Here is a 250,169-nt window from a genome sequence, read left to right as displayed (position 1 = left end):
GCCTGAGAACCTCCATGTGCCTCAGGTGCGGCCCTAAAAAGACAAATAATAATAATAATACAAATAGACATCAAATGCAAGTAATACAAAAGATAGCATACATAAAGTTAAAAAATAAATGGTAGACTGCAAAGATATTATAAATACACATAGTCAAACCTCATTACTCACAGATCTCCATATTTGTGAATTTTCCTACTAGGTAGAATTAATTGGTAACCTTGAAAATCAATACTTGCAGTGTTTTTGAGGTCATTTGCAGATATAGACGTGCACAGAGCAACAAAAAGCTTGAGTTGCCCTGTCAAATGCACTGCCAGCTGAGGTTAAACAAGGCTATGCTCTGCCTTCTTTTTTCTGCAGCAGGCAGTAGCTTGATGCGGGACCTCAGTTCCCATACCAGGGATCGAACCCGGGCTGCAGCACTGAAAGCACTGAGGCCTAACCACTAGACCACCAGGGAACTCCCATCTGCCTTCTTGTTTCAGCTCTCATACTGTAAACACGAGTCCTTTGCATGGTATATTTAGTGCCATATTTTTGCATTTTTATGATTTTTGTTGGTGATTTCACTGTTGAAAATGACCCTCAAATCTAGTGCTGAAGTGTTATCTAGTATTCCTCAGCACAAAAAGGCTGTCTTACGCCTTGTGAGAAAAATATATGGGCCAGATACACTTTGTTCAGGCACAGGTTATAGTGCCATGAGTTAAATGTTAATGAATTAGCAATATATATTAAATAAGGTGTCTTTAAGGAGAAATACAAAACACAGTTATGAAACAAGAAGGTCTTACTGTACAGCACAGGAAACAATATCCAATCTCCTGGGATAGACCATGATGGAAAAGAATATAGAAAAGAATAAATCTATACACACGCACACACACACATACACACACATATATTCAAAACTGAGGCACTTTGCTGTACTGCAGAAATTGGCACAACATTTAAATCAACTGTTGTAATTTAAAAATTTAAATTAAAAACAAACAAACAAACACAGTTTTTAATTGATCAGTTAACAAAATGTTGTGACCAGAAGCTGACAGGAATCTAACTTTGTATTTCCCGGAGGAGCAATGATTCCGTATTCACTAATTCAGTGTCTGTAGTGACTTCATAGAACAACATAACTACTGCGAATAATAAGAATCAACTGTATACAAAATAGAGACAGGCTTAATATCTAGAACATATAAGCACACCTTTGGACAAATGAGAAAAATAATCTGCTAAAAAACACAAATGCCCAACACACGTGAAAAGATCTTCAACCTTACTAATAATCAGGAGAATGCAATTTCACAATGATATACCTGGTGTTCTCTTGTGGTTTAGAGGGTTAAGGATCTGCTGTTGTCACTGCTTGGATCACTGCCACGGCGTGGGTTCAATCCCTGGACCGTGAACTTCCACATGCCATGGGTATGGCCAAAAAAAAAAAAAAAAAAAAAAAAAGAATGATATATCTTAAAAAAAAAATTACATTGGCAAAAGTCCCAAAATGAATCATATGAATAGTGAGATGTTTCGGTGGGGAATGGATACTCTCATAGACCACGGGTAAGAGTAAGCGGATAGAAACCAGTCTGTAGAGCACCTGGGACTCTCCACTTAAACTAAAAATGTACACACCCTAGAACTCAGTAATTCCACTTCTTAATTATCTGCCTCAAAGATACAGTTGCACTCAGAGAGGATTTGTAAAGACGGATACCACGACCACCTGTCACACTGGAAACAAGCTAAATGTCCATCCATAGAGGAATGATGAAACGTGATGCTGCACTTAAAAGGAATGAACGAGCTCTAAATGGACCATCTCATTTGCTCTTCACACTTACCAGGCAGAGTATAGATCTTATTACTGTCCATTGTACAGAGGAGGAAACTGAGGCCTACGTCCCCTAATGAGTGAGTGACAGAACCAACTCCACCTCCACCTTCCTTCCTTTCCCTGTCCCTACGCTGAGAAAAGGAAGGCCCTCCCACATGGCAGACACTGTTTGAAGTCATCTAACTTTCCAAACTACTGCAGTGAGGTAGGTGTCATTATCACCCATTTTACAGGTGTGAAAACCAAGTTTCAGAGCGGTTAGATGACTTGCCCAAGGGGGTCACAGTTTGTAAACCGCAAAGCAGGAATTCAAATAAGTGTTTTTTAAGGATGGGCCAGTGGCACAATGGATAACGCAGCTGACTACAGATCATAAGATTCAAATACGTGTGTTTTTTTGTTTTGTTTTGTTTTTGTCTTTTGTCTTTTTGTTGTTGTTGCTATTTCTTGGGCCGCTCCCACGGCATATGGAGGTTCCCAGGCTAGGGGTCTAATTGGAGCTGTAGCCACCGGCCTATGCCAGAGCCACAGCAACGCGGGATCCGAGCCGCCTCTGCAACCTACACCACAGCTCACGGCAACGCCGGATCCTTAACCCACTGAGCAAGTGCAGGGACTGAACCCGCAACCTCATGGTTCCTAGTCGGATTCGTTAACCACTGCGCCACGACGGGAACTCCTCAAATACGTGTGTTCTTCAAAGTCCTACTCCTTCTGCTTTGCCAGGCGGGTGTGGGGGTCTCTCCCCACCAGTCCCTGGCAGCCTTTCTAACTCAAGGGGATGCACTTCATCTGCCGGCCGTGTGAATGAAAACACCACCCTCCTTCACTGCTCAGCCACCAGCTAGATTATTCAGTCACCAGAGCCTGACATGGCTTGTGTTCTTGCTTTTTGCTTTTTAAGATAGAAAATGCAGTTTCCTGGTTTTTTTTTTTTTTTTTTTACTAAATGACAGCTTTCGGCTCTCTGCCTCTTGCTCAAACTCAGCTCTTCGTTCCGCCCTTTCTTCTTCATTAAGGGCTGTCCTCTCCTTCCTCTGAACCCACAGCATCAACCCAGGAGCCTCTTGTCTCCCCTGCATCTGAGACATTCACAGAGCTTTCCCCTTGCCACAGGCTTTCATCTGTTTCTGTCTCCCTTTGCAGTAGGACATGTAAAGAGGTCATTAGCCCCATTTTATAGGAGAGAAAATCAAGGCTCAGCCAAGGGGAGTGACTTGGCTAAGTCCACACAGCTAGTGATCATGCTGCTGACGCTAAAGCCTATAATCACTGCACTGTACCTGGGGTCCTTTTCTCTGAGTCTGGGGGAAAGAGTGAGAATTCTGCAAGAGCAGAATGGAATTAGCACTGAGTTTCTGAAAATAGGCTCCTTCTACTGCCCAGGTGCTCTGTACTGTCTCATTACCACCCTTCCCTCAATCCCCCAAACTTGGGATGCGACAAAGACCATAACTTTCTTATTCTTGTACTTTGTGAGGAACTGGCTTAAACAGAAGACTGACCAAGTTGCTACTTCTGTGCTAGATGCTTTGCCAAGAACTTGACATTATCCCATTTAACTTTCCAGACCCCGCCTCTTCCAGGTGGTCATTATCAACTCTATTTTGCAGATGAGGTGAGTGAGTTAAGTGTGGAGTTGATATTCCAACTTAGGTACATTTTATAAGAGGCTAAAAAGTGAGGGAGAAAAAATAAAGACAAGAGTTCAGTTCTCATCCTCCTCTGAAAAGTATTGGTGGTGATATCATTAATCGGCCATTCTCACTGACTCACAAGCTCCTAGGAATCAAGTCTGATGTTCTCACTGTATCAGTGGGGAGCTTAGCCCCAGAAAGGGAGGTTTCTTGTGCCCAAGATCACCCAGCCAACTAGCCAAGCCTTCGCCTTCTGAGCCAAGTCAATCCACCTCAATTTACTCTGTAAAACGTGTACCCACTAAGACAGCTGTAAAAACTAGAGGTGATGCTTATATAGGAGCTAATTAGCCTCTGATACATGGTAGGCTTTTAACAATGAGGACTCCTCATTTTCATTATTATTAGGCACTCAAAAAATTTTTTTTCTCCTTCTTTTTAGGGCTGTACCTGTGGCATATAGAAGTTCCTGGGCTAGGGGTTAAATCGGAGCTGCAGGTGCTAGCCTATACCACAGCCACAGCCACACAGGATCTGAGCCAAGTCTGCTATCTACACCACAGTTTGTGGCAACACCAAATCCTTAACACACTGAGGGAGGCCAGGGATCGAACTTGAATCCTCATGAATACTAGTCGGGTTCTTAACCTGCTGAGCCGTGACGGGAACTCCTTAGGCACTTAGATTTTTATATGTTAGTCTCCTCAAATAGTCTGTTAATATCTCAAAGATAGGAGCCATGTCTTTTTTTTTTCCTTTTGTTGTTGTTGTTGTTGCTATTTCTTGGGCCGCTCCCGCGGCATATGGAGGTTCCCAGGCTAGGGGTTGAATCGGAGCTGTAGCCACTGGCCTACGCCAGAGCCACAGCAACGCGGGATCCGAGCCGCGTCTGCAACCTACACCACAGCTCACGGCAACGCCGGATCATTAACCCGCTGAGCAAGCGCAGGGACCGAACCCGCAACCTCATGGTTCCTAGTCGGATTCGTTAACCACTGCGCCATGACGGGAACTCCAGGAGCCATGTCTTAAATGCCTTTATACCTCCAGAACCTAGCAAAGTTTCTAACCTATACTAAGGGTATGCTTGCTCTACGGAAAGAGCCCAAACTTTGGAATCAAGCAGAATGAAAAGTATATCCTGGATCCAATACTTAATAGCTGTGTCAGTGTTACCTTTCTCTGTCTGAGCTTCAACTATTTATCTACAACATGGGATAACAACACCCACCTCAGAGAGTTGTTAGAAGAATCAGGTAAGATTGTTGTGCCAACATGTTTTAGCCAAACATGAATCTTCTTTTTGTGTGTGTGTGTCTTTTTGCCTTTTCTAGGGCTGCTCCCGCGGCATATGGAGGTTCCCAGGCTAGGGGTTGAATCGGAGTTGTAGCCACCGGCCTACACCAGAGCCACAGCAACGCGGGGATCCGAGCCGCATCTGCGACCCACAACACAGCTCACAGCAATGCCAGATCCTTAACCCACTAAGCAAGGCCAGGGATCGAACCCACAATCTCATGGTTCCTAGTCGGATTCATTAACCACTGAGCCATGATGGGAACTCCGAACATGAATCTTCGTATTGTAACTTGAAAATTGAAATTTTTTTCTCTTTATGGTCACATCTGCAGCATAATGGAAGTTCCTGGGCTAGGGGTCAAATTGGAGCTGCAGCTGCCAGCCTATGCCATAGCCACAGCAACACTGGATCCGAGCTGCATCTGTGAACTACACTGCAACTTGTGACAACGCCAGATCCTTAACCCACTAAGGAAGGCCAGCGATCGAATCTGCATCCTCACAGAGACAACCTCAGGTCCTTAACCCACTGAGCCACAAGGGAAACTCAGAAAATTGAACCCTTTTTTTTTTTGTCTTTTTTTTTTTTTTTGCCTTTTCTGGAGCCACTCCTTCGGTATATGGAGGTTCCCAGGCTAGGGGTCGAATGAGAACTGTAGCCACTGGCCTATGCCAGAGCCACAGAAACACAGGATCAGAGCCACAGCAATGCCGGACCCTTAACCCACTGAGCAAGGCCAGGAATCGAACCCACAACCTCATCGTTCCTAGTCAGATTTGTTAACCACTGAGCCACAACAGGAACGCCTGAACTTTTTATATTTACCGCTTGGACATCCTCCTCTTCAAGTGCCTCTTGGCTATAGCACTTTTATAAGATGGAGCCCCCTCCTCCAGGCTTCAGGCACCACTGAGGGACTTTTTTTTTTTTGTCAGGCTTGCAACATGTGGAAGTTTCAGGCCAGGGATCTAACCTATACCACAGCAGCAACCCAAGCCACTGCAGTGACAATGCTGGTCCTTAACCTTAACCTTAACCTTAACTTTCATTATGTATTAGTCAGAGGAAGAGGCAGAAATATGTGTAAGCAGGAGTTGGACCACTGCCTATTCTGCTGGTTTCCCTGGAAGGCTAGGGTGGTGGAAGTGAAAGCCCTGGGATACACATGTGAGGGGATCCCTGGAGTCTGGGAAAGAGAGTTGTAAAAAAAGACATGGGTCCACAAGCTCAGTAGGAACCAGCATTGTGATGTGTCTGCCCCGAAAAAGGGGGCAGGGGAGTGAGTGGAATCTCAGGTTGCGTTAACAGAATTATAGAGTCTGGAAATGAGAGTGATGGTCCTTCTTTACTTTCAACTGAATAGAACACACCAGCCATCACATCTCAGAGGGACCATTTCAGCATCCACTCCACAGGTTCCCAATTCTGGATTCCAAAGATATCATCAAGGGCCCCCAAATACAGCAATGAAGATTCCTGAGCAATTCCCAGTATTTCAAAGGTTTTACCAGGACCAAGTTTCTTTGCTTTGAGCTAGAATTATCTTTGTCCAAGAGGGGTAATTAGCACAAGCTCTTTCCAGCTAATCAGAACTCTGATGAATAGAACATGGGGGGGGGGTGTTAGTACCTAATAAATGCAGTCTATTATACAAACAGAATCCTTTATAATTTATCTATCAAGGAAAAGGAAATAGACAAATGAGACCAGTCCTACTTTCTACCCCTTTTTATGGAATAGTGACTGAGATCTAGAGAGGTGAAAGGGTTAGCAAAAGGTAGCACAATGATTTAATATCAGAATGAGGATCTGAGTCAAGGTTTCACAGCTCCTAGAAGCCAAAGGATTAGCCCTGAGCCCTGCCTATTGTTGTTCCTCCCCACAATTCAAGGGGAACTTAGACCAGTCAGAAGGTGATGAGAGGAAGGTAACCAGCTAGGTCTGAAAACTAGATTATGTGAATATCAGCTGAAGAGTGTGGGGATATTTGGTCTTGAGCAAAGGATTCTCAGGAATCACAGCTTAGGGCATCAGGTCTCTGCACGGCTGTCCTAGGGCACAAGGAAGAGACATTTTGTGAGAGAATAGTGTTCCCCCAGTGGGGGAAGCCACTGGAGGCAGATGTTGATTCCATAAAAACAGGTCTTTCTTAGAATAAGATCTGAAGTACTCTTAAAAGAGCACCCTCATCACTGTGGGTTACATTTGGTTCATCAACCTGTAACTCTTCATTTAAAAAAAGAGCACTGGAGTTCCCGTGTGGCTCAGCAGGTTAAGGATCCAGCACTGTCACTGCAGTGGCTTAGGTTGCTGCTGTGGTTCAGGCTGGACAGTGTGGTACTGGAGGAGAGACAGACACATAGATCAAGAGAGAGCAACAAGAGACCCACACCATACATATGTCCCACAGATTTTTGACAGAAGTATAAAAGCAATTCAATGGGGGAAGAATAGTCTTTTCTTTCTTGCTTTCTTTTTTTTTTTTTTAAAGAATAGTCTTTTCTTTTTATCTTTTTCTTTTCCATATGGCTGAGCCTGTGGCATATGGAAGTTCCCAGGCCAGGGACTGAATCCGAGCCACAGCTGCAACCTATGTCACAGCTGCAGCAACACAAGATCCTTTTACCACTGCACCGGGCTGGGGATCAAACCTGAACCTCCGCAGCGACCAAAGTCACTGCAGTCCGGATCTTAATCTACTGTGCCACAGGAACTCCAAGAATATTCTTTTTAATAAAGGGTGTTCCCTGGTGACCTAACAGTTAAGGACTTGGTGTTGTCACTGCTATGGCTTGGGTTCAATCCCTGGCTTGGAAACTGCCACATGCCACAATGTGACCAAAAAATAAAAATAAAAATAAAATTTTACCTAAACCTCACATTTTATATAAACATTAAATTGAGTTCCCTAGTGGCTTAGTGGGTTGAGGATCCGGCATTGTCACTGCTGTGGTACAGGTTTCATCCCTGGCCACTGAACTTTCATATGCCACAGGCACAGACCCAAAAAAAAGGAAGAAAATTCTGCAATATGCTACAACATGGATGAACCTTGAGGGCATTATGCTAAGTGAAATGAACTAGTTCTAGAAAGACAAATATTGCATAACTATAAGAGGTATCTAGAATTGTCAGAGTTCCCACTGTGCCACGGTGGGTTAAGGATCCAGCATTGTCTCTGCAGCAGCACAGATTTGATCCCCAGCCTGGCTCAGTGGGTTGAGGATCCAGCATTGCTGCAGATGTGGTGTAGGTCACAACTGTGGCTTGGATTTGACCCCTGGCCTGGGAACTTCCATATGATGCCGGTATGGCTGAAAAAGAAAATAAACAAGTAAATAAAAACTGTCACATCTGTAGAATGAGGGAGAAGAATGATTAATTGCCAGGGGCTGGGCAGTAGGAACAACTGGGAGTTACTAACCAAGGGCATAAAGTTTCAGTATGCAAGATTAATAAGCTCTTAGAAATCTGCTGTACAGCACTGCACATTGTACCTATGGTCAATAATATATCTGTACCCTTAAAAATTTGTTAAGAGGGAGCTCCCTTCATGGCTTAGCAGTTAGCGAGCCTGACTAGGAACTGTGAGGATGTAGGTTTGATCCCTGGCCTTGCTCAGAGGGTTAAGCCTCTGGCGTTGCCATGAGCTGTGGTATAGATCACCGGTGTGGCTCAGATCCCACATTGCTGTGGCTGTAGCATAGGCTGGCAGCAGTAGCTACGATTCGGTCCCTAGTCTGGGAACTTCCATGTGCGGTGGGTGTGGTCCTAAAAAGCAAAAAAAAAAAAATTGTTAAAGGGTAAATCTCATCTATACATGTGATAAACTTTCATAGTACTATACACCAAAAAAAAAAATCCATATTAAAAATGGGTAAAATTGAATAGGATTCCAAAATTTGGTCAATTGTACTCTATCACTGTCAGTCTCCTAGTTTTGAAATTACTCCATGGTTAGGTAAGATGTTATCACTGGGGAAAGCTAGGTGAAGGGTACAGTGGAAATCTCTGTACTTTTTTTGTAACATCTTCTGAGTCTTAAATTATTAAAAAATAGAAAGTTCAAAATAAAACAAAACAAAAAAGGAAATGCATTGGCTCTGTTGGTTCGAAGTCCAAAAGTAGGGTGAGCTTTAGGAATGGTTTCAGTAAAGTTCACAACGTCCTCAGGCTTGTGGCTCCACTGTCTGAAATCCTCTCAGCTCTGCCCTCTATCTTGTGTTGCCTTTCTCCTCTGGCTGATTTTTCCCGTGGTAGTAGGTTGGCTGCCAGCAGGTCCTGGGACTGTGTGTTTTTCATTCCCATCTAGCTAGAAGGAGAAAGAGGGAGCTCTTTCTCCAACCAAGGGGGGGAAAAAAGCCTGAGCTCTACTCTGATTGGACCTCCTTATGTCATGTGCCCAACCTAAACCATCACTGTACCCAGGAAAATGCTAAGTATTGACTGCCCATTCCTGTAGCAAAGGAACAAGACTACTTGATGGGCTCAGATCAGTCAGGACCCATTCCTGGAGCTGAGATGGGACCAATTTTACCCAAACATAATTGCTATTACTGGGTGGGACAAAGTGGATGGATATTGTTTAGCCAATTCCAATGTCCAGTACAACTTGATTCTTGAAATTCACTCTTCCCTTGGTTTCAGAAGCACCATTCTTCCTGGGTAGCTTCCATCAATGAGTTTTAAAGCCTAGGAATTTTCTAGACAAGAAGGTATAAAATTTATTCCAGGAGTTCCCGCCATGGCACAAAGGGATCTGTAGTATCTCTGTAGTGCCAGGATGTAGGTTCAATCCCCGGCCAGCACATGGGTTAAAGGATCTGGTGCTGATGCAGCTGCGGCTTAGTTTGCAATTGCAACTCAGATCTAATCCCTGGCCTGGGAATTCCACATGCCTCGGGGTGGCCAAAAAATAAAAAATAAAACGATAGGTAAAATGTCATTCTCTGCAGAACCAATCAGTAACAGCAGAGACCCAAAAACGTGAAGGAACGGACGCATTCAGGGAACAATGAAATGTTGGTGCAATAAAACAGAGTTCTTGAGGGAAGAGCAGTAGTTAGCAGTTTCAGAATTAAAGAGAGGCAATGGGGCTAGTTCTTGAAGAACCTTGAATATCACCTCAAGGATCAGGAATGGGAAGGCAGAAAGAGCAGTACAGGGACTCATTTGACCTGAGAAAGATTTCTGGCTATAGCTTGGAAGATGGACTGGAGGGGCCCCAACTGTTTTGTCTGGACAGAAGGAAATGAAAGCCTGACCCAGTGGGGTGGCCCTGAGGATGGAGAGAATGCATGGATATGCAGATGGTGATTTGGTGGAATCAACAGGACCTGGTGAGGAGTTCCTGTCATGGCACAGTGGTTAATGAACCCGACTAGCATCCATGAGGACGGAGGTTCAATCCCTGGCGTCGCTCAGTGGGTTAAGGATCCGGCATTGCTGTGAGCTGTGGTGTAGGTTGCAGACACGGCTTGGATCTAGCATTGCTGTGGCTGTGGTGTAGGCCGGCAGCTGCAGCTCTGATTGGACCCCTAGCCTGGGAATCTCCATGTGCCGCAGGAGCAGCCCTTAAAAACAAAACAAACAAACAAACAAACAAAAAAAACAGGATCTGGTGAATTGCTTGATTTTGGAGAGATGGGGGAAGGAGACGTGAGAGTTGACTTACATTTTTGGCTTGAACACTTGATAGACACACTTTTTTTTGTTTTTGTTTTTTGGTTTCATGTTCCTCTTGATGTGACCTCCTCTTTGTCTTCTGGAGTAGGATGACAGACACACTTTTTATCCAAAAAGGCAGGAATTGTGTCCAACGCTCCTGAAAAGCCAAGGGAGACAATGATTTATAAGTAACCATGGGATTTAGTGTCCAAAAGTTTCAAGTTCTCTTGGGGGCAGAAACCGAGTAAATTGCAGCAGAATAAGAAGAATGAATGGGAAGAGGGAAATAATAAGGACAAGGGAGCTTCCTATCATGCTCAGATATAAAAGGAGGAGCGGATAAACCATTATGTGAAGAGAGTCATGGAATCTATTCTTCATGTCCATTGTTTTTATTATTTTTTATTTTATTGAAGCATAGTTGATTTGCAATATCATATTAGTCTCAGATGTACAGCACAGTGATTCAATTATACATATATACATATGTGGGTCCTTGCTGGTTATCTATTTTATATGTAGTCATGTGTATGTGTTAATCCCAGCCTCCTAACTGTCCCTCCCACTCTTCCCCTTTAGGAACCATTAAGCTTGTTTTCTATGTCTGTGGATCTATTTCTGTTTTTTAAACAAGTTCATTTGCATGGAATCTATTCTTTTTTTTTGTCTTTTGTCTTTTTGAGGGCCGCACCCGTGGCATATGGAGGCTCCCAGGCTAGGGGTCTAATAGGAGCTACAGCTGCCAGCCTGCACCACAGCCGCAGCAACATCGGATCCGAGCCATGTCTGCCACCTACACCACAGCTCACGGCAACGCCAGATCCTTAACCCACTGAGCAAGGCCAGGGATTGAACCCATGACCTCATGGTTCCTAGCTGGATTCATTTCCACTATGCCACGATGGGAACTCCTGGAATCTATTCTTAAAGAAGAGAATAATATGATTTTAAGATTTCCAGCACTTTCCTACGGGCTAGCTGTGTGGTAAGCCTGTATCTTCATCTATAAAGTAGGGGGGGGTGGTTGGCCACATCTGGAAGCTCCCGGGCTGGGACCTGAGCTGCTGCAGTGACAATGCTGGATCCTTAACCTGCTGCACCACAAGGGAACTCCTATAAAATGAGTTTTTAACAGTATCTACTGTATAGGTTTCTGAGGAAGGTGAAGTCTTCATATCACCTAACAACTGTTTATCTCCCCAAGCTCATGAGAACACTGAGTTCATGAGTTCAAGTTCATGAGAAAGACTGACCGCTCCTAGTTCACAATGGGGAGCGGATATTTGTTCACGAATATTTGTTAAATGAATGATGCATTTAAGACTCTGAGCACAACCCTGCCCAAGGCAAGTGCTCAGGGAAGTCAGCCAAGGTGTGTGATCCTGATGGAAGAAAGGGCTGCGGGAGGAAGCCCCACACCCTTGGCTTTTCATTTTCCAGCCCCCGATGAAGTACCCCCTGACTGTCAAGGTGGGAACACTGGCGATTCAGTGGAGGTGCCAGGAGTGAGCCTTCTCGGGCAGGGTCACCCCTTCTTGAACCCATGGCTGGACTGCAATGAGAAGCAGGCTATGGACTCCAAATGCCTCCTCTAGCACCGCTTCATGGCTACAGTGACTGCCAGTGACATTCCGGGCAGCCCTGAGGAGCCCCCTGTCTCCAAACTAGATGTATCCCCATAAACATCCAATAAATGTCTCTACATCATCCTTTTCTGGACACTCCTTTTGGCAAAAACACAGGGGTGGGAATAATTAAGGGAACTTTGGAGCCCAGCAGCATAAATGAGGGCTTTTCCTAGCAAACCCACTCGGATCCCATTGCAGACCCAGCTACAGTGCTCTGCCTGGCTCACTGAGGGCCAAAGGGAGTTGGGACATGGGCCCCAGTAAAATGGTCCTAAGAGCTCCATGCGGTCAAGGGAGAAGCCTGGGGCCTCTAGAGACTCAGAGGAGCTCCTTGCCCAAACTGCAGAGTCAGAGGATTCTGACTTGGTTCCTGCCACGGAGCAGATGTACTTAGGAAACCTGGGGAAGATGACTAGGACCCAGGGCAGGCGACTCCTGCCTCTCCAGCAGCGCTGTGTCCCTCCTGGAGTGAGCCCCTTGCCAAGGAGCAGAATGAGAGGGAGTGTGGAGCACACACACGGGGCCCAGCTGTGTTTAATATCATTCAGTTTCTCAGGAGAATGAGTGATCAAGTGAGTGAGGGAATGAATGGTTAACAGACCGAACACAAGCTCCACAGTGTGGACTCCTGGTCCCGTGTGGCCTTGACAAAGTCCCTTAGTCTCCCTGAGCTTCAGTTCCCTTGGAAGGTTATGGTGAATGTTCAATGAGATGATGGATATAGACTTTCTTCCTAAACATGAAAATACTACAAAGACTTTTATTTTGTCTTTTTAGGGCCACACCTGCGAAATATGGAAGTTCCCGGACTAGGGGTCAAATCAGAGCTGCAGCTGCCAGTCTACACCACAGCCACAGCAACACACGGTCCGAGTCTTGTCTTCGACCTACAACACAGCTCACAGCAATGCTGGATCCTTAACCCACTGAGCGAGGCCAGGGATTGAACCCACAATCTAATGGTTACTAGTCGGGTTCATTTCCACTGCACCACAGCGGGAACTCCCTACAGAGACTTCTAAAAAATTACAGATGGGGGAGTTCCTGTTGTGGCTCAGTGGGTTAAGAACCCAATGTAGTGTACGTGAGGATGTGGGTTTGATCCCTAGTTAAGGATCCAGCATTGCTACAAGCTGCGGTGTAGGTCGCAGATGTGGCTTGGATCTGGTATGGGCTGTGGTATAGCTGTGGTTTGGGCATCCAATTTGGACCCCTAGCCTGGAAACTCCCCTATGCTACAGGTGGGGCCACAAAAAGAATTTTAAAAAAATGCAGATGAGTGTTTCTTAATATGACTTAGGGATTAAGAGATTCTGGAGCCAAATGCCTGATTCAAATCCTATTCCTGCCCTTACTTGCTAAGTAACATCTGTGTTTAATCATCTGTATGAGCAGGGGTAGTAGTAATACCTACCTCTGAAAGTTTAGGGGAGGATTACTTAGAACAGTGCAGCAAATGGAAAGCACTGTTTTAGCTAAGTTTTTTTTTTTCTTTTTAGGACCGCACCTGTGGCATATGAAAGTTCCCTGGCTAGGGGTTGAATAGGAGCTACAGCTGCCAACCTACACCACAGCCACAATGGGAACTTCCCATTTTAGCTACTATGTTTTTTAAATATTATTAATCCGATAGCAGAGGAATCTTAGGGCAGGATGCTGGCACCCTCTCTCCCAGCTGCTCTCCTTAACTTTGGCAATAGCTTTAGGCTTTGACTTGGGGGCGCAAGGCAAGGATGAGGAGACTCAGTAGCCACTGAAAGCAGTTCTTGACATTTATGGCAATGATATGACCCACTGCTGGATTTGGCAACAGTGAAATGGTCACTCTTAGATATTTGTGTATGGGGCCTGAACTAGCCAAGGCCACATGGTGGGGATGACAAGGCAGGGTGAATCACCCTCAGAAGAGCCCTAGGCTGCAAATCAAGAGACCTCAGTTCTGACCTTGCTATATTTGTAGTTGCGCGCGCGCGTGTGTGTGTGTGTGTGTGTGTGTGTGTGTGTGTGTGCTTTCAGCCCTCTCTACCCGGCACCTCTGTCCCCTTATTGTACATTCAGTGCTGCCTATCCTGTGCCAGGATCTGTGCAGATGACCAGAAACAAGAGGGAATTAGCCACAGCTCCTGTCCTCCAGGCACTCATATGGAGGATGAGGTGGACACACAAAAGGACAGTCAGCCCAAAGGTGGCCTTTCATGCAGCTTGAGGGAGGAATGAGTGATGTCTGAGCTGAATCATCAAAGATGAGTCAAAGTTTCCAGGGGAGAGAGAGGCAGAAGAAATTATGGCCAGAGTACAATCTGTACAAAAACAGAACCTAGCACAGCCCAGAAACTGCAAGTCATTTGTTGTAAAGAGAGCTTAGGGTGTGTGTGTGTGTGTGTCTGTGTGTGTGTGTGTCTGTGTGTGTGTGTGTGTCTGTGTGTGTGTGTGATGTGATAGGCAAGTTTTGTCACTGATGCTCTACGTGACCTTTCACAGGACACATCCGCGGTATCCCGATCAGTAAAATTCAGCTTTTCTCTGAACACTTTCTGTGCTGGCCTTCTGGCAGGTTACAGGGAAGAATTCTCTAAGGACCTTACCTGCAGGCTGCTCATGGTCTGTTACAGGGAGACGATCCATAAATTTCAAAAACTCAAGTGGTCAGTGGCCTAAGGCCATGGTTCTCAAACTTCAGTTTAGCACACGGATTGCGGGGCTCCCCTCTCTCTGCCCTCAGAGAGTCTGATGGGGCAGGTCTGGAGGAAGTCCCCAGAATGTGCATTTCTAACTAGTTCCAGGTGACGCTGAGCTGCTGGCCCGGGGACCACCATTTGAGCGTGACAGGCCAGGAAGAAGAAAGAGAATCCAGAGCTGGGCAAGTTAGGAGACCTCCCACTGAGCAGGGCCCCAGACTTGGTAGATTTTCCCCAACCAGAGCCTGTGGGGATATGGTGGAGAAAGGTGGACACAGACTCACGCGCTGCATTTGCGGATCAACACTTCCTGAGGCCCATAAAGCTCCTCCCATTCCCCTTGTTCGGCTTCCCTCCTTTGAATTCAGTCAGTCCTCAGAGCTGGCTCGCACTGGGGTTGGTTTGCCTCCATCCGGGTCAGAAACAAACTGCCAGCCCTGTGCAGTGGGAACCCCCTCCCCAGGGGTAGCCAAGGAGGAAGGAAGCAGGGCGGGCTGACGCACAGAAAGAAAGAGTCTGAGCTCACCGCTGCGCCCAAGCACACATCGACCAGCAATTATTTCTTGTAAATTGCTTTCCTGGTTATGTTCAGAACATGCGCACGTGCCAGCGAGGGCACTGGGTGGAGGTGGCTTGCTGGGGAGTGGACTCCCGATGGAGTAGAGCCCAAGTCTGAATCTTCAGCCAAGGATTAGGGAACCGGTGAATCTTAGAAATATTAGAACTTTCCACTCGCCTTTATAGGACTCCTGTCGGCTGGTTTTCCAGGCCTTCCTTAAACAAGCCTGTTTGTTTGTTCCTTCGACATCGCTTAACAATGATGCTCTGCCTGGATCTGGACTAAATGAGGTCCCAGCGCCCATCCTCAAGGATCTTGTGGATATGACGTCTACAGGAGAGCCCTAAGCCAGCCAAGAGCTTCAGGGAAGGCTGCTTGGAGGAGTGATGCCTGAATTAAGTCGTGAATAACCCACGGATGCAGAAAAGGGGGTTTGTGGTATCAGACGGGGAACCAACACACAAAGACCCAGAAATGAGACAGCATATGGTGACTGTGAAGACAAATCAGTAGTTTAGTTTGGGGGACTTTGGTCAAGGTGAGAGATGAAGCTGGAGAGGTATTCGGGCCAAATCCTGAAGCCTTTGTCACATCAAGGGGCTTGGGCTTTATCCTCCAGGCAAGAGAGAGCCATGGGAAAGGGTTTATTTATTTTATTTTTATTTTTATTTTTTGTCTTTTTGCTACTTCTTTGGGCCGCTCCCACGGCATATGGGAGGTTCCCAGGCTAGGGGTCGAATCAGAGCTGTAGCCACTGGCCAACACCAGAGCCACAGCAACGCGGGATCCGAGCTGCGTCTGCAACCTACACCACAGCTCTCGGCAACGCCGGATCGTCAACCCACTGAGCAAGGGCAGGGACCGAACCCGCAACCTCATGGTTCCTAGTCGGATTCGTTAACCACTGCGCCACAACGGGAACTCCGGGAAAGGGTTTAAAGGAACTCAGCACCTTGTGTGATAGCTTTTTCTTGTGTTCTTCATGACACTGAAGTGAAATGTGCCACACGGGAGCTCTGTGTTTGGGGCCTATTCAACACCCATCCCTCTGATTCCTGAAAAGTCAGAAGTGTGACAGATAGCAACGGCTCCTGTGCCCACAAGAAATGGCTCAAGCCCGGGACATCTCCTCTCAGGGGACACCACTGCACTGCCATTTAGGACACTGCCCTTCCTGGTCTATGTCCAGTCAGCTCAGTGGCCAGGGTACAGGCAGCCAAGGCCTGGGCCATAGGCCCAGGAGAACAACGTGCCTCGCTCTGTCCTAAGACCCGGGGGCTCTCCTGTGCGGAGCACTCACGAGGGTGTGAATGGCTCCCACACGCCTTCTACGTACCTCACGGGACCAAGGCCACCCAGAGCGCATGGTCCATTCAGGGAGTGTTGTTCTGTGGGCCCAGCACTGTGACAAGCCCTTAGGGACAGAAGATGTAGCCCTGCCTTTAGGGACTTAGGGATGAAAAGTCGGTTTGACCCTTGAAACCCCTAGACAGCAATTAGAGTTCAAAAGCCAATGACAAGCTGCTAAGAGTTGCAGAGATTCTAAAACAGGCAAAAAGAAGTAGGCTGCAAGCCTTTGAGGAAGTGGGGGTTGAATTTGACCTTGATGGGCCATGGCAATATCTGAGGGGTCTCAGTGAAGTAGAGAAAGGGCTCTATTAATGCCAACTTTATATGTAAAGAGAGTACCACTTGTGGCTCCAAGGGCTCCGGACAAGTAGACCATTCATCAGCCCCACCCCTGGCCACAGTCATTCAACAAACATACACTTAATGTTTTGTGTGTCAGGCCTTGCCCTAAGCTCCAGGAACAGAACACAGTGTCACCATGTGAGGAAGCCTGAGCCTGCCTGCTGGCAGATGAGACCATGTAGGACATGCGTGAACTCTCCACTGAGGCCCCCAGGCCAACCAGCTCCTAGACAAGCTACCAGATGACTGCAGCTACTGAGTGACCCCCGGTGAGATCAGCAGAAGAACCACCCACTACACCAATCGACAGACTCATGAGCAAGTAAATGGTTATGTTTCAAGCCAAATGTTTGGGGGTAGTTTGTCACACAGCAATAGATTACTGGTATAGTTCTTTTCACATAATGTCATTATAGTTGTGAATATACCTGTCTTCATTCGTTGGTGAACTCCTCCTTAGGGGAAAGAAACATCTTTGTGCTGAATATCTTCTGTTTACCACTCCTGACCTTGCTCTGAATCTTGGAAGGATGATCTGTGTAATTTGCAACAAGGGGCTACTATGCCCTTTGGATTTTGGTAGGGTTTGGCCACAAGTCCCAGCAGAGTATAAATTCCCCTAGTTCCCTCCCACATGGGCTAACCTCATGGGCTAGCTGCATCTCTATTCCAAGGACATCAGGCTGCCCTTACCACTGTTCTGACTCCAGATTCTGGTAATTGCTTCCTCCTTGTTCCTTTAGGCCCAAGGGTAGCGACAAGTGCCCTAACATTACTTGCCTTAGAGTGTTGCCTTATTCCTTGTCCCTATAATTCATAATCCCTTCATTAAACACTTCTCAAATTGCCCAGGTGGAGAAAGGCCATCTATTTCTTCCTGACACCCTGATTAATAGTATTTTATCAGTTAATCTAGCCCAGCGGCCACCTAGCTCATGCTATATGCTTCATAAACATCACTTGGTAAAGGAATGGACATTCCAAGGGATGTGCCACTGAGGTTATACTTTGGTCAGAAAGACTTGGGTCTGGACCTTGGCTCTGTGGCTTCCTAGCTGTGTGGCCTCAAGTGAATTTCTTCACTCCCCTGAGCCTCAGTTCCCTCTTAAGTAACAAATACCAACACTGCAGGACTGTTGTTCAGATTATAGATATTTGTGAAATGCGTGGATCACAGTAAATGATTCATATGACTTTAGTGAAGAGGTAGGAAGGATTTCATAACCATTTTCCCATTTGATTCTCACTATACCACTACGAATATCACTATCTCTAGTTTTTGTGCTTTTTGTTTTATTTTGTTTTGTTTTTTTAGAGTCTGATCTCCTGGGATCAAATCCAAGCCATACCACATTAGTAAGTTAATCACACACAACCTGTTTCCTGAGAACAAGGATACCTACATTTTACAGCCTAGGCTTTTTGTTTTTTTGTCTTTTTGCTATTTTTTTGCTATTCTTGGGCTGCTCGAGTGCGGCATATGGAGGTTCCCAGGCTAGGGGTCGAATTGGAGCTGTAGCCACTGGCCTACGCTACAGCCACAGCAACTCGGGATCCAAGCCGCGTCTGCAACCTACACTAAAGCTCACGGCAACACCTGGATAACCCACTGAGCAAGGACAAGGGCAGGGACCGAACCTGCAACCTCATGGTTCCTAGTCAGATTCGTTAACCACTGCGCCACGACAGGAACTCCCTGTTTTTGTTTTTTTTAAAGCAAAGAAAGACCAGGGATGAAAAACAACATGCTCGAGGCCACACACGGAGCTGGAGGTAGAGTCAGAATTTGAATCCAGGCCTTGGTCTCCCAGTTCAGTGCTGGTTTTACCATACCAAGTGAGGAAGAAGCGTGACCTCAACACCTCTTCCCTCCTCTAAGTCGGCTGGGAAAGAAAACATAAAACAAAGTGGGCCCTCCCAGCAGAGGCCACCTGCCCCACCCTCTTCTGCAACAGAACTTTTTGAGCTTTTCCAAGAAAAGGTTTTGGCCCAGCTACCTGCCTCGCTGCCCAGCAGGAGCCTTGAGAATGTCCTTCTGGAGTCCTTCTGGAGACCAGGGCTGGGGAGAACTCATGCTTGGCGGGAAGTGCCAGGATGGGAATGCGGCACAAGGCACTAGAGTTCTCTCCTGGACCTGTGCCCACCTAGGCACCCCCTTCCCTCACCCTGGGCTTCCTTCTCCTGCCAGGCTGAAGCCCTCAGTGAGTGAGCCTTTCTCTGAACTATCATAGTACCTGGCACATAGTAGATGCCCTTTAAACCTTGTCGAACAGAAGAATGAGTGGGTTCATTTGCATAAACATTCCTTCCACAAATACCAAATGTCCCTTCTGTGCCTCCCCCGCGTTGGGTGGGGGACCAAGAGACAAGCCAGCCAAGCCTCACAAACTGTGTGACCCTCATCTTAGTGTTCACCATCTCTGGTGCATTTGCTAGGAGTCTGACCCAACACTCAGAGCTCAGAGGACCCTTGGAAACCCACTCCTTTCAACTGTCACATTGTACAGATGGGGAGACCAAGGTTCAGAGAAACAGCATTCTGGTACAGAAAGGAGCCTGGATCAGGGGTCAGGACAGCTCAGTTAGAAGGTCTGCCCTTCCAGTGACTTGCTGGGGACCTGGATCTCTCTCTGGACCTGTCCCCCGGGGCTGTAACATGGGGTAAGAAACTAAGTGCCCTCGGCCCCGAGGGCTGTTTGAGTGTAGAGCTCCATCTCCAAGAAGGCCTTTCTCCAGGGAACGGGGAGCTTTCTTTGTGAAACCTTCATTTTCAAAATCTCCTGCTGAGGATTCTCAAACCCCGCCTCCTCTCCTGGCTGCCGGGTGTTACCATGGAGACCACAAGCCCCTAGCAGCTCCCTGCTGCTCCTCCCCCCTCCCCCTTCCCCTCTCTCCGCTCCTTCTCCGGTGGCTGCAGATCTCCCCCAGGGCTGATACATTCCCCCACTTTCCCAGGACATGAATTATTCTCCGCATGTAAAATGGGGGGCAAGCTGCGGCCCAGAGAAGGCAGGGTTTTGCCCCAAGTTACCGACCAACAGCCTCTTCGCCTGTGGAATCATAAACACAGCTTTCCTCTGCGAGCGAGCACACCCCTCCCTCCCCGCGACCATCCTTCTGGGTGGCCTTATGTGCTCCTACCCAGGGAGGTTTACCTCCTCTTTTCTCTTCTTTCTGCATTTTTGGTAGTTTAACTTTTTATTCTAAGAAGATCAGAACATGTTCTGACTAAACCTAGAGTGACGTGAAGTTCAGTCTTTACATTAGCGACTTTAAATCTATTCTTGGATATGTTGTTTAAGTCCTTTGTTCACTGAAAATAGTGCTGGATGATAAAACCTGCCAAAAAGCTATCGCAGAATGTACCAGCCCTGATTATGCTGATGCAACAAGGATAATCACATTTGAGAGCAATGCAGCATGCCAGAATGCATTAAGAAAAATGGTACGTGACCGTGCAGAATTTACACAACAAACCTCCAAAAATTTGGACACATTATACCAATAGTTAAAAGTGTTTCTACAACTCTTGAAGACAAGGGTATCAAAACTTTGGCATATGAAAAATAGAATTTATTCTGCAAAGCTGGGTTCCAGTCCCAACTGGCTCGGTTTGATCTTCTGCACATGACTTAACTTGAAGGTAGAATACCACCCACTGCAGGGTGATGGCTGCCCTGATGGGAAAGGACTTTGGAAGTTGTGATATGTTCAACAGATGTTATTTATTGTTATTAAAAGGAGGTTGGAGAAGGAGCGCCTAAATTTTCTCCAAGGGTCTCCAATTGTCAAACAATTAGGTTCCAAAATTTTCTACGACTAACATATGTGAGGCTAAACGTCTATGATTCTAGAATCCTGAGCTTGACACTAATCCTAGAATCCTGTGGTTCTGACCTCTGATTCCATAAAAGTGTGAAGTCAAGGTCTGAAGGCCAAGAAGGGATGGAGACCCAGGTCGGCAAGATGTTCTTAGGCCCCCAGGGCAGCGTGGCTGTCCCTGCTGTCCGCCTTCTGGGCCCACCCCATGCAGCCTTAGCCTAATTCCATTAGACCGGTCTTCAGTTCCTCACCCTTCCTCCAGCCAGCTTTTGTTGGGGCCTCGATGCTTGTATGATCCATATTCATCACGTTATTTTCTCCCATGAGGCCCAATTAAGCCATTTAGCCAACACTAAATGACTCCACCTCCCCACCCTCACCCTGTACCCCAAAGACCTTTACTCCCTCACCCCTGAGATCAGCACAGTGGCTCAAGGTGCATTCCTTTCTGTAGGTTCTGGTACGTGGTGTTCCCCTCACTGCTGGCCTCGGATGCAGCTGACAACTCACCCCAGGTCGCTCATGTACCAGGTATCAATGGATTCAGATGGGGCTGCTTCACAGGATACAGCAGCGCATGGACATGGGACTTCACGTGTGTAGACACCACCAGAGCACCAGTCCTGGGCACACGAGTTCCAGGTCTCTACTGTTTACAGGGTCACAGTGAAGTAGTACCTTCCTCTCTATTTAAAAAGAGTACTCTGGTCCTGTGGGCCTCATGGGGGTGTTTTAGGCTTTTGAACCAGTGTATCAACGACAAACTGTTCAACAATAATACGTGAGGGAAAGTGATACATAAATACATTGTATCACTAAGACATTCATAGTCAGTCCCATACCAGCACCACTGCTGTGTGACCTCAGGCAGGTTATTTTACTTCCCTGAACCTTAGTTTCTGTGTGTGTGTGTGTGTGTGTATGTGTGTGTGTAGTTTTTTTGAGTGTTTACCATATCCTGGGCACTGTATCTGCCATGTTACAAGACTTACTCCACCCCAGTTAAGATTCTCTGCTGCAAACAACTGAAACCATCTCCGGCAAAACTAGGCAAATATGAGCTTTATCCAAAGGCTACGGGATGGCTCACTGAAATGACAGGGAGACTGGGCAGCTGGACAGGAGCCAGAGGAAGCTGGGCACAGCCAGAGTTCTGCCATAGGAACTGTTTAGGACAGACTCCCCACCAATGCGGGGCTCTTGTCCCCACTGCAGTCTCCTTCTGAAGTCATCTCTGGCGGTCCTCACCTCCTCTAACTCCCATCAGGCCAGGCTCCCACCAGCTTGGCCCAGCCCAGACTCACATGCAGCAGGGGAAGGGCAGCTGCCCCCTTCAGCTTCCATGTCGCTTGGAATTCCTCCCAACTGGCAAAATGTTGGGATGCTGAGCAGCCAAAAGTAGTCATGTCCACTAGAGCCTTCGGCCATCTTGGGTCAGGTAATAATACACTTTACAGATGAAAGACTGAGTCTCTGAAGGGTTTATTTACTGCCCACCCAGCTAATAGGTGGGTACACTAACACCCACCGCACAGGAATTTAAGACACAAATGGATGGGGGTAGTCAGCAAGGATTAATTCCCTTTCCTTTTTGGCAATAGCTCAGCTATGAGGAAGGCTTTTAAAATCTTGTTCCTATTCCCTATGACTCTGGAGCTGACCCCTCACTTTCCGGTTACATGCATAATTGGAATTTATTCCAAGAGACTGACTGCTATGCAGACAGATCATCATCACAGGCTCCTCGTCACAACGACCACCATCACCATTTATCGTGATGCTTTTAGCTCATTAGAGCCTCACGAAAGCCTGTGAAACAGGCCTTATCTCAGTTGAATGAGAGTAACGTCAAATGAGAAAACGGGACTCAGACAGGCCTGGTGATTGTCCCAAGCTCACAGAGCAAATCAGAGCCTGAATCATGTCTAGGTCTCCTGCTTTCATAGTCCGATTTCAAAGAAGCAGGCTGAGGAGTTCCCGTTGTGGCGCAGTGGAAACAAATTCAACTAGTAACCATGAGGTTTTGGGTTCGATCCTTGGCCTTGCTCAGTGGGTTAAGGATCTGGCATTGCCATGAGCTGTGGTGTAGGTCGCAGACACGGCTCAGATCCCGAGTTGCTGTGGCTGTGGCTGTGGCATAGGCCAGCAGCTACAGCTCCGATTTGATCCCTAACTTGGGAACTTTCATATGCCACGTGTGTGGCCCTAAAAAGCAAAAGCCAAAAAAAAAAAAAAAAAGAAGAAGAAGCAGGCTGAAAGCTGGGCATCCAAGATTCAACGCAGACACAGAATGTCGGGGCAGGAAGAGGCCTTAGCAATCTTTGCATCTTTCCCCCTTTCACTGATGGGAAATCTGAGGCCTAGGGAGAGGAAATGCCTTCCCCAACCACACACTGTGCCGTCTATGAAGCCTCATTCAAGGGCCAGGGTTTGAATGCAGCTTCCCTGATTTCCATTTTCCCGAGTCCTCGCCACACACTATGGAGCTCATTTTATTTTATTTTATTTTTTTCTTTTTGTCTTTTTTGTCTTTTGTTGTTGTTGCTATTTCTTGGGCCGCTCCCGCGGCATATGGAGGTTCCCAGGCTAGGGGTTGAATCGGAGCTGTAGCCACCGGCCTACGCCAGAGCCACAGCAATGCGGGATCTGAGCCGCGTCTGCAACCTACACCACAGTTCACGGCAACGCCGGATCGTTAACCCACTGAGCAAGGCCAGGGACCGAACCCGCAACCTCATGGTTCCTAGTCGGATTCGTTAACCACTGCGCCACAACGGGAACTCCTGGAGCTCATTTTAAAGTTAATGTAACTGAGACACACAGCGGGGGAAGACATGGACCTCCCAGCTGTTGGGCTAAGGTGTGGGCATGGTCGCAGGATGGCTGGGAGGTAGGAGGCTTTGCACCTCCAGAATATCCTATTCTCTCATATCAGGAAATGTCTCTAGATGTTAAGAGCCAATTATCTCAAAACAAAACAAATTTTAAAACGGAGTTCATGTCATAGCTCAGAGGAAATGAATCTGATGAGTACTCACAAGGATGCAGGTTCAATCCCTGGCCTCGCTCAGTGGTTTAAGGATCCGGTGTTGCCATGAGCTATGGTGTAGGTCGCAGACATGGCTCGGATCTGGCATTGCTATGGCTGTGGTGTAGGCCAGTGGCTATAGCTCCAATTTGACTCCTAGCCTGGGAACCTTCATATGCTGCAGGGGGCAGCCCTAAAAAGACACACACAAAAAAGGGTCAGTTATCTTCTCCTGGTTGGAACTGATTGCAACAAACTTAAATTTGTCAGTTATTGGAATAGCTGGGGAGAGGAGTCTGAAGCAATTAGATTAGACCTGCACAGATCAAACTTATGGGCCCAAAGATCTGGACAGTCTGCAATCATCAGCACTTTGATCTGAGGCCCACGCCTAGATGCTGGGGAATTGCCATGTGTCTTGGCCCTTGAGGTAGACTTCCCACCATACAGATGCCCCCCAACAGCATCCTGACTCCAGAGTCAGCTAGACAGCATTCCTCCAGAAACACTGTTCGGACTCCTGCAGCCCCTAAAATTGCCCTACGTCACAGCCCTGACCACGCTGGGTTGTCGCCGTCTAGGTGCCGTTCTCCTCCGTCACAGACGGTCAACTCCAGGGTATGGACAGGTCCACCACAGAGAAGCCTCAGCAAATGTTAGCTAGTGAATGAATGGGTGGAGAATAGGAGGAAAGAACATTTAAGAACCCAGCCCTCACCTCAACTCCTTCTCCATTTCCAACCTCAACTCCAGATTAAGGAAAAGCAGTCTCTGTCCTAATCCACTCCTGGATTCAGCCTTTAGATCAAGTTCCTCTGGTAATGGAGCCTCAACTTCCCCCACCCTCAACTTACTCCGACCCAGCTTCCCCTGCTCATGACCAATTCCAAAGATCCTGAGCTGCCTTCAGCCTTACTCCCAGAAGCTGAACTCCAGTCCTGAGAGCCCCATCTGCAGTGGGCCTTCTGCCAAGTAGTTCAGCCAGGCCACTCTAGAGTAGCCATAGTCTTGGCAGGGCCTCTGGGCAGGCCCTGAGACAAGCACTGAAGACTCAGAGGTGGGCCAGGTAGACTACTGGGGTCCTGAGTCTGCGAGGTACTTGAGATATATCTTAACAGAGAACAGGCAAAGCCAGCAAGGAACAGGCATCTCAGTGTGCAACTGACAGAATGAGCCAGCCAGATGCCCATTAGCACAAGGCTCAAGCCACCAATGGCGCCTTCACTGGGCTCTTAAGTAGGAGATGTGGAAGATTTAGAGGCTGAATCAAACAGAAGCCCAACGCTAAGCTACAACTAAGCAAGGAAGATGCCAGGACATCTAGAAGGAGGTGTTCTAGGAACCCAATTACATCCACATTCCAGAAATTCTAATATTCTCACACACTAATATTCCAGGACACCACATTTTTCACCCTGCCGTAATTAAGGCGGGGTCTATTCTACCAGCATTCCTCTCTCTGCCAACCCATGATGGGTTCTGCTCCATCAACATTCCTCTATTCCATCACTCCAACATTTAAAAATACTATTATATCCTGGGATAGACCATGATGGGAAAGAATATAAAAAAGAATACACACACACATAACTGAGTCACTTTGCTATATAGCAGAAAGTGGCACAACATTGTAAATCAACTATACTTTACCTAAATTTTTTTTTTTCTTTTTAGGGCCACACTTGCAGCATATGGTGGTTCCCAGGCTAGGAGTTTAATCGGAGCTATACAGTTGCCAGCCTACACCACAGTCACTGCAATGCAGGATCCGAGCTTCATCTGCAACCTACACCATAGCTCACAGCAGTGCCAGATCCTTAACCCACGAGGATGCGTGAGGGATCAAACACGCATCCTCATGGATCCTAGTAGGGTTAGTTAACTGCTGAGCCACGAAGGGAACTTCTTAAAAAAATTTTTAGGGAGTTCCTGTTGTGGTGCAGGAGAAGTGAATCCGACTAGTATCCATGAGGATGCAGTTTCAATCCCTGGCCTTGCTCAGTGGGTCTGGAATCCGGGGTTGCCATGAGCTATGAGCCGTGGTGTCGGTCGGAGATGCAGCTCGGATCCTGAGTTGCTGTGGCTGTGGCGTAGGCCGGCAACTGCAGCTTGGACTCGACCTCTAGCCTGAGACAAAATAAATTTTTTTTAAATACCATTATGAGCTATAATTGAAACTTTCAACCTTGCAACTTCCATCTACTAAAAGCATTTATTTGTTTCTTTGTTCGCTTATACCAATGGCTCTTAATATTTTGAGGGAGCACAGACTCCTTTAAAAAAATAAAATCCATGCTCATTCTCCCCAGAATAAATACGTATACCTAAACTTTGCAGACATTGCAGCTTTTCAATGACTATCAGCAAGGTAGACTCTAAGACCTGTTCGATTTTACCCTACCCTAATCCAGAAAGACATTTAAGTAAAACAGGGTCATTAAGCTGAAGACAGGACCAGATAAGATTGAGAGAAACACGCCAGGGACAAAGTGGAGCTTGGAATGATGCAAAAAGTGCAGAACATAGTGACCCGCACAGCTAAATTTGTGTCCCGTGTATTTAGCTCTAAGACTTCCAGCAGCCAAGACAAAAAGGGAAACCTGTTCACTTACACAGTTCACTGTGTTCATGAAATAAAAACAAACCACTTACTCCCCAGGAGAACATACAACTATTCTTGGTATGAAGACCAGATAAGAATTTCTCCTGAGAGCCTCATAAAGAATGATATAGTGGACCATGGCCTCAACAGCCTCAGAGATGCTTTATGTGATAGAGAGAGACCAACTCGTTGTACTTCTCCTGGACTTGCTCGGTTTTGGCACTCAAAGTCTCATATCCAAGGAACCCCCTTCGTCCCAGACAAACTGAGATGGTTGGTCACCTTATTTGCAAGTTAAAAGTTCAACTTATCTGGGCTAAGGTTCTAAAAAATTGTGTGTCATTAAAATTATCTTGGGAAAGGCTTTCAATCACCCATCAAGTAGAGTACAGAGCCACCTCTTATCAGCAGAGCCAATTTGACCTCTAGCAATGGAACAGACTGCTGTTTCTTTGGTGAGGTATCTCACGAAGGGATTGGCTTACTTGGGAGCAAGAAATACTAGAATCACACGCAGTGTGTCTGAGGCACACAGGCACTGATACCGGACGGAGGAAACAGCAGACTTAGCCCACACGACACACTCATCCTGCTGCATAGGCTGAGTGAGTGAAACATTTACTATGTTATTAGGCTTTCTCTTTCCATCTCCCTTTATATTCCCAGCAAGTTAAATAAAAAACAGGACCTACCTCCTAGGGCTTGTGAGAGAATTGAAAGAGTTAATGTTTACAAAGCACTTAACACCCAACACAGAGTGAGTGCTTGCTCTTATGCTAATATAGAGACGTGGCACTCTACTGATTTCTGGCCTACAGTAATCCTGGGTATAAGCTGGGCAACTGGGGGGAAAGATATCCTGTGGCAGGGGTGTTTTAGGGCCCCAGCCCTCTGTAGTTGGAACTTCATGGAGGGATACTTTCTAAGACTAGAGAGGCTGAGGACCTGCCTTCAGACAATCATCCCCGAGCACTGGTTCTGAATTCAGGATCTTAATTAAGCGTGAGTGGCGGTAAACACTCTGGTGAGGCTCTGCTGGCCTCTGTCAGTCCACTCCTTGCCTTAGAAGATCCCCAGATGCCACCCAGAGAGCAGGAACCACCAAGCTCCCGGATGTGTCCAGAGTGCATACCCGTTCCCATGCAGTCTGCTTTGGCCCTGGGGCAGGTAGCCCTGGCGGGCTGGGATCAGTTCAGAGGCCTGCACAATGCAAAATGCTTTGCAGATGTGAGAGACCAGGGTTAGTAAGCAACAGTGCTAAATTCAAAGTCCAGAGGAATGATGAGACTGAGCTTGGGCAATGCCCATGGGCAATTAATTCATGCTTGATAATTATGCAGAGGCCAAGGACTGGTTAAGAAATCTAAGACAACTGGGTTCCTTAATCCTCTTCCAGCAAAGCACACATTTCCCAGAGGCTTAATATCTCAGAAATGAAAAGAATAATAATTGATTGATTAATTTAATAAAAACCAACTAGATACCTACTCTGGTCTAAGCAGTGGGCTAATGGTCGTGAAGCCTGACCTAACTCCTAAGGTGGAAGTTGAAACTTCCTTGATTACTGACCAAATCCTAGCTCCAACTTACCAACACTGGTTAACAAGCTACAGATCTTTCCTAAGGCTCATTTTACATATCTATTTAAATGAGAATAGTGCTAAATAATACCTATATTATATAGGACTGTCTTGAGAATTAACTAGAACAATAACTAACAAACACTTAGATACAAGTATATGTCAAACACTGTTCGAGTGTTTTCTACATGTAAATTTATTTAATAACAATAATGTCAGGAAATAAGTACCATTCTTATCACCATTTTCCAAATGATGACAGGGAGGCACAGAGAGGTCAACCAACTTGCCCCAAGTCACACAGCCAATAAGTGGTGGAGCCAGGATTGAACCTAGGCTGTATGGCTCTAGAGCCTGTATTCGTGACCACTCTGCTATCCTCTATATTTTCTCTTCTTTTCTGGCCGCCCACAGCATATGGAGTTCTATATCTGAGCTGCAGTTGCAACTTATGCCGATGCAGCTGTAACAACACCTGATCCTTTAACACACTGTGCCAGGCCAGGGATTGAACCTGAGTCCTGGTGCTGCATAGATGCTGCCAATCCCGTTGAGCCACAGCAGCAACTCCAGCCTCTATATTTTCAGTGAGGTGCTCAGCACAATTCCTTGCATATTTATGTAAACACCTAGCGAATGTTAACTGCCAGTATTATGATTATATTTTAACAATTTTATTGAGGTATATCTTACATATTAGGGTTACATTTTGACTATGAGAAAAGCCTTTCTCACACTGATCGGAAATGTCCCTCAGGTCATGCCCCTTCTCTGTGGTTTCCTATTCTACCCCTAGAACCTCCTTAGAGCTGGTCTTTCCTTTGCCTGGTTACAGCCTCTTAAGAGATTCGCAGTCACAGGTCAGACCTGTTATGGTGAGACTTGGCCTGGCTTCTTGTTCTGCTGGTGACTCAGCCATTGGCCCAGAGGATTGACACGTCTCTGACAAGTCCCAGGGCCACTGCAGGTTAGGGGTGACTGCCTCCCACCCCAGAGCACAGCACCTATACAAATGAACTACAAACTGTGTGGAGTATCATGGAATGAAAGTGAAAATGCAAGGCCCCTTGTTCAAAAATTAAGAATTTCAAGACAGTGGAGTTCCCGTTGTGGCAGAGTGGAAATGAATCCGACTAGGAACTGTGAGGTTGCGGGTTCCATCCCTGGCCTCGCTCAGTGGGTTAAGGATCCGGTGTTGCTATGAGCTGTGGTGTAGGTCGCAGATGCAGCTCAGATCTGGTGTTGCTGTGGCTGTGGTATAGGCTAGCAGCTGCAGCTCCGAATTGACCCCTGGCCTGGGAACTTTCATGTGCCGCAGGTGCGGACCTAAAAAGACAAAAAAAAAAAAAAAAAAGAATTTGAAGGCAGTAATAGCAGAGCATTAACCTGAGTATGGGGCCCTGTGCAAATACATAGGTGGCACGTCCATGAAGCCTCCCTGGAACAGCGCCCTGCATCTTCAGCTCTTCATGCCCCCCATGCCCCCCACCCCACAGCCCATCCTATCATGTGTCCTTATGGAGCCTGGGAAGCTCCTGGCACACCTGAGAAATACAGGAAGCATTTGGTACCAAGAGGGTTAGAGCCCACTTGGGTCTGGAGTCTACCAAGATTTGAACGGACCTTGAACCTCACTGGCTGAAAGATGCCGTCTCTCCCCTCCCTCCTTGGCTCCCTCTGTCAGACAGCCCTCTGGTTTAGTAGATGGTGGTACAAACATCTGACTAGGAACTGGGAACTTACCACTGCCTTGCTAGACAACCGGAGGCATTCCACATGCTCTCTGGTGTCAGTTTCTTTACCTATTAAATGAAATGGTTGAATTCAGTATCACATGAAATATTTTTTCACTGAATACTGACCGGGCAAGTTCACACTAGAATAATCATATCATTAAACTGACTACTGATATTCCAGACAGCATTATATTACCAGATATATGACCCACTGTATATTCCTCCTTTTAACCCCCATGACAATCCTATAAGGTATTTTTCTAGAACTCTAAACACAAACTTGACAGGTAGTGATTTTTGTCTGCTTTTTTCTTTTTAAAATTTTATGATTCTTTGCCTTCTTTTTCACGGATGTATCCCAGTTGCTAGAACAATGTCTGGCACACAGTAGGTGCTCAGAAGCTATGTGTGGAACAGATGACTGAGGAAACAGGCTCAGAGAGGCCGGGGTGTGGTTTGTCCAAGGTCTTATCATTAGGAAACACCAGAGCCAGGATTCTAATCCTGCCTGGCTCCAAAGTCTATGCTTATGCTTATTCACCTGCTGTGTGTGTGTGTGATTCTCATTTTACAGATGAGGAAATAGGCTCTAGTGAATGGGGATCTCTGCTGGCTCTCAAATCCTGCGTTTCTAAGCACATGGGCCCCACTTTGCAGGAATAACAATTCTTTGAAAGCTGATGTCACTTGTCGCCTCTGCCCAAGACTCTTCTGAGGTCTCCAGAGTACCATTCTCACAGAAGCAAGGTCACTGGCAAAGGCATACCAGGCTCAAGTCCTGCTCTGTTCATATTCACTGCAACCTTAGGCAAGTTCTCTCTCTCTGAGCCCCAATTTCCTCATCTGTAAAATGGGCTCCATACGCCCTAAACCTCCCTCCAAGGAACTTCCCTCCTCTAGGAGGGGCTACGCACACGATAGGCCCTTAATAAAGGTGGCTGTTATTACCCTACCCCAGAGCAGCTTCAAGGTCAAAGCTTGCTGCCACTGACAGCCAGAGCCTGCCGGGGCCTCCTGGAACCTGATCGGAGCGCACCGGCTCAGGGAGAGTAGGGTCAGCTGCTGCTATTCTTGGAGCTGATGGAACCCAGCCGGGTTTCAAGTTCCCTCAGGGAGCCCCAGCCCAGGCAGTTCAGCTGGTCATGTGCGCAGTGAGCTCTGACCTCAGCATGTTCTGGGCCCTGCACACAGCCCAGGCTGGAGAGAACCCTGGAGCACAGCGTGTGCTGCCGGGAGACACGTCCTCCTGAAGCTGACCTCAGCCATTCAACTATGTTCACAAGCATCTGCTGGGTGCCCAGAAGGGCTTTGGGTGCTATTTGGGGAATCTCCCAGAGACTGCAAAGAATCTTCAACATCTGGATGACAGGCAGCCTTAGACAGAGGAAAGAGGGATTAGGAGCAGGCAGAACTAAATTTTAATCCCAGCTGTACTACTTGCTGGGTCTATGTCTCTTTACAAGCCGCCCTATCTGGGCTTCAGTAGGTCTGAAAAAGAGTGAGAATAAAAACTGCCTTAGAAGGGTGTTGAGAGAATTAGAGCTTCTGCCACACGGTAGATGCTCGGGAAATGATCACTATTTAGACTGTGAGCTCATGGAGTTCCTATTGTAGCTCACTGCTAATGAACCCAACGAGAATCTATGAGGACGCAAGTCCGATCCCTGGCCTTGCTCCTTGGGTTGAGGAGCAGGTGTCGCCATGAGCTGCCGTGTAGGTTGCAGACTTGGCTCTGACCTGGCATTGCTATGGCTGTGATGTAAGCCAGCAGCTGTAGCTCAGATTAGACCCCTGGCCTGGGAACTTCCATATGCTGCAAGTGCAGCCCTAAAAAGCAAAAAAAAAAAAAAAGACTGTGAACTCAGAAATGACAGGCAACCTGACAGATTCAGCTATGTGTCCAGTGCCCAATCTAGGGCCAGGCAACAGGGGACTCTCAGTGTTGGTTGAGTGAATAATGAATTACAGAGGTACTGAATGGAGATGCCTCATGGGGTGCCCAGCTTTTGCTACACTCACACCTTTACCCCCAACTTCCTTACTGTTATAAGGGACAAGAAGTCTTTGCAGGATTTCAAAGAGGATAGAATTCTTGGTGCCTGTCTTTCAAACCTCATAGATTAACTGGGGAGACAAAGATGAAAATAAGTAATTACAACGGTGAGCAAAAACCATTAGTTCTTAGAATTTCAAGACATTCCCTTTTTTTTTTTTTTGCTTTTTAGGGCCACACCCCGCGGCATATGGAGGTTCCCAGGCTAGGGGTCTAATCAGAGCTGTAGCCATTGGCTTACACCAGAGCCACAGCAATGCCAGATCTGAGCCACATCTGCAACCTACACCACAGCTCACAGCAACACTGGATCCTTAACCCACTGAGCAAGGCCAGGGATTGAATCCGAAACCTCATGGTTCCTAGTCGGATTCATTTCCACTGTACCACAACGGGAACTCCTCAAGATATTCTTAGTATTCCAAGAAAAAAAAATGTGGCACACTTGGGCTTGTGATTTTTAGTCATGTGGATATTAATATTGGTTTGTTGGCATTAAGTTATAGTGAAATGTATTTTAGGGTGCCAGGGTGTTAGGTTCTTCTTTCATTGTTTCAAAACACCTTTTATAAAAAGACATCTTCCTAAATAGAAGCCAAGAAAGAGTACTGATCCTTTCATATGCCAGCTCCAGCTTAGACAGGACCTTTTGTTTTGTTTTCGTTTTTTTTTTTTTAAGGCCACACCCGCGGCATATGGAGGTTCCCAGGCTAGGGGTCCAATTGGAGCTACCGCTATCAGCCTATGCCAGAGCCACAGCAATGTGGGATCCTTAACCCACTGAGCGAGGCCAGGGATCAAACCCAAAACCTCCTGGTTCCTAGTCAGATTCTTTTCTGCTGCGCCACAACAACAACTCCGACAGGAGCTTTTCTTAATAAACCAGTCCAGCCCTGCAGCTTACACCAGTCCTTGGATGTGAGGGGGCCTGGGTATGATTTGTCTTGAGGCCAAGATGCCACTCTGTGCTGTTCATCTCAGCAAGCAGCCACTGATGGCCTAGCACATGCCCAGGCTCAGGCCGCTGTTCTCATGGTACTCAGTTTTGTGTGATGTGGAGAGCATAAATATACAAACAACACACTGTGATGGATGGAAACTCGGGGCACTAGAGGGCAGAGAAAGCTGCTAACCTGGCCTGGGGGTGAAGGGAATGCTTCTAGAACCTTAAAAGATGAAAAGCATTCTACTTAAGGTAGAAAGGCATTCCAGACAGTGGAACCAGAAAACCAAAAAGCATGTCAGTAAAAAGCAGCCTGGGTGTTTTTCTTGTAACTTGAGGGGGGTGGGTGGAGTGCAGAATCTATAAGCAGTTCCCTGTTGCAAAAGCCTGTTGGGAAGAAGATGGGGCTAAATACAGAGGACGGACTGTACCATGGGGGTGGGGAGACATACGTTAGGGAAAGAATTTTGGCCTTTCCCCTTGAGACAGTGGGGAAGCCTGATTTATAAACTGTAATACAATCACTTTTCCTCAAGCCTGGGGAGGGGCACCAGCTGGGAATAGTTTCCACTCTGGGCCCCCAGCAGGTGCAAGTCTTCTCAGTGACTCTCTCCCCACTGGGGCAGCGGAGAAGGGAAGAGGCAGGAGGCAGGAGGCAGGCCCACCCCCACCCCTCACCAGGCCTGCCTCCTGCAGCTGTTTGATGCCCTGTGAACCCCCGGAGTGCTGAGGCCCATCAGCCCCCTGGATGTGAAAACAGTGACAGCAAAGGCAGCCTATTTTAAAAGCCAGACTGCCTCTCGAGCTAACATTGCCACTTGGAGAGAAAACAGCTATCTAACTGTAAAATCTGGTCCCCTAAAAATCTTCTTCAAGAAATGGTTATCCTATGATAGGAGTTCCTATTTAATCTTCCCAACAACCCAAGTAGAAGGTGTTATTATCCCTACACGAGAGGTGACAAAATCGAGACCTGGAAGGTTGGGTAACTTGCCCAAGGTCACACGGTCAGTGAAAGGCAAAACCCAGGTTGGAAGGCAGGTCAAGACCTTTAGACCTGGTGTTTTCTTGTGGCTGCGTGCATTGTCACTGCAACGGCATGGGTTGCTCCTGCGCTGTGGGTTCGATGCCTTGCCTGAGAACTTTCCGCACGCTGTTAAGACATTTAGACCTAAGAACTGGAAAAAGTCTGGTGCTCCCAGCCTTAATGTAGATTTCAAAATAGAAGAGATCTAAACTCCAATAGGAATGTCAGGAAGCCAAGTAAGTTTTGAAATTTTTCCCCAAAGTGAATACTTGATACTTTTTAAAAAACATAAAATTATTTTTTAATTTGTATCTTCTCATTCTTTAATACTCATATTTGTTATTCTTTGACTAAGTCAGAGTTGCCCACATACACAGGGTCTGAAGCCTATGCATTTTTCCTCTGCCAGGTTGCCTTTTACAAATATTTTAGGCAATTTCATAAAACTTTGACAAAATGTAAAAATATTTCTAAATTAAAAAGAACTTTTTTGTTCCCACTTTGAACTCAGGCTCCCAGTCAATAGGAATGGCTCCCCTGTCCACCTCAGTGGCCAAGCTAAAGAAATCTGTGGGTTTTTTAATCTCATGCTTGACTCCACTCTTCTACTCCCACATACGGCTCTTTAATCCATTTTCCACACCACGGTGAGCTCATTTCCAAACGTGATCATTGCATTCTCCTGCTCCGAACCTGTCAGTGACTCCGCATGACCACAAGATAAAACCCAAATCTCTAGACACCCCTGCCTTCCCCTCCCTCTGTGGGACCCCTGCTTCCCTTTCTTTCTCACAGCACCAAGCAATGCACCGTGAGACTTAGAACACTAAGGAGAACACAAACCACTAGTCAATTATGAAACTCCTTCTCCATTAGACCATCCAGCCCAAGCCTGGAATAGAGAAAAAGTACTGGAAAATTGTTACCCACTGGCCAGAAGACAGAGTCATGATACTGCTCACTGTGACCACAGTGTGAAAACCCCTTTTCAAACCTTGCCTCAAAGGTTGCACAAAAGTGAGAAACTCAGCCATTCTGGCTCTAACAATCTATTTCTTCCCATAGCAACCTAGATGTGAAATGGCCTTGGACCTTGCTGTACAGTGTATTGCTATCCTTTGCATTTTAACAGCCTTTGTGAAGCATAACATTTGGAGACTGTTCATGCTCACTCCATCGTTCCCAGCCCCACCTAAGTGTGTGATGCAAGGAGGCTGGCACCACGGGTCCCAGGCAGGAACTGGTCCATAAAAAAATAACCCAGCACATCTGCCACCAAAAATCAAGTTAACCCAATTCTTCAAAATTACAAAATCCATTATTCCACTGAAAAGATGTGATTCTTAAAAAAACAGTTAAACAACAGCGTATTTGGGCTGAAATATGCTGATAGGTGGTAAAAGACAGTGAGGGTTAAGCGTTTCTTCTTCCATGCTCCAAACTGCATCTCATGAGAACATATTACTTTTAGAACCAAAACCGTCAAGTTTTGCATTTTTACAAAAAAAAATTTTTTTTTTTTTTGTCTGTTGTTGTTGTTGCTATTTCTTGGGCCGCTCCCGCGGCATATGGAGGTTCCCAGGCTAGGGGTTGAATCGGAGCTGTAGCCACCGGCCTACGCCAGAGCCACAGCAACACGGGATCTGAGCCGCCTCTGCAACCTACACCACAGCTCACGGCAACGCCCTATCGTTAACCCACTGAGCAAGGGCAGGGACCGAACCCGCAACCTCATGGTTCCTAGTCGGATTCGTTAACCACTGCACCATGACGGGAACTCCCCATTTTTACAAAATTTAATGTTTACAAAAAAAATTTAGTTTTTTAAAATTCTGGTAAAATACACATTAACATAAAATTTATCATCTTCATGTTAAAAATACAGTTTGGGTGTTTCCCTGTGGCTTAGTGGGTAAGGATCCTGTGTTGTCACTGCTCTATGGCTTGGGTTCCTGCTGTGGTGTGGATTCAATCCTGGCCCAGGAACTTCTGCAAGCCATGGATGCAACCAATTAAAAAAAAAAAAAAAAAAGAACCAGTTTAGTAGTGTTAAGAATATTCACATTTTTGTGTAGGTTAATCTCTAGAACTTCATCTTGCAAAATTTAAACACTACACTCATTAACAACTCCCCATTCCTCCCCTCCCCTTGCCATGTGGCAACCACCATCCTACTTTCAGTCTATGAATTAGGTACTTATGACGTTTAAACAACTTACTAAGTGAAATCATATAATATTTGTCTTTTTATCACACTTATTTCACTTAGCGTAATGTCTTCAAGGTTCATCCATTTCTTAGTTTCCTTCCTTTCAAGGCTGAATAACATTCCCTTTTATGTTTGAACATAAACATATGTTTATCTGGTTCATCTGTTCATCCATTTATAAACATTTGGGTTGTTTCCATCTTTCGGCTTTTGCGATTGCTGCTTTGAAGAGGGGTATACAAATGTTTCTTGGAGACCCTGTTACTAATTCTTTTGGATATATACCCTGAAGTGGAATTACTGGACCATATGGTAATCCTGTTTAATTTTTTGAGGAACTGACATATGGTTTTCCACAGTGGCTGCACCATTTTACATTCCCACCAACAATGGGTAAGGCTTCTAATTTCTCTGTATCGTCTCCAATACATGCCTTTTTTTTTTTTTTTCTTTTTGGTAACAGCCATCCTGATGGGTGTGAGGTAATTATCTCATTGTGGTTTTGATTCGCAATGTTGAGGGTTTTTTTATATGCTTGCGGTCTGTCTACACAGTTTATCTTAAACACTATGAAAGTTACTTTACATTTTAAAAATAAACTCACTTCTGAAACTTCTTCTCTGCTCTTAGGAAAGTCTCTCTCTGATTTCGCTCAACTTGAGAAGCTTGCAGGCTGTCCGTACAAGTACCTTCCTCTACACAGCGAGCCTTCCTCCTAGGACAGCTGCAAAACTGAAAGCCCCAAAGTATTAAGTGGTGACAGAAATACCGATCGTGTCATCAGCAGGAAAACAAGCTCGCCCCCTAGTGTACGTAAGGAAGATAACAGAAAAAACAAACATTCTTAAAAGGCACCATGAAGAACATAATATTCACCCAACCCAGAATCTGGAAAGAACACTAATACCATAAACTACTAATCAATCAAAATGGTTTATTTGTAAGAACAAAATGGGCTACAAAGCCCTTGTTTATAAATCCCCAATTGAAGTTACCTTGGGAATAAGCAGTGCCAGATGAGTGGCTTGGGGATGTGAACTTTTAACGTGTGAATGTCTCCACTAAAGGCAGACGTGTTTTATCCTCTTCAGCTACCCTGAAGCATAATGGTCTTTGTATCACATAGAACTCTCAATCTCTGAATCTGGTGAAAGATCTGACTCTAAAGGCAAAAAGGAAGTCCACACCAGTGGTTATATACGTCCGAAGGTGGCAGTCATACTATTTAACTGTTCTTAGTTTCTTAAACCTGCTATTATGTAAAGCAAGATACTTTCTGATTTCTGAAACTCCCTCTGTGGCACTGTGGGTTCAGGATCTGGTGTTGCTGCAGCTATGGTGTAGGTTGCAGCTGTAGCTGCAGCTTGGATTTGATCCTTGACCCAGGAACGTCCACATGCCATGGGTGCAGCTGAAAAAGGAAAAAAAAAAAAGAAACTTTCTGATTTGCAAGCCCTCTAAACTAAAACAATGTTGATGATGATGTCTGACTCCTTCAGGCCCTGTGGCTGCTCATTTTTCCAACGTCCTGCTCTTTGTCTCTCCTTTCCATCCCCACAATCTCTCTGGCTCACTAGTTTGCAGTTGTTTTTCACAGAACTCAAGAGCTTGAGAACCAAGATTCCATAAATGTGGATGTTTTCACAGAAACCACCAGATAAAGGAATCCCAATTGAAATAAATATTTCAGGCTATATCTCAGTAGGTGACACTCTGGGGCAATGTGTCTGTGTAACCAGACCCATTAAGTTCCAAGTCTTTCTGTTCCAGCAGGTAGACCTCCAAAGGCTGCATCAGAAATAGAGGTGCCAGCCTCAAGCTGTCTGTTGCACAGTAGGGTGGCTACACTACCCAAACGTTAAAGGCTGGACACTTTTCTGCTGTTCTTTGTGTAGCTGCCGGGCTCGATTTTTTAGCTCCTCAGCTTTAGCTTCGTCCTTATCAACACCATCCCCTAGCCTGTACATCCGGCTGGCATTGGCACAGGCCCAGACATGGCCCAGGTCACAGGCTTTCATTGAGTATTTACATGCTAGGCCCATGTCCTTGGGAAAGCCAGGGGCCCCTGAAGGAACATGGTACTGAGGTTGAAGCAGCTGGAGGCATAGTTGCCATCACAGGCCCTTGTATAGTAGTCTCTGGCCCTCGGCAGATCAGGCTGGCCATCCTCATTGACCTGTCCATCATGTGCCAGGAGCCCAACGTTGTGACATGCCTCCACAGACTTCTTTCCCGGCTTCTCACATGCCATCAGAAAGCAGCTGGAGGCAGCTTTCAGATCCTGGGTTAGTCCACCTGGGAGGAAGGGAAAAAAGTCAATCCAAGCCCGGGCAGAATCTGAATGTCTCAGGCCAAAGTTAGGAAGCAATGTCCTTCTTTTTTTTTTTGCTTTTTAGGGCCACACCCGCTGCATATGAAAGTTCCCAGGTTAGCAGTCAAATCGGAGCCACAGCTGCCGGCCTACGCCACAGCCACACTAGATCCAAGCCGAGTCTGTGACCTACACCACAGCTCACAGCAATGCCAGATCCTTAACCCACCAAGAGGGGTCAGGGATCAACCTGGCATCCTCATGGATCCTACACTGGGTTTGTTACCACTGAGCCACAATGAGAACTCCAGGAAGCAATTTCTGAATAAAATTTACATACTTTTAAGTTAAGGCAACATGAAAGGAAGATGGCCTGGTATAGTACACAGACCTTTCAGCTTTTTTGGAATCTTTTGTTCAAGTGGTATCTAATAAGGAAGCCTAAATAGGAAAAGAAGGTGAAATAATAATATCTCCCTCTGGAGATAACAACAAAATCATGGAGTCTTATAAGTACCTTGTTAAATGTTTGTTAATTTAAATATATACTGGATTATATTATTTGCCAATTATTATGCCAAGTTCTGAGGAACAAACATACACTGTCCCTGTCCTAGTGAATCTTGTGGTCTAATGAGACAGGCATTAAACAGCCACATGAGTAAATGTATGATTAAGGGTGACAAGCATATGGAGAGTATAGGATGCTGTAAGAATGTATTAGGGCTCTGGGCCTAGAGTAGGAAGTGAGGTCAAGGAAAGCTTCCCCCAAAGAAGTGACGTCTGAGCTAGGATATAATGGGAAAAAAGAAAACATGGAGGGGGAGGGGGGGAGAGAAGGAAAAGAAAAGGCAGCAGGAATAGGCTACAGAGAGAAAAAGAGCCTGTGTGCTTAAACTCAGAAATCAGTAAGGAAGGGAGGCTGGAGGGGCAGGCAGGGGCCCGAGTATGCAGGGTCTGAAGCATCTGTTAAGGACCTTGTACTTGATCCTGGAAGTCCTGGGAACCTGCTAAGGCGTCATCTTAAGCAGAGATGTTGACAGGGCTCACTTTTTATTTTTTCTTTTTTAAAATAGAACACTTCAAACCCCCATTCTCAAAAAGAGAAACATATTAACTATCTCGACATTAGTTTTTAAAGAAGTCACTTCAAATATACCACCTAGAAATAATAACCAACATTATCATGAAGAGAACACCATTCCATCCATCTTTGTAGGATGCGTGCAGATTAAAGGTTGGCCGGCTGAATGGACAGCTGGACAGAAACACAGCTGACCCTTGAACAGTGTGGGAGTTAGGGACGCCCACTCTCCACATAGCCAAAAATCCGAGAATAATTTAAGAGTCAGCCCTCGCTAAATGCGGTTTCTCTGCAGCCACAGATTCAACAGAGGGTGGTGCAGTACTACCGCAGTATTTATCACTGAAAAAACCCATGTGTATGGGGACCTGCGTAGTTCAAACCCCTGTTATTCAAGAGTCAACTGTACTTTAAAAAACTGGTTTAGACCTCCTATGTGTAAATAAAAAAGTTAATTTGGATTTTACTCCAATTTATCATTAAGACAATCAAACTGAAGTGAAACTGAAGAAAACTGCTAAATATCAAATGCCTATTTCAACAGATAAATTTCCTAAATGAATCCCTAGTTATAGATTATTCTGTTATAAATTTAGAGACACTGGTTTTCTTTCTTTTAACCACATTTCAGACAATATCGAGTCACAACTATAGAAGGTGAAGACACTGTCACCTCACACTTCTCCCCACCTCTCTTCCCAGCCTCGTGCTTTTATCAGATGTGTTATTTCAACTCAGGGAGATGCAGAGCACAGTGGTTCATGGAGCCTGGGCTCTGCCGCCAGACAACCTAGACTCCAGTCCTGCTCCTTACTTGCTGGCAGTGTGGCCTTAGACACGTTACTTAAACTCTACAAAGCCTCGGTTTTCCTCATCTGTGAAATAAGAACAACAGCATCTACTTCATATTCTGAAACTTAAACGTGTTACTACAAAGAGCCTGGCTACATAATGGTATACAGTAAGTACTCAGTAAATGCTGTAGTGTTTTTCCACCATAAAAGTTCATATAATTTACATTCTAATCAATAACCCTAATTAGCCCAATATTCCTCCTAAATGGGATTCTGCTCATCACCAGTCTTTTCATAAAAGATTCACCATTCCTGAATTATTTTCCTTGATTCTCTACTGGTTATCAGATAGATTTTTATAGGAAAAAAAAAAAGATTTTATAGCCTCTGAGTTCTTTAGGTTTTGAGAATGTATTCTTCCCACCCTTTCTATTTAAACAGTATATAGTTAGGTCTTGCTTTTATATCCAGCTGATAATCTATGCTTTTACTGGAGCGTTTACTTACATTTGATGCAATTACTGATAGAGCTGGGTTTAAGTCTACAATCTTGTTTGTTTCCCATTTGTCCCAAATGTTTTTCTTCCTTTTTCCCCTTTCTTAGAGTTTTTGTGAATTGTGTATGTATATATATATATATATATATATATATGTGTGTATATGTATATATAACCCCCCCCCTTTTTTTTTTTTTGCTTTTTAGGTCTGCACCCATAGCATGCAGAAGTTCCCAGGCTAGGGAATGAAACCTGGGACCCAAGCTGCTGCAGTGATGATGCCAGATCCTTAATCCACTGAGCCACAAGAGAATTCCTTGCTTCAGTCCTTCAAAGACATTAAGAAATGAGAAAAGGGGAGTTCCCGTCGTGGCGCAGTGGTTAACGAATCCGACTAGGAACCATGAAGTTGCGGGTTCGGTCCCTGCCCTTGCTCAGTGGGTTAAGGATCCAGCGTTGCCGTGAGCTGTGGTGTAGGTTGCAGACGCGGCTCGGATCCCGTGTTGCTGTGGCTCTGGCGTAGGCCAGTGGCTACAGCTCCGATTCAACCCCTGGTCTGGGAACTTCCATATGCCGCGGGAGCAGCCCAAGAAATAGCAACGACAAAAAGAGACAAAAAAAAAAAAAAAGAAAAGAGAAAAGGAGTTCCCGCCGTGGCGCAGTGGTTAACGAATCCGACTAGGAACCATGAGGTTGCAGGTTTGGTCCCTGCCCTTGCTCAGTGGGTTAACGATCTGGCGTTGCCGTGAGCTGTGGTGTAGGTTGCAGACGCGGCTCGGATCCTGCGTTGCTGTGGCTCTGGCGTAGGCCAGTGGCTACAGCTCCGATTCGACCCCTAGCCTGGGAATCTCCATATGCCGCGAGAGCAGCCCAAAAAATAGCAAAAAAGACAAAAAGAAAAAAAAGAGAAATGAGAAAAAAAAAATTCCCGTCATGGCTCAGGGGTAACAAACACTACTAGTATTCATGAGGACAAGGGTTCGATTTTTGGCCTCGCTCAGTGGGTTAAGGATCCAGTGTAGCCATGAGCTGGGGTATAGGTTGCAGACGAGGCTTGGATCTGGCGTGGCTGTGGCTGTGGTGTAGGCTGGCAGCTGTAGCTCCAATTCAACACCTAGCCTAGGAACTTCCATATGCCACAGGTGAGGCCCTCAAAAGCAAAAAAAGCAAAAGAAACGAGGAAAGAAGTCATATTTACACATATATTCTAGTGTGCCTTCTTCTTTCGTATAGATCCTCATTTCCATCTTTTATCATTTTCGTTTTTTTTTTTTTTTTTGTCTTTTGAGGGCCACACCTGTGGCATATGGAGGTTCCCAGGGCTGAGGTCAAATCAGAGCTATAGCCGCTGGCCTAGCAATGTGGGATCCGAGCCACATCTGCCACAGCTCACAGCAACACTGGATCCTTAACCCACTAATCGAGGCCAGAGATCGAACCCGCGTCCTGATGGATGCTAGTCAGGTTTGTTAATCACTGAGCCATGACGGGAGCTCCCCCATCTTTTATCATTTTCCTTCAACCCAAACAATTTTTCCTAACTTTTTTTGTGACGTAGGTCTGCCGGCAACTCATTTGCTCGACTTTTACCTAAAACTGAATTTTTTTGTGTCTTTTTAGGGCTGCACTCACAGCACATGGAGTTTCCCAGGCTAGGGGTCTAATTGGAGCTGTAGCTGTTAACCTACACCACTGCCATAGCAACGCTAGATCTCAGCTGCGTCTGCGACCTACACCACAGCTCAGGGCAACGCCAGCTCCTTAACCCACTGAGCAAGGCCAGGGATCGAACCTTCATCTTCAAGGATACTAATCAGATTCGTTTCCACTGAGCCACAATGGGAACTCCTAAAACTGAACTTTTTTTTATCTTAAATAAAAAATATATTTTTACTAGAGTAGAATTCAAACTTGACAGTTTTTTTCTTTCAACATTTAAAAGATGTTGTTCTTTGAGTTCCCTGGTGGCCTAGCAGGTTAAGTATTTGGCATTGTCACTGCTATGGCGTGGGTTTGATTCCTGGTCCAGGAATTTCCACATGTCACAGGTGCAGCCAAAAAAAGAGATACTGTTCTTTGGTTTTCTGGCTTATGTTGCTTCAGATGAGAAGTCAGTAGTTATTCTCACCAAGTTTCCCCTCATCGTGTGATTTTCTCTGACTTTTTAATATTTCCTCTTTGGAGTTACCATCATGGCACAGCAGAAACAAATCCCACTAGGAACCATGAGGTTTTGGGTTTCATCCCCTGCCACACTCAGTGGGTTAAGAATCCGGCGTTGCCATGAGCTGTGGTATAGGTCGAAGATGTGGCTTCGATCCTGCACTGCTGTGGCTGTGATGTAGGCTGGCAGCTACAGTTCCAATTCGACCCCTAGTCTGGTAACCTCAATATGGCTCGGGTGCAACCCTAAAAGGCAAAAAAAAAAAAAAGTCCTCTTTCTCTCTAGCTTTCAGTAAAATGGTAATGTGTCTAAGCGTGATTTTGATTGGTTATCAAAACCACGCTTCGTGGACTGTTTGGGTTCACTGAGCTTCATGGACTATGGAGTGATGTTTTTCATAAAATTTGGAAGTTTTATACTGTTATTTCTTCAAGTATTTTTTTCTGGCCCCAATCTCTTCTCCCTCTGGACTCTCATGCATGTTATATTAGATTAAAAGATACTGAACTACACAGGTTGAGGCTCCATGGTTCTGTTTTTCTTTTCTTTATTTTTCTCTCAGTGCTTCAGTTTCAATAATATCTACAATCCTGTCTTCAATTCACTGATCTTTCGAATTCACTGATTACTTCCTTCTGCAGTGTCCAATTTGCTGTTAACCCCGTCCAGTGATTTTTTTCATTTCAATTTTTTTTTTTTTTTTTTTTTTTTGGTCTTCTGTCTTTTCAAGGCCATACCCGTGGCATATGGCGGTTCCCTCACTAGGGGTCAAATCAGAGCTGTAGCTGCTGGCCTACACCCCAGCCAAAGCAATGTGGGATGCGAGCTGCATCTTCGACCTACACCACAGCTCATGGCAAAGCCGGATCCTTAACCCACTGAGCGAGGCCAGGGATGAAACCTGAGTCCTCATGGAAACTAGCCAGGTTCGTTAACCACTGAGCCATGATGGGAACTCCTCAAATATGTTTTTCAATTGCAGGATTTCATTTGGTTCTTTCTAAGTTTCAATTTTTCTAATGAGATTTCCCATTGGTTCATTCTCTGTGTCCATCTTTTATTTAAGACTTTTAACATATTTATTATACATGTTTAAAAATATTTGACTGTTCATTCCAATATCCCTGTCACATCCGACTTTGTTTCTATTGACTGCTTTTTTCAGTTTAGTAATTTCTAGTTTTATGCTGGATACTGCAGATGACACTTTGTTCAGTCTGGGTTTTGTTGTAGCCATGTGAAGACTGTTATACTCTGGTTTCTCTTCAGATCACATAAAGGTTTCGCCCTCTATTCAAGACTATTGAGTTTTGTCCTGGTGAATCATTTTGAGGCTTCTCAGTTTCGAAACCTTTCTGGAGGCTCAGGTGAATGTCTGTGGTATTCAGGGAGATCGCTCCACTTTGGCTGGTGGAATTCAAACCACTCCAAACACTGTGAAACCTCTGGAATCTCTTTTAAGTCTACAGCTCCCCAGGGGCTTTTCACTGCAAGGTCTCTCAGAGCTTCCCGCTATGCATGTGCAGCTTAACACTGGGCCAAAGACTTAACAGTACCCCTCTGTGGATATCTGGAGTGCCTTCTCTGTACAGCTCCTTATCTGGTATCCTGTCCTATAAACTCCAGCAGCCTCAGTGGCCAGACACTCTGATTTCTGCTCATCAGGTCAGTAAGACTATCATACTCTACCTGGTCTCCACATCTCTGCCTAGTCTGGAAAGGATCCAGGCAGAAAACCAAAGTAATCAGGTATCAGGATCCTCCTGTGTGTCTGCCTTTTCTCAGGGGTCACAGTACTGCACTGCCTATTCTTCTAATGTCTGAAAACAGTTTCTTCATATATTTTATTGAATTCATGGCTTATATCCTTAAAAGTTCATTTTAGTCAACTTGTGGAAAGAAGACTGGAGCCCTTTATTAATCTTCTAAGGACAATGAAGCAGGAGACAGGGGTGGCTTGGATAAGTTGGGTAGCAAGAAAAGGAGAGATGGGACAGATTTGAAATAACATGGCCAGGAGCTACTAGGTAGATATCACTTGCTAAACTGGAAGATAACAGGGGTATAATAATCTGGGAGAAAAAGAAAACAATTAAGAATTTCATGCTGGATTTGTTAAGTTTTGAGATGCCTGTAAGATCTCCAAGTCAAATTTTCCAGTAAGCAGTCAGCTATATGCAGCCTGGCATTCACAAGAGTGGTTTTGACTATACATAAAGATTTGTTTGCAATTATCATCGCTAATTAACATCCACTGGGGCCACATCCTAGAGACCATCATTTAATTTGTGGTGTATTTCCTCTTAGTACCTTTTCTATGTAGTCTGGTCTTACTTTCACATGTTGTAATCATAAACTTTCTTCACTCCCCATTAGGAACCCTTCTTAACATGTTTCATTGGCTGCATAATATTTGACCAAAGAGATATATCAGACTTACTTTCCACTTCCTTTCATAAGACTTTTTTTTTTTGGCTGTGCCTGTGGCATGCAGAAGTCCCCCAGGTCAGGGACAGAACCTGTGCCACAGCTGTAACCAGAGCCACAGCAGTGACAATGCCAGATTCTTAACCTGCTGAGACATGAGGGAACTCCCCCTTTCATAACACATTCAGATGGCTTCACAAAAATAGTTCAAAGCTGATTTCATATATGAAAACATCTAGGCAAGGGAGTTCCCATCGTGGCACAGCAGAAATGAATCCAACTAGGAACCATGAGGTTTCGAGTTTGATCCCTGGCCTCGCTCATTGGGTTAAGGATCCAGCATTGCCATGAGCTGTGGCATAAGTTGCAGACTCGTCTCCGATGTGATGTTTCTGTGGCTGTGGTATAGGCTAGCGGCTGAAGCTCCGATTCAACCCCTAGCCTGGGAACCTCTGTATGCCACGGGTGCAGCCCTAAAAAGCAAAAAAAAAAAAAAAAAAAAAAAAAAAACTGGGCAAAATATTCATTGGATCACTCTAAGTGTGCTCAATCCAAAGTAACCTCTGCAGCAACAATACAAACCAGATCTGTTCACATTGATAGAATGTTTTACAGTTTAACAAAGCAGTCATTTGATGCTCAGAAAAATCCTATGAATAAGGTATGAGCTGACCTTATTACTCCGATTTTGTCATTGACATATTTGGAGCTCAGGGAAGGAAAATGCCTTGTTCGATGCCACAGTGTCAATTAATGCTCAGGCTAAAAAGTAGATTCTTTGACCTTCCACTCTCCACCCTGCCCCAAGCTATCCTTGATAAAAGGAGAGTTATTAGCCAGTTTTTGTCAAGAAAGGACACTGGCTATGTTTTCAGGACAGAGGGCAAATTCTCTGGCTCAGAACTGAGCGGGAGAAGTCAAGAGTATTGGCTTTTAGGAGTTCCTGTCATGGCTCAGTGGTTAACGAATCTGACTAGGAACCATGAGGTTGCAGGTTAGATCCCTGGCCTTGCTCAGTGGGTTAAGGATCCCACGTTGCTGTGACTGTGGTGTAGGCCAGTGGCTATAGTTCCAATTCGACACCTAGCCTGGGAAACTTCATATGCTGCAGGTGCAGCCCCCAAAAGACAAAAAGACCAAAAAAAAAAAAAAAAAAAAAAAAAAAGATTGGCTTTTAGCGTGGCATGGCCCAAGGTCTGCTAAACAACAATTCAAAAGGATTTGAGTAGCAAAGATCGGCTAACGGGATATCCAGTAATCACACTGGACCTGGAGAAATTATTTAAGGTCAGCTTAACAGAGGACTAAGTACTGTTCTCTAGACACTCTGTGTTCCTTCACCTACTCACCTTCTCTCTGCTGGAGACACAACTATTCTACCTCCGCTAAACAAAGTCTGCCCTGTTCTTTAAGAACCAGTTCCAATGCTTCCTCCTCTATGACAGCACTTCCTTTTGATGATATGCCCCAGAACTGAACCCCTCAAGTACTTTATATGTCTCTCTTTGAAGATACTTATCAAGCCCTTTCAGGTTAACAGGTATTAGTATAAAAATTTCTTTCCCAGGGAGAGAGTGAAAAAAAAAATTCCTTCCCTGACACTGGTCCATATCTAATCTTTGCTTCACTGTACACAGTAAATACTAAAAGTCTGCTAAACAAAGGAGCACTTAAGCAAAAAAAAGAAAAAAAGAAAAAGTTTCAGTGCACAATCATTAATCACATAAGTTTGCCTAATAAGAGTAGGGAAAATAATTTCACAACTTCTCTCGTTCACTCTAATTCAAGAAGGAACTCGGAGTTCCCACTGAATCAGCAGTAACGAACCTGACTAGTATCCATGAGGATGCAGGTTTGATCCCTGGCCCCGCTCAGTGCGTAAAGGACCCGGTGTTGCCAGGAGCAGCAGGGTAGGTCTGGGACGCGCCTCAGATCTAGCACTGCTGTGGTATAGGCTGCTCAGTTTTCACCCCTAGCCTGGGAACTTCCATATGCCACAGGTGTGGTCCTAAAAATAAAAAAAATTTTTAATTTTTAAAAAAGAAGGAACTCAAAAGACCTTGTGGAGAAAACAGGAAAATATGATATAAAAGCAAAAGGGGAGTTCCCGTCGTGGCGCAGTGGTTAACGAATCCGACTAGGAACCATGAGGTTGCGGGTTCGGTCCCTGCCCTTGCTCAGTGGGTTAACGATCCGGCGTTGCCGTGAGCTGTGATGTAGGTTGCAGACTCGGCTCGGATCCCGCATTGCTGTGGCTCTGGCGTAGGCCGGTGGCTACAGCTCCGATTCAACCCCTAGCCTGGGAACCTCCATATGCCGCGGGAGCGGCCCAAGAAATAGCAACAACAACAACAACAACAAAAAGACAAAAGACAAAAAAAAAAAAGCAAAAGGAACCCTAAACTTTACCAAGACACAAATCCAGAGACTAAACAGCTGGGAATATTTTTGTTCATATATAATTTTGTGCTAAGGCTTTTTTATTGAATTATATCATCGACTTTTTCTGAAACATTTAATGGGCTAATTAACATTCCAGCTGATGGAAGTAACATCATTTAACTTCTACTGTTGGCACATAGGTTTTTTCTTTTTTGGGGGGGATGTACCTGCAACATGAGGAGGTTCCTGGACTAGGGATTGAATCCGAGACACCACAGGTACCAGAGCCACAGCAGTAACAATGCCAGATCCTTAACTCACTGAGCCACCAGGGAACTCCAGCATACAGGTTTTTTTAAAAGACAATAAATATAACAAAATTATGTATTACTTACAAATTAATGAAAATAAAATTTTGGAGTTCCCACTGTGGCGCAGTAGGTTAATGATCTAGCTTGTCTATGTGGTGGTATCAGTTTGATCCTCAGCCCAGCACAGTAAGTTAATGATCTGGTGTTTCCACAGCTATGGCTTGGATTCAATCCCTGGCCTGGGAACTTTCACACAGCGCATGGGCAGCCGAAAAGAGAAAAGAAAAGGAAAAAGAAGAGAAAAGGAAAGGAAAGGAAAAACAAGAAAATTTTGCTAGATAGATAATGCTGGGGTGAGTATCATTACATATAATCTTTATTTACATTTCTAGTTATTTCCTTAGGAAAAGACAGTAGGAGAATTGCTAGGTCAAAGAAATGCCCCTCTGCTCAGCAAGGGAACTTGATATTCTTGTTAATGCTAAACTTTCTTCGAATTAGATACTTCCACAGACCCCATGTCCCTTGTGAAGGCAGAAATAGCCCACACAGCTCCAGAGACTTAAAAAGACCACCTTTTCCTCAAACTTGCACTGAACACCCTTCTTTTTTTTTTTTTTTTTTTATCTTTTTGCTATTTCTTTGGGCTGCTCCCACGGCATATGGAGGTTCCCAGGCTAGGGGTCTAATCGGAGCTGTAGCCGCTGGCCTACGCCAGAGCCACAGCAACTTGGGATCCGAGCCATGTCTGCGACCTACACCACAGCTCACGGCAACGCCGGATCATTAACCCACTGAGCAAGGGCAGGGACCGAACCTGTAACCTCATAGTTCCTAGTCGGATTCGTTAAGCACTGCGCCACGACGGGAACTCCCAACTGAACACCCTTCTATCCAGGCATCTCTGGGCCTTGAGAACAAGGGAAGAATGATTTAGTGAGGAAAAAAGGAGCTGCCTATTGAAGATCAAATTCCCTATTTGTGATAGTTTTAAAATATGCCCATAAAGCCTTTTTTCTTTTTTTTTTGCCACAGCATGCAGTAGCTTGATCTGGGATCTCTGTTCCCAGACCAGGGACTGAACCTGAGCTGCAGCAATGAAAACACCAAGTCCTAACCACTAGATCATCAAGTAACTCTCTGCCCATACATTCTCCATATTCCTTCCTTCAAGCAGAGGAATTTAAGTTTTCTCCAATTAGTGTACGCTAAACTTACTGACTCACTTCTGATAAATATAATGTGATAGAAATGCAAAGTGTGTGACTTTCAAGGGTAGGTTATCAAAGACACTATGGATTCCATCTTCCTCTCTCTTTCAGATCACTTACTCTGGAGAAAACCAGATGCCATGTCATGAGGACATACAAGCAGCCCATGGAGAAATCCATGTCACAGACTCTGAGGTCTCCTGACAACAACCAGCAAGGAACAGAAGCTTTCACCAACAGCCATGTGAGTGTGCCAGCTTAGAATTGGGAACTCCAGCTCCAGTCAAGCCTTCAAATAACTACGGCCCTGGCTCCCTGGTTAGCATATTGACTGCAACCTCACTGAGAGACCCTGAGGCACACAGCCCAGCCATCCCCAAATTCCTGACCCACAAAAACTTTGTGAAATAATAGGTCTGTTGGGATAATTTGTTATTAAGCAACAGCTAACTCAAACACTACTCGTTACCAACTGCAATTCTCCTCAAAGGCATGAGGAGAAAAGACAGATGGAAAGGAAGTGATTATTTGGCCCCCTTCCTCTATGCCAGGCACATGCTCGTGCCTTGACTTACATTATCCTATTTCATCCTCAAATCAACCCTGTGAAGCAAGTACTATTTTTTTTCCTCCATTTTACAGGTGATATAACTGAGACCCAGCGTTAACATGACCGGCTCAAGGTGCCACTACTTGCAAAGAGATTCCCTAAGGTCTGTTTAACCTGAAAGGTTGTACTCTTTCCCCCATCACTTTGCTAAACTCTTGATGTCAGATTTTCCCAAAACATGCCTTCCCCATGCCTGCGAGGAGCCTTCTGCAAAGGGGGCTCAGTACAAGCCTCAGGATGTGACATCAGCACTACCATCAATGATAAGGACCAAAGAAAGGAGGGGCTCCCCCCTTACCTTTTCCAGTCACATAATAGGCCCCCAGTTTGTAGCAGCTATCACTGTGTTTGTTCTCTTCACAGTTGAACTTCAGCACCTTGGCAGCCTCGTTAAAATTCTTCTGGATCCCTTCCAAATAGTCCACCAGTCTATAGCAACCTGTGAGGAAAGGGCAAAAGCTGTCTGGGGCACCAGGGCAGGTCCAGGTGGGGCAGGCCAGATGTGCCTTTTATTTAGGATCAGTATCTCTCCTCCTGAGGTGTGGCAGCAAGGTGACCTCACCACAAAGAATGCAGGTAGTGTTCAGCCACTCCTACAAATGGCATATCCACCCTTAGGCTGGAACTGAAGAATATACGGAAGGGAGAGACCTTGGCCCCTACACTGAGTCCACCCCTCACCAGTCCTTCTGGTAGCACCCTCTGCTCCCTGCATAAGGCCCAAAGATCCACTCACTTTCATGATTGAAACTTTGCTAACTTTGGAACTTCTTGCAAAGTTCAGCAGTAAAACAATGAAAACCAACAGAGCCCATAGGGTGGTCTTTATAGCAGCAAGACAGGGGTACTGTGATGACCATATCTTAATCCTTGGTCAGCCTGGATACGTGAAGACCAAAGAAAGAATCAAAATGGCAGCTACCAAGGGAGTTATAGACTCCCTTTCCTTGGCAGTCTAGTTCCAGAAAGCCTCTCCTTACTATCTCTTTCCTCTGCCCTTTTTCTTCACCTACAATAACGTCTATCTCGTGTTCATTTCCACTCAATGAACATCTGAGCATCTGCTTGCATCAATGTACAAGACACTGCTTTAGTTGCTGGGAATACAGTCACTTGCCCTCCTAAAAATTCTAGAGGAGGAAATACAATAATCGGTGAACAAGATGCATTAAGACAGTAATAAGTATTATGTGTGAAGTAAAACAGGATGATAAGATAGGTTTGCTGTGCACGGTGGGGGAATGGTTAACACACACCAGGTGATCAGGGAGGGCCTCACTGAGGATTGTGAGGTATGAGCTGAGATGGAACAAAAATGAACTAGCTGGGGAGTTTCAGTGGAAATGAATCTGACTAGTATCCATGAGGATGCAGGTTCGAGCCCTGGCCTTGCTCAGTGGGTTATGGATCCAGTGTTGCTGTGAGCTGTGGTGTAGGTTGCAGATGTGGCTCGGATCCCTTGTTGCTGTGGCTGTGGCGTAGGCCGGCAGCTATAGCTCCAATTGTACCCCTAGCCTGGGAATCTTCCATATGCCACAGGTGCGGCTCTAAAAAAAAAAAAAGGAAAAAAAAAAGGAAAAAGAAAGAAAAGAACTAGCTGTTTAAAGACAAGGAAATGGAAAGGAGTCCAAAAGTCTCCAGCACAAGGAATAGTACATAAAAAAACCCAAAAGAGGGAATAAGCTTGGCACAAGTATAATATGGCTGGACCCAGAGGAAAGGGACAGGAAACGAGGAGGAGAAGGCAGGGACCAATCACAAGGCCTTGTAGAAGATTGGAAGAAATTAGGATTTTATTTCAAGTCAGTGGCAAACTACTGGGTTTAAAGAAGGCAAGTGGTATTGAATCTATTTGCTTTTATTGTTTTTTTAATGGTACCCATAGCATACAGAAGTTCCCAGGCCAGGGGCTGAACCCACATCCCAAAAGTGACCCTAGCCACATCAGTGACAACACCAGATCCTTAACCCACTGAGCCACTAGGTAAGTCCCCAATTTGCATTTTTAAAAGGTCACTCTAGTATATATGTTTGCCTGTGTCAGGATGAATATGGAGAAAGATAAGTGTGAGGGGACACACTCCAACACTGATAACAACAGAAGTGTTATTTGTGTAATTCCAAAATGTAATAAGCATTTAATACAGCAAAATAAATATTAAATTACCAGAAGTTCCTGCTAAGGCACAGGGGGTTAAGGATCTGGCATTGTCTCTAACGCAGCTCAGGGCACTGCTGAGATGCGGGTTTGAACCCCGGCCCGGCATAGTGGATTAAGGATCCATCCCAGGATCCATAACGTCCATACCTGGCCCAGGAACTTCCTTCCATATGCTGCAGGTGCAGCAAAAAAAAAATACAATATCATTTTTGTGAGTAAAGAACAGAATTTAAGGGAGTGGCGGTGCAGATGGAGAGTCAAGTTAGAAAGTTATTTCAGTAATCCAGGTGAGAAATGATGATTTTGAAGTCTACTACAGAAGCAGTTATGTTAACCACAGCATCCTCTCAGGCTCGCCTAACGTGCCACAGCCAGTCTTTCTTAAACATCCACCCTCCCTACTTCACTGCTTGCTTTATCTCCAGAGTACAAAAACATATATGGCTCTCCATTCATTGCCTACAGAATAAAGTCTAAACGCCTTACCCCAGGCATTGGCACCGTGTCCCAGGGTTCCTCGTTAATCTTATTTCTGAATACATTCTAACTTCAACCTTCCCAAGAACAGCATTTTTTTCTCTCCTTCTGCTCTGTTAAATCAACACTACTTGCCTATTCCTCCCAACATTTTCCAGATGTCTTCCCAACCATTCTGCTCCTCAGTGACTCCACTCCTGTGAATTCTCCTTCTCTCTACACTTAGGACATGAACTAGCCTTACTGAACAACCCTGGCTTCTTAAGATTTAAGCCATCACACTGCAGAGCAACTCTGTGTAGTTGGTCAGCTTCAAGCTAGACTCCAAGCTGTTGATCAGCATGGGAGTCTTGATCTGCTCTGTGTCCCACCTGGGCCAGTTCATTCCTCCTTAGGCAACCCAGTGGTCTCCCATTCCTGGGAAGTCACCATATTGATCCCAAACTTAGTGTGGACATCTGATCCACATGGCACATTGTAGCCCAGAACTCCTGGGCTCAAGGGATCCTCCAGCCTCAGCCTCCCAAGTAACTCCTGGGACTACAGGTTCATGCCACAGCGTGCAGCTAGACTGCAAGCTACTAGAAGACAGGCCCAGTGCCTTTTTTTTTTTTTTTTTTCTTTTATAAAAATAAAGTAGGCAGGAGTTCCCTGGTGGCACAGTGGATTAAGGATCCAGCACTGCCACGCTGTGGCTCTGGTTACAACCCATGGCCCTGGAACTTCGGTGTGCCACAGAAGAGCCACCCCCCTCCCCCCAAAAAAAAGTAGGAAGAAGAAAACCACTCCAAAGGTACTGGCTGCTCTGGGCAACCTCTCCTGCACATCGCCCACACAGGGAAGTCAACTCATGTTCCCAGAACACACTGAGCACACTCACCTCGCTGCGCCTTTTCATTGGGCCTAGCTCTGCCTGGCATGGATCTCCTTTACCTTCTACACTTTGTTCAAATGTCACTCTCATGATTCTCCCTAATCACTCGATTTAAAACTGCCTTCCTGAATTCTGGTACCTCTCAGCCAGTTCCTTTTCCCACTGCACTTATTAATTTCTAATATGCTACACATGTGTTTCTCTGTGTTTACTGTCCAGTACCCCCACTAGAATGTAAGCTCCCTGAGGACGCGGCTTTTTATCCGATCACTGACGTAGCCCCAGGGTCTCTCCTCCACGTGCCCAAACGCTTCTTTTCCTTCCCGCCCGGCCTCCAGGCAGAGCATTCTCCCGCGGCGAGCCCAGCAAGTCCTTGCGGAAGCCAACCGACCCCTCCCCGCCCCTCCACAAGGCCGTCTGTGTCCCACACACCCCGTGTCCCCGGCCGGTGACCCCTTCCAGATCCCCTCAGAGATCCCTCACGTGACCCGTCCAACTCCCGCCCCTGCGTCCGGAGCCCCCACGTGAACCTAGGCCGTGCTGGCGGGGCTCACCGTCCGGGTCCTTCTCCTGATAGCACTGGTAATTGCACTCCACCTCCATGTTCTCCAGAAAGGACTTCACCTGCTCCTCGTCCTGGAAGTCCACGAGGCCCGCCATGGCTCTCGCTCGGTCAGTCAAAATCACCCCGCCGCTCTGCCCCGGCGCGCGCCGTACGCCCGCCCAGGTCACGTGAGCGGCGGAGGGGCGGGGCTTGGGCGGGGCTTGCCGCCGAGGTCCGCCGCTCCCTCCGGCGGCCTGAAAGCCCGGCGCGCCGGGAGCTTGAGCTTTTCCTCTGCTCTCTGGCTGTTAGGCTTTGGCTGTCTCACCTTTTCCTCAGGTCTGGTAGCAGTCTTTCTGTAGCACTTTACTGTGCCAGTCTTGTGGCTTTAATGCTTCTCCGCTTCTGGTCATTTATCTCTCCATCTGTCCGCTCTTTCGTTAATTCGGTGTTGCCTAGGCGCCTACCATATGCCTCACCAAGTGCTTGGTGCTAGTAATACAACAGCGAGGAAGTATGGGTCCTGCCATTAAAGGGCTTGCAGTTTAGAAGGAAAGCTTTTGTTTATCCATTCAGCAAGTATTTTGAGCACCCATTATGGGCCAGCTGTAGCTGGACAAACCAATATTCTTAAGTCGCTGCAAGTGCAGTGAAAAGTCTGATTCATCTCTCTTTTCCTCCCATTCCCACCTTCTGCCTCCAACATGAGTGACCCAAGGAATGAATGGCTGTGGAAGATGATAGCCGGATCACAGTAGCAGTAATAATACTGTTATAATAGCTAATGCTTAAACAGGGCTAAACTTTGTTTCAGATTCTATTTGAAGAGCTTCCTCATTTAATTCTCATGAAGGCACTCATTGTGGGTAGGAGTTATTCCCCCCATTCTGCTGATGAGGAAAGAAACTGAGGTACAGAGAGTAAATTGTCCAAAGGTCACACAGGAAATACGAAATTTGCTGTGCAATGAATATTTTTTGAATAAAAGAATGAAGTACAAAAGGAAAAGTCAAGGATATGGGAAAGAAAAGAGGAATTTCAGCTGGTTTTTGCTTTTTCTTCTTAGAATCATCAGTTCCATAAAGCCTAGACTGAACGCTCTCCAAAGACAGTCAGTTCCTATTTCTCTTTGAGTCCCAGCCAGCCCTCGCCTATGTCCCTGAGGGGAGCTCAAGTCCTTGGTTTCCCAGCACCTCTAGCATTGCTTCCAAATGGCTCCACTATTAACCTATCCTTAAGGGCGTCAGAGAATGGACCACTTCCAACCACGTCCTTGTTAGAGAGTAGCTTGCTGAACCTGGGAAACGTCTTCGAAATTCCAGTTTTATTTTAAAGATTTAAATGATTTTACACTCAAGTCCATAACACATCTTTCATAGGATAACACATTCCAGTTGTCATTCCACATTTACTAGTGGTTTCTTAGACACCTGATCACCTTGGGAGATCCTTTAATACATCTCTCATATAGAGAAGCCCCAACCTTTGATTTTGAGATCACCTCTCTTTGCCTGGTCTCCAAGACCCTCTAAGTGCAATCTGACTCTAGCCTTATCTCCTGCCTCTTCTCCCGCATACCTCACCCAACTTTCTGTTCTCTGGATAGGTCCCAGATTTGTGTCTGTTTACTAGTGCTCTTGACACTTGGACTACCCTTCCCAAATCAGAGATCTTCTCTGTGAAGTCTTCCCAGACGCAACAGCCATACACTCCTAAAATAGATTTAGATGCTCTCACTTCAGTGTTCACTCCACTTGGTCTATTCTGATCTAATGTAGTAGGAAATGACTGGCTTCAGAGAGCAGACAGATCTTAGTCAGAATCCATGTCCTGGGAGTTCCTGTTGTGGCTCAGTGGTTAACGAATCTGACTAGGACCCATGAGTTTGCAGATTCGTTCCCTGGCCTTGTTCAGTGTGTTGAGGTCTGGCATTGCCATGAGCTGTGGTATAGGTCGCAGATGCGGCTCAGATCCCGCATTGCTGTGGCTACAGCTCCGACTAGACCCCTAACCTGGGAACCTCCATATGCCACGGGAATGGCCCTACAAAAGGCAAAAAGACAAAAAACAAAAAAACATGTCCCATGTTTACTAAATTGTGACCTTGAACCAATCACATTTATGAGCTTGATTCCTCTCCTGTAAATGCAGATCCCTGGTACGACTGTCGGTAGGACTAAAATTTCATGTATGCAGTTATGCTTAGCATAGTACCTAGCTCAGAGTCATTCCTGTTCTAGAACTGTTTCTTATCTAGCCCCAAAAGGCATGAAAGACTGTGTCCTTCACCAGACTCTGAGCTCTCTGTCCCTTGTGCTGGTCACAGAGCCAAAAACAGAGCAGAGCTTGGTGAGAGTAATGTAGATAACTAAAGTCAGGGACCGGGTGGCAAATATGTAATACTTTTCCCTTAATCATATTTGAACTGCAATGAGACAATCTGAGCAATAGAGGGCGATAGAGTTGGGGGAAGGATGGAAAGAGGTTGGGCCAAGTATGAAGTCACATATTTTTAAATGAAATTGAAGGTCATCAAAAAGGTGTACAGCTTCTTTTTTCAGTACTGGCCTTATCTTTGTAATTTTATTTCCCCTCTGTTCTTCTTTTTGGCCCCACCCACAACACATGGAAGTTCCCAGGCCAGGGATCAAACCCGAGCCACAGCAGTGACTCAAGCCACTGCAGTGACAATGCTGGATACTGAACCCACTGAACCACATGGAACTCCATCTCCTCTATCCTTATAGATGTTTGCATTAGTTTTGTTTTGTTTTTCTTTTTTGGCCACCCCACAGCATGTGGAGTTCCCTGGCCAGGGATCAGATCGAGCTTCATTTGGAGCCTAAGCCACAGCTGCAGCAATGCTGGATCCCCAACCCATTGTGCTGGGCTGGGGATCGAACCTACGAACCACTGCTCCCAGGACACCGCTGATCCCTTTGTGCTACATGGGGAACTCCTCCTTTTTTCCAAATATAAATTTCATTGCAGTATAGTTATCTTACAAAGTTGTGTTGGTTTCAGTGTACAAACAAGCTATACATATACATACGTATATTCTTTTTCAGGTTCTTTTCCCATACAGGTTATTACACAGTATTGAGTAGATTACCCTATGCTATAACTATACCTATACCTGTGCTATACCACAGATTACCCTGCTATGCCTTGTTACCTATCTATTTTATATATAGTATTCTGTATATGTCAATCCCAAATATCTGTTTAGATCTTCTGACCATTTGTATTTGGATTGGGGGTTTTTTGGTATGAAGCCCTATGAGATGTTTATTTATACTGGAGATGAATCTCTCATCAGTTTCTTTGCAAAGATTTTCTTCCATTCTGTGGATTGTCTTGTCATTTTATTTATAGTTTCCTTTGCTGTGCAAACGTTTTAAGCTTGATTAGGTCCCATTTGTTTATTTTTGTTTTATTTTCATTACTCTAGGAGGTGGATCAAACAAGATGATTTTTAGTTTGATATATTTTCACGTTTATTTTTGTTTTTGTTGCCTATGCTTTTTGTGTTAGTAAAATGTGCTTCTTATTTTTTTCTGTTTTTTTTTTTTTTTTCTTTTTTTCTCTTTTTGGGGCAGCACCCTTGGCATATGGAAGTTCCCAGGCTAGGGGTCAAATTGGGGCTATAGCTGTCAGCCTACACCACAGCCACAGTAACACGGGATCTGAGCCGCGTCTGTGCGGCGTCTGCAACTTAACACCACAGTTCACAGCAATGACAGATCCTTAACCCACTGAGTGAGGCCAGGGATCGAAACCAATCCTCATAGATACTAGTCAGATTAGTTACTGCTGAGCCACAACAGGAACTCCAAAATGTGCTTACATTTTTGACCCAGAAATTCAACTTCCAAAAATGTATCCTCCAGAAATTCTTACACAAACAAATAGTTGCTGCAGTTTTTGATGTGTTTTTTATTTTCTAGGGCCACTCCTGTGGCATATGGAGGTTCCCAGGCTAGGGGTCTAATTGGAGCTGTAGCTCCCATCCTACACCACAGCTCACCGCAATGCTGGATCCTTAACCCACTGAGCAAGGCCAGGGATTGAACCCACAACCTCATGATTCTTGGTAGGATTCGTTAACCACTGCACCATGACGGGAACTCCGATGTTGTTTTGCTGTATAATAGAAAAAAAAAAAAATCCAAGAATCAGGGCTTTGAATACAGTGCAGACATTTTTTTTAGTCTGAAGTAGGTCTTTCTTTCTTTTTCTTTTTTGGCTGCCCTGCAACATATGGAGTTCCCTGGCCATATGAATTTGAGATGGAGCTTCGACCCACACCACAGTTGTGGCAAAGCCGGATCCTTAACCCACTGCGCAGGGTTAGTGATTGAACCCTCCTCCCTGTCGCTGCAGAGACACCGTCAATCCTCTTTTGCCACAGCAGAAACTTGGAAATAGTTCTTTTCTTTTTCTTTCTTTCTTTCTTTTTTTAATCTTTTTGCCATTTCTTGGGCCACTCCCGTGGCATATGGAGGTTCCCAGGCTAGGGGTCGAATTGGAGCTGTAGCCACCGGCCTATGCCAGAGCCACAGCAACGCGGGATCCGAGCCGCATCTGCGACTTACACCACAGCTCATGATAACGCCGGATCGTTAACCCACTGAGCAAGGGCAGGGACCGAACCAGCAACCTCATGGTTCCTAGTCGGATTTGCTAACCACTGCGCCACGACGGGAACTCTGGAAATAGGTCTTTTCAATACCAACATTGAAAGATGCTTAAAAACATTGTTAAGTGAGAAAACAGTTGTATAGAATAAATTCATTTTTGTTTAAAAATAATCTTTTGTATATGCAGAGGAAAAAAAAAACCTAGGTGAGAATACACTAAACTGTTAATAGTTAACTACGGTCTGGGAAGAAGGGAGGGAATAGTGTACAGGGAATTTACGGTGTTTGTATTTTATCTTTATTTTTATAATCCTTTATTGCTTTTGTAAGCAGATGAAACAATAAAAGAAAATTTTAAGGAGATGATGTCTTCATTAGACCTATTCCCCATCTTATGGGTCATTTTAGAATAGATATAAATACAGCCCTTTCATAAACGAGGTTCAGGGAAGTAAAGGGTTTTTTTCAAGGTCACACAGCCTGCCACTTCTCCCCCAGAGGTCACTTGACAGTGAGCTGACAGGACCTGCCCTGTGCAGAGAGACAGGACCAATCACATTTGCCATGAGGTCACCGCAAAGGCCGGGGATTGGTGCTGGTGTCTAAGCTGAGCCAGGCAGTCCTCAGCAGCCCGTGTAGCCCTGGGTGGCAGGAGGCTCAGGATGACTATGCTTTCCCAGGGTTGCTTCAGGAGCACTGGGTCTCTGTCCTGTATGATTCCCTGGGGGACGCTCAGCATTGGGTGGGTTAGCCGTGGAGATGCCCTGCCCTTCTTGCTGTAGCCAATCAACCCCCCAAGCCCATGCCTGCAGAGCCTGTGGCCACCCTCCCTGCATCTCTCCCACCCAACACAGGGAAAAGCTGTGACAGGTGCCAGTCCTGCTCAGAGTCCTGTTTCAGCAGCAGTGATTGCATATCACAAAGTTCTAGCATGACCTGCCTGGCTTCGAGCCAGCACAGGCGATCAGCGACAGGCTTCAGTGCAACCTCTACTTCTCTGCCTCTCTTTGAGATGCCCAGGCTGTGCTGCAAGCTGGAGAGGCCCCTGCTTTACAGAGAAGAAGAGAGAGGGAGGTCCAGAGAGAGGAATGGGTTTGGCCAGGGCACAGAGCAAGTTAATGACAAAGCCACAGACCCTTCCTTCAGGGCAGCACATTGGATAGTTTGCTTTTCAACTTTATTTTCATTTCCTCCTGGTACGTACCCTCATTCTTCTCTGCCTCTGGCTTCTTCTGTGTCTCGTGCCCAAAAGCATCATCTGAAGCAGCAAGGTTTTTTTGTTTGTTTGTTTTGTCTTTTGTCTTTTTAGGGCTGCACCCACAGCATATGGAGGTTCACAGGCTAGGGGTCTAATCCGAGCTGTAGCCGCTGGCCTAAACCACAGCCACAGCGACGCCAGATCCGAGACTCCATCCGAGACCCACACCACAGCTCATGGCAACACCAGATCCTTAACCCACTGAGGAAGGCCAGGGATCGAACCCAAGTCCTCATGGATATTAGTTGGGTTCGTTAACCACTGAGCCACAATGGGAACTCCTGAAGCAGCAAGGTTTGTCGAGAATGGTAAGGAATTCAGAATCACACTAACCTTGGATCCCACACTTGCTGTGGGGCCTTGGATTTCCTAGCCTTATTTTCCTCTCTTCCATGCGATATTAATCTCTTCTCTACCTTATAAAAATAAATGAGACTTCAAAAAGATATATGCACCCCTATGTTCACTATAGCACTATCCACAATAGCCAAGACATGGAAACAACCTAAATGCCCATCAACAGATGAATGGATTAAGAAGATGTAGTACATATGTACAATGTATTACTTCAGCCATAAAAAAAATTGAAATAATGCCATTTGCAGCAACATGGATGCAAACAGAGATTCTCATGCTAAGTGAAGTCAGAAAAAGAAAGACATAGGATATCCCTTATATGTGGAATCTAAAATATGGCACAAATGAACCTATCTACAAATCAGAAACAGATTCACAGGCACAGAGAATAGACTTGTAGCCAAGGTGGAATGGGGAGGAAATGGGATGGACTGGGAGATTGGGGTTAGTAGATGAAAACAATTACATTTAGAATGAATAAGGAATGAGGTCCTACTGTATAGCGCAGGGAACTATATCCTGTCTCTTGGATAGAACATGATGGAAGACAATATGAGAAGAAGAATGTATATATATTATGATTGGGTCACTTTGCTGTACAGCAGAAATTGGCACAACATTGTAAATCAACTATACATTAATTTTAAAAAACGTTAAAAAATAAATAGGAGTTCCCATTGTGGTGCAATTGAAACGAATCTGACTAGTAACCATGAGGTGACAGGTTCTATCCCTGGCCTCGCTTATTGGGTTAAGGATCCTGTGTTGCTGTGGCTGTGGTGTAGACCAGCGGCTGTAGCTCTAATTTGACCCCTAGCCTGGGAACCGCCGTATGTCGCCGGTGTGGTCCTAAAAAGCAAAAAAAAAAAAGGATAAATGGGAAATTGGGAGGCAGTTTGATACAGAGCAGTGGATTTTACAGTATGATTTCTAGATCATCGGCATCAGAATCACCTGGGAGTTTGTTAGAAATGAATGCTCTCCAACCCTACTCCCTGTCACCTGAATCAAAAACTTTGTGGCCCAGCAATATATGTTTTACAAACACTCCAGATGATTCTGATGCATGCTAAAGATTGAGAACCACTAGGATAAAAGGGTAAAACCACTGAGTTTGGAGTCAGACAGTTATGGGTTCTTGTAAAATTGTCTTCCTTCTGCCTTTTACTCTTTGGGAGTCCTCAAGCAATGCATTTCCCCTACATGCTCCTTAGTTTACGCATCTGTGAAATGGAGATAACAGTTGTATCTACATAATAGTGCTATTTATTCATTCATTCAACAATTTTTTTGAGTACCCATTATGTGGCAATCACTCTCCTAGGTTCTAGGGATACAACAGTGAAAAAAACAGACAAAAATCTCTAATCTCATGTAACATACATTCTTTTTTTTTTTTTTTTTCTTTTTAGGGCCACACTTGCAGCATATGGAAGTTCCCAGGCTAGGGGTCGAATTGGAGCACCAGCTGCAGGCCTATGCCACAGACATGGCAGCACCAGATCCAAGCCACATCTTTGACCTACACTATAGCTCATGGCAATGCCAGATCCTTAACCCACTGAGACCAGGGATCGACCTGCATCCTCATGGATACTAGTCAGGTTCACTACCGCTGAGCCACCACAGAAACTCCTGTAATGTACATTCTAATAAGACTTTTGAGGATTAATTAATATAATTATGATAGTTATAAAGCCTAGCACAATACAAGCACATATTAAGCCCTTAGCAAATGGTAGCTATTATAAATGATGGGGGAGGTGCTTGTAAGCAGTGGTTCAATGTTCTGTTAGACTAAGTTGTGAGGTTCTAAGAATCGTCTGATTCATGCCTGTGTCATCAGAATCTAACGTAAGACCTGGTGCTGAGTAGGGCTTGGTAAATATTTAATGAATGTTTGTACAAAAGTCAGAGATTAATGATCTCTCTTGTCTGAATGGGTTTCCTTTATAGTCTTTTAGAGCTGACAGGTCACTAATAAGCCACACTCTCCATAAACCTTCCTCTCTCCCTATACTTGTATATTTCACTCATTCCAGTTATTGAAAGGTAACTTTCTCCACATTCATAGTTGTGATGGCTCTGAAATGTAGTTGGTGTATATAAATCTGTATTGAGCAAATGAGTGGTTGCTGGAAGAAGGATAAAAATATACCAGAAATGGCACTGGAATAGGAGTCAGGAGGCTTCACTTCTTTTTAAAAAATATATTTTATATATATATATATTTGTTTGTTTGTTTTTTTCACTGCACCTGCAGCTTGAGGAAGTTCCTGGGCCAGAGACTGAATCTGCACCACAGCAGTGACCCAAGACACAGCAGTGACAATACTGGATCCAAATATATATTTTTTGGTTGCATGTGGCATGTGGAAGTTTTGGGCCAGGGATCATACCCAGACCACAGAAGTGACCCAAGCCACAGCAGTGACAACACCTTATCCTCAATCCACTAAGCCACCAGAGAACTCCAGCAAGTTTCACTTCTAATTCCTGTCCTGCCTGTTCTATAGTGCTTGGCCTTAGCTCACTCCATGTTCTTTGCAGATCTTCAATCTCTTCATCTGTAAAATGGAATTTACAATCCCTATCCCACCACAGGCTGGGAGGAGCAGCGTAACGTTAGTACATAAGTTGGAAGGATGCCTCGCTCAACCATGAAGGTCTTGTCTCCGAATCTTACTTCTCAAGAAGAGTTGCTGAAAGCAGGAAAGGAGATGATGGATACCTCTGTGCAAACCTTAAATCCCTGTAAAAATCAAGCAAGATACTATTTCAAATCAGATAATCAGAATTTATAGTTTGGAAACATCTCCTAATCCTTACTCCTAAAAGTGTGATCTGCAGCATTGGCACCATTTGAGTTCTTGGTAGAAATACAGGCTGTTTGGCCCCATCCAGACCAACTAAACCAGAATCTTCATTTTAACAACATCCCCAAGTGGTTCAAATGCACAACAAAGTTTGAGAAGCACTGCTGTAAATCAGACTCATAGGACATATGCATTGAAAAGATTTTTGGGAAATTCCCTTGTGGTGCAGTGGGTTAAGAAACCAGCATTGCTGCACATGCAGCGCAAGCAACTGCAGTGGGAGTTCAATCCCTGGCCCAGGAACTTCCACAAGCTGCAGGTGCAGCCAAATAAAGAGAAGAATTTTTTTTTTTTTTTTTTTTGTCTTTTTGCCATTTCTTGGGCCGCTCCTGCGGCATATGGGAGGTTCCCAGGCTAGGGGTCTAATCAGAGCTGTAGCCGCCAGCCTACGCCAGAGCCACAGCAACGCGGGATCCGAGCCACGTCTGCGACCTACGCCACAGCTCACGGCAATGCCGGATCGTTAACCCACTGAGCAAGGGCAGGGATCGAACCCACAACCTCATGGTTCCTAGTCGGATTCGTTAACCACTGCGCCACGACGGGAACTCCCAAGAGAAGAATTTTTAAGATCATCTTCAATTCCCTCCCTTTACAGATGAGTATACTGGAGCTCAGCAATGAAAGGGACGTGTCTTTCTAAAAGCAGATCTGACATTGTCACCCTCCACATTGGAAACCAATGGTTCCACATTGCCCACACCCTTAGCTCAGCAATTAAGGCCCTTGCATGTGGCTGCTGTTGATCCTTCCACCTGACACTTCCCCACAAATACTAGACAACCCCTCTCTCTGACCCACTCCTCTGCTCTGAACCCCTGAAGTTATCTTCTCTGTGTGGGCTGCCCTTCTCACTTCTCTCCAGCCTCTTGACACCAGCTTAGACTAAGACACCCCATCCTTGTCGAGGGCACCTTCCTAACCTTTACTGCTTGGCAATGGGCACCACTAGCCAGCTGAGGTCTCCTCTACCTCCTGAAGCACTGTGGTCGTTACCTGTTTTTTACATTCTTGTTTTCCTGGACTGTGAGCTCTTTACGGATAGAACACAGGTCTCAGGTCCCAGCACAGACTCAAGCTTTGTAAGAGCTCAATTTATCCTACATGACTAATGATCTCCAACATGTTTTCCTTTTTTTTTTTTTTTTTTTTTTCCTGCCTTTTTTTTAGGGCTGCACCTGCAACATATGGACATTCCCAAGCTAGGGTCTAATTGGAGGTGTAGTCGCCGGCCTACACCAGAACCACAGCAACGCCAGATCCAAGCCTCGTCTGTGATCTAGACCACAGCTCACGGCAACGCCAGATCCTTAACCCTCTGAGCAAGGCCAGGGATCGAACCTGCAACCTCTCGGTTCTTAGTTGGATTCGTTTCCATTGCGCCACGATGGAAGCTCCTCCAACATGTTTTCGAGGTCTAACTGTCTGTATTTTTAGACAGCGAAACCGCAGAGAGCAGGGACTTGCTACTCCTTCCTTTCCCTTCTCACTCATGAGGCTGCATGTGCCTGAGCACAGGACACACACTTATGCACCACCCAGGCTGACTGGTTGAGCTGTTGTGCTAATAGCTAATAGCTAATAGCTAATAGCTGTTGTGCTAATAGCCACGGCCTGCTTCACTGCAGCATGCTCAGGGACGTCTACATGACCCAGCAGGTTGCAACATCAAGGAGAGGGAAGGGATCAGGTTTCAGGGTAAATTATTTCAAGTCTGGGATGAGATTTAGTGTCTTCCAAAAACACTCACAAGGAAATGAAACCCTCCTACACTGTTGGTGGAAATGTAAATTGGTGCAGCCAGTATGGAAAACAGTATGGAGGTTCTTTAAAAAACTAAAAATAGAGTTGCCATTGTGGGCTTAAAATATTCAGTAAACTATGTTGTCAACAGATGTGCTGTCATCCAAGCTTTGTTGTTCCATTTATAGAACACAGGCAGGGCAGATTTAACATAATCCTTAAGGGCCCTCAGATTTTTGGAACAGTACATGACATCGGCTTCAACTTCAAGTCACCAGCTGCACTGGCCGCTAACAGGAGAGTCAGCCCGGCCTTTGAAACTTTGCAGATGGGCATTGATTCTCTCCAGCTGTGAAAGCCCTAGAGGGTATCCCCTTCCACTATATGACTGTTTTGTCTACACTGAAAATCTGTTGTTCAGTGTAGCCACCTTCATTATTTTAGCTAGATCATCTGGGTCACTTGTTGTTGCTTCTACATCAGCATTTGTTGCTTCATTTGCACTTTTATGTTATAGAGATGCCTTCTTTCTTTCAACCTCATGAACACACCTCTGCTAGCTTCAGATTTTTCTTCTGGAGCTTCTTCGAGTATCTCAAGCTTTATAGAATTGAAGAGAGTTGGGACCTTGCTTTGGATTAGCCTTTGGATTTGGGAATGTTGTGGCTGGTGTAAACTTGTATCCAGACCATGAAACTTTCTCCATACCAGCAATATGGCTGTTTTGCTTTCTTATCATTTGTGTGTTCACTTCTAATTTCCTTCAAGAACGTTTTCTTTGCATTCATAGCTTGGCTGACTGTTTGGTGCAAGAGCTTCCAGCAGATCTGAGCTCTCAATGTTTCTTCTGCACTAAACTTAATCATTTCTAGCTTTTGATTTATTTATTTTTGTTTGTTTGTTTTGTTTTTAAATTTTTTTTTTTGGTTTTTTGTTTTTTGTTTTTTTGTTGTTGTTGTTGCTATTTCTTGGGCCGCTCCCGCAGCATATGGAGGTTCCCAGGCTAGGGGTTGAATCGGAGCTGTAGCCACCGGCCTACGCCAGAGCCACAGCAACGCGGGATCCGAGCCGCATCTGCAACCTACACCACAGCTCACGGCAACGCCAGATCGTTAACCCACTGAGCAAGGGGAGGGACGGAACCCGCAACCTCATGGTTCCTAGTCGGATTTGTCAACCACTGCGCCATGACGGGAACTCCTCTAGCTTTTGATTTCAAGTGAGAGATATGCGACTCTTCCTTTCACTTGAACACATAGAGGCATTGTAAGGTTCTTAATTTGCCTAATACCAAATTATTGTGTCTCAGGCAATAGAGAGGCCCAAAGAGAGGTAGAGACAAGGAAACTTCTGGTAGTAGGTGGACCAGTCACACACAACATTCAATTAAGTTTGCCATCGGAGTTCCCATCGTGGCTCAGTGATTAACAAATTCGACAAGGAACCATGAGGTTGTGGGTTCGATCCCTGGCCTTGCTCAGTGGGTTAAAGATCCGGCGTTGCCTTGAGCTGTGGCGTAGGTTGCAGACGCGGCTCGGATCCTGCGTTGCTTTGGCTGTGGTGTAGGCCGGCAGCTACAGCTCCCACTAGACCCCTAGCCTAGGAACCTCCATGTGCCGCGGGAGCAGCCCTAGAAAAGACAAAAAAATAATAATAATAAGTTTGCCATCTTATATGGGCACAGTTCAAGGCACCCCAAGACAATTACAACAGTAACATCAAAGATCACAGATCACAGATCACCACAACAAATATAACAATAGTGAAAAATTCTCAAATATTGCAAAAGTTACTAAAAAATGAGACACACAAATGAGGTGAGCAAATGCTTTTGGAAAAATGGCGCCAATAGACTTGCTTGACACAAGGTTTCACAAACCTTCAATTTATAAAGACTATCTACAGGAGTTCCCATCGTGGCTCAGTGGTTAATGACTCCGACTAGGAACCAGGAGGTTGCAGGCTCGATCCCTGGCCTTGCTCGGTGCGTTAAGGATCCGGCGTTGCCATGAGCTGTGGCGTAGGTCACAGATGCGGCTTGGATCCCACGTTGCTGTGGCTGTGGTGTAGGTTGGCAGCTACAGCTCAGATTAGACCCCTAGCTCGGTAACCTCCATATGCCGCAGGAGCAGCCCAAGAAATGGCAAAAAAAAAAAGACAAAAAAAGACTATCTACAAAGTACAGTAAAGTGAAAGACAATAAAAAAAATAATAATAATAAAAGAGTTGCCATGTGATCCAGCAATCCCACTGCTAGGAGTATATCCAGAGAAACCTATAATTTGAAAAGATACATGAATGTGCTATATTCACAGCAGCACTATTTACAATAGCCAAGATGTGAAGTGACCTAAACATCCATCAGCAGGAGAGGTTTGAGAAGATATGGTACGTAGATACAACGGAATAGTGCTCAGCTGTATGAAAGACTGAAATAATGCCATTTGCAGGAACATGGATGCAACTAGAGATTCTCATACCAAGTGAAGTAAGTCAGAAAGAGGAAGATAAATACTGTGTGATTCCACATATAAGTGGAATATAATACAAATAAACTTATTTATGAAACAAAGACAATTTCAAGACATCGAAAAGAAACTTATGGTTACCAAAGGAGAAAGGGAGTAGGGAGGGATGAATTAGAATTTGTACTGTATACAAAATAGAGAAACAACAAGGTTCTACTGTAGAGCACAGGGAAACACCGTCAATATCCTATAATAAACCATAATGGAAAAGAATACGTGTGAATATATATATTATATATATATATATATATATATATATATATAACTGAATCACTTTGCTGTATACCAGAAAGTAACACAACATTGTAAATCAATTATACTTCAATTAAAAATAAAAATAAATGTACAGGGAGTTCCCGTCGTGGCGCAGTGGTTAACGAATCCGACTAGGAACCATGAGGTTGCGGGTTCGGTCCCTGCCCTTGCTCAGTGCGTTAAGGACCCGGCGGCGTTGCTGTGAGCTGTGGTATAGGTTGCAGACGCGGCTCTTTGAATCCTGTGTTGCTGTGGCTCTGGCGTAGGCTGGCAGCTACAGCTCCAATTCCACCCCTAGCCTGGGAACCTCCATATGCCGTGGGAGTGGCCCAAGAAATAGGAAAAAAAAAAAAAAAGAAGTGCAAAATAAAATTATGTACTTTATCAAAAAGATAAATAAATTTTTAAAAAACATTCACAAGATTTCAAGCTGTGCCCCTAATTCAATTTCTGAGGCCTCTTGTCCCTACATAAGAACTAAGTACTTTTGAAGGGAGAATAAATAGATGAATGGGTAAATTAACCTGGACTTCCGAATGTAACCAAATGCCGTCAATATAGCCTTAAAGATGAATGATATTTTGGTGGTGGTGGTGGTGGTGGTGAATTTCTACTTCCCCAGGCATCCTTGCCTGTCATTTACTATTCACTGTCCAAGCCCTTTGCTAGGTCATATGCATACAAATAAATTTATTCTTCCACTAATATTTTAAAAAAGGAGTTTCCTTATGGTGCAGCGAGTTAAAGCTCTTGGCATTGTCACTGCAGCAGTTTGGGTCACTGCAGTGGCATGGGTTCAATCCCTAATCTGGGTACTTACCTATGCCACGGGTGTGGCCAAAAAAATCAAAATAAAGATGAAGTCTATTCCTTACCTTTGCCCACAGGCCCTGGTGTAATCTGGCCTGGCTTGCCTTTCCAGCTTTGTCTCTTCCCCTCCCACTCGTACTCTTTGTGCCTCATCCCAAACTATGTGCAGACCTCAACACGTCATCTGGTTTCATGCTCCAGTGCCTTTGCACACACTAGAGTACTTTTTCTTCCCTCTTAAACTAGGTAATTCTTCCTTGTCTTTCAAAGTCTAGTGGTACCTCTTCCAGGAATCCTGCTCTGACCGCTCAACTGGGCTAGATGCCTTCTCTGTGCTCTGGTAGGTGCCATGCTTTTGTTTCCTCTATTTTTTTTTTTTTTTTTTTGCCTGCATTGAGGCCAGAGATTGAATCCAAGCCACAGCTATGACCTACGCCACAGCTGTGGCAATGCTGGGTCCTTAACCCACTGCACCACAGCAGGAACTCCTCCATAAGATTTATGATCATATTTTTTTGCTGTTGTCTACCTTTTTCCTCCAAAGACTTGAGCACCTTGAGGGCAGGGGCTAGGTCTTATTTCCTTCTGTGTTCTCAGTATCCAGCATATGACATGACACAAAAGAGAGGTGCTTACTGGGCACATTATCCAGTGGGAAGAACGGAGAGTGAAAGAGTTATCATTATCAGGGAATTTGCCACCCACAGAATTCCAAGTTTAAGCAGGGTTTTGAGGAGTTCCCTCATGGCTCAGGGGTTTAGGGATCTGGTGTTGTCACTGCTGAGGACTCTGGTTATAGCTGTGGCACAGGTCGACCCCTAGCCCAGGAATTTCCACATGCTGCAGGTGTGGGAAAAAAAATGGGGGGGCTTTGTAAAGCCTCATTTAATATTTATTTTTGTTTTTGTTTTTTTTTTGGCCAGATGTGTGGCATGTGGAAATTCCCAGGCCAGGGATCAAACCAGCACCATAGCAGTGACCTGGGCTGCTGCGGTGACAATGCTGGATCCTTGACCCACTGAGCCACAAAGGAACCCCTTTTATTTTATTTTATTTATTTTATTTTATTTTATTTCATTTCATTTCACTTCATTTTATTTTTTAAATACTTGTTGAAGAATAAATTATTTACTTGCATATGTCCTCCTAAAAACAGACTTGGACGGTGAATAGCAAATGACAGGCAAGGAGGCCTAGGGAAGTAGAATTTCACTACCACCACCACCACCTCCACCCCCTTGTCTATAGCAGATGCATGAGTAGTGGGACTAGGACAGATGACCCTCCCCTCCACGGAAGGGTACACCGGAGACACGGCCCTAACAGTCTGACTGGGATGCCTATTCCAAACAAGCTGCCACTTTCTCCTTTCTCCTACTCTGCTTGGACTGAAGGGTCCCCCGAACTATGAGATCTGGATCTGTGACCAGACCCGGGAATCAAGTTAATTCTCTAACCTGGGGAAATTCACTCCTCTAAGCTTCAGTTTCCTCATTGTAAAATAGGAACAATAATATCTAGCATGTAGCATTGGCCAGGGAATTTTATAATAATAGTTAATGCTTATATAACACATATCTGTTCTAATACATATATACCTATATTATTGCATATTATATATATAAACTCAATTAATCCTCACTAGCACTCTATGAGGTAAGTACAATTTTCATACCAATTGTATAGATAAACTGACATACAGAAACATTGCATACATTTTCCAAGATCGTACAGCTAGTACATATGGAGCTGGGAGCAAAACCCAGGCAGACTGGCTTGCTCCAGAGTCTATGCTCTTGACAAGTACTGTAATCTATTTTCCTCTTCAATGCGATAATTTTGTGAGGAGTTCCTGTTGTGGTGTCGCAGAAGCGAATCCGACTAGAATCTGTGAAGATGCAGGTTTGATCCCCAGCCTTGCTCAGTGGATTAAGGATCTGGCATTGCCATGAGTTGTGGTGTAGGTTGCAGATGTGGCTCAGATCTGGAGTTGTCATGAGCTGTGGTGTAGGCCAGCAGCTGTAGCTCCAATTTGATCCCTAGCCTGGGCTGCCATGAGTGCAGCCCTAAAAATAAAAATACAAATAAATAAAAAAGATAATTGTGTGAGAGGGAAGGTGTTTGGCCTATAATAGTACGTAGGGAACAAAGTAATCCAACACCTGTAGCTGATGAGATGGAATAACATGGCTTAATATTAAGGGGTATAATACTACCCTATTACTCTTTAAAAAATGTCCATGTCCCATGTTTGAACTATTACATGCTCCTATGATTGGAAGAAGTTTTTCTGTTTGAATGGTCTTGGCTATTTTAAGATGCCCTAAAGGTAGCCTGGCTTTGCCTTCTCCCGAGGAACTGGAACAAATTCTTAGCACATCAGCCAGAGGGCATTTGAAAGACGTGACAATTCCATGAAATTGATTCCTCTAGTCAGGTCCCGAAGACAGAGACAGATTGAATCCCGTCAATTCGCTCAAGGATCTCACAGCCAAACCGGGGAGGCGAAGAAAAGAGACCACCCCAATCTAGCACTGCTGTGGAGGGAGGCTTGTAAAGGACATCTACATTTAGGGACAGAGGGACCAGGAGAGGCCTTTCGGGGGGGGGGGGGAACATGTGAACCTAGTACAAGAGGCAAGAGGAAGACATATGTGAAGAAAAAAAGAAGGGGTTTATTGGCAGAGAAAATGCTGTGAGCAAACACAGAGGAACCTGCAAGAGCATTATCCATTCTAAGAACTCCAAGTAGTTCAGTACGGCTAGAACAGAGCTAGGAAACACGGAAGGGTAGTACCGAGACACAGGCAGAAGCCAGATAGGGACGTGCCTCAATTGTCACATGAAGGGGTTTGGACCTAATCCTGTAGGTGTTGTATAGCTGTTGAGTCAAGTTTCAAACAGAAGATGTAATATGGTTTAAAAAGATAACCTTGGGAGTTCCAGCTGTGGCTCAGTGGGTTAGGAACCCAACATAGTGTCTATGAGGATGCCTGGCCTCACTCAATGGATTAAGGGTCTGGCACAGGTTGCAGATGCGGCTAGGAACTGGCGCGGCTGTGGCTGTGGTGTAGGTCAGAAGCTGCAGCTCTGATTAGACCCCTAGCCTGGAAACTTTCTTATGCCGCAGATGCAGCCATAAAAAAGAAAAAAAAAAAAAGATAATCTTCGTAACAAAAGGGTGTTGAATTAGAGGTTTAAGACTAGAGACAGCATGTTTTTTTCTTGGACACAACTGAGCATGTGGAAGTTCCCAGGCCAGGGATTAAACCCACACCACAGCAGCAACCTGAGCCACAGCAGTGACAATGCCAGATCCTTAACCCACTGAGTCACACAGGAATTTCTCTCCAAGTTTTTGAATACCCTAAAAACCACTGAATTGAATAAAAAAGGGTAAGTTTTATGGCATATGACATATTGAAAATAAGACTAGTGACAAAGTGACCAGTGAGGCTACTGAAATGGCCCAAGCAGCAGACTTCTTTTTTTTTTTTTTTTTGTCTTTTTTGTTGTTGTTGTTGTTGCTATTTCTTGGGCCGCTCCCGCGGCATATGGAGGTTCCCAGGCTAGGGGTCCAATCGGAGCTGTAGCCACCGGCCTACGCCAGAGCCACAGCAACGCGGGATCCGAGCCGCATCTGCAACCTACACCACAGCTCATGGCAACGCCCTATCGTTAACCCACTGAGCAAGGGCAGGGAGCGAACCCGCAACCTCATGGTTCCTAGTCGGATTCGTTAACCACTGCGCCACGACGGGAACTCCCCAAGCAGCAGACTTCTAATGGGAATCCACACCCCTGGAGTTTCATGAAGACTTTCCAGGGGTCACACACGCATAAACAATTTCTTTTTTTTTTTTTTTTTTTTTTTTTGTCTTTTTGTCTTTTCTAGCGCCACTTCTGCGGCACATGGAGATTCCCAGGCTAGGGGTCTAATCAGACCTGTAGCCACCAGCCTACACCAGAGCCACAGCAACCTGGGACCCGTGCTGGGGCTGCAACATACACCACAGTCATGACAACGCCAGATCCTTAACCCACTGAGCAAAGCCAGGGATTGAACCCGAAACCTCATGGTTCCTAGTCGGATTCGTTAACCACTGTGTCACAACGGGAACTGCAATAATTTCTATATCCCTAACTTTTTTGTGTATATTCTTTTCTAAAATTAATCAGCCTGATAATGTGCCCTCTATTTCTCCTCTTTTACAATAGCTTTTCTCTCATCTTTGAAGGAACGATATGCCACTGACCTATCTTGACCATTACTATGAGAGCATTGCCCTGGGGGTAAAAATGTCTAGCGAGGTTCTGAAAGGATGATTTGAATACACACGGCTTCTGATGGAGAGTCCTAGGAGAGCAAAGCAAGAATGTTCAGCATTTATTAAACTGATAATAAAAATGTAAATGTCAAATTAAGAATATAGGAGGAGGATCATAGTTTCTCAAAATTCTCCTAGAGGGGAACAAAGGAGAAATTCTAAAATTAGCTTTACCCAGAGTTCCTGTTGTGGCTCAGAGGGAACGAAGCCAACCAGTATGCATGAAGGTGCAGGTTGGATCCCTGGCCTCACTCAGTGGGTTAAGGATCCGACATTGCTGTGAGCTGTGGTGTAGGTCGCAGATGCGACTCAGATCCCTAGTTGCTGTGCCTGCGGTGTAGGCTAGCAGCTGTAGCTCTGATTTGACTCCTAGCCTGGGAACTTCCATATGCTGTGGGTGTGGCCCTAAAAAGCAAACCAAAAAAAAAAAAAAAAAAAAAAGCAAAAAATAACTAAAATTAACTTTCCCTTAGAATCACCTAGGGTACGTAACATAAAAAACTTCACTTTTGTGGTACATCCACACAGTGGAACATTATTTAGCACTAAAATAAATGAGCTATTAAGTCATAAAAAAACATGGAAGAAATGTAAAAGTTTATTAAAAGAAGCCAACTTAAAAAGCCTATATATGGAGTTCCCGTCATGGCGCAGTGGTTAACGAATCCGACTAGGAACCATGAGGTTGCGGGTTCGGTCCCTGTCCTTGCTCAGTGGGTTAACGATCCGGCGTTGCCGTGAGCTGTGGTGTAGGTTGCAGACTCGGCTCGGATCCCGCGTTGCTGTGGCTCTGGCGTAGGCCGGTGGCTACAGCTCCGATTGGACCCCTAGCCTGGGAACCTCCATATGCCGCAGGAGCGGCCCAAGAAATAGCAAAAACAATAACAACAACAACAACAACAACAACAACAAAAAAATTCAAAAAAAAAATAAAAAGCCTATATATACTGTATGATTCAAATTCTATGACATTCTGGAAAAGCCAAAGCTATGGAGATAGTAAAAACATCAGTGGTTGTCAAGGGTTGAGAAGAGGGAGGTATAAATGGGCAGAGCGCAGAAGATTTGGGGGCCGTGAAACTACTCTGTACAATAAAGGTGCATACATGTCATTACACATTTGTCCAAACCCGTAGAATATTCAGCACCAAGAGTGAACCCTGACATAAACTATGGACTTCTGGTGATTATGATGCATCAATGTAGGTTTATCAATTATAAAACATGTACCACTCTGGTGTGAGATTTGATAATGGGTGAGGCCAGGCATACATGTAAAGGTAGTGGGTATTTGGGAAATCGATGTACGTTTCTCTCAATTTTACTGTAAATTGAAAACGTCTCTAAACAAAAGAATCTTTGAAAACAAAAACAAAAAAACCCTCCTATTCTGGAGGCCCAGCCCAATCAAGTTAAATTATGTTAACTGGGTGATAGGCAAAGGCCTTATAGTTTTGAAACCCTCCTAAGTGATTCAAAATTGAAGTCAGGGTTGAGAACCACAGAGGAAGTTCCCATTGTGGCTCAGTCAGGAAATGAACCTGACTAGTATCCATGAGGATGCAGGTTCAATCCCTGACTCCACTCAGTGGGTTAAGGATCTAGCATTGCCATGAGCTGTGGTGTAGGTTGCAGACGAGGCTTGGATCTGGTGTGGTTGTGACTGTGGTGTAGGCCGGCACACTGTAGCTCTGATTCGACTCCTAACCTGGGAACTTCTATATGCTGCACTAAAAAAAAAAAAAAAAAAAAAAAAAGGAGGAGTTCCCGTCGTGGCGCAGTGGTCAACGAATCCAACTAGGAACCATGAGATTGCAGGTTTGATCCCTGGCCTTGCTCAGTGGGTTAAGGATCCGGCGTTGCCGTGGGCTGTGGTGTAGGTTGCAGACGCAGCTTGGATCCCATATTGCTGTGGCTGTGGCGTAGGCCGGTGGCTACAGCTCCGATTAACCCCTAGCCTGGGAACCTCCATATGCCTCAGGAGCAGCCCTAGAAAAGGCAAAAAAACAAATAAAAAATAATAATAATAATAAAAAATAAATTTTTAAAAAGAAAAAAGAGGAGTTCCCGTCGTGGCGCAGTGGTTAACGAATCCGACTAGGAACCATGAGGTTGCGGGTTCGGTCCCTGCCCTTGCTCAGTGGGTTAACGATCCGGCGTTGCTGTGAGCTGTGGTGTAGGTTGCAGACGCGGCTGGGATCCCGCGTTGCTGTGGCTCTGGCGTAGGCCGGTGGCTACAGCTCCAATTCCACCCCTAGCCTGGGAACCTCCATATGCCGCGGGAGCGGCCCAAGAAATAGCAGCAATAACAACAAAGACAAAAGACAAAAAGACAAAAAAAAAAAAAAAAGAAAAAAGAAAGAGAGAACTACAGAGGCACTGGTGATAGGGAAATCGAAGTGGGAACAGATTTGATAAATCATCCATGGAATTATTGGTTTGGGAAGGGCTTTATAAAGCCTAATTATTTGTTGAAGAATAAATTGATAATTTGCATATGACCTCCTTGGAGGTAAATTGGTGGAATTTAGGTGGTTGGTTTCTTTTTTTTTTTTTTTTTTTTGGCCATGCCCATGTCAGGGATGAAACCCATGCCTTAGCAGTGACCCAAGCCACAGCAGTGACAACACCAGATCCTTAACTCAGTGAGCCATGAGGGAACTCCTTGCTTGGTTTCAGTTGGTGAAGGAGCGAAAGGTGTCACGAATGACTCCCAGATCACCCTTAAAAACTCATTTGTGGGCATTTGCTTCTGAGTACAAAAGGGGAACAAGTTTTGAAGAAAGACAGGGAGTTAACTTTGGGCCTGTTGCTATGAGACACCAGGGGGATATCCAAGTGGAGCCTGCATTTGGCATTAGAAGTGGAGGCCTGGAGTTTGGGAGGAAGACTTGGGAGAAAAATTTTGGCCTTATCAGAATATAGAGCTGGCCTCTCTCTCTGTCTGTGTAAAGCCATCGGAGAGTTTGCCTGTATTCAAGAAAAGCATAGAGACTACAAAGAGATTGTGATGCAGGTGTAGGATGTTTCTAGACTTCATACACGAAGGAATTTTGAATGTGACAGGATTCAGCATGCAGCCGTAGCATGAGTGGCTGAAGTGGAGGGGGTCACTAGAATTGAGGTCAAGAAGGAGAGAGGAGTTCCTGTTGTGGCTCAGTGGAAAAGAATCTGACTGGTAACCATGAGGACGCAGGTTTGATCCCTTGCCTCACTCAGTGGGTGAAGGCATTGTTGTGGCTGTGATGTAGGCTGGCAGCTGCAGCTTTGATTCAACCCCTGGCCTGGGAACTTCCATATGCCACGGTGTGGCCCTAAAAAGACAAAAAAAGAAAAAAAAAAGGAGAGAGGCCAGTGAGATGGATGAGCCATTAAGGTGAATTTAGAGTCACCCATGTTGTTGCAGGATTGCAATTAGCCTAGTGGCTCTCAAACTTTCATGTGGATCAGAATCAGCTGGAAGCCTTGATAAATCATAGATTTCTGGGCCTCACACCCAGAGTTTCTGATTTAGTTGGTCTCCATGGGCCAAGAATTTGCATGTATAACAAGTTCCCAGGTGAGGCTGATACTGGTGGTCTGGGGACCACACATTGACAATTACTGCAATAGAGTGGAGACTGGGTCAGGTGCCAGGGTCTTTGATGAAGGTGTTTAGTTGGTGAAGGCAATGAAGAGGAGGTGATGCCACCCTCAAGAACTGATTTCGAATGTGGCTCTGACACTTGGAGACGTCACCTGATGGTCTTTTTTTTGCCCATCTTGGACACATCGTTCTCCCTACCACCTAAACCAGAAGCTTGGGCAGCCTTCATCTCCCCTCTTTGGTTTAAAGTTTAAGCGCCCACCTCCTAGGGCTTGGATTTCTTGTTTGAATCGGGCAAGTATATGAACTATACTTCATCTTGATGTTTGAATCAGAAATAACCAGAAGCACCTTTATTCTAAAAGCAACAGCTTCAGGGGACTACAGAAGACTAAACAGCCAAACTGCTTTCTGACCCTAGAGGTTTCGCTGTGTGTTGGGAAACAAAGAAAAAGAAAACACGACAGAGATCATTTATAGAACAATAGCAGGTATGCTTCTCAAACTAATGCTCTTTCTCACGATAAACATGTTTGGGGCCTTTAGGAGACTCTAGGAAACATACTTTACCAGCTTTAGAAGTTAATCTTATCTATTCACAGGAAGGACCCAGAATTTTTTTATTCTTTCTCTTTAGAGCCACACCTGTGGCACATAGAAGTTCCCAGGCTAGGGGTTGAATCAGAGATGGAGCTGCCAGCCTACATCACAGCCATGGCTACACCCGATCTGAGCCACATCTGTGACCTACGGCACAGCTTGAGGCAACGCCAGATTCTCAACCTACTGATAGAGCCCAGGGATCAGACCCCCATCCTCATGGATACTAGTCGGGTTCTTAACCCCCTGAGCCCCAAGGGAAACACTGAGGACTCGTAACTTTGAATAAAGGAGCAAGATAAAAATACAATCTTACTAGTTAGTCACCTAAGAAAACTGACTATATCCCTGTGCTTATAGGTCCAAGGAGTTCGCTTCCTTTTCAAACAACATTTTCTGTTCATTGTTCCTTTTTAATTAAGACAAGACAAGAAGATACCTAATTGATTTTTAATCCATATCTCTCTTCGTTGGAGACATAATTTCTGATTCCACTGTCAGGACTTTTTGCCAGTTCCCCCGTGAGGGCTTGGAGCCATCATGTGAAGAGTCTTTCCCCTGCACATTCTCATTTTTCAGAGTTCCTGTGGTCCATGTTAAATATTACCAATTCTTTGTCTACCCTGGAGTCCTAGGTATCTAGGGAAATCAAGACTCTGGCTAGATACATAGGGAGACAGAATATTGGAACTGGTAGAGGGACCTTGGAGTTAGCTCTTCCTGAGCATTTATCCCTTCAGGACATTTTACAGATGATCCAGGTGAGCCCCAGAGAGAGGAAAGAATCGCCTGAGGCCTCAGCATCTCAGGGTTCCAAATGGCCTTAAAAGTATCCAAGCCCACCTCCCCAGTGTCAGAGCCAGGGAGTGGAACTCAACTCTTCTGACTCCTGGCACAGTGCTTCTCAGTCTCAGCCTGAGAATACACTTGTGTCCAGCAGGAGTCCAGAGAAGTGTAATATCCTCCTATTTTTCTGCTCAAAAACCATCCCCATTTGCCTTCTGGCACCTGATAAAAGATGCTAGGAAGGAAGGATAGAGTGGGAGAGTGACTCTCTCCATGTCTTCCTGGACCAGCATCTCCTGGAAAGCTAGTGATGCAAAATCGTGAGCCCCAAGCTAGACCTAATGGATCAGAAACTCTAGGGGAAACACTAGGAAATTGCTTTAACAAGTGCTCCAGCTGATTCTGATAGACCCTGAAGTTTACAATGGATTACGGTAGAAAACTAATTCCACATTAGAAAAACCTCCTGTTCACCAGGTCTTTCCTATCCTAGAGAGAAATTCCAATTTTCTCCAAGGCAGTGAGGTAGTGGAATGAGCTCTGTGGTCAGCATTAGCTCTTACATGGCTGACTCGTGAGGTTTCCTATCTCTGAGCTTGTGTTTTCTCATCTAACAAATGGGATAGTCACCGCTTCTACCAGTCCCAGGGGATTGTTGTGAGGACTGAATGTGAGGCTGGCTGATAAACTGCTTTCTAAAAGACTGCTGTGACTTTGTTTTGGTTTTTGCTTGTTTGTTTGCTAGAGTTAATATTTGGATTGCTACTTACAGCCTGAAAAAAAAATCCCTCTGCTACTGCCTAGCTCTACAGAGAGGCTAGTCCATGCACGATCTAGGATGGACTTCTCTTTTAATAGATAACACTTATTGGAAATGTTTGCCCTGAGTCTTGGGTTCTGATGAGTGGTAGAATGGAGCCCAGCACCTCATGCTCAGGAGTAGCCAGCTGAAATTTCGTCATACCCAGTAAGTTTGTTTTCTACCTTATTAAATTGTTAAGGTGGAAGGTGTTTATCTCTAACTGGGAGTCTTTTTCCAACAGAGTGATACAAAAGATAGGCGACCTTTAGAATGGTCCCCTCCCTTAAAGATTCAAGTCCCTGACGATTAAAAATAACAGGAAATCCTGCTTTGGAAATAAGTGAGTTGAATTGAAATTCCTACCCCTTTGCTTTTGTCTTCTCCAATTTAACTTCCTTGAACCACTGACTTTTAGAATCAGAAGGCAACTGATGATCACCAAATCCATTTTAAAACTCATTATAGAACTCCCGTCTATCATATCCCCATTTTTTGCCTATAGGTTCCTTTTCGTACATTTCTAGTGACCAAGAGTTTATTACTTCACAAGTACACAGCCCATTCCATGTAAAATAATTCTCAGTCTTAGAAATTTCTCCATCATCCCCCCCCCATTTTTTGGTGGTGCCCTTGGGCATGTGGAAGTTCTGAGGTTAGAGATCAAACCCACACCACAGCAGTGACCTGAGCCACAGCAGTGACAACGTAGGATCCTTAACTGGTAGGCCACCAGGGAATTCTGAGTCCCTCCCTATTTTGAGCTAAAAAATCTACCTTCCAATAGTTTCCCATCCTCTTTTTGACTCTAGCTTTGCCTTCTAGATCAAAATGGAACACATTCATATTCTCATAATAATAACAGAATATTATTAAGAATATTATTTAATAGTAAGAATATTATTTAATGTCAAGAATATTAAAGGAGGAGTTCCTGTCATGGTGCAGCGGAAACGAACCCACTAGGAACCATGAGGTTGTGGGTTCGATCCCTGGCCTCCATCAGTAGGTTAAGCATCCAGCATTACCGTGAGCTGCAGTGTGGGTCACAGACTCGGCTCAGATCTGGCGTTGCTGTGGCTGTGGCGTAGGTCAACAGCTATAGCTCCGATTAGACTCCTAGTCTGAGAACCTCCATGTGCCACGGGTTTGGCCCTAAAAAGCAAAAAAAAAAAAAAAGAAGAAGAAGAAGAATAGTGTATAATTATATACCATTTATCACTGAATTTAAGTTACAGCTGTACTTTGAATCTTTCCTCACGAAGTTGAGTTCTCATGTTTATAAAAGAGAGCCTCCCAATAATATTAAAAGGTTTATTTTAATAGTTCCAAAGATTCTTGATCTGTAATCTTGAGATTATGAGTTGTTGTAGGAAAATACGTTTGCTGTAGAAAATGACATTTGTTCTCTTAAAGTTGTAAACTCTGTTTGCCAAAGGAGGCTGCCAAACATGATGAGTAACTACTGATCTTGTTCTATTTAACTCAACAATGATGACTGTACAGAATCTTTTAAAATTAGAAACATCGATAAAGTCATTCCTCATTGTAAAAAAAACAACCTGTTTTAATTGTAAAATAAGTGGATTTAAATCTTTTCAATGTTATTTATTTTCCTTTATAATAGGTAACACATTCTCATGATTAAAAAAAATCATAAGATAAAAAAGGATATTCTCTCTCGCTCTCTTTTTTTTTTTTTTTCGGCCATGCCCATGGCATGTGGAACTTCTTGGGCCAGGGATGGAACCTGTGCCACAGCAGTAACCCAAGCCACAGCAGTGACAATGCTGGTTCCTTAACCCCCTGAGCCACCAGGGAATTCCCCTAAAAGACTATTCTATAAAGAGTCTCTCTTCTGTTTCTGGCCATCCAGCTATTCTCCCTAGCAGCAATCAGACAATTATTGATGATGCCAGCTTTTCCAGGGATGTTTTCTGCATATAGAAGCAATCATGAACATATATTACTACCACCACTTCTGCTGGAACAATAGTATGCAATATTACACATTTCTCAGGGCCTTGCTTTTCACTTAACAGTAGACCTTGAAGATCATTCTGTCTTAGAGAACCTCCTTCTTCTTTTCATGGCTGCAGAGTAAGATTTGTAGGAATATAGTATTACTGTATTTTACTGATATATTTGTTTCATTTATTTATTTATTTATTTTCCTTTTTTTAAAGTTGCACCTGTGGCATATGGAGGTTCCCAGGCTCGGGGTCAAATTGGAGCTGCAGCCACCGGCCTGAGCTAGGGCCACAGCAACATGGGAACCAAGCCACTTCTTCGACCTACGCAACAGCTCACTGCAACACAGGATCCTTAACCCACTGAGTGAAGCTAGGGATCAAACCCGCATCCTTATGAATCCTAATTGGGTTCGTTAACCACTGAGCCGAAAAGGGAACTCCAATTTTTAACCAATTTATTAATAGATTGTATATAAATGTTTATGAATGAACATTTGTTTCCAATCTTGCTATTACAAAAGCTGTACATATGCTTGAGCATATGTGTAGATTAAACTTTTAGAAGTGGAATTGCTGGGTCAAAGGGAGTGTGCATTTAAAAATTTGAGAAATAACATCATCAAATTGTCCTCTATAAAAGTTAGAATTTTGTTGTCCTACCAACAAAATATAACAGTATTTGTTAAAACCACTGCTACCACCACCACACAGTGTCTTATCAATCTTGAAAATCTTTGCCAATCTGATAGGCAAAAAATAATATTTCAAAGACATTCTAATGTGCATTTCTCATTATGGACAAGAGGGAGCATTTAAGAGCCATTGCTATTTCTTTCTCATGTCTTTTGCACCTTTTCCAGTTGGATTTATTTATTTATTTTCGTCTTTTTGTAGGGCCCTACTCGCAACATATGGAAGTTCCCAGGCTAGGGGTCTAATCAGAGCTGTAGCTGCCGGCCTACACCACAGCCATAGCAACGCCAGAACCGAGCCAAGTCTGCAACCTGCACTACAGCTCATGGCAAGGCTGGATCCTTAACCCTATGAGTGAGGCCAGGTATCAAACTTGAAACCTCATGGTTCCTAGTTGGATTTGTTTCCACTGTGCCACAACAGGAACTCCTCCAGTTGGATTTTTGTTCTTATAGATTTCAGCTCTGTATGTAAATATGAAAATTACCCATGTTTCTATGATATGAAGTGTAAACATATATAAACATACAGTCATTTTCTTTTCTTTTTGGCCACGCCTGTGGCAAAGTTCCCAGGCCGGGGATTGAACCCAAGCCACAACAATGATCTGAGCCACTGCAGTGATGACCCTGGATCCTTAACCCACTGTGCCACAAGGGAACTCCTATATAGCAATTTTCATCTGACTCTTATGATAGCTTTTGCCTTACAGATATTTTTTATGTTCACATAGTTGAATTTATTAATCTTTCTTTTGTCTTTTTACTTTTTTTTTTTTTGTCTTTTTAGGGCTGCACCCGTGGCATATGGAGGTTCCCAGGTTAGGGGTCGAATTGGAGCTATGGCTGCCGGCCTACGCAAGAGCCACTGCAGTGCCAGATCCAAGCCACGTCTTCGACCTACACCACAGCTCACAGCAACGCTGGATCCTTAACCCACTGAGCGAGGCCAAGGATCGAACCTAAAACCTCATGGTTCCTAGTTGGATTCATTTCCGCTGTGCCACGATGGGAACTCCTCCTATCGATCTTTTCTTTTATGGCATTTAAGTTTTGTTCTGAACTTTATTTTATTATTTTATTTTTGGCCAAGCCCATGGCATGTGGAAGTTCCCAGGCCAGGGACTGAACCTGCACCATAGCAGTGATGATGTTGGATCCTTAACCCTTTAGGCTACTAGAGAACTCCTTTTTAGATGTATTTTTGGAATTTCTATTCTGTTTCATTGATTGCAGGTCAACTGTGGCCCCATTCTTTCTTGATGGCAGAGTCCTGATTTTTTTATGGTGATTTTCCGATACTACCACCAGGTCCTCAGGGAAGGTGATTCCCAGATCAGATATAGAATGTAAATCATGATTGGTCTAAGCAATATTAGTGTCTAATGCTATTTGTTGGTTTATTCACAGCCAGTAGACTTGAGGGAAAGTCTACTGAATGGCTATTAGGGATAAAAAAAAATCGATTAGACATATAAAAGGGGATGTTTACAATTTGGATATATAAGTCTGAAATACAGAAAAGAGGTCTGGAATAGAGGTTTAATTTGGGAGACTGTCACGCTATAGACCATATTTAAAGCAATATGATAGGATATGAGCTCATCAAGGAGTGAGTATAAATGGAAAAGGTAAGAGGTCAAAGTATTGGGCCCTGGGGCACTGCAGTATTTTGAGGTCGGAGAAATGTGGAGAAAACAAGAGCAGCCAGTGAGAAGAAGAATCAGGGGAGGGCAGTGTCATGCTGGGCAAGGAAGAGGCATTGATCAGCTGTGTCTAGTGCTCTTGGTAGGTCAAGTAACACTGAGAATTGATCATAGTTAGTAAATAGACGTCACTGGTGACCTTGACAAGAACATTTCAGTGGAGTGGTGGAGGTGAAAGCTCACCTGGACAGGGTCCCACAGAAAATGGGAAAAAGGAAGTAAAAATATCAAGCACAGTACAGGCCACTTTTTGAGACATTTTGCTGTAGAAAAAAAAAAAGGAGCAGAGAAATGAGGTAGTAGGTGGATAGTCAAGCTCAGTCAAGAGAGGTTTTGTTAGGATGGAAGAAATAAATTCATGCTGGTAAGCTGTTGGGAAAGAAAAAAATCGTGATGTACAAGAGTGGGAGAATCGCTGGAGAGACGTCTTTGAGAAAGTGAAACAGTACAGGATCTTGCACTGTGTTACTCAAAATGTGATCTGTATACTAGTGATGGTCCACAAATCTGGCCACCAGTTTGTAACAGAAATTGAGAGTAAATATTTAGAAACACTTATAGCAATTTGGCGGAAAAATTTTATGTCTATCGGATCTAACAATAAAAGATCTGGGAGTTTTTTGGTGGCTCAGCAAGTCAAGGATCCAGTGTTGTCACAGTGGTGGCTCAGATTTGATCTCTAGCCCACGGAACTTCCACTTGCTGTGGGGGTGGCAAAAACAAAACAAAAGAAAACAAACAAACTAACTAACCCAGAATAGTCAAATTCATAAAGACAAAAAGTAAAATGGCGGTTGTCAGGGGCTGGGGGGCAGGAAATGAGGAGTTATTGTTTAGTGGGTACAGAGTTTTGGTTTTGCAGGATGAAAAGAGCTCTGGGGGAGTTCCCGTCGTGGCTCAGTGGTTAACGAATCTGGGAACCATGAGGTTGCAGGTTCAATCCCTGGCCTCGCTCAGTGGGTTGAGGATCTGGAGTTGCCGTGAGCTGTGGTGTAGGTCAAAGACGCAGCTGGGACCCCGAGTTGCTGTGGCTTTGGCGTGGGCCAGTGGCTATAGCTCCAATTGGACCCCTAGCCTGGGACCCTCTGTGTGCCACAGGTGTGGCCCTAGAAAAGGCAAAAAAAAAAAAAAAAAAAAAAAGAGAGAGCTCTGGAACTGGATGGTGGTGACGAGAGCACAACAAAGTACTTAATGTCACTGACCTGTACACTGAAGAATGATTAGGATGATTAAAAAAAAAAGCATCAATATCCGTCTATATGGACTTGCATTTCGTATGTCTGTTTTTAAATTTAATGTTTCTAGTAATTACTTTTTATTGCACTTTACAAAAACAGTTTTGTGGCTGATTGGGGGCGGAAACCAAGCCTTTTTGCAGTTTGAGAATTGCGGAAGGTATGACCTTAGCTAAAAGGCAAATAGCTCATTTGTAGTAAGGAGAGGAAGGCAGCGTAGAGCAGCAGAGTTAGAAGCAGAGCAGAGTCATAGGTGGGTTGGAAGTAATGGTGACTGGTGGGACCTTATATTCTCCTGTTTGCTTCATTTTCACCATGAATTGGAAGCGAAATCATCAGTGAGCAGGGAAGAAGTGTTGGAGGTTTAAAGGGAGAGATACAAAACAGTTATGTAGTGAGGTGAGAGAGCGTATGGAACTGGAGAAATGCAGTAGGATCGCCAAGCGTTAAGGGCTTTTTTGACGAAAATGATAACAAGCTAGGTGGAGGCCAGTCAGTATGATTTTGGATTTTTCTCCCTTCTACCCCGTTTGGCTGCAGGTGTAGGATTAGAGTTTCCTCAGGTGAGTACAAGGAAAGGAAAGAAGGACTGGAGAAGTGAAAGTGAACACCGAGGGATGATGGACAGTAGAATCTAAGCTGTTCATGAAAGGAAATCGGATACCGTGAAGAATAGTGGAAAGGTAGTAGGAGCACTGGATGTTGAGTTTTGGTAAAGTTGAATTTTTGGAGTCGGGTATTTGAGGAAGTGAGCCTGAGAGGAAGGAGGCTGAGGTGGGAGAGTTGAATGATTGAAATTGAGATTATAGAGGGGTTATCTGAAATTCAGATTTAAAGTATAAGCACGGAAATGAGAGGCTGAGGCAAGGGCGATCCCTAGAGGCGAGGAACCCGAGAAGTTAGGTCTCTAGAGGAATCATCTAAAAGAATTGAAATCACTAAGAGAATATATGAATATTCTATATGAATATATAGAATACATGACAATAGAAATGAACGACAATGAACAGAAGCACAGGGGTCTGTATGCAACCCAAACGAATGGCAGCTCTAGTCTTCTGTAGGACGTATATTTAAATCTCTAGTTTTTAAAGCACTGGTTATTTGAAGACGTGTGGCTCTTTTAAGGGTCTGAGAAGGGGAGAAGCCAGGGGTCGGGCGCGCGGGCGGGGGTGGGGAGGTTGGGGAGCGGTGGGGGGGCCGTGGCCAGGGCTCCTGGGCCGAGTCTGCGCAGTGAGGGAGGAGGCGGGGCCGAGCTTGTGTTTGCGGGCGAGGGCGGAGCCTCGGGGGCGGAGTCTGCGCTCGGGATCGGGCTGCGGCTGCGGCTGCTGCACTTTCAGCTTCCGAGGCGAGGAGGCCGAGGCCTGGGCCGAGCCCGGAGCCGCCGCTCGTCGGAGCCTCCTGGAGCCCCCGCGCCGGCTCAGCCTGGGGGCGGGCTCAGGCCCGGCCCGCCGCCGAACCCAGGACAGAGGCTGCATGCCAGAGGACCAGGCCGGCGCAGCCATGGTGAGAGAGCGAGGCCTGCCTGAGCCGCAGCCTCCCGCCACCCTGGCCCCCGCGGGCCTGCCCCTCCCCAGCTTTGACGCCCCTTCTGCTCCTGCCTTTACCTCCCCTCCTTGTTACCTCCCCTTTGGTGACCCACTCCTCCTTCCCCTTGGTCTCCGGCCACCTGCCGTGGTGACAACCCCCCCCCCCTTAATCTCTCTCCATCCCGGTGACACCCTTTTTAAAAATCACCCCCAGTGACAGCCTCTTTCGCGGTCCCCTTTGCCGCCCCCTCCTTGTCCTTTAACCCGACCTTCTTTTTCTTCTGTACCATTTTGCCTTGTTCTCTCTTTTGGGATCTCTACGCCTTCCCTTCTTTTCCTCCCTCTTTTTCGCTCCTGCTCCTTGCTCTCGCTTCTTACCCCCTTTCACCATTTTATCTCCACTGCCCTCTCCTTTCTCCCCTTCGTCCTCCACCATCCACATTTCCTCTCCCCCTTATCGGATGTCCTCGCTTCCCCGCTCTCACAGCTGTCCCCATTTCCTTCTACGGGATTCAAGGGTCTCAACAGGAACAATTTGAGGGCGATTGCTTCCCAAGAGCTGTAGGGCGGGCAGATAGAGATTCTTAGGCTTTTTTCTTCCTTTTCTTTTTTTTTTTGCAGAGGGAAGGGGGAGTTTGGCGGTGCTTCGAGAGAGCCTGCAAGCCTTATTTCCTAATGTCATTGCAAAACCTGAGTGATAGTGTGTTTTGGAGCGATCGAGTGAGGCATGGGGTGAGGGCCACCCTGCATACTATGGTCTTATGAGATATCTCGCCTTTGGGCAGAAATAACTTAAAGTGTTTTCGAATGTATTTTTATTTTGAGCATCTTTTAATGTGAAGGTACCGTTTGAGAAATTTGAAAGCATTTATGTACAGTCTTTCCTGTTACTCATAACAAATGGTTTGTTTTTGTTTGGAGGCAGAGACCAGGGCATCTGAATAACCCAGATCAGTTTGGCAGTCAGATATGACAGTCTCTTTAATACCTTCTATTATCTTCTTTTGTTTTGCCCTTTCTGCTTTTAGCTGGGAAACCCTTACATTTGCAAATTTCCTCTCTCCTTCCTGTTTCAAAATAGGTTGAGGCTTCAGTGCGATTTTCATTGAGTTGGGTTACACATGGTTTGCAGTTCCTTTAATGAACTCATTGCTCCATCATATACAGCAATCTAGATTTTGGTCTCTGGGAGGAATAAGACATTCTAGTTCCAACTAAGTCCTGGTAATCATATTCTTCTAGGAGGCTGGTCAATTTCTGTTTTTTTCCCCTGTTTTTTCGGAAAGTGGTTTATTATAAAGTTATTTAATCTGCGAACTTTCCCTAACTCACTGACTCTGCATTTTTAGGTGGTCATTCTCCAGCGTCTACCTCTACAACAACCCTTCACATTCACAACCCATCACACTGTCATTGTCTGTTAACCTGTTTCTTCTCCTGAAATGTGAGTTCATCTAGGCAGCAGCTGTGCCTTATTTAATTCTCTTATTCCCAGGGCCCAGGCCAAGTAGGTACTTGAATGATTTCACCTTATGGTCTCATTTTCCTATCTGACAAATAAGATCTTAAACTGAATTTTGAGTCCACTGGTGGACTTACACAGAAAGAGTGAATTTGAGAATCTTATTTTTGGTGAGAAAAGGAAACTTAGTAAGATGCGATGATCTCCTCTTCAGAATAAAGAGCTGCCTCACCAAAGACACTAAGTGGCTAGCTTTTTGGAAGTGTTAGCCTTCCCAGTGGGAATGAATGTGTGAGTACAGAGGGAGAAGTTATGAACTCCTTTCTGGGTATTTAGGATGCAAAAGCGTCGTTTGAGCTGGGCCTGAAAGATGAATAGGATGTATATAGATCATTTGGGGAAGGAGAAGAATGCTTTGTTGGGAATGTGAGTAGAAAATAATTAGGGTGTATTATAGGTGACAGGATTAACTTTCTGTGACAGGAAGGTCACAGGAATGAGGATGTATAGTAGGAAAGGAGACTGGATACATTAGACATGATTATGATTTAGACTTGGCCTCCAACTAACTGGAGTTTACCTTACTTGTTAAAATGCATGCACACAGTGTGAATGTATATGCATGGGAGAGGTGACGAGAAGGCAAAATATTAGCTTATTATGAGTTGAGGATTATTATATTTATTATTAATTTAAGTAATTTTAAATTACTTTAAAATTTTTCCTTATGTAATAGATGTAAATAGGCATTCAAGAAATAGATCAGAACATTATTATAAAGCTTTGTATTTTATATTTTTCAGAATTTTCATTGTTGTGTTTTGAATAGTTGAAATGTCTAAGACAGGGATTCTGAAACATTACCATGAATCAGAATTACGTACAGGGCTTGTGGTCTGCCACTTCCAAAGTTTGATTTCTTAGGGCTTGGAGTAGGGCCTGAGAGTTTGCATTTTTAACAAGTACCCGTATCAGCCTGATGCTCCTGATCTGTGAACCACACTTTTGAGAACCACTGGTCTGAGATAGCATCCTTTTTATTCATCTAACAACTTTTGAGTGCCATTGACTATTGACATTGAAGATATTACAAATAATAAAACAGATGTGGTCTCTGCTTTTTTGTATCTTTTGTCTGCAGACAATATAGACATCAAGTAAAAAGTAATTATAAATGTGGAGAATGCTAAAAAGGAAAAATGGCGGGACAATGGTATGGCATAGTTAGGGACGGCTTCCCAGAGGATCTTACTCTTAGGAAGAAAACTAAAGGATTAAAGTGGAGGAGTTGTGTTGTGGAAAACCAGATGGAAGGAATAGCACACATGAATGGCCTGTGATGGTATTCTCTCTTGTCTGCTTAACTTTGCATGTCCTGAAGTCCTCAGCTCTAGGAAGTCAGGGAAACCCCAATTGCCCTCCTATCTATTAAAACAAAAACTAAAACTAAAACACCCCTCCATTATGTAATCCTCTTTCATAGACTACACATCAAGTGTAATTTTATATTTCCTACTATGCTTTTTTTTTTTTTTTTGGCTTTTTAGGGCTGCACGCTGGGCATATGGAGGTTCTCAGGCTAGCGGTTGAATCACAGCTACCGCTGCCGGCCTGTGCCACAGCCACTTCAACATCACATCCAAGCCTGTGACCTACATACACCACAGCTCATGCCAACGCCAGATCCTTAACCCCCTGAACGAGGCCAGGAATTGAACCTGCAACCTCATGGTTCCTGGCCGGATTCGTTTCCACTGTGCCGCAACGGGAATTCCATCCTACTATGATTTTTTTGTTTAATGTCTATCTTTATCCCCAGACTGTAAAAATCATTGATATGGAAGTGGTTTGGTTTTTTTTCTTTCTTTCTTTTTTTTTTTTTTGGCCACACCCATGGCATATGGATGTTCCCAAGCCAGGGACTGAATCCAAACCATAGCTGAAGTAGCTCCTTAACCCACTGCACCCTGCTGGGGATCACACCCACACCTGCACAGAGACAGCACTGGATCTTTAAGTGTTATGCCGCAGCAGGAGCTCCGTGTATAGGCCCTGTTTTAAATGCTTTACATATTTTACCTCATTCAGTCCTCATAGCAAGCAAGGAGGTAAGTATTAGCTCTTTGAAAGTAGAGACCATGTTTGTTTTGGCTTATGTTGCAAATTTAACATTTACATAAGCCATCCCTAACTATCCCATACCTTGGTCCTACCCCTTTTCCTTTTTCAGCACTCTTCACCTCTATAATTACTCTTTTTGCTTGATGTCTGTATTGTCAACAGACAAGAGATACCAGCGTGCTCAATAAATATTTATCGAATGGGCGAATAACTTTGGAGAGGATCGGAAAGTCAGGAAGGCTTTGTTGAGAAGGAGCATTTGAATTGGAGTTTTAACTTGTGGGTTTTATTGGCTGAGAGTTTGGGAAGAAAAGCCATTCTCGGCAAAGGGACCAACTTGAGCATAGATGCTCAAAGGAGGCATGACGCTGGGAAATGAGTGGCTCTAGCAGTGAGAGTACAGGAGGATGTGGGACTAGGGGAGCCTCGGGTCAGATCATGGAGGACCTTGAATCATAGGCTCAGGACTTTGGGCCTCATGGTAAAAACCCTGAGTCCCTTGAAAGGTGTGAAGGAATTATAATGAAGAGATTCTGAGGGTGAACACTCTAAATCCACATGAAGCATGGTGTGGAGTGGCAAGAGCTGTTGTTGCTCAGTGCGAGTGGAAGGGAAATGTGTGAACTTTCGCCCTAACCTTGTGGTAGTGGCGGTGGTGGTGATTTAAGCTGGAGGAAGGAGAGTGTAGGGAGATGAAATATGACGATCTGGCACCCCACTTTTTGGCCAGGAGAATTTTCCACAGAGGCATTACAAAGGAGTTATATCATCACTGACGGCTTTGCAATTTTGCTCTCTGGGCCTCAGTTTGCATATATGCTGCTTTTAGGGATTTATGAGACTACGAAAACAAGGTAAATGTACCATACAAAGTATTTATTTACAAATGCAGTAAGTCTCCCAGGGATCATATATAGAATCAGCACTTCTCAACCTTATTTCGTTTAAAGAAGTGTTTTTGAATTTTTTTTTTTTTCGGTCTTTTTATTTTAGGGCTGCATCCGCAGCATATGGAGGCTCCCAGGCTAGGGATCTAATGGGAGATGTAGCTGCTGGCCTACACCACAACATCAGATCCGAACTTCGTCGGTAACCTACACCACAGGTCACAGCAGCGCTGGATCCTCAACCCACTGAGCGAGGCCAGGGGTGGAACCTGCATCCTCATGGATGCTAGTCAGATTCATTTCTTCTGAGCCACAATAAGAACGTGTAAAAATTTTTTTTTAATTAAAGAATAGTTGATTTGTAATGTTGTGGCAATTTCTGCTGTACAGCAAAGTGACTCAGTCACATGGATATATATACATTCCCCTTCTTCCTTCACGGTCTCTCCCAAGAGTTTGGATAGAGTTCGCTGTGCTGTGCAGTAGGACCTCATTGCTTATCCATTCTAAATGTAATAGTTCTCATTGACTAACCCCAAACTCGCAGTCCATTGCACTCCTTCTCCTCTTCTCCTCGGCAACCACAAGTGTGTTCTCTATGTCTGTGAGTCTGTTCCTCTTTTGTAGATAGGTTCATTTGTGCCGTATTTTAGATTCCACATATAAGTGATGTCATATGGTATTTGTCTTTTTCTTTTTTACTTCATTTAGTGTGATAATCTCTAGTTGCATCCATGTTGCTGCAAATGGCATTATTTCCTTCCTTTTTTTTTTTTTTTTTTTTGGCTTTTTTGCTTTTTAGGGCTGCACCCACTGCATATGGAGATTCCCAGGCTAGTGGTTGAATCACAGCTACTGATGCCGGCCTATGCCACAGCCATAGTAACATCAGATCCAAGCCGAGTCTGTGACCTACACCGTAGCTCCTTAACCCAACTGAGCGAGGTCAGGGATCAAACCCGCCACCTCATGGTTCCTAGTTGGATTCGTTTCCACAACACCATGATGGGAACTCCTATTTTGTTCTTTTTTGTGGCTGAGTAGTATTCCATTGTGTATATATCATTCATCTATTGATGGACATTTAGGTTGTTTCCATGTCTTGGCTCTTGGGAATAGTGCTGCTCTAAACATATAGGTGCACATATCTTTTTGAATTGTAGTTTTGTCTGGATATATGCCCAGGAATGGGCCTGCTAGGTCATATGGTGGTTCTATATTTAATTCACTATACTTTAGTTTACTGAGGAGCCTTCATACCATTTTCCATAGTGGTTGTACCAATTTACATTCACACCAGCAGTGTAGGAGGGTTCCCGTTTCTCCACACCCTCTCCAGCGTTTATTATTTGTAGACTTATTAATGATGTCCATTCTGACTGGTGTGAGGTGGTATGGCATTGTAGTTTTGATTTGCATTTCTCTAATAATTAGCTATGTTGAGCATCTTTTCATGTGCCTGTTGGCCATCTGTGTGTAATTCTTTGGAGAAATGTCTTTTAGGTCTTCTGCCCATTTTTCGATTGAGTTGTTTATTTGATGTTGAGTTGTACGTGTTACTTGTATATTGAGACTAATTCCTTATTGGTTGCATCATTAACTGCTTTCTCTAATTCCATAGGTTGTCTTTTCATTTTTTTAATGGTTTCTTTTGCTGTGCAAAAGCTGGTCAGTTTGATTAGGTCCCACTGGGTTTTTTTGTTTTTTTTTTCCCCCTAGGGCCCCACCCACGGCATATGGAGGTTCCCAAGCTAGGGTCCAATCGGAGCTACAGCTGTTGTCCTACACCACAGCCACAGCAACGCAGGATCCAAGCTGCGTCTGCGACCTACACCATAGCTCATGGCAACGGCAGATCCTTAACTCACTGAGCAAGGCCAGGGATCAAACCTGCAACCTCATGGCTCCTAGTGGGATTTGTTTCTGCTGTGCCACAACGGGAACTACCCCATTTGTTTATTTTTGTTTTTTATTTCTATGCCTTGGGAGATCAACCTAATAAAACTTTTGCACAGTCAATGTCAGAGAATGTTTTGCCTGTCTTCTCTTCTAGGAGTTTTGTGGTGTCATTTCTTATGTTTAAGTTTTTAAGCCATTTTGAGTTTATTTTTTTGCATGGTGTGAGGGTGTGTTCTAGTTTCATTTACATGCAGCTCTCCAGTTTTCCCAGCACCACTTACTGAAGAGAATTTTTCCCATTTTATATTCTTGCCTCCTTTGTCGAAGATTAATTGACTGTAGGTGTCTGAAAAAAAATTCTTGAATTCTGAGACATTTATTTAGAGAGCATGATCTCATATATTTAGTGAGCACACAATGCATCAAATGATGTACTAATTAATCCTCACAGTTCCATGAGGTTGATGATGTTTTCTCACTGCACAGTTAAGAAAACTGAGGCTTTGATAAATCAGGTAACTTTCCTATGTTCATAACCTAACGAGTGAAGAAAAGAATTGAAACATACGTTTATGTGACCCCTAAGCCTGTGCTACTTCAAACGCCTTCCCTAGACTCTATGAGAGTGTAAGAATCTAAACTGAATTTGAGCATTTAAAATATTTGTACCGTTGTTTCCATTATAAAAGTAATTCAGTTTTGTTGAAAGAAAATTGGATAAAGGATGTGTATAATTTTATGGTTCTTGATCCATATTGCCAAATTATCCTTTAACAAAGCATTTAGATAATATCAGATGTTGGTAGCATTCTGTCTTTAGCATTAAATACCTTTTAACATTGAAAAGCTTTAGCCATGTGATAGGAATATACTCCTAGAATACATACATCACTTGAGGGGAAAAAAACCAAAAGCTGGTAAAAGTTAAGTGTTCTTTTAAAATGACAAAAAAATAAATAAAATAAAATGAGTTCCCTGGTGGCTCAGTGGGTTAAGGACCTGACATTGTCACTGCTGTGGTTTGGGTTGCTGCTGTGGGGCATGTTCAGTCCCTGGCCTGGAAACTTCCACATGCTGTGGGCATGGCAAGAAAGAAAGAAAGAAAGAAAGAAAGAAAGAAAGAAAAAGAAAATGATACTGGACTCTTAATTTTAACAGCATCTATTGTGCATTGAAGGTGTATGTTTCAGGATATTATTGTGGACAGAGCATACTTGGTATGCATGTAAATTTGTGGACTCTTCCCTTTACTGAAGGAGCCTACAGTTTAGGCTTTCCTTATTTATTTATTTAGCTTTTTAGGGCTGCACCTATGGCATATAGAGGTTCCCAGGCTAGGGGTTGAATCCAAGCTGTAGCCACTGGCCTATGCCACAGCCACAGCCACACCAGATCCTTAACCCACTGAGCAAGGCCAGGGATCAAACCTCCGTCCTCTTGGATAGCAAGTCAGATTGGTTTCCACTGAGCCATGATGGGAACTCCAAGGCTTTGCTAATTTGCAGTGGCCTCATAGGACTGCCACAGCCATACAGACTGTCTCTGCAACTCAGGTGGCAGCTGTACATATGGACAGCAGTGGGTCTCGAAGATCCGTATCCTATGAACTTGGTACTGTCTAACACATAGTAGGGGCTCAGCAGTAGTTTTACATAGTGTACTAGACCCTTAAAATCTAATCTTTTAATGAGCTAGTCATTTCATGAGAAGAAGTTTTTGCATTTATGCTCAGTAATGCTGAGCACACATTCTGCTGTTTATCGGGCCTCCAGTTTTGTCAACACTGTTTCTTTAGCCTAGAATACTGTCCTCCTCCTTGATTTCTTGACTGTTTAACCTTCACGGGTCTCCTTAAGCCCTTCCTCCTGCTTGAAGCCTTCATTCGCCTCCAAGGCAGCCTTGGGCTCCTCCTCCTTTCCATGGTCCTCTCCTGTACTTTGTATGAGCTGAGGTTACAGCAGTCACATTGTGGTGGTGGTATTGTAATGAGTCTGGCTGTCTCCTCAGATTGTGAGCTCTCTGAGGGTAAGGACAGTACTAGGTCTTTTTCAGCTTCCTGTCTTAAGCATTTAGCATAATGCCTGAGACACAGTAAGTAAATGTTTGTTCGGTGCAAGAATGTATGTACTTTGGAGAGAATTACATAAATCGATGTTTACTGAGATGTGAGTAATGAAAGTGGGAGGTAAAAAAGGTGCACTCTGTACAGGTCCCCTGAGGGGAAAAGGGTTTTGATGGGTAAGGAATGTTGAGGCAGGTAGTTTCTCTTACTAGTCTAAGTGGTTGGTTTTTTGATTTTTGTTTTTGTCTTTTTGCCATTTCTAGGGCTGCTTCCGAGGCATATGGAGGTTCCTCCAGGCGAGGGGTCCAATTGGAGCTGTAGCCGCCGGCCTACACCAGAGCCACGGCAATGCAGGATCCAACCTCGTCTGTAACCTATACCACAGCTCACGGCAACGCTGGATCCTTAACCCACTGAGCAGGGCCAGGGATCGAACCCGCAACCTCATGATTCCTGGTCGGATTCGTTTCTGCTGAGCCATGACAGGAACTCCCTAAGTGGTATTTTTAACCTAGGGTAAATGTTTCTGTCCAGAAAAGTTCATTAGGAAGAGTTGGGGAGGAAACCAAATGATTTCAAGGTGAATTGCAAAGTAATATCCCTTCGTATAAACATTTGCAAATTATTTGTCTATAATTTGTGGAGGTGTCCTTCTGGAGAATAGAATATGTGAGTATAGATAGTAAAGAATCAGTTACTGGTAAATGTAGAGGGGTGATTAATTCTTTAAACATTTTATTAGCTCTATATAAAGATCTTTTTTCTTTTTTCCTATTTCCACTTCTGCCTTGTATGAACACTCTCCTTAGCTCTCCAGCATCTTAACCCCTGTTCAGTGTCATATTCTCCTTTTCTGAGGGCATCTTTAAGAGAGTCTCAATGTTCTTGGTTATGTAATGTCAATTATTTTCTTTTCATAGCCCTTGTAACCTTTGGCAAATGATTTCACCTCTCTATGCCTCCCTTTTTAAATCCCTAAAGTGAGAAGGTCGTCTTAAATCCTCCCTGTGATCCCTTCCATCTCTTAAAAAAAAAGTAGCAAGAGTCTAGCAAGTTAAAGCTAAGTATTTTAGTAAAGTACAGATACATTCTGTTAGCTATGGGATCAGGGCAAGCTGCTTTTATAGGTTTTTAATGTATAAACGAGCTCTTACCTCCATTAATATATTACCCAACTTTTCACACCTGAAACGCTTCATTCAATTATGTTACTATTTCCATGGTAGTTTAGTATTTTAAAGGTATTTTCATGTCCCTCCCATTTATTCCTCACCACTATTTTGTCTGGTAAAATATAGGTTTAGGGAAACTAAGTTCACTCATTTTCCTAAGATCACACAGCTAGTAAGTAGCAGAGCCAGGACTGACTGCAAGCCCAGTGCTCTTTCCATTATTAACCCAGCCTCTCTGTTTACCATATTATATTTCAAAACTAATGCTAGCAGTTAAGAGGAAAATAATGCTAAAGTGTCTTCTTTGAGTTAGTGATTCCTGTCATCTACTCATCTGCTCGGAGATCACTGACCTGAATTTTTGTTTTGTTTCTTAGAGTAGCTTTAGGATTACATGAGCTAAGATGGAAGGGAAGAGGATTTATTTACCTTTCTCGGCCTTGTTTTGTAGATGAAAGTCTAGCTCTTTGCCCTTTAGCACATAGGCCTTTGCCAACACTGGCCAGGCCCTGAAGTGATACACGCAAGAAGCTTGCCTTGCCTACATTTTTATTTGGCATCTAGGGATCTCTAAAGAGCAGTTCGTGGATTTTAAAAGAGAAAAATAGCTCTGCCCATCCATGCCAAATAGTTCAATATATCTGTGCCTTTTTTTTTTTTTTTTTTTTTTTTTTGTCTTTTTGCCTTTTCTAGGGCCACTCCTGCGGCACATGGAGGTTCCCAGGCTGGGGGTCGAATTGGAGCTGTAGCCGCTGGCCACCGCCAGAGCCACAGCAATTTGGGATCTGAGCTGGGCCTGCGACCTACGCCACAGCTCAGGGCAACACCAGATCCTTAACCCACTGAGCAAGGACAGGGATCGAACCCGCAATCTCATGGTTCCCAGTTGAATTCATTAACCACTGAGCCACGACGGGAACTCCAATACATCTGTGCCTTTGGTACTACCTTCTTGACCTTCTTCCTCATTTGTAAAATGATTGTGTTTGGGGAAAGGGAAGGTAGAGGGATTAGATCATATCTAAGGTTATAGGAGATGTTTCTTTTTGGAAGTCTAACTCAGTTGAACCAGTAGTATAAAATACAAAGGAAAAAACCCCATAAACGAAAGGAGATTTCCTATGGAGTACTACTAAAATGAGGAGTCAAGGACACTGTTATTGCTGTGGCTCAGGTTCCATCCCTGTCCTAGGAACTTCCTCATGCCTTGGGTGGCCTAAATATTGTTCCAATATCTGAAGTTTCTTACATCCATGAACTCAAATGACGCTTGTCTACTTTTCTTTTCTTTTTGGCTGCACCTGTGTGTGTGTGGTATGTGGAAGTTCCCAGCCAGGGATCTAACCTGCACCACTGCATTGACCCGAGCCACTTCAGTGACAAAGCCAAATCCTTAACCCACTGTACCACAAGGGAACTCATGGCTTTTCAGTCCTAATGTTTAATTTCACAGCCAGACTTGGGACTTAATATTTCTCTCTGGACATGTAGTCTCTTTTTGTAGGAGCAAATAAGCTTTTTGTTTTTTTTTGTTTTTGTTTTTTTTTTGTCTTTTACTTAAAAGAATTTTTTTTATTGTGGTTGATTTACAACAGATAAGTAGTTTAAATACACCCAACAGTAAATTAGTGCTTGACTGTTCATTTATTCATTGAGGAAACATTTAGTGCCTGCTGTTTCGTAGGCATTGTCGTTGGCTCTGGGGAGTACAGCAGTGAACAAAACATAGTGTTCTGAGGAGTTTATATTCTATAGTAATAGCTAACATTTATTGAGCAGTTAATATATACCAGTCACTGTTTGAAGTGTGTTGCACCTAAAATTTATTTAATGCTGACAACAGTGATGTGGGTACTGTTATTGTCTGCATTTTACAGATCAGGGATCTGGGGTGCCGGGAGATTCAGTGCTTTGCCTAAGTTATGTCGTTTTCTAAGTGGTAAGAGCTGACATTTCAGTCTAGGCAGTGTGACTCTCAAACCCACACTCTTCACCATAGTATTACATAGTCCTCCAGAGAAATGTCAGTAAAACACTTCGTTCTGATACTGAAATTGTCAAGTTTGTAATCTTTGTAGTCACCTGGTTTCTGGTCTAATCGTCAGGAACAAGTCATCCAGGATACAAAGGGCGGGATGGGGAGGGAGCACTTTGAGAGCCATTGTCATCTATTGGAGGATGTGCCACTCCTAGGAGCCTTTCAGGTAGGAGATGAGATTTTTGAGCCTGATTCGCATGAGTTGGAACCAAGACAACTATATAAAGCCAGGACTCTGACTAAAATGCCTCTATAGCCTCACTGAAAAGGTAGAATAAAAAATCTGCCTCAGGAGTTCCCATCGTGGCGCAGTGGTTAATGAATCCGACTAGGAACCATGAGGTTGACTAGGAACCATGAGGTTGCAGGTTCAATCCCTGGCCTTGCTCAGTGGGTTAAGGATCCAGTGTTGCCGTGAGCTGTGGTGTAGGTCGCAGACACTGCTCAGATCTGGTGTTGCTGTGGCTGTGGCCAGCAGCAGCAGCTCCGATTAGACCACTAGCCTGGGAACCTCCATATGCTGCAGGTACAGCCCTAAAAAGACAAAAAAAAGACATATATATATATATATATATATATTTGCCTCATGGTATAGGGAGACAAAGGAGCTTATTTGTCCTGATGTGGACTTTAGATGCGAAAAGTCTCCCTTAAGAATTTATAACTATGAACCTGCTGCCCTATGTGTCTGAAACTTAAATTTATATTACTTGTGCAAGATCGTAGCTATTAAGTGGGAAGAGAACACTTACTGAGTAATTACTCCATCAGGCATTGTGTTGGGGGCTTTAAACACATTTTCTCACTTCAGTCTGACAACAGCATCATGAGATAAGTACTGTTATTATCCCCATTCTCCAAAGGACGGAGCTGAGGGTCAGAAACGCTAGATAACTTGCAGTGTGATGCTACTAGAATTCATATCCTGCTACCACAGTGCCTCTGCAAATGTTGCTTCCTTTCTGTGCCTCAGCTGCCTTAACTGGAAAATGAAACTTGTAATACTTTTCCTTTCACTTCATAAAGTTATTGTTAAATATCAAAGGAAGTAAAGGGTGTGAATTTGCTTTTTTTTTTTTTTTTTTTTTTTTTTTTTGCTATTTCTTGGGCCGCTCCCTCGGCATATGGAGGTTCCCAGGCTAGGGGTCGAATCGGAGCTGTAGCCACCGGCCTATACCAGAGCCACAGCAACGCGGGATCCGAGCCGCGTCTGCAACCTACACCACAGCTCACGGCAACGCCGGATCGTTAACCCACTGAGCAAGCACAGGGACTGAACCCGCAACCTCATGGTTCCTAGTCGAATTCGTTAACCACTGCGCCACGACAGGAACTCCATGAATTTGCTTTTTTAATAAAGATTTTGTTACAGGCATCATCCATAAAATATATTTTTCCTTGTAAATAACCAAAAGAGAGACCTCATTATTCAGCAGTTTTGAAGTCCACAGGCCCGTCTTGAGGAATTAAGGCAGTCTTAATACTTTTGGTACCAGATGTTTCCTGAAGTAGTGTCATGAGGAGAAATAAAACAAATTTTGAGATGTTACCATTGAGTAACTTACTAATTCATTCAACAAATAATTTATTGGATGCATTTTTGGAGACTTTAGTTCCCACGAATAAATGATGCCTGATCTAAGAGGAACTATTTCTTTCTTTCTTTTTTGTTTTTAGTCATACCAGCATCAGTGGAAGCCCCAGTCTCCTCCAACAGCCAACTGTAATTGCAATAGGTAGTCGATTCCCAGTTTCCCCTGCCTCCCTCCTGGCTAGAAATGGGTGTGCCACTGCTCTGAATGCCTGAATGCTTCTTTGTCACGACTCTGGCCATTTAGTAACAGAAAGAAGCTTTTTTTTTTTTTTTTTTTTTTTTGTCTTTTTGTCTTTTGTTGTTGTTGTTTGTTGCTATTTCTTGGGCCGCTTCCGAGGCATATGGAGGTTCCCAGGCTAGGGGTTGAATCAGAGCTGCAGCCACCGGCCTACGCCAGAGCGACAGCAACGCGGGATCCGAGCCGAGTCTGCAGCCTACACCACAGCTCACGGCAACGCCGGATCGTTAACCCACTGAGCAAGGGCAGGGACCGAACCCGCGACCTCATGGTTCCTAGTTGGATTCGTTAACCACTGCGCCACGACGGGAACTCCGAAAGAAGCTTTTAAATATGTAAAACAGGAGTTCCCGTCGTGGCGCAGTGGTTAACGAATCCAACTAGGAACCATGAGGTCGAGGGTTCGGTCCCTGCCCTTGCTCAGTGGGTTAACGATCCGGCGTTGCCGTGAGCTGTGGTGTAGGTTGCAGACGCGGCTCGGATCCCGCGTTGCTGTGGCTCTGGCGTAGGCCGGTGGCTACAGCTCCGATTCGACCCCTAGCCTGGGAAACCTCCACATGCCGCAGGGGTGGCCCAAGAAATAGCTAAAAGACAAAAAATAATAATAATAAAAAAATAAATAACTGACCAACAAATTACATAACTAAGTCGGGGGAAGTGCCTGAACATGCCTCTACCTGAGTGTTGCGTAGATGACAAAATACTTCAAGGAAGGAAAGTATAAGAAAGAAAAAATCAAGGCAGATTAAGAGAAAGCCGTGTGAAGGTTTGGAAGAGCTCATGGGCAGTTCTTCAAAGGCTCCTATGACAAAGTCTGTCTGATACTTGGAAGTGTTAGAAAGCTCCTACTACATGTGTACAAATGTAGCCCGTTGGAATCCTGTAATTTCTTGGAAGCTTCGTAATCAGAGCCTCAACAATGTTGTCTTGAGTTGGTGGTGGTTTTTTATTGTTAATAACTTTGTATTTTAATTATGAATTATCTTTTTTTTGTTGTTGTTGTTATGGCCATACCCTTGGCACATGGAAGTTCCCAGGCCTAAGGGTCGAATTGCAGCTGTAGCTGCCGGCCCACAACCAACACGGGATCTGAGCAGCATCTGTGACCTACACTACAGCTCGCGGCAATGCAGGATCCTTAACCCACTGAGCAAGGCCAGGGATTGAACCTGCATCCTTAGGGATGCTAGTCAGATTTGTTTCTGTTGAGCTACTTTGGGAACTCCTGAATTATCATTGATTTAACTTTATGATTAATGTGTGGTGATATATATTTGCATAAACAGAACTTTTGACATAAAATTTTCCAAATTTAGACTTTGACAATATATTGTTATTCAGATAGGAAGCACCCATTTTCTTGTTAAAGCAGATGTCTGTAATATTCCCTTGTAGTGATACTTCTTTGCCGATACTGTTTTTCCACCGGAACTTGGGAACCAAGAAGGGTGGGTAGAATGTGGGTTTTTTTGCCCCACCTAACTGAACCCCAGACCGAAAGCATGTGAGACCCACTCACTTCCCTTGAATTCATTGTCTTGAGAGGGAGACAGCCATCCAAACAAACAAAAATGATGCAGTGGATAATTGTGGTAGAACTATATACGAAATGTAGTGTGACTGCATTCGACCGTGTTTTGGGCTGTGAGGGGCAGCTTGGAGGAGCAGTGCAGGTGGGTCTTGTGGTGCGAGTAGGAGTTTGATGAATGGGCAGGTAGGGAAGGGCATCGTAAAGGGACAGGATGGATGAAGAAAAGAAGGCATGACTACGACTGAACCTGTTTCCTCAACAAAAATAATCTCTCTTCTCTTTACCTCATAGAATCCTAACGATTATTTTGAAAAGGCTTTATAAAGTGAAGGGCTAGATAGATGTCTAATGATAACGATTCTCATTATTCTTTTTTTTTTGTTTTTCCTAAACATACGAAAGCCTTCGGTGTCTCCCCTACGCAGTGTCATCTCAGGACCCTCCTAACGGCATTTCGCTCTAGTTGTCCTCTTCTTCAGGGTCCTGCAGATCTTTGTTGTTTTCTTCTGTTCTGATTTTTCCTTCAGGGTCCTGCTCTGTGACATCTAAAGAAGGGAGCAGAAGAGAAGATATGTGTATATACTTAGCTTTAATAGCAGAAGAAAATCTTTAATTACTTATGTGTAACTGTTTAAGGTGTGACCTATGTAGTCTAGTCTAAGAGCAGTGCCATAATCTATAGAACATAATCCTGCAGCCAAAAAGTGATTTGGGGAGTTCCCGTCATGGCACAGTGGTTAACGAATCCGACTAGGAACCATGAGGTTGCGGGTTCAATCCCTGCCCTTGCTCAGTGGGTTAACGATCCGGCGTTGCCGTGAGCTGTGGTGTAGGTCGCAGATGCAGCTCAGATCCTGCGTTGCTGTGGCTCTGGCGTAGGCCGGTGGCTACAGCTCCGATTAGACCCCTAGCCTGGGAACCTCCATATTCCTCGGGTGCAGCCCTGGAAAAAGACCAAAGGACAAAAAACAAAAAAAAAAACAAAAAAAAAAAAAGAAAGAAATAGAAGATAGACACTGCCATTTCTTCCCTCATGTGCCCCATTGTTTTTTGCTACCTCCACCCATCCCCAAGGTACCTGCTATCTTTTTTTGTTTTAAATCTTTACCTTACTCTTGGAGTTTCCCCTAGGATCAGCGTCTTGGAGTATTGGGGTGCAGGTTCTATCCCCCAGCCTGGTACAGTGGGTTAGAGATACAGCTGGGATCTGATCCCTGGCCCAGGAACTCCATATGCGGCAGGGTGGCCCCCCCAAAATCTTTACCTTCCTCTTCTCTGTAGGTTTACCACAATATACTGTTTAGAGGTAACTTTGTAATCTTCTGAAATAACTGTTCAGGGAATATAATTTCCTATGCTTCTATAGATGTTTCATTGAAATCTTACTGCCTATACAGTTTTTATTTAGCTTAGACTATTTTATTCTTAGTATTTTACTCTAAAAGTTATTCAGAAACATACATATCACTATGTGATATTCTGTGCGTTGACGTACCATAATTTGTTTGCCATTTCTCCCCTATTTTATTTTATTGTAGCTTTTTATGGCTACACTCACAGCATATGGAGGTTCCCAGGCTAGGGGTTGAATCAGAGCTACAGCTGCTGACCTACACCATAGCCGCAGCCACAGCCACGACAGATCTGAGCTGCATCTGTGGCCTCCACCACAGCTCATGGCAACACCAGATCCCTGGCCCACTTAGCGAGGCCAGGGAGCATACCCACATCCTCAGGGATACTAGTTGGATTTGTTTTCCCGGTGCCACAGTTCTCCCCTATTTTATTTTATTTTTTAGGGTCACACCTGTGGCATATGGAAATTCCCAGGCCAGGGGTCAAATCTGAGCTGTAGCCACGCAGCAGCAAAGCTGCGTCTGCAACCTATACCACAACTCATGGCAACACCAGATCCTTAACCCGCTGAGCAAGGCCAGGGTTTGGACCGAAGTCCTTATGGATACTAGTTGGGTTCATTACCCCTGAGCCACAATGGAAACTCCTCCTCCCCTATTTTAGACATTTGTGTATGTGGGTTTATTTGGGGTGGGGGTTGTCAGAAAAACTGTGATTAATCGCTTTGTGTGTAAATACATTTATTAATATTTCTGATTATTCCCCCTCGTTTTTTTTTTTTTTTCTTTTTCTTTTTTTGGTAAGTTCTTAAATGAAGTACTGGATCCAGAGACAAGATGTTTTTTAAGACTATAATTAAGTCTTTTATATCCAGAAGAAGGGTGCCAATTTATACATCAGCCAGCAGTATTTGAGAGGGCCAGTCGGGGTGCACTTTATTTGAATAATTCACAAGGTTAGGATTATATCCTGTCTCAAAACGCACTGTGTTAACCCAAAAAACCCGATAAATGAAGGACTGTGCTGTCCTTTCAGACCGGTGGTGTTGTTTTTCTTGTTTTCCATAGGATATTTTTTCAGCTCTTGTTCAGGGACCGTGTCGTTCTGCCTGCTGTACATGTGATAGCTAATTACAGGCCTTAGTTGTGCTTCTGATCCCTCCCCCTGAGAATTTATCTATTCTTCTGACTCAGCTGTCACCAGTAGGGGGTGATACTTAAACCTGTGTCTTCGGCTCAGTTCTGTCACAGAAGCATTGTTAGCTCCTTTTCTGCACTTGCTGAAGCAGGCAGTCTCCATGGCCCTAACAAATGCCCCTGAAGAAATAATCCCTTGCCCTGTCTTCTTACCAGTCTTGCCGGTGAGATCAAGGGGATATTAATTACTATTTTGTTTTTCATGTTTATTTTGTCACTGTTTATTTTGATAATTTCAGACTTAACAAAAAGTTGCAAAAATAACACAAAGAATTCTCACGTAGATATTCACCTCAATTCCCCAAATGTTAGCATGTCCTCCTTTGTGGTTCACTGTGCTCTTTACACACCACACACACACACACACACACACCCGTTAACTACTACTTTAAATCTTGGAGTTCTTGGCTTTTGGTTTTTTTAATCTCAACTTCCCCTTCCTCTCCCCGTTTCCTTCCTTCCCCTGAGGGACCGTTATGGGCTAGGAAAAAGGGAATTAATTTGGAATTAAATGCTGTGGTTCAAGGCCCAATTCCGCCACGTTTTTTAATCGGGTGAACTTGGGCGCGTTACTCTTTCTGATCTCCAGGATCCTCGTAGACAAAATGGTGTCTGTCATGCCAGCTCCACAGGACGGTTGTGAAGGCTGAATGAGAGAACGTGTTTCAAAAGTATGCTGCGTGAATGTCGGTCAGCCCTCAGTGAACGCTCGCTTGTCTAGTAGAGTGCCAGGCATCACTCTCGTTACTGGGAAGTCAGAAAAAACCAGCACGTATTTCCTATTTGGTCACTTACTGCATTCAGATTATTCAGTTATTCAGTTCTTCCTTCAGATTATTTTTCACTTTTGATTTTTTTCCATTTTCTCTGCTTCAACCCCAATCCATAGCATTATCACCTCATGTCTGAGTCACTGTAACAACCAACTGGTCCCCAAGTTGTTTTTTGGGCAGTTATGTCAGTGCCAAACTAATAATTGTTCTGCGGGATGGGATGGCATGGTGGAAGAGATACAGACGTCATAATTATACATCTAGTTTTGCATCTTTGCCCTACTTCTTACAAATACTGTGACACTGGGCAAGTCCTTTCACCGCTATTCTAATTTGATCTCTTTTTTTAACAGGTGAATATCAGGGACTATGCTGAGTACTAAAAATATATGGAAAGGATGAATGTGTTCCTTGAATTTGAAGTGCATCGTGGTCTAGTGGGGGAGACAGAGTCCAATGACTTATGTATCTGTCTCCCCGCCTAGTTCTTTACATGACTGTGGTGTAACATAGAATGATAAAACAAAACTGACTTGGGAGTCAGATATAAAGGGCAGCTTATGTAGTGGTAAAAGCATGGACTTAAGAATCAGATTGTCTGGGGTCTAATCCTGCCTCTAGCACTTATTAGCTGTGTCATCTTGGGCAAATTAATAAGCCCCTTAAAGCCTCAGTGTCCTAATCTTCACATAATGGGGATACTGATAGAATTTATGTGCTTAGCATCGTTTGTTGCGTATAGCACATAGCATGTATTAACTAATAAGAGCCCAGTAATTATGATTTTGATATTACTCTAGTACAGCAGTTTAAGAGCTTAAAAATATCAGCTTTGGCCTCATTTTTGAGTTGGAGTTCCGGTTTAGCCACACATTGGCCATGTGTATATGGGAAAACATATTTAGCCTAAATCTCAGTTTCCTCATCTTTAAAATGCACATTGTGGAGTTCCTGTCGTGGCATGGTAGAAACGAATCCAACTAGGAACCATGAGGTTGCAAGTTTGATCCCTGGCCTCGCTCAGTGGGTTAAGAATCCGGTGCTGCTGTGAGCTGTGGTGTAGGTCACAGACGTGGCTCCAATCTGGAGTTGCTGTGGCCGTGGCGTATGTCGGCCGCTGTAGCTCCAAGTAGACCCCTAGCCTGGGAACCTCCATTTGCAGCGGATGTGGCCCTAGAAAGACAAAAGACTAAATAAATAAATAAAATGCACATGGTGATACTTGACTCATAGACTATAGAAATTAAAAGAGCTCATGTATTTAAAGAGCTCTGAATCAGGATCTGAGACATGGTGTTTCATGAAAGATAAGATGTTGTCATTTGTATTCTTGCTCTGCCATCTGCTGGCCCTTTTATCTTTGATATGTAGATTAACCTCTCTGAGCCTTAGTTTACCTACTTTGTTCAAAGCAAAGTTGTTTTGAAGAGGAATGTTGGGGGATGTGTGAGATTTTGCCACATAGAAGGACTAATCTTAAAAAAAAGAAGAAAAAAAAAAAGAAGAAGAAGAAAGGCCCTCGAGGTGTGCAGGTGCCTGTTCCAGTGCTCAGGGAGTGATGGTAAGTCGTAGGTTGCATTGGGGAACATCAGTTTGGTGTATCCAGGAGGTAGCATGTTTGTAGGGAGAAGAGGACAGTGGAAATGAGGCTAGAAAGGAAGGTTGGAGCCAGTTTGTGAAACGGTTTGAATACCTTGCTAAAATGTTTACCCTTTATTTTTAGGTCTCTGTTTTTCTAGCTTCTAAGAGCAGAGGAGACTAAATTTGCTGTGAGATAGAGAAGGGGATTACTTGAAACCAGTGTTGCAAATAGGAACTTCGTGACAATTAATCGTAATAATTATTTACTGGTTACATAACTTGATTCTCTGTCTCCCAACCTCCCATACTCTCATCCCCTCAAATAATCTTTGAGTGTATTTGATATGTGCCAAATTAATACTGTAGTTTTAGTCGCCTGGCACACCTCTGCTGGCAACCCCTATTATGCATACCCAGCATGAGAATTGTGGTTATAGATGATACGGAACTTTTGAAATTGTTTTAGGAGAGTGTTAGGACGCAAGCTATGCAGTGAAGAGCTGGGTTGGACCAGATTAAGTAGAAGTCGTTTTGATTAATTTAGAAGAACTCTCCTGCTTTTTCTTCCCAGGAATTGTTTAGTCTTTGAGCTGCGTGGATTACCTTATGATCCAGATAAAATCAGACTTGACCTCCTCTCTCTCCTGCTTTTTTAGTAGGAGCTTTGTTTTTACTTTGCTTGGGATGTGCCTAAGGGGTGATGGGAGAAATCTCTCTGAGCAGGAATTTCCAAGAGATGAGTTATGCAGACTCTGAGTTCCAGCTTCTGTTTTATCCTTCCATTGTTAGTCCTCCTATATTGCTGTTGTTGGTTTAAAAATAAAATAGGGACTTGGTAGCCAGTGGGCTAAGGATCCCGTATTGTTGCTGCTGTGGGTTTGATCCCTGGCATGGGTAACTTGTACATGCTGCGGGCATGGCCAACAAATAAAATAGGAAATACTCATCTCTCAGTACTTCTGTGTTAGCTTAAAGGACTAGAATTTGGGGAATCACAGATGGCAGTATAGGTTTTAGATTAGATCTCAGATAACCCAAGTACAGTTCTAGTTTTGTCACTTGCTTGATACATAATTTCTGTTGTTCTTTATTTATTTTTCAGCTGCACTGTAGTATCTGGAAGTTCCCAGGCCAGGGATCAAATCCGAGCCACAGCTTTGGCAATGCTGGATCCTTAACTCACTGCACCAGGCCAGAGTTCAGGGATCGAACTGGTGCCAGCACAGAGACAAGCCAGATCATTAACCCACTGCATCACAGTGGACACTCCATGTTGTTCTTTATTTATTTTTATTTATTTATTTTTTGCTTTTTAGGGTCACAGCACATGGAGGTTCCCAGGCTAGGGGTCAAGTTGGAGCTGTAGCTGCCGGCCTACTCCACAGCCACAGCAACACCAGATCCGAGCTGCATCTGTGACCTACACCACATTTCACGGCAATGCCGGATCCTTAACCCACTGAGCGAGGCCAGGGATTGGACCCACAACCTCATGGTTCGTAGTTGGATTCATTTCCGCTGCGCCACGATGGGAACTCCTCCATGTTGTTCTTCACATGGAGATGATTATCCTTGTTCACATCCCAGACCTGCTGTGAGTTTCAGGTGAGGTAATATATTTAGAATTTGTATGTAACATTGAGAAGGTAGTATATCATAGTGGTAAGAGCATAGGTGGAGTTCCCGTCGTGGCTCAGTGGTTAACGAACCCGACTAGGAACCATGAGGTTGCGAGTTCCATCCCTGGCCTTGCTCAGTGGGCTAAGGATCTGGCGTTGCCGTGAGCTGTGGTGTAGATCACAGACGTGGCTCGAATCTGGCATTACTGTGGCTGTGGTGTAGGCCAGCGGCTACAGCTCCAATTAGACCCCTAGCCTGGGAACCTCCATATGCCGCAAGTACGGCCCTAGGAAAGGCAAAAAGACCAAAAAAAAAGAGCATAGGCTCTTAATACTGCATTTCCCAGGATTGAATTCTGGCTCTGACCCTTCCTTACAAACTGTATGTTTCCAGATGTACTGCCATTATTCTACGTCTTTGGTTCCTGTTTTATCTCATTTAATTCTCCTAACAACTTTATGAAGCATGTATGTATTAATAGTCACATTATAAGATGAGAAAACTGAGGAACAGAAAGGTTAAGTAATTTGTGTAATGTCACACAGGGAACAAATGAAAAGTTGAGATTTGCACTCTAGATCCAAAGCCCAGGTTATTAACTATTAGGCACATGTATTTCCCAATAGAGAGTAGCTGACTAGAAAGGTCTTGTGCTTACTAATAGGAATTAACATAGAGATAAGGGGAAGTTTCTTTGAAAAGGAAAAATTTGTAGGGTCCAAAAAGCTGTTTTTGTTCCTTTGCACAAATATTTTACCAACTGAAAAAAAATTTTTTAAATGGTTAATTTAATATTCTTAGTGTTCATATATTACTGCCCTGGAAAGTTACCAACTAGGGTCAAAGGGCAGCTTGTTTCATCTGGGTGATGAATTTTAACCATTTAAAAAGGTGGTACAGTGAAGAGTAGGAATTCATACAGGAAATAAGAGGGAACAGGTGAAGTTCTGTGATGCAGTGGTTGAATTTGAAGAGTTACTCCTCCTGAGCTTTTTCTTATGTGTCCTAGCGATGTCTAGCTGTAGAGGGGCCTGGGATATGTGTCTTTGTTACAGGTGGTCGTGTGCCCAGGTAAAAATAAAAGGTCTATTAACATGGCAGAAAGAAGAATGAGGGTCACAGTCTGCTACATCGGGCCAACCGTTTAATTTTTGTGAAGTCTGTTTCCTCATCTCAGGCCTTTGTTGTCCATCTTACACTCAGTTATCAAAGTGTCACTGCGAAAGCACTCTGTAAGCTATAAAATAACATGTAACTATTTTAATAACTTTTTATTATAGAAATCACATGGTGTACAGAAAGTTTGATTTATTCACAGATGAAGACTGGTGGCACATAACCAGAGTAACTGGTTTTGCCATCCCATGGCATGCACAATCTCCTGGGCCAGGGATCGGACTGGAGCCACAGCAGCAACCCAAGCCACAGCAGTGACATTGCCACATCTCTAACTGCTAGGCCATGGGCAACTCCTATTTCTAGTCTTATACTTCAAGTTTCATAAACTTTTTTTTTGCCTACTTTGTGCAGTGGCTTGACACGAGGGTCTCAGTTCCCAGACCAGGGCTGCAGCAGTGAAAGCGCCAAGTCCTAACCGCTAGACCACCAGGAAACTCCCTATAAACTATTTTTATCACAGCTTTATTGAGATGTAATTCACATAACATTCAGTTCACCCAGTTTTTAATTCCTGTTTAGGCCTCCCTACAACATATGGAGTTCCTGAGGCAGGGATCAGATCTGAGCCACAGTTGTGACCTATGTCACAGCTGTGGGAACACCAGATCCTTTAACCCACTGTGCTGGGCCAGGGATTGAACTTGCATCCTGGCACTACAGAGATGCTGCGTGAACTCCTGGTCATTTGTGCTTTTGATGTCATATCTAAGAAATAATTTACTAATTCAAAGTCAGGAAAAATTATACCATTGTTTTCTTCTATGAGCTTAATAGTTTTAGTTCTTACATTTTGAGTTAATTTTTGTATATAATATGAGGTAGGACCCAATTTTCATCCTTTTGCACGTAGATATCCAGTTTTCCCAGCACCATTTGTTGAAAAGCCTATTCTTTCCCATTGAATTTTCTTAATATTCTTGTTGAAGTCAGTTGACCCTTTATGTAAGAGTTTATTTCTGTGGGTTTTTGTTTTGGTTTGGTTTAGTTTGGTTTGGTTTTGGTTTTTGGCCACCCTGTGGCATATAGAGTGCCTGGGTCAGGGATCAGATCCAAGCCACAGTTGTGGCTGCTACCACAGCTGGGGCAATGCTGGATCCTTTAACCTACTGTGCCAGGCTGGGAAATGAACCTGTGTCCTGGTGCTGCAGAGATGTTGCCAATCCCATTGCACCACAGCAGGAACTCCTGTAAGAGTTTATTTCTGGACTTTCAGTTCCATCTCATTCATCTATATGTCTGTCTTTATGCTAGTACCACACTGTTTTGATTACTGTAGCTTTGTAGTAAATTTTCAAAATGACATGTGGGCTTCCTACTTTGTTGTTCTTTTCAGAGATTGTTTCATTTATTCTTGGTCCATTGTATTTCCATATGAACTTTAGGATCAGTTTGTTAATTTCTGCAAAAAAAAGAGGGAAGCTGGGATTTTGATACAGATTGTATTGAATATGTAGATCAACTTGACAATATTAGGCCAAGTTTTCTGATACATGAATATGAATGTCTTTATATTTATTTGAAAACAACTGTAGCAATGCCAGATCCTTTAACCCACTGCACTGAGCAAGGATTGAACCCAAACTACTGCAATCAGTTTAGTTTCTTAACCCACAGTAGGACCTCCCACCTTTTTCTTTTCTGTTTTCTTTTTTCTTTTTTTTTGCTTTTTAGGGTCGTACCTTTGGCATATAGAAGTTACCAGGCTAAGGGTAGAATTGGAGTTGCAGCTGCCGGCCTGCACCACAGCCACAGCAACATGGGATCTGAGTTGCCTCTGCGATCTACACCACAGCTCACGGCAACACAGGATCCTTAACCCACTAAGTGAGGCCAGGGATCGAACCCGCACCCTCACGGATACTAGACAGATTTGTTTGGGAACGTCCACCTTTTTCTTTTTTGAGGATAACAGCTAAAGCACATTCTTTTACCCAAATAAATTGATCATATTTGAACTATTAGGCTTGGATGGGGATTTTGTGGGAGATCAAGTTGGAAAGTAAATCGGGGCTAGATTTTGGAACAACTCGGGCATCATTCATCTAACAGCCTAAGAATTTTGTCTTTTGTCTTCAGGCCTATGACGTCCATTGAAGTTCTGAGCAGTAGAGGGTCCTGGGTGGTAATTTAGGAAGATTAATCTGTTGTGCCTCTGAGGTCTCCCTTGACCATCCTTGACTGTTTAGGGTATCTTGCTTTATGCTTGTGTCTACCCAATATCTCCTCTGTTACACTGTTTAATAGACTTTCTGCAAATATTCATTTGAGTGTTCTTTTCTCCTGCTTCTTGAGAATAGAGGTCACACTTGTATTCCCACAGTCACACGTTGTGTTCCCACTGTCTAAGACAGTATCTAGCACACGGTAGACACTTGAGTAGAAATACTTTCTGAAAATGTAAATGAGTGTTGTGTTCTCCACTTTTCTGGAAGCTAAATTGTTGGCTTTGTGTTCCTTTTGTTTCTTCCTGGGCTCCAAGGAGGAGGCATCTCCTTATTCCTTACTTGATATCTGCTTGAATTTCCTGACTACTCACCTTGAGAAGTTCTGCTCAGCGAGACAAGATGGAACACTGTGTCTGCAGGAATCTGGAGTGTTCCCACAGGAGGTGGCTGATCGGTTGCTTCAGACCATGGCTTTTCATGGTAAGAAATAAAATAGACAGGAAACAAAAACTGATGTGCTGTTAATTGGCATTGGATTTTGAAGTGCTGCTGTTGCCATTTAATTATTTTTTTCCGAAATAATAGAAAAGCCTTGTTTCTAATAATAGAAAAGCCTCTTTCTCATTCTAAGAAAAGGAATTCATTTATTTTTGCCCATCCTGCCATTTACTGTATGATTTGGAATAAGCATTTTCCTTTTGTAATCTGGGAAAAATCTTTTGGTTCCTTTTTTGTTGTTTTGAGAAGCCATTCTCATGGCAAAAATAACTTCCCTTCCAAAATAGACATCTAGAAGTCTGCTAGTACTTACATTGTCATTTGGCAACAGGAGAGTTAATAAATAATATTGTGGGGAATTCCTGTCATGGGTCAGCAGAAATGAATCTGACTAGTATCCTTGAGGACGCAGGTTCAATTCCTGGCCTTGCTCAGTGGGTTAAGTTTCTGGCCTTGCCGTGAGCTATGGTGTAGGTGGCCGATGCGGCTTGGATCTAGCATTACTGTCAGTGTGGCGTAGGCTGGCAGCTACAGCTATGATTCAACCCCTAGCCTGGGAACCTCCATATGCTGTGGGTGCAGCCCTAAAAAGACAATAATGATAATAATAATGATAATAATAATATAATAATAATAATAATAATAATACTGTGGAAAAACTGGTTTCTACTTTTAACGTTTGAATTGGGAAATCATAGCTAATTTATTCTGTTTTCAAAAACAAATTCTGAAAATAAACTGAAAGACTTACCTGTGAAATTCTGGTTATGTATATTGAAAATTTATCTTTGAGTTTTAAGTTGAAAGAGATATTATACCTTTATATGTTTGGAGTGTATAAACTCTTACAAGTAGGAAATACAGTTTGCCCACAATTATAAAATAGAATGAAAATGGGGCAGTAATAATAACTATCATTGATTGATTGTCTGCTGCATGTTATGAGGCCAGGCATTTTATATGCTTTTCTAGAATTTTCTCCAAAACCTATACGGTAGCTATTTTTATCCCATTTATATTCAGATAAGGAAACTGAGGTTCAAAGGAATAACTTGTTAAGAGTCACCCTGTTAATATGTAGTAGAGTCCTAGTTCAAATGCAGATCTATTTGATTCTCAATCTGTGCTCTTTTCACGGCCCCACAACCTTCCTACACCTACATTAAAGGTATTCCTAAGGGTGGGGGAAAAACTGTAATTGTAATGTATACATGTAAGGATAACCTGACCCCCTTCCTGTACAGTGGGAAAAAAAAAAAAATTCTATGTATTTGAAAAAATAATATGCATTATAAATAAATGGCTGATTTGAAAAAAAAAAAAAAAGGTATTCCTGCTCCTAAATACCTGATAATAGTATAATTGTGTTGTAACTTTATATATGTGTGTCATGTGTGTGTGTATATAAAACATAAATATATTTACAAGCATTGTTCTCTTAAATATTAAATATAAACATGTACATTTATTATATATATTTAAAGTCCCAGCAAAAGTGCTGTGTGTGTATATATACGCACATGCACACATACACATATAATGAATGCAGGTAATGCATTCCAAAGAAGGGTCAGAGAAATAAGGCTGTGACCAAAGGCTGCGACACTGATAGGCTTCGGATTCCCGTCTTCACAAGGATCCCTCATGTCGCTCTCTTACAGCCACATTCATATTTCTCCTGTGCCTACCTCCGTTTCTATAACTTTATATGTATCCATTGTTATATTTCAGGAATTATAACCATTCCATTTATTCCATTATTTCATTGGGATCAGCTTTTTTTTTTGTTTGTTTTTTTGTCTTTTTGCCTTTTCAAAGGCCGCTTCTGCGGTATATGGAGGTTCCCAGGCTAGGGGTCAAATCGGAGCTGTAGCTGCCAGCCTATGCCACAACCACAGCAACGCCAGATCTGAGCCGCATCTGCAGTCTACACCACAGCTCACGGCAATGCCGGATCGTTAACCCACTGAGCAAGGGCAGGGATCGAACCCGCAACCTCATGGTGCCTAGTCGGATTCCTTAACCACTGAGCCATGATGGGAACTCCAGGATTAGCTTTTTTGACTGGTATAATTCTCTAGAGATTCGTCCAGATTATTGTGTATATCGTCCATTTCTTTTTTTTTTTTTTTTTTTTTTGGCTTTTTAGAGCAGCGCCTGCAGCATATGGAGGTTCCCCAACTAGGGGTTTCATCGAAGCTACAGCTGCCTGCAGGCCTACACCTCAGCCACAGCAATGCAGGATCCAAGCCACATCTGTGACCTGCACCACAGCTCATGGCACTGCCGGTTCCTTAACCCACTAAGCAAGGCCAGGGTCAAACCCACATCCTCATGGATCCTAATCAAATTCATTACTGCTGAGCCATGACTGAAACTCCCAGTCCGTTCCTTTTGATTGTTGAGTAGTAGCCCAGGTTATGGAGTCTGTTAGTTTGTATGACCATTCATCCCTGAAGGACATCTGCGTTGTTCGCAGTTTTTAGCTGTTATGAATATAGTATCTAATATTATGAATAGGATAGTGCTATAATCATCCATGTATTTCGGTCTGTTTCTTTCCTGTTCTCTCTTTTTTTTTCTTTGCTACATTATGGCATGTGGAAGTTCCCAAGCCAGGGATCCAGTCTTCACCACAAAGCAGTGACAACACTGTGTCCTTAACTGCTAGGCTATTAGGGAACTCCTCCTATTCTTTAGCTTTGGGTAATTTCTATTGTTTCATCTTTTTTTTTTTTTTGGCTTTTTAGGGCCGCACCTGCAGCATATGGAAGTTCCAAGGTTAGGGGTCAAATTGGAGCTGCAGCAGCCAACCTACACCACAGCTCACAGCAACACTGGATCATTAACCCACTGAGCAAGGCCAGGGATCAAACCCACATCCTTGTGGATACTATTCGGGTTCGTTTCTGCTGAACCACAACAGGAATTCCCTATTGTTTTATCTTTTAGTTCACTGATTCTTTCCTCTGTTCCTTCTATTGCATTCTTGAGCCCAACTATTTTTGTACTTTTCCATTTCAAGATTTCCCATTGGTTCTTCTTTATATATTCTATTTCTTTTCTGAGTTTTTCTGTTTGACATTTATTTCAGGCATGTTTGTAATTGCACACTAAGCATTTTTATGATGGTTCCTTTACAGTCTTCATCAAATAATTTTAACATTTCTGTTATCTCGATGTTGACAACTATAGATTGTCAGTTTGAGATCTCACTGGTCCTTTTTTTCAGTTTGAGATCTCAGTGGTCCTTTGTATGATAAGTGATTTTTTTATTGAAATATGACATTTCAGGTATTATGTTTTGAGACTTTTCTGATGTAGTTTGTGTCTCTGACACCACTGCAGCAGTGGAAGATAGGGCACTGCCTTGTTACTGCCAGATTTGGGTAAATGTTCTGATTTCCAACTTGACTTCTACTGACACCCAAGACTCGGGGCTTCTCATCACTGCTGTGCAGGAGTTACAGTTCTGGTATCCCACTAGGTCTCTGCTGTACCTCCCTAGCTGAGATGGGTGTGAGGACCTCATGTCCCTTCTTCACTTGGCCCCCACTGATGCAATGTTGGGATGAGCTGACCTCATTACTGTTGGGCAGTGATAAAAGTCTCGACTCTCGGGAGTTCCTGTCATGGCGCAGCAGAGACGGATCCGACTAGGAACCATGAGGTTGCTGGTTTGATCCCTGGCCTCACTCAGTGGGTTAAGGATCCGGCGTTGCCATGAGCTGTGGTGTAGGTCACAGATGCGGCTTGGATCTGATGTTGCTGTGGCTGTGGTGTAGGCTGGCAGCTATAGCTCCGATTGGACCCCTAGCCTGGGAACCTTCACATGCCGCAGGTGCTGCCCCAAAAAGAAAAAAAAAAGAAAAAAAGAGTCTTGACTCTCCAGTAGGCTTCCTTGGACACCTCTCCAGCTGGGAAGTGGAGAAGCACCTCACTGCTAGATGGACATGAAAGACCAGGCTTCCCACGTGGTATCCACTGACATTACAGAGATGACAATCCTGGCTCCCTATTCAGCCTTCTCTAATGCCGCTCTGTGGGGAGACGGGGGCAACTAGGTCCAGCAAGAGTGAAAGTCTAGGTTCTCCTCATGGCTTTTGCTGGTATGGGTGAGGGTGGGGCCACAGGTTTTTCCGTGGTGTTTGTTTGACTGAAGTGAAGTAGTTACTGTCTAAAAGTTGCCTGCTTGCTAGGCTGCCTCTTTCTGGTACTTTGGTAAGAGTGAGCAGATTTTGGAGTTCCCAGTGTGGCACAGTGGATTAAGAATCCAACTGCAGCAGCTCGGGTTACTGTGGAGGCATGGGTTTGATCCCACCGTGGGTTAGAGAATCTGGCATTGCTGCAGCTGTGGAGTAGGTTGTCAGCTACAGCTTGGATCAATCCCTGGCCCAGGAACTTCCATATGTCATGGGTGTGGGAATTAAAAAAAATAAAAAGTGAGCAGATTTTGATGGGAGGCAGAGCTATTTTTGTCTGTACTTGTTGGTATTTTCTCATTGCCACCTTCTTCAAGCCTGGGATGTATGGTACAAGGAAAAAGCCCAGGGATTCCACAATATTCTTTGTGTTCCAACATCCCTAGCCGGTCTACTTTCCACCACTTCTTTTTTTTTTTTTTTTTTTTTTTAGGGCCACACCCATGGCATATGGAGGTTCCCAGGCTAGGGGTAAAATCAGACCTGCAGCTGCCAGCCTATGTCACAGCCATAGCAACTCGGGATCCAAGCCACGTCTGTGGCCTACACCACAGCTCATGGCAACATCTGATCCTTAACCCACTAGAGCAAGGGCAGGGATCAAATGCACACCCTCAGTTGCTTGTCGAATTCATTTCCACTGCGCCACAACGAAAACTCCCTGCTTTCTCTTTACTTTTCAGAGTCATCTAGTCTCATTTCCCGTCTCTCTCCATTTGCATACTTAAATCTCTGCAACTGCTCCATGTTCTCATTCTTATCTAGGTCTTTCCCTGTGTTCTTTCTCCCCCTTTACCAGGGAAACACCATAGAGTTCTCTCTAGCTGCTTCTTATGTTCAAGAAGTGTATACAACTACTTATCATTTTCTTTTATTTTTTTAATTTTTAAAATTATAGTTGATTTACACTGTTGTGTCAATTTGTGCTATAAAGTGACCCTGTCATACACACACACACACACACATGCATTCTTTTTCTCATATTATCTTCCATCATGTTTTATCACAAGAGATGAGTTATAGTTCCCCGTGCTGTACAGTAGGAAGAACTACTTGTCGTTTTCTGATTATGTGATGGGCTTTCACATCTTTAAGGCTTGGGGTTTTGTTTGTTTGTTTGTTTGTTTTAATCGAGGTATAATCAACATATAATGTATTAGTTTCAGGTATACAAATACCTGAAAATATTTGTAAAATATTTGTAAAATAAAGATTTTCCGTATGTATTCTAAGGCTTTATTTACACGTTTTATTCTTCCTTTAATTCCCCTCACCTTCCTTCTCCATCTTTGAACTTTCCCTTCATCTTTGAAGGACTTAATCAAAGGTCACCTCTTCCGTGGACTCTCTTCCATTTCTCCAGGTGTGGAGGGTCACTTCCTTCTCTTTGCTTCCATAATACTCTGTGCTTGGCTCTGGTGTTCCAGTGGCTAGAACTAGACACGTAGCCCCATCCAAGAATGGGCTGGGAAAGGTCATTGCCCATGCATCCGGGAAAGCAAAGAGAACCAGATGTTAGTGAGTTTCAGAAATGTCTCCCACAATCCTGATTCTGACGTGTGCTATTTCTGTGATCGTGAAAGGCCACTTTTTTGAACCCCAGTTTACTCTTCTATAAATCGTAGATAGTCGTGCTCGTATCTTACTGAATTATCATGTCTATTAAGTGAAATAGTGTTACATGGGAGTGCTTTGGAGATGTGAAGTCTGCTGGAAATCATCGCTATCCTTTAACCATTTTTTTTGAAGTTAAAATGCTGCTTATTTTTCCTCCAGGTCTCCTGAATGATGGAACCGTAGGTATTTTTAGGGGCAACCAGATGCGCTTGAAGAGAGCTTGCATTCGCAAAGCCAAGATCTCTGCTGTTGCTTTCCGGAAAGCCTTCTGCCACCACAAGTTGGTGGAACTTGACGCCACGGGTGTGAATGCTGACATCACGATTACAGACATCATCAGCGGGCTTGGCAGTAACAAGTGGATCCAACAGAATCTCCAGTGCCTAGTGCTGAACTCATTAACTCTCTCCCTTGAAGACCCTTATGAGCGGTGCTTTAGCCGGCTTTCCGGCCTCCGAGCATTAAGCATCACCAACGTCCTCTTTTACAATGAAGACCTGGCCGAAGTTGCCTCGTTGCCCAGATTAGAGAGCCTGGATATTTCTAACACCTCTATCACTGACATCACAGCTCTGCTAGCCTGCAAAGACAGACTCAAGTCTCTAACCATGCATCACTTGAAATGTTTAAAAATGACAACTACCCAGATATTGGATGTTGTTCGGGAACTAAAACATCTGAATCATCTTGATATTTCAGATGACAAACAGTTTACATCAGACATAGCCCTTCGATTACTAGAACAGAAGGACATCCTGCCCAACCTCGTCTCCCTGGATGTTTCCGGGAGGAAGCATGTGACAGATAAAGCTGTTGAAGCCTTTATACAACAACGGCCCAGCATGCAGTTTGTAGGTTTGCTGGCCACTGATGCTGGCTACTCTGAGTTCCTCACAGGCGAAGGACATTTGAAGGTTAGACTTTAAAAATGTGTTCCTTTATGGAGTTCCCGTCGTGGTGCAGTGGTTAACGAATCCGACTAGGAACCATGAGGTTGTGGGTTCGGTCCCTGCCCTTGCTCAGTGGGTTAACCATCCGGCATTGCGGTGAGCTGTGGTGTAGGTTGCAGACGCGGCTCGGATCCCGTATTGCTGTGGCTCTGGTGTAGGCCGGTGGCTACAGCTCCGATTTGACCCCTAGCCTGGGTACCTCCATATGCTGCGGGAGCGGCCCAAGAAATAGCAAAAAAAAAAAAAAAAAAAATTGTGTTCCTTTATCAAGCTGACCAGTGTTTTAGTTGCATAAGACTCCATTAAGATGAATGCGTAATAATATATGGAACACAGTCATGAAACAGGACATTATATAGTGGAAAGACCTTGCTTTAGAGAGTCCTAATTAAAATCCTGGCTTACCTGTTCTGTGATCCAGAGTAAGCTATGATATAATTTTTTTGAACTTAAATTTCTTTATTTATAAAATAGGTATCATTCCTACCTTATGAAATTCTTCTGATGATTAATAATTATATACATAAAATGCAGGTCATGTCATGTGCCCTCCCTCGATAAATGATTGTTCTCATGTATGTTGATAATGTTTAGCTATTTTGAACCACATAAATATATCATTTCTAATGGATCACTTGAAAGAAACTAGGGATGCTCCGTGTTGAATTGAATATCTAATGGGAGAGCAGGTTCTCCAAGGAGATCTCTATTATAGAAATGGTAAAATTTTCCTTTTCTTAAGGTTTTTCATGCCTAATAGTTTAAATTCTGTTGGACTTGGTACAGTTTGGGATTCAAAGATGAAAAAGATATAGAATCTGCCTCCAGGAGCCTAATAGGAATACTGATGTTGTGATCACAAATAACTGTGTAGCCAAGATCAGTATAGTTTCTATAAGAGAGTATGAGAAATTTTTTCTAGCTGGAGAATTTGGGGCTTGATAGAGGATGGTATCTGAATCAGACCTTGAATGCTACAGAATTGTAACAAATTAAGGAAAACTAGTATTTTTCTCAACACATCATATCCTATACATGCTTTATAGTGTATATATTAATATCTATAGATAGGTATTAACTCCATTTTATAGATGAGAGACAGACTCATAGAAATTATGTGATTTACAATTATTAGTTAGAAGCAACATTTGGATCTATATCAATCTAATTGCAGAGCCCAATTTTTTTTCCCCCTACTACCTACACCTCTTAAGCAGACGCATCCTTTGATCCTACCTGGGGCAGAGTTAGGGATGGTCTAGAAGTGAGTATTGTGACCAAATGGCAGGTTATCTTTTTTGAGCAAACCATTATTTTATTTATTTATTCTTTAAATTAATGTATAATTGATTTACACTGTTAGTTTCTGGTGTACAACAAAATGATTTGGTTTTATATATATATATAAAAACTATAAATAATATATAATATTATATATTATATATAAATATATTTTTATATATTTTTATATATATATACTATATATATATATATATATAGTTTTTCATGTTCTTTTGCCATTATGCTTTATTACAGGATATTGAATGTAGTTCCCTGTGCTATACAGTAGGACCGTATTGTTTATTTTATATACAGTAGTTTGTATCTGTTAATCCCGAACTCTTAAAACTCTTAATTTTCTAGTCCTTCCCCTAACCCCTTTCTCCTTTGGTAACCATAAGTATGTCTTCTTTGTCTGCGAGTCTGTTTCTGTTTGATAAACAAGTTCGTTTGTATCATATTTTAGATTCCACATGTAGGTGATACCATATGGTATTTGTCTTTCTCTGTCTGACTGACTTTACTTAGTGTGATAATCTCTAGTTGCATCCATGTTGCTGCAAATGGCAATATTTCATTCTTTTTTGTGGCTGAGTGGTATTCCATTGTGTATATATACCACATTTTCTTTATCCATTTATCTGTTGATGAACATTTAAGTTGCTTCCATGTCTTGGCTATTGTAAATAGTGCTGCAGTGAACACAGGGGTACGTGTATCTTTTTGAATTGTAGTTTTGTCTCCATATGTGCCCAGGAATGGGATTGCTGGAGCATATGGTAACTCTATTTTTAGTTTTTAAAGGAACTTCCAAACTGTTTTCCTTAGAGGCTGCACCAATTTATATTCCCGCCAACAGTGTAGGAGGGTTCCCTTTTTTGAGCAGCCATTATTGATCTCAAAAAGGGAGAAGGAAACGTTAATTATAAACATCTTAAAACTTTTCAGTTCTTAGATTATTTGTAAATTTAGACTTTAAAAAATAGAAAGTAGAAAATTAGAGTCACTCTTTTTTATTCATTCAATAAATATTTTATCAAGTGCCTCTGTGCATTATGCAGTGTGATAGACATGGGGATTAGATGATGATGCCAGACAAGCATGATCTTGCCCTCATGGAGCTTGTAATTTCGTGAGGGAGTCAGACAGTCAAGTATCATGTGTGTGTGCTTTAAATATACATGTTTATATATCATATATATTAGTATATAATAGACATAATAGACACATGTACACATATACATGTATATGCCCTAAACTGCATAGTGCTAAGAATCTAGGAGATACACAATACTATATTTGACAATATTTAAGAGTGAGACTTGGAGGAGTTCCCGTCGTGGCTCAGTGGTTAACGAATTCGACTAAGAATCATGAGGTTGGGGCTTTGATCCCTGGCCTTGCTCAGTGGGTTGGGGATCCAGCATTGCGGCATTGCCGTGAGCTGTGGTGTAGGTTGCAGACGCGGCCCAGATCCCATGTTGCTGTGGCTGTGGTGTAGGCTGACAGCTGTAGCTCCCATTTGACCCCTAGTTTAGGAACTTCCATATGCCAAGGGTGTGGCCCTAGAAAAGACAAAAAGACAAAAAAAAAAAAGAGAGAGAGAGAGACTTGGAGTTCCTTTTGTAGTACAGCGGAAACAAATCTGACTAGTGTCCATGAGGTTATGGGTTCGATCTCTGGCCTCGTTCAGTGGGATCCAGCGTTACTGAGAGCTGACATGTAGGTCACAGATGCAGCTGGGATCCTGCGTTGCTGTGGCTGTGGCGTAGGCTGACAGCTGTAGCTCCCATTTGACCCCTAGTTTGGGAACTTCCATATGCCACTGGTGCGGCCCTAAAAAACAAAACAAACAGAGAGACTCTACTTCATTTAAGCCTTCTCTGAGGACTTAATACATGAATGAAGATCTTATGGATGAGTAGCTTGGTAGAGAAAATTTCAGGCAGTGAGAATAACAAATGCAAAAGATGTCTGGGAGGAAGGAGCAAGGTACATCTGAGGAATCGAAAGAAGGCCGAAGGCCGCTGGGCTAGAGGGCTAGAGCTCCACGATGGGAGTCTCCGAGTGATAAGATAAGGCTGGAGAAGTGGGAGCCAGAGCCAGGTTGGTCTAGATCACGTGAGCCAGGTGAGGGCCGCAACAATGTGAGGAACTTAACAACTTGTTATGGAACAAAATAGATCTCTACAGGGCTCGTTGGTGGAGGAGGCATAAAAATGTGTGTTACTCTTGCAGTTTACTTAACTGCCTAACAAATGGGTCAGATAGTAAGGAATTGTAAAAATCAAAGGGGAAGCCATGCCTGTATACTGGGAGTTTAGGAAGGATTTCCCAGAAGAGGTGAGCTTGACCTCTGTCCTGAAGGATGAAAGGACTGTGTCCCTAGTAAACGACACGAAATCATCTTCTCAAGGCAAAAGTCGTCTGTTAGTACAATTTCTGCTGATTGCTCTTAACCACCAACACACCCTAGAGTGAATTAGTCTAAGTTTTTTGGTTTTATTTAAAAAAACTTTTTTTATTTTTTTGCTTTTTAGGGTCACACTGGAAGCATATGGAGGTTCCCAGGCTAAGGGTCAAATCGGAGCTACAGCTGCTGGCCTACACCACAGCCACAGCAACGCAGGATCCGAGCAGCATCTGCCACCTACACCACAGCTCACAGCAACGCCAGATCCTTAACCCACTGAGCCAGGCCAGGGATCGGACCCAAATCCTCATGGATTCTAGTCGGGTTCATTAACCACTGAGCCACAAGGGCCCTACGTCGTGGTTCCTAGTTGGATTCATTTCCGCTGTGCCATGAAGGGAATTCCTATGCTGAGGTTTTTTTTTTTTGGTCTTTTCTAGGACTGCACCCACAGCATACAGAAATTCCTAGGCTAGGAGTCTAATCGGAGCTGTAGCTGCAGCCCTGTGCCACGGTTCACAGCAGTACTGGATCCTTAACCCACTGAGTGAGGTTAGGGGTCAAACACACATCGTCACGGACACTAGTTGAGTTTTTAACAATTTTTTTTTTTTTTGAAGCCCCACAGCATATGGAAGTTCCCAGGCTAGGGGTCGAATTGGAGCCGTAGCTGCCAGCCTACACCACAGCCACTGCAGCAGGGGATCTGAGCTGTACCTGGGATCTATACCACAGATCACAGCAACTCTAGATCCCTGGCCCACTGAGCGAGGCTAGGGATCCAACCTCCATCCTCATGGATACTAGCCAGATTCATTTCTGCTGCACCACAACAGGAACTCCTAGCCTAAGTTTTTTTTGTTTTTTTGTTTTTCTTGGCTTTTTAGGGCCTCATCCACAGCATATGGGGGTTACAGGCTAGGGATAGATTCAGAGCTGTAGCCGCTGGCCTATGCCACAGCCACAGCAACGCAGGATCCGAGCCACATCTCCAACCTGCATCACAGCTCACGGCAACGCCAGATCCTTAACCCCTGATCGAGACCAGGGATGGAGCCCGCAACGTCATGGTTCCTAGTCTGATTCGTTTCTGCTACCCCACGATGGGAACTCCCTAGCCTAAGTTTTTAAATTGCGTCTAGTAGGACATCTGAATTCCACGATGCCTCTGTGAAGAAACAAGTTTGATTTCACTAACAGAACTGTTACTACTTTGAAATCTTGGCTCTAGAAACACCTGCTTCATTTGCTATCCTCTGGTTTCCACCTCTCTCAACACTGAAGCAGTGATTCTCAACCTTGCCTGTAATAAAAATTACCCAGAGTAATTATTTGAGACGGTGGGTATGACAACTAACCATATGAATATACAGGTGTCAAACTATCATGTTTTACACACTGAATGTTTATAATGTGTATGTCAGATATATACGTATAATATTATAAATCTTGATAAAGCTGGAATTTTTCTTTAAAAAAATTATCTAAGGAGCTTGCTCAATTAAATCAGAACCACAGGGAGATGGGACCCAGGCATCGGTATTTTTTAAAGCTCTTTAGCTTTAAAATATGCAGCCAAAGTTGAGAATCATTGTTTTGAAATAATTGAAAAAGGAGTTCCTGCTGTGGCGCGTTTGTGTCTCTGCATCATCAGGATGAAGGTTTGATCCCTGGCCCAGTGCAGTGGCTTAAAGGATCTGGTGTTGCCATTGCTGTGGCATGGGTAGCAGCTGTTGCTTGGATTTGATCCCTGGCCTGGGGCAGCCAAAAATAATAATAATTTTTTAAAATAGAAATTATTAGAACTTTGCCTTTTATTCAACTATACACAAGAATTTACCTTTCTTTTGAATTATTCATTTGACTAGTAATTTGAGAACTGAAAAGTAATAGGTCCTCTTAAGGGGAGAGAGCTGAGATTGTTCCATTTTCTTATTTAGAATTGTCCAGTTTACCAAAGTGGATGAAGAACCACTTTGTCCAAAATCATTGTCCGAGGAGTTCCCGTCGTGGCGCAGTGGTTAACGAATCCGACTAGGAACCATGAGGTTGCGGGTTCCGTCCCTGCCCTTGCTCAGTGGGTTAACGATCCGGCGTTGCCGTGAGCTGTGGTGTAGGTTGCAGACACGGCTCAGATCCCGTGTTGCTATGGCTCTGGCGTAGGCCGATGGCTACAGCTCCGATTGGACCCCTAGCCTGGGAATCTCTATATGCCGCGGAAGCAGCCCAATAAATAGCAAAAAGACAGGAAAAAAAAAAAATCATTGTCCGAAATGATTGTCTTAGTATGGTGATGCTTTATTATTTGATTTATTGAAGTCTAGTTGCTTTACAATGTTTCTTCAGTCTCAGTTGTGCAGCAGAGTGACTCCGTCATACACAGTTCCCTGTGCTGTGCAGTAGGACCCCATTGCCCATCCATTCCAGATGTAACAGTCTGCCTCCGCCAACCCCAAACTCCCCATCCATCCCACTCTCTCTTCCCTCCCCTCTGGCAACCACAAGTCTGCTGTCCATGTCCATGATGTATTTCTGGTTTGTAGATAGGATCATCTGTGCCATATCTTAGATTCCACGTGCTAGTGACATCATGGTATTTTATATCATATGGTATTTCTCTGACGTATTTCACTTAGTATGATAATCTCTAGTTGCAACCATGTTGCTACAAATGGCATTATTTCATTCTATTTTATGGCTGAGTGGTATTCCATTGTGTATATATACCACATATTCTTAATCCGTTCATCTGTCAGTAGACATTCAGGTTGTTGCCATGTCTTGGCTACAGTGAATAGTATTGCAGTGAACATAGGGGTGCGCGTATCTTTTTTTTTTTTCTTTTTCTTCGGTCTTTTTGCCTTTTCTAGGGCCGCTCCCACAGCATATGGAAGTTCCCAGGCTAGGCATCTAATCCGCTGTAGCCACCAGCCCATGCCAGAGCCACAGCCACACCAGATCCGAGCCGCATCTGCGACCTACACCACAGCTCACAGCAACACTGGATCCTTAACCTACTGAGCGAGGACAGGGATCGAACCTGTGTCCTCATGAATACTAGTCATATTTGTTTCTGCTGAGCCATGGAAGGAACTTCACTAAGTGTTTTTAAAAGATGTGTGAGGAGTTCCCATCGTGGCGCAGTGGTTAACGAATCCAACTAGGAACCATGAGGTTGCGGGTTTGATCCCTGGCCTTGCTCAATGGGTCGAGGATCCAGCATTGCCGTGAGCTGTGGTGTAGGTCGCAGATGCGGCTCGGATCTGGTGTGGCTGTGGCTCTGGCGTAGGCCAGTGGCTACAGCTCCGATTCAACCCCTAGCCTGGGAACTTCCATATGCTGTGGGAGCTGATCTAGAAAAGGCAAAAAGACACACACAAAAAAGAGTTTATCACTGGCTAGAGAAGTGTTGATCACTGAAGAAAACATACAAGCAATGAAATCTGGCATAGAATGATTTACATTCCAGTAACAAAAGTTCTTTAATTTTGTATTTCATATAAGATGTTATAAAGCTGTTAGAATCAACCAAATATGGATAAATGAATTCTGACAAAAACAATTGTTAAATGCTTTCCCCCTTACATCTTTTTTTATCTCATATGATAGCTCACTTTCTTTCCAAATCTAAGAAAATCTAAGAAAAATTCAGTGACTCAAAAAGAACTGAATACCTGGAAAATTTTCTTTATTCAATAACTGCTTATATATGTGAATATATAGTTAAGACCAAAGTTTATGTGTATATTATACACAGCTTAAAAAGCATTTTGTAAAGAAACATCCTTTGTTATTCCTACAATCTGACAAACGTTCAGTATGGGCATCTTTGTCACTTGGTAGACATCTCTACTGTAGTCTAATTCTTATTAGAACTTTGTAGCATATCCTATCAGTGGTTGAAATGTCAGTCGTGATGCCTCCCTTCTTTTGCTCAAAGCTGCATATTCCCACCTGAATACTACATGCTCAGGTAAAACATAGTTACTAACATTTTTTAAGTGTTTTTATGTCACCTTCTGTAATGCTACTGCTAAAAAAGGACAATCTTCTAACTTAATATTTTATATCTCTGAATAGCAGGATTGTGGGTTTGGTTTGGTTTTGCCTTTCTTAACCTTATTGTAAAGTAAGACAAAGACTGTAAGTAACAAATACATAACTTATTGAGTGGAAGTAAGGTGAGCACCCTTGAAACCATCACTCAGGCCAATAAACAGAGCTTGCCAGCTACGCTGAAGCTCTTCCCCAGATGTGCCCCATCCAGATCACAGCTCCCTCCCTCCCTCCTGGTAAAGTAATCTCTATCCTGACTTTCATGATAATCATGTCCTTGCTCTTTTCAATAGTCTGTGGCCCAGCAGTTTCTCTTTAGACACTTAGTTAATCTTGCCCATTTTTTTCAAAACGATATGTCATTTGAGTATCTTTTAATTTGTAAAAATTAAATCCCTTTCTTTTCCTTACAATTTGTGTATCGAAGATTCTAGCCCTTTGACTTGTAGAGTTTCCCGCAGTCTGGATTTTTCTTGATTATATGCTTGTGGTGCCTATGTCTCTGACCGTATTTTCTGCAAATTAGTAGCTGGATTTGCAGACATAAACTCATCTTTGGTCGCTTTGGCAGGACCCTTAGGTTTTGTGCTCTTTTATTAAGGAAATACATAATATCTGGTTGTTTTTCTTTCTGTGGTTTGTTCTAGCAGCTGTTGACAATCAGCACCTAGTTCCATGAATTTATTGGGGCTCATGGTGATATTCCAGTAATTTCTTTTTTACTTATTAATTGCATTAATTGGATTATTTTTCTAAAGAACCACTTCCCATTATATTCAACTGATTACCTAATGGCATATGAACGACACTTTAAGATAAGTATATGATGGGAGTTCCCGTCGTGGTGCAGTGGTTAACGAATCTGACTAGGAACCATGAGGTTTCGGGTTCGATTCCTGCCCTTGCTCAGTGGGTTAACGATCCGGCGTTGCCGTGAGCTGTGGCGTAGGTCGCAGACGTGGCTCGGATCCCGCATTGCTGTGGCTCTGGTGTAGGCTGGCGGCTACAGCTCTGATTAGCCCCCTAGCCTGGGAACCTCCCATATGCCGCAGGAGCGGCCCAAGAAATGGCAAAAAGACAAAAAAAAAAAAAAAAGATAAGTATATGAACCTGTATAAATAGGAAATTCCCTAGATAGACTTAATTTTGAACAGAACCTCTTGATGCTGAATGGGAGCATGATACATCTGGGGAAGTTAATTAATACATTTCTTTGATAAGTATTTATTGAGTGCTTATTCTGGGTCGCACACAGTGCTCCCCGTTGGGTACACCAGTGAATAGGCCACCTGGCAGGAGGGTAACGATAATGGTTATGGAGCTGTTTCAGGGAGACCTGATTTAGATTAGTGGGTCAGAGAAGGCTTCTCTAAAGAAATATCATTTAACTTGAATTGGGAAGGATAAACAGAAGTTAGGCAGAGAAAGGGAAGATTTCAGTCAGAGAGGATATTGTATTTAGTAGCCTTTTGCTGGGAAAGAGCTTGGCTTATTGAAAGATCCGGGGAAAAAAATGCCAGTGTAGCTATAACATTGTGAATTAGGGGAGAAGGTTACCTTAAGAGGCAGATAGGAACCTAGTCTTGTGTAATAAGACCTTATTAATAGTGTTATGTATCTTGAGATTTATGTTAGGTCCAGTATAGATCATTTTACCCATAGGCTTATAGTAGGGTCTGAGCCTATCTAAGATACATCTTTTTAACATACGTATACCTTCATAGGGCGACTTTTCTGGATGGGTTAGAAACTAATCATTGCCATTTGTTTCAAGCTTTACATAGCTATCCTGGATGCCATCCATGCATGATGTTTGGATAGAGACAGTTAGAGGGTTGAAAAGAATCCTAAAAGCTCATCTTCTGGCTATGTTCAAAGGTGTCTGGAGAAGCCAATGAAACTCAGATTGCAGAAGCACTGAAGCGGTACAGTGAACGGGCATTCTTTGTCCGGGAAGCTCTGTTTCACCTTTTTAGCCTGACTCATGTGATGGAAAAAACAAAGCCAGAAATTTTAAAGGTAAGAATAAGAAACTGTGTAGACCAACTATAATGGAAAAAATTAAAATCATTAAAAAAAAAAAGAGTAAGAAAATATGAGAAATTTGAAATGACCTTCCTAGACAGATGATGGTTTTGTAAAGAAAATTTGTGAAAACTTGCATTAGTCTTTGGGTTTTTTTTTGTTTGGTTGGTTTGTTTTTTGTTTTGGTAATGGGATTAATGAGGTGTGATTTCAGTTATTAGTTGTAAATGAGAAAGAGAGGAGATAGCTGCATAGTGTTAGTGAAGTTTTAGAGTAGTCTCATTTAACCAGTATAAATGTCTTCCAGCTCATATTTAACTATCTAAAACCAGTAATCAGTGTGATATTTTTTCACCAGCTGTGGTATGGAAATATGACTGGAATCAGGACACTGTTTTATATATTAGAGCCTATACTCCCTATATTGCTTCCATATAGGCGCTTCTTAGAAATGCAGTATTGGGATTTTTACAAGGCACTTTTCCATGCCATTTATGAACCTCTTGTGCTTTTGTAACTAATCCATGTTATTCTCCAATTAAGGTGTTTTAACCAAGACAGCTTTTGAAGGGCAAGAAAGGAAGATTCTTAGTTTGGTTGATTGCTTAGGGCATTGTTTGGCAGAACATGGTCCTCTGTCCATCAGAAATCTGGGATGTTGCGTATTTTAAAAAGCATATTTGGGGCTTCCCTGGTGGCCTAGAGGTTAAGGATCTGGTGCTTTTATGCTGTGGCTCAGGTTCGATACCTAGCCTGAGAACTTCTGCATGCCATAGGCCCAAACAAAGAAGTTTTTTGTTTGTTTGTTTTTTATAGGCAAGAAATAGATTTGTTAAGATAGGAAGCTTCTGAGAGATGCAAGTGGGCAGGCAAGGAAGCTCTGCCCGGAGGATTCAGTGGGCTACAGTCTTATAACCCAAGGGGAGGCGGGCGGAAGGTGGGGGTGAGGGGGAGTATGTGTGGAGAAGATGGCCTCTTCCTCTTTGTTTGAGCAGTAGCTCCTCCTTGGTATCCAGCAAGGGAGTATTTGACCCTATAAGGTCAGATTAGAACTGTCACGGTGCTTATTCAAATCAGCAGGAGGGTGGTCCTAAACTCCTGCTCTTGGCAAAGAAGCTTTTAAAAAGTGTATTTGTGAACCTCACTCCAAGAAATTTAGATTCAGTAGGGCTGAGTGGGGTATAGGAAATCCGCATTTTAAAAATCCCCCAAGATCATCCTTATGCACATTCAGTTTAGAAATCAGTGAGTATAGAACTGTGTTATATTTGGTACTTCATTTAGTGGGCACAGCAATCCCAAGAGATGAGTTTTATCTTCTGTTTTACAGATTATGTACCTGAGGGTGTGTGAAGTTAAGTAACAGTAAGTTAGCAGCAGAGCTAAAAGTGACTTAACCTCCTAGGTTTCTTAAATTTTGAGACTTGAGTGTTTGGATAAGAACTAGCAACATTCAAGACCTAGGATGTTATCCTTAACATCTGTCACCTCCTCTGTTGATACCAGAGGATATTGGCACTTGGTATGTGCGTTATCTTTTTTTGGTTTTGGTTACTGTGAACCTGAGTAACAAAGTACCAGACCTCTAGTCCCATATGAATTATTAGCTCATTCATTCATTCATTCATTCAGAGAATGATGCAGAGAAAAATGTAACTCTTTTAAGGAGTTTTTACTGCAAATGGGAGCAAAGAAAAAAGGTGATAACTGGCTGAGAAAGTGTTGGGGGGGTTGGATGGAGAAAAAATAGCTTATTGTGTTCTGGTATGAATGGTCTAGCACAAATTGTAAAAATGATGTCAAAGCGAGATGGGAGAACAACGGAGGCATTGTCTTTGAGTAGGCAAGAAGGAAAGAATCAAGCATATAAGTAGGGAGGAGTAGCGGAGAGTACCCTTAGAAAGGAACCCAAAAAGATCATTTGTGGTAACAGGCAGGAAGTAAAAATCTGAGTTTTTTGGTTTGTTTTTGTTTTGTTTTGTTTTTTGCTTTTTGGGTGGAATTTGCAGCATATGGAAGTTCGCAGGCTAGGTGTTGGATTCGAGCTACAGCTGCTGGCCTGTGCTACAGCAACAGCAATGCGGGATCCAAGCTGCATCTGTGACCTACACCACAGCCCATGGCAACGCCAGATCCCCGACCCACTGAGTGAGGCCAGGGATTGAACCCGCGTCTTCATGGATACTAGTTGGGTTCGTTTCCGCTGCACCACAAAGGGAACTCCCGAGGACCTGCGTTCTTTCAGGATTGCTTCAGTGGTCCCAGGGTAGTTGGAAGCAAGGTCTTTGTCCAGTAGTGAGCAATAGGGAAGATTTATTGGAGATACAAGGAGAAGGGAAAGGAGAGAAATAGTTACCTAGGCCAGAGGGAAATGAATTAACTTGAGCAGTGTTCTCAGGAACTATATGTTGGGATTTTATTTTATTTATTTATTTATTTATTTATTTTATTTTATTTTATTTTCCCACTCTACAGCAAGGGGATCAAGTTATTTTGGGATTTTAAAGTCAAGTTTGCTACTAGTTTACTCTGTTCAAGTCACTAAGAATTTATTTAGTGCTTGGGTGTAACAGGCACTGAACCAGATTTTGCAAAGACAAAGATGTTTTCCCTGAATAGAAAAGATTCATTAGCTTTCAGAAAAATCTCTGGATATGAACAACTTGACCACCTGGTCAGGAACTAAGTATTGGTGAGTAACTGCTATGTCGTAGGCTCTTTGCACATGAAGATATAAAGGATACTTAAGACATCTTAGAAATGATTAAATATCAACACAGTAATGTTGCTGTATGAAGAGGGCTTGTTATATTTATAAGTTGGTTTAAGAGAACTAATTTTTTTCCAGCTTGTGGTTACTGGGATGAGAAACCACCCTATGAATTTGCCAGTGCAACTTGCTGCAAGCGCCTGTGTATTTAACTTAACCAAGCAGGATCTTGCCGCAGGAATGCCTGTCCGACTCCTGGCTGATGTGACCCATTTGCTACTCAAAGCCATGGAACATTTTCCCAATCACCAGCAGGTATGCATATGGGAATTCCCATTCAAGTAGTCCATTTAGTGTCTCCCACCTATCTTTCACCTCTATATAGTTCATTTTAGTAGACCAAGGCTGGAAATTCAAGGGCCTTTGGAGGCTATGAAGTAATAAACTTGTAGTATGGTTGAGTGCAAGACCATAGAGAAGTGGAAAACTAAAGAATGCATTCCTTGCCTAAAAGTATTTAAATCCAAACATTGAGGGAAATAATGTAAGCCATGCAAATCTCATCTTGCACCTAGACCTTGAGTTTGTGGTAATTTCAGCAAATAGTTACAGGCATAGAGCTTCTGCTCTGAGCCAGGCACTGGCTCCGTGCTCAAGTACTCAATACTCAAATTCCCTCTGTGGCGTAATGGGATGGGTGGCATCTCTGGAGCCCTGGGATGCAGGTTCGATCCCTGGCCCGGTGCAGTGGGTTGAGGATCCGGTGCCGCAGCTGCAGAGTAGGTCCCTGACTGAGGAACTCCAAAAATGAAGTACTCAGTATTCAAGTACTGGGGTAGGCAAATGAATACGACATGGATTTTCTATTTCTAGCAGTATAGGTAGACTGCAAAACCTGTCCTATCCTCAGGACAGAAACTAAAAATGCTGCTTGAATTGTACTTTTAACTTTTAAAATTTAACAATGAGTTGGTAAGTTAGTAAGAAAAAATACTTAGAGGCCCCGAACCAAATAACAGTGGCAACCCAGATTGGTGAGAGGGTCATCGAAGCCAGCTTGCCTCATTGAGGGTATTGTCAAACTAGATGAACTTTTGGCTTTGGTTTTCATAGACCCTGGAAACCAGGTAGACGAAAGACAAAGCAGAACTCACCTAAAGGCCACCAGAAGGGAGGGAGATTAACTGGAGTTATCCTGTTTATTTCTATAACGAACCTGACTAGTATCCATGAAGACTCAGGTTCAATCCCTGGCCTCTCTCAGTGGGCTAAGGATCCAGCATTGCTGTGAGCTGAGGTATAGGTCGCAGACATGGCTCAGATCTGGTGTTGCTGTGGCTGTGTGTGGTGTAGGCCAACAGCTACAGCTCTGATTCGACCCCTACCCTAGGAACTTCCATATGCCACAGGTGTGGCCCTAAAACACGCACACACACACATACATACACACACACGACAAAAAATATGTGCACGTAAACTTGTATGGGTCTAGTAGAAGTCAGTCTTTGAACAGTAGGTGGCATAATAAGGATTGTAAGAAATAAGTGGTATTTTTATAAATTTTTTTTTTTTTAATTTAGAGGCTACCCCTGGTTAAAAGATAACAAAGCAGTATTTTATTCAGTGCTGTTTTTTCTCCCTTTGGTTCTTTAGTTACAGAAGAATTGCCTGCTTTCACTTTGTAGTGACCGGATTCTTCAGGATGTTCCATTTAACAGGCAAGTGATAAGTAGAACTTAAAATGGGGGAAAACGGAATTTTAGAAATAAGTCTTGGGTTATTTCTTGCCAGCTAGAATATTCCTGGTGTACATTTAATCTAGTGGATGGGATTGTGTGTTGCTTTTTGGATGCTAAGTCTACTTTCTCTAATTCAGTGCTTTGACATTCATGACATCAGATTGGCCCCTGTTATCACGGCCCTTTGCTTAAGAATTTATATTGATTATAGCTTTTATTCTAAAACTGAGGCATATAGGAGTTCCCGTCGTGGCGCAGTGGTTAATGAATCCGACTAGAAACCATGAGGTTGCGGGTTCGGTCCCTGCCCTTGCTCAGTGGGTTAACGATCCGGCGTTGCCGTGAGCTGTGGTGTAGGTTGCAGAGGCGGCTCGGATCCCGCGTTGCTGTGGCTCTGGCGTAGGCCGGTGGCTACAGCTCCGATTCAACCCCTAGCCTGGGAACCTCCATATGCCGCGGGAGCGGCCCAAGAAATAGCAACAACAACAACAACAACAACAACAAAAAAAAAAAAAAAAAACTGAGGCATATAGAAATTCAGTGTCTTGCACATGCTTTTGTGACTACGAACTGCAAGGCTAGAAAGACTCAAATCTTCTAGTTCTAGGTCCAGTGTTCTTTTCTCTGTATCATACCTCTTGTTATTGTTAATTGATATTGAATTGTAGAAGAAACTTGAAAGCAGAGGTTAGGTGAAATTATATAGCTGGATTCCAGTAAGTATAAAGGGTTTCCTTACTTTCTAAGATGTGATTTCGGAGCTAAAAAGGTGATTTTTTTTTTCATTTTTCTATTTTAAAATATAATTTTTTAGTGATGGTATTTTGAAAAATTTATACCTTGCGATTTAATGAGAAACACATTTATCAAGCAATAATGTTACTGTGATTTACTTCTATTTAGATAGCAGTACACTGTTATTTGACATGGCTCAAGATTGGGGTGTTCCATTTACTGTTGGAAATAAAAAAGTTTGGGTAAAAATAAAATTACATATATCTCATGTAAATTACTAATTTTATTTTATAAATATGTTGAGCATCTGTATTGAGCACATGAAGTCATAGATAGGAAAGACATATTCTACTAAAGAAAATTGTAAACTACCGCAGAAGTTGGCAAGCTTTTTCTACAAGGAGCAGATATTAAATATTTTATGTGTGTGAGCCATAGGGTCTCTGTTATACCTACTTCACTCTACCATGGTACCTCCAAAGCAACCATAGACACTTTACAAACAAATACATTCCAATTAAACTTTAGAGAATGGGCAGCTGGGCCCACAGTTATAAAATCACTCAAAGAAGGCTGTAGTTTGCCTACCTCTTATGTAGCCAGTGCACTCTGCTAGAATTGAGTTTCTTTGTGGTCAGACGGTGATTGGTTAATCTTTCCCTGTAGTCCTCAGCATTTAAGTAGTTGTTAATGGATAGATGGATGAATAAATGAATCTATGAGTATAATTAAATACAATTTTTCATAGACGAGGATAACAGAATGTACTGGGCCCCCAAACAAGAAGGGCAAAATTCCATCTGCTTGGTAATCATCAAAGATTTCATGCTAATGATGATATTTAAGACAATAAAGATAACAACTGATGTATAAAGCACTTACCCGGCTCTGTGCTAAATGTTTTACATATGCTTATTCAGTCCTTGCAACAGTCCTGTGAAATTGTTACTTTTGTAATCTTCATTTTACAGATGAGGAAAACAGAGGCACAGAGAAGTTTAGTAACTTGCTCAAGGTGATAAGATAGTAAGTAGCAGAATTTAGATTTAAATTCAGACTGATTCCAGAGCTTCTACTTTTTATATCCATGCTATATTGCTTTGAAAATGAGAGCTGGTTGGAGTTCCCCGGTGGTCTAATCGTTAAGGATCCAGCATTGTCACTGCTGTGGCCTGGGTTACTGCTGTGACATGGGTTGGATCCCTGGCCCAGGAACTTCCGCATGCCATGGGCACAGCCGGGGGAAAAAAAAGAAAGCAAATGAGAGTTTGTTGAGTTGATTGTTCTGTGTTGTGGGAACTGCACAAATAAAGGCACAGAGGAAGTCAGTACCAGTAAAAATTAACCTGTATCAGAAGCTTAGTATGTGCCAATTCTGTGCTAAATCTTAAGCTTTATGTCTGATATAGAATTCTCACAACAGTCCTATGAAATAGATCTTACTTTTTTAAAGACAAGAAAATTGAAGTTCAAAGAGATTAAGAAAGTTGCCCAGGGTCCCAAAGTTAGTAAGTGGTGAAGGCAATAATATTTGAATCCAAGCTGACTCATAAGTATGTGATGTTCTTAATTACCTAACTGCATTGCCACACATGATAAAATAATTTATTTTACTATTATCAATAACATTAGGTAGAACTAGAATTCCAACCCCAGAATTCAAAGAACTTCAGAATCTGCTTTTAACTACCAGGCTATATTACTTCATACTTGTGGGCATGTTTGGGGACTAATAAAGTTTCAACATATCCTCTCTTCCTCTTGCATTTTTTTCTCTCTGTAGCATATGTCAATACATAAACATACCATATATTTTACTTATTTATTTGACTTATTCTCTCTCTTTCCCACTAGAGTGTACGCTCTGTGAGAGTGGAGATACTTTTCTTTTTTTCACTGCTCTATCTCCAGCACCAAGAACAGTATCTGGCCCAAAGCAGAGGCTCAGTAAATGTTAGGAATGAATGAATGTTCCCATTGTGCTAAGTACTGGGAGGAACCCAGAAAATACTTAAAATTATTACTATAGTATAGCAGTCACCGTGGAATAGAAATATAGAATAGAAATATGTTACTAGTTCTAGAAGATGAATGTCAGGTCGTTTTGACCCTATTTTCCAAACGTTTGTTGCTTTGTGAAGTATTGTCAGAATTAATAATGAGGCATCATCTCTAAAACACTGAATGTACTCGTCATTCAGTGTCAGTTAGGAGAAATTTTCCCTTTCCTTTTCACCTACCTAAGCTGTAGCATCAGTTCCCTGCTGGAGCTCTAGAACTGTGCTGGAGCCTCCAGGATTAATTCATGAAACTCTTTGTGTGTTTTCAGGTTTGAAGCAGCCAAGCTTGTCATGCAGTGGCTCTGTAACCATGAGGATCAAAACATGCAGAGGATGGCAGTTGCAATCATTTCCATTCTGGCTGCCAAGGTGCCTGACTTCTTGTTGAATAATTTTCCATGGGAAGCTGGTTCCCATGACAGTTAGTATTTTTCCCCAGATGAGTGTGCTGGAAAGGTTTCTAAGCCTCTCTGCCAGTATACTTATTCAAACTGCATTCGATATTGCAGAATTGCAGGTCGATCAGAGGTTTTAGTCTGACCTTTGGAATCTCTTGAACAGTGCATGATATTACACTTACCCTAGGGAATTCTTGGACATTTGCTTTGTCTTCTGCTTGCTTGCAGCTTTCTACAGAACAAACTGCACAGCTTGGTGCTGAGCTCTTCATTGTCAGGGTAAGTCTGTACAGACCCCAAACAGTTTTCACTTTCATTGTTTTCAGGAAGTATTGAGTATCTTCTGACATTTTATGTTTTATTTTATTCTTTTTAAGATTTTATTTTTTTCTGTTATAGTTGATTTACAATGTTCTGTCAGTTTCTGCTGTACAGCAAAGTGACCCAGTCATATATATATGACATAGCTCAGATCCTGTAGCTGTGGTGTAGGCCAGTGGCTGCAGCTGAGATTTGACCCCTAGCCTGGGAACTTCCATATGCTGAAGATGTGGCCCTAAAAAAAAAAAAAAGAAAGGAAAAACTATGTATGGAATGAGGAAGTAACTCATTGATTTGACAAATATGTATAGAATACTCATCAGGTATCCGCCACATTGCTAGGTGTTATGGGTCTACACTGAATTGTATGTATAATTCTTGCCCATAAGAAATTCACAGTAGAAGTTCCCTGATGGCCTAGTGATTAAGGATGTGTCGTTGCTTGTGAGAAAGAATGAGGGACCTCTGTAAGCACTGCTATATCTTCAGGATGTACTTAGGTGAAGAAAGCAAGATGCTTGGAACCTGGAGGTTCCCCAGGCTAGGGATTGAATCAGAGCTGTAGCTGCTGGTCTACAGCACAGTGCCAAATCTGAGCTGTGTCTGCAACGTACACCACAGCTCACGGCAATGCCAGATTCTTAACCCACTGATTGAGGCCAGGGATTGAACCTGCATCCTCATGGATGCTAGTCAGATTTGTTTCTGCTGAGCCACAACGGGAGCTCCTCATTTCTTATGTTGTAAACACCTTTATAGGAAAGGTTTTAAGCCATGAAACTAATCCTCATGTATTTGTTTGTTCATATTATTACCACTAATTATAATAACAGTTCAATAATTAGAAATTAATTCTGGGAGGTCCCGTCATGGCGCAGTGGTTAACGAATCTGACTAGGAACCATGAGGTTGCAGGTTTGGTCCCTGCCCTTGCTCAGTGGGTTAACGATCCGGCGTTGCTGTGAGCTGTGGTGTAGGTTGCAGACGCAGCTCGGATCCCGCGTTGCTGTGGCTCTGGTGTAGGCCGGTGGCTACAGCTCCAATTAGACCCCTAGCCTGGGAACCTCCATATGCTGTGGAAGCAGCCCAAGAAATAACAAATAGACAAAAAAAAAAAAAGAAATTAATTCTGTTTTCTTCCTTTCAGCAACTTCTTCAAATAGTGAAGCAGAAAACCAATCAAAATTCGGTGGACACTACTTTGAAGTTTACTTTGAGTGCACTTTGGAACCTCACAGACGAATCTCCAACCACTTGCAGACACTTTATTGAAAACCAAGGGTTAGAACTCTTTATGAGGGTTCTGGAGGTGAGAATGGGAATTTAGCTGCAGTTTTGACATTCATTTATTGATTTACGCATTTATTTATTGAATTTGGTTCTTTAGTTATAGGTTTCTCTTTCTTTTTCCAGTCATTCCCAACTGAGTCATCCATTCAACAGAAAGTTCTAGGACTTTTGGTAAGATATAATATTTCCTGAAAATTTTAAGCTGTACTTATTTTCCATCTGAGGTAACACACAGAAAGATGCTCCTCTATTTGTAAACACTTAAATGACATTAGAAAACACATATAAGTAATTGAAAAAAGCAGGCGATAAAACTATATATATATACATATTAAGATTTTCACCACACTGAAAGGAAAAATGTAAATTACACACTTTATATTTTTTGGTATAGTACGAGCTTCACTGTGTACATGTTTTACTTTTATAATCAGGGAAAAAAGATCTCGTTGAAAGATATCACTTACCTGCAAGTGTTCTGAGAGTCTGTATTTGGTAATTAATAGTTGCTGTGTAAACAACTGTTTAACAAATCAGATATTCCAGAATATATTAGATATATGTTAAAGTGAGCCCTCTAGGATTTGGGGGGCAGAGATGAAGAATCAAATATTTTATCATCTTTAATTACTGCAATAGGCAAAGTACCTACACAGTAAAAGCCATTTTAGAGCAGACCTCCATTCTTGAGGAATTATTATCACAGGAAGCACAGATTAGTAAGCTTTTTTTTTTAAATGTAGATTAGTGTTTGTTTCCAGATACAAGATGAGAGATGAAAGATGGATTTGGGGAGTTCCCGTTGTGGCGCAGTGGTTAACGAATCCGACTAAGAACCATGAGGTTGCGGGTTCGATCCCTGCCCTTGCTCAGTGGGTTAACGATCCGGCGTTGCCGTGAGCTGTGGTGTAGGTTGCAGACGCGGCTCGGATCCTGCGTTGCTGTGGCTCTGGCGTAGGCCCGTGGCTACAGCTCTGATTGGACCCCTAGCCTGGGAACCTCCATATGCCGCGGGAGCGGCCCAAGAAATAGCAAAAAGACAAAAAAAAAAAAAAGAAAGATGGATTTGGGGGAAAGTTGGAGGCTAACATTTAAGGAAGACGATCTATTCGCTGTAGCTTTAGTTATATAAAGCAGAAAATGGAAAACTACCTAAAAGCCCAATAAAGGGGAAGTATTAAATAAATTTCAGTATTTTATTGTTTTGGGGGTTTTTTTGTCTTTTTTTTTTTTTTCTTGTCTTTTTAGGGTCACACCTGAGGCATATTGGAGGTCCCAGGCTAGGGGTCTAATTGAAGCTATAGCCTCTGGCCCACACCATAGCCATAGCAACACCAGATCCGAGCCCCGTCCATGACCTACACGGCTCATGGCAACGCCAGATCCTTGACTCACTGATTGAGGCAGGGATCGAACCCACAACCTCGTGGTTCCTAGTTGGATTTGTTTCCACTGCACCACGATGGGAACTCCAGTGTTTGATGGTTTCATTCAGGTTCATAGGATTATTAGATACAGAAATTGGCTCAGGTAAGAGGAAAAGGGGAATTTACTTTAAATATTCAGAGAGATCTTATAGGGCTTTAAAAGTGCTTTTTAAAAAAAATTCATAAAGAATACATGCCTATTATAACTAGTGAATAATGCAAACATATATAAAAAGAGTATAGGAGGAATTCCCATTGTGGCTCAATGGGTTAAGAATACGACTAGTGGAGTTCCCATCATGGTGCACCAGAAACAATCAGACTAGGAACCATGAGGTTTCAGGTTCGATTCCTGGCCTCCATCAGTGGGAAGGATCCAGCCTTAGCTGTGGTATAGGTCGCAGACGTGGCTCGGATCCTGTGTTGCTGTGACTGTGTTGTAGGCCAGTAGCTATAGCTCGAATTGGACTCCTAGCCTGAGAACCTCCATTTGCCATGGGTGCGGCCCTAAAAAAAAATAAAAATAAAAATAAAAAGAATGTGACCAGTATCATGAAGATGCAGATGCAGGTTCATTTTGCTGTTGTTGTTTTTTGCTTTTTAGGGCCACACCCTTGGCACTTGTTCCCAGGCTAGGGGTCGAATTGGAGCTACAGCTGCCGGCCACAGCCACAGCCACAGCCACGCCAGATCTGAGCTGAGTCTGCAACCTACACCACACAGCTCATGGCAGTGCTGGATCCCTGCCCCATTTTGCAAGGCCACGGATCATACCTGAATCCTCATGGATACTAGTTGGATTTGTTTCTGCTGAGCCACGACGGGACTCCAGGATGCAGGTTCAATCTCTGGTCTTGCTCATTGGCTTAAGGATCCAGCATTACTGCAAGCTGCAGCTTAGGTTACAGATTTTGGCTCAGATCTGACATTGCTGTGGCTGTGGCGTAAGCCAGCAGCTGCAGCTCCAATTGGATACCTAGCCTGGGAGTTTTCATATGCTGCAGATGCAGCCCTAGAAAAATAAAAAAAAAAAAAAAAAGTATCAGATTTTGTCCCCAGACTTACTTCATTTTCATTTCTATGAAGTAATTAATGTTAATACAACCTGATGTGCTTCCTTCCATATCTTTCTCCATTACTTTGTGATTTAATTTTTTCCAATAATTTTTCATGGTCAGAGAATGTAATTTGTTTTGAGGCTTTTGAATTTATTGAGACTATGTATGGTCCAGGATATAGTCTGTGCGCTCTTGAAAAGAAGGTATATTCTGCTATTGTTAGAGTGTTCTGTAAGTATCAATTGGGTCTAATTGGTTGATATTATTCAAGTTTGCTGTAGACTTAACTGATTTTCTGCTTACTTGTACTGGCAGTTACCATGTTCTATCAATTTCTGCTTCCTGTGTTTTGAAGCTCTGTTTTTAGGTTCATAAACAAAATTGTTATGCCCTCTTTATTAATTGACCCTTTTGTCATTATGAAATGACTCTCTTTATCCCTGGTTATATTCTTTACTTTGAAATCTCCTTTGTCTCCTTAACGTAGCCATTGCAACTTTTTTTTTGACTAATGTTAACAAGGTTTATCTTCTTCCATTCTTTTCCTATTAACCTATATTTGTCTTTATATTTAAAGTGTACTTCTTGGCATTCCATTGTGGCTCAATGGTAATGAACTTGACTAGTATCCATGAGGATGCAGGTTCAATCCCTGGCCTTTCTCAGTGGGTTAAGGATCTGTGATTGCCATGAGCTGTGGTGTAGGTTATAGATGCAGCTCAGATTTGACCCTGGAAATTTCCATGTGCTGCACATGCAACTCTAAAAAGCCACAAAAAAAGAATGTGAGGAGGGAGTTCCCCTCTTGGTGCCGTGGAAATGAATCCGACTAGTGTCCATGAGAATGCAGGTTCAATCCCTGGCCTTGCTCAGTGGGTCGGAGATCCAGCATTGCCATAAGCTGTAATGTAGGTTGAAGACGTGGCTCAGATCCTGCATTGCTGTGGCTGTGGTGTAGGCCAGCAGCTGTAGCTCCGATTCGACCCCTAGCCTGGGAACCTCCATATGCTGTGGCTGTGGCCCATAAAAAAAAAAAAAAAAAAAAAAAAAAGAATGTGAGGAGTTTTCACTGTGATGCAGTGGGTTAAGAATCTGACTGTAGTGGCTTGGGTTGCTGTGGAGGCAGGGGTTCCATCCCTGGCCCACTACAGTGGGTTAAAGGATCTGGTGTTGCCATAGCCACAGTGTAGATTGCAACTGTGTCTGGGATTCAGTCCCTGGCCCGGGAACTTCCATGTGCCACAGGTATATGGTCATTAAAAAAAAAAGAATGTGAAATGCCTTTTCTTGTTTTTTGGTTTTTGGGGGTTCTTTTTCCTTTTCTTTCTTGGCCACCCCGAAGCATATGGAATTCCCAGGCCAAGGATCAGGTCTGAGCCACAGCTACAACAATGCTGGATCCTTAACTCACTGTGCTTGGTTGGGGATTGAACCTGCATCCCAAGGTTCCTAAGATACCGCTGATCCCATTGTGCCACAGTGGGAACTTCTAAAATCCCTTTTCTTGTTTGAATATGTGACATTAGAGAGGCATAGGATATATTGATTAATCACTGATGCTGATGGAAAAATACAAGACTATCCCCATTCATGTAGTGAATAAAGTTAGATTTTTCCCTTCTCTCCTTACTCTTTTCTGAGGTTGGAGAAGAAAACTTGCTAGTCATTACAGAGAATACATCAGGACTTGATGCCTTTCATTTTCATTTGCTATAGAATGATTTAAGCTAGGGAGTGAATAGTCCCTTTTTTCTTTTTCTCTTTTCGGGCTGCCCCGCGGTTTATGGAGTTCCTAGGCCAGGGATCAGATCCAAGCCATTGTTGCGACCTGTGCCACCTTCTGGTTATAAATTACAAGGAAGGACTTTTTCTTTTAGGCCAGAGCCCAGATTACAATAGGCCTCATATTAATGTATCTTTGTCAATCCACTCTTTAATCGAGGTGTAATGCTTTGAAAGTCCTTGTCTTACACACTACATCTTAGTTCCAGTCTCTGGTGCTTACCCTCTGCCCTTGCGTAACTATTAAAACCCAGTTCCTTTTGCCCCTGCAGGCTGGTGACAGCCTATTATGCTCTAATTTGTTTTCCTATTTGCATTTTGTCCCAGCAAATAAAGTTACATATTTAAAGTTTATAGGCTATTTTTCACCCAGCACTTCTAGATATTTTAAAGCAAGAAAATTTTTAGGTTATCTAGTTCACTATCTTACCTGAAAGAAACTCTCTCTCTCTTTTTTTTTTTTTTTTTTTTTGTCTTTTTGCCTTTTTTAGGGCCACTCCCGCAGCATATGGAGGTTCCCAGGCTAGGGGGGTCTAATGTAACTGCCAGCCTACGCCAGAGCCACAGCAACACGGGATCTGAGCCACATCGGCGACCTACACCACAGCTCACGGCAACGTTGGATCCTTGACCCTCTGAGCAAGGCCAGGGATCGAACCTGCAACCTCATGGTTCCTAGTCGGATTCGTTAACCACTGAGCCACAACGGGAACTCCAGGAACTCACTTTTGTCTTTATTGTTGTATTGTTTGGGGAGGAGAGGAGTAAATCACCTATAATTCCACTGTGCTAACATCAACAGTCCTCATCTTTTGTCCATATGTAGATAGAAGTTTAAATCATTGCAATCTCTGTTCTTTTCTTAGAATGCAAAGGGTCTTTAGCTATTTACTGTATGTATTACTTTTTTAATAATAAATATATTAATTTGTGTATCTTCTTTTTTTACAGAATAATATAGCTGAAGTACAAGAATTACATTCTGAATTAATGTGGAAAGATTTTATAGACCACATCAGTAGCCTCCTACATAGTGTTGAAGTGGAAGTCAGCTACTTTGCCGCTGGAATTATTGCCCATTTAATATCTAGAGGTGAACAAGCTTGGACATTGAGTCGAAGCCAGAGGAATTCTCTTCTGGATGATCTGGTAGGGTAATTTGGTGTTTTCTAGAAGCATGCAAACAACATTCATGATGGCTAAACTGTCCAAGCCTCATAGTACAATGCTAACTAAATACTGCAATCCTTTCTTGTGTATCTTGTGTCTTTCAGCATTCAGCTATTTTGAAATGGCCAACTCCAGAGTGTGAGATGGTGGCATACAGGTAATTACCAAGATAATTAATATTAAGCCAGTAACCTAGTCATTTTATCTGCCTAAAGATCATTCCTATTAGAGGTATAATTTTCCCCTCAGGCAACTATCCTCATACTAGCATTAAAATAAGCAAGGTATTTTCCCCTTATTTGCTGCCTGTCATTCACCAGTCCTTCCTTCATTCCGCAGTAAATGAAGACAAGGACTTGTTCTGTGCTCTTGAAATTCAAAGATGAGTAAGATACGGTGCCTCCGTGTAAGAACTTTATAGCCTAGTGAGGAAAGCTAAACATGAATCAGATATAATTTGCTATTATGCTAGTTATGTGCTTAGAATGCTCTGGAACTATAGGTGAAATTACTTAAATCTACACTGAAAATGCTAAAAAGCTTCTAGAGGAAATAGATCTGAGCCGAGTTTTGAGAGAGAAATTGGGACAGAGGGAGTTCCTGTCGTGGTTCAGAAGTAACAAACCCAGCTAGCATCCATGAGGACACGGGTTTGATCCCTGGCCTCACTCAGTGGGTTAAGGATCTGGTGAGGCTGTGGCTATGGTGTAGGCTGGAAGCTACAACTCCAGTTTGACCCCTGGGAACTTCATATGCTGGGGGTGTGGCCATAAAAAGACAAAAAAAAAAAAAAACCGAAAACCAGGGCTAGAAGATTTTAGGAGGAGTATTAATACAGGGAGGTCTGAAACAAGAGAACACATATAAAGAACTAGAAGTAACACCCCAATTTGTTTGGGGAAATCGTTTATAATAATTTATTAAAGTGTACACTGGGTTCTAACTCTCTGTGCAGTTAGGTGATTTGATAGATATGTTACTAATATACATAAAGTTTTCCAGGAGTTCCCGTCGTGGCGCAGTGGTTAACGAATCTGACTAGGAACCATGAGGTTGAGGGTTCGGTCCCTGCCCTTGCTCAGTGGGTTAAGGATCCGGCGTTGCCGTGAGCTGTGGTGTGGGTTGCAGACATGGCTCGGATCCCGAGTTGTTGTGGCTCTGGCATAGACCAGGGGCTACAGCTCCAATTCGACCCCTAGCCTGGGAACCTCCATATGCCACGGGAGCGGCCCCCCAAAATAGCAAAAAGACAAATAAATAAATAAATAAAGTTTTCCAGATTGCTGAATAAATAATATTATTACAATTTATTTTGTTGTCTACTTTATAAATGCAGATACTGCCAGAACTTTTGATTCCAACTTATGTTCTACACATTTTTGGGCAGAAGACTAGTAGAAATAGAAAGGCTTGGGAGTTCCCATTGTGGCTCAATGGTTAACGAATCCGACTAGGAACCGCGAGGTTGCAGGTTCGTTCGATCCCTGGCCTTGCTCAGTGGGTTAGGGATCCGGCGTTGCCATGAGCTGTGGTGTAGTTCCCAGACACAGCTCAGATCCTGCATTGCTGTGGCTGTGGTGTAAGCCAGCAGCTGTAGTTTTGATTCAACCCTAGCTTGGGAACCTCCATATGCTGCAGGTGCGGCCCTAAAAAAAAGCAAAAAAAAAAAAAAAAAAAAAAAGAAAGGCTAAGTCTAGCCCTCCTTTATAGTGTTCTACTGTTACTTATCAACTAACTTCTGCTTATCCAAGTTTCCAAACCAAGGAATGCTATTCTTCACTTTCTTTTTTTTTTTTTTTTTTTTTTGGTCTTTTTGCTATTTCTTGGGCCGCTCCCGCGGCATATGGGGATTCCCATGCTAGGGGTCTAATTGGAGCCATAGCCACCAGCCTACATCAGAGCCACAGCAACGCGTGATCCGAGCCACGTCTGCAGCCTGCACCACAGCTCACGGCAACACCGGATCGTCAACCCACTGAGCAAGGGCAGGGACTGAACCCGCAACCTCATGGTTCCTAGTTGGATTCATTAACCACTGCGCCACGACGGGAACTCCATGGAATGCTATTCTTCAAATGTGTATCTTCAAGACCAAAAGGTGCTTTGGAGAAAAAGTACATTGTTCTGATCACCTTCCATCTTGTGTACCAAGACTTTTGTCTGAATGTAATCCTTTATCAAATGACTAAGACAAAGAGAAGATAGAACAGCTGTAGCTCATTTATATTATTTTAAAAATAGTAGGATGAAATTTCTGGAGTGAAAAGCTCAGGAATCATTGCTTTAGAAAATTACACTAAGTATAGAATGTAACTTTTATTCTTTTCTTTTGAACTTTTAGGTCTTTTAATCCATTTTTCCCATTACTTGGCTGTTTCACAACACCAGGAGTCCAGCTATGGGCGGTTTGGGCCATGCAACATGTCTGCAGCAAAAATCGTATGTACCAAAAAAAGAACTGTTTTTCTTTTTCAGATGAAATTCTCTTTGCACAGGAAGGCCATTCCTAGATTGTGTTTGAAGTGATTTTTAAGGACACAGACTTAATGAGCAACTTCATCTTTATGGTATGGTGTTTCAGTTTCCTAGGGCTGCTGTAACTAAGGACCAAAAATGAATGGCTTAAAACAACAGGGATGTTTTGTCTCTTGGTTCTGGAGGCTAAGAAGTCTAAAAATCAAGGTGCCAGTAGGGACAGTCTTTCCTCGCCTCTTCTAGTTTTTGGTGTTTGCTGCCAGTCCTTGGCATTCCTTGACTTGTAGCTGCTTCACTCTGATCAAAGGGCCAGCTTCTCACTGTGTGTCTTCACATCATCATCTTCTGTGTGAGTCTCTTTCTGTGTCCAAGTCTTCCTTTTTCATAAGAACATGTTGTATTGGATTAGGGCTCCCCTAATGATATCACTGTAACTGAACTAATTACAACTACATTAGTGACAACCCTGTCTCCAAAGAAGGTCACTTTTTTTTTTTTTGCCTTGACATATGGAAGTTCCCGGGCCAGGGTTCAATCCTGCAGCACAGGAGCAACCCGAGCCACAACAGTACAACACTGGGTTTATAATCTGCTGAGCTACAGAGGAACTCCCAAATAAGGTCACATTCCAAAGCGCTGAGGGTTAGGACTTTAACCTGCCTTTTGGGGGAAACAGTTCAACCCATAACATATGGCTATAAACTTATTAAATGAACGTATCAGTAATTTGTCTATCTACTTCTGTATTAGGTAGTCATAATGTTGAAATATCCAGACAGTGGAATATTTGAACGTCATTATAAGTGAAGAAGACATAATAGGACGTTTTATGAGCAGACACTTATACTCTGGGTCATGACAGAGTAACTGGTACCAAACTCGCTCACCAGCCATAAGCAATGGAAAACTGGAAGAAACTTGAAACAGTTCTTTCTAGACATTAAACAAAAGACAGCAAAGATTCCAGTCCTTGAAAGGAAGGAAACCAAGGAGATGAGCTCCTCCGTCCCCCGCCTCTCTTCCTGGAGGCATTTGCTGGCATAGGGCTGGGGAATCAAGTCCAGCACAGCAGTTTCACTGGCTTGAAGAGACAGAAATCAGAGTTCAGCAAGACTGAGCTGCCTGAACTGTTAGGGCAGAATCATGCAGAGATGGCAGTTACATCTAGAAAGAACTGCAGACATCTTCATATGGGTTTCTTGAGTCTTTGACCAAATACTAACCTGTGCATGCCTAGGGTGAGAGTCCTTGAAACCAGAGAAAAAGCAAACACCAAGGAGCTGCTAACTGAACATGTGGAGCTTACACAGGGTTGAAAAATATTGGAGTTCCAAATAGTGGAAAGTACTTAATATCCAGGACATTCAACACAAATGCCGGAAGAGATTCAACTAGCCCTAAAAGAAAGGCTTCTTTAAGGCAACGCTTCTCCTGCCTCTGCTGCTGCCGCCCCCTGCCCCGCAAGCTTAAAAGCAGGTCTTGAAATTATCAAGCTGCTCTGCAAGTAAACTATCTGCCAGAGGAAAACTAAGCACTCTTTTTATTTTATTTTATTTTATTTTATTTTATTTTATTTTTTGCTTTTGAGGGCATATGGAGGGTCCCAGGCTAGGGGTCGAATTGGAGCTGTAGCCACCGGCCCACGCCACAATCACAGCAATGTGGAATCTGAGCCGTGTGTGCAGCATACACCACAGCTCACAGCAATGCCAGATCCTTAACCTGATGAGCGAGGCCAGGGATCGAACCTGTGTCCTCATAGATGCTAGTCAGATTCATTTCCCCGAGCTATGATGGGAACTCCTAAGCTCTCTCTCTTTTTTTTTTTTTTTTTTTGGTCTTTTTTTGTCTTTTCTAGGGCTGCATCCGAGGCATATGGAGGTTCCCAGGCTAGGGGTCTAATCAGAGCTGTAGTCACCGGCCTACACCAACTCTCAGCAACGCCGGATCCTTAACCCTCTAAGCAAGGCCAGGGATAGAACCGGCAACCTCATGGTTCCTAGTCAGATTCGTTAACCACTGAGCCACAACGGGAACTCCTAAGCACTCTTAAAAAAGACAAAACCTAGATACTCAACATGTTTAGATATCTGATAAAAGTTGCCAGATGAGAGAAGAAGCAGAAAAATATGACCCATAACCAGAACAAAAATCAGATAGTTGGGGAGTGCCCACTGTGGTACAGTGGGTTAAGGATATGGCATTGTTACTTACACAGCTCACGTCACTGCTGAAGCTCAGGTTCAATCCTGGCCCAGCGCAGTGGATTAAGGGTATGATCCAAGATTTTAAAGAAAACTTGACTATTAAGAGGAGAAAAAATTAAGTGTAAAAAATGAAATAAAGCGTTCCCATGTGGCTAAGTGGAAATGAATATGACTAGTGTCCATGAGGATGCAGGTTCAATCCCTGGCCTTGCTCAGTGGGTTGGAGATCCAGCATTGCTATAAGATATAGTGTAGGTCGAAGACGTGGCTCAAATCCAGCATTGCTATGGCTGTGGTGTAGGCCAGTGGCTACAGCTCCAATTCAACCCCTAGCTTGGGAACATCCATATGCCGAGAGTGCATCCCTAAAAAAAAAAATAAGTAAAATAAAATAGAAACTAGAACTAAAATTTTAGGTATTTGACATGAAGAATATCTCAGTGAGCTTAAGAGTAGATAATACAGAAGAAAAGTTGAGTGAAATTGAGTACATAGCAATAGAAGATATCCAAGCTGAAAGAAAGCTGTTTTTTTAAAAAAAGAGAGAACACCAGAATTATCCTGATATCAATACCAGGCAAAAACATAAGAAAATTACTGAATGATATCTCTCATGAGCATAGGTGAGGAAATTCTTTTTTTTTTTTTTTAAGAGTTTTATTTTTTTAGTTTTTTTCCAAAGGGTCACAATTTTTTATTTTATTTTATTTTTTTAATAGTTATTTCCCAATACAGTTTTTTTTTCTACTTACAGCATGGTGACCCAATTACACATATGTGTATACATTCCATTTTCACACATTATCATGCTTCATCGTAAGTGACTAGACATAGTTCCCAGTGCTACACAGCAGGATCTCATTGCTAATCCATTCCAAAGGCAATAGTTTTTATCTATTAACCCCAAGCTCTCCAACCGCCGCACTCCCTCTCCCTCCCTCTTGGCAACCGCCAGTCTATTCTGCAAGTCCATGATTTTTTTTTCTGTGGAAAGGTTCATTTGTGCCTTATATTAGATTCCAGATATAAGCAATATCATATGGTATTTGTCTTTCTCTTTCTGACTTAACTTCACTCAGGATGAGGGTCTCTAGTTCCATCCATGTTGCTGCAGATGGCATTATTTCTGACTTACTTCATTCAGGATGAGGGTCTCTAGTTCCATCCATGCTGCTGCAGATGGCATTAGTTCTTTTTTATGGCTGAGTAGTATTCCATTGTGTATATATACCACATTTTCCTAAGAGTTTTATTTTTTTTTTTGTTATAGTTGATTTACAGTGTTCTATCAATTTCTGCTGCACAGCAAAGTGACCTAGTCAAACATATATACTTATATATACATTCTTTTTCAAGTGAGGGAATTCCGAACAATTTTTTAACAAACAGAACCCAACAGTATATAAAAAAGAACCAGGGAGATTATTCCATGAATGCAAGGTTGATTTAACATTAGAAAATGTGTTTCATCCTATTACCAGATCAGGAAAGAAAAGCAATCTGAATATCACAATAGATGCAGAAAGAACATCTAAGGATATCCTATAAGTAACATCAAAATAAATAATGAAAAATGTGGAGTTCCCTTGTGGCTCAGTGGGTTAACAATCCTGTATTGTCACTGCTGCAGCATGGGGCACTGCTATGGCATGGGTTCAATCCCTGGCCTGGAAATGTCCACATGCAATGGGTGCAGCCAAAGAGAAAAAACAATCAATAGTGAAAAATGAAATATCAGTGTTTCCTCCTCTAAGATCCGGAACAAGATGAAGATGTCCGGCCTCACGGCTGTTAGACATTATAATGGAAGTGCTGTCCAGTGTGATGAGGAAAGAAACAGGCATCCACATTGGACAGAATGAAGTAAAACCATTTTTATTCACAGGTTACATGATATCTATGTAGAAAAATCCCATGAAATCTACCAAAGGGGAACTAGATCTAATAAGTGAGTTTAGCAAGGTTTTGGGATACACGGTCAATATACACAAATTAGTTGCATTTCTCTGTGTTAGCAGCAACCAGTATAAATGGGAATATGACATTTTGCAATTTCACCAAAAACTATGAAATATTTAGCAACATATCTGGCAAAGATGTACAAAACCTGTGCACTGAGAAAAATAAAGCATTGTTGAGAGATGTTAGAGAAGGCCTAACCAACCAGAGAGAAGGACTGGGTTTAGGAGTCGGAAGGCTGATTATCGCCGTATTGTTAACACAGCAATTCCCTTCGAATTTACTGTAGATTTGTATAACCCCGGTCAAAATCCCGGCAGTGTTTTGAAGAGAAATTCACAGGCTGATTCTAAAATTCATACAGCATTGCAAAGGACCGAGACTATTGAAACAACTTAGGAAAAACGAAGAGCAGCATTGGAGGAGTTACACTACCTGACTTCAAGACAAACAGAAAGCTACAAGAAGCAAGACAGTGTTTTGTGGCTCCAATGTGTGATTTTTTCCCCATACCTCATCAAGCAGTTCTCCAGTTTTTTGTTTTTTTTTGTTTTGTTTTGTTTTTTTAAATTTTATTTATTTATTTATTTTTGTCTTTTTGCCATTTCTTGGGCCGCTCCCGCGGCATATGGAGGCTCCCAGGCTAGGGGTCTAATCGGAGCTGTAGCTGCCAGCCTACGCCAGAGCCACAGCAACGCGGGATCCGAGCCGTGTCTGCAACCTACACCACGGGTCACAGCAACGCCAGATCGTTAACCCACTGAGCAAGGCCAGGGATCAAACCTGCAACCTATGGTTCCTGGTCGGATTCGTTAACCACTGCGCCACGATGGGAACTTCAGTTCTCCAGTTCTTAGCAGACACTGCTGGGTGTCCCGACACGTTTAAATCAGTTCTGATACTCTACCTGGAGATAGTGTCAGATCCCACAGGTTTAGGGCTCAATCTCACAAGACTGCTTTCCCCACTTCACATGTCAGTCCCAAGTTTAGGTTGTTACCTCTGCTTCTGATAGACTGGCTGTACATTTGAGGCTCCCACCACCCCCTCCTCTGGTTCAGTTAATTTGCTAGAGCAGCTGACAGAACTCAGAGCAACATTCACTTATATTTAGCAGCTTATTACAAAGGATACAGGTAACAGCCAGAGTAAGAGGTACGTAGGGCAGGTCCTAAAGGATCCTGAACACAGGAGTGTCTGTCGCCACCAGACTACGGTAAGCCACCCTCCATACATGCCAATGCATTCACCAGCATGGAAGCGCCTCACATTGTGTTGTCATTGAAGAGTTTTTACAGAGCTGCACCCTTCCCACTTTGGGGTGGAAAGTTCCAACCCTCTAATCTTTTGGTCTTTCTGGTGACCAGTCCTACCTTGAGGCTATATAGGGGTCCCACTCTGTCACCTCATTATCATGTGTCAAAAGGGGATCCTTATGAATGACAAAAGTCACCCCCTATCACTCAGGAAATTATGAGGGTTTGAGGAGTACTATGCTAGGAATCAGGGTCAAAGGCTAAATACGGTTCTTATACCTTCTGGTCTAAAATGACAGATCTTTTATAACAAAAGAGATCTGAGCTGTGTTAGTGACCTACACTACAGTTTGTGGCAATGCCAGATCCTTAACCCACTGAGCGAGGCCAGGGATCAAACCTGAATCCTCATGGATACTAGTCAGGTTTTTAACACATTGAGCCACAACAGGAACTCCTAGTTGTTGTTGTTTTTTTTTTTTTCCCTAGGGCCACACCTGCGACATATGGAGGTTCCCAGGCTAGGGGTCAAATCGGAGCTTTAGCCACTGGCCTACAGCACAGCCACAGCAACACCGGATCTGAGCCTCATCTTTCACCTACACCACAGCTCACAGCAACACTGGATTCTTAACGCACTGAGCAAGGCCAGTGATCAAACTTGTATCCTCATGGATGCTAGTCAGATTCGTTTCTGCTAAGCCATGATGGAAACTCCAGGGAACTCCTAGGTTTTTTTAAGACCCCAGAAGCAGAAGTGATCTTAGGGTCAAGCCATATGTTGCTGTTGAACATTTGGTACAATTAAGACATGATATCATCTCTTGCTCTGAGCTTCTTTTGATGTGTCACTATCATGTTGGATTTCCCTCATCGTGTAACCTATTTATTTATTCTGTACCCTCAGCTACTGTTCCTCCTTCTTTTTATGTTTACCCAAACTTTTCCACCTTCGGAAGGGCCACTGGGCTGGGTCTAGATTACAGGCAGCCAGACTAGCCGAGCAGATTTCTCCGCTCTTTTTTTGTGGTTATGTAAGTACAGAACTAGTGGGTTCTTTCTACCTCCCGGCAATGTGGTTACATTCACTGTTAATCTCAGTTTTGCCAGTTGGCCTTAAGGCATAACCCAGCCCCTTAGGCCCTTGGGAATTCTGACAAAAAGATTTTATAACATAGTTAGAGTTTCTTCTTTAGAAATCATCCCTGCTTTCAGCATTTGTAGTTGCAGCCCTGCCTAGTCCTATGATCACTGTATCAGGTAGGAGAGTTAAAACAATGTTGTGGGGAGTTCCCATTGTGGCTTAGTGAGTTAAGAACCTGACTAGAATCCATGAGGATGGGGGTTGGATCCCTGGCCTCACTCAGCAAGTTAAGGATCCAGTGCTGCAGATGCAGCTCAGATCCGTTGTTACTGTGGCTGTGGTGTAGGCTAGCAGCTACAGCTCTGATTCGACCCCTTGCCTGGGAACTTGCTCAGTACAGCCCTAAAAACAAAACAAAACAAAAGGTTTAAAATGTGATATGGGGGGAAAGAAGAAAGTATAGTCATTATACTTTCTTATACTTAGGAAGAACTACATAGTCGTACCCACATCTTTTCCCATTCCCTCTTCCCCAGATCCCCCCAAGTGCTAGGAGGGACAGATTCTCTGTGAATCTGTGCCCTATGTGAAGGACAGACCAGGGCTTGTGGCAAAAGCCCCTGAGAGCCTACCAGAGATGACTAGTGGGACTTTGGACCAGAGAATCTCCATTTGAGGGGACATTACCTGACATAATCTGACACTAACTGTAGTTATCCTTATGAATGAAGGAGAAAAAATGCTCTTCAAACCAAAACCACCCACTATGTTTTAGATGATGTCAGAGAAGCTCTAATGGGAATGGCAGTGCCTAGAAGAGTTCCGTAGTGAAATGGAATTGGTCAATGTAGGATCAGGCTACCTGGGGAATACAAGAAGGTACTCGTGAGCCGGGAAGCCACTCCACAGACCTGGGCAGTCTTACTGGTTCCCATTTAGCATGTCCAGTTAATATTGCTTGAAAGGTACATTGACATGCTTTCTGTTTTATAATGTTAGAGGAAACAGTCCCCAGTTTTGTTTTTCCCAAAAACTATTGGAAATGCATGAAAGTGTAATAGTACCCACTCTTTTTTTTTTTTTTTTTCTTTTGGCCACACCTGAGCATGTGGAAGTTTCTGGGCCAGGAATCAAACCTGAAGTTGCAACCTGTGCCACAGCTGCAGCAACACTGCATCCTTGACCCAATGCTCTGCAGGGGAACTTCCAATAGTATCTATCTTACCCATGATTTGGGATCAAAGAAATTTTCTTTTCCAAATGTCCTGTGTCTTATGGTTATGATTTACACACACACAGAGATAAAATGTTGTGTTTATTATCTGTGATCTATGTGTGGGCCTTATAGTCTAGCTGTAACATCATTAGAGACAGCGCTCTAGCTTATGCGAGTGGGCTATAACAAAACAGCTTAAATTTAAGTGAAAAAATAAAAATGATCCCACCCAAAAATGAGTTAAATGTTTTAAATAAAGCTCTTTCTCCTGTTTTCTTTCAGCCTCAAGGTACTGCAGCATGTTGATTGAGGAAGGAGGACTGCAGCATTTATACAACATCAAAGAACACGAACAGACTGACCCCCACGTCCAGCAGATCGCAGTGGCCATTCTGGACAGCTTAGAAAAACACATTGTTCGCCATGGAAGACCACCTCCCTGCAAAAAGCAGCCTCAGGCCAGACTAAATTGATAGCCATAGATAATTCGATAATTGAGTCACAGAAATTCTTTTTGTGATAGGTCCACTTGGAATATCTTACCCTCTGTGATGTTTGGGGGGGTTTCTATGACACGAGTCCTAAGATCAGTTTGGGATTGACAATGTACAGTACTGCCCGTGTGACTGTCTGATTTGTCTTGTGATTTTTAACTTATAAGGCAAGAAGGGTCTCTTCCTTCATCATTGCCTTTTAGGAAAATTTCCACATCTTTCAGTGTTTGAACTTAATCTGTGCTTAAAATTCTACAGTTTTATGAGGACGTTTGCACGAACCCTTAGGCCAGACTTTTCTGATATCTTGACACCCCTTCCAGTCAATCTACAGCTTCCGACAAGCTGTTGACCTGATTTCTGGCACAGCTTCAACTGTAAATTTTATACTGCTTCTGTATAAAAAGCCTTTATTCTCCGTGTATCTTTTATAAGATGTCCTTCTTCGTGTGAAAGAATGGAAATCTGAATTCTCGCCTTGTAAAAGCTACTCACTGGCTGATACCCGGATAGTTGGCAGAAAATGTATTAAAGGAAAAACTACTAAGAGAGACTAGGGTTTGGGACGTGGGAAAAGGTCTGCTCTTGTGTCGTCCTTTTAAGCTGGAGCCCCCGCTCCTGAGGCCCTGAGCAGGAGCTTGTTCTTCCCATTTACTCCTGGAAGCACGGGCTGTGGCTTCCTACGCAGACTGCTGGTTCCTCTCTAGAAATTTTTCCCCAAGCACCACAGTGTGAAATACTCCAGCCTTCTGTGTTCAAGGTTAACTGTCTGACTCTGTGTCACGTTGCTGTGAAAATGGGAATTTTAAAATTCCCATCTTCACAACTGCTAAAACTGACCATCCTTTTCCCTGTGTCTCAAAGGCATTTTGTTCAGTGGAATAGAGACTAGACAGGTCACTTAAAAATGCAATTAACAACAGTAAGTTCTGCCCCGCGAAGTTAAATTTCTTTGGTTTCAAAATACACGTATCTTAATGTTTTCATAAGGTTGGGGAAAGCTGTCTGCATCTCACTGCCAAAAATAAACGAGAAGCATTGATTCGACTATTGTTAAATATGATTCTCGTTTCAGTGCATGAAAGGAAATATTTTTTTAGACAGTTGCCTTTCCTTTGAGAGGCTCATTGAAGTAAAGAGCCAGTCATCAATATGTCAGTAGTGGCAGTTGGGAGGCAACAAGTCACCCAGAAACTTATTTTCCGTTTAAAATTTTAGTTTGTGAATAAGGTTAATCTGCAATCTCAGATGACTGCATTTTTTTTTCATAGGTGGTCCAAATGTTTTCAGCAGATACTTTAAATGATATTTCATGGTGATTATTCGGAAGCATTTTTATTTCGAAGCGGAGCTGGCTTATTGGTATGCCAATTACATTTTTGACCTACACATTTCAGACCACTGTCACCATAACCATGCTAGAGTTAGTTGGGACTCCTTCACAGGAATGAACACTTCAATGAAAAGAAAATAGGTATTTAGAATTGTTAAAAACCATCTTAAATTGTGGGTTAATTCTGACTTAATTGTTTAAGGGATTTTTATAGATGTAAGATATATTTTCACAGATTAAGTCTTCTTTCAGAGAAAATGGAAACGTCTTTTAGAAATTTCCCCCCTTTTCTGGATTTTAAACGTCTAAGGTGAAATGTAGAAAATAGGATGGCCCCAGTAGCTTGGAAGTCACTAGCTGTGTTGACCATTTCTAGGTCTCCTAGTTTGTGTGGTTGTAAGGGAAAACCTATTTGAGAAGTTTGGCTTCAAGTTTCTGTTGTATCCCATTCAAGACAAAAGTACATGATCCTTCTAGGCTACTCCTAGGTATTTTGTCTTTATAAATTGTTCTCAGAAATGGCTAAAAATATATAGAAAACGGTCCCTCCATTACTCAGAATAACTTGTTGATAGATGAAGACTCAAATATATTTAAATTTAAACTTCCTACTTTGAGCCCTGGTACTGGCCAGATACTTCTGAGTCTTAAAAACAAAATATGGTCACATCCCAAATATATAAAAATTGTAGTGCCTTTGAGGTTGGGATGGCTCTTAAAATTGTGTATCTGATTATGGCACAGAACTGTCTATAAGGTTTTGAATCTGGCTAAAGGATAGCATATATACACATAAATTGAAATTACAAGGTATAACTGGCCTATCTCTACAGGTAGAATCTATTAGGCCTCCCTTTTGAATTTGTACACGAGAATGTAACAGTACTTGATGCCTTCAAAGGTTACCTCTTCAGTGGCTTAGAGGTGCTGTTTCAAGCACAATGTCAACTAGGGTTGAACCACTCATTGCTCAAATCATTGGTATGCTCAGTTACTGCAAATTCTCTCTACATCAGTCCACAAGCAGCAGCAAGGTTTAGATCGACTAAAGACTACAATGATGCATGTTGGTATCACTGGGTAAAACAAGAAGAGTCTGAAATTAAAGCAAAAATAAACAAGGCATCTCATTCTTTTTTTTTTTTTTTAATTTTTTTTTTTTTGCTTTTTAGGGCCACATTTGCAGCATAAGGAGGTTCCCAGGCTAGGGGCCAAATCAGAGCTGCAGCTGCTGGCCTATGCCACAGCCACAGCGACTTAAGATCTTGAGCCCCATCGGCAGCCTACACCACAGCTCATGGCAATGCTGGATCCTTAACCCACTGAGCACGTCCAGGGATCAAACTTGTGTCCTCATGGATACTAGTCAGGTTCATTACCACTGAGCCACAACGGGAACTCCAGGCATCTCTTTCTATCTATCAAGTAAGTTTTGGAGTTCCCGTCATGTTTCAGTGGTTAACAAATCTGACTAGCATCCACGAAGACAAAGGTTCCATCCATAGCTTCCCTGAGTAGGTTAAGAATCCAGTATTGGCATGAGCTGTGGTGTAGGTCGCAGACGTGGATCGGATCCTGCATTGCTGTGAATATGGTGTAGACCAGCAGCTGCAGCTCCAATTTGACCCCTAGCCTGGGAACCTCCATATGCCATGGTGTGGCCCTGAAAAGCAAAAAAAAAAAAGTCAGTTTTACTGTTGTCTTTATACTCCAAAATTTTTTTCTTTTTGCAGTTGAAAAGAAACAAATCAAGTAGTAATAAGGGGTTAGTTTACTCTCTGGCCAAGGATTCAGTCGCTTCTGACGCAGTTGAGGATTTAAAAAATCATATCACACCCACAGATCCAGGAATTGACCTTGAATATTGCTGCTCCTCACTCCTGGACAGAAATGCCACTTAGTGGCACTAGTCAGTTTAAGTGAATGGAGTGGAGGTGAATCTCATAAGGCTACTAAGAATTTAATCTCATGCTGTCGTTCATTTGCAAACTTCCAAAGAATCAAAAAGTTACGTTTTAAAACATCAGTCCTGTATATCCAGCCTAGGAATCTATCTATTGCTAGTGGGACCTTTTGAATTTGCCCTTTTTCTGATCAGTTACTTTTATTTGGCTATATTTTTAATTATGCCATGCTCAAAAATAGTATTGGGCCATCTTCTAGGCTTTTGGAGCACATTTTAATGAAAAACATTTGTTTTAATATGTGTAAATTTGGGCAGAAACAATGAATGAACCATAGTTTTGGCTTAGTGCTTTAAAATGCCTGACACCAGCCCCCAACAGAACAATATGCAGTGGTACCCAAGGTTGAAGAGAGATCATGAGTAGCCAAGAAAATAAACTTACTGTATCATATATGTTGAAACCCACCCCTCTCCTGCCCTCTAATGGTATGTTTACATTATTTAGTTATTGTTCAACTTTCATCTTGGAAGAAACAGTATTATTAAGCTAAAGGTGTAAATTAAAGGCAGTATCATACTGTTGGCCGATATGGGCAGTTTCATCTGTATGTTACTTATTTGGGGACTTCATATGGCTAAGGCTTCAGAGTCGTGTTCTGAGACAGCTTACGGAGAGGTTTACAAATTTAGGGTTTCCCTCTCAAATCCACTGTAGCAGTTTCAAATAATTGTGTGGATATTGGGTGTTTAATCTTTATCATTCTCTTTGTATTGACACATTTTTCAATTTTGTGTTAATTCATGAACTGTTTAAGTAATGATGCTAATCCAGCCTTCATCCAGTGATGAGAATAGCAGTGTGATAGGAAATTTTGCTGAGTGTGCTTTAATTGAGTAGTTGCTTTATCTTTTTTAGTATTTCATAGGTTTTGCATGACATGTATGCTCCTAATTATGCATTCTTTGATTTCTAAATCTTACCTAAGATACTCTATGTTAACTGATTGGTAGCCTAAGAAAGAGCTTTCTCTGCCCATTTTTCCCCTCCTCCAATTTTTTGGGGTAAATTATGGGAAAATCAATGCTATTTCTCACTTCTCTGGATGAAGCAAAGCTCTTTTGGATAGCACAACCTAACTTCATAACTAGACAGAATGGCTATTAAGAATATTTAGAAAATCCAAATTTATCAATAGTGTGGGAAATCATAAATGCAGTTCATTAATAATAGGTGCTTAATTTTGAACTTATTTTTGGAAAATTATTCAAATTGGGTTCTTTTAAGCTTATTTTAATCAGCTTAGAAAGGAAGCTACTTAGCTAATGAAAGCTGAGACACATTTTCATAAAAGCAGGAAATTCTTGAGAGTATTTTTTCCCTTTAAAAATGGGAGGATGTGGGAATTTCCTGATGGTCTAGATGATAAGGATTTGGCATTGTAACTGCTGTGGCTCGGGTTTGATCCCTAGCCTGCGAACTTCTGAATGTCATGGGTGCAGCCAAAAAAAAAAAAGAAAAAAAAAAGAAAGATGTTATGCCAAGATTTATATTCTCAGATAATCTGTAAGAATAAAAGTTTCAAATCACTGACTTGTGAGAGTGAGAAAAGCTATCTTTTGCTTGAATTCTGATGGAAGTGTTTAACTCTTTTCAAAGGATATGAAAAATTCATTGGAAAGTGTAATATGTATACATTTCAGATGTTCTCAGTTATCTGGACTGAAGGCACTGTCTCACTGTGGCCGGGTGAATGGGAGTGTCCTGTACCTGAGTCACGCTATACTTTAAATCAGGACATCACTTAGATATTAGATATTAATGTTGTGTGTACAGATTTTTGTTTTGGGGATTTTTTTTTTTTTTGCCTAAATAAATGTTCCAAATTTTATGTAAAGTGTGTCTCGTCTACTTTTATTTTAGACATTTGCTTTAAAATTTAAAACCAAAGAGGCGTTCCCGTTGTGGCACAGTAGTTAGCGAATCTGACTAGGAACCATGAGGTTGCAGGTTCGATCCCTGGCCTTGCTCAGTGGGTTAAGGATCTGGTGTTGCTGTGAGCTGTGGTGTAGGTCGCAAATGAAGCTCGGATCTGGCGTTGCTGTGGCTGTGGTGTAGGCCGGCAGCTGCAGCTCTGATTGGACCCCTAGCCTGGGAACTTCCATATGCCGCGGAAGCTGCCCTAGAAAAGACAAAAATAAAAATAAAATTTAAAACCAACGAAAGATTCAGATGCCTTAGTCATTCACTTGTAACAAATGCTTTCTGAAAAAGGGCAATGGTCTTATTGCATAAATTTCTAGTTTGTTTGTTTTTTTTTTTGCAGGAACTCCTTTAATTCATTTTGTTCCATACCTATACTAGGTACTGTTTATGTATTGGAACATATATATATGCTTTTTTTTTTTTTTCCCCACATTTTGGCTGCTCTGTAGCATATGGCGCTCCCTGACCAGGGATCAGACCTGAGCCACAGTTGTGCAGCAATGCCAGATCCTTTAACCCACTACGCTGGGCCAGGCATCAAACCTGTGTCCTGGTGCTGCAGAGATGCTGCTGCTGATCCCACTGTGCCACAGTGGGCACTCCAGGAACATGTATAATTTATAAATCCTTTAGTGAACTTAAAGTTTTCTGACAATTCATAACATTGTATTACAGTCCAGTCCACAGGAGTTGTTATAGAGGAACAGAGACCACACCTAATCCAGACTAGGCACCCATCAGACAGTTCAAGAACATCTCCTAGAGAACACACCTGGGTTCGCTGCAGGCAGGGGTATCCCATCCAGGGCCCAGTTGTGGGTGTGAATCTAACACTCAGAAGTGAATTGTCCACAGCAAAGGAAACCATAAAAAAAAAGCGAAAAGACAACGTACAGAATGGGAGAAAAGTTTCAAATGAGGCAACTGACAAGGGCTTAATCTGTAAAATATACGATTTCTACAACTCAATAGCAAAAAAGCCAACAACCCAATGGAAACTTGGGCAAAAGAGCTGAAGAGACAGTTCTCCAAAGAAGATACACAGATGGCCAACGAGCACATGAAAAAAATGTTCCACGTCACTGTTACAGAAATGCAAATCAAAACTACTATGAGCTACCATCTCCCTCACACCAGTCAGAATGGCCATCAGTAAGTCCACAACTAACAACTGAAGAGAGTGTGGAGAAAAGGGAACCCTCCTACACTGTTGGGCATGTAAATTGGTACAACCTCTATGGAAAACAGTATAAAGTTACCTTAGAAAACTATCATATGACCCAGCAATCCCACTCTTGGGCATGTGTCTGGACAAAACTTTTCCTTGAAAAAGACGCAAGGACCTGCGCGTTCATTGCAGCACTATTCACAATAGCCAAGACCTGGAAACAACCTAAAGGTCCATCAACGGATGATTGGATTAGGAAGAAGTGGTATACATACACAATGGAATACTACTCAGCCATAAAAAGAACAAAATAATGCCATTTGCAGAAACAGATGGAATTAGAGACTCTCATACTAAATGAAGTAAATCAGAGAGAGAAAGACAAATACCATATGATATCATTATATCTGGACTCTAATATACAGTACAAATGAAAAAAACATCATGGACATGGAGAACAAACTTGTGGTTGCCAAGGGGGAGGGGGAGGGAGTGGGATGAACTGGAATTTGGGGTTAATAGATGCAAGCTATTGCCTTTGGAATGGATGAGCAATGAGATCCTGCTGTGTACCACTGGGAACTATGGTCACTTGTGATGGAGCATGATGATGTGAGAAAAAAGAATATATACATGTGGAATTCCCGTCATGGTGCAGTGGAAACGAATCCAACTAGGAAGCATGAGGTTGAGGGGTTCGATCCCTGGCCTCGCTCAGCAGGTTAAGGATCTGGCATTGCGGTAAGCTGTGGTGTAGGTCGCAGCCACGGCTCGGATCTGGCATTGCTGTGGCTGAGGTGTAGGCCAGCAGCTGTATCTCGGACTGGACCCCTAGCCTGGGAACCTCCATGTGCCGCAGGCGCAGCCCTAAAAAGGCAAAAAAATTTAATAATATTATATATTATTATATATTTTATATAATAAAACACACACATGCATACACACACGTATATGCAGCTGGGTCAAAAAAATTTTTTTAATTTAAAACAAAGTGGGAATTGTCTAAGGAGACACACATGATGACAAAACAAAAGCCTTTCCTGGGAAGGGGCTCAGAGGTAGAGAACAGCAAGCTAAAGGAACCCAGAACTGCTCTGCCATTTGGCTCACAGTCTCAGGTTTTGTGGTAATGGGCTTAGTTTCTGGTTTGTCTCTGGCCATTCACCTTGCTTGGCCCATATTTGGTCTGGCTCCAGGTCCTTCTTGGTGGCAGGTGCATCTCTTAAGATGGATCCCAGCGCCAAGGATTCTGGGATGTTGATCCTCTCCTCCCTCCTACTGGCCCCTCCCCAATTCTCTCAGGTTACTGGGGCAGCACCACATTCCTTACTGGGGGTCAGTGGGGAGGGGGACTCCTGGCGTGAGAAAACTTGTTCAAAGTATAAGAAACCCACAGCCAGGAAGTATCCCTCGTGACTTTAGTTTCAGAAACCTCATTTGATGGTTGAAGAAACCAAGTCTTAGGTAAAATGACCTTGCCCAAATTACACAGCAATCAGTGAGAGACTCCGCACTACCATTCTTATTTCCAAATTCACAATCCAGTGGGTCTCCTCTCCCCCTCTTATTGCATAAAAGCACGAGATTGCTTAGCCTAAGGCAGTACATGATTGATTAAGCATCGAAGGGTACAGAAAAGAATGTGCACCCAATGGTCAGAGAAGTGGAGACTGACTGCCCTTGAGGAAGGCATAGGGCAGCATTAGTGTTTAAATTCTATGGAATTAATTGCTAATGAATAGTCACTACAAATGCTACTGCTTCACCAATACACAAACATGAGATTGAAACTGATGGTATTAATGTCCTGAACCCTAGCCAGAACAGGACTTGAACCCATCCTAAACCCAGATTGAGACTGGAACCCAAGGTTTTATTTATTTATTTATTTATTTGGTCTTTTTGCTATTTCTTGGGCCACTCCCGTGGCATATGGAGGTTCCCAGGCTAGGGGTCCAATCGGAGCTGTAGCCACCAGCCTACACCAGAGCCACAGCAACGCAGGGTCCGAGCCTTGTCTGCAACCTACACCACAGCTCACGGCAACGCCGGATCGTTAACCCACTGAGCAAGGGCAGGGACCGAACCCGCAACCTCATGGTTCCTAGTCGGATTCGTTAACCACTGCGCCACGATGGGAACTCCTGGAACCCAAGGTTTTAAATTAGAGTCACTCACCCTGTGTCTGGACTCACTGAGGTTCAGGTTCTTCAGGTCTCTGCGCAGAAGGAATTCAGCGAGAGACAAAGTGATAGGCAAGAAATAGATTTATTTGGATAGGACGCTTGGGAAAGATGCAAGCGGGCAGGCACGAAAGCTCTGCCCCGAGGATCCGTGGGATACAGTTATTATCCTGCCTCTTCCTTTCCGGGAGTAGTAGATCCTCCTTAGTATCAGGTAAGGTGTGTATTCAAATCCGCATAAGGCTGGTCCTCAAACTCTCGCCCTCGGTCTGAATATGAATGCAGGCCTCATCCCATCCCCCACCCAACAACCTGAGTCCATTCTCAACGCTCCTCTAATGGCTTTTTTGAGCAATTTATTTACTTACAGGGATCTCCCAATGTCCCGTAAGTTTCCCTCCTTATCTGCGATCCTTTATTGAGACTTCTAAAAATACCTGTGTCTACTCCATCCCTCTCAAGATTAGATGTGATAGGGGTTTTAAAAATAGTTTTATTATAATTTTTAAAATAATTATTGGCATTTCTCGCCTTTTTTTTTTTTTTTTTTTTTTTTTTTTTTTTGTCTTTTTAGGGCGCACCCGAAGCATATGGAAGTTCACAGGGTGGGGTCAAATCGGAGCTGCAGCTGCTGGCCTACGTACAGCCACAGCAGTGAGGAATCTGAGCCGCGTCTGCGACCAACATCACAGCTCTTGGCAGTGCCGGACCCTTAACCCACTGATCGAGGCCAGGGATTAAACCCGCATCCTCATGGGCTCATTACTGCTAAGCCACAAGGGGAACTCCCAACATTTCTTTTTATTGTCTCTCCAATAATTTACTTAATACGAACATGGTATTACTATAAACCATACATGCTGAGGAAGATAAATACTTTTGGCTGATATTTAACCAAACAAGTTGTTGAACTGTGTTGTCTCTAGCCAATTTTCAAAAAGAAAAAATTAAACCTTCCTTCTTTCTTCCCCGTCCCCCACTCTTTCTCACAGTTTTTATTATGTAGATTGACCCAGTCTCTCTGGGCTAAATTTAAATTCTTCTTTTCCTCCAGATTATCTTTCCATCTCCTATTCCCCATTCTTAATCTGCATGATAAGAGTCCAATGAACAGGTCTGAGAAACTGCATAACTCCTCAAATTGAGAGGAGGAGGTGAATGGCAGAAACCCTGAGCATTCAGTAATCGTTGTTCACTCTCCCAGTGCGTTACCTTTTACTAATTAAGTTAGTGAAGAAGGAGCCTAGTCAGGAGGGAAATCTCTGTCCTTTTCTTTTTTTCTTTTTCCAGCCACACCCGAGGCATATGGAAGTTCCCAGGGTAGGGGTCGAATCGGAGCTGCAGCTGCTGGCCTACGCCACAGCCACAGCAACACCAGATCCGAGGTGCATCTGGGATCTTCACCCCAGCTTGTGGCAACTCTGGCTACAATGGGAACTCCTAGGCTACCCCTTTCTAAGGAGAGGCAACATTGTCTTTAGGGCTGTTGACACTTTGTACTGCTGATCATTACAATAGAAGAAATAAACCAGGGAGTGCCCGTCATGGCGCAGTGGTTAACGAATCCAATCCGACTAGGAACCATGAGGTTGTGGGTTCTATCCCTGGCCTTGCTCAGTGCATTAAGGATCCAGCGTTGCCGTGAACTGTGGTGTAGGTCGCAGACCAGGCTTGGATCTGGCGTTGCTGTGGCTCTGGTGTAGGCCAGCGGCTACAGCTCCGATTAGACCCCTAGCCTGGGAACCTCCATATGCCACAGGAGCAGCCCTAGGAAAGGCAAAAAGACAAAAACAAAAAACAAATCGAGGTAAGCCAAAGCCTTAATAGCTAGTTTTTGATGCCCAGAAAGAAACAAAAGACTTGCTGAAAATCACAGAGCATCAAATGATCCTTTCCTTTGAAATGATCCTATCTAAGACAACAATAACACAGGGATTGTTAAACAATCTCTTAGTTTTTGAAATTCTGCAAGTTTGGTAAGTACCTACCCAAAGGTGAGGCGGGGATGGAATCTGAATTCAGGCTTATTTGACTTCGGAGTCATGATCCTTCCCCTATACTTCATGGCAACAAAGCTAAAGAAATTTTACTACATTCTTAAAAAAATCCAACTATGAGTTGAAGAAATCTTGACTATGGTTTTCTAATTTCATTTCAGAAGTTTAATTTCTTTAAAATTCCCAATTTATCTGTATCAGCACTAACCATCCCCTACCTATTTTTCAAAGTGTCAGTGGAGATTTTTTAAAGGAAGTGACAACTCTGAGAGATCTAAAAGGTTAGTAGGAATTACTCAGGGGGAGGCAGAGGAAACAACAAGGAATATGCAAAAAAAGTACATTTCCGGGAGTTCCCTTCATGGCTCAGCAGTTAACAAACCCGACTAGGATCCCTGGCCTCGCTTAGTGGGTTAAGGATCCAGCGTTGCTGTGAGCTATGGTGGAGGTCACAGATGCGGCTTGGATCCAGCATTGCTGTGGCTGTGGCATAGGCTGGCGGCTACAGCTCTGATTCAGCCCCTAGCCTGGGAACTTTGATATGCTGCGGGTGCGGTCCTAAAAAGAAAAAAAAGTACATTTCTAGAACTGAAACAATTTCAGTATATAATTTTATAATGAAAATACTGATGGTTTAAACTTGAGCAACCAGATCAGATTATGAAGACGATCTGAAACTGTACTGAGGGAGTTCCCATTGTGGCACAGGAGGTTGAAAATCCAACTACAGCAGCTTGGGTATTTACGGAGGTGTGGGTTCAATCCCAGGCCTGGTGCAATGGGTTAAGGGATCCATCATTGTCTGCGATTTAACCCCTGGCCCCAGAACTTCTTCTTTTTTTTTTTTTTTGTCTTTTTGCCATTTCTAGGGCCGCTCCTGCAGCATATGAAGGTTCCCAGGCGAGGGGTCCAATCGGAGCTGTAGCTGCCAGCCTACGCCAGAACCACAGCAACGCAGGATCCGAGCCTCGTCTGCAACCTACACCACAGCTCATGGCAATGCCGGATCGTTAACCCACTGAGCAAGGGCAGGGATCGAACCCGCAACCTCATGGTTCCTAGTCAGATTCGTTAACCACTGCGCCACAACGGGAACTCCAGAACTTCTTATGCCCGTGGGTGTGACCATAAAAATAAATCAATAAATAAAACCATAGGAAGAAGTTTGGATTTCATTCTGAGAACAATGGGGAGCCATGGAAGTGTTTTAAACTGGGGAAAAACATCAGATGTGTGTTTTAGGTAGAGCGCTCATTGTAAATGGGTTAAAGATTGCAAGCAAAGAGCCTGATCAATTAGAAGCATGGACTAAATCCTCAGAAACTGTTAAATTGAAGTGGAAAACTCAAGAATAGGTACAGGATGGGCATAGAGATTAGGGGAGTAAAGAGTTAAGGCACAGCTTACCACAAAAAAAATTGCCCCTCCCTAGTTAGCTGCTACCTCGCCTCTGATTTTGGAGACAAACTTCCTTCTACAGCTACGATTCATTTTTTTCTAGGTAGCCAGTTCACTTTTTTTTTTTCCTTTCTTTCCTTTTTTTCAGGGCTGCACTTGGAGCACATAGAAGTCCCCAGGCTAGGGGCCTAAACCACAGCCACAGCAATGCCAGATCTGAGCCTTGTCTGCGACCTACACAGCAGCTCACAGCAAGGCCTTATCCTTAACCCACTGAGTGAGGCCAGGGATTGAACATGCATCCTCATGGAAAGTCAGATTTGTTACCGCTGAGCCACAATGGGAACTCCCATGTTTTTTTTGGTTTTTGGTTTTTTTTTTTGGTCTTTTTGCCTTTTCTGGGGCCGCCCCTGAGGCATATGGAGGTTCCCAGGCTAGGGGTCTAATCGGAGCTGTAGCCACCAGCCTACAGCAGAGCCACAGCAACACCAGATCCAAGCCTGGTCTGCGACCTATACCATAGCTCACAGCAATGCCGGATCCTTAACGCACTGAGCAAGGGCAGGGATCGAACCTGCAACCTCATGGTTCCTAGTGGGATTTGTTAACCACCGAGCCACGACGGGAACTCCCATGTATTTTTTAAACAAATATTACTAACCATCTTCTATAAGTTAGGCACTGTTTTAGGCCTGGGGATAACAATGTCCAAGCCCTCGAGTGGCTTATTATTTTTTTTTTTCCTAGTGGGAAGGAGCAGAAAATAAATAGAAATAAACATAGAGCATGACAAAGAGGGTTTCGTATGAAAGCAGAACAAAAGGGATGAGTGGAGAGGATGTGGAGACTGCGGCGAGGATTGCTGCTGACCGTGCCCTGTACAGGGAAGTTCTTATTGATCAGGCAACATCTGAGTAAAAACACAAAGGAAGCAGTAGTATGAGAGTCTCCCATGAGGAAAACAGATCTTCCAGTACCGGTGGAGTAGAACAAAGGAGAGAAGGGCAGAGAACAGGTGAGAGAAGCACGGAACAAACATTTTATGTAGAACCTTGCAGAGCACTGTCCTTGAGAATTTTTAAATTCTGCATAAGATGGGAAGCTATCGGAGGGTTCTGGGCAGAAGGGTGACATCATTGTTTAAAATGTCACACTAGCCTGCTGTGTTGTTTTTTTAATGGAGCAATTGTGGAAGCTGGGAAACCAGAGAGGAGGGTAGTCTAAGAATCCAAGGGAGTAATGACGGGGGTTTGGATCTAAGTGGAAGAGGTAGTACATAGCCTCTGGATTTTTTTTTTTTTTTTTTGTCTTTTTGTCTTTTTGCTATTTCTTGGGCCACTCCCACGGCATATGGAAGTTCCCAGGCTAGGGGTCGAATCAGAGCTGTAGCCACCGGCCTACACCAGAGCCACAGCAACGCCAGATCCCAGCCGCATCTGCAACCTACCACAGCTCACAGCAACGCCAGATCGTTAACCCACTGAGCAAGGGCAGGGACCGAACCCACAACCTCATGGTTCCTAGTCGGATTCGTTAACCACTGCGCCACAACAGGAACTCCCTGGATATATTTTGATGATAAGAGTCAACGGGATTTCCTAACAGATAGGACATGGGTTATAAGAATAAAAGGAGTTAAAATTATTTCCAAGGTTTTTGTCATAAGCAGCAGAAAGGAAAGAGTTGCCACATACTGAAATAGGACAGACTGGCAGGAAAAGTAGGTTGGGGGAAGATTTACTTTTGGACATATTAAGGCCATTTTGATAACCAGGTGGATGTGTTGAATAGACAGCTGCGTGTATGAATCTGAAGTTCAAAAGCTAGCCTCAGGCTAGACATATAAACTAGGGATATATCAACATATAGATTTCTTTTAAAATTATGAAACTAGATGAAATCACAATTAAGACGAGTTCCCATGGTGTCGCAGCGGAAATGAATCCAACTAGGAACCATGGGGTTGCGGGTTCGATCCCTGGCCTTGCTCTGTGGGTTAAGGATCCGGCATTGCCGTGAGCTGTGGTGTAGGTTGCATACAAGGCTTGGACCTGGCATTGCTGTGGCTCTGGCATAGGCTGGCAGTAACAGCTCCGATTAGATCCCTAGGCTGGGAACCTCCATATGCCGTGGGTGCCTAGAAAGACAAAAAGACAAAAAAAAAAAAAAAAAAAGACAAAAAAAAAGAAATCACAAGAGAGAATGGATAGAGAAGAGGTATACATGTACTGAGTCTTGGGGGGCACACAAAGATTTAGAACTCTGGTTGATGAGAAATCAACTGGATGAGAAGAAACAGCCATTGAGGTAGGAGGAGAAAAGAAGGGAAGGTGGCACAGGGGGAGGAGGAGGAGAATGTGCATCCTGGGAGCCAAACGAAAAAAGTATTTTAGGGAAGAAAAAATGATCACTTGGGTCAAAGGCTGTTGAACAAATAAGATGAGAAATGAGAAGTGACAATTGAATTCAGCAACTTGGAAGTTGATAAGAATGGCTTAGTAGAATGGCAGGAGTGAATGAAAATGGTAAGAGAAAAATGGGAGACAGACAGTAAGTACAGACACTTTTTTTTTTGGTCTTTTTAGGGCCATACCCGAGGCATATGGGGGTTCTCAGGCTAGGGGTCTAATTGGAGCTGTAGCCTCCGGCCTATGCCACAGCCACAGCAATGCCAGATCCCAGCCGAGTCTACACCACAGCTCACGGCAACGCTGGATCCTTAACCCACTGAGTGAGGCCAGGGATCGAACCCTCAATCTCATGGGTCCTAGTCGGATTCTTTTCTGCTGTGCCAGGACGGGGGATGGTGGAAGACGGTCGACGACGACTACTTTCTCTTACTTTTTAGGTCACAAAAAAGCTGAGTAGTTCATTTAGTGTACTTAATAGGTCAAAAGTGCTTTTGATACTTGATTCAAGTATCAGTAGTAGATGAAACAGAGATGCCTGATATAAGAGAGGTGATGATGCCAGATTTCTAGGAGAAAAGTCTTTTAAAAAATATTTCTTAAAGGTTTTGTTTGTTTGTTTGTTTTTTGTCTTTTTGCGATTTCTTGGGCCGCACCCTCAGCACATGGAGGTTCCCAGGCTAGGGGTCGAATCGGAGTTGTAGCCTCCGGCCTACGCCAGAGCCACAGCAACGCGGGATCCGAGCCGCGTCTGCGACCTACACCACAGCTCACGGCAACACCGGATCCGTAGCCCTGTAACCCACTGAGCAAGGGCAGGGATCGAACCGACAACCTCATGGTTCCTAGTCGGATTCCTTAACCACTGCGACACGAGGCGAACTCCCTAAAAATATTTCTTAAAGTATTAAAAATGTATACAATCAGAACTCCGTATCCATAGATTCTACATCCCTGGATTCAAACTTTATGGAAAACATTCAGGGAAGGGGCGAGAATTCTACCACTGAACCACGAATACCTCTACAGATAACATTTGGGAAAAAATTCCAGAAAGTTTCAAAAAGCAAAACTTGAATTTGCCAGCGCCGGCAACTATTTACCTGGCATTTACATTGTATTAGGTAGTATAAGCAATGTAGAGGTGATTTAAAGCGTAGCGGAGGACGCGCAGAGGTTATATGCAAATACTACACCATTTTATCTAAGGCACTTCAGTTTCAAGGGATTTCAGGAGGGTGGATCCTCAAATCAAGGCTCCTGGGGAAACAACTACCATCTTTCCCAACAATTTCCAAGCTCCGTCTAGCTGGTCCGTGGGTACCCCTTTGACGGGGCCGCAGGAATGTGCACCCATTTCTACGGGCTGAGGGAGGCTCGGCCTCAGAGGGGTGCGCAGGAGGTGGGTGAGCGGTGGGCCTAACGCGGGTCTCTGGGGCGGGAAGGTGGCGGAAGGTGGCCGGCTGGGCCCTGATGGGGTGGAGTAGGGGCCGGCCTCGGTGGGGGTGGGGAGGGCCGCCCTTGGGGGCGGGGTCTGCGGCGGACGAGTGTGCGTCGCCACGCCGGGCGTTTTAAATGCCTGGCGGCCCAGACGTAGCAGCAAAGGCGCTGAGTGCTGGCCTCGGAGCCGGCGGCTTTCCCGCGCTGGTTGAACCCACTTCTCGCGGGATTTCGGCCCCACTAGACGGCCGCTCTCTCCTCGACGCCTCGCAGGCGGGGGTCGCCATGGTTCATTTCTTGCATCCGGGCCTGTCGCCCCGGACCATCGTCCCTCCCGACGCTCAGAAGGATGCCCTAGGTTGCAGCGTGGTGCAGGTGAGCACCCGGGGCCGGGGTCCAGGGCAGGGACGCGAACCCCGGCCGGGAGCGCTGGCTGTCCCCCGCGAGCGCGGCGAGTCGTCGGGTCTGTGTGGAGGCAGTGGTTGGCTGGTCTGACCTACGCGGGAGTAAAGCCTGGAGAGGCTGAGCCCCTGCTGGGCCCTTGTCGCCGGGGAAGTGCACGCCGGAGAGGAGTTTTCTGCCCGGGGCGTCCCAGTCTCAGGGCCGAGCGAGCTGACCTGAGGGGAAGTGGGGCGGGAGAGGTCCTGCCCTCGCGTGACCTTGGGCAAGTCTGCTTCCCCCAGGGTCTCCCATTCTCACCTGTGCCTGACGAGGGCGGCAGCTGTTTGCAGGGCGTTGTAAGTTTAGACGTAAGTGCTACGCCTGGCTTTAGGCTTGGCCGGTTGTAGACCGTCACGATGAACACAAATGCCTCACATCTCGACTGTTCTGCGTGCTTAGGGGACGTGTTGCTCCCCAGAGGCTGTGACGTAGCGGCCCTGGGATCGTTAACAGGAAGATATTCTGAGCCCGGTGGCGGGGACCGAAACACCGAAGACCGAAATTCCTTAAATTCCATGTGTTCCTTCTAGGAATGCCTGTTAAACTAAACTCTGAGCAAAATACAAACCAAAAGAGTGTGTATTTGGCACCTACTGGATGTCAAGTATCCCATTTCTAAAGTAATCTCTTGGCTCTTTTTGTAGGCATTGATATTCTCCATTTTACTTGTGTGTCGGGAAATTGAGAACCCTGAAAGTCTGTAGACTTGTTCATGATCTTGAACTTGGCATCAGTTGTTCTGAGGTCAGGCTCCATATTCTCCACCCCTCTTAGAACCTGAAATCTAGTGAATGTTCAACCCTCAATCAGTACCGGGGGGAAAAATATTCTGATTGAGATTGAAGTTTACATAGTAAGGTTGACCTGCAGGAGATCTAACCTGAAGAGATCTAGTTAGTCTGTATTCCTTTTGGACTCACTTTTTTTTTTCTTTTGAACTCAGGTTTTTTTTTTTTTTCCCCCTGGCTTTTTAGGGCCGCAACTGGGGCATATGGAGGTTCCCAGGCTAGGGGGCTAATCGAGCTACAGCTGCCAGCTTACGCTGCAGTAACACCAGATCCTAGCCGTGCGTCTGCGACCTACATCACACCTCACGGCGACGCAGGATCCTTAACCCACTGATTGAGGCTAGGGATCGAACCTGCATCCTCATGGATGCTAGTCAGATTTGTTTCTGCTGAGCCACAATGGGAAGTCCCCCATAATGATTTCTTCTTTGACCCATGGGATATTAAAAGTGTACTGTCTAATTCCCAAACGTTTTGAGATATTCTACATCTTTTTGTTTAGTTGATTTTTTTTCTTCTTCTTCCTTGTTTTTTGTTTTTTGTTTTTTTTCTTTTCTGCCATCCTGGGCCAGGGATCTGATCTGAGCTGCAGCTGCGACAGCTGCTACACTGCTGGATCCTTTAACCCACTGTGCTAGGCAGGGGATCAAACCTGTGTTTTGGCACTGCAGAGATGCTGCCCCTCCTGTTGTACCACAGCAGGAACTCCTTAATTGACTTCAGATGCAAATGCAATGACGTTTTTCGGGAATGTACTGTGATGTAAATCCATTTATATTTATTGAGATTTGTTGTATGGCTCAGTTATGATCTGTCTTGGTGCATGTTCATGTGCATTTGAAAGGAATATGTATTCTACAGTTGGGTATACTATTCTATAAATGTTAGATCAAGTTGGTTGATAATGTTTATATAAATCTATATCTATATCTATATCTATATATATATATATATGGTTTTTTTTTGGTGACAACGCCGGGTCCTTAAACTGCCGAACCAAGAGAACTCCCTGTTTATATTATAGAAATGATCTAAACTCTGGGATCTAAACTCTGGGTAGAGATGGATTGGAAAAGGATTAGGAATGGAAGTAGAGAAACTAATTTGAAGGTTTTTGGTATCCTGGCTGTGATAGTGACTTGGATTAGAAATTGTAGGTGGAGGGAGTTCCTGCTGTGGCTCAGGAATCTGACTAGCACCCATGAGGACTCGGGTTCGATCCCTGCCCTTGCTCAGTGGGTTAAGGATCTGGCGTTGCCATGAGCTGTGGTGTAGGTTGCAGACGCGGCTCGGATCCCGCGTTGCTGTGGATCTGGTGTAGGCTGGCAGCTGTAGCTCCTGTTGGACCCCTAGCTTGGGTACCTCCGTATGCCACAGGAGCGGCTCTAGAAAAGGCAAAAAAAAAAAAAGGAAATCGGTAGTGGAACTAGAAAGAAAGGGATGGACTAGAAATTTATTTGAGAGGTTTAACAGTCATATAGCAGGAAACAAATGACCCATTCAGAAGAGGGATAATTTAACGAGGTGCGATTTTTTTCTGTCTCCCCTCCCCAAGCATGTAGAAGTTCTCAGGCCAGGAATTGAACCCCTGCTACAGCAGTAACTTGAGCCACTGCAGTGACAATGCCAGAACCTTAACTCGCTTAGCCACATAGGGACTCCCTAATGAGAGTTCAGTTAAGGGACTACTTTCAAAGATGAAGGAGATCTTTGGAAAACCACAACGATGTACTACTACATGTCCAGTAACAGCAGCTATTGATACTCCTAGGCCCAGAGGACCCCCCAGAAGGAATATTTTGGTTCATCTGGGCTGCAGTAACAAAAATACAACAGAAATTTATTTATCACAGTTCTGAAAGATAGGAAGTTTAAGATCAAGGTACTGGCAGAATTTGGTGTCTGGTGAGAGCCCACTTCCTGGTTCATAGACATCTTTTTGCTGTGTTCTGTATGGCAGACATGACAAGGGAGCTCTTAGAGGTCTATCTTAGACACTAATAATTCCATTCATGAGGGCTTCACCATCATAATCTAATCACTTCATAAGGAGTCCTCTCTCCCAACACCATCAAGGTAAAGGTTGATTTCAACATAAGAATTTTGGAAGAATGCAAAAATTTACAGGACTGATTTGGATGACATAGCCAGCCCAAGGTGTACCTTAAAATAGAAGGAACTAGAGAAATACCTCTAGTGGGTTGTACCCCCCCAAAAAAACATATGTCCAAGTCTTAACCCTTGGAACCTGTGAATTTGACCTATCTGTATTTGTAGATAGTGTCTTTGCAAATGTAATTAAGTTGAGGATGTTGATGAAATCATCTGGTCTGTCCTCAATTTTAGGGTGGCCTCTAAATCCAGTGGCTTATGGTATCTATAAGATAATGGGGCACAGATTTGAAACCTAGAGATATGGGGAGGAAACCCACTTGAAGATTAGAGTTATGCTGTCACAAACCAAGTAAAGCCAGTAGCCCCTAGAAGCTAATAAAATAAGGATTCTTCACTAGAGCCTTTAGAGGGAGAAGGGCCCTGCTCATTCATACCTTGATTTTTGGAATTCTCTTCTTAAGGACTGTGAGAGAATAAGTTTCTCTTGTTTTTAGACACCAATGTAGTGGTACTTTGTTATAGCAACACTAATATATGTTCCAACTTTTGAGGGTTTCATGTTGTCAGAAACAAACTGACAACCAGGGAGTTCCTGTTGTGCCCCAGTAGAAAAGAATCCGACTAGGAACCATGAGGTTGTGGGTTCAATCCCTGGCCTTGGTCAGTGGGTTAAGGATCTGGCGTTGCTGTGAGCTGTGGTGTAGACCAGCAGCCGTAGCTCCGATTCAACCCCTAGCCTGGGAACCTCATATGCCTCGGTGCGCCCTAAAACCACTCCCCCCAAAAAAGGAAACCAACTGACAACCAGAAGGCAAGGGAATCCATTCATAGGCTGCACAGAAGTCACCTCAGGAGTAGAGAGCAAAGTGGAGAAGACTAAGGCATGGGTCTGGTGGGAGGTAGGAAGGCAAATGGACGGTGTCCAGCACAGGTAGAACCAGTAGGATTTGCTAGTGTGTCGGGTGTGTGCTTAGTGGGGGGTGTTGATTAAGGCTAAGGAAATGTCAGTAAAGATTGAGCAGCTGAATCGCTGTGATTCTGTTTACTGAGTAGGAAGACTGGGGAAGTTCAGTTCTGTACGTGGTGAGTTTGAGATATTTGTGACGAGTAGATATGTCAGGAAGGCAACTGGTTATCTAATATTGTGGCTTAAAGAGAAGTTGCACATGGAGATAATAATCTAGAATTCAGGGGGAGAATGGCCCTGCTCAGACCTTGATTTTTGGACTTGGGTCCTCCAGAACCATGAGAGAATACATTTCTATTGTTTTTTAGCCACCAATTTTGTTGTAATTTGTTCCAGCAACACTAAATGCATTCTAACAAAGTATTTTGGGGGTTTGTTTGCTAGGAGGAGGCATCTCCCTACTCTTTGGTCAACATCTGCCTGAATGTCCTGGTTGCTAACCTGGAGAAATTGTGTTCTGAAAGACCTGATGGAACACTTTGCCTTCCGGAACACTGGAGTTTCCCTCAGGAATTAGCTGACCGATTGGTTGGGGTAATGACCTGGCAAGGTAAACCTGTGTACTCTCACAGCACTTTTGAAAAGCACCTTCACATGTAATTCTTGTTTTGCTTCTTTCTCAGAACAACCTTGGTGAGAAATATAGAAGTCATTCCCATTTAATGTGTGATTCTCAAGATCTTTCTCAGATCTCTTGATGGAAATTGTCTTGCTTCTAGGACTGCCCTGCTCTTGTTTGCCCAGCAGAGTGAAGATGATGGAGAACTAAGTTATCACTCATCTGCTTTCCACCTTCTGAAATACTGTTGCTTCAGTCTCATCTCTCTCTCTCTCTCTTTTTTTTTTTTTTTTTTTCTTTTTAGGGCCCCACTGGGGCATATGGAGGTTCCCAGGATCCAAGCTGAGTCTGTGACCTACACCACAGCTCACAGCAACACTGGATCCTTAACCCACTGAACAAGGCCAGGGATCGAACCCACAACCTCCTGGTTCCTAGTTGGCTTCGTTTCCGCTGTGCCGTGATGTGAGCTCCTCATTTTTAGGGGGTGCGGGGGGGCGGTACCCACTGCATGCAGAAATTCTCAGGCCAGGTATAAAACCCAGGCACAACACCTCCCTGAGCCACAGCAGTGACAGTGCTGGATCCTCAACCTGCTAAACCACCAGGGACCTCCATGATCTCCCATTCTTTTCATTGTGAATATGAGCCTTTAAAATTTTTTCCTTTACCTGCCATCGTAGTGTAGAGCTTTCAAAGAGGTATATAAAAAACTTTGTTGTTTATCCTCTTTGGAGAAGTCTATATTCAGATCTTTTGCCTATTTCTTGTTAGGTTATTGGTCTTATTATTGAGTTGTGAGATATAGATATAAGTCCTTCATCAGTTACTGGCTTATTTTTTCCCATTCTAGATTGTCTTTTCGTCTTGTTGATAATACCTTTTTTTTTTTTTTTTGTCTTTTTGGGGCCGTACCCTCAGCATATGGAAGTTCCCAGGGTAGGGGTCAAATCAGAGCTACATCTGCTGGCCTACGCCACAGCCACAGCAATGCCAGGTCTGCGACTCACGGATCGAGGCAAGGGGGTTTGAACCTGCATCCTCATGGATAGTAGATTTCGTTTCCACTGAGCCACACGGGAACTCCTATTGACAGTGTCTTTTGATTCATAAAAGTTTGTTTGTTCGTTTGTTTTCTTTTTTGCCACGCAGAGGGATATGTAGTTCTCTCGCCAGGGATCAGATCCTGGCCACAGTTGCAGCCTGCACCACAGCTGCAGCAATGCTGGATCCTTAACCCACTGTGCTGGGCCACAGATTGAACCTGTCTGTGTCCCAGCGCTCCAGAGATTCTGTTGATCCAGTTATGCCATAGTGGGAACTCATAGTAAGTTTTTAATTTTGTTGAAGTCCAGTCTATCTTTTGTTACTTAGGCTTTTGGTGTAATATCTAAGAATCCATTTCCAAGTCCTAAGGATTTTACACGTATATTTTCTTCTAAGAGTTTCATTGTTTTCATTCTTTTTTTTTTTGGCTTTTTAGGGCTGCACCTGTGGCATATAGAGGTTCCCAGGCTAGGGGTCCAGTTGGAGATAGAACCACTGGCCTACACCCCAGCCATAGCAACGCCAGATCTGAGCCGCATCTGCGTGCGACCTACACCACAGCTCACGGCAATGCTGGATCCTCAAGCCACTGAGCAAGGCCAGAGATCAAACCTGCAACCTCATGGTTCCTAGTCGGATTCGTTTCTGCTGTGCCACGATGGGCACTCTTGTTTTCATTCTTCTATGTAGTAGTTTGTTCCACTTTGAGTTAATTTTTGGCATGACATGTAAGGGACCGGCTTCATTATTTTGCATGTGATTATACAGTTGTCCCAGCACTATTTGTCGAAAAGACTATACTTTTCCTGTTGAATGGTCTTGGCATTCTGTTGAAAATCAGTTGACCATAGATGCATGTTTGTTTTTTTTTCTTAATACTCTGAATTCTATTCCATTGACCAATATGTGTCTGTCCTTATGTCAGTACCAAGTATCTTGATTATCATTGCTTTGTAGTAAGTTTTGAAATCGGAGAGTGTGAATCTTCTTTGTTCATCTTTTTCAGGATTTTTTTTGGTTATTCTGTGTCCCTCTGGTTCCATATGAATTTTAGAATTGGCTTGTCAGTTTCTGCACAGAATCCAGATGGGATTTGAATAGGAATTGCATCAAATATGTATCAATTTGTGGAATATTGCCCTCTTAACAGTATTAAGTCTTTTGCTCCAGGAATATGGTGTCTTTCTATTTATTTAGATTGTCGTTAATTATGTTCACCAATATTTTGCCACCATAGCAATCTGAAATCTAGAGTTCAGTGGCTCAGTGCTAATGAACCCAATTGGTACCCAGGAGGATGTGGGTTTGATCCCTGGCCCTGCTCAGTGGATTAAGGATCCAGTGTTGCTGTTAGCTGTGGTGTAGGTCACAGATGAAGCTTGGATCTGGCGTTGCTGTTGCTGTGGCGTAGACTAGAAGCTGCAACTCCAATTCTATCCCTAGCCTGGGAACTTCCATAGGCCAAGGATTCAACCCTAAAAAGAAAAAAACCCAATCTGAAATCCTTAGTACATGAACATGGGAGATCCTTTATATTTATTTAAAGTAGATCTTTAATTTCAGGTATAAATTAACATTATGGGTATAAGTTTACACTTTTGTTAAATTTATTTCCAAGTATTTTACCCTTGTGATGCAATTGCAGAATTGCTTTCTTAATTTCATTTTGTTTTTGGCCACCCTGAAGCATGTGGAGCTCCCAGGCCAGGGAGCCACAGCTGCAGCAATACTGGATCCTTAACCTACTGTGCCAGGCTGGGAATTGAACCTTGAGTCCCAGTGCTCCCAAGACACTGCTGATCACATTGTACCACAGGGGAGCTTCTTAGTTTCATTTTTGATTGTTCATTTTTAGAGTACAGAAATACAATCAAAAAAATTTTTTTTTTTTGGTCTTTTTGCTATTTCTTTGGGCCGCTCCTGCAGCATATGGAGGTTCCCAGGCTAGGGATTGAATCGCTGTAGCCGCCAGCCTACGCCAGAGCCACAGCAACACTAGATCCGAGCGAGCCGCGTCTGCACCCTACACCACAGTTCACGGCAACGCCGATTGTTAACCCACTGAGCAAGGCCAGGGATCGAACCGACAACCTCATGGTTCCTAGTCGGATTTGTTAACCACTGCGCCACGACGGGAACTCCCTAGAAATACAATCAGTTTTTTAATGTTGATCATATACTCTGGAAACTTGCTCAATTCATTTATGAGTTCTAGTAGTTGTTTAAGATTTCCTAGACTTTTTTTTTTTTTCTTTTCTTTTTTTCTTTTTAGGGCTGCGCCTGCGGCACATGGAGGTTCCCAGGTTAGGGACTGAATTGGAGCTACAGCTGCCGGCCTACACCACAGCCACAGGAAGGCCAGATCCTTAACCCTCTGAGTGAGGCCAGGGATCGAACCTACAACTTCATGGTTCCTAGTCAGATTCTTTTCTGCTGCGTCACGACAGGAACTCCTAGACTTTTCTATATACAGGATTATGTCACCTGCAGATGGAAATAGTTTTACTTCTTCCTTCCTAATTTGGATGCCTTTTATTTAATTTTCTTGTCTGACTTCCCTGGCTAGAATCTCAACTACAGTGTTGAAGTATTAAAGCATTCACCCTTGTCTTTTCCTCATTTTAGTGGGAAAGCATCTAGTCTTTTATCATCAAGAACGATGTTAGGGAGTCATGGCTCAGCAGAAATGAATCTGACTAGTATCCATGAGGACAGAGATTCGACCCCCCACCTCACTTACTGGGTTGAGCATCTGGTGTGGCTGTGGCATTGGCCAGTGGCTACAGCTCCAATTTGACCCCTAGCCTGGGAATCTCCATATCCCGCAGGTGTGGCCCTCAAAAGAGAGAGGAAAAAAAAAAAAGAATGATGTTAGCTTTGGGTTTTTGTTTTTGTTTTTGCTTTTTTGGTCACCCCGAGGTATATGCAGTTCCCTGGCCAGGAATCCGATCAGTGTCACAGTTGTAACCTAGTCAGCTACAGCAATGCTGCATCATTAACCCCCCTGTACCACTGGGAACTCCCTATTTATGTAAATTTTGATGATAGCTTTCTGACAGGTGTGAGGTGATACCTCATTGTGGTTTTGATGTGCATTTCCCTGATGATTAGGGATGTTGAGCATCTTTTCATATGTCTTTGGAGAAATGTCTGTTTAGATTTCTGCCCGTTTTTAAATTGAGTTTTTGGTTTTTAGAGCCATACCTGCAGCATATGGAAGTTCCTAGGCCAGGGTCAAATCAGAGCTGCTGCAGCTGTGGGCTTGTGTCATGTCACAGCCGTAGCACCTGGGGCTCCGAGCCGTGTCAGTGACCTACATCACAACTCATGGCAGCGCCAGATCCTTAACCCAATGAGTGGGGCCAGGGATCGAACCCACATCCTCATGGATACCAGTTGGGTTCGTACCCACTGGGCCACAACTGGGAGCTCCCTTTTGTCCCCACCTCCTTTTTATTTATTTATTTTTTGGCAGCCCTGCAGCATGTGGAATTCCTGGGCCAGGGATCAGAGCTGAACCTCAGTTGCAGCAATGCCGGTTTATCCTGCCAGATCCTTTATTCCACTGTGCCAGGCCTAGGAACCTGCATCCTGGTGCTGCAGAGTTGCTGCTGACCCCATTGTGCCACAGTGGGAACTCTGAGTTGTTTAATTTTTGATACCGAGTTACATGAGCTGTTTATATATGTGCCCTGTGAATGTTTTAGTGGTTGTAGATTTAAGCGGAGTGACCAAGGTGGTATTTCACTCTGCCATGTTGTTAATGTTGCTCCTTCTGCTCTAATTCTTATTTTCTTTCCTGCTTACTTTGAATTTAATTTGTTCTTTTTCTAGTCTCCTAAGGTGGGAACTTAGATTATTGATTTTGGATCATTCTTCTTTTTCTCTTTTTTGACCGCCCTTTGGCAACACCAGATCCTTGACCCACTGGGTCGGGGATCAAACCTTCATCCTGGCACTTCAGAGAGACACCACAGAATCTGTTGGGCCACAGGAGGAACTCTTGGATCATTCTTTTCTATCTTTATTTTTATTTTTTGTCTTTTTAGGGCTGCACCCTCGGTATATGGAAGTTCCCTGTTAGGAGTCAAATCCAAGCTGTAGCCACTGGCTTACACCACAGCCACAGCAACGTCAGATCCAAGCTGTGTCTGCAGCCTACACCACAGCTCATAGCAATGCCAGATCCTTAACCCACTGAGCGAGGCTAGGGATTGAACCTTCATCCTCATGGATGCTAGTCAGATTTTTTCTGCTGAACCACAGTGGGAACTCCATTCTCTTGGTTTTAAATACTGTCTCTGTGCTGATTAATTCCAAATGTTTATACCTAAGTCTTTTAGATTTAAAATATATAGAATCGAGACGGCCTTGGCTGACCTTGCAGGGAGTCTTAAAGGTGGAATAACCACTCAGATCTGTGTTAATAAGTTAGGGGATAAGGGCTGGATCTTTATACCTCCCAACACAGTCTTTGGATGTGAATTTCCACAGGGAAGTGGTATGATTATGGGTGAGGCAATTCCTCTCAGCTGATGCAGTCTCCGCAGATGAGAGCTGTCACTTGGTGGCGCTCCCAGCTGCTCAAGTAGTAAGTCTTTTAGAAGGTGATCTGGTGTCGCATCCCAGCATCTGCTACACTGCCATTTCCCTTCATCTCAAAATGACTTGACCATCTACCTAGTTGTTCAGTGACTTAGGAGTAATTTTTCGTTCCTTTTCCTCTACCCATGATTCTGTTGAAACATTTTCTGCCTTCAAAATATGTATCTCAAGTTCTTTTCCTCCTAGCCCCTGTCATGACACTTTTTTCTTTTGCCCTGGTCTCCCAAGTGGTTTCCTTACCTCCACTTTACCCCTTACACAGCAGAGAACAGTCTATTATATGTTAATCAGATCTGTCTACACCTCTGCCACCCTTTAAAGACTTCTCCCTTAACCTGGCCTGCAAAGTCTGAGTCTTACCTCTGTTTCTAACCTGTCAGATGCTGATGTCTCCTTCACCAACTGTGCTTCAGCCACACTCTTTTTTTTCTCATTTTTCAGAAAAAGCCAAACTGTTTCCGGTATCAGGTTTACAGCTCTTCCCAGTCTGGAATGACAGCCACCTTTGCCTTTCACATTCTTTTGGTCTCAGCTTAAATGTCACCTCCCCATACCACACTGAGAGAAGATTCTTGGCCTCCTTCTCTTCCACACTCATGTTATTCTGTATTCTTGTTTGTTTCCTTCAGAACACTTAACTACATTTTTAGTGTGAGTAGTATCCTGCTGCTTTTCTATTCTTTCCTACCTGTGTTCCCCCTCTCGACTGTAAATACACTCCACGACAGCTGGAGCTGTGTCTGTCTCATTCACCATTCTCGCCATGTGGCATAGCACGTTCAATACCTTGAACACTCAGTAGTTGTTGAATAAATGTATGAATGAATGTCATAAGTTCTTCCTCCAAGTCTTAAGTGTAGGGGTTTCTTTTTTCCTGTCAGTAGCACAGCTCAACTCAGATGGGAACCTGCGCATCAGCTTAGACATCTTTTCCCCTCAGTTCTTTCCGCCAGTCCAATCAGCTACCATGTTCTGTCAGTTTAGACTTTCATCTCTCATCATTAAAATCATTAATTGAGTTCTCTTGTGACACAGCATGTTAAGGATCTGGTGTTGTCACTGCAGCAGCTTGGGTCATGGCTGTGGCACAGGTTTGATCCTTAGCCTGGTAATTTCCACATGCCTTTGGCATGGCCCTCCCCCCCAAAAAAAAATCGTTAATAATCTCTTGCCCCATTTCACTCTCATCAAACACCATCCTAAGTCCTTTATATTATCACATAATTGGTCTTTCTAAAAATATATTTATGACTTTTTTTGCTTAAGTTTTTGATTCTTGTTTATAGGGTAAATATCTGTTTCCTAGCTTTGTTTATAGGCTGCATCTGCCTTTCACCTTGCTCTCCGCTCATTTCCAGCCGTGCCTCCCCCTGTATGGTATGATCCAGTAGCACTGATCTACTTAGGGTCGTTCTGAATAATCTACTGTTTTGTGCCTGCATGTCTTTGGCACGTTGTTATACTCTTTACCTTCGTCCCGGGAAACTGATACTCAGTTTTAAAAACCCTCCTCAAGGAGTTCCCTCTGTGATACAGTGAGATCATTGGCGTCTCTGTAGTGCCAGAACCGAGGTTCAATCCCTGGTCCAGGACAGTGGGTTAAAGGATCCAGAGTTGCCCAGCTGCATTGCTGCTTGGATTCAATCCTTGGCCTGGGATTTGATCCCTTGCTTGGGAGCTTCATATGCTGCAGAGTGTCCAGAAAAGGAAAACAAAAACCTTAGTCGATATTAATCTCATCTGTACTAATTCAATACCTGGTACGAATCACTATTACATGTAATACATTATTTTAATCATTGAATTGCCCGACGTACTTCCTAAACTGAATTCCTTGTGGTCACAGGTGCCTATTACTTAACACAAGATCTTACACATAGAAGACACCTAGTAAATCTCTTCTAAATGAAATCTAGTATAACCCTCTCATTTAACAGAAAAATGAGGGGGTTATAGTAGACAAGGAAATTGAGGCTTAGGGCAATAAGTGACTTCAAAGGCTAATTTGGGTAATTATTGTAGTGCTATTTGCATATTATATATGCTATACTCACCTGTTCTTTTTTTTTTTCTTTCTGTGAACAAGGTTACTGTAGTTAAAACTGTTGGCTCTGGAGTTCAGCGAGTTTTGTTTTTGGCTTTTTTTTTTTTTTTTTTTTTTTTTTTTTTTTTTTTGTCTTCTTAGGGCTGCACCCACAGCATATGGAGGTTCCCAGGCTAGGGGTCTAATCCGAGCTGTAGCAGCTGGCCCACCCCACAGCAACAGCAGATCCGAGCCACGTCTGTGATCTGCACCACAGCTTACAGCAATGCTGAATCCTTAACCCACTGAGCAAGGCCAGAGATTGCACCTGCAACCTCCTAGCAGATTCATTTCCGCTGAGCCATGGTTGGGAACTCCATGGAGTCCAACAAGTTGTGCTTCTTGATTCTGCCACACATTTTGACCTTGAGCCAAGTTACTTAACATCTTAAAGCTTCAGGTCCCTTGGCTGTAAGAACAGTAATAAAAACAGTTCCTTTATAGTATTATTGTAAAGAGTAAATGAAATAATCTGAGTAAAGTGTTTAGCAATGTAAGAGTGAGCAGTAAATGTTATTAGCTTCTGTCAAAATTTATTGGCCACAATGCCTCCTGGAAAAGGTGTGAGATTTAGTTGTTATTACAAGCTGGTTCTGGTTCTCTTATAGGCAAGCTGACTGATAAAACAGCAAGCATTTTCCAAGGCACCCAAATGAAACTGAAGCTGGTCAATATTCAAAAAGCTCAGATCACTACAGCTGCATTCATAAAAGCCTTCTGCCATCACAAACTCATTGAACTGGATGCTACGGCAGTACACACTGACCTCCCAATCCCAGACATCCTAAGTGGGCTCTGCAGCAATAGGTGGATCCAGCAAAACCTCCGATGTCTCCTGTTGGACTCAGCAAACATCCCTCGAGATTCGAAACGGTTGTTCTTTGGACAGCTCACTGGTCTTCGAATTTTAAGTGTGTTCAATGTTCGTTTTCATACTGAAGACCTGGCAAATGTTTCTCAGTTACCCAAACTGGAAAGCTTGGATATCTCTAACACCCTGGTCACTAACATCTCTGTGCTCCTCTCCTGTAAGGATCGACTCAAATCTCTCACAATGCACTATCTGAAGTGCCTGACCATGACCAAACCACAGATCCTTGCAGTCATTAGAGAACTTAAATGTCTGCTTCACCTTGATATTTCTGATCACAGGCAACTCAAGTCAGATCTCGCTTTTCAGTTGCTACAGCAGAAGGATATTCTGCCTCATCTTGTATCACTGGACATTTCTGGGGGCAGTCGCATCACTGATGGAGCTGTGGAGCTGTTCATACAGCAACGGCCTGCAATGCAATTTGTGGGACTGTTGGCTACGGATGCTGGTTATTCTGACTTCTTTTCTACAAAGCAAGGCTTGAGGGTTGGTTTTTATCTGAAATAAATTTGTTTCATTTGTTCAGCACATTATTAAGCTTCTGTTGTATGTTAGAATCTGTACTAGGCATTAGGGTTACAAAGATAAAAAGTCTTAAGGAGATTAATAATTAAGAATTATTGTGTAGCTACTATGTGGTAGGTTGTGAAAATATAACCTTAAACAAAGTACAGTCCTAGCCTTCACCTCTTCTGGTCTAACGTGATAATGATACATTATCTCCTGTGAGCAAGAGTCATGTAAAATGCCAAGAAGCAAATTAAGTATAGTTAAGAAGGCAGGCGATCAATATGCCTTACACCACATTTGGTTTAAGTTATAACAAGAAGCAAATTTTTAAGAGTCTTGGAAGTTCCCTAGTGGCCCAGTGAGTTAAGGATCCGACGTTGTCGCTGCTGTGGCCTCCATTCGCTGCTGTGATATGGGTTTGATCCTTGGCATGGGAATTTCCACATTCCATGGGCATGGTCCAAAAAAAGCTTTCAGAAAAAGTATTGAACATTACTGGAATACCTCTATAGCTTATTGTGGTGCTTTTTAAATTTTTAAAAGATTTTTTTGGAGTTCCTCTTGTGGCACAGTGGAAGTGAATCCAGCTAATATCCATGAGGATGTCAGTTCGATCCTTGGCCTTGCTCGGTGGGTTAGGGATCTGGCATTGCTGTGGCTGTGGTGTAGGCTGGCACTGTAGCTCTGATTTGACCCCTAGCCTGGGAACTTCCATATGTTGTGAGTGCGTCCCTTAAAAAGCAAAAAAAAAAAAAAGTTTTTTTTGTTACGGCTGACTTCACTCAACATGATAGTTTCTAGGTCCATCCATGTTGCAAAAAATGCTGGTATTTTGTTCTTTTTAATGGCTGAGTAATATTCCATTGTGTATATGTACCACATCTTCTTGATCTACTCCTTTGTCGATGGACATTTAGGTTGTTTCCATGTCTTGGCTATTGAAAATAGTGCTGCAATGAACATCGGAGTACATGTGTCTTTGCAAGTCGTGGTTTTCTCTGGGTAGATGCCCAGGAGTGGGATTGCTGGGTCAAATGGTAGTTCTGTGTTTAGTTTTCTGAGGAATCTCCATACCTCTTTCCACAGTAGTTGCACCAATTTACAATCCCACCAACAGTGTACTAGGGTTCCTTTTTCTCCACACCCTCTCCAGTACTTATTGTTTGTAGACTTTTGGATGATGGCCATTCTGGCTGGTGTAAGATAGTACCTCAGAGTGGTTTTGATTTTCATTTCTCTAATCATGAGTGATGTTGAACATCTTTTTCATGTGTTTCTTGGCCATCTGTATGTCTTCTTTGGAGAACTGTCTGTTTAGATCTTTTGCCCATTTTTTGATACGCTTGTTTGTTAGATCGTCTTTATCTTTTTTCTGTATTGGCGCTTAATCTTAGTCCTGTTTACTGCTTTCTTAAAAATGTCTTTCTTTTGTTTCTTGCATTTCTTCTTCTTCTTTTTTTTTTTTTTTTTGTCTTTTTTGTCTTTTGTTGTTGCTATTTCTTGGGCCGCTCCCGCGGCATATGGAGGTTCCCAGGCTAGGGGTTGAATCGGAGCTGTAGCCACCGGCCTACGCCAGAGCCACAGCAACACGGGATCCGAGCCGCGCCTGCAACCTACACCACAGCTCACGGCAACGCCGGATCGTTAACCCACTGAACAAGGGCAGGGACCGAACCCGCAACCTCATGGTTCCTAGTCGGATTCGTTAACCACTGCGCCACGACGGGAACTCTTCTTCTTCTTTCTAAATTTTTATTCAACTCTCTTCTTCCTTGGGTAGTTTTTTTTTTTTCTATTTCTTGGGCCGCTCCCTGGGCATATGGAGGTTCCCAGGCTAGGGGTTGAATCAGAGCTGTAGCTGCCAGCCTACGCCAGAGCCACAGTAACCTGGGATCCAAGCCGCATCTGCAACCTACACCACAGTTTACAGCAACGCCGATCGTTAACCCACTGAGGAAGGCCAGGGATCGAACCGACAACTTCATGGTTCCTAGTCGGATTCGTTAACCCCTGCGCCACGATGGGAACTCCTGTAACGTAGTTTTTATGTTTGATTTTGGTGTTTTCTTTCCTGGGATTTGTTCTTTTTTTTTTTTTTTTTGGTCTTTTTATGCACATGGAGGTTCTTTTGCATCTACTGACCTACGCCAAAGCCATAGCAACTCATGATCTGAGCCAAGTCTGTGACCTACACCACAGCTCACGGCAGCACTGGATCCTCAACCCCCTGTGAAAGGCCAGGGATCAAACTTGTGTCCTCATGGATGCTAGTTGGGTTTGTTAACCACTAAGCCATGACGGGAACTCTTTTTTTTTTTTCAAATGGCCACATCAGAGGCATGTGGAAGTTCCAGGCCAGGTATTAAACCTGTACCACAGCTGAGGCAACACCAGATCCCTAACCCACTGTGCCACAAGGGAACTTCCTTTCCTTAGTTTAATCAACCCTTGTTTTCATCTTTTTGCTGAAGGTATTTTTTGCATACCCCCAAATACTTAGGAATATTTAATTCAGTTTAAAGTGCTGTGTTACAATTTTCTTCTGATTTGTTGTTGATTTGTAAGAAGAATCTTAATAGCTGAAATGTGGTAGATTTCGTTTTTTAGAAAATTTCTTACAGTATTATGTGGAATTGCTTTGAATCCTTTTATTTCTTGGCATTTAATTGATAGGATTCCTAATTCAGAGGCACTCTTGTCAATTTAGTGATGTGTCTTCAGTGAATGATGTTATTACCGGTCGTGGTGGAATGGGGAAAGGTTTATTTTCCTCTTCATTTTATAAGATTCTGAATTTTACCACTTTATTGTCTTTTTCTTTATTACCAGGAATGCTGAAAACTGGATCATACCTAATTTTATCTACAGTTTTTGTTGATCTTATGGTTTGAATCGGGAGGGTACCATTATCCTCTAGACCCAAAGTTTATGTATATAGACGTTTTGAGATTATTACTTCAATGGCAGCAAGGAAGAATTATGTTAATTAGTTAATTAATACTAGTAAAAGTTACCTCCTTTTTCATTTTAGGAATTTTTTTTTTTTTTTTTTGACTGCACCTATACATGCGAAAGTTCCCAGGCCAGGGATTTGCAGTTGCAGCCTGTCCACAGCTGCACTGACACAGGATCCTTAACCCACTGTGCCACAGGGGAACTTCCTCATTTTAGTTATTTTATGTGGTCTTTCTCCTGTCTCTTATTGTCTAGTTTATTCCATATGAGTACTTAGAAGACATGCCCTCATGTTTATTGGGTGTTTGCAAATTTATATGCTACCCATTATTTAGTTGAGGTCTCAATTGTAATGTAGTTGTATATTTAAATCTGGCTCCACCACTTAATTGGTTTGTACATTTAGTAACTTGCATTACCTCTCTGGACCCATCTGTTAAAATAAGGTTGAGGGGAACACTTACTAGAATTATGATTGAATGAAGTCAACTTTGTAAAGGTCTTGAAATAATCAAGTGAACTTCTGTTGTTTCAAACACTTGAAACCCTCTAAAAGCCTGTGCTTGAAGACGAATGGTGAAAATTACTGGTAGCATCTTTGTTTTCTAGGTTGCTGGAGGAGCCAATATGAGTCAGATTTCAGAAGCACTGAGCCGATACAGGAATAGGTCGTGTTTTATGAAGGAAGCCCTCTACAGGCTGTTCACAGAGACGTTTTCGATGCAGGTAACCATGCCTGCTGTTTTAAAGGTAACTACACCTGAGAAATGTAGTTTTTATTATTATTAGTTGGTTCAGTTTAAGTTGGTTCAGTTAAGTTACATTGAATTCTGTAACTTAGGACTGATTCTACTTTGAGTTAAATTGCCTTTGCAGAGAAAGGAACACAGTGTTAGACTTAAACTGCTGGATCATCTCTTGTTTGAGCATCGAAATCAGTTTGAGTCATTGAAATTTTTGAATTTGGTCTGAGCTAGGGATTATAACACCACGGCACCATTTTTCCTAAAATAGGACTTGATCTAAACATGAATTCACTTTGCTCTAAACGTTGTTTCTTACTTATTGGTTTACTCTTTAAAATCTATGATATGGGTTTCTGAAAGAAAACAGCATTTCCTATAAGAATAGAACAAAATAACAATAAGTGAAGGTAACTGGTCTACTGTTTAAAGTGTTTTGTGAATAAAGTTACCAGTATTGCTACGGCCAGACTTTGCATTGGTTTACAGAAGGATGAATTTATTTTAAATGTAATTGGAAATGTTAAGTGGTTTGGGAAAGAACACAGCAGTTATTTAAAATGTAACAAAAATGAAGTCATAATTTGTAATTCTTTGTGGTTCCATAAAAACCATACCAGTTCTTATACCATGAGAGATTAAATTTATTCATAACTTAGAAATGATACTTTATAAAAGAAAAAACTGGATCTTTGTTTCCCATCTGTAAGGAAGAGGTTGAATTAGATGTTCTAATGGTCCTTTTCATATCTAAGACTATATGACTTTTTTTTGAAAATCATATTTGTTTTGCTTTCTCCATATTTATATTGCAGGTGATGGCAATCTCAATCTAATGAAATCCTCAGAGCAGCTTAGCCATACAGGAAAAAGGCATTTTCTGTAGTAGATTGTATGCCAGGTCTGAGTTCATGCAGCTGTCAAAGTGAGGGGCACTGGTCTCTTAAAATGGTTCATAAAATGGTTCATGCTGGTATCAACAGACTGGTCTCTGAGGTGGGCAGGGAGGATGAATATCCGTATTTGATAGGATGGATCACGTTGTCTCTGAATGCTAGGGCAGGTAGGGTCTATGCTTAGTACAACACCCTTGTTTTACATTTGTTTCTAGGTCTTACACAGTCTGTCTTCTAGTGTCTTTTGTATGTTAGGTTTTACCACTTTGCAAATTCAGATTTCTTCCTCTTATCCTAGTGGATTCATCCCATTATTTTGTCTCTGTGTTTTTCCTCGTCACATTTCCCTTCCAGGAATTCCCTGTCCATTCCACCCCCATCTCCATCTCCTGTCCAGATCTTTTCTGAGACCCTGCCTACATGTTTTCTGCATGGAGCCTTTGGTTTCTGTGCCAGAAATGATTGCTCCCTTCGTCAGCACTTTATAAATACCTCTTTTTGGTGCTTTTTTCCCCAGCTTCATGCTTTGATACCCTCACAGTGTTATTTATTTGACATCCCTTTTCTGTCATAAGGCTTTTTGCTAAGGAATAGGGTATAAGTGATTCTCGTTTGTGTTCCCTGTAGTGTTTATCATAATGCTTTGGATGGATGGAGGCTCAATAAATGATTGTGAAATCACAGGAGAGGAAATAGAGGTCCAGAGAAAGGAAGTGAGTTACCTGGATTCACATAGCTAGTTGATGGCTGCATTTGGAGTGGAAGATGTTGCTGGTGTCCTAAAAAATAAGTGCTGAGGATGGGGAAAAATCTGTTACTTTTTGTCTCAATGAGCAAGTATTTTTGACAACTGACGCAAAAAGAAGACCGTGTAAAGATTTCTAATGTTGTCATCTGCCACTAAAAATAAGTTCATCTTCAGCTTGTGGCTATAGGAATGAGGAATCATCCATTGGATTTGCCAGTACAATTCACAGCCAGTGCTTGTGCCCTCAACCTAACACGCCAGGGCCTGGCCAGGGGGATGCCTGTTCGTCTGTTGTCAGAGGTTACCTGTCTACTTTTCAAGGCTCTGAAAAATTTCCCCCATTACCAGCAGGTAATTTTTTAAAGACTTACTTTATTGACGTATAGTTGATGTATAATGTTGTATTAATTTCTGCTGTATAGCCAAGTGATTCAGGTGTATACACACACACACACACACACACACACACACACACACACACACACACACACACACACACATACATGCTTTTTCATATCCCTTTCCATTATGTTTTACCACAGGGTATTGAATATAGTTCCCTGTGCTATAGAGTAGGACCTCGTTTATCCATTCTTTATATAATAGTTGGCATCTGCTGGTCCCAAACTCCCAGTCCTTCTCTTCCCCACCCGCCCCCTTGGCAGCCACAAGTCTGTTCTCTATGTCTGTGAATCTGTTTCTGTTTTATAGATAACTTCATTTGTGTCAATATTTTAGATTACATGTATGAGTGATATGACATTTGTCTTTCTCTTCCTGACTTCACCTAGTATGATAATGTCTAGGTCTGTACATGTTGCTGCAAGTAGCATTATTTCCTTTTTATGACTGAGTAGTATTCCATTGTGTGTGTGTGTGTGTGTGTGTGTGTGTGTGTGTGTGTGTGTGTGTACGTGTGTGTACGTGTGTGCATATACCGTATCTTCTTTATCCATTTATTTGTCAATGAACATTTAGGTTGTTTCCATGTCTTGGCTGTTATGAATAGTGCTGCTATGAACATAGGAGTATATGTGTCTTTTTTATTTATAGCTTTGTCCAGGTATATGCCCAGGAGTAGCATTGCTGGGTCATTGGGCTCCTCTATAGTTCCCTGAGGAACTTCCATACTGTTTTCCATAGTGGCTGCACCAATTTCCATTCCCAGCCACAATGTAGGAGGGCTCCCTTTTCTCCATACCCCTCTAGCATTTGTTATATGTAGATTTTTTTTTTTTTTTTTTTTTTGTCTTTTTGCCTTTTCTAGGGCCTCTTCCCTCGGCATATGGAGGTTCCCAGGCTAGGGGTCTAATTGGAGCTGTAGTCATTGGCCTACGCCAAAGCCAGAGCAACGCAGCAAGATCTGAGCCAAATCTGTGACCTACACCACAGCTCAGGGCAATGCCGGATCCTTAACCCACTGAGCAAGGCCAGGAATCAAACCTGCAACCTCATGGTTCCTAGTCGAATTCATTAACCACTGCGCCACGACGGGAACTCCTAGATTTTTTTTTTTTAATGATGGCTATTCTGACTGGTGTGAGGTGGTACCTCATTGTAGTTTTGATTGTATTTCTCTGGTAATTAACAATGTTGAGCATCTTTTTTTTTTTTTTTTTTTTTTTTTTTTTTTTTGTCTTTTTGCTATTTCTTGGGCCGCTCCCGAGGCATATGGAGGTTCCCAGGGGAGGGGTCCAATCAGAGCTGTAGCCACCGGCCTATGCCAGAGCCACAGCAACACGGGATCCGAGCCGCGTCTGCAATCTACACCACAGCTCACGGCTATGTTGAGCATCTTTTAATGTGCCAGGTGGTCATCTGTATATCTCCTTTGGAGAAATGTGTATACTTAGGTCTTCTGCCAATTTTTCAACAATTTTTGTTGTTGAGTTGTATGAACTGTATATTTTGAAAATTAAGCCCTTGTTAGTCACATCACTTACAAATATTTTTTCCCAGTCTGTAGGTTGTCTTTTCATTTTGTTTATGGTTTCCTCTTCTGTACAAGAACTTATAAGTTCGATTAGGTCTCATTTATTTATTTTTACTATCAGGTAATTTAACTTGAATATTTTTGCTATTCATGGCCTTTCAAAGAGATGTTATATTTTTTTCTATTCCTATAGCTTTCCTAGGAAAGAAAGAGAAAAGGCCTCCTCTCTGTAAAGGCCTAGTGTAATCCCTACCAGTCATAGGTAGAAGGTGGAAGCTCTGCCATAGAGTTAGATATGAAATCTGGTAAGGACATTGGTCTTTGACGCGATAGACAAGGCTTGTGGTAATTGATTTGGCCCGACAGGCAACTTTCCACACAGATCCTCCTAGGATTCAGGGGGAAAGGAGACTCCCTCTTTGTGCAAAAGGGGAAAGGTGAATGTTACAGCGTGTTTTTTTGTTGGTTTTTTTTTTTTGTCTTTTTTTTGCTATTTCTTGGGCCGCTCCCGCGGCATATGGAGTTTCCCAGGCTAGGGGTCTAATCGGAGCTGTAGCCACCAGCCTACGCCAGAGCCACAGCAACGCGTGATCCGAGCCGCGTCTGCAACCTACACCACAGCTCATGGCAACGCTGGATCGTTAACCCACTGAGCAAGGCCAGGGATCAAACCTGCAACCTCATGGTTCCTAATCGGATTCATTAACCACTGCGCCACGACGGGAACTCCTTACAGAGTTTAATAGTAAGATTAAATGAAGGACTTGGAGAGGACCAGGTACACCACGAACTCTAACCTTCCAAATGTTAGCAACCTTTATTTAGAGTGGGTATACATTTGCTCAGAATTCTTTTTCTTTATTCCCTTAAAGTTACAGAAGAATTGTCTTCTCTCCTTAACCAATTCCAGGATTCTTGTGGATGTTCCATTTGACAGGCAAGTATAAAATTGGACTATCTGATTAGGGGGGTATTGACCACTGTTAACTCTGAGCATCACTGGCTTTGGTTATTGGCCTGGCGAGGACGTGATTAAGTATTTGGGGAAAATATTCTGTTGAGCCTCTTCCATGGATGTGTTTGGAAGTCCTGTGCTTGCACATACTGTCTTCCCCAAATGTCATTCCAGTTCAGGGCAGTGACTACTAAGAACATGGGCTCCCGAAAGTCAAACATCAGTTTAAGTTCTAACCCTTCCATTATTTTTGTGCATAAATTTCTCTTCTTTTATAAAAAACTGACTCTTATGAGGATGAGCTATGATGATGTTTGTAACGTGCTTATCATAGTGCCTGGCATGTAAGTATATAGGCTGTTCTAAATATTAGCCATTCCTTTTGTTATTATTTTATTGATGTTAATTTTTTTTTTTTTTTTTTTTTTTTTTTTTTGCTTTTTCGTTTGAACCGCACCTGTGGCATGTGGAGGTTCCCAGGCTAGGGGTTGAATGGGAGCTGTAGCCGTCGGCCTATGCCACAGCCATAGCAATGCAGAATCCTGGCCGCATCTGCAACAACCAACACCACAGCTCATGGCAATGCCGGATCCTTAACCCACTGAGCGAGGCCAGGGATCGAACCTGCCACCTCCTGGTTCCTAGTCCGATTTGTTTCCACTGGGCCACGATGGAAACTCCTATTGATAATAATTAAAAAAAAAAAAGAAACCATAGTCTCCAGTGGGATTCCTCTTTTGGGCTTTGTAATCTCTCAGATTCATGAGTTTCAAAACTTTGTAATAATAGTTGCTGCCATTGGGAAAATTAAACATAGTCTGATAAGAACAAAGCCTATGATTTATGGGTGCCAGGTTGTAGGCTAAACCATTCTTAAATCTAATTAAAGTATTACTTAAAATGGGATAATGGTAGGGGGAGTTCCCATTGTGGCTCAGTGGTTAACAAATCTGACTAGGAACCATAGGGTTGCGGATTCGATCTCTGGCCTTGCTCAGCAGGTTAAGGATCCAGCGTTGCCGTGAGCTGTGGTGTAGGTTGCAGATGCGGCCAGGATCTGGTGTGGCTGTGGCTGTGGCGTAAGCTGGCGGCTACAGCTCCCATTCGACCCCTCCCCTGGGAACCTCCATATGCTTCGGTGTGGCCCTAGAAAAGAGAAAAAGACCAAAAAAAAAAAAAAAAACAGTAGGGAAGGTAGTCATCTTCCTCATTTAAAAAAGTGTATTTCCACTTTCTTTTGACAAGTTGGAAACCCTTAACTCAGTTTTCATCCCTGTATAGCAGTCATCAATTGGAGCTGAGTAACAACTGCCCACATGAAAGGGCATGAATTCTGTCTAGCTAAGTGATTTGTATGCTGTGGCATTTTTGCACTGTCTGCAATTCAGATTGCAAATGACTGCCTCTTTGGGAGCTTATTTCCCTTTTCAGACCTATCATCATAGAAACTGAGTGCTAAAAAATAAGTTTTTCTTGGAGTTCCCGCAGTGGTGCAGCAGAAACGGATCTGACTAGGAACCATGAGGTGGTGATCTTGATCCCTGGCCTCGCTCAATGGGTTAAGGATCCCTCATTGCCACGAGCTGTGGTGTAGGTTTTGGACGTGGCTTGGATCTGATGTTGCTGTGGCCGTGGCATAGGCCGGCAGCTGTAGCTTCGATTTGACCTGTAGCCTGGGAACCTCCACATGGCACGAGTGCAACCCTAAAAAGCAAAAAAAAAAAAAACAAAAAAAGTTTTTCTTAGCCGTGTCCACCTTTGAATCTTGTGTATTTTGCTCATTCCTTTTTTGCAAGCTCTCCTTTCCTCTTCTGGTCGTCTCTTTTTGCCAGATGCTCTTAATTTTCATAGCTGGTGCTTTAGAAGACCAAGGCTATTTTTGATAAAAACAGGATTTCTTGGAGTTCCCGTCATGGTGCAACAGTTAACGAACCCTATTAGGAACCGTGAGGTTGTGGGTTCAATCCCTGTCCTTGCTTAGTGGGTTAAGGATCCGGCGTTGCCGTGAGTTGTGGTGTAGGTCACAGATGCGCCTCGGATCCTGCGTTGCTGTGGCGTAGGCCGGTGGCTACAACTCCAACTCCGATTAGACCCCTAGCCTGGGAAACCTCCATATGCTGCGGGTGCAGCCCTAGAAAAAAAAAGACAAAACCAAAAAAAAACAGGATTTCTTGAGGAGGCTAAGTGATTTCTTCACTCTTTAAGTACCGTTACAAACTTTATTGTGAGAAAAATACTGTTTTTTAGGTTTGATGCTGCCAAGTTTGTTATGAGATGGCTCTGTAAGCATGAAAATCCCAAGATGCAAACAATGGCAGTGAGCGTCACCTCTATTCTAGCCCTGCAGGTATGTGATTGCTAAATGCAAGCTTTCTTTCTCCCTAGTCTTGGTGGAGCTTTGATGGAGATTTAACAATTCATTTTTGGCTTTTTGTTTGCATGTAGCTCTCACCTGAGCAAACTGCACAACTTAAAGAAGAGCTCTTCATGGCAGTTAAGGTAGGTTAATTGTCACTTTTATAAATTTTTTTCAGTAATAAAAGTAATTTATGAACATATTTTTAAAAATTGAATCATTCTAAAAGGCTTGTAAAATGAACAGTTTGGGGGCGTTCCTGTATGGCTCAGTGGTAATGAACCTGACTAGGATCCATGAGGATTCGGGTTTGATCCCTGGCCTCGCTCAGTGGGTTAAGGATCCAGCGTTGCTGTGAACTGGGTGTAGGCCACAGATGCAGCTCAGATCCTGCATGGCTGTGGCTGTGGCGTAGGCTGGCAGCCGAGCTCCGTTTCAACCCCTAGCCTGGGAACTTCCATATGCTGCGGGTGTGGCCCTAAAAAAACAAAAAGAAACAAACAAAAAAGAACAATTTTGGTTTTTTCTTTTAATGTGTAGATATTTGATTTACTTGAAAAAGTGTTTTTTAGGTATAATGGTCTTTTTTCTTCTCAATGTCTGCCCTCTTGCCTCTCTACCCTTTATTGAATAACTTCTCTTTTCTCCACTGGTATGCAGTGCCACTTTTATCATATATTAAATTCTCATGTCTATTTACACCTATTTCTGGATTTTATTGTTTGTTTAATTCATATCTGTTTATATGCTTTTTAGCTTTTTTTTTTTGGGGGTTTTTTTTTTTTTTTTTTTTTTTTTGTCTTTTTGCCATTTCTTGGGCCACTCCTGCGGCATACGGAGATTCCCAGGCTAGGGGTCGAATCGGAGCTATAGCTGCCAGCCTACGCCAGAGCCATAGCAACGCAGGATCCGAGCCGCGTCTGCAACCTACACCACAGCTCACGGCAATGCCGGATCGTTAACCCACTGAGCGAGGCCAGGAATTGAACCCGCAACCTCATGGTTCCTAGTCGGATTCGTTAACCACTGCGCCACGACAGGAACTCCTGTTTATATGCTTATATCACACTTTTATTTTCTAGCATTATCCTTTAATAGTTAAGATCTTTCCTTGGATTCTTTGTTATCCTTATCTGTTTTGTTTTTTTTTCCTACGTGAATACTAGAAATAGCTGGTCTATTTCTTAAAAAACCCTATTTTCATTGGAATTGTGTTAAAGATTGACTTTGAAGAATTGCCATCTCTGTGATAATGATTCCTCCTATCTGAGAACAGTGTATGTTATTACATGTCTTACATGTCCCTCAGAAGTATGTGAATGTTTCTTCATGTTGACGTGGTATATTTCTTACCTTTATCGCTAAGGCTTTTACCTTTTGGATTATTGTTATAAGTGGAACCTTTATTTTTGCTTTTAAGGCCAAACCTGCGGCATATGGAAGTTCCTGGGCCAGGGGTCAAATTGGAGCCACAGCTGCCAGCCTGTGTCACAGCCACAGGAACAAAGGATCAGAACCAAATCTGCGAGCTACACTGGATCCTTAACCCACTGAGTAGGGCCAGGGATCAGTCCCATGTGCTCATGGATACTAGTCGAGTTCATTAACCACTGAGCCACCACAGGAACTCCAAGCATAGCTTTCTTTATACTGGAATTGAATCAGTCACTAGAGCATCTAACTCTCTATCTCTTTGGTTTTTAGGAACTTCTAGCAATAGTAAAACAAAAGACTGCTGAAAATTTAGATGATGTCACCCTCTTGTTTACTTTGAAAGCACTTTGGAATCTTACAGATGAGTCTCCAGCTGCCTGCAAGCACTTTCTTGACAATCAAGGATTGGCAATCTTCATTCAAGTCTTGGAGGTGAGAAGACAGGATTGAGTTTATGTGTAAAGTTCTTTGATTCATGATAAAGTAACCTGTATATTCTTTTCGCAGACTTTTTCAGAGTCAACAATCCAAAGCAAAGTACTTGGTCTTTTGGTAAGGTGAATTGTTTTGAGTTATTTCTAATTAGTTAAATAAATAAGAAAACTAACACTTACGTAGTACCTACTATATGCTAGGCACTTTTGTAAGGCATTTATGTGCGTTGAATCATTTAACTTTCACACTGTCCCTGTAAACTAAATACCATTATATGTGAGTCATCTATTGCTGTAAGCAAACCACAGCTTAAAACAACATCCATTTTATTTACTTATGAATCTGCAGGTCAACACTTTGAACTCAGCTCAGCTGTACTGTTCTGCTGGTCTCATTTGGAGTCACTCCTATTGGTATAGTCTCCTTGGTGCACAGCCAGAACTAGGAGCTCTCAGGTGGCCTGACTCTCATCTCTAACAGTTGGTACAGGTTGTTACCTGGGCCTTTTGTCTCCAAAAGCTTTTTCACTTGGCAGTTTCAGGGCAGCAATAGAAGGCAAGTCTGCTGTACAAGTGCTTGGTCAAAGCAGGTTATGTGATCTGGGATGTTTTCGAACAACCAGCTGAGTGTTCAATTCAGTTCACTTCTTCTACTAACTATCTGGAGTCAGCATCAGATCCATCCCACAAGTTAATCGACTCAGTCTTACAAGTCAGCCTCTTCTTCCGTTGCCAGCTGTTAAGTCCAGGGGCACCCCTACTTCTCACTGACTGAGTATAAATTAAGGATTTCCACGACCCCCTCCTCAGGTCGATCATTTGCTAGAATGGCTCACAGAACTTGGGGGAGGGTGCTTTACTTGCTGTTATCAATTTATTATAGGCTAGGACTCTGAAACCAGTCAAATGGAAGAGATAGTGTAGGGCAAGGAAGGAGGGATGTCTGCAGAGCTTCCATGCCCTCTCCAGGTGCACCACCTTCCCAGTAACTTAAAGTGTTCATCAACCCCAAAGTTCTCCAAATCCAGTTTAGGGGCTTTTGGTGGGGGGGTGTCTCATCTCAGGCATGATTGATCATTAATTCAGTCTTCATCCTCTCTCCCTTCCCCATGAGGTTGGGAGGTGGGGCTGAAAGCTGTAATCAAGATTTGGTCTTTCTGGCATCTAGCCCTCATCCAGAAACCATCTAGGTTGCCTGCCACAAATCACCTCATTAGAACAAATATGTTTCTGTCACTCCAGATATTCCAAGGATTTATGAGCTCTTTGTCAGGAACTAGGGACAAAGACCAAGTATATATATTTCTTATGCCACCCCTTAATGGGAAGAGCAGCAAAGTCATACTGCTAAAGGGCATCTACACAGGAATAGGAAGATTACATTATGTTCTCTGCTCTCCCATACGTCATTGTCTAGGGAGAGTAGACATTGACTCTGAGGCACAGAAATCCGTCTACCCTGTGTTACCTAGATAGTAAGAGGCGGAACCAGAACCCAAATTCAAGGCGGTCTGGCTCCAGATCCTCTGATATCAGCTGCTTTACTATACTTCCTCTTTAGCAATGCTTGTAACTTTTTAGTAATGTCCCTATTTATACTTTTATACTACCTCTCAATTAAGATACTTATTACTGAGAAATTCCTTTGTTTCCTAAAGATAAAAGTGAAGATTTATAAAAAGCAATGAAGACATATTACTATAAGCCTTGCGTTTTCTGTGCTGGTTTTGTGGAAGGGACATATGCATGAAATATATCAAGCTGGTGGTACTTATAATGTTGGGGAGATGGTGTGAGACACATTTGCAAATAGCTCTCCCATTTATGATTGACTGTGGTAAGTGCTGTAAGAGGGGCACACAGCCCCCTGGGAGCTTCAGCTCCAGATATGAACCTTCGAAAGTGGGACAGTGTTTTCCCTTTGTATCCTTGCATATATAGGACTTGGAACAGAACAGATGTGAACAGCTTCACAGAGAGGAATACATGATTATTATGGAAACCTGGAAGGTACAGAAAAGTAGAAGGAAGGGGCAGAGGTCATTTTTGGCTAGAGAGGGATGTGAAGATATAATCATTTGAGGGACATGGTAATATAGAATAAACTTCTGGAATTTTGGGAGAAGTTGGAAAGAAGAAAAGCAGTGGGAAATCAGGCCAGAAAGGTGGGTTGGAGCCTCGTATATCTAGACAATGCTAAGTATCCTACTGCTAGCTGAACTAAGAGAGCTTTCACGTTTTATCTTTTTGAGAGCCTCTTAGAATGCTGAGGATTAGTGAGGTTGTTCCTTTGCCTCACTTTTTCTGAACGAGGAAGATCCCCATCTCCTGTAACTCCCATTTTCTCAGCATTTTATTCCACAGACTCTTGGAAAGAACAAGCTAACAAAAAAGCCTCTGCTAAGCTTACAAGAGAAATTTGGGACTCAACTGAGGTGTCCTTCTCAGTATGCTAAGGATCCTGTCTGTCGTCTCATCTCTTGTTTGAGGCTTCCATCTGTTAGGCCTAATTAATGCTGGAATCATGCTGTCGATAGTTGTATTGCTGGCCCTGGGAAGAAGGGAAGGGATCTAAAAATATGCAATTTCTGGAATTCTCTTGTGGCGTAGTGGGTTAAGGCCCTGGCATTGTCACTGCGGTGGCTCAGTTTGCTACTGTGGCACAGGTTCGACCTTTGGCCCTAGAACGTCTTCATGCTGTGAGCATGAAATTTTTTTAAAAACATGCAATTTCTGTTGAAATCATGCTGTTGACAAGAGGGATATAGCTGATCTTGGGGAAAGAGGGCAGGGAAATCTCAATAGTACAATTTTCTGCATGGTGCCATATGTCTTCTTCAGTATAATCATCTATAGAGTACTAGTCTGAAAGCTGCTTTAGAAGGAGCAGTAACTGCTATGTTCCCTTTGACTGTGTATGTCTCCTCTAAACCATTGTTTTTTCATCTGTGTGGTAGACAGACCCTAAGGTTATTGACCCCCAGGTATTCCAAGTTTTTGGTGTTCATGTCTTTGTGAAATCTCCTTCCCTAGGGTGTGGGCAGGACGTGTGACTTGCTTCTAACTAACAGTATGGCAAAGATAATAGGATAGCACTCCTGTGATTATGTTACAATATACATAAAATTCCTCTTCTTAGCAGACACTCTAGAGAAGCATGTGGTTGAAGAAGGGAGAAGCCCACATGGTAAAAAAAACTATGGGCAGAGAGTTCCCGTCGTGGCGCAGTGCAAATGAATCCGACTAAGAACCATGAGGTTGTGGGTTTGGTCCCTGGCCTTGACCAGTGGGTTAAGGATCTGGTGTTGCTGTGGCTGTGGTGTAGGCCGTCGGGTGCAGCTCCAATTCAACCCCTAGCCTGGGCACCTTCATATGCCTCAAGTGCAGCCCAAAAAAAAACCAAAACAAAACAAAGCCAGAAAACTATGGGCAGCTTCTAAGGAACTGAGATTTTCCCCAGCAGGAAACTCTTATTCCTTTTTTTTTTTCCACAATGAATTTATTACATTTATAATTGTACAGTGATCATCACAATCCAATTTTATAAGGATTTCCATCAAGAAACTCATTCCTGCTTCCACAAGAAAGCGAATTTTGCCAGCAGTCTGAGTTAGCTTGGAAGTAGTCCCCCCCTATCCTACCCAGTGGAGCCTCCAAATGAGAATGCAGCCTAGCAAGACAGCAGAAACGAGAGGAAAAATGTGTGTTGTTTTAAGCCACCAAGTTCGTGTTAATTTGTTACACAGAATAGAAAGCTAATGTAATATATAAAATAACACAAATACTGCCTGCCTTTTATTGTTACTGTTAAACTTGAAGCTAATGTAACATATTGTAGGCTCCCAGGAATGTTAAGTTTTTGAGTCAGGCCTGGATTTGTGTTCTTGTTTGGCTGGTTATTAGCAGTGTAACCTGACAAGTTAGTTTTGCTGAGTGTCAAATTTCTTTGTTAGGACTATTAAAGATTAAATGAGATAAAGCAGGAGTTCCCGTTGTGGCTCAGTGGTTAATGAATCCAACTAGGAACCATGAGGTTCTGGGTTTGATCCCTGGCCTCACTGAGTGGGTTAAGGATCCGGCGTTGCCGTGAGCTGTGGTGTAGGTCTCAGACGCGGCTCGGATCTGGTGTTGCTGTGGCTGTGCTGTAGGCTGGCTGCTATAGCTCTGATTCGACCCCTAGCCTGGGAACCTCCATATGTCAAAAGTGCAGCCCCAAAAGAGACAAAAAATAAATAAATAAAAATAAGTAAATAAATAAATAAATGAGCTCTAGCACAGTGCCTGGCACTTAGTAAGTGCTTCCTCAGCGATTTGTTATTACTGCTCCACCTCATCATCGGGGGTGGGGGTCGGGTGGGATCGTTGGTGTTGGGCTCAAGATGGAGGAGGTCGGGCTAACTGTTCTTGTGTGGGTGGAGCTGAGTAGAAGGAGAAGCTGATACTCTCTACTCCGTCTGACCCATAGAACAACATAGCCGAAGTCAGAGAACTCTCTTCCACACTGATGACCAAAGCTGTGGTAAAGCATGTCAGCAGCTTACTCCACAGCAAGGAGTTGGAAGTCAGCTATTTTGCTGCGGGCATCGTAGCCCACCTGACGTCGGACAGACAGCCCTGGATATCCCATGACCTTCAGAGGAATGCTCTTCTCCAGGATCTGGTACAAGGACCATCCCTCTTTACAAAATCCAGAGTCATCTTTTGCAGAAAACTTTTCTAGATGATAAGAAAACCTTTTTCTAGATCATAAGGTTTTGAAATGTGTTCATTGTAGGAAACAGGAAAGATAAAGTATAAAGAAAACATTATAGGAATTCCGGTCATGGTGCAGCGCAAACAAATCTGACTAGGAACCATGAGGTTGCAGGTTCAGTCCCTGGCATTGCTCGGTGGGTTAAGGATCTGGTGTTGCCATGAGCTGTGGTGTAGGTCACAGACATGGCTCGGAAAGTTTTGTCTGGATATATGCCCAAGAGTGGGATTGCTGGGTCATAAGGTAGTTCTATATTTAGTTTTCTGAGGTACCTCCATACTGTTCTCCATAGTGGTTGTGCCAATTTTCATTCCCACTAACAGTGTGGAGAGGTCCCCTTTTCCACGCCCTCTCCAGCAGTTGTTATTTGTTAACTTGTTTATGAAAGCCATTCTGACTGGTGTGAGGTGGTACCTCATAGTAATTTTGATTTGCAGTTCTATAATAATCAGTGATGTGGAGCATTTTTTCATGTGCTTGTTGGCCATCTGTATATCTTCTTTGGAGAAATGTCTATTCAGATCTTTTGCCCATTTTCCATTGGGTTGTTGGTTATTTTGCTGTTGATTTGTATAAGTTGCTTCTTGTATATTTTAGAAATTAAGTCCTTGTCAGTTGCACCATTTGAAACTATTTTCTCTGATTCTGTAAGCTGTCTTTTTGTTTTTGTTTTAAATGGTTTCCTTCGCTGCACAAAAGCTTATCAGTTTGATGAGGTCCCATTTGTTTATTTTTGCTTTTATTTCTGTTGCTTTGGGTCAGCTTTTTAAAAAATTTTATTTTGGCATTTAACTCCATGTCTCTACCATACGTTGTTATTTCTTGACTTTGAAGTTTTAGACATTACTATTAATTTATATTCCTACTTTGGGGATTCTTTTTCTCTCTGTCCCAATGCATATCCTCTAATACTTCTAGTATACATCTCCTTTTAGTATATTCAGACATACTCTGTCCACTTTAACTTCTCAGAAACGTCCAGGCCTTAAATCTGATTTGCTCTTTTGTGTATCTGCTAAAAGAGCACTGTCATCCCAGGATACTCCTGGAGATTGTGTTTGCTCTCTTGTGTAAGATTCCCTGTTTCCTGGATTATATACCTGCCTGGTTGTTGGTGTACCTCCCTCTTTCTCTTGGGTCATATCCTCCAGTAGCTTCCTCAGAGATGTATGAAAGAGAAAATTTGAAACCTTTTATGGTTTTTTTTTTTCCATCCAAAGTTAATTTACATTTCATTGGCTAATTTTAAACGTGGCATGAAAGCTGTTCCAGGGTTAAACGGAAAAAAGTAATGAAAGATAAGCCCATGTCTCACAAAAATAGAAGAGTTTTACTTGATAACATTCCAAAATACATGAATTCAAATTTGGTTTAGTATTGCAGCCACTGTCCAAATCAAATAGTAGTAGTCTATTACGAGCATTTATTAAGAGTCTAATGTTAGTGTAATATTACTCTGAAGTTGTGACAACCCATTATCCTTGCAAGTCATTGAAACATGTGTCATAGAAACAAACAGGCTTCTTAGAAGAAGGAGTTAAGGCATTTTTGGCTGAACACTCAGCACAGAAGGTGTTTGCACACTGTCTGCAGTGATGCCGTCTCACTGCGACTGAAAAGCCTTTCCCACAGGCCATGCAGTTTCGCACTTCAGTGTCTTCAGCCACTTTCTATTCACTGGCTTGTGTACCTTTGATCTGAAGGGACTGATTCCCTATGTCCAGCTCCTGCACTGCTGCAGCTGTATTATCCACCTTTCTTTGCAATTCTAGTACTTTGGTTTGAAGCTCTTCTATTTCACCTTCTCCTTTAAGACACCTTTCTAGTAGTGTCTGCCTTTCGTCTTGATTATTCTGATCTGTTGCTTCCAGTAACTGCAGTTTCTTCCCGTAAGTCGTCTGTTTCTCAAGCTCACTGACTCTCCACTGACTGGACTGCCACTCCCTCTTTACAGGGCCTAGGTTTTCATTTAATGGTGTAATCTGCATGCTCATTTTAGCCTCGTTTTCTTCATGCTTCTTCTTTTTCTTTGATTTCAGAATGCAGTGAAAGCTTTGATGTTTGAAAAGGCCTTTATTTTACATTCACATTTAGTTGATGGAATGGCATCTCTGTTAAGAAGTCCTGTGCCATTTCTCTTTGGAAGCTTTAAGATTTTTTTATTCAGAATTTGGAAGGTATATGGAGAGGCACAGTGATGTGCTTTGATGTGGGTTTATTTTCATGTTATGTTGTCTACTTACCGCTCTGGAATCTTGTTTCCTTCAGTTCTGGGAAATTTTTCTCTCTTTTTTTTCTCCCCCACGCCTCCTTCCTTTCTTCCTCACCTCTTTCCTCTTTGCCTCCATATCTCCCTCCCTTCCTTAATTCCTATTCTCCTGAATAAAAATTGTAAGACTGGCTGCCAACAGTCTAAACACCCACTAGAGGAAGAGAGTTGGGGGCAGGGTAACCTCAACGTTCCCTGTTTGGCTTTTTCATTTTAGCCCCCTGTTTTTAACATGGTACTCCTAACCTCAGTTGTTCAAGGGGTTGCCTAGTCCAGGAATTTTGTTAGAGGTGGTGGGGGAGGTCTGGGAATCTTGATTCTTTTGTACTTGGAACCAGTCCTCCTGTCTTCTTTTTTCTTTTTCTTTCTTTCTTTCTTTCTTTCTTTCTTTCTTTCTTTCTTTCTTTCTTTCTTTCTTTCTTTCTTTTTTAAAGAAATTCATAATAAAGGAAATATAAACTTTAATAAAGATAGGAAAAATTTTCAAACCCACTAGTAACGAAAATAATGATTAAGAAATGCAATTAGAAAATAAGGAGTTCTTTAACTTGTCTGTTACCATTCATAGTGGTATGAATGGTAACAGACAAGCAGTGCTTTCACCTGCTTGCCATGCTCTAGCTGAAATAATCTTTAAAAATTTCAAATGAGAACAAATCTGATTGTATTGACTCCCACAAGAATGGCTACTTATAACATCTAGGCTAGACACCACTTTCTCTAAATGCCCTTCCTAAGGCTTTTCTTATATTGTCTGACTTCTGTCATAGACTCTGACCAGTTAGAATGGATGCTGGTCATAACTACCAGGTATGTCCTTAGAGAAGAAACAGCAGAAAAAGAAAGGAGGATGTAGTGGATGAAAGACTGGGAGAAAAATCTTGGGGTCATTCAGGGACGGATAATTTTAATCTAGTTTAAGAACAAGTGTAGTTGGAGTAAGGTAGTGAGAGGTTTCTAAGAAGCTGTTAAGTGTGGTCCGAAATTTCACAAGTGAAGCCGTACTGATTGGTAGGTTCCAACTCATAATAGTGGAATGCAGTGCTGAAATTGAGCATGGATGACCATTGTTGAAGACGAAGACATCCAGGGGACTTCTGAGGCCTTGAGTATAAGAATCATTCATAATAACGCTAGTGGTTGCACTATGAAGAAAGCGCAGCCACTTGCAGAAGTCTCAATAAATGAAGGAGAGTGTCTGAGAGGCAGGTAGATTATAGCATTGAGAGTGAAAATGCCCAAGCTTCATTTATGCCTTTCTTCTAAATACTTAATCTCTTATAATTCTGTATAAAGCTTCTGATTCTTAATGAAGTACCTGGCAAAGAGTTGGTGCTCAGTAAAATTTTCTTCAGCATGCCTGAAGGAAAGAAGTCATCAGTGTTTAGATTCTAATTTTTAGTCACGTGTTTGACTTGTCTCCATGTTCGGTGGTATATAAGCACCAAACAAAACAACACCTACTCAGTTAATGTAGAGGGGATAAATAATTCTATGATATGTTGTAGAAAGTACCAATAACTTCCTTCTAAAACGGATGGAAAGAAAGGTTGCAGAAAACTAGCTTTGACGAGCATTTTCACCTCTTACGTGAGCAGCAACTTGGTGTGCTGTGTCATGTTGGCGTGAGCAGCAACTTGGTGTGCTGTGTCATGTTGGCGTGAGCAGCAACTTGGTGTGCTGTGTCATGTTGGTGGGGCCAGGATGCACTGTCCTCAAAAATGTCTTAACCACTGCAGCCACTTTAGAAACACAATTTGACGTTATCAACAAAAGGGTTTGTACACACCTTGTGACCCAGTACATACGATCCTAGGTGTAGACCCAATAGAAATGAATACATATGCTCCCCAAAAGACATTTACAAGAATATACACAGGAATACTATTCATAATAGACTGAAACTAGAACTGCCAAATGTCAATCAACAGTAGAACAAGTAAGTTGTGGAATATGTTCCCAGTGGAATTTTCTGCAGTAATGAGAACGAACAGTTTATACCTATATACAGCAGTATGAATGAAACTTACAAACATAATATTGAGTGAAAGATACCAGATGTCACATATTCTGTGATTCCATTTATATAGAGTTCAGAAATAGCTAAAAGTAATCAATGATATTAAAAGTTCGGATAGTGGTTGCCCTGGGTAAGGTAGAAGAATGACTGAAGGGGGCACACACGGATGTGGGGAGTGCAGAAAGTCCCCCTGTTTTCAACCCTACCTCTAATCTTACTTCCTAAAGTACTTTATGTGCAAAATATTTAAGTCTCTTTGGGGGTTCTGTTCAAAATGGTTTGTTTCTCTCACCTTCCCCAGTGCTAGATCTAAATCAGTTATGAGTTATCATTTTCCTTCTGCTTTGCTCTGTGTGTATTTAGCTTCTTTTATTTTAAACCATTTGTATGTTCTGTTCAAGGGATGTAGGGAAGGTGGGGTGCCTGCTCAGTTTCCGTCGTTACACACGACTCCTCCTTTTTTACATTGTTCCACGTGACTTTGTTCATGTTATACATATAATGGTTGTCTAATTGGAACCGTGGCAGCTTCGGTATACCTAAATTTGAGTAATCAGTCCTGTATTTTGAAAGTTTATGTTGTTTCATATATGTGTAATTATAAATGACATGAAATGACACTAGAATCCTGCTTTCTCATTTTGTGTAGTATGCAACCATCCAGAATTGGCCAAGTTCAAGTTGCAAGATGATCGCGTTGGTGACCTACAGGTAATTTCATTATTATGTAGTGCTTTTACTTTTATTTATTTATTTATTTATTTATTTTTGCCATTTCTTGGGCCGCTCCTGCGGCATATGGAGGTTCCCAGGCTAGGGGTCGAATTGGAGCTGTAGCCACCGGCCTACGCCAGAGCCACAGAAATGTGGGATCCAAGCTGCATCTGCGACCTACACCACAGCAACGCCGGATCCTTAACCCACTGAGCAAGGGCAGGGATTGAACCCGCAACCTCATGGTTCCTAGTCGGATTCGTTAACCACTGCGCCACGATGGGAACTCCTGTAGTGCTTTTATTAAAGCTTATCCTCAGTCTACTCACTATGCAGAGGCCATGGTACAGTGATAACATATTAGAATCAAGTGGCTTTTGAGTTCAAATCCTATTTCTTTGTGATATTGGGAAAAATCACTTTTAGAAAATCCCTGAGAGGAGTTCCCTCACGGCTCAGCGGGTTACGGATTGGTTTCACTGCTGCTCTGGCCCTGGCTACAGCTGTGGTGTGGGTTTGATCCCTGGCCCAGGAACTTTTGCATGCCTCAGACACGGCCAAAACAAGTCCCTGAGTGTCCGTTTTCCTCATCTGTAAAATGAAGCTGGTCGTGTGCGAGGTCGAGGGTGGAGCCAGCTATTGAATGTATAGTGTCTAACACACAATGTAACTTTTAAATACTAGGTCCAGTTGTATGCTCAGCAATAGGTCTGTCTCAGTGAGGAATTGACCTGGAGGGAAGTGCTGAAAATTATTATACTATCCCTGATGTTACCCTGAATTCTGAATAAACATCTTCTTTGTGCCTTTTTTTTTTTTTTAGATCCTTCAAGGCATTTTTCCCGCTCCTTGGCAACTTCTCTCAACCAGAGGTTCAACTCTGGGCACTGTGGGCCCTGTATCATGTCTGCAGTGAAAACCGTATGTATTCAAAACAAAACATAATAGTTTTCTAGCTATTTTTCTGTGTAAGGATTTCTTTTTTCTTTGTACGGCCACACCTGTGGCCTATGGAAGTTCTCAGGCTAGGGGTCGCATTGGAGCTGCAGCTGTGACCTATACCACAGCCACGGCAATGCTGGATCCCTACCCTGCTAAACTCGGGGCAGGGGTCGGACCTACATCCTCATGGATAGTAGTCAGGTTTTAAACCTGCTGAGCCACAACGGGAACTCCGTGTGTAAGGATTAAGTTCAAGATGAAATTTTGAGTTCTCTCCATGGTGCTTGGGTTAGGACTCTGACTGCAGTGGCTCAGGCTGCCATTGAGGCACAGGTTCGATCCCAGTCTGGCAGAGTGGGTTAAAAGGATCTGGTGTTGCTGTGGCTGCAGTGTAGGTTCTGGGAACGTCCATGTGCTGTGGGTGCGGCCATAAAATATAACTTTAAAAAAAAGATGGAATTTTGAAAAATTATTCACCTATGTGCTGATTTTAACTCTTTTTTGAAGAGAAACCGAAAAGCTGAAGTTTGTGGCTCAGTGGTGGCGAACCCAACTAGTATTCATGAGGATGGTTCCGTCCCTGGCCTTGCTCAGTGGGTTGGGGATCTGTTACTGCTGTGAGCTGTGGTGCAGGTCATGGACAGAGCTCAGATCTGGTGCTGGTGTGGCTGTGACGTAGGCCGGCAGCTGTAGCTTCGATTTAACCCCTAGCTTGGGAACCTCCATATGCTGTGCATATGGCCCTAAAAAGCACACAAAAATAAGAAAGAAGCTGAAAAGCACTTGTATTAGTATAAAAAAGTCTACAGAATTATAATATACTTGGAGGTGTATGTTAAGCAATTTAGAAACTGAAAATTTTCTCCCACTTTTGTTTCCTACAGAGCATTGTGCATAATTTCATAGCTATTCTTCCAGATAATTTTCTGTGGAAACATACTATAGTTAGTATATACTGTGCATGAATTTAGTGTTTTTTAAACAAAATGGGCTCATTCTGTGCATGCTGTCCTATGGCTTGCTCTTTTTCACTCAGGAGTTTATCATGCGTATCCTTCCGATAGTAATGTACATGGATTTGCCTCTTGGTAATGGTTTTTGGGAGGCTGGAGGAGGAGCAGGAATCAGGAGTTGTTTCCTAGGCAGATTAAATGTTTCCATGTCTTGCTGTTTTAAATTCCCTTGGGAATTTTGGCTTTTATTCTTTGCTAAAGATTATTAAAATTTTTGCTTTTATTATAAAAGAAATACGGGTTTTAATTGTATAGTAAAAAACCTAAGGTATAACTTTCAGAATTTAATTAAAGGTTTAATTGTCGAAGTGTGTAAACTGTCTTAAGATAGCTGTAACAAGTAAAGAGACCTACATGCAAAAACTATGAGAAATAATTTAAAAGCCTGAAATAATTATGAGACATGCTGTAAATTTCTGTTCTTTTCAGTTTATGAATGTAATACAGTTCAAGTGGATGAGTAAGAAATGAGGAATCTGAAAATTATTCTAAAGTAAACATGGCAAGATAAACAGGAAAGAAACCAACCAGGAAAAAATGGTTTTTAGGAGTTTGCCAAAACGCTTCTCTCTCTCTCTCTCTCTCTTTTTTTTTTTTTTTTTTTTTTTTTTTTTTTTTTTTTTTTGGTCTTTTTGCCTTTACTTGAGCCACTCCTGTGGCATATGGAGGTTCCCAGGCTAGGGGTCTAATCGGAGCTGTAGCCGCCGGCCTAGGCCAGGGCCACAGCAACAGTGATGTGGGATCTGAGCCGCGTCTGTGACCTACACCACAGCTCACAGCAACACCAGATCCTTAACCCACTGAGCAAGGCCAGGGATCGAACCTGCAACCTTATGGTTCCTAGTCGGATTCCTTAACCATGCACCATGACAGGAACTCCGCAAAACACTTCTATTTAAATGGTGCTGTCATACGAATAGATATAGGCAAATCAAACATTGTTTCCAGTCATTTTTATTACAATACAAACAGTTCAGTGAATTGAATGACAGTGAATAAATGACATTCTGTCACAGTCACAAATACATCATACATATACGAAAGGTGCACATGTCTGGTAATAAAGAGGACAGGTGCCAGATCCAGACTATTTGTACCTTTTTTCCAGTTTCTCCATTTATTGCTGTGGGAGCTTGAGCAAATTACTTAACTTCTCTGTGCCTCAGTTTCCTTTTCTATAAAATGGGGATTAAAATACCTACATCATAGGACTCATGAGAATTAAATGAGTTAACATTTGCAAAGCATTTTTGCTTGATTGATAATACTAGCATGCATATATAGTATAATATTAGTACATAGCATTTGTTCAGTAAAAGACTTAACTTTGCAAACATGTGAATTCATCTGCAGAATACTTTTAGAATTGCTGAGTCAAAATGTCGTGAACATTTGTAATTTTGATAGGTATTACTAAACTAGCAGGGAATTGATTACCAGTTTGCATTCCCATCCACAATATTTGAGAGCTTGCAGTTTCCTTTTATTCTTGCAAAAACATTTAATTGAACTTTTTGATATTTGCCAATCTAAGGTGAATGAATCTCAGTTGGCATTTAAGTAAGGTTAACTATTTTCTTATATATATATATTTGCCATTTTGATTCCTTTATTGTTTCTTTTACTGTATTTAAATTAAAAAATTTTTTTTCCTTGTGGCCCTATTTTTCTGAGAGTTCTGTTTATTTTTTTATATTAATGAATTTATTGCATTTATAGTTGTACAATGACATCACAACCCAATTTTGTAGCATTTCCATCCCAAACCCCCAGTGCACCCCCCACTCCCCAACCTGTCTCCTTTGGAAACCATGAGTTTTTCAAAGTCTGTGAGTCAGTATCTGTTCTGCAAAGAAGTACATTGTGTCCTTTTTTCGATTTCTACATGTCAGTGATAGCATTTGATGTTGGTGTCTCATTGTGTGACTGACTTCACTTAGCATGATAATTTCTAGGTCCATCCATGTTGCTGCAAATGCTGTTATTTCTTTCCTTTTAATGGCTGAGTAATATTCCATTGTGTATATGTACCACATCTTCTTGATCCGTTCCTCTGTCGATGGACATTTAGGTTGTTTCCATGTCTTGGCTATTGCAAATAGTGCTGCAATGTACATTGGAGTACATGTGTCTTTGCGAGTTGTGGTTTTCTCTGGATAGATGCCCAGGAGTGGGATTGCTGGATCAAATGGTAGTTCTATGTTTAGTTTTCTGAGGAGTCTCCATACCGTTTTCCACAGTGGTCACACCAATTTACAATCCCACCAACAGTGCAATAGGGTTCCTTTTTCTCCACACCCTCTCCAGCACTTATTATTTGTAGACATTTTGATGGTGGCCATTCTGGCTGATATAAGGTGGTACCTCAAAGTGGATTTGATTTGGAGTTCTCTAATCATGAGTGATGTTAAACATCTTTTAATGTGTTTTTTGGCCATCCATGTATCTTCTTTGGAGAATTGTCTGTTTAGATCTTCTGCCCATTTTTTGATGGGGCTGTTTGTTTTCTTGGTATTGAGCTGTAGAAGGTGTTTATAAATTTTGGAGATTAATCCCTTGTCAGTGGATTCATTTGCAAAGATTTTCTCCCATTCTGAGGGTTGTCTTTTCATTTTGTTTAGGGTTTCCTTTGCTGTGCAGAAACTTTTAAGTTTAATTAAGTCCCATTTGTTTATTTTTGCTTTTACTGTCATTACTCTAAGGTGAATCTGAGAAGATGCTGCTGTTGTCTATGTTACAGAGTGTTTGGCCTGTGTTTTCCTCTAAGAGTTTTATAGTATCTGTTTTTTTTTGTTTGTTTGTTTGTTGGTTTTTGTCTTTTGCCTTTTCTAGGGCCACTCCCACAGCACATGGAGGTTCCCAGGCTAGGGGTCTAATTGGAGCTGTAGCCCCCTGCTTACACCACAGCAATGCGGGATCCAAGCCTCATCTGCGACCTACACCACAGCTCAGGGCACGCTGGATCATAAACTCACTGAGCAAGGCCAGGGATCAATCCCACAACCTTGTGGTTCCTAGTCGGATTTGTTAACCACTGAGCCACAACGGGAACTCCTATCTGATCTTATATCTAGGTCTTTAATCCCTTTTGAGTGTATTTTTGTGTATGGTGTTAGGGAGCGTTATAATTTCATTCTTTTACATGTGGCTGTCCAGTTTTCCCAGCATCACTTATTGAACAAGCTGTCTTTTCTCCATTGTGTATTCTTGCCTCCTTTGTCATAGACAAGTTGGCTGTAGGTGTGTGGGTTTATTTCTGGGTTTTCTATCCTGTTCCACTGATCTATATTTCTGTCTTTGTGCTAGTACCATATGGTTTTCATGACTGTAGCTTTGTAATATAGTCTGAAATGAGGGAGCCTGATTCCTCCAGCTCCATTTTTCTTTTTCAGGATGGCTTTGACTATTCTGGGTCTTTTGTGCTTCCAAACAAACTTTAAAATATTTTGTTCGAGTTCTGTGAAAAATGTCCTTGGTAATTTGATAGGGATTGCATTAAATCTGTAGATTGCCTTGGGTAGTATAGTCATTTTGATAATATTGACCCTTCCAATCCAAGAGCATGGTATGTCTTTCCATCTGTTTGTGTCATCCTTGATTTCTTTCATCAGTGTCTTGTAGTTTTCAGAGTACAGGTCTTTTGTCTCTTTAGGTAGGTTTACTCCTAGGTACTTTATTTATTCTTTTGGATGCGATGGTAAACAGGATTGCTTCCCTCATTTCTCTTGCTGATGTTTCATTGTTAGTGTATAGGAATGCCGTCAATTTCTTAATTTTGTATCCTGCGTCTTTGCCAAATTCATTGATGAGCTCTAATAGTTTCCTGGTAGAATCTTTAGGATTCTCTAGGTATAGCAACGCCAGGTCTGAGCTATGTCTGCGACTTACACCACAGCTCACGGCAACCCCAGATCCTTAACCTGCTGAGTGAGGAGGGATCAAACCAGCATCCTCATGGGTGCTAGTCAGGTTCATTAACCACTGAGCCATGACAGGGACTCTTGCATCCCATAGGTTTTGGAGTGTTGTATCCTTGTTGTCATTTGCTTATAGGTATTTTTAAATTTCCTCTTTGATTTCTTCAGTGATCCACTGGCTGTTTAGTAGCATGTTTAGTCTCCACGTGTTTGTGTTTTTTGCAGTTTTCTTCTTGTTGATTTCCAGTAATACAGCTTTGTGGTTTGAAAAGATGTGTGCTGTGATTTAAATTTTCTAAAAGTTGGAGTTCCCGTCGTGGCGCAGTGGTTAACGAATCCGACTAGGAACCATGAGGTTGCGGGTTCGGTCCCTGCCCTTGCTCAGTGGGTTAACGATCCGGCGTTGCCGTGAGCTGTGGTGTAGGTTGCAGACGCGGCTTGGATCCCACGTTGCTGTGGCTCTGGCGTAGGCCGGTGGCTACAGCTCCGATTCAACCCCTAGCCTGGGAACCTCCATATGCCGTGGGAGCGGCCCAAGAAATAGCAACAACAACAACAACAAAAGACAAAAAGACAAAAAAAAAAAATAAATAAAAATAAATAAATAAATAAATAAATTTTCTAAAAGTTGCTGAGGCTTGATTTGTGGCCCAGGATGTGATCAATCTTAGAGAATGTTCCATGTGTACTTGAGAAGAATGTGTATTCTGTTGCTTTTAGATAGAATGTCCTATAAATATCTGTTAAGTCCATCTGGTCTATTGCTTCATTCAGGGCCTGTGTTTCCTTATTGATTTTCTGTCTGGATGATCTCTCCATTGCTGTAAGTGAGGTGTTAAATTCCCCCACTATTATTTTGTTATTGTGGATTTGTCCTTTTAAGGTTGCTAGCAGTTGCCTTATATATTTTGGTGAACCTATGTTGGGTGAAAATTGGTATATCTTCTTCTTGGATTGATCCTTTGATCATTATGTACTGTGCTTCCTTGTCTGTTAAAATATTCTACATTTTAAAGTCTATTTTGGAGTTCCCTTTGTGGCTCAGTGGCTAATGAATCTGACTAGGAACCATGAGGTTGCAGGTTCAATCTCTGGCCTCGCTCAGTGGGTTAAGGATCCGGCGTTGCCATGAGCTGTGGCATAGGTCACAGATGTGGCTCAGATCCCATGTTGCTGTGGCTGTGGTGTAGGCTGGCAGCTGCAGCTCTGATTCAACCCGTAGCCTGGGAACCTCCATATACCGTGGGTGCAGCCCTAAAAAGACAAAAGACAAATAAATAAATAAATAAATAATAAAGTCTATTTTGTCTGATATGAGTATTGCTATTCCAGCTTTCTTTTGATTCCCATTTGCATGAAGTATTTTCTTCCATCCTCTACCTTAGAATTTGTATGTGTTTCTAGAAGTGATGTGGGTCTCTTAAAGAGAGCATATATATATGGGTCTTGTTTTTGTGTCAATTCAGCCAGCCCATGTCTTTTGGTTGGGGTGTTTAGTCCATTAACATTTAAGGTAATTATTGATATGCATGTTCTTATTGCCATTTTATTAATTGCTTTGGTTTGTTTTTGTTGTTCTTTTTTCTTCCCTTCTTGTTCTCCTTGTGGTTTGATGACTATCTTTAGTGTTGTATTTGAGTTGATTTTTCTTACTTGTTTGTGTATCACTTATAGATTTTTGGTTTGCAGTTACTCTGAAATTTTGATATAGGAATCTACACACACACACACACACACACACACACACACGAGATTGTTTTAAGTTGTTGGTCTCTTTTTTTTGCCATTTCTTGCACCGCTCCTGCAGCATATGGAGTTTCCCAGGCCAGGGGTCGAATCAGAGCTGCATCTGCTGGCCTACACCACAGCCACAGCAACGCAGGATCCAAGCTGCGTCTGCAACCTACACCACAGCTCACAGCAATGCTGGATCCTTAACCCACTGAGCAAGGGCAGGGATCGAACCCGCAACCTCATGGATCCTAGTCAGATTCGTTAACCACTGAGCCACGACGGGAACTTCTAAGTTGTTGATCTCTTAATTGCATCTCCACTGTCCTGCCTTTGTACCCTCCACTTCTTGTTGTAAGGCTGGTTTAGTGTTGCTGAATTCTCCTAGCTTTTGCTTATCTGTGAAGGTTTTGATTTCCCCTTCAAAGCTGAAGGAGAACCTTGCTGGGTAAAGCAATCTTGGTTGGAGGTTTTTTCCTTTCATCTCGTTAAGTATATAGTGCCACTCCCTTCTGGCCTGTAGAGTTTCTGCTGAAAAATCTGCTGATAACCTTATCAGGGTTCCCTTGTATGTTATTTGTTTCTTTTCCCTAGTTGCTTTCAAGATTTTCTCTTTGTCTTTAATTTTGATTAGTTTGATTAATATGTGTCTCGGTGTATTCCTCCTTGGGTTTATTTTATATGGTACTCGTTGTGCTTCCTGGATTTGAGTGAGTGGTTCCTTTTCCCATGTTAGGGAAGTGTTCGGCTATTATCTCTCGGAATATTTTGTCTGTTCCCTTCTCTCTCTCTTCTCCTGGCACCCCTATAATACGGATGTTGGTGTGTTTGGTGTTGTCCCGGAGTTCTCTGAGACTCTCTTCATTTGTTTTCAAACTTTTTTCTCATTCACATCAGTGATTTCCACTAATCAGTCCTCCACCTTGTTTATTTGTTTCTTCTGCCTCTTGTAATCTGCTGTTGGCTGCTTCTAATGAATTTTTTATTTCAGTTATTGTATTTTGCATCTCTTCTTGCTTAAGTTTTATATCTTGTATTTCTTTGCTCACTGTTTCTCCTGGAGACTGAGAATCTGTTTTTCTGGTTTTTTTTTTTTTTTTTTTTTTTTCTTTCTCCCTTATCTGAGTTATAGTTCTGTCTTTTCATTTTTATAGATTTTTGATGTGGTGACCTTTTTACAGGTAATAGAATTGTAGCCTCTGTTACTTCTGATGTCTGCCCCCCTTGTGGCTAAAGTTGGTATGGGGACTTGCTGTAAGCTTCCTGATGGGGGGGGACTGATACCTGCCTACTGGTAGGTGGAGCTGATTCCTATCCCTCTGGTAGGTGGGGCTTTGTCTTTGGGTGAGATTAGAGGGGGCTGTGTGCCTGGGGGGTCTTTAGGCAGCCTGTTTAGTTACTGATGGGTGGGGCTGTGATCCCACCTGGATTGCTGTTTGGTCTAGAGCTCAGTGCTGATGAATGGGGCTAGATTTTCCTAAAATGACCGACTCTAGAGGAACACATGCTGATGAACATTCCCAAGAGCTTTGCCTCCAATGTCCTTCCCCCACAGTGAGCCACAGTCACCCCCCCATTTCCCAGGAGGTCCTCTAAGAACTGCAGTCACGTCTGACTCAGATTCCTATGGAGCCTTTGCTTTGCTCTGGGACCCAGTGCACGTGAAAATCTGGTTGTGCCTTTTAAGAATGGGGTCTCCGTTTCCCCCAGTCCTGTGGAGCTCCTGCGCACAAGCCCCCCTGGACTTCAATGCCAGATTCTCTGGGGGCTCTTTCTCCCAATCCCAGATCCCCAGGTGTGGAGACTGGACGTGGGGCTCAGAACTCTCACTCCTGTAGGTGAGTCTCTGCGATGCACTTACTTTCCAGTCTGGGGCTGCCCACCCGGGAGGTATGGGGTTGCTTATATAGAGTAATTGCCCCTCGTACCTCTTGATGTGGCCTCTTCTTTGTCTTCTGGAGTAGGATATCTTTTTGAAAGTTTCTGGTCCATTTGGTTGAAGATTGCTCAGCATTTGTTTGTAATTTTGTTGTTTTTAGGAGAGAAGTCGAGCTCTAGTCTTTCTATTCTGCCGTCTTAATCCCCTATCTTCTTAATTTGAAGTGTCTGTTGATATCCTTTGCTCACTTTTTATCTACTATTTCTTGATCTTTTTAATTTGAAGGAACTCTTACAAATATTTTCCCCCTTTATTGCCTTAATTTTATTCAGTATTTTTGCATTTCCGTATTTTCTTATGGCCTCTGAATTTCAGATCATGGTTATGCCTTACAAAATTGATGAAAATTTTTAGCCTTTTTTTACTTTTTAGGGCCGTACCCGTGGCATATGGAGGTTCCTAGGCTAGGGGTTTAATTGGGTCAACCAACCCTACAGCTGCCAGCCTCCACCACAGCTTACAGCAACACTGGATCCATAACCCACTGAGCAAGACCAGGGATTGAACCCACAACCTCATGGTTCCTAGTTGGATTCGTTTCCTCTGCACCATGATGAGAGCTCCTTAGCTGTTTTCTTTTAAAGTATTAACCTCCATCTATTCTATTCCTTTCTTGTAGTCTATTAGAAGTATCTTAATACCGTTTCTTTATCTGTCCTACATATTTTGTTTCCATGTCTGTTTCTTTTTACTGCATCCTTGGTAATTGTCTTAGATTGGTTTTTGGATCATCATTTCTCTCTGTCTAATTGGCTCTTGGACTGATTAAGAGAATCCTTTTCAGACTGAGTTGTAGACATACTCCTTCAGTACTGTTTTATTTTTGCTTCTGTCAAGTGTTCTAGAGGTTTCACTGGGATTGGATTAATTCTTGTATTAATTTATTAGCTCAAGAATTCCCAGAATATTGAGGGGCATGTAAATTCAAAGTCTATACCAACTTGGGACTCTGGTTATAAATTCTCAGGAAAGACTTTTCCCCAGGAGCCCAGGCCAAGATAAAAACGATTCATTGTCTTATTTCCTCATCTTATCTAACTGAGGAGCCAACTTTTTATGCTCATTCTCCTTATAACTTCCTACGTTAAGACTTAAATTATGGAGTTCCCTTCATGGCTCAGTGGGTAAAGAATCCAACTAGGAATCATGAGGTTGTGGGTTTGATCACTGGCCTTGCTCAGTGGGTTAAGGATCCAGTGTTGCCATGAGCTATGGTGTAGGTCACAGACAAGGCTTGGATCTGGCATTGCTGTGGCTGTGGTGTAGGCTGGCAGCTACAGCTCTAATTCGACCCATAGCCTGGGAACCTCCATATGCTATGGGTGCCGCCCTAGAAAAGACAAAAAAGAAAACAAGGAAAAACCTTAAATTACAAGATAACTGAAACTGACATTCCCTTTCCTTCCCACTTTATCATCTGTAGGATGGTTATAGCTTAGGTTACATGAACTTTATGTGCTTTTTGTTCTTTGACTCCTGGATAGTGCCTTTACCTTGTAGACTCAGTTACGCATTTTAAATATTTTCAATTGTATTTATCTAGCACCTGATGTTTTCAGGTTATTCAGCTCAGCATGTTGCCTACACCTGAAATTTGTATTATTTTTGTAATAAAAGAAGTTTGGGGAGTTCTTATCATGGCTCAGTGTTAAACAACCTGACTAGTATCCATGAGTTCGTGGGTTCGATCCCTGGCCTCTCTCAGTGGGTTAAGGATCTTGTGTTGCTGTGAGCTGTGGTGTAGGTCGCAGACTCAGCTCAGATCTGGCGTTGCTGTGGCTGTGATGTAGGCTGGCAGCTGTAGCTCCTGTTGGACCCCTAGCCTGGGAACTTCAATGTGCCACAGATGCGGCCCTAAAAAAGGAAAAAAAAAAAATTCTTATCTGTTTAGCTAGGATCAGAGACATTGCAGCATAGAGGTTTCTGGAAGTAAACATAGTAAAATAATCATCCCTTATCTCACTACACAAGCCAAGCGTTATTGACGTATTTCTTCTGAATTGACACATTTCATGTGTTAAGTCCGTGTAAATGTGCATTTGTATTCTTTCCTCAAAATGGCGAATGTTGTAATTTGGGAACGTTTAAAACGCCAACTTATCCATCAAGTTTCTTTGCCTGATTTTCTTTCAGCTGGCAAATACTGCAAACTGTTAGTGGAAGAAGAAGGACTGCAGCTTCTGTGTGACATCCAGGAGCACAGTGAGGCAGACCCCCAGGCACAGCAGATGGCAGCCTCCATTCTGGATGACTTCAGAATGCATTTCATGAATTATCAGAGACCCCCTCTGTGTTGAATGCCCTTCTGAACCTTAGGGCCTCAGAGGTGCTCTGCTCCTCAGTGTTAGGTCTTCTGCCCTATAGGCAGTTGAATGTTGAATTGAATTGAAACTAGTTGTCATCGGAGTTTGAGTTGCTGCTTCATTGGCCTTTCTTTTGAGTTACAAGAAGGTTGAGTTTGTATGATAGTCATAATCCCTAATCAAGTTGGAATCATCCTGAGAATACCCTTTCACCAGTTTTAAATAATCAAGCCCTGGACTCTGTGAGAAGACCTGTGAGCTTGTGTTGGAACAGCTCTGCCACTTACTCTTCTCTAACCCTGGCCAGTTTCTTAACTTGGAGTGTTCGTCAGAGGGAGGGGGAAAAGAAAGACCTATAAGGAGACTTGATATTTATATTAAATTTCATGTTTGAAAGAATATCCTGAGTTATTTCTGGCTATATGAAGCCACTGAAAAAGAAGTACATGAAAAAGTTCTGGAAACAATATGCTTATAAATGTTGGAAGGCAGAACCTCTGTGGAGGGGGAAAAAAAAAAGTTGATACCAAGGTATCTACTTTGTTAGATGGAGAGAAGAGAAACATATTTTTATGATTTTGGATATTCTCCTTTTGACCTTTTTCCTCCAGCTCTACACATTAGACTGAGTTAGACAATTGTGTGCAACTGGGTGTGTTGGTGGGGACTGGTCAAAATTAGGACTGAGAATAGTGTATAAGAGGGTTGGAAATCTCTATCCCTCAAAATTTTAAGTAGCATGATGACTTTGCCAAAGATTTAAAGAAGTGCTCTTATCTAACACAGCAATGAGAATAATATGGGCTTTTCTGAGAGCCTGCCTATCAACAACAATATAAAACTATCAGAAGCTTTTGTTTGTGTACCCTGCAAATCTTCTCTATGAAAGACTATGAAATCCTTCTTGCTGTATTATTCACAACTCACAAAACATGTGCTGTCATCCATCTGTATTAATTTAAGTTTTTTAAAGAAATAGATTCTTTTTTTGAGTTAGTAGCCTATTTTAGGACTAGATTTTTGTGCTCTTAGCTGGCCAGACTCTTGAATGGAATGCTGTATACTATCTTTTGGAAGCAAATGAGGCTCATTGTTATTCTAAACCATATTGCAAACTGTTGCTCACCAGTGGAAGCAGGAACTTAAAATGTTCTTCCTTTTACAGTCCTGAAACTACGCAGCATTTTCTTTCATTCATTCTTCTGCATGATTTAAAAGGCTGTCTTAGTTTACTGACCTGGGTTCCATACTTCAGAACCTGCCGTTACCAGATACTAGCTTAGGCTGATGTGAGGAGGGTGGCTGAGAACTGGTGCCTGTTGGGGTCCAGTTCTGCACGAGGCACCTCTCCAAGTTTTGCCTCCTTCACAGCGTTCCTCTGCGATCGCTAAGTTGTATTTTCCCCATTTGACAGTTGAGAAAGAGGAGGTTTAGTATGGTGGTTACTGCTCATGTGGTTGGTGTCAATTCTAAGACCTGGGCTCTTCTGTGTTATGCTCCCTTCCAGGAAGTGAGCACAACTTTGGGGAACATTTGTATTTAGCAGCAAATCAACAATGTTGTTGGCGTGTGTCCGTGCCTGTGGCTTCGTGACTTCTAAGCGCGGCCAGGCATAGGCTCAGGAAGCTCAGACCAGTTCAAGAGTGACCACAAGGCTGTCTCTTCCCCTACCCTGGTTCAGGAGGGGAGGGCATGGAGACCAGTGTGCAATGTGCATGTCAGCCCCCTCTGTTCTAAGTGTGTCGTCTTGCTCACCTTTGCTCATGCTCTTCCCCTCAGCCTTCTCTTTGCCTCAGATGCCTATTAGTCCTTCACCCTTCAACTCCAGTGTTACCTGCCCGTTTCCTGACCCTCCATTCTCTCCGTCAGAGTCAACTGTTGCTTACTCAGTGCTCCTGAAAGCTATGAATATGGCCATCAAAATTTCCCTGCCACCCTACAATTTACAAAAGGTTTTCACAGCAGTGATTTCATCTGGTTCTTACAAGACCAGTGTACATTAATAATGATCCACATTAATCGAACATGAAGCATTTTATTATTATTTGTAATCCTTACAATAGTTTCATTATAGACGAGGAAAGCAAGGCACACAAAAGAGAAACTGGCAGAGAGATGGGCCTATTCAACCCTATCAGGATTTCCGTTTCATCTCCGTTGCACAAAAGGAGAAGGAACGAACAGGGCAGCTGCAGAGGGGAGGGGCGTCTGACAGCTTCTTGGCATCTCAGGTGAGCACCTGGTAACTGAGATGCAGAGGTCAGGCTTCAGTGCCAGCAATATAAAGGGGCCTCTTTTACCCTTAGTTTATAGTTCTGTCAGAGGTATTCAAAGCAGACTGTACTGTAGTGATTATCTAGCTGGGTGAAGGATAATGACGTTAGCAGTGGGTGGCATGGTAAGCACCTTAGTTCCAGGCATCAGGCCACTCATTTTATATCCATCCTCATCCTTGTGAGGAAACTGGAGCCCAAAGAAATGAAATGACGAGGGCAGTTGTGCTGCAGATTTGTCCTTCTGGGTTCTTCCCTGTAAGGCATGCATCTCCCATGCGTAAGGTTAAGTGGGAGTCATTCACCAACAAATTTGGGGGTCCGCTTCTCCCTGAAGGCTGCCATGCCTTCCAGGCGATCTCGGGTCGGGATGTTCTGAAACAACATACAGAATATTAGTTTGGGGGGAGCAGGGCCAGCGTCCAATAGAGACTGGCTCAAGCTTATTCAACCCATGATAAAGCCAGAATCCAAGTCTTTCCACTGCCTCTGGACTCTGGTGTTGGGCCACACAAAGGTATGGGCCTTGGGGGCTGCTCGATTCCTAGGGATGGCAGGCTGCCTCTAGCATCTGATGATGTCACACTAGCCTCTGTTTGCACATGGCTGCACACCTCCAGAGAGTTCACAGTGTCCTGCAACAGTCTGAAGTGAGGCTACTCTGAAAAGAAGAAAAATTAGACTTTGCATTAAGAAATCTGGCTTTGGGAGCTCTCGTCGTGTCGCAACAGAAACGAATCTGACTAGGAAGCATGAGGTTGCGGGTTTGATCCCTGGCCTCGCTCAGTCTGTTAGGATCTGGCGTTGCTGTGAGCTGTGGTGTAGGTCGCAGATGCGGCTCAGACCCCGCATTGCTGTGGCTGTGGCGTTGGCCTGCAGCTGCAGCTCTGATTGGACCCCTAGCCTGGAAACCTCCACATGTGGCAAGTGTGGCCCTAGAAAGAAAGAAAGAAAGAAAGAAATCTGGCTTTGAATCTTAGTGTGTAGCTGGTTCACACCAAAGCCTGCAAGTTCATCATTTGTTAACCTGGAGATGAGTATTTTTGACTCACCCAGGAGTCCTGGTCTAAGTAGGTGAGCCCTAGGTTTACTGCTTTTATACCATCGAACACACAGGCTATGTCCGAGGCCCTGACATCCCACTTCAGCCCAGCCCCTACGGCAGCCAGTGGTCCAGAGATTCTTCTCTGTCGAGAGTACCTCTGTAAGTCTCTGGACACCAAAACAGGGCAGGATGTACCACCATTAGATGGCTGAGGAAAGGCCCAGACAGGAGGAGTGTGGCTCCCCTGGGACCAGCCCAGGCTAACTGCAGGAAAGAGTGGCACTGACTCTTAGGGAAGAGATGAGCCTATTAGATTGGTCATGCAGTACACACTACCTCCAGCCTGCTCCCTCTTCCAGCCTCTGCTTGCAAACATGCAGGACTGGCTGCAGCCACGTACCTGGGCATAGCATATCCCTTCAATGGCCATCCCTGATGCAATGTCCACCTGTAAGAAAGAAGTGGTGCTTGGATCAGCTTGACCTTGCCCACCTCCATCTGCACCGGGGGCCAGCCTGCCCTCCTGCCCATACCACTCTCTGTTTCATGGATTCCTCCAGCAAATTACTGAGGCTTACTCTGTGCCAGCCCATGTGAGCAGTGATGTTATGATAGGAATCTCCCACCTAGAGAGGGGACACCACAACAGTGGTGAAATTGCTGGGATGAATGGAGGCCCTGAGAACACCGGGGAGGATTTCACGTAGCCCGTAGAGCTGAGGAGGGTGGGCTGGGCTGTGCCTGTACAGCCAGTGTTTCTTCTTCCCATCTAGCTGCTTCACCGTGCTCCCTGTCATCCCTGTTAGTGAACTTGGTGGGCTCTGCATTGCCCTGAAGACTAAGGTCTTGGGCCTTTATGACTTGGCCCCTGGCAACTTCCCAACCTCTGCAGCCTAGTGCTTGCTGTTACTACCACTTACAAGCACTGTTGTAAGAGAAGTACCATGTATGTGTGTAAACTCACTTTCCACCACAAGGCTTACTGTCCCTACTATTCAGCTGAGAAATCTGAAGCGTAGAGAGGTGACGTGATGTGTCTCAGGGATGTGGGAAAGCAAGTCTCAGCACCAGAGCCTATGTTCCTAACCTCTATGCTGTGTTTCACTCACCTCTTGCTCCTACTCAGTTGAGTTGCTTTCTTATATACCTCTGTGGTTTTCTTCACTTTTTCTCCTTGTTCTAGCATTGTCCTCTATCCGAAACCCCAACTCTAGAAAATGTTCTCCACCCCACGTTAGCCAATGCCATCGCCCTGGCCACATGGACAGTGTAGCTCTAACCTCTCCAGGGTGTCTGCTTGGTTCCCCTGACCTTTTTTCTTAGTGACTTGTGTCTGTCTGCCCACCTCCCCACTTTGGGGCAGTGACCGTAGTTGACTCTTGTCTGTGTCCCAGTTCTAGTCTAGGTTCAGTGTGTGATCAGTGAGTCGAGTAAGTCTAGGGATGGGTCAGCTGTAGCCAGGGCACCCCCAGAGCCCTGTCCGAGAGGAAGTGTTAGCTGACCACCAGCACGAACCCAAGAACATGGACTTGGGAGCCATGCACACCTGGGTTCTTGTTACTCCCTTGCTCTGTGATCCAGATAAGTTGTTTACCCTTTCTGAACTTCAATTTCCTTCTCTCTCCAAGGGAGAGAGATGAGGATAAAGTGTAACTTGGAATGTCACCTGGCCAAACTTCGTTTTGTAGATAGATGAAACTCAGGTACAAACAAGGAGGTCAGACTCGAAGTCCGTTAGAAGAGTCCAGTTCCTGAGTTCTTTCCAGCTGTGCTGTCTGTGTGCCGTGAAAGCACCACCTTCCAGCCACCCCGCTGATTTCGGTGGGCCCAAGGTCCGACCCAGAGCCCTCTCACCTCTATTCCTCGGTCAATAGCTAGTTTGCCCAGCCGCACAGCAATGGGAGCCTAGGGGAAAGAAAAGGCTTGGTTGAGGCGGGGATCGGTGTTTAGTCAGACATAGAGCTCCACAGTGGGGGAAGAGGTCTGGGTGGGATTCTAACTATTCTACTGGCAGTTACGTTTCCATCGTGTTCGTACCTACTACTTCTCAGTTGATAATCCTTTTCTATAATGAAGGAAGCCTACCCGATTCTTGACCCTTCCAATCCTGACCATCTGGGGTTCTCGTCATTTAATCCATCCCTCTGACATACACAACCTGCTCCATTTTCCAAACACTTTTCCACCGCAGACGTGCCACCCTTCTAGGTGGTGCCATGCTTAAGTGAGGCTCAGGATGGTGAAGCACTCGGCTGCATTAGCAGTGGTGACGCTTGGATCCCATGCCCAGTCACCTTTCCCACTACCGCTCCCTTCTACTCTGTCAACAAACGCAAGCCTCCGCAGCAAGCAAGTTTTACCCCAGTGGGGACTATCAGAAAAAGAATGATTTTAAAATCTGTTAGCATAGAAGCCATAAATGCTACCTAAAAATGAAGAACTTCATACTGGGAAAAACACCACAAATAAAAGGCAAAAGTCAAAAACTGGCAAAATATATTTGTGATACTTCTGACAAAAGAATTTCCTTAACAAAAAGCTGGTACAATTTTTTTGTACAGAATTTTTATACATTATTTTCCACTATGATTTATCTCAGGATATTGAATATAGTTCAGTGCTATACAGTAAAACCTTGTTTGGCATAATTTTTTTAACATTTAGAGTGGTATGAAAAGGCAGTTAATGAGTTCCCATTGTGGTTCATTGGTTAACAAATCCAACTAGGAACCATGAGGTTGCGGGTTCCGTCCCTGGTCAGTGGGTTAAGGATCTGGCGTTGCCGTGAGCTGTGGTGTAGGTCGCAGACGCAGCTCCGATCCCGCGTTGCTGTGGCTCTGGCGTAGGCTGGCAGCTACAGCTCCGATTAGACCCCTAGCCTGGGAACCTCCATAGGCTGCAGAAGCAGCCCTAGAAATGGCAAAAAGACAAAAAAAAAAAAAGAAAAAAGAAAGAAAGAAAATGCAGTTCATAGAAAAGAAAACACAAGGTGTGCTCAGCTTTACTCTTAAATCACAACATTGATGTGCTCCTTTTCACCTCACTCTAGCTAAATTATAAAATGTTAGTAATGCCCATTATTGCTGAGATTTAGGAGACAGGTGTTTACATACATAACTGATAGAGTAAATTGGCACCATGCTTCGAAAAGGCAGTTTGACAAGAACTGGCAAATTAGATGCACATGTTCTTTCATGCTGCAACTCCATCTACCCTACAGACACACTTCCAGGAATACACTAAGATGTACAAAGTTATTTAACTCTGGCTATTTTGCAGGAGCATAAAGATACAAGCAGCATCTTGTTAGAGTACTGGTTAAATGATAGCACATCCAAACCATGAAAAGGTGTGCTGTTGTTTAAAAGAATGTGGTTGAAATTCTCTTGAGGTGCAGCAGGTTAAGGATCCAGTGCTCTCACTGCAGCTGCTTGGGTCACTTCTGTGACATGGGTTCAGACCCTGACCTGGGAACTTCCACATGCCATGGGCATGGCCAAAATAAAAAAAAAATAAAAAATAAAATTAAAAAAAAAAAAGGTTAAGTGTATGCTGAAGTGGGAAACTCTAAGAAGAAAAGAAAGGTGCCTACTAATGTGTCCGTTAACCCATTTGGGTAGAAGGTGTTGATACGATGTGCCTTTGGGGAGAAGGGTCAAGAGAATGGAGAATTTCACTTTTTGTTTTATACTCTTCCAAACTGTTGAATTATTTTTTATGCTTTTTTTTTTTTTTTTTTTCTGGCAGTGCCCTTATGCAAAGTCCCAGGCCAGAGATCCAGCCCACACCACAGCAGCAGCTGCTACAGTGACAACACCAGATCCTTAACCTACTGCGCCACAACAGAACTCCTATGCTCATTTTTTTTTTTTTTTTTTTTTTTTTTTTTGGTCTTTTGAGGGCTGCACCTGCGGCATATGGAGGTTCCCAGGCTAGGGGTCTAATCAGAGCTGTTGCTGCCGGCCTACACCACAGCCACAGCAATGTGGGAGCCAAGCTGCGTCTGCAACCTACACCGCAGCTCAAGGCAACGCCGGATCCTTAACCCACTGAGCGAGGCCAGGGATCAAACCCACAACCTCAAGATTCCTAGTCCGATTCATTTCCGCTGTGCCACGACGGGAACTCCTCCTATGCATATTTTTCTTTCATGTTTTTAAAATGTCTGTTAGAACTGGATTAGCCTCTAAAAGTGTGTTCCTTGTCCCTAAACCATCCTAAAAGGAGTTATTTATGTGAGAATATGTGCATAATTTATATTCTTATATATGCAATGAAAATTTCTGCAAGAATATGCAAACTGTTAACAGTGGTCATCTCTGGGGAGAGGGATTGGGGAACTGCGAGAGCTGTTTTGGTGACCTACTGTCCCAGTTTGCCAGTAACTGAAGAGTCATCAGGTCATGGGACTTTCAGTTTGAACCTAGACAGCCCCAGGTAAAGAAGGTCACCTTTTGATTTTTACTTTGTCCTTCTTCTTCTGTTTTACTTGATTTGCTTGCCATGAATATGCACTACTTTTATTTAACTACTGAGTTCTTATAAAAATTAAAAACTACATAGATGTGTATGCGTTGCAAACACGTTTATGTTTCTGTGTGTGCGTGCTCATATATGGCTGACCCTTGAACTTCCTGGGGGTTAGGGGTACCAACCATCCATGCAGTGGAAAATCCACATATAACTTCACAGCCAGTCATCCCTATGCAGAGTTCTGCATCCATGAATTCAGCCAATCTCAGATCCCGCAGTGCTGCAGTATATATTCAGTGGAAAAAAATCCAGGTATAAGTGAACCTGCACAGTTCAAATCTTTGTTGTTCAAGGGTCCACTGTGTGTATGCATGTATAATTATGAATTCTTAGAGGTACGATGGGTAATTACATGTTATTTGGAAATGTGAACAGTGAGTCACACTGGCCACAGTGTGTTCTATTCCTTTATGTTCAAGTGGGAAACAGCCAAATCCGTATTCAAAGGGTAAAGTATATATACTATTTAAGGGGAAAATCTGAGTGTTAGTTGCAGTTGTGTTTATGGGCTTCTGGGCTCTAATCTCTGGAACCATTTGACTCTCTGGTCCTGGTCGTTTGTCCACTAGAAGGCAGCCATCTGCCACACTATCCCTTGTACCCACCCTGTCCCAGGAACTCTCTCATTTTTGGCTAATAGCCAATAACAGCTGGAAGTTGAAGATCTGTTTTGCAGGTTGCATCAGAATTTTCCAGCATTAGTAATTGTAGTACTAGTTTTTGGTGTGCTGGTGTTTTGGTATACAAAGCTACTTTTAAATGCTGAAATACTAGTAATGAGTGGAATCCATTATGTCAATATACTAAAAAATCTGAAGTCCGAATCATCTTGAGGTTAAGCTCAAAGACCAAGATTTTTAATTTATGCAAAAAGACAAGCCCTCTGGTTTGCAAGTTTTGCTGATAGGCCCCCTCTGTGGAAGCGTAATCAGCTGCTACCCTGAGTCACTCAGAGTTTTGTATTAGTTCAGAGACTTTCTGACCAAGTGTAACAGAAACATCACAGCATTAAAATTAATAACAGCATCAGACTCTCCATTTATATGTGATGGAACTAAAAAGAATGAAGACAAAACAAATACTTCCTTTTAAACCAAACTCATTATCATCAGTTTTTTGTTTTTTTTTTTTTGTCTTTTGTCTTTTTTTTGTTGTTGTTGTTGTTGTTGTTGTTGCTATTTCTTGGGCCGCTCCCGCGGCATATGGAGGTTCCCAGGCTAGGGGTTGAATTGGAGCTGTAGCCACCGGCCTACGCCAGAGCCACAGCAACATGGGATCCGAGCCGCGTCTGCAACCTACACCACAGCTCACGGCAACGCCGGATCGTTAACCCACTGAGCAAGGGCAGGGACCGAACCCGCAACCTCATGGTTCCTAGTCGGATTCGTTAACCACTGCGCCACGACGGGAACTCCTATCATCAGTTTTTTAAAGTTTACAGCCCCTGCCCTCAAAGGAGATCTCAAAGGTAAGAGGCGGGATTATTCAAGAGAGAATTTTTTCCAAAATAAAATAATTTTTATGATTAATTCATATACTTTTATCTGTTACTAATATTAAAATGATAAAATATGGTTAACATTTTTATAGGCTTATATTTTGTTTTACATGTTTATAATTTTTATATTTGGAATGCATTAAACATTTAGTTTTTCAAAAATTGGTATGTTTTGTGCTCTTTAGAATAAAATACTTGTTTTTATATTTTATTCTGAATTATGCAAAATAAATGCCAAAATGCAAGTTATTGTCTTTCCTTATGGTATTTCAGTCACTTTCTTTAATTTTTTTTTTTTTTTTTTTTTTTTTGCTTTTTAGGCCCGTGCCCACGGCATATGGAGGTTCCCAGGCTAGGGGTCGAATCGGAGCTGCAGCTGCCAGCCTACACCACAGCCACAGCAACGCGTCTGTGTCTGTGACCTATACCACAGCTCACGGCAACCCCAGATCCTTCACTCAGTGAGGCCGGGGATTGAACTCGAGTCCTCATGGATATTAGTCTGATTTGTTTCCGCTGAGCCATGACAGGAACGGGGATGGGGGCGGAAGTAAATGAATCTTCTGCGGCCCCATGAGACCCCCCTGCCCCCAGCGCCCTCCACCCTCCACGTGCACCCCTATGGCACGGGCATCCTGTGCCCGGCTGCCACCACACCTGGGGCAGGATCTCCTGGGCCAGTGCTAGAGCCCGGTGGTAGGCGGCGTTGCCCTCCTCGTTCTGGGCCACAGCATGGTTCACCAGCCCCAGAGCCTGGGCCTGCATCCCACTCAGTCGTCGGCCTGTGAAGATGAGCTCCTTCGCCAGGGCCACGCCCAGGCATCGAGGCAGCCTCTGAGTGCCCCCTGTCAGGGTGGAGCAGGGGTGGTGAATCTGCATGGGAAGTGGAAGCCCCGAGGAAGCCCAGCCTGCAAGTCAGCCAAGACCTCTTGGGGGAGTGAGTTAGGGTGGCAGGGCAGAGCCCAGGACACAGGGCAAAAGAAGAGAGCCAGGGATTATGCTGGACAGAGTAGAGTTGAACAGGTTGAGGGGAAGGATGGATGGTTACCTGCTCCCGGGAGGAGCCCTCGGGTGGTCTCGATCAGCCCCATGACAGCCGAGGAAGCTGCTTAAACAGAACAGAGTGAAACTCTACCCTACCTTCCAGCGCCAGTCCCCAAGGAGAGGAGACAGCACCTGCAGGCTCTGCTTACCCCTCTGATAAGCCAGTTCCCTGATGGTGTGGCCACAGCCGAACTCTTCCAGACACTGCCTTTGGAAGAGCCCTCGCTTGGAAGACAGGAGGCCAGGCCCTCATCCGGCCTCCCTGACTCACCAGGCAAGTCTCTTATGCTTTCCGAGCCTCAGCAGTGGGAAAAAGACAATTACCCCTCTCTTCCTGCTTCAGATGGCTGCTAAGGCTCAGATGAGGTAATGGTGCTTGGAATTAGGAGAGGGTTCCTAGAAGGTGCCCAACACCTATTTGTAAGTTAATGAATTCTCTGTCTCCTGCATCCTTAGCTCAGGTCTGTTCCCAAATGTCTGCGACTCCTGCTCTCAACAGTTACTCTTCTCAGCTTTCATCAGCCTGAAATTTCTGTTCCACATCCTCCTTCCAAGTTCTGCTTCCTCTGAGAAGCCCTCCCTGAGCGCCCCACCCCAAGCCTTCTCCTGAATTCCCTCAGTACAGGCCATCTGAACCATGCATGCAGGTAGGGTGGGGGGGTACAGTTATGGCCTTGCTCCTAGCTCCCAACCCCGCCAGTTAGTTGACCTAATAAACATGGGCACGCCAGAAGCAGAGTTGGGGCTATGACCTGGCCTGGTAGTTTGATGCCTTCTCTTTGCTATGCATCATGTAGATAAACACTCCCTTTACACTTAAAAAAATTTTTTTTTTTGGCTGCACCTGCAGCATTCAGGAGTTCCCGGGTCAGGGATCAAAGCCATACCACAGCACCAACCCTAGCTGCAGGCAGTGACAGTGCCAGATTCTTAACCCACTAAGCTTCAGGGGAACTCTTGGAGTTACATAATTATAAAAAAAAATGTTCTTGGAGTTCCCTTCACGGCTCAGTTAATGAACCCAACTAGGATCCATGAGGATGTGGGTTCAATCCCTGACCTTGCTCAGTGGGTTAAGGATCTGGTGTTGCCAAGAGCTGTGGTGTAGGTTACAGACACAGCTCAGATCCTGTGTTGCTGTGGCTGTGTCGTAGGCTAGCAGCTGTGGTTTTGATTTGAATGCTAGCCCGGGAACTTACATATGCCATGGGTGCAGCCCTAAAAAGCAAAAAAGAAAAAAAAAATTATTCCATGGGTGCTAAGAGAAAGGAGTAAGGGTAAGAATAGCACCATGAAGGCACTCAGACTTGTTCCGATTGCTTCGAAGAAGGACAGGCCCAGCCACCAAGTTGGTAAGGTTAAAAAGTGATCATTTACCCTTTCCTCCACTCCAAAGCTTAGTTTCTCTGAACAAGTAACACAAACCTTTGCCACTGATAAACCCAAGGGCAGTGCTGCTGCCCAGGAAGGTTTGCGCTTGGCTGGGCAGATGAAAGACTGTGCCCTCGGTTTATATAACATGTTAGATAGAGCTGGCACGGACAGGACTGCAAGGTTGAACACCGAGTTCCCTTTTGACTCAGCGGGAACAAGCCTGACCAGTATCCATGAGGCTGCGGGTTCATTCCTGGCCTCGCTCAGTGGGCTAAGGATCTGCCCCTGCTGTGAGCTGTGGTGTAGGTCACAGACTGGCTCAGATCCCATGTGGCTGTGGTTGTCGCCGTGGCCAGCAGCTGCAGCTCCAGTTTGATCCCTACCCTGGAAACTTCCACATGCTGCATGTGCAGCCCTAAAAGGCAAAAAAAAAAAAAAAAAAAAAAAAAAAGCATTGAACAGGTAATCTTTGTCCTCAGCCCCGCCCTCTCTGCTCTTTTTGCAGAGGTTGGTGGGAACATTCCTGAGATGAGAGCAGCTGCCTCCAAGAAGGGGCGGCTACTACAGCAGTCTGTGGCTGAGCTGGGAGGGGAACCATCTGCCTGAACTCCCTACCCCCACGTTGCCTTTAGTTCTGGGTTGGTTGGAAAGCCAAGAGCAGTGGCTGATGGCAGAATCCCCAGAATGAGCCTGTTCTACTCTTCCCTCCCCACCCCACCGCACCTCTCCCCCTGTCCGGTACCTGCCACTCGGAGGTCACAGGCCAGGGCAAGTTCCAGGCCTCCGCCCAAGGCAAACCCATCCATAGCTGCGATGGTGGGCGCAGGGAAGGCTGCTGTGGAGATGAAGAAGGGCTTAGCCTGCAAGGCCCTGGCGGGACCAGGACAGGACCTAAGGGGACAGAGGGTTTCACTGGTCCTAGATTTGGGGACCTTACATGGTACCTCAGACAGGTCATCTATTTTTTTTTTTTTTTTGGCAGTGCCCCCAGCATATGGAAGTTCCAGGGCCAAGGACTGAATCCATGCTACAGCAGTGACCCTAGTCACTGCAGTGATAATGTTGGACCCTTAACCCCCTGTACCACAAGAGAACTCCATCAGCCAAGTTATCTTAGAAGTCAGTTTCGCCCCTAGGGAAAGCTATGGGGTCAGCTGGGGAACGGGAGTGGGGAGGTGGGCAGGATGAGCCCTGCTCAGGCCCACTCTCCTGCTGGCCTCCCTGGAACTAGCCTTTTTGCTCTCCCTTTTCATCTCTGTGTGCCAGGCACCATGCAGGGTGCTGGGAACACAAAATTGATTCAGGCATGAGGAAGGCAGACCTGTAAATAGCCAGTGATGATCAGTGCTCTGAAAAAGGAAACTTGGAGGATGGGTCAGGGGTGGCTTCCTGGAGGAGGAGGCACTGGTGGTCTTAAAGATCGAATAAAAAGATCAGATGGCCAAGGAGGGATATACCAGGCAAAAAGAACAGTAATCGTCAAAGCCTGAAAGCATGCTTGGTAAAAGTTGATTCCTCTGGCATAGCCAGGCTTGACCCTGAGAGCACAGGGGTCGGGGGTCAGGACTAGCAGGGCACAAGGGCTGAGAAGCCAGGGCTCCCTCTGGGAGAAAGGCCTTCTGAGCCTCTTGCCACCCTCCCCCTCATGGAATTCCTTGTGCTCCCCCTCCTCACAGAGTCATCTATCTCTCCTCAGAGATCCCCACAAAAACTGCCCTCTCTTTGGAGTAGAGGCTGGCAGGTGGGGTGGGTCGGGGATCAGAGAGAACCTGAACGCCCTCCTCCTCCCCATTCCAGGACCCTCACCAATCTCATTCATCAGGCCTCGGAGCCGCTGGACAAAGACCCCCACCTCCGCCTCACTCATCTGCTCCCGCTCCTTCAGGTCTGCACCTGCAGATGGTGATAGGTTGATGGCAAAGACTCAGTACTGAATCCCAGGCTGTCAAAGGATCCAGCAAAAGGAAACCTGAAGGGAAGCAGCCAGAGAGGAAGGAGAAACACCAGAAAAACATGGTCAAGGAAGCCAGGGAGGGAAAGGGGAGGGGAGGTCAAAAGAGGAGAGGGGCAACAACGAGAAGATCAACTAGGTTTCATCAAAATTAAAAACTTTTATGCATCAAAGGACACTATCAAGAGGGTGAAAAGACAACCCGTGGAAAAGACCCCTGACAACTAAAAACAAACCCCACGAAGGACAAAGGACTCAGAACAGTCATTTCTCCAAAGATAAGCCAGTCAGCACATGCAAAGAGCTCAACATTAGTCCTTAGGGAAATGCAAAAAGAAACCACCACAAGGGGGTTATAAACAACAACAAACAAAAACAAAAAACAAGTGTTGTCCTGGGTGGGGAGAACCCTCATGCATTGGTGGTGCCAATGTAAAATTATGCAGCTGCTGCAAAAAACATTTTGGTGGCTCCTCAAAAAGTGAAATTTAGGATTACTGTATGCTCAGCAATTCTACTCCTAAGTACGTACGTACTCCAAAGAACTGAAAGCAAGGACCCAGACAGACATCTGCACACCAGTGTTCACAGCAGCATTATTCACAACAGCCAAAAGGTGGAAACAATCCAGGCCCATCAACCGATGGGTAAACAAAATGTGGAATGTACATGTAATGGAATATTATTCATTTTTTTAAATGAAGGAAATTCTGCAATATGCCACAGCACGAATGAACATGAAGGACACTATGCTAAGTGAACTAAGCCAGATACAAAAGGACGAATTTATGATTCCACTTGTATGAGGTACCTAGAATAGGCAAATTCATAAAGATAGAACAGAACAGAGGTTCCAGGTTGGGGGAATGGGGCGAAATTGCTCGTTGGGTACAGAATTTGAGATGATGAAATTTTTCTGCAAGTGGACAGTAGTAATTGTTGAATAACCTTGTGAATGTACTTAATGCCACTGAATTTTACACTTAAAAACGGCTAAAATGTAAATTTTGTGTAATGTATATATTTACAATCCAAAAACATAAAAGAATAATTTTATTTATTTATTTATTTTTGTCTTTTGTCTTTTCGTCTTTTGTTGTTGTTGTTGTTGTTGTTGCTATTTCTTGGGCTGCTCCCACGGCATATGGAGGTTCCCAGGCTAGGGGTCTAATCGGAGCTGTAGCCACCAGCCTACGCCAGAGGCACAGCAACGCAGGATCCGAGCCGCGTCTGCAACCTACACCACAGCTCACAGCAACGCCGGATCGTTAACCCACTGAGCAAGGGCAGGGACCGAACCCGCAACCTCATGGTTCCTAGTCGGATTCGTTAACCACTGCGCCACGATGGGAACTCCGAAAAACATAAAAGAATAATTTTAAAAAATTGTTCCCCGTTTTATTGAGACATAATTGACACATGTCACTGTATAATTGATTAAAGAAGGGGTTGAGGAGTTCTCATCGTTGCTCAGCCGTAACGAACCTAACTAGTACCTATGAGGATGCAGGTTCGATCCCTGGCCTCGCTCAGTGGGTTAAGGATCTGGCATTGCTGTGAGCTGTGGTGTAGGTGGAAGACACAGCTCGGATCCCATGTTGCTGTGGCTCTGGCGTAGGCTGGCAGCTGTAGCTCCAATTAGACCCCTAGCCTGGGAACCTCTGTATGCTGCAGGTGAGGCCCAAAGGCAAAAATAAAATTTTTACAAAAGCAAAAAAAAAAAAAAAGAAAAAAAGGAAGCTGAGAGGTCAAGTAAGAGGAGAAGTGAGTGCAGGGTACAGTGGCATGGAGGTGAGCAGGCACCTTGGTGAGAGGAGTGACAACGGAGGGGTCATCACAGGCCAGAGGGCAGGGGCCTCAGGCAGGGTGAGGGCTGAGTACAGCCCTGGGAGTCTAGACGATGCAAAAGTCAGTGGGAGAGCCCTTGAAGTCTTTGATCAGTTCTGGCCCCTTGGTGACAGATGGGGAAACTGAGGCCCAGAGAGGGACAGGAACTAGCCCCTAGGATTCCAGAGCATGTCCAAGGCAGATCCAGACCTCCTCCAGCCCCCACTTTCCCGACCTTATCTGGGGCAGTGAGGAGTGGGGCTGACAGGGGCGTGAAGTGACCATGATAAAAGAGGTCAGACAGAGATGGAGCCAGAGGAAGAGGCCAGGGTAAGATGGGGGCCTCAGCCAGAGAACCGGGCGCGGGCGGACCCTGAACTGGCCACGCCCATCTGGACAGCTGAGACCTGGGAACGGAGCTGCATCTCCTTGAAAACTCCTAAGCGTCATGCACCTCCCATCCTGGCCCTCCGCAGCCTCTTCCCACCTTGCCAGCCCCCTGCACAGCTCCTCTTCCCGCCTTGCCAGTCCCCTGCACGGCTCCCCCAGAGTTGGTTCTTGGCTCAGCTCAGCTCTCCATTCATTTGCTTCTCGCTGTGGGCCTGGGCGCAGCATTTCTCATTTTTGAAATGCCGTATGGGTGCTTGCCCTGTTGAGACCAAACGCAGGTCCCCACAACAAGGGTTGACAGAAACTGAGATCTTGTAGGTGGACACGGGCACAGGGTCCCACCTTGGGCACAGGCTTTGTGAATGTCTTTGCACTCAGTTCCTCACTTCCCCAATGAGGTATCAGAACAGTGTAGCGAAACAGAAAGAACAAGAATGGGGGTCAGAGAGGCCAAGTGCAAACTGAATTTTTACTAGTGGCGTAAACCCAGGCAAGGAATTTTACCTCTGACTCAGCTCACGTCTGTAAAATGGGACTAATGAGCTAGATGCTAGAGCTGACCCCCCCATCCCAACACCCTGCAGGCTGGTGGGAACCCTGCTGAGCCCCAGGGTGGGGGCAGAAGAGGAAACAAACCCACCTGCGCAGAATACACCCTTCACTCCACTTCTGAAGATGAGGACGCGCACGTGCCGGTCCTCCCGCAGCTGGGCCAGGGCTTCCAGCAGCTGCGGAGGAGATCCCGTTGGATAGGTCCTAGCCCAGCCCCTGCCCACCCTGGTGCCGCCCTTTCTCACCTGGCTGACAAAGACATTCCCCAGGGCATTTCGGGCGCTCGGTCTGTTCATCAGAATCTCAGTGATTCCTGCAGGGGACAGGGAGACCTTGGGCCTGGGACCTGGGATGGGACGGCCTCTGCGCTTGGTGAGCCGTGTGACTCACACACCGAGGCCTCAGTTTTCCCGACCCTTGCCCTCTCTGCCTCACATAAGCGGAAGGGCTTGGAGCAACAGGGCTAGAGCAGTAAGAATGACTGCCACAGTGGTTCCTGTGCGCTTCCGCTATTGTGAGATACACACACACACGCACACGCACACACACCCCTTCTTCAATTTCACATCTCTCTCCACATTATTCTCTCCTCCACAGCCTGACTTCTTCTCGAGGTGAACGAGTTATGACAATTCCACCCAGAAACTCTTCCTGCGCTCTAATTTATTGCTCACTCCTGCCCCTCCAAGTAACAACCTCCTGATTTTATAGTGATTACTTTGATGCATTTCTTTTTTTTTTTCTTTTTGCATATGGATGTCCCCAGGCTAGGGGTCGAATCAGAGCTACAGCTGCCAGTCTATGTATGCCACAGCCACAGCAATACTGGATCCCCTACACAGTGAGACCGGGGATTGAACCTGCCTCCTCACGGATACTAGTCAGATTCACTTCCACTGTGCCGCAGTGGGAACTCCCTTTGATGCATTTCTTTACAAGTCTATCACTCAAATGTGCAGGCCTACACATAATAGTTCAGACTCGTTAATTAAAAAAAGTCGATGTGTCTTTAAAAGCTTGTTAAAATCTCCAGCTTCTGCCTCCAGGCCTGTCTTTCCCTCAGAAGTTATTTATTAAGGAGCCTGGGGCATTAGCCTTTTCTGAAGCATGAAATTTACTGATTGCACATCCATGGGACATGTCAGCATTTCTCTGTCACAGGAATTTAGGAACTAATCCAAAGGCTTAAGCACACTCACCTTCAAGAGAGTAACTTTAGCCCTAACTGTGTGATGTTCTTTCACTAATAACAGGTAAGCTGCTGCTGCTTCTTTTTCTTTTCTTTTCTTTTTTTTTGGCCATGCCCATGGTGTGTGGAAGATCCTGGGCCAGAGATCGAACCCGAGCCACAGCAGTGACAATGCCAGTTCCTTAATGGAGAGACCACCAGGGAACTCCCTGACATGTGTCTGCCTTGTGGCCTGATATTCTCCTGGCCTTCCTCCTTCCTCTCAGAAGATGCTGGCACTTCTTTTCTAGGTTTTCTTCTATCTAATTTTTAAATTCCTAATTCACTTATTCACTGTACTATCTATATTACACAAGCCTTGACGAATGTAATATACGGCGTGGTGACCATAGTTAACAACACTGTATTGTATATTTCAAAGCCTTCTTCTCCTTCCCCTTCCTCACACCTCCCTCTGCTTGCCTCCCGCACACCCAGGACTGCCCTGCACTCCTGGCCAGCTCTCCTCTGAGCTCTGAACCCGAATATACAGCTGCCCGCTTGACATCTGGACCCACAGGTAAAGAAACGATCCATCTTTCCACTTCTTAGGCCGTTCCCCTTCCTGTAAAATGTCTGGATGGACTCGAGGATTGCTAACCAGTTCTTTGGCCTTAAAAGGTCCCTTATTAACGACGAGGTTGCGAGTTCCATCCCTGGCCTCACTCAGTGGCGTAGGTTGCAGACGCGGCTCAGATCTGACACAGCTGTGGCTGGCAGCTATAGCTCTAATTAGACCCCTAGCCTGGGAATCTCTACATGCCTCATGTGCGGCCCTAAAAAGCAAAAAAAATTTTAAAAAGTCTCTTACTATTTTATCTCTGGGTGCTCAGCTTTGTCTGTGGAACAAGGATTTATTAAGATGCCATTCTTGGGGGGAATTGATCTGAGACTCGGCAAAGGGCCAGTGAAAATTTCAAGGCTCTCGAGAGACAGAGTTTCCAGCTGTAGATAGAGAACTGGGGTCCAGGACAGAGAACTGCAACATTCAGGCTACGCAGGCTTCCTTAGCGTCCCCAGAAAGCTTCAAAGTGATCTTTGAGCCCAGCAGGCCTGGAGGGCCCACCGAAAAGCTCGGATGTCCCCCAGGTCCTCTCCAGATGAGAAAATGCTGCAGCTTTGGGGAAGGGAGATTGTGGTAGATACAGAGAAACCACATCAGAGGCATTGGGGAAGACAGCTTAGGTCCAGTGTCACTGCAGGAGACAGACCTTAGAATAGGCCCTGTGTTCACACCCTGAATAATCCCCTTCCCTTGACTGTGGGCAGGCCCTTGAATGGCTTCTAACAAAGAGACTATCACTTCTTTTTTTTTTTTTTTTTTTTTTTTTAATTTTCCCACTGTACAGCAAGGGGGTCAGGTTTTCCTTACATGTATACATTACAATTACAGTTTTTCCCCCACCGAGACTATCACTTCTAAGATTAGGTTTAATTACCTGGTAAAGGTGACAAGATGTCAAGTCTTGTGATTAGGTGATGATGTAGATAAGCCTCTGTGTGGCTACTGTCCACTAGAGAAACTAGTGGACCTATGGAGAGGGTCATGCGACAAGGTACCGTGGGCAGCCTCTAGGAGCCGAGAGTGGTCCCCTGGCCACCAGCAAGAAAATAGGACTTCAGTCCTACAACAGGAGGTGAATTCTCTCAACAATGGGAGGAGCTTGGAAGCAGATGTCTCCCCAGTCAGGCTGATGATAAGGCCACAGCCCTCACCAGCTCCTGGTTAGCAATCTTCTAAAACCCTGAAGCAGAGAGCCCAGCTAGTTGTACCTGAAATTCTGACCCACAGACACTATAAGATAATAAATGTGTGTTATTTTCAGGTTCTCACTGTGGTGCAACAGGACAGACAGTGTCTCTGGAGCTGGGACGAAGGTTCAATCCCTAGCCCAGCACAATGGGTTAAATCACTGGTACAGTGGGTTAAGGATCCAGGTGCAGGTCACAGCTGCAGCACAGGGCGCCCAGCACAGTGGGTCAGGGTTCGAGGCATGGGTCGCAGCTGCGGCACGGGTCGCCCAGCACAGTGGGTCAGGGTTCGAGGCATGGGTCACAGCTGCGGCACGGGTCGCCCAGCACAGTGGGTCAGGGTTCGAGGCATGGGTCACAGCTGCGGCACGGGTCGCTCAGCACAGTGGGTCAGGGTTCGAGGCATGGGTCACAGCTGCGGCACAGGTTGCCCAGCACAGTGGGTCAGGGTTCGAGGCATGGGTCGCAGCTGCAGCACGGGTCACCCAGCACAGTGGATTAAGGATCAAGGTGTGGGTTGCATCTGTGGTTTGGATCTGATCCTTGGCGTGGGAACTCCATATGCCTCAGGGTGGCCAAAAAAGAAAAAAAGTTTGTGTTGTTTGAAGCAACAGAGTTGCGGTAATTTGTTATGTGAAAACAGTGAACTAACATGGCCAGGATGTCTTGGGACTGACAGAAACTCCCTCCTCTCCTCTTTGCTTCCCTAGTCTGTCTTTCCTTTTTCTCTGGCTGACTCTCTGCCGTCTTTCACCTCCATCTCCCTCTTTCCGAATGCTGAGATGGCTTGGCTGAAGTCACAGCTCAGTCACATAGCAGCTCTAAAGCCTTAGACAAGTTCCTTTATCCCTCTGACCTTCACTTTCCTGCTAGGTAAACAGAATTTCTAAAAAGGCTGTCACAAAGATTAAAAGAGCTAGTGCTTATAAGTGCTTAACCAGAGTTTGTGGGTACCGTGAGCAAGGGAAATGCACAGAAGCCGAGGAAAGTGTGGGACCCAACACGAGGTATGAACTTGAAGTCAGGACCCCTGAGGAGCCAGACAGGGCCCTTGGCACTCGCTCATGTGTTCACCTGACCAATGTTGGATTTGCATTACCATGCTCCAGGTCCCGGAGAAAGAGACAGGACTCAGCTATGGTCCCTGACTTTTTTTTGTCTTTTTGCCTTTTCTAGGGCCGCTCCCACAGCATATGGAGGTTCCCAGGCTAGGGGGTCTAACCGGAGCTGTAGCCGCTGGCCTAGGCCAGAGCCACAGCAACGTGGGATCCCAGCCGCGTCTGCAACCTACACCGCAGCTCACAGCAACACCGGATCCTTAACCCACTGAGTGAGGCCAGGGATCAAACCCGCAGCCTCATGGTTCCTGGTCGGATTTGTTAACCACTGCGCCACGACAGGAACTCCAGAACCTGTGGCTTCTTTTTGTTCATTTTTTGAAAAAAAATTTTTGTGGCTGCCTTAGGGGCATGTGTAAATTCCTGGGCCAGAGATTGAACCTGCGCTGCAGTTGTGACCTGCACCACAGCTGCAGCAACCCCAGATCCTTAACCTGCTGCACCAAGAGGAACTTCTGAGTCTGTGGTTTCTCTCGGGGGTGGGGGGATGGTTCTGTGTGTGGGTCTCCTCCTGATGTCTCCTCCACTGCTTCTCCTCAGTTTCTTTATCTCCTTCCCTCAGGGGTTTTCTCCTACTTTCTAAATGCCCTTTGGCAGGGGCAGAGGCTTAACTTCCTGATGCTGGCTGTTTGGAAAGAGTTCCCAAGTGAGCTCCAAGGATTATGACCTGAGATAATATTTAAAGTAATGTATAAATCTGTGTTTTGAGTCACTGACTTAGCAAAAGAATTAGTGATGACCTAATAGTTGAGAACACAGGTTTTGAAATCAGACTTGGTTCAAACTGCTTAACCTCCCTGTTTCTCGGTTTCTTAATCTGTAAAGTTGCGAGAAAAATTACAGCTATTTCAAAGCAAGCGCCCTTGCTGGTTTGGCAGTAAGCTAAGCATGAAAGTAAGGGGTATTCTCTGACACCAGCAATCCCAGTTGGCCAGAGAATTCTCACCAAGTGATGTCCTGGATACGGGTAGCCCCTACATGCCCCTCAAAAGTGGAGGATGCACACTAGGGAATAGTATGCGACAGCAGGGGGCAAGGAACTCAATTTTTATGGCAAGGCAGCTCTTGAAAGCTTAATCTCAAGCGGGGGTGGGGGAAGGAAGAAATATGAGCTGTCAGGAACAACGCCCTCCGTGGAAATTAAAACTCCTTGGACACAAAGAGTGTTACATCAAATGCAGGGAAGGGAAGAAAGGGTTGGGACTGGGGACAAAGTAAAGACGAGAGAGAAGAACCCTGCCCTGAGGGCGACTGCGGTGTGTGATAACGGATAACGTGGCTGAATGCGCTTTAAAGTGCAACCCCCTCCCCACAACAAAACAAACAAAAAACTCAGACCCACTAACTAAGGAAACAAACTCCAGCACAACACTCCAACGAAATGTTTTCTGCCAGTGACAGGCCCCAACGCTGAGTCAGCTGGACTCAAAAGTCCCCCAGCAGCTGCAGGGCCAGCGCGCAGGGACGAGACTCGTCCTCTGTCCTTCCTGCGCGGAGAGCTGGCTGCGCTCCGCCGCCCCGGGCCCCTGGAGCTTCGCCAGGACCCTCGGCCCAGGAGGGAAATCAGGTCTTTTACCGCTCGTGTGGGGGCCGGGCGCCCTCGTGTCTGATCCCAGCCCGGGGCGAGTCCTCTATCTGGCCACCACACAGGGGCCCGAGGGGACACTGACGTGGAGTCGCACGACCTTTAGGTTCCGGGCGGCCGTTAAGGTGGTCCCCTACCTGGGGGGGGCTAGACTTAGCCGCGGGGGCTTTGGCGTCCCGTCCTCAAACGCCTTCCCACGGCCTGTTTCCGTCTCCCCGCGCCCACCGGGCACAGTGGCCAGGGGTCCGCCCCGGCAGCAGGGCCAGGCGCCTGGCCTGCCCGCCCGGCCGGCGCGTCCCAGGACCGCGCACTTACCTTGGTCGAGACCCTCCAGAGCGCGCACTTGGATCTCGCGACCCGCATCCACAGGGCTAGAGGCGCAGCCGCGAGTCTTCTCCAGGGGCCTCCAGCGCAGGGCGCTCGCCAGGGTGCGCAGCATCGGGGTGCCGTCCGGAAGGTGCCGCCAGGCCCCTCCACTACCTTCTCTCCCGCCGAAAGCTGGAGGATCAGCCCCAGGCCTTTGCAAACTGCTCCTCCTATGGGTCCAAAGTCCGGCGCTGCTCTCTGTGCGTCTCAGAGACCGGAAGACCTGGGTAGGAGAAAGTTCAGCTCCAGTGTGTCTTGTGTGTGTGTGTGTGTTTCTTTATTTTTTTTAGAGCCGCATCCGCGGCATATGGAGGTTCCCAGGGACCGAAAGACCTGGGTAGGAGAAAGTTCAGCTCCAGTGTGTCGTGTGTGTGTGTGTGTGTGTGTGTGTGTGTGTGTGTGTGTGTGTGTGTGTGTTTATTTTTTTTAGGGTGGCATCCGCGGCATATGGAGGTTCCCAGGCTAGGGGTTGAATTGGAGCTACAGCTGCCAGCCTACACCACAGCCATAGCAACGGGGAATCTGAGCCCTGTCTTCGACCTACACCTCAGCTCACAGCAACGCCAGATCCTTAACCCATTGAGCGAGGCCAGGGATTGAACCCGCAACCTCATGGTTCCTAGTTGGATTCGTTTCCTCTGCACCACAACGGGAACTCCATCCAATGTATCATTTTGGACAAGGCCCAAGCTCTCTAAACGCCAGTGTTTTCTGTAAAGCACAAATAATAAAAGCGACTCCTGTTAAAGCCTAAGAAAGCCAAATACTACTTAAAAGTAATGAAAACAGATTTTATTTTTTGTCTTTTTATGGCGGCACTCTGGGCACATGAAGCCCAGGCTAGGGGTCAAATCTGAGCTGCAGCTGCCGGCCTCTGCCGCAGCCACGGTCACACCAGATCCGAACCGCTGTGCAAGCTACATCGCAGCTCAAGGCAACCCTGGATCCTTAACCCACTGATCGAGGCCAGGGATTGAACCCACAACCTCATGGATTCTAGTTGGGTTCCTTATGCTGAGCCACAGTGGGAACTTCAATGAATTAATTCAGGTTATGGGTCATCTGGCCATCCCTCCCTGTCCCTTTTCTACATATTATTGGACACAATTCCAATTCCTCCACTGCTTAGAGAATCACAGACTTGAGGTTGCATGAGAAAGATTTTTACAGAAGGTTGCAGAGCAATTGTGGGCCTTTACCTCTCCTACTTAACGAGGTTAATGCTAATTTTTATGGGTTGAATTGTGCCCCCCCTCCGCAAATCTATGTGTTGCAGTCCTCTCCCTCAGTACCTCACGATGTGACTGCATTTGGAGACAGGGTCTTTAAAGAGGTAATCAAGTTAAAATGAGGTCATCAGGTTTGACCCTAATCCAATGTGACTGATGTTCTTATAAGAAGAAAATTTTAGCACAGATGGGTATAAAGGACAGACCATGTGAAGACAAAGGGAGAAGACGGCCATTTATAAGCCAAGGAACAGCCAGTGCTTCAGACACAATCAACCCTACCAATACCTTGATCCTGGACTAGAAGTCCAGCCCCCAGAACTGTGCAGAAATAAATTTCTTCTCTTTAATCCACCCAGTTTGTGGTACTTTGTTAGGGCAACCCTAGCAAGTCAATACACCAAATAAAGGAAGTTCTTTTCCTGAAAGGCTATATGGTGCCTGGTTTTTAAAATAACCAGGTACCCCTCCTCCTCTCTACGTTATGATTGTTCCTGAGAGTCTAAGAAAGCTTAGCAAAGGAGCAAGGGAGCAGTGAGAGCAGTAGTAACAATATGGCTATAGGTAATAACATTTCTCCTCCTTTTTAATCCTGCTGTTTTGTTGGGTTTTGTTTGTTTTTTAAGGACTGCATTTGCGGAGGGGAACTGGGAAGCTGGAGATAGGGAGAGAAGGGAGAATTTTTACAGTTTGACCTTTTGTTCCTTTTTTTTTTTGGCTGCACCCTCAGCATATAGAAGTTACCAGGTCAGGGAATGTAAGCTGGTGCAAACACTATGGAGAATAGTATGGAGGTACCTTAGAAAACTATACATAAAACTACCATATGACCCAGCAACCCCACTCTTGGACATATATCTGGACAAAATTTTCCTTAAAAAAGACGCATGTACCCACATGTTCACTGCAGCACTATTAACAATAGCCAAGACATGGAAACAACCCAAATGTCCATTGATAGATGATTGGATTAGGAAGATATGGTATATGTACACAATGGAATACTACTCAGCCACAAAAAAGACAAAATAATGCTATTTGCGGCAACATGGATGGAACGAGAGATGCTCATACTGAGTGAAGTAAGTCAGAAAGAGAAAGACAAATACCATATGATATCATATATCTGGAATCTAATATACAGCACAAATGAAACTTTTCACAGAAGAGAAACTCATGGACTTGGAGAATAGACTTGTGGTTGCCCAGGGGGAGGGGGAGAGAGTGGGATGGATTGGGAATTTGGGGTTAATAGATGCAAACTATTGCTTTTGGAATGGATTAGCAATGAGATTCTGCTGTGTAGCACTGGAAACTATATCTAATCACTTATGATGGAGCATGATAATGTGAGAAAAAAGAATGTATACATGTATGTGTAACTGGGTCATCATGCTGTAGAGTAGAAAAAAAATTGTATTGGGGAAATAACAATTAAAAAATTGAAAAAAACAGAAAGAAGTTCCCGGGCCAGGGGTGGAATCAGAGCCATAGCTGCAGCAATGCTGTATCCTTAACCCACTGCACCACAGTGGGAACTCCAGTACTTTTAAAATCCTGTTTCATGTATTAAGTATCATCTACTCAAAAATAAATTGTTGGAGTTCCCTGGTGGCTCAGCTGGTTAAGGATCTGGCATTGCCATTGCTGTGGTACAGGTTCAGTCTCTGCCCCAGGAACTTTTGCATGCCACAAGTACAGCCAAAAAAACTAAAGTTAAAATGGGACTTCCCATTATGGCCTAGCAGGTTAAGAACCCAACATTGTCTCTGTGAGGATGTGGGTTCAATCCCCGGCCTTGCTCAGTTGGTTAAGGATCTGGCATTGCTGAAGCTGTGGCATACTTCGCAGATGGGGCTGGGATCCAGGGTTGCCGTGGCTGTGACATAGGCCTGCAGCTGCAGTTCCGACTTAACCCCTAGCCTGGGGACTTCCATATGCCATGTTGCTGTAAAATGAAGGGAAAAAAAAAAAGTTAAAATGAAAACAAAACACAATGACAAAAATTAAAACAAAGACATGTGGTGCAGGGGGTTAAGAATCTGACTGCAGTGGCTCAGGTCACTGCAGAAGTTTGGGTTTGATCCCTGGCCCAGTGCAGTGAGTTAAAGTATCTGGCTCTAGTGTGGCCACAAAAAAAAAAAAAAAAAAAAGACGTGATTAGTAAGATAAAAAATAAAAGTTAAGCACACAGAATATCAAAACATTAAAACAGTACAGATGGTGTAAAATTAAAAGGAAAAACTTCCTTCTTCCGTACTGTATGCATTGAAAAGAATGTTTGTTATATTTTGTGCAGTATTTGTGGCAGGAGAATTTTTTGATTATCTAGTCTTCCACATTGGAAAGGGAAATGTCCTCTCCTGATCTTTTCAGCATTAATAGCAACGTTTATTATTATTCCCTTTTCATCTCTATGGACCCTATAACATTTATTTTTTTTTTTTTTTTTTTTTTTTTTTTTTTTTTTTTTTTTTTTTTTGTTGTTGTTGTTGCTGTTGTTGCTATTTCTTGGGCTGCTCCTGCGGCATATGGAGGTTCCCAGGCTAGGGGTTGAATCGGAGCTGTAGCCACCGGCCTGCGCCAGAGCCACAGCAACGCGGGATCCGAGCCGCGTCTGCAACCTACACCACAGCTCACGGCAACGCCGGATCGTTAACCCACTGAGCAAGGGCAGGGACCGAACCCACAACCTCATGGTTCCTAGTCGGATTCGTTAACCACTGCGCCACGACGGGAACTCCCCTATAACATTTATATTATAACAAACCTATTAACATTTGTTACATATTAATTAAACTGGACCCTATCACTTCTTGTTCTATTGGGTTGATAACACATCGTCTCATCTACCAGTCACAGTGTTGCAGAAACCGCAAAAACCGTGGCAACGGAAGGAGACAAACAGCACTCGGAGATATGGAAAAGCAAGGTTTATTCAGCACCGGTGCGGGCTCAGAGGAGTCACCTCCAGAGTCTGAGCACCAGGTCTTTGTTCTCAGTAACTTTTATACACTACAAGGTCTTGATTTTGCCATGTAAGCATCCCGGACCTCCCCCATCCCCAGGCAGACAGTGTCCCTCCCTAAGAAACTGAGCAAGCAAGGTTACAGAAGCAGAACTGATAAGCAATGCTGGGTACCTGATTAGCAGGGCTGCTGGCTTGGACAGAGAGCACACAGTTGTTACATTATTACGAGAAGGGTGGCATAATGATTAGCCAGCTGGAAAGGCTTGTAGCTGCCTTCTTAGCCAAGGGGGGGTTGTTCTTTAGTTAAAACTTCATTTCAACAGTGCTGATTTTAGCAGCCAATCCGAGTTTCAAGAAACAACTCTACACTTAGCAAAAGCCTCTTTGACGCCCTGCCTTTGAACGTTTTTATTATTACCAGCCCTTTTCCACTGCCGATCTCCTCAACTGGAAACCCCATACTCCCTCATATTCTGAAAAGCCTCAGGTGCTGATCGATCTCTTAGAATTCATTTTCCAGACACACTGTCCCACCTGGATAGACTGCCGGCAACTCCTTTTTACTCTACTTGACACTGAAGAGTGCTGGCGAATTGTAACAGAAGCCCAAAAATGGCTTCAGGTCAATGCGGGGGGTCGAGCAGACTTGCAAACTGGGTGAGGGAAGCCTTCCCAGAAGAAAACCCCCACTGGGACTATGACACTGAGGAAGGGAAACGTAACCTAGAGAGGTACCGGCAGGCCTTCCTACAGGGGGCAAAAGCTGGGGGTAACAAGCCCACTAATATAGCTAAGATCAGTGAGATACTACAAGAGCCAAATGAAAGCCCAGCCAAATTCTATGAGAAATTATGTGAGGCTTTCCGAACCTACACTCCTTTTGATCCCGAGGCCCCTGAGAACCAACGGATGATAAATGCTGCCTTTGTGGGACAAGCCCAATTAGATATCCGTAAAAAGCTACAGAAATTAGAAGGCTTTGCAGGTGAGAATGCCACTAAACTGTTGGAAATAGCCCACAAGGTTTTTATTAACCGAGACCAGGTGGCCCGCCGTGATGCAGAAAAGAGAATGAAACAAAAAGTGACCCTTCTGGCAGCCGCCCTGTCAAAACCGGTGCCCCCATTGGGACCACCCCGTAGGGGACAAGGCACAAGGCCAGGGAAAAGGAGTCCCCTGGAACATGACCAATGTGCTTACTGCAAAGAAAAGGGACATTGGAAAAATGAATGCCCCAACCGTCCTGAGAAAAAGAGCAAGGCCCCACCTAGTCGGTACCGATCTGAGCCATTCAGCACCAACCTGATCGGCCTAGCTGAGTCTGATTAGGGGGGACCAGGCTCTCTCCAACTGGGCCCCCTAGAGCCTATGGTCAGAATTCAAGTAGGGGGCCACCCCATAGACTTTATGGTTGACACAGGTGCCGAACTTTCTGTGGTTACACAACCTGTGGCTCCCCTCTCGGGGAAAGAAACCACCGTTGTTGGGGCCACGGGTAACCAAACCCACAGGCCCTTCTGTGGTCCTCGACGATGTCGGTTAGGAGGCCATGAAGTAATGCATGAATTTCTTTACCTGCCTGACTGCCCAGTCCCCCTGATGGGAATAGACCTGCTGGCTAAAATGGGGGCACAAATTTCCTTTTCTACTGACGAATCGGCCCAACTTAAATTGACAGAACCCCTCTCTCCTTTAATCATGGCTCTTGCTGTAAAAAGGGAAGAGGAATGGCGCTTGTTCTCTCCCCCTTCAGAAATGGGGACCATTCCCCCAGAACTAGAGACTAAATACCCATTGGTTTGGGCTGAAAGAAACCCACCAGGACTGGCAAAACGCCACGCTCCTGTCTTAATCGATCTAAAACCCGGAGCTCAACCGGTAAAGCTACAGCAATACTCAATTCCCAGAGAAGCTCGACTGGGAATCCAGGTTCACCTGGATAGGCTGCTTCAGCATGGACTGTTAATTAAATGTCAGTCCCCTTGGAACACCCCTTTACTGCCCGTGAAAAAACCGGGAACACAGGACTACCGCCCAGTACAGGACTTGAGGGCCATAAATGAAGCAACAGTCACATTACACCCGTCCGTATCCCCTGCTAGGGCTGATCCCCTCCACTGCTGAGGGGTTTACTTGCCTGGACTTAAAAGACGCTTTTTTCTGCCTCCGGGTGGCACCTGCCAGTCAGCCCTTGTTTGCTTTTGAATGGGAGAATCCACATACAGGGACAAAGGACAGCTCACCTGGACTAGACTCCCACAAGAATTCAAAAACTCTCCCACTCTTTTTAGCGGCGCCTTAGCTGCTGACCTGGCTGAATTTCCTGGACAAAAACTGGGCTGTGTTTTGCTACAGTATGTTGACGACCTCTTACTAGCTGGCACCACGGAGGCTCAGTGCCTAGAGGGAACAAGAGCTCTCCTTTCCCTACTGATGGAGGCAGGGTATCGGGTATCAAAGAAAAAGGCACAAATCTACAAAAAACAAGTCAAGTATCTGGGCTTCAACATCATGCAGGGCCGACGAATGCTGGGGACTGAAAGAAAGCAGGCAGTTTGTGCCATTCCTGTCCCTACCACCCGCCGGAAGGTTCGTGAGTTCCTAGGGGCAGCAGGATTCTGCCGGATATGGATCCCCGGGTTTTCAGACCTGGCCAGGCCTCTGTATGAGGCTCTAAAAGGGAAAAAAGAGGCTCCCCTTAAATGGGGACCAAGCCAGGAAACAGCGTTTCAGACAATCAAAACTAAACTCACTGAGGCTCCAGCCTTGGGACTTCCTGATGTAACCAGAGAATTTAACCTGTTTGTTCATGAGAAAAATGGGATGGCTTTGGCAGTCTTAACTCAAGAATTTGGGCCTTGGCAGAGGCCAGTGGCATATCTGTCTAAACAAATTGACTCAGTTGCTGCCGGATGGCCTCCCTGCCTCCGAGCGCTGGCAGCTACCACCTTGTTGGTAAGAGAGGCTGACAAGTTGACCCTGGGACAAAACCTCAATGTTAAAGTCCCACACTCAGTTGTAACCCTAATGGATACCAGGGGCCACCATTGGCTCACACATGCACGAATGACTCAATATCAAGGGTTACTATGTGAAAATCCACGGGTAAAACTGGAGGTTGTACGAACTCTGAACCCAGCCACTTTTCTGCCAGATGAAGCGGGGCCCCCAGACCATAACTGCCTGGAGGTACTAGATGAGGTATTTTCCAGCAGGCCTGACTTGACTGATAAACCACTCCAAAATCCTGACCTGGTTTTATATACTGATGGCAGCAGCTTTATGGAGGATGGAAAAAGGATGGCAGGATATGCTGTGGTATCTGACTTAAAAGTGATAAAAGCAGAGGTGCTTCCTCAAGGCTGGTCAGCACAGAGAGCAGAATTATGGGCCTTAATCAGAGCACTGGAACTCAGCCAAGACCAGCGAGTTAATACCTATACCGACTCACGATATGCCTTTGCCACTTTACATGTTCATGGAGCCTTATATAAAGAAAGAGGGCTCCTCACTGCTGAAGGAAAAGGAATTAAAAACCAGGCTGAAATCTTAAAGCTCCTAGTGGCAGTATGGGAACCTAAAGAAGTTGCAGTTACCCACTGTAAAGGCCACCAAAAGGGGGATGACCCAGTGGCAAAAGGAAACCGTAGTGCTATGCAGCTGCCAGACAGGCAGCCCGGGGACAACAGCCAGACAAACCTAAGGTCTTGCTGGCCCCAGAAGTGCCAGCTGTCCCCAAATATTCTCCAGAGGAAGAAAAATGGATAAGGGAGGAAGGAGGAACTAAAACTAAAATGGGGTGGTGGGTCACACGGGACCACCGAGTTTACATTCCAGAACAGCTGGCCTACAAACTAGTCCGCCAAGAACATGCGCTAACCCACATGGGCAAAACTGCCTTAGAGACCCTACTGGGCCGGTACTATCTCATTGCTCGTCTTCCTGCACTCTGCTCCTCTGTCTCCCAAAGATGCATAACCTGTTTACAGAATAATGCCCGCCAGGGGCCCCACAGACCAGCTGGGGCACAGCACTGCGGACTGTCCCCATTTGAGGATATGGAAGTGGACTTTACTGAGGTCACTCCTAGTAAGGGGTACAAATATGTACTAGTTTTTATCTGTACATTTTCAGGATGGGTAGAGGCCTTCCCTACCGGAACTGAAAAGGCAAGAAAAGTAACCAAGACACTCCTGAGAGACATTATTCCCAGATATGGAATGCCTCTGACCATCGGGTCAGATAATGGACCAGCATTTGTGGCCGAAATAGTACAACAGGTGGCAAAAGCTTTACAGATCCGATGGAAACTACACTCTGCGTATCGCTCTCAAAGTTCAGGGAAAGTAGAACGCATGAACCGAACTCTTAAACAGACCCTGGCAAAGTTATGTCAAGAAACTGGCTTGCCCTGGGTAGACACGTTGCCGGTGGCCCTCTTAAAAGTGAGATGCTCACCCCGAGCAGGAACAGGATTCTCGCCATTTAAAATCTTATATGGAAGGCCACCTCCACTAATCAGTTTAAAAGGAAACACCAGGGAGTTGGGAGACTTGGAATTACATAAACAATTACAAGGACTGGGGCTCACTATTTCTCGGATACATAGATGGGTCACAGACAGAATACCTGTGTCCTTAGGTATAACAGTTCACCCCCACAAGCCGGGGGACCAGGTGTGGATAAAGGACTGGAAAAAGGAGCCTTTGAAGCCGGTATGGAAGGACCCCTATACTGTAATTCTAACCACCCCCACTGCTCTTAAAGTAACAGGAATAGATGCTTGGATCCACCATTCTAGAGTAAAACCGGCTGGCACAGCTGACGACCTTGGAGAGTGGGAGACTGCCCTCCATCCGGAGAGACCTCTTCGCCTGACAATGCAGAGAAGGAGACGACGATCTCAAAGCCCTGCTCTGACCACACCGGAAGCTGGTCAGTCAACGCACGGCTGAAGCTTGAGGAATCGGTTGCCTGTGAGCCCAAATGGAAGGAGGGTTTCAAAATAAACATTCGCATTGACGGAAGAGGCTTTGACCCTGGAGCTGTGTTACATTTCCAGAGAATCACATTTGCGCTCCAAGCTGCCTCTCACAGCATCTTTCATTCCTTTTATGAAGAGATAAGAAACACCCCACCTCCCATTCCGGCCACAACTACGAACTTGTTCTTAGCCCTGACAGAAACTATTACACAAACTCTCAAGGTCTCCTCTTGTTATGTATGCGGGGGAACAAACACAGGAGACCACTGGCCTTGGCAAGCCAGAGAGCTGGACCCATTAGAGCCTCCTAATGAGACTGCATACCCCCAACTCACCAATGGGGTATGGCTCCTCAGAACTGCTATTATAGGGAGAAATTGTCTTGCGAGGCGGGGAGGACGGTTTAATGTTTCAGTTGGAAGCCTAACATGATTATAAGGCCGAAGGTATTATGATCTGACTGCCCAAAAGACTCAATGGTGGTCATCCTCTAATCGCTCAGAGCCCAAGCCTAATCCCTTGTCTAACTTTTCCCACCTTCGACAAGCATGGGAAGATATCAGTACTAATATCCAGTGGCAGCCACCAAAGGGATTATATTGGATTTGTGGAAAAATGGCCTATTCCATACTCCCCCCAACTTGGGCTGGGGCATGTGTACTGGGAACAATCAGACCTTCCTTCTTCCTGCTCCCACTGTCACTAGGAGAGCAACTGGGAGTTCCTATATATAGGGCACAGGGTGCCCAGAGAGACCGGAGGGCTCTCCAAATTGGAGAGTGGAAAGATGATAAATGGCCCCCAGAACGGATAATTCAATATTATGAACCTGCCACCTGGGCAGAGGATGGCTCTTGGGGATATCGCACCCCTATCTATATGCTGAACCGCATCATCAGACTACAGGCGGTTTTGGAACTTATAACAAATGACACTGCAAGGGCCTTGACTATATTGGCCCAACAACAAACTAAAATGTACAGTGCAATCTACCAAAATCGCTTGGCCTTGGATTATTTGCTTCTGAAGGAGGGGTTTGTGGAAAATTTAACTTAAGTAATTGCTGTCTACAAATAGATGACACCGGAAAGGTGGTAGAAGAAATTGCTGACCGCATGACTAAACTAGCCCATGTACCTGTACAAACTTGGAAAGGATGGGATGCAGACAGTCTCTTTGGTAAATGGTTCTCTTGGTTGGGAGGAATTAAGACAATGGTCGGAATAGTCATGGTTATACTCGCAGGGTGCCTACTTGTTCCCTGCCTTGTACTTCTCCTGATAAATATTGTAAAATGTTTTATAAAGACCATGGTTGAAAGAAAAACAGCCTCCCACCTGCTACTTATTAGAGGCTACCAAAGGGTTATGCCTGATGATGATGTGTAAAGGGTGCAGATGCGCCCTGAACATCAAGAGGGGGAATGAAATGGAGCTTTAATTAAAGAACAACCCCCCCCTTGGCCAAGACAGCTAAAGCCTTTCCAGCTGGCTAATCATTATGCCACCCTTCTCGTAATAATGTAACAACTGTGTGCTCTCTGTCCAAGCCAGCAGCCCTGCTAATCAGGTACCCAGCATTGCTTATCAGTTCTGCTTCTGTAACCTTGCTTGCTCAGTTTCTTAGGGAGGGACACTGTCTGCTTGGGGATGGGGGAGGTCCGGGATGCTTACATGGGAAAATCAAGACCTTGTAGTGTATAAAAGTTACTGAGAACAAAGACCTGGTGCTCAGACTCTGGA

General features: G+C 43.7%; 5 protein-coding genes across 24 annotated transcripts in view; 3 read left to right on the top strand and 2 right to left on the bottom strand.

Moving 5' to 3' along the window:
* FAM159A (family with sequence similarity 159 member A) overlaps positions 1-12,913 on the top strand; it is a 21,238-nt gene extending 8,325 nt beyond the window's left edge. The window contains exon 3 of the mRNA XM_021096632.1: positions 11,888-12,913. Within this exon, the coding sequence (XP_020952291.1) occupies positions 11,888-12,042 (155 nt within the window). The 3' untranslated portion in view covers positions 12,043-12,913. The remainder of the gene's footprint in view (positions 1-11,887) is intronic.
* Positions 36,919-54,039, bottom strand: SELRC1 (Sel1 repeat containing 1). The gene is given in 4 exon segments (NM_001243594.1): positions 36,919-38,066; positions 38,069-38,299; positions 50,094-50,234; positions 53,862-54,039. Coding segments are annotated over 4 exon segments (693 nt in total). The 5' UTR covers positions 53,968-54,039; the 3' UTR covers positions 36,919-37,851.
* ZYG11B (zyg-11 family member B, cell cycle regulator) lies at positions 85,284-157,980 on the top strand. Its single transcript, XM_021096631.1, has 14 exons — positions 85,284-85,526; positions 110,738-110,903; positions 116,900-117,654; positions 127,319-127,459; positions 130,314-130,490; positions 131,829-131,893; positions 134,979-135,078; positions 135,336-135,386; positions 136,576-136,737; positions 136,842-136,889; positions 141,937-142,134; positions 142,260-142,312; positions 144,497-144,594; positions 152,635-157,980. The coding sequence occupies exons 1-14, from the start codon at positions 85,497-85,499 to the stop codon at positions 152,823-152,825; spliced, it is 2,235 nt and encodes a 744-aa protein (XP_020952290.1). The 5' UTR covers positions 85,284-85,496; the 3' UTR covers positions 152,826-157,980.
* ZYG11A (zyg-11 family member A, cell cycle regulator) lies at positions 168,798-218,649 on the top strand. Of its 2 annotated transcripts, XM_021096615.1 has the most exons (14): positions 168,798-169,038; positions 173,359-173,524; positions 181,877-182,628; positions 186,217-186,357; positions 188,169-188,345; positions 190,800-190,864; positions 193,130-193,229; positions 193,328-193,381; positions 194,943-195,104; positions 195,180-195,224; positions 199,572-199,766; positions 204,798-204,859; positions 205,686-205,783; positions 216,538-218,646. In XM_021096615.1, exons 1-14 carry the CDS (start codon positions 168,799-168,801, stop codon positions 216,699-216,701), a joined length of 2,421 nt encoding a protein of 806 aa, XP_020952274.1. In that variant the 5' UTR covers position 168,798; the 3' UTR covers positions 216,702-218,646. The 2 variants fall into 2 exon arrangements, with proteins under 2 accessions (XP_020952274.1, XP_005665472.2); XM_005665415.2 differs by lacking the exons at positions 168,798-169,038; positions 181,877-182,628 and having other exon boundaries at positions 173,438-173,524; positions 216,538-218,649.
* Positions 218,723-239,755, bottom strand: ECHDC2 (enoyl-CoA hydratase domain containing 2). 19 transcript variants are annotated; one of them, XR_002345198.1, is made up of 11 exons: positions 239,193-239,585; positions 233,440-233,507; positions 233,283-233,370; positions 230,281-230,367; positions 229,217-229,309; positions 227,105-227,164; positions 226,714-226,901; positions 224,681-224,778; positions 221,880-221,930; positions 220,426-220,473; positions 218,723-219,355 (listed from the first exon to the last, which is right to left on the bottom strand). XR_002345198.1 is itself a non-coding variant. In XM_021096617.1 (11 exons), the coding sequence occupies exons 1-11, from the start codon at positions 239,314-239,316 to the stop codon at positions 219,278-219,280; spliced, it is 1,011 nt and encodes a 336-aa protein (XP_020952276.1). In that variant the 5' UTR covers positions 239,317-239,587; the 3' UTR covers positions 218,723-219,277. The 19 variants fall into 19 exon arrangements, 13 of the variants coding, with proteins under 13 accessions (XP_020952276.1, XP_020952281.1, XP_020952282.1 ...); XM_021096617.1 differs by having other exon boundaries at positions 226,714-226,929; positions 239,193-239,587; XM_021096618.1 differs by having other exon boundaries at positions 218,730-219,355; positions 226,714-226,929; positions 227,105-227,161; positions 239,193-239,603.

This window comes from Sus scrofa, chromosome 6 (assembly GCF_000003025.6).
Source record: "Sus scrofa isolate TJ Tabasco breed Duroc chromosome 6, Sscrofa11.1, whole genome shotgun sequence".
Lineage (NCBI taxonomy): Eukaryota > Metazoa > Chordata > Mammalia > Artiodactyla > Suidae > Sus > Sus scrofa.
Note: the sequence above shows the minus strand (reverse complement) of the source record. Positions and strands in the feature narration are given on the sequence as shown.

Coding starts and splice junctions, on each gene's coding strand:
- ECHDC2 (XM_021096617.1), bottom strand. CDS start 239,316: ATGCTGCGCACCCTGGCGAGCGCCCTGCGCTGGAGGCCCCTGGAGAAG. Junction 221,931..224,680: donor GATTTTCCACTGCATGGATG/GTTGGTACCCCT, acceptor TCTTTCCCCTAG/GCTCCCATTGCTGTGCGGCT. Junction 219,356..220,425: donor AAGGGATATGCTATGCCCAG/GTACGTGGCTGC, acceptor ATGTTGTTTCAG/AACATCCCGACCCGAGATCG.
- ZYG11B (XM_021096631.1), top strand. CDS start 85,497: ATGCCAGAGGACCAGGCCGGCGCAGCCATG. Junction 135,387..136,575: donor CTGAGCTCTTCATTGTCAGG/GTAAGTCTGTAC, acceptor TCTTCCTTTCAG/CAACTTCTTCAAATAGTGAA. Junction 136,738..136,841: donor TCTTTATGAGGGTTCTGGAG/GTGAGAATGGGA, acceptor TTCTTTTTCCAG/TCATTCCCAACTGAGTCATC.
- ZYG11A (XM_021096615.1), top strand. CDS start 168,799: ATGCCTGGCGGCCCAGACGTAGCAGCAAAGGCGCTGAGTGCTGGCCTC. Junction 190,865..193,129: donor GTGGATGTTCCATTTGACAG/GCAAGTATAAAA, acceptor ACTGTTTTTTAG/GTTTGATGCTGCCAAGTTTG. Junction 193,230..193,327: donor CCTCTATTCTAGCCCTGCAG/GTATGTGATTGC, acceptor GTTTGCATGTAG/CTCTCACCTGAGCAAACTGC.